Source organism: Lygodium microphyllum, chromosome 5 (genome assembly GCF_053477565.2).
Source record: "Lygodium microphyllum isolate KBCC chromosome 5, Lygodium_microphyllum_v1.1.10, whole genome shotgun sequence".
Lineage (NCBI taxonomy): Eukaryota > Viridiplantae > Streptophyta > Polypodiopsida > Schizaeales > Lygodiaceae > Lygodium > Lygodium microphyllum.
In genome coordinates, this window is record NC_141139.1 from 170,346,848 (window position 1) to 170,635,205 (window position 288,358).

The 288,358-nt window shown below is 42.1% G+C and overlaps 1 protein-coding gene across 4 annotated transcripts; it reads right to left on the reverse strand.

Moving 5' to 3' along the window:
* Positions 1-101,704: 101,704 nt before the first annotated feature.
* Positions 101,705-227,950, reverse strand: LOC148036686 (Mitochondrial inner membrane translocase complex, subunit Tim44-related protein). Of its 4 annotated transcripts, none has more exons than XM_087678735.1 (11): positions 227,729-227,950; positions 210,132-210,202; positions 180,690-180,767; positions 180,412-180,494; positions 175,764-175,815; positions 134,175-134,267; positions 114,889-114,957; positions 108,746-108,844; positions 108,495-108,563; positions 108,285-108,341; positions 101,705-102,071 (listed from the first exon to the last, which is right to left on the reverse strand). In XM_087678735.1, the coding sequence occupies exons 1-11, from the start codon at positions 227,838-227,840 to the stop codon at positions 102,054-102,056; spliced, it is 801 nt and encodes a 266-aa protein (XP_087534861.1). In that variant the 5' UTR covers positions 227,841-227,950; the 3' UTR covers positions 101,705-102,053. The 4 variants fall into 4 exon arrangements, with proteins under 4 accessions (XP_087534861.1, XP_087534863.1, XP_087534862.1 ...); XM_087678734.1 differs by lacking the exon at positions 101,705-102,071 and adding an exon at positions 106,691-107,690; XM_087678736.1 differs by lacking the exons at positions 101,705-102,071; positions 114,889-114,957 and adding an exon at positions 106,690-107,690.
* Positions 227,951-288,358: the final 60,408 nt, after the last annotated feature.

The window sequence follows — 288,358 nt, forward strand, 5'->3', positions numbered from 1 at the left end:
TATAATGCATTTTTCAGCCGACATACATGTGCTGGAAATTCTGGATATACATAGCCTTCAGGCTGTTCCATGTAAACCTCTTCCTGTAATTCTCCATTGAGAAATGCATTCTTTACATCCATCTGCCATAGTTTCCAGCCTCTAGCTACTGCCAAAGCAATCACAGTTCTAACTGTAGCCATCTTTGCTACAGGACTGAAAGTCTCCTCATAATCAAGACCATACTGCTGCGCATACCCTTTTGCAACCAGCCTGGCCTTATATCTTTCCAATGATCCATCTGATTTACATTTTACCTTAATGACTGAAACAGGTTCTTCATGACATTATCATCTGTCATCTCTTCTTGCGAGTCTCCCATCTTGCTGAAAAAAATGACGCAGCACTTTCACGTCGGGTTCACCAGAAATGTCGTAGAGTTCGTGTAAGAGCTGCTGAACACGGAGTTCAAGTTGCAGCAAGGAAAGAAGTTAACAAGAAGAAATCGAATTTTTGATGCCAAAGTTCACTATATTGCTTGTCAAGTAAATTACATGAAGTCCATGTTTAGAAAAAAAAATCTGTAGTATTAGGAGGTACCCTTGAATGATCCATGAAGTCAAAATGCCTTATTCAAAACCTGACATATCTAGTGAAAAAGATTATGCCTTACCCACAACCTTTCACCGTGAAGTAAGCCACAGAGAGTAACCATAAGTAGAGCCTCTCCAGTAGGATACTTATAGCCCTCTACTACAGTTGCATAAGCCCCTCAAGAGATAGTCAAAAGAAAACATAAAGGCATAATCCTAAAGGCATACATATCAAGTATGATGTAAGTATGATGAACAAAAAGAGAATCAGATCTGACAGTTCCTCACCAAAAGAACTTATGAACTATGAGGCTCATGAGCATCATTGCGATCCGTAACAGATTGCTCCTGGACATGATGCTCCCGAAATCCAAAAGATGCAATATCATTGTTGAGATATCGAGCTCCACTCGTGATACGCCAGGGTGACCGTTGTGTATTTATGTCACCGACTTGTCAGTTGCAGACGCGGTTGGTACACCGCCCATGAATAATAGCTACATGATAGCTATCCTTATCTACTCTAGTTCATGGCTCAGTTAGTATGCCACCTTAGTTAGTTGAGTTTGGATTGAGACCCATATATAGGGTTCTCCTATTTTCTTTGTAAGAGAGTTCTTTTGGCTTACACAACTAAGAAGAGGAAAACTGTTTTCAGCCTCCACCTCTGTGTGTATTCCCCATTGTGCAAGCAAGAAAGCTACAAGTGAGACTCCTTCCTTCTCTCCCACAATCTTGACATGGTATCAGAGCCTTGTTCGTGGTAAGGAGCTCAAGAAAGCAAGCCAAGCTCGCGGTGGTCTGGTAAGAGGAGCAGTGTTGCTTTCATTTTCTGTTTTGGGAGCAGATCTCTGCAGGTAGCACAGCCGGAAAGTGCAGGAGTGCATTGTCTCAGGTTGAGACGCCCTTCGCGGTGAAGCAAGAGGGCAGTATATGCTGCGGGATGGGGCTTTAGCCCTCGGCGACCTTGTTTTTTTGATTTGAGGCCATTTCGGGGCCTGTTTTGGAGGCGGAAGTTTTCTGCGCGCACTCAGGAAAAGGCCCAGTTTTATGCTGTGCGACCACTGTTCTACAGGTCGGTGAAAAGTTATTGTAGAAATTGCATCGTATGCTTGTGCGCAGAGACATTGGGAGTTTCAGAATCATCCTTGGTTCCTGTTTATGGAAAATCGTCACTAGGAAGTGACTGTGTGGTCAAATACCACTTTCGCCAGTTTTGCAGATTTGCCCTTGTGAGGGTGAAGCTGAGTTTTTGCAGTGACAGAATTTCTCGCAGTGTTCTGTAATGGCGTCTGATTCTCTTTCACACATTGTAATTGAAAAGCTTGACAAGAACAACTTCCAGGCATGGAAGTTTAGAATGACGAATTTCCTTATGGGAAAATGATATTGGGAATTTGTTGCAGGAAATGAAGAAGAACCAGTTCTTCCTGATGTTCCCAATCAACAGCAAATGCAGGCATTCAAAGTATGGCATGAGAGAGCCAGGAAAGTTATGTACTGGCTGTCTATCAGCATTTCAGACTCTATGATTGTGCATATTCAGGATGCAAGTACGCCAAAGGAGGCATGGGATACTCTGTCAAAGATGTATAGCACAAATACGCAAGCCAGGAAAATGCAGCTCAAGCAAGAGTTGCACAATGTGCAAAGAGAAAATATGAGCATCAATGACTACCACATGAAGGTGAAGAAGATTGCAGATGCACTTGCTTCTTTAGTTTCTGTGACCTTGAATGGTCTAGGAAAGGATTATGCACAGTTTCGGACATCCATTTCAGTTCGTGAAAGATTTCCTGATTTTGAGGAGTTGATTGCTCTTCTAATTTCTGAGGAGCAGAGAAATGGTGGTGCATCTTCTTTAGGAGGAACTTCAAAAGAAACTGTCTTCTACTCAAATGTTGGAAGAGGTAGAGGCAGAGGTAGAGGAGGCCGATTTGGAGGCCGTGGTAGAAATCAGAATATGCAGCAAACTCAAGAAAACCAGTCCTATGGAGGAGGACGTGGTAACTCTAGAGGCAGGGGGAGCCAAAGAGGTCATGGTGGATGGCAAAGAGGCCAAAATGCAAAAAGTAATGTTGAATGCTACTATTGTGGTAAAATGGGTCATATGGCTAAAGACTGCTATAAAAAGCAGAATGACATCATGAATGGAAAACTGCAACAAGGAAATTATGCATCTTCTAGTAGACAGGGTGATGACAGAAATGAGCATTTGTTTATGGTGCAGCACATGAACAATTCTGTGACAAGTGCAGAAGAAAGCAACGATGTGTGGTATGTTGACTCAGGTGCATCAAACCACATGACAGGTCATGCAGAATGGATGGAGGATGCAAGGAAAATGGAAAAACCAGGATTTGTGGAGACTGGTGATGATACTGCACATCCGATTGTGCAGATTGGAAAATTTCCTTTGTCTATGCAGGATGGGAAAAAGAAATACGTGTCCGATGTATTTCATGTCCCGAATATCACCAATAATCTGGTTTCTGTTGGTCAAATGGTTGAACAGGGCTTGCAGATCAGATTTAATCCTCATGGATGCTTTGTTGAGGATATGAAAAATAAAGGTCGCTTGATAGCAAAAGGAAAGAAGAAGGGCAGAATGTTTACGTTGGATGCAGACATGTCTGAATTGAGTGCAGGAATGTTTGCACATGGGACCGATGTAGTTGCAGATATTGATATCTGGCATAAACGCATTGGTCATGTTAATGTACAGCGACTTAAATCAATGCAGGCCCAAAATATTGTTGCAGGATTGCCCAAATTCAAGGTTGCAGAAATGCATAAGGTATGTGAAGCCTGTCAGTTTGGAAAACAAGCAAGGAAACCATTTCCTAGACATGTTCAAGAGAGTGAGAAGCCATTGGAATTAATCCACTTTGATGTGTGGACTACTAAAGCTGCATCTCTTGGAGGCTGTCATTATTTTGTCACTTTTATTGATGACTATAGCAGAAAATTTTGGGTGTATTTTATGAAAAAGAAAAGTGAAGTTTTTGGGCATTTCAAAACTCTTAAAGCTATGGTTGAAAAAGAAACAGGCCTGCAGATAAAATGCCTAAGGTCAGATGGAGGGGGAGAGTACCTCTCAAATGAGTTTGCAAGGTTCCTGCAGGAGCATGGCATAAAGCAGCAATATTCATGCAGTCATACCCCACAACAAAATGGAATTGCAGAAAGGAAAAACAGGCATATTGGAGAGGTATCTCGTGCCATGCTCAATGAAAAAGACCTGCCAGATTTTTATTGGGCTGAAGCAGTTGCTACAGCAGTCTACATAATGAACAGGACTCCCACTGCAGCAATACATGGAATGACTCCAGAGGAGAGGTATACTGGTAGGAAACCAGATATTTCTCATTTGAAAATTTTTGGTTGCATTGCCTATGTACATGTGCCAGATGAGTTGAGATCCAAGTTGGATCCAAAAGCTGAGAAGTGCATCTTTATTGGTTACTCTCTGCAGCAAAAAGGGTATAGATGCTATAACCCTTCTACTCGTAAGTTTACAGTGAGCAGAAATGTTGTTTTTGATGAGATGAGTAGCTGGTATAAACCACTAAATGTGATTGATGATGTGGATGCACAAAATGGTAATGCTGCACAGAATTCACAGCAGCAGTCACAAAATATTAGTGGACCTGGAGCGTCCTCTAGCAGTGGTTCACATTCTTCGCCATGGACAGGCAGATTGAGATCAGGAGAATCTTCTCAAAGTAATGCAGATAGTGGTATGCAGGTATCACGAAAAGGAAAAGAGAAGGTTGATCAGCCCATGTTTGATGTGAATGCAGGTCACTCTTATGTGGATGGTGAATCCAGTGGCTCAGAACAGAGCATTGATGATGAGTTGGGTATTCCTTCTATTGTTACACCTGGAGTAAGGAAGACCAGGGATGTTTTGAGAGCACCTAGGAGTGAACCCACTTTGCGCAGGTCTACCAGCGTTAGGTATCCTGTGGATAGGCTGAAATATGATGGATTTACAGCCATTCACTATGCATATATGGTCAAGGTGATATAGGAACCAGAACCCACTTCTTTTGAGCAAGCCATGGGAAAAGAAAAATGGGAGAAAGCCATGGATGAAGAAATGGATGCCTTGGAAGCAAATGCTACATGGGAATTGGTACCTTTGCCTAAAGGTAAGAATGCAATTGGCTGTAAGTGGGTTTATAAGGTGAAGCACAATGCAGATGGTTCTGTGAACAGATACAAGGCAAGACTAGTAGTCAAGGGGTATGCACAAACATATGGCATTGACTATGAAGAAACATTCAGTCCGGTTGCAAGGATGGCAACCGTAAGAGCAGTCATTGCTATGGCTGCATCAAAGGGATGGTCTTTACATCAGATGGATGTAAAGAATGCCTTCTTGCATGGTGATTTGCAAGAAGAGGTCTATATGGAGCAGCCACTAGGTTATGTGCATGCTGTTCATCCTGAGTTTGTTTGCAGGTTGAAGAAAGCTTTGTATGGCTTGAAGCAAGCACCTAGAGCATGGTCTGACAAGATAGGACAGTATCTTGTCACTATTGGCTTTCAGATTTCCAAGGCAGATTTCTCACTTTATGTGAGAAAAACAGAGAAAGGTATTATGCTACTTGTCATTTATGTTGATGATTTGATTATGACAGGTGACAGTGATGAAGATATTCTTCATGTGAAAATGCTATTGAAGCAGAAGTTTGAGATGAAGGATTTGGGAGAGCTGCGTTATTTCTTGGGCATTGAGGTGATTAGATCACCAAGTGGGATACAGCTCTTGCAGAGGCAGTATGGATTGGACATGCTGTCCAAATATGGGATGACAGGCTGTAAGCCTATTTCAGTTCCTTTGGAGCAGAATGTGAAGCTGAGCGCAGATGCAGGTGAGCTTCTGGAAGACCCTACTATGTACAGATGCATAGTAGGAAGCTTGATTTATATGACTATTACCAGGCCAGATTTGAGCTATGCTGTTGGATTGGTAAGTCAGTTTATGCAGGCTCCAAGGAAATCGCATTTGGATGCGGCTAGACGCATACTCAGGTATGTGAAGTCCACATTGTAGTATGGACTATTTTATGAGACTGGGGTTCAGATACAGCTGCATGGATACACTGATGCTGATTGGGCTGGTAGTATCTCTGATAGACGATCTACCAGTGGATATGTGTTCTCTTTTGGGAGTGCTGCAGTCACTTGGAGCAGCAAGAAACAGCCTACAGTTGTCTTGTCGAGCACAGAGGCTGAGTACAAGGGTGCAGCAATGGCTGCATGTGAGGTAGCTTGGTTGCATAAGCTACTTTATGATATGCATCAGTCTACAGATGGGCCAGTTGTCATTTATTGTGACAACATGAGTAGTATACACTTGGCAAATAACCCAGTCTATCATGCTAGAACAAAGCACATTGAGGTGCATTATCACTATGTGCGGGAGAGGGTTTTACTAGGTCTTATTGATCTAGTTTATGTCAGCATAGAGGATCAGGTAGCTGACATATTTACGAAGGCATTGGGCGCAGAGAAGCTGCGCAAGTTCAGAGACCTGCTTGGTGTGCAGGAATTGGGATTGAGCTCGAGGGGGAGTGTTGAGATATCGAGCTCCACTCGTGATACGCCAGGGTGACCGTTGTGTATTTATGTCACCGACTTGTCAGTTGCAGACGCGGTTGGTACACCGCCCATGAATAATAGCTACATGATAGCTATCCTTATCTACTCTAGTTCGTGGCTCAGTTAGTATGCCACCTTAGTTAGTTGAATTTGGATTGAGACCCATATATAGGGTTCTCCTATTTTCTTTGTAAGAGAGTTCTTTTGGCTTACACAACTAAGAAGAGGAAAACTGTTTTCAGCCTCCACCTCTGTGTGTATTCCCCATTGTGCAAGCAAGAAAGCTACAAGTGAGACTCCTTCCTTCTCTCCCACAATCTTGACAATATCATGAACTGTATCAGCCATATGATCTTGAATCTTAATCTGCTGATTTATATCTTGCAAAACATTATTAATATCAGCTTTGACCATATCTACTACATCCACAAACAGATTTTCAGAACCCTGAATTTGCTTAACATTTTGCAACCCAGACACTACATCCATCATCCTATGATAGTCAGCCTGCACATCATCCAACTTTTCCTTTAACATATCTTTCTCATGAATCAATGTCTCTATGTTTTCAGACACAAATGTCTGCTGCAAAACTGCATATGGCCGAGAAATAACTTGAGACATTCTAGTAGCTATACCAACCCACTGATCATGCATAAAGGAAGTCAATGTATCTCTCATTGATGTTAAATCTTGCTGCATAAAAACAGAGCCATCAAGATCAACCTCCATATCCCTCAAGACTTGCTTTTCTACTTTAAGAAGAGGTTGTAAACGGGCATCCAATAATACTCTTTCAGCCTTCAATTTAGCATTTTCTTTAGCCAACAAATCCAATTCACCACCAAACTTATCCTGCATATTACTTGTCCATTCCTTAAATGCAAGAGAAGACAATTTACATTTAAGCAACATATCGGCATACTCATCAATTTGCCTTTTCAAAGCAGCAACCTCATTCTCATGTAATTCCTTCATTTTTCCATTTCAACTTGCATAGAATCTCTTTTAGTTTTCATGGACTCTAACTGCTCCTGCAAAGATTGCACCACATTTAACTTAACGGCACCATTAGCATGCATATCCTTCATGAACCGATGTAACCCCACAGCCAAAGAGCAAGCTTCACCAAGAATTTGAGGAACATATCCATCATGAACCACTTCCCTGTCATAAGACAAACCCATATGCTGCTGCATAGCATCACTATGCTTTGGTATAGGCATAGTCTCCATCTTCAACTTGGAGAATCTAACCATCTTCTTAACCCCTGTAATGAGCACATCTTCACGAGCATTGTCATTCTTGACATCATCATTTAACCATGTTGATATATCTAAAGTCACAGTGCATCCTAAAGTACTAGCATGTGAAGCTTCATGAGATGAAAAAGTCATAAACAAAGGATCCACAAACTCCTTTGACTTGACATTCTCAAGATCATCCAATGCATGATCATGAGACAAATCTTTATCATAGCAGTCAACCATTATCCCATCCACTAATTTCTTCCTTTTAAATGCAGTAACCTTGTCCATACTTGGAGATTCCCAAAGAGACGGATGCAATGTTGGACATACAACCTGCAAATGAGCATATAAACCAGCCAACATAGGTCCAAGTCTACTTTTCTGCTCTGCTGCTTGCGATATGTTGGCACATGAACTTCCTGCATCAATTTGCCATATAAAGCTCCTAACCAATTTGGAATCCCAGCATTTTCTGCATACCATAAAATACCAAAGGTGTCCTTTGTTATTACATCAGCCTTTATGAACAATAAAAACCGTTGCATGAACCATTTGATGAAAAACCTCCTCTTTGCATCTGCATGCCTTAACACATACTGATTTCTAACACTTGTAGGAAGCCCAAACTCTTGCTGCATAGCTTCATCTGTGCACCGCCAATGCTTTGGCCGATCATTAAGTGCAAGAGAGAAAACATGTGCTAGTAGAGCAGGAGTAAGCTCCAATCTTCCGCCAACTTTGCCACTTTCTCTAATCATAAGTAACTACTATACTGAGCATGTGTATTGTTTCCCCAAGCCTCCCAGCTCCGCGTAATCAAGCAACCCAATTTGCCTTAACCAACCCCTGGTATTGGGTTCTTTGGTATCCATGAGTATAGAGCAATCAAGCATAGGAGTAGGCAACTCACCGTCATCTTCACTTGACATAATAGAAGGCGTTTTTGGCATGGAGTTCTTGACTTTCGATGGCATTGTATCAAGTGGGCTATCACTAGAGTCTTCATCCTGCTCTTGGACTACTCTCGGTTGCTGCTGTTGTGCCCTCTTGACAGGGAGTTTCGAATTCTTCTTTTGTCTTGTCTTCACCATAGCTGCATCACGACGATTTGCTGCGGATTAGGAATGAAAAGAGATGAAGAAAATGATGAAGATTGATGGCGTGAAGTCGTAGAGAGACGCTGCTGAATTGGCGCAGGCGGCAGCACACGAGTCTTCTTAGCCATAGTTTGCCCTTTTTCTACTTGCCTTACCTGACCATGAGTTAAACTCCTTGAAAAAAGAGACATGGTAACATATTGATTGCCACTTGTACTCCCTGTAAGTTGAACATGAGAATCTTATTGCTTCAAACCCACCTCATGCAACTGAAACTTTATAAGTTCACATGATGAAAATACCAACAGAACTGGAGTTAAAGACAGTTGATCTTCTAAACCATCACATAAACATCCCAAGTTGAAAGGTAGATATCTTTTCAAAGCACAATTTTCCATGGCCATGATACCACTTTGCCCAATCATGATTGCACGACAAAGAAATTTTAAAAGATAATCCTCATAAAGTAAATTCCAAGAGCCAACTTTGAATGTCATATATTGCAACCACTTCATGTAGTACCATTGAACCTTTAAAATGAGATAGAACAATTGCCAAATAGCTTGCACTTCATAGAGCACTACTGAAGTTTGCCTCACTTCTTCATGTACACCACAAGTGATATACAAGATAAAATTATCTGCTAAAGGAGTAGTTCTTTTTGCCAAAAATCAAGCCAAGACACCCTAAAAACAATCATGAGAGTCATAGAATCATAAAGTGCTCCATGAGGTAAAATGCCACAGATTACTCCATGAGGCAACAGTGCTGGAATTTGAACCAAATTTAGTGCAACTGGTTCCTGTTCAACTTCATAGAGTACCTTATCATAATCTGGTTGAACTAACCTTCTTAATCTAAATCCATTCACTGCAGGCTTAATAATTTCACCCTGTAAAGTAGTCAACACAAAAGTGCATTGACCAACATCTTTCAAAACTTCATAGGGACCAGTGTACCTTAACTTTAACTTCCCTGGATGCTTCCCAAGTCGCGAATTATACACCATAACCAAATCCCCTTCTTTGATTATCGTCTTTTTAATATGCTTATCAACCCATGCCTGTCTTCTTGACTGCACCACCCCTTGAAGGTAGTGAGCTATAATCCGATCTTCCTCTAATTGGAACAACTTCTGGAGCCTATCATGAAGTGATTCTTCCAGACACAACCTATAGGCAACCGCTATCCTCAAACTAGGCACCAAGAACTCCATGAGGACAACTGCCTCAAGTCCATAAACCAATTTAAAAGGAGTCAAGCCTATTGACACCTTATATGCTGTACGAAAGGACCGTAATACCGAATCTAACTTTGCATCCAAATACTTACGGTTATCAGCAACAATTTTGTTAAGAATTCGGAGTAAAATCTTATTTGAACTTTCATCTTGTCCATTTGTCTGAGGGTGATAAGGTGTAGACTTCTTATGAAGGATCATATGCTTAGCAGTGAGCTCTTTGATTACTTCATTCAGAAAATGTTTACCCCGATCACTTACCAACTCTATGGGGCATCCAAAACGGGTCATGATATTAGAGTACAAAAACTGAGCTACACTTGCCACTTTATTATCCCGTAATGCTTTGGCTTCAACCCACTTAGTACAATAATCGGTACAAACCAGAATATACTGATTCTTACTCTGACGAGCAGCTGGCTTGATGGGGCCCACAAAATCAATACTCCACTTTTGAAATGGTTCCAAAGGTAAAACTGGATGATCTTGCATTCGATCTCGAGATTGAGGTTGACCCTCCTTCATACAAGTAATGCACTCTTTAGCATATTGATGAGCATCTTTGAGCACAGTTGGCCACCACAATCCCGCTTGAAGAACCTTTCTAGCTGTAATCTGACCAGAGAAATGCCCTCCAGTTATCCCTGCATGTGCTTCATGGAGAACTGCAGGTTGCTCTTGAATAGTTACACACCTTCTTAGCACATTATCAATGCCATTCCTGTAAAGAACTCCCAAAATAACTTGATAACTCTTGCTTTGTAATGCCAATCTTCTCCGATGATCTCTAGACAAATCTGCAGGCATCACTCCATGAAGCAAAAACTGTAACATTTGATCATAGAAGGAATTGAATTGACTTACTTGAACATTGAATAATTCTCCATCAGGCAACTGATCATTCACCCCCAATAAAGGGTCCACTGACTCAATTCTACTCAGAAAATCAACCACTGCATGCTCTTTACCTGGTGTATGTATTATTTTGTAATCAAACTCTTGCAATAATAGCATCCACCTTGCCAATCTTCCTGTAAGCTACGGCTTGTTAATAAGATACAACAAAGCCTAATGATACACATGAAAAATAACTTGGTTCCCCAACAAGTAATGTCTAAATTTTTGCAATGCAAAGATCATCCCCAAAGCTTCCCGTTCAGTAACAGTATAATTATTCTCAGCTGTTGTAAGCCGTCTGCTTGCATAATAGACAGGTCTGAACCAAGCAACAACCCTTTCCTGCATCAAGACTGCACCTATTGCAATATCAGATGCATCCACAAATACATGAAACGGAATATCCCATTGTGGTGGTTGCAAAATTGGTGCTACAACCAACATCTTTTCAATATAGCAAAAGCTTTATCCTGGTCATGCCTCCATACAAACCGAACCCCTTTCTTGGTTAACAATGTTAGTGGAGCACAAATATGAGCTATATACCTCAAGTACCTGCCGTGCCATTTGACCTGCCCCACAAAGCGCATCACTTCTTGAACTGTTGTAGGTACTACAACCTTCTAAACCTTCAATCTTCCTTAAATCAATAGCCATACCCTCTTCTGAAATGATATGCCCCAACAGAACTCCTCTTTTAGCAGCAAAAACAGATTTGAAAGGGTTAAGGGACATACCAAATTGACGGCATCTTTCAAAACAAAGTCTAAGATGCTGCAAATGATCCACTTTCTTACCAAATACACAAAAATAATCTATGAAGACCCTCATAAAAGATGTAAGATAAGGATCAAAGGTTTTATGAGCTGCACCCTGAAATTCTGGGGGTCCATTCTTCAAACGAAAATTCATGACAGTACTCACAAAGACACCCCATTCGGTTATGAAAGCTGTCTTATCCATATCTTCTGGATGCATACAAATCTGATTATAGCCAGAGAAACCATCCAAAAAACTATAAATCTCATGGCCCGCCACATCATCCAATAAAGAATCCGTGAATGGAAGAGGGAATGGGTCAGTAATAGTTGCTGCATTCAACTTTCTATAATCTACACAAACCCGTATTTTGCCATTCTTTTTAGGCACCACCACAATTGGTGACAACCAAGTCACTTCATTAACAGGGAGGATAAAACCCACTCGAAGAAGTTTGTCAATCTCTTCCTGCACCTATTTAGCATAATTAGGATTCATACGATACCGTTTCTGCATAATCGGCTTTACATCTGCCTTTAAATTAATTCTATGCTGACACACCTTTGGATCAAAGCCCTTCATATCCGTATATTCCCAAGCAAAAATATCCTGAAAGTCCTTACACAACTTAATTAATTGCTATTTGAAGTCTTCCTCAACGAAAATACTCACCTTTATCGGCTTAGAGCCTATTTCGGCTTCCAAATACACTTCTTGGACATCATCCTCAAAGACTCTAGCTGACTTATGCATGGTATGCTCATATTTCAGCTCTGCATCTATAATAGCTTGCTGACTCGCTTTGTCTAAATCCTCCTTTGCATCCAAAGAAGGCTTCTTTTGGTCTTTAAGTGTTCCCAAATTAGTGTTTTTATTTCCCTCAGAAGTAACATTACTTTCCACCACCAAATTACTATTTTGCTGCATGAAATCACTACTCTGCTCCATGAAGTCACTGTCCTGCTTCATGGGGCAAACAGTTTGCTGCATCAAATTACTCTGCTGATGCATGGGGTAACTCTTCTGCTCTGAAGATAAAACCACTTCTGATGATAATACCACTGGAAATACCCTATACTAAGCCAAAATTTTTGAACATCCACTTCAAAAACTGGCACAACTGTGGGGTTATCTTGCATAAAAAGTTCCTCCTCATCATCCTCAATCTCAGGTGCAACATTAATTGTCTGAGCAACTAACGGACGGTACTTAGGTTCCAAAATTACCCGATTACTTGTGGACAACTTGACCTCCTTACTTCCATGAGGAATAGTCGCTGTATCTGAGCCCCAATCCTGCTTCAACTTGGCTAGTCTAATCCACGATCTTCCCAATAGCATATTATATGAATCCCCTAAACCTTCCATATGAAGAACAACAAAACTAACCTTGAACTTCAGCCCCGCTATCCGAATAAGCTGATTCTTTAATATTCCCAATGGCTGAATTCTTCTTTGATCTGCCATTTTAACTTGAAATGGTGCTGCCATAAGTCCTTGCAACTTATGTGCCAAATACATCTCTTCAGGAAAAATATTAACTCCAGAACCTCCATCTAGAAGAACATCATCAAACTTGCTACCCAAATAGTCAACTTGAATAGTCGGAACTTTATAGTCTACCACCTCCATCTGTGTGGGAATCACCGCTTGACAATCTGAGGTCTGCTCTCGATCCATAGCATAATGCTTAAACACTTCATCCTGATTCAACATAATCTTAGCTAATAGATTTTCTTTAAACCCTGGAATTAAATCAAGGATTTGTTCCAAAGTCAACTGTAATGAAGATTTGGCTAGTGTAGCAAACAACTCATGAGAACCATGCAATGCCTCGTAAGGCTTCAAACTTTGTGATTGTTTACTGAACTACATTCCTGACACAAGCATATCCTTCTGATTTTCCTCATGAAGCAGCTGACTGTATTGAACTTCATAAGGCAATTCTGCAACTTTAAGCTATTTTGAAGACTGTTTTTTCTGCAACTTCATAACTTCATTGGAAGCCACTTCCCTAGCCTTTTCTTGATTCTCCCAATTAATCTTTTGCTTAGCTTTTGCTCTAATAATGGCCAACACTGCTATCTCATCCAAACAATCTTCCACAACTATGCAATTTGAACAATCACAGCTCACTTGCGGCTCTAAACCATGCTTAGTAACATTTAACACACCCTTACATAGCACTTCTTTCTGTATAGCTTCACAAACTTGCTGGTTCTTTTGATGACTTACTGCCTCACTCTCCATGACTTCTGCATGTAACTCTACTAGGACTACTACTGCGGGTGCCGATGGTTGCTGTCCTTGGGGTAGTCCTGCCGGTTGCATTTATTGCTACTCCCCGGTCTGCATTCCCCTTTCAGTCCTATGGCATACCCATAACTCACAGTTAGGTCCAGACATGTGTCCCTGCTTGCCACAATAATAGCAAGATCCTTGCTGCCTCTGTTGAACATTATTCCACTGCCTTGGCTGGTCATTACCCCATTGCTTAGGTGGCTGACCCTTCCTACCAAAGCCTCTAAATCCTCTTTGCTATGCCAATTCAGGTGCAATTTGGTTAACTGGTGCCGCCGAAGATGCTGTTTGCTGCCTTGTATTCCGTACAACTGGATTATAATAGCATTCTCTAGCCTCATGGCCCACTTTTTGACAAATGGTACATGACCTTACACTTCTGGAAGTTGTCAATACTCCCATCTCCAACAGTTGCTTCTTAATTTTCTTTTCCAACCTTTTTTCCAAGGCCATTTTTTCCTCTTTGTCTTTCCCCTTCTTGCTATCCTTAGAAGAGGATTTATCTTTCTTGGATTTCTTTTTGTATCTCCTCTGTCTATGCTTACTTCGATCATCATCTGAGTCACTTGATTCGGTTTCTGACTCAAAGCCTGATGAAGTATCTTCCTCCTCACTACTATCCTCTGAATCAGAACTATCAGAGTTAGAGTCCGAAGAGTCATGTTTACTCTTCTTCTTGGATCTACTCTTACCAAGTCTCTTTTCCACCCGCTGGGCTGCTTCAACCAGCTGATCTATACTATTATTATTTCCAATTTCTGCATTAGCAATTGCCGCTGCAATTGCTTTGTCCAAACCCTTAACAAAATAAGAGTATTGTAACTCCATAGAAGGTCTATCTTCCTGATTCAACCTGTTTAATAGATTTTTAAATTTCTGTGCATAATCCTGCACTAACATTGTCTTCTGCTTGATCTGCTTCAACCTTTTCAACACATCAGTAGCTGTCTTATGCTTTCTAAACCTACTTAAGAAAGCGGTTTTAAGGTCACCATGTGTGGTAAAGTATCCAACATCATAAGTACTATACCAATCCATAGCCTTACCCTTGAAAGTTGCTGCAAACTACTGTAATTTGACTTGATCCCCAAACATATTATTGAAGCCACTAGCCACCCACCTTGTCTCAAACTGAGCAACATGACAATCCGGGTCTTCTTTCTTTTGCCCTAACCTTAGGGTTAAGTGGTGGATTGGGATTCATAGTTTAGAACTTCTTCTTCTTTAATGGGGGTAAGGGATCAAAAGTTAAAGACTTCCTAGCAGTACCCACCGGTCTCCTCAATAGGACTGCACTTCCTAACACCAAATGCTGTAATCGTTGTGCTGCACGATCCAGAGGAGTGGAAAGATCTTGCAAGTTAGGTACTCCTTTTGCTTCATCAGGAGAGCTTGAGGGAGATTCGATAGATGACGCAGGGGAATGATACACAGTAGTGGTACCAACAGAGGTACCAACATCCTGGAACTCCTCTCCAAAAGATGAAAACTCCTCCTCATCCAGGGTGTCAATTCCTCCTGCTTCCCGATTGTCATTCTGCAATAACTCCCTCTGTTGTCCTGCCAATAACTCCTGTAATTCTTTGGAATTTCTTTGGGTTAGAATAATATTTGATCGGTATGGGTAATTCGCTGACATATATGCAGAAATGCAAAGTTAAACCTATAATTTGCATCATGCTGCTTGAAGCAATATACCACTGCCCCAAGAAGCAACTAGATTTTCAGATATATATCATCAAAGAAAAGTATTTCGACTATGGTTCAGCGTCCAGAAATAGAAAACCACATAAAAAGAGTTGAATTGTCTTGATTTTGGTCCTGGTTCTTCATGCAGAAAACTTCTGCTTCACACAGAAAACTGTTGCTTCATGCAGCAACTTCGAACATCTAGGCTTAACCTTCATCATTTTGAATAATGTTTTGACACAGAGGTTCCAAGAAGGCAATGGCAGGATCGCCAAAGTGTTGCTGCCCTTTCTATTATGCAGAATACATAAAAGAACAGAGAAATACTTCATGAAGCAAATACCTAATCTCACACCCAGAAATCATAGGAACTCAGAACTAACCATATGAAAGCATGGATACACTATATTCAGCACTACTAATCAGAAAACAGAGAATGAATCACACAAGACATGCTATAAACGAGATCAAGACTCCAGCCATGATAGCGCCAACTGCTAGATCCTCTTCATAATTAGGTGGAAACATCATACATCAGGCGTAATCATCATAAGTGATCAGATAGACAAGAAGAACACACAAAATGCCTCATCAGGTCACGTTTTCTCAACTGCTCCAAAACTGCACTTCATGAGGCAGTGAACTTCATAAGACATATAAAGACTGCTTCACATAGGAAATAGTAATAACTAAGGTAATACACCATTCTAAGGGTAAATGTAGTGTCAAGCCAACGGCTAACAGTATGCTCAATTAGTAGAGCAAACAATGTTGAACTTGAAACACTTGATACCACATCCTCATCCTCCACAACCCCTCTCAAGAGATTATGCAGGCTTCATCACACACAAGGGTCACTAAAAGTGATATACGGTCCCTCCGCATGTGGTAAAGGCCTTACTTAGTAGTCGATAATGATCCATGTGGGCCCTCCACAACTGGGAGGGGTCTCTCTCATTTGGTATTAACCCATGTGCATCACACATGAGGGCCATTACCAAGTGATATGGGGTCCCTTTGCACAAGTGATAGGGGCCTCCCTCACTTTGTGATCCATGTAAGCTTCACCATACATGAGGGTCATCATCAAGCAATACGAGGTCCCTTCATAATGTTGAGAATAGCAAATGATGCTTGATATGTGTGCCCAAAAGAGGCTTTCCCATAAGTGGCTCTGTATAAAAGAGATGAAAAATGATGTATGTTCTAAGAAGAGATGTTCAGAATCCCATATGCACAATGAGGTAGAGTGGTACTTTAAGCATGTACTTGACACTCATTTCAATGTAATGGAACTATTAGTTTGAGTCATTGTCAATGTCATTGTCCATCTTATGCAAGAATGTGTTTATGAGTCCAAGATTCCATCTTGGAACCTAATTCACTTGTGTAACAGTTAGTCTATCTAAGTCTATGCCATCATGATTTGTGTATTCATCTTCCATCCTCCATAGCTCATGCCATGCTCTAGATCCATGCTTTTCACACATACGTGGGAGGAGCCTCCCTCACTTGACAATGAACCATGTGGCCTTTACCACACACAAGGTCACCACCAAGCGATATGGGATCCCTTTGCAAGTGGCAAGGGCCTCTGTCACACTTGATAGTGAACCATGAAGGTTTCATGGCACCCCAAGGAGTCCACCTTATAGAGCATATAAGATACCACGTGAGTTCAAAAGAAAGGGTATTACATTTAGTAAAATTCATAGGATTGTACTTACAAAAGGGGTTTTTAAATTACAATTTAAAAAAATCTATAAGTTTAGCAAAGTAAAAGGGGTCATTTTAAGGCCTTATAGCATGTAAAGAAAGGGGATTTCTTAATATCCTTTGAATGTATGTTATATAGATGGTTTCTTATAGGTGGACCCCTTGACCATGTATGTTATATAGATGTATGTTATATAGATGGTTTCTTATACGATCATCACCAAGAATTATGAGGGCCCTCTGCAAGCATGAGAGGCCTCCCTTGCTTGGTATTAATCCATGCAAGCTTTACCATGAACTAAGTTTATTGCCAAGATATAAAGGGCTTGTCGCCCATAGGAGGGGCCTCTTTGGTTTTCTATGGCTAGTTCAGACTTCAACCTACACCAGGGTCACTAGAGAGTGATATGATGACTCTCCACTTTAATGGAGGTACCTCTCACTTTGTGGTGACTCATTGTAGATTTACACTTTATATAAGTTCCACTAGCAAGCCTATCGTAAAGTGCCATTGAGGGCATCACATCTAGCAAATTACATGTCCCTTTAATGAGCATGTAGATGTATGGAGGTGCTATTCAATTTGAATAGAAATAGCATGAAGTTAGAGATAGCCTAAGCCCCTTTAGAATCATGTTGGTTGATGCATCGATTCTACAATAAGTGAACATAAAAAGGAACACATGGGCCATTAATCTTAAGTCCTCATCTTAAATTGCACTAGATAGCACCCCATCATTATTAAGCCATGTTTGTTCATTTGGTTTAAAATTTGACAATGTTTTTTTCTTTGTCAACTCATATCTTTCTTCTTTCTTTTTCAAATCTAGGGCAAGCTCCACTAGCTTAGATGTAAGGCCATAGGCTAGAGTCATTTTCCAACTTCTTGTTCTACTAGCAACACCTATTTTATCCTATGGTGCAAAGGTTAGGATGAAGCTCAAGTACCTGACAATTGCACAGGTTCACACATATCTTGATATAAGTGGAAAATCTAAAATCTAATATGAGTTTCTTAGCCATGATATTTTGATAATTCTAACTAAATTAACTAGAAGGTGAGACTTTAGGTCCCTAACTCTCAACCACTATGAGTGACAACCAAAGTGATGTTGCTATATTCAAGGATGAGAACATTATTTTTTTTGTCATACTTGGTCTCCTTGATCTTGACTCCTTGTTGAGGTGCTTAAGGTACCATCTACATAGGCATATAAAATTAAGGTGAAGTTTTTTAAATAGGTGAAGTTCAAAACCTACATTTATAACACAAAAAGATATAGACACTACTAGGGGTACGACTACTTTTAAGAAAATTCAATAAATTTGATTTATTGATTGATTGATTCATGCAATTTCTGCATTCCTTTTCATCATCATTATGCATCTTTCCCTTTTGTTCCCATGGTCATGCAATTGATGCATTTGTACTTGTTATCTTATGCATTCTTTTTCTTCCATTCCCTTAGTCCTTGTATCTCTCACCCCACCCAATCATGTGCAACACTTCCTAGGTTATGGAGAGTGAATTGTGTACATTGTTTTTGAGGTGTGTGGGTTTTTGAATAGTGTGTGCATTTTTAGTTATTTATCTATAGGGTGATATGTTTACATAGCTAAGTTTGTAGCAACCAAGCATAAAACTAATCATTATATTCAAATTCTATATAATTATCTAGGTCATGTGGGTGTATGTCGACATTTGTTGTAGGTCAAGGTGGTATCTGTTAGGAAGCCATTTGAGTCTATCATATTGACACTAAGAATCCTATCCATATAGGGGTGGATCCTATGTTATCCTCTAATGGTATGTTAGGACTCAATGTGAGGACTCAAAATGATGTAGGAGGGATGTAAGTGGGATCTATTCAATTGTACTAATGACATGCCATCATTTAGCATTGGCCATGATCTTATATGCAATTTGTTCCCATTAGATGTGTAAGGTAAACCATTTTTTCAGGAACACAGATTTGGACATTGCAAGTCAATCCAATTCATTGAGATCCTTTGAGGTGGTCTCTACATAATTGTGCTTAAAAGAGTAACAAGGTGTTTATTAAGGGTTTACATTCATGATATTTAAGCAGTGATCAATTCATCAACGATTTATTTTATTGTGCTTTGAGAAACCTATTGAGTAGGGTGTTACCCCCTCCTCGGAGGTCTTGCTAGGTGAAGTTGTGGATGCCGATGGCATTGTTTTCTTTGAAGGAGCAAGTGTACTCTTGCTAAAAGTCATAATTATCTACATGTTGGGTAGCTCAAGGTGAATGTGCTACATTTCATAATTGACTATGCATTTGGTTTGTTATTTAAAAGGATGACCCAACAATGCCTCATTTCCAACTCCTTTTGCATTAGGTAAGACATAGATGGCAAGCAAACTTTTAGTCTTGATAGTTAGCATTACTTGCATATTTCCAATAATATGTAAGGAGTACCTCCATGCATATTCACTTTCACAATAGTTGGATAAGTTTTCCAAGACTAGTCTAATCATTGTATGTCATGGTGTCAGAGTCCGCTCCCTCATCAATCAAAACATTGATTATATGCACTTTCTATGTTGTAAGTTAGCATTAAGATAGGTGATGGGTATCAGTTCATCATCTTCAAGGTCAAGTTTGGTGATTTTTACAACACAATGACAATCAATGGTAACATCCTTGTGTCAAGATTGTGGGAGAGAAGGAAGGAGTCTCACTTGTAGCTTTCTTGCTTGCACAATGGGGGAATACACACAGAGGTGGAGGCTGAAAACAGTTTTCCTCTTCTTAGTTGTGTAAGCCAAAAAGAACTCTAGTACAAAGAAATAGAAGAACCCCAAACCAAACTCAACTAACTAAGGTGGCATACTAACTGAGCCACGAACTAGAGTAGATAAGGATAGCTATCATGTAGCTATTATTCATAGGCGGTGTACCAACCGCGTCTGCAACTGACAAGTCGGTGACATAAATACACAACGGTCACCCTGGCGTATCACAAGTGGAGCTCGATATCTCAACACTCCCCCTCGAGCTCAATCCCAATTCCTGCACACCAAGCAGGTCTCTGAACTTGCGCAGCTTCTCTGCGCCCAATGCCTTCGTGAATATGTCAGCTACCTGATCCTCTGTGCTGACATAAACTAGATAAATAAGACCTAGTAAAACCCTCTCCCGCACATAGTGATAATGCACCTCAATGTGCTTTGTTCTAGCATGATAGACTGGGTTATTTGCCAAGTGTATACTGCTCATGTTGTCACAATAAATGACAACTGGCCCATCTGTAGACTGATGCATATCATAAAGTAGCTTATGCAACCAAGCTACCTCACATGCAGCCATTGCTGCACCCCTATACTCGGCCTCTCTGCTCGACAAGGCAACTGTAGGCTGTTTCTTGCTGCTCCAAGTGACTGCAGCACTCCCAAAAGAGAACACATATCCACTGGTAGATCGTCTATCAGAAATACTACCAGCCCAATCAGCATCAGTGTATCCATGTAACTGTATCTGAAACCCAGTCTCATAAAATAGTCCATACTGCAATGTGGACTTCACATACCTGAGTATGCGTCTAGCCGCATCCAAATGCGGTTTCCTTGGAGCCTGCATAAACTGACTTACTAATCCAACAGCATAGCTCAAATCTGGCCTGGTAATAGTCATATAAATCAAACTTCCTACTATGCGTCTGTACATAGTAGGGTCTTCCAGAAGCTCACCTGCATCTACGCTCAGCCTCACATTCTGCTCCAAAGGAACTGAAATAGGCTTACAGCCTGTCATCCCATATTTGGACAACATGTCCAATCTATACTGCCTCTGCAAGAGCTGTATCCCACTTGGTGATCTAATCACCTCAATGCCCAAGAAATAACGCAGCTCTCCCAAATCCTTCATCTCAAACTTTTGCTTCAATAGCATTTTCACATGAAGGATATCTTCATCACGGTCACCTATCATAATCAAATCATCAACATAAATGACAAGCATCATAATATCTTTCTCTGTTTTTCTCACATAAAGTGAGAAATCTGCCTTGGAAATCTGAAAGCCAATAGTGACAAGATACTTTCCTATCTTGTCAGACCATGCTCTAGGTGCTTGCTTCAAGCCATACAAGGCTTTCTTCAACCTGCAAACAAACTCAGGATGAACAGCATGCACATAACCTGGTGGCTGCTCCATATAGACCTCTTCTTGCAAATCACCATGCAAGAAGGCATTCTTTACATCCATCTGATGTAAAGACCATCCCTTTGATGCAGCCATAGCAATGACTGCTCTTACGGTTGCCATCCTTGCAACCGGACTGAATGTTTCTTCATAGTCAATGCCATATGTTTGTGCATACCCCTTGACTACTAATCTTGCCTTGTATCTGTTCACAGAACCATCTGCATTGTGCTTCACCTTATAAACCCACTTACAGCCAATTGCATTCTTACCTTTAGGCAAAGGTACTAACTCCCATATAGCATTTGCTTCCAAGGCATCCATTTCTTCATCCATGGCTTTCTCCCATTTTTCTTTTCCCATGGCTTGCTCAAAAGAAGTGGGTTCTGGTTCCTGTATCACTTTGACCATATATGCATAGTGAATGGCCGTAAATCCATCATATTTCAGCCTATCCACAGGATACCTAGCTCTCGTAGACCTGCGCAAAATAGGTTCACTCCCAGGTGCTCTCAAAACATCCCTGGTCTTGCTTACTCCAGGTGTAACAATAGAAGGAATACCCAACTCATCATCAATGCTCTGTTCTGAGCCACTGGATTCACCATCCACAAAAGAGTGACCTGCATTCACATCAAACATGGGCTGATCAACCTTCTCTTTTCCTTTTCGTGATACCTGCATACCACTATCTGCATTGCTTTGAGAAGATTCTCCTGATCTTAATCTGCTTGTCCATGGCGAAGAATGTGAACCACTGTTAGAGGATGCTCCAGGTCCACTAATATTTTGTGACTGCTGCTGTGAATTTTGTGCAACATTACCATTTTGTGCATCTACATCATCAATCAGATTTACTGGTTTATACCAGCTACTCATCTCATCAAAAACAACATCTCTGCTCACTGTAAACTTACGAGTAGAAGGGTTATAGCATCTATACCCTTTTTGCTGCAGAGAGTAACCAATAAAGATGCACTTCTCAGCTTTTGGATCCAACTTGGATCTCAACTCATCTGGCACATGTACATAGGCAATGCAACCCAAAATTTTCAAATGAGAAATATCTGGTTTCCTACCAGTATATCTCTCCTCTGGAGTCATTCCATGTATTGCTGTAGTGGGAGTCTTGTTCATTATGTAGACTCCTGTAGCAACTGCTTCAGCCCAGTAAAAATCTGGCAAGTCTTTTTCATTGAGCATGGCACGAGATACCTCTCCAATATGCCTATTTTTCCTTTCTGCAATTCCATTTTGTTGTGGGGTATGACTGCATGAATATTGCTGCTTTATGCCATGCTCCTGCAGGAACCTTGCAAACTCATTTGAGAGGTACTCTCCCCCTCCATCAGACCTTAGGCATTTTATTTGCAAACCTGTTTCTTTTTCAACCATAGCTTTAAGAGTTTTGAAATGCCCAAAAACTTCACTTTTCTTTTTCATAAAATACACCCAAACTTTTCTGCTATAGTCATCAATAAAAGTGACAAAATAATGACAGCCTCCAAGAGATGCAGCTTTAGTAGTCCACACATCAGAGTGGATTAATTCCAATGGCTTCTCACTCTCTTGAACATGTCTAGGAAATGGTTTCCTTGCCTGTTTTCCAAATTGACAGGCTTCACATACCTTATGCATTTCTGCAACCTTGAATTTAGGCAATCCTGCAACAATATTTTGGACCTGCATTGATTTAAGTCGCTGTACATTAACATGACCAATGCGTTTATGCCAGATATCAATATCTGCAACTACATCAGTCCCATGTGCAAACATTGCTGCACTCAATTCAGGCATGTCTGCATCCAATGTAAACATTCTGCCCTTCTTCTTTCCTTTTGCTATCAAGCAACCTTTATTTTTCATATCCTCAACAAAGCATCCATGAGGATTAAATCTGACCTGCAAGCCCTGCTCAACCATTTGACCAACAGAAACCAGATTCTTGGTGATATTCGGGACATGAAATACATCGGACAGGTATTTCTTTTTCCCACCCTGCATAGACAAATGAATTTTTCCAATCTGCACAATAGGATGTGTAGTATCATCACCAGTCTCCACAAATCCTGGTTTTTCCATTTTCCTTGCATCCTCCATCCATTCTGCATGACCTGTCATGTGGTTTGATGCACCTGAGTCAACATACCATACATCATTGCTTTCTTCTGCACTTGTCACATAATTGTTCATGTGCTGCACCATGAACAAATGCTCATTTCTGTCATCACCCTGTCTACTAGAAGATGCATAATTCCCTTGTTGCAGTTTTCCATTCATAATGTCATTCTGCTTTTTATAGCAGTCTTTAGCCATATGACCCATTTTACCACAGTAGTAGCATTCAACATTACTGTTTGCATTTTGACCTCTTTGCCATCCACCACGACCTCTTTGGCTCCCCCTGCCTCTAGAGTTACCACGTCCTCCTCCATAGGACTGGTTTTCTTGAGTTTGCTGCATATTATGATTTCTACCACGGCCTCCAAATCGGCCTCCTCTACCTCTGCCTCTACCTCTTCCAGCATTTGAGTAGAAGACAGCTTCTTTTGAAGTTCCTCCTGAAGAAGATGCACCACCATTTCTCTGCTCCTCAGAAATTGGAAGAGCAATCAACTCCTGAAAATCAGGAAATCTTTCACAGACCGAAATGGATGTTCGAAACTGTGCATAATCCTTTCCTAGACCATTCAAGGTCACAGAAACTAAATCATCATCTTCCACTGGCGACCCAATGGAAGCAAGTGCATCTGCAATCTTCTTCACCTTCATGTGGTAGTCATTGATGCTCATATTTTCTCTCTGCACATTATGCAACTCTTGCTTGAGCTGCATTTTCCTGGCTTGCGTATTTGTGCTATAAATTTTTGACCAAGTATCCCATGCCTCCTTTGGCGTACTTGCATCTTGAATATGCACAATCATAGAGTCTGAAATACTGATAGACAGCCAGTACATAACTTTCATGGCTCTCTCATGCCATAATCAAGACAGAGAGATCAGATTAAATGCTAAAAGATGGATTGAACCAAACTTTACGGGCTTTCCCTTACTTTGTTTTTGGAATACAGTAGCTAAAGAGTGCAGTATTTGAAGGCATTTCCTTGGATCTGTCTTGGATCACCTTGCTTGATTGGTATAGGAGGTAATGTCCATGACTAGTAAAGTCCTCTCTAAGCAAGTGTGGAAATTGCAGCTAAACTAGGTTCCACCAAGCCCCTTGTCTGATCCAATCATTCATATGATTTTTGTTAGATATCAAGGCCACTTAATTAATGATGCCCTCTTCGATGTGAGGTGCCTCCTCCAACAGACGTGGAGGAATCCTCTAGTAGTCGACTGAAATTCATATCCATGTACATCACCATCCCGTCTCTCCATGGGAAACCTTGGACTTAGTTGAACATGGAAATCTCAATTCTACTTCCACAGGGAAATTGTGGACAAGTCACCCCTAACAGCAATCTAACGCCCACCTAAGAAAAACCACTTCGTAATCAATCAAAGCCAAGAGTGAGGTTAACACCGCACTTGGTTCAAAGAGAGTGAGAGATGGGAGAGAGTGTAACTCTATCCCCCTACCCATAAAGTAAAATCTCAGCTCCGGTCCCCTAAAATGGTATTAAACCTAGTAACTAATACTACAGGTATTGGAAGGGTCACAATCTAATTAGCTCTATCTAGTGTTGGAAAGTTACCCGACTTATCGGGTCCACCCAGCCACAAGCGTCCAATCATTAGGATCGAAGCCTCCCACTTTCCTCGATGGGTTTGCTTAGTTTTCTAATTAGCAAAGCATACTACCACATTGTTTAGACATATAAAATTAGCTTGCTTTTATTACTCCCTTAAACTGGGTTCGTTAAACTTGTCCTTTAGCACATAACAAACAAAGGCTTATGGAGGCCTTTAATGGAAGCTTCCAAGCATCTATTCCAGATGACGTGGAGAGAGAAGATGATAATTGGGAGGATGAAGATGACGATGCTGAAGAAGATGATGATGATGGTAATGATGATGAAGATGATGGTGATGATGACGGTAGGGGCGCGGGGCAGCAGTGTGGCGATGGCGGCACAGCTGGCGGCTCCTTATGGCAGCAGGGCGGGCAGTTTGATTCCCTCTCCTCTTCTCCCTCAAGCTTGGGGAGGGGGTGGTCTTATAGGTCTAAGGGGGGAGGGTAACCACACACGTGGCAATCTGCATGCTTCCCTCCCCCGTGCTTCCCTCACTCAACTCCTTCTCATACTCCCTCTCCCCACCATGCAACGGCTGAAGGGGAGGGGGTTTAAAAAAAATTTGCACTAAATTATCCATTATCCTTTTGCTTTTCCTGTGAAGGGTGTTCCCGCGTGGGCTTGCGGTTTCAAGCCATGGCTTTCTACACACGATGTGGGGTGGAGTTTGCTAGTGCACGTGGAGGAAGTACTTAGCCCAAAATTTTATTGTTGCAGAAGATTGCTTTAAGTTGCTCTTGCGCGGGATGTACGGGGTCTAGTATCATTAATATTTCGTACGGAAATATTACAGACTCTACGGAACTGAATGTGTAGTTTAGATCTAGCCTAGTGATCATCAAATAGATAAGGCTATCCACAATCTTCCAATACATAGTGACATTCTCAATCAAGTCACTCTCATGTTCACTAAGCTTAGCATAGGTATAAAAATAGGCTTGTAATCAGCCATACCATACTTCTTCAACATATTCAACGCAATTGTCTCTATGACAACCATATATCCTCTAGAGTCCCAATTATCTATATGCGAAGAAAATAGTACATCTCTCCCAAATCCTTCATCTCAAATGCGTCTTGAGGAGACCCTTCACATTGTTAGTCTCTCTGTTGTCTCATTATCACCCATAATGATCATATCATCCACATATATAGTTATAACCACAATACATTTATCACTCTCATAGATATAGACTGAGTGATTAGCCTATGCTTTGAAAAATTCAATGCTGACAATGTATTTTGCAATCCAATCATGCCATGCCCTAGGTACTTGCTTCAATCCATACAAGGCCTTATAAAGCATGTATACATAATCTGGATGATTCTCATCCTCATAGCCAAGTGGCTGCTCTCCACATAAACTTCCTCTTGCAACTCCTCTTGTAAGAAGGCATTCTTAACATGGAGAAAAAACCTCCTCATAATCAACACCATGAGTCTGCGCATACCCTTTGGAAAGTAGTCATGCCTTATAGTGCACAATAGATCCATCTGAGCTTTTAAACCCATTTGTAGTAGCCAATGGCTTTATTTCCTTCAAGTAAAGGTACCAACTCCCATGTGTCATTATACACGAGTGCAACCATTTCTTCATCCATAGCACGATCCCAATAATCATTACCCACTGTATCCTCAATGTCAAGATTGTGGGAGAGAAGGAAGGAGTCTCACTTGTAGCTTTCTTGCTTGCACAATGGGGGAATACACACAAAGATGGAGGCTGAAAACAGTTTTCCTCTTCTTAGTTGTGTAAGCCAAAAGAACTCTCTTACAAAGAAATAGAAGAACCCTATATATGGGTCTCAAACCAAACTCAACTAACTGAGGTGGCATGCTAACTGAGCCACGAACTAGAGTAGATAAGGATAGCTGTCATGTAGCTATTATTCATGGGCGGTGTACCAACCGCGTCTGCAACTGACAAGTCGGTGACATAAATGCACAACGGTCACCCTGGCATATCACGAGTGGAGCTCGATATCTCAACACTCCCCCTCGAGCTCAATCCCAATTCCTGCACACCAAGCAGGTCTCTGAACTTGCGCAGCTTCTCTGCGCCCAATGCCTTTGTGAATATGTCAGCTACCTGATCCTCTGTGCTGACATAAACTAGATCAATAAGACCTAGTAAAACCCTCTCCCGCACATAGTGATAATGTACCTCAATGTGCTTTGTTCTAGCATGATAGACTGGGTTATTTGCCAAGTGTATACTGCTCATGTTGTCACAATAAATGACAACTGGCCCATCTGTAGACTGATGCATATCATAAAGTAGCTTATGCAACCAAGCTACCTCACATGCAGCCATTGCTGCACCCCTATACTCGGCCTCTCTGCTCGACAAGGCAACTGTAGGCTGTTTCTTGCTGCTCCAAGTGACTGCAGCACTCCCAAAAGAGAACACATATCCACTGGTAGATCGTCTATCAGAAATACTACCAGCCCAATCAGCATCAGTGTATCCATGTAACTGTATCTGAAACCCAGTCTCATAAAATAGTCCATACTGCAATGTGGACTTCACATACCTGAGTATGCGTCTAGCCGCATCCAAATGCGGTTTCCTTGGAGCCTGCATAAACTGACTTACTAATCCAACAGCATAGCTCAAATCTGGCCTGGTAATAGTCATATAAATCAAACTTCCTACTATGCGTCTGTACATAGTAGGGTCTTCCAGAAGCTCACCTGCATCTACGCTCAGCCTCACATTCTGCTCCAAAGGAACTGAAATAGGCTTACAGCCTGTCATCCCATATTTGGACAACATGTCCAATCTATACTGCCTCTGCAAGAGCTGTATCCCACTTGGTGATCTAATCACCTCAATGCCCAAGAAATAACGCAGCTCTCCCAAATCCTTCATCTCAAACTTTTGCTTCAATAGCATTTTCACATGAAGGATATCTTCATCACGGTCACCTATCATAATCAAATCATCAACATAAATGACAAGCATCATAATATCTTTCTCTGTTTTTCTCACATAAAGTGAGAAATCTGCCTTGGAAATCTGAAAGCCAATAGTGACAAGATACTTTCCTATCTTGTCAGACCATGCTCTAGGTGCTTGCTTCAAGCCATACAAGGCTTTCTTCAACCTGCAAACAAACTCAGGATGAACAGCATGCACATAACCTGGTGGCTGCTCCATATAGACCTCTTCTTGCAAATCACCATGCAAGAAGGCATTCTTTACATCCATCTGATGTAAAGACCATCCCTTTGATGCAGCCATAGCAATGACTGCTCTTACGGTTGCCATCCTTGCAACCGGATTGAATGTTTCTTCATAGTCAATGCCATATGTTTGTGCATACCCCTTGACTACTAATCTTGCCTTGTATCTGTTCACAGAACCATCTGCATTGTGCTTCACCTTATAAACCCACTTACAGCCAATTGCATTCTTACCTTTAGGCAAAGGTACTAACTCCCATGTAGCATTTGCTTCCAAGGCATCCATTTCTTCATCCATGGCTTTCTCCCATTTTTCTTTTCCCATGGCTTGCTCAAAAGAAGTGGGTTCTGGTTTCTGTATCACTTTGACCATATATGCATAGTGAATGGCCGTAAATCCATCATATTTCAGCCTATCCACAGGATACCTAGCTCTCGTAGACCTGCGCAAAATAGGTTCACTCCCAGGTGCTCTCAAAACATCCCTGGTCTTGCTTACTCCAGGTGTAACAATAGAAGGAATACCCAACTCATCATCAATGCTCTGTTCTGAGCCACTGGATTCACCATCCACAAAAGAGTGACCTGCATTCACATCAAACATGGGCTGATCTACCTTCTCTTTTCCTTTTCATGATACCTGCATACCACTATCTGCATAGCTTTGAGAAGATTCTCCTGATCTCAATCTGCCTGTCCATGGTGAAGAATGTGAACCACTGCTAGAGGACGCTCCAGGTCCACTAATATTTTGTGACTGCTGCTGTGAATTCTGTGCAGCATTACCATTTTGTGCATCTACATCATCAATCACATTTACTGGTTTATACCAGCTACTCATCTCATCAAAAACAACATCTCTGCTCACTGTAAACTTACGAGTAGAAGGGTTATAACATCTATACCCTTTCTGCTGCAGAGAGTAACCAATAAAGATGCACTTCTCAGCTTTTAGATCCAACTTGGATCTCAACTCATCTGGCACATGTACATAGGCAATGCAACCAAAAATTTTCAAATGAGAAATATCTGGTTTCCTACCAGTATACCTCTCCTCTGGAGTCATCCCATGTATTGCTGCAGTGGGAGTCCTGTTCATTATATAGACTGCTGTAGCAACTGCTTCAGCCCAGTAAAAATCTGGTAAGTCTTTTTCGTTGAGCATAGCACGAGATACCTCTTCAATATGCCTGTTTTTCCTTTCTGCAATTCCATTTTGTTGTGGGGTATGACTGCATGAATATTGCTGCTTTATGCCATGCTCCTGCAGGAACCTTGCAAACTCATTTGAGAGGTACTCTCCCCCTCCATCTGACCTTAGGCATTTTATTTGCAGACCTGTTTCTTTTTCAACCATAGCTTTAAGAGTTTTGAAATGCCCAAACACTTCACTTTTCTTCTTCATAAAATACACCCAAACTTTTCTGCTATAGTCATCAATAAAAGTGACAAAATAATGACAGCCTCCAAGAGACGCAGCTTTAGTAGTCCACACATCAGAGTGGATTAATTCCAATGGCTTCTTACTCTCTTGAACATGTCTAGGAAATGGTTTCCTGCCTGTTTTCCAAACTGATAGGCTTCAAATACCTTATGCATTTCTGCAACCTTGAATTTAGGCAATCCTGCAACAATATTTTGGGCCTGCATTGATTTAAGTCGTTGTACATTGACATGACCAATGCGTTTATGCCAGATATCAATATCTGCAACTACACCAGTCCCATGTGCAAACATTGCTGCACTCAATTCAGACATGTCTGCATCCAACGTAAACATTCTGCCCTTCTTCTTTCCTTTTGCTATCAAGCGACCTTTATTTTTCATATCCTCAACAAAGCATCCATGAGGATTAAATCTGACCTGCAAGCCCTGCTCAACCATTTGACCAACAGAAACCAGATTCTTGGTGATATTCGGGACATGAAATACATCGGACAGGTATTTCTTTTTCCCATCTTGCATAGACAAATGAATTTTTCCAATCTGCACAATAGGATGTGCAGTATCATCACCAGTCTCCACAAATCCTGGTTTTTCCATTTTCCTTGCATCCTCCATCCATTCTGCATGACCTGTCATGTGGTTTGATGCACCTGAGTCAACATACCACATATCATTGCTTTCTTCTGCACTTGTCACAGAATTGTTCATGTGCTGCATCATAAACAAATGCTCATTTCTATCATCACCCTGTCTACTAGAAGATGCATAATTTCCTTGTTGCAGTTTTCCATTCATGATGTCATTCTACTTTTTATAGCAGTCTTTAGCCATATGACCCATTTTACCACAGTAGTAGCATTCAACATTACTGTTTGCATTTTGGCCTCTTTGCCATCCACCACGACCTCTTTGGCTCCCCCTGCCTCTAGCGTTACCACGTCCTCCTCCATAGGACCGGTTTTCTTGAGTTTACTGCATATTCTGATTTCTACCACGGCCTCCAAATCGGCCTCCTCTACCTCTGCCTCTACCTCTTCCAGCATTTGAGTAGAAGACAGCTTCTTTTGAAGTTCCTCGTGAAGAAGATGCACCACCATTTCTCTGCTCCTCAGAAATTAGAAGAGCAATCAACTCCTCAAAATCAGGAAATCTTTCACGGACGGAAATGGATGTTCGGAACTGTGCACAATCCTTTCCTAGACCATTCAAGGTCACAGAAACTAAATCATCATCTTCCATTGGCGACCCAATGGAAGCAAGTGCATTTGCAATCTTCTTCACCTTCATGTGGTAGTCATTGATACTCATACTTTCTCTTTGCACATTATGCAACTCTTGCTTGAGCTGCATTTTCCTGGCTTGCGTATTTGTGCTATACATTTTTGACAAAGTATCCCATGCCTCCTTTGGCGTACTTGCATCCTGAATATGCACAATCATAGAGTCTGAAATACTGATAGACAGCCAGTACATAACTTTCCTGGCTCTCTCATGCCATGCTTTGAATGCCTGCATTTGATGTTGATTGGGAACATCAGGAAGAACTGGTTCTTCTTCATTTCCTGCAACAAATTCCCAATATCCTTTTTCCATAAGGAAATTCGTCATTCTAAACTTCCATGCTTGGAAGTTGTTCTTGTCAAGATTTTCAGTTACAATCTGTGAAAGAGAATCAGATGCCATTACAGAATACTACAAAAAATTATGTCACTGCAAAAAACACAGCTTCACCCTCACAAGGGCAAATCTGCAAAACTGGCGAAAGTGATATTTGACCACACAGTCACTTCCTAGTGACGATTTTGCATAAACAAGAACCAAGGATGATTCTGTAACTCCCAATGTCTCTGCACACAAGCATACGATGCAATTTCTATGGTAACTTTTCATCGATCTGTAGAACAGTTGGTCGCACAGCATAAAACAGGGCCTTTTCCTGAGTGCATGCAGAAAACTTCCGCCTCCAAAACAGGCCCCGAAATGGCCTCAAATAAAAAAAACAGGGTCGCCAAGGGCTAAAGCCCTTACCCGCAGCATATACTACCCTCTTGCTTCACTGCGAAGGGCATCTCAACCTGAGACAATGCACTCTTGCAATTTCCGGCTGTGCTACCTGCAGAGATCTGCTCCCAAAACAGAAAATGAAAGCAACACTGCTCCTCTTACCAGAACACCGCGAGCTTGGCTTGCTTTCTTGAGCTCCTTACCACGAACAAGGCTCTGATACCATGTCAAGATTGTGGGAGAGAAGGAAGGAGTCTCACTTGTAGCTTTCTTGCTTGCACAATGGGGGAATACACACAAAGGTGGAGGCTGAAAACAGTTTTCCTCTTCTTAGTTGTGTAAGCCAAAAGAACTCTCTTACAAAGAAATAGAAGAACCCTATATATGGGTCTCAAACCAAACTCAACTAACTGAGGTGGCATGCTAACTGAACCACAAACTAGAGTAGATAAGGATAGCTGTCATGTAGCTATTATTCATGGGCGGTGTACCAACCGCGTCTGCAACTGACAAGTCGATGACATAAATGCACAACGGTCACCCTGGCATATCACGAGTGGAGCTCGATATCTCAACACTCAAAACAAGTGGGTTTCACATCCTACACAACCTTAGCCATGTATGCATAGTGATGAGCTATATAGCTATCATATATGAATCAATATATTGGTTTTCTTACTCTACTTGACTTGTGTGAACTTGGATGTATATAGGTCAATTTTTTTAGTGTAAGATAATAGCATGGGTTTTCTTGGTGCTACCTTCTACATTGTCGCAATACATATGGTGAAAAACATGAAAACATATGATTGTGCACATGGAACACTATATAGCTATCATATATGAATCGATATATTGGTTTTCTTATTCTACTTGACTTGTGTGAACTTGGATGTATATAGGTACCCATGGGTACTTACAAAGAAACTCCATGTGATACCATGCTTGACTTGTGTGAACTTGGAGTCAATATGCACACTACAAGATATGATTATGATCCAAGGATACATTCAACACTAGTGCCTGACATAGTTAGGTACCATAGTGAAATTACTAAGATCCATAAAGCATTGGATAATGTCTATGTGTGTGGAAAACCATTGTTAACAATGAAAGTTCTATTCATACCTATTCTTGGTTCTAGTAAAGTGGTAGTAGATGAGAATATACTTGCTAAAGTACAACTAGTAAGTGATGTGATAGATTCCCAGTTGCATAGTATTGGACTCCCTAAATTGCATTGTGAGTTGGCAAAAAGGGAAGTCCATGGAACAATTAACTTTCCCATACCAATAAAGGTGGAAAAAAAAGAGAGAGGAATTTCTAAGATATTAAAACTATTTCAAGATGAGTATGAAGGTCTGGATGACCTAGTCTTGATCCCAAAGAAGAGGACTAAATGCCCTCTTCCTTATCAAGATCTCCTAGTGTTTTATGGGCTGCTAAATGAGGATCCGATGTTGGATTTGAAAGAATATGGCCTAAGTTTCCTTGCAATTGGGTTTGATGATATACATCAAATGCTTGTATTTTCAAGTACCCTGAAGGGAGAAGCCAGGAAATGGTATTCGAGCCTCCCAAGAGGGTCAATTAGAACCTTTGAGGAACTATGTGAAAAATTACTAGATGGGTATGAGAATAAGGCTCCCATGACTCAAGTCTTGGGATAGCTTGAACAGATTCGACAAGAGTCATATATCTCCATCAAAGAGTACATAAGATCCTTTGATGACATTCTGAAGCTTTGGCTAATGAAAGTCAATCAATTTACAAAAGACATACTTTGTTGTGACCTCTTTGTCAGTGGATTGGAAATAAACACACAAATTTCAAATTAGGATGAGAACCCCAAGTCACTGAAGGAGGCAAAGTTGCAAGCTGATGATTATGAGAGCTATATTTAGAGGTGTTGGGAGAACTATTGGAGTTTTCCTCACACTCTTGAAATTCATAAGGATTGGCAAAATTTGCTGAATGTTGAGGTGCAAATGAGAGCCATACTAGGGAGAATCCCAACATTAGGTCAAGGAACCCTTGCATCCTAGTGCAACCAATCCTATGTTTCAAAACTATGAGCTAAATGGAAATTTGTTTAGACCTAATGGGCAAAGCAGAGTGGTTAAGCAACCCTTGAATGGTCCAAATTCAAAAAAAGATTATGTCAATGAGATGACTCCGTGAAACGTAACTAATGCATGCTATTGTGTGGAGGCTATCTCAATTATTGGAAGCCAAGGTGATAGGATACCTAGGGTTTATTGTGGTAAAGCTATATCTGGTAAAATGAGTCAACTTAGATATAGTAATAGGCAAGAAGTGAGTAGACATAGATCAACTCATGAAAGAATATAAAAATAAAAGAAGTGGCATCCAATCAAGATATGCAAAGCTTAATAGGAGATGGATTTGGAAGCCCAAACCTTGCAATGGTGATAATAGTTCACTAGACAAAGTGCTAATGCGAGATAATAAGGATATTAGGCCAAATAAGTTAGATAAAGGGAATGACCTTGGGGGGACCTATGTTAAGGGATGATAAGGGAATGGCCAAATAAGTGGTACTCCTAGGGTGTTAAGGGATGATAATAAAAAATAATGAGATATTGTTAGAAAATACATCCTTGATGATGCCAATCCAATTTTTTGTGACACTAACAAAGAATCAGTGTGGTAGGTTAGTGTTATGACAGCATAAAGGCTTGGTTTGGTTAATGTTCACAAGGTGGAAGAGACAATCTTTGGAAGTACAGTTAGTTAGGGGCCTAAATGGTGTGACTCCTTAATCTAGTGGTGCATAGCATGATAACCTTATGAATCAAGGGAGTAATTCTCAGTTGTTGGAGGCTGAGTTAGTATAAATGGTATATTTTGTTAGGCCAAGAAGGCAGTTTCTTTTGCCATGAAATTGTATAATTGGTTAGGCCAAGAAGGACACTTATTTTGTAGTGAAATGATATATTTTGTTAGGCCAAGAGAGCCATGTGTTTGGCTGGTGCTGCGGGTGTATTTGATGATTCTTTTTTTTAGTGCTACACTAGACAAGTTTGAAGAAGCACCTAGAGGGAGCCCATTACTACATAGAAGCTTCTTGAGGTGTGTCCTTCCTTTCCAAGTTATTTTCCCTTAAGTAGAATGTGTATGTGTATTTGGGGATGTTTCTTCCTTTGTTGGGAACTAGTAGTCAAGGCATGAAGTCCCAAGATTAGGCTAGGTATGTCTAGGGAGGTTTGACCAGTTGTTTGCCTCCTACCCGAAGACATTGTCGAGCATACAAAGATTGGTTTTAGAGGTAGCCCTAGTGGCCATGTCCTCCTAGCCTAGGAGGAAGGTGGTTTTAGGAATTCCTATTAGTTGGAGGTTGCTCTAAGGAAGCCAGACAAATAAAAGAAGAACATGATAAATGTGTCTGAAATATATACAATACAAAGATGTGTAAAAAGAGATTCTAACCCTTGAAACAAGAACATAAAGAAAAAAATCAGAAGAAAAAATGTTCATCACCTTGCAAAGGCTTGGTAGATTCTTAGGGGGGCTAATGCCTTGCCTTCCTAGGGGGGAGCATCTAGCCAAAAAAAAAGTAAGATTAAAGAAAAAATAAAAGTGAGTTAAAAAAAAGAATCAAGTGTCACCTCGGGAGCACTTGATAGGTTCTTGGGTACCAAGATTGGTGGACCTGAGGCCGATGCCCTATTCTCCTTGGGTTACAGTACGTTAGCTCTCTCCTTTTTACAAATGTGCAAAATTTTTAATCTTTTTTCATATGCGTATAGGTCAGTTTTTTTAAAGTATAAGGAAGATAGTAGCATGCGTTTTCTTGGTGCTATCTTCTACATCGCTGACAATATATATGGTGAAAAACATGAAAAGATATGATTGTGCACATGGAACACGATGTTGTTTTTCTTTTTTTTGTGTACTTTAGAGCATTTCATCGTACATGGAAAGAGAATAAAATCATGGTATCGAAATAAATCTCCTGGATGCATAGCAATTGCTTTAAAAACCCATTGACCCACGTGAAGTGGAAGAGGATCCCTAATGGTAGGTTAGAGTGTTTATTCTTGGAGGAAAGATTATGTGAGGTTATGAAAAGTCTCCAAGAATGATAAATATCAAGAGAGAAGTATATTACAATGTTTTATATGTTTTAGATTGTGGATCTTCTCAACCAAAGCCTTAAAGCTTTTAAAGTGATTTGGCATCTCACTTTTCTCACACATAAAGTAAATCCATATTTTGCAATGAGTATGACCATCAATGAAAAAAACATAATACTTGCAACCACTTAAAGTTGCAATCTTTGTGGGATCCCACACATCAAAATGTATTAATTCAAGTGGCTTCTTGCATGCTTTTCATGTAGAAATGCATGCCTTGGTTACTTTCCAAATTGACATGTTTCACATATTTTATGTATCCTATCAACCCTTAATTTAGGCAAGCCACCCACAATCTCTTTTGACTGCATATCTTTCAACTGTGGCCATTTACATGACCAATTCTCTTGTACTGAATTCCAATATCAACCACAACACCTGAACCTTATGCAAACATAGTAGCATTTATTTCAGACAAACTTACATCAAGAGTAAACAATCTGCTAGCATGTTTTCCTTTTGCAATCAACGTGCAATAATTTTTAGATCTTCTACATAACAAGCATCAAATGTGAACCAAACTTGTAATCCCTATACTACCATTTGACTAAAAGAAACCAGATTTTTTTGTTATATTTGGTACATACAACACATCAACCAAGTATCTAGTTTTACCATCCTACATGCTCAAAGAAATATTTTCAACATAAGTTATAGGATGAGTTGTATCATCCCCTATCTCTATATAGCCTAGAGAATTTGGACTACACATCTCTCTAAACCACTCTCTATGAGAAGTCGTGTAGTTAGAGGCACATGAGTTTATATACCATACATCATTTTCTAATGAACCATTAGCAAAAATCATAGTATTTATGAAGTACTATATAACAACCGACCGTTCACTTCTGTCATTATTGTTTCTGCTATATTGGATGTATAATTGCCGTGTTGCTTTTTTCCATTTCTAATTCTAGCCTTCTTTTTTAGGCAATTTTTAGAAATGTGGCCTTTCTTTCCATAATGCTAGCTCTCCCTGCTATCATTAGAATTTTATTGCCTATTAGAATTTGCAACTTTGTCTCTTTGGCTCCTCCTTTCTTGGGACTATCCTTTATTTATTGTGTATCTCATAACTTTGACCACGACCAACACCTTGGCCTGTGCCACGATCTCTATCTCTACTAATAGAGTAAAATCACATGTTGAAACTTGTTCTTGCTTTGAGAAAAAGAGGAATCTAAGCCAAGGTTCTTATCCTCAAGCATTAGTATATAAATCAAGTTTGCAAGATCTAGGATATCATCCATCGTATTCATAGATGACCTAAAGCTCTTGTATCATCCATCTCCAAGTCTATCTAAGTATGCAAGCATAACATCATTATCAGTAAGTACCATATATTGATAAATCCAAGAGCTTTCACAATACTTTTAATCTTCAAGGTATAATCAGTAATGGACACGTTTTCTCTTTTCACTTGGTTTATCTCTAACTTTTGACTTGAGCTGCATCTTTCTTGCCTTTATGTTTACTTCGAGTAGCCTTGCCAGATTCTTCCATGTAATAGAGGGGGTATCAAATTCCTACAAATAGCCCATCATGCTATCTGTGATACTAACAAGCAACCAATACATGAATTTACTTTGTGTCTGCTCCTAATCTTTCTTAACCTTTACTTGTTTTGTAGTAGCATTTTGCACATAAACTTCAGGTGCTACTGCCATGTCTCCTTCAATGTAATTCCAAACACCTTTTCCCTTCAAGAAATTTGTCATCCTGAACTTCCATGTAAGATAATTGTTCTTATCAAGATTCTTGCTAACAATCTTGTTAAAGTTGTCAAACATTTGATTAAAAAACAACTTACAAAAAATTGCAAGCTATAAGAAAGCTAATACCAAGTGCACCACAACTAAACATGTAGCCTATTTCATTAACTCCATAACAATAATCACAATATATAATTTTTATGTGGATGCCTTCTATTTTTGTAACCTTGCAAATATCTAAGACCTTACAAATTTGAAATCTATAACATGTACACCTGTAAATGACCTAAACAACCAAAACTATAGTATACCCAAAAATTAATGTGAAGACCGCTTGTAGGTCTAGAACGAAGGCTGGATAATGACCTTAGATGCCAAAAATCACAATAGAGTAACTACATTGTTCGTCTTGCTCATCAAGTTTCACTGTAATTGGATATTACAACCCTACTAGCATCAAGAGCCTCCTACAACTATAACCCAAGAAAATTTGAGAAAGGTGGAAGAGCTTCTTATCCATTGCTTGCTTGCTTACTTTTGTGCTCCACCGCCTTCACCTCAACCTTCAATCAAGCTCCATATAGCCGTTGGATAGCTTTGATACCATGAAAATAGACAAAAGGGAAGAGATGTGAAGAACCGAAGGGCACACACACAAAAGTAATGGAGTCTTGACAATACAGAGAGATAGGGTTGAAATCTTCTTCTTCTTCTTTCTTCTTCTTCCAACAAAAGAACTAAGTCTACAACATGATAAAAGACTAATATAAAAGTACCACAATGTATGTACATGCAATCACTAAGTGTGAAAGAGGTGGCACATGTGCCATAACCAAGGATGGACTAGCATGGGTTTAGTCCAACTGTAGAATCATTGGTGTATCCTCATATCAATCACCTAACATGCCAGTGAATAATATACTGCCACATCACCAAGGCGTGTAACAGCATATGCCAGTTCATGTAGAGCTCCACATCTCAACATTGTGTTTCCCCCCATCCCACAATCGCTTAGGTTCATCATTTACTAGTGAGTATTCTCTCATCTTAATAAGGATTATTGTCTGGCTCCAAGGTTCTAAACAAAGGTCTATTAGCCTTCTCAAGTCTCCCCTATATATTGATATCTTAGTATCTTCAACCTATATATTGATATCTTAGTAGCTCCGACCTAACTCCTAAACCCCATTACATTTGGGTGGCCTGTAATGGATACCCCGCTCCTTGCTTGCATAAAGCCTTACAACTTTGTAGATTGTGCAAAACTCTAGCCTTATCCCTATCAACTTGTAATAGAAGGAAGTGACTCCAAATATTGTATAGGGTTCGGGAAGATACTCACCAAACATTGTGTGAACTATAAGTTTAGATGGAATTACATGCCTAATTCCCTTACTTCAACTTAAGAGAGTCCCAAGTCAAACATGCCAAGGATGCCACTACTAGTGTAGTTGATGTGCATCCCCTCAACATGTCCATCCGGGATTTATATATATGCATCCTAGATTTTCCAATCTTGGATTCTCCTATATGCACCCCAAATTTTCCCATATGCATCCTAGATTTTTCCATATGTGAAAATTATAATTAATAATGTGACACGAAATGTAATGGCCTTCTATATACTAGTAGAAATATCTTTAATACTTGTTAGTATAAATGATTACTTGTATCATTAAACATACTTTAATTACAAAATCTCATGGAAGGAGCATTTTTAAAAATATTTTTATCGTTAAAAAATCTCATATTAATGCAAAAGTGCTTAGTAACTCAATCACTTAAACCTGTTAATGAAAAAGTACTAGATACTCAATCCCCACACCTTAAACATGGTTAATGCAAAAGTACACTATACTCAATCCCCACACCCTAAACAAGTTAATGAAAAAGTGCTTCCATTAAATAAGGCTCTGTATGCATTTTTTAATTTTCTTACTCTCACATTAGCCTAGTTCTCTATTCTTCATCTCATCTACCCAGTCATTTGTTGAGTGCTTGCACCCTCCATTGAGCTTGGGCCCCCAGAAAGAGCGTATATTTGACCGTGTTGACACTTTGAGTCTATCCCCCAAAAGAAGCAACTATGTGACCCACAGCCCTATTCTTGTTGTGACATTCACTGACTAAAGTCTTGTTTTGTTTCCAAAAAATCCCCCATCATTATATGCATCTTCTTTGTTTCCAAAAAATACATGACCACTACATGTTTAGTGTTCTTGTCTTTGAGGTTGGGCCATTGCCACAAGGAAATCTCTACTGCTTAGAGGTGGCTCTCATCGAGTGTTCTTGTCTTCAAGGGTCACCACCAAGCGGTCCATGGAAATCCATCGCCATGGGATAGCCTCCATTCCTTGGTGGTAACCCTTATTTAGCATTCTTATATTTGAGGATCATTACAAGAAATTCATAGGGTAACCTATTGCCTAAGGGTAGGCTCTTTTTCTTGATGTTGACCCTCGTCCAGCATTTTTGCCTTTGATGGTTACCACCAAGAGATAGAAGCTATCCATTGCTACAAGGCAGTCTCAATCACTTGATGGTAATCCTTATCTAGTTTTCTTATCTCGAGGTTCACCCCACCAAGAGATTCATGGCAACCCATTGCTATAGGGAAACCTCTATCACTTCGTAGTGGCCCTCGTTCAATGTTCTTATCTTCAAGGATTACCACCAAGAAACTGGTGCTAATCCATTACCCATAGGTAACTTATATCACTTGATGGTGACACTCTTTAATGTTCTTGTCTTCAAGGGTCACGCCCAAGTAGCTCGTGATAAGCCATTGCCTAGGAGCAACTTCTATCACTTGATGTTGACCCTCATCTATAGTTCTTATCTTTGAGGATCTATTTGTGACTCAATCATTGGTTTTGATATATACTAAGTCTATCTCTCCATCCATGACTTTCTCTCTAATGAAATGATAATGCTCTTCCATATACTTTGTTCACTAATGAAATGATAGTGCACTTCAATATGCTTGTTCTTACATGATAGATTTGGCTCTTTGCAAGCATGGTGCTTTTGATATTATTATACTGCATGATAATTCCATCATTTATCTCAATCCCTATGTCACAAAAGTATTCTCAGCCATGTCTACTTACATTCTTCCAATGCTATACCTCTATACTCTACTTCCATGCTTGACAAAGAAAATGTGGGTTGCTTCTTACTACTCCAACTCACCTTGGTTGAACCAAATGAAAAATCGTAACCTCCTCTCCATAATACTTCTTGCATAGTTTGTATTTGTGTATCGAAACAATGTAGCCTTAATCTCTTTCTCATAAAACAAGTCATAGCTAACTCTCTTCTTGACATACCTCAACACTCTCCTCACTACAAGTGTGGCTTGCATAGCTTTTGCATGAATTGGTTTATCACTCCCACTGAATAACTTAAGTCTGTTCTTGTTATGGTTAGGTAGGTCAAGCTACCAACCACCTTCCTAATCATGGCAAGATCCTCAACATAGTCTCCATCATCAGCCATGTTTATGTTTTTATCCAATGGTGTATCAACTCATTTACATGTTGTCATCCCATACTTCTCTAGCATTTTCAATGAATATTTCCTTTGCATGAACCAAATTCCATGTGGAGTGTCAATCACTTCAATACCCAAAGAGTACTCAACAATCTAAGATCTTTGACATCAAAGTCCTTATGCAAGTCATGCTTTACTTCACCAATTTTCCTTTCAATAGTACCTATTGTGATAAGTTCATCAACATAGATGACAATAACCACCATTTCATCCTCTATGTATCTAGAATAGAGTGAATAATCAGCCATGATCTTTTGAAAATCCATGCTAGATATAAACCTCTTGATCCTCAAACCAAGCTCTAGATGTTTGCTTTAACCCATACAATGCCTTAGCTTGCATACACAATGCACATACCCTTTAGGCTGTTCCATGTACACTTCCTCTTCCAATATACCATTCAAGAAAGAATTCTCGATATCCATTTGATATAAATTCCAACCATAAATCAAAGCCAAGACAATCATGGATCTCACTATAGTCATCTTTGCAACTAGATAAAATGTATTCTCATGGTCCAATCCATATGTCTGTACATAACCCTTTGCAACCAATCTTGCTTTGTATCTTTTCAAAGAACCATCCAACTTGCACTTGAATTTATAAACTCACTTGCAACCAATCACTTTCTTGCCATAATGTAACTCTACTAGATTCCATGCTTTGTTGTTAGTCAAATTATCCATTTCCTCATCCATTGCATTATTCCAATCTTTGCTTTCAACTGCCTCTTCAAAGAAAATGGGCTCTACATACTGCACAAATGATTGCATGTAGGCTTATGCATCTTCATAAATCCATTGTATATCAACTTATCAACTACCTTACTCTTTTTAATCTTCTTAATTGAGGTACACTAGATGGTGTCTCAACTATTATTGCATATGGTGGTATATACTTTTCTGAACTCTTTATGCCTAGAGTTATAACATGAGGTATCCCAAATAGATTTTCCATACACTCATCCACTAATCTCTCACCCATAGTTTCTTTCTCAACCTACCACTCCATGGGCTACATTAGGGCCAAAAAACGTTAAAAATGGCACTTTTGTTAATCCTTGGATTAAGGAAAGAGCCAAAGAGATTTTGCCATGTGGACAAAAATATGGTATTCTTGTCTCCTCTGCTTTTGAGATAGTAGAGTTCATTTTGTGGTTCTCCCCTCCTATTTAGCCAAAATCTTCAAACCCTGACAAGTTTTGGTAGTCCCAATAGTCCCTATTAACTAATAAAAGCTGACAAAACCTCTGACAAAGACATGAAAAAGTTAAGTTAATCAAGACCATTTTGAGAATCGGGAGAATTTTCAAAGTTCTTGGCGCTCATAGTATTTTTAATATGTCTCCTTGACCTCTCTTTTTAGGTTTCTTTCTCTGCATATTGTTTGCATACTCGTTGTCTTTTACATAGCATCCACAAGATGTCCTTCTTGGGAGAATTTTCAAAGTTCTTAGCACTTGTAGTATTTTTAATCTGTCTCCTTGACCTCTCTGTTTAGGTTTCTTTCTCTGCACATTGTCTACATACTCATTGTCTTTTACATGGCATCCACAAGACATCCTTCTCGGGAGAATTTTCAAAGTTCTTGGTGCTCGTAGTATTTTTAATCTGTCTCCTTGACCTCTCTCTTTAGGTTTCTTTCTCTGCACATTGTGTGCATACTCATTGTCTTTTATATGATGTCCACAAGACGTCCTTCTCATTCTATAAACTCTTGCACCATGTATAGCAAGAGCGCAAATGGAGAATGGGAGCCCAAAACATTTACTATAAATGATTGGGTTACAATGCTACCATCTTGCAGGGGTTCTCACAGAGTGAAAAAAACAAAACAAGGGGATATCAAATATCATTGGAAGGGATGTATCTTTGCTTTCAAAGCCCTGCCTCAAGGTTGGTTTGCTTTGGTGCAACATGTTTACATGGCTACTAGAGATATGCACTTGGCTCCACGGGAATGTTTTTCCCAACACGTACACTGTAAGTTTGAGTTGTAAAATATATGTGAGTATATGGTTTTGTTTGAAGGATACGCTAAATAATGGATTATTGGTTGTGCATATCTTTCCATCAACAAGTTTCGAGTGGCAACATGTGGAGAGCCTCAGCGGAACATTCCATGCCATTCATAAAGAGTTACAAAATTATAGTACAATTTAATAGGAAAGACTTGGTACAAGCTTTATAATTCTCGTTTTCATGGGTAAGATCAATATGACATATCATTACATTTTGGGTCAGAATATTGCACTAGAGATGTATATACAAGGGGAATGTTACTTCAGTACAAATAGACAAATTGATAATTATAAGGATATTCTTTAGCTTCTCCATCCTTAAGACTTTTCTCCTTCATCCGTCATCACTAGTTTCCTCTTAGGTGTTTTCTTTCGTTGCTCAAAGGACTTAATTACCTCAGGCACTCTTTTCTCCTTAGGCTTTAGAGGAGATGGACTGAATTTCAATGGGGAAAGCTTAGGTATGCCCTTCATTTTGTGCCCCTTTTGTTTGGACCTTGGAGACTTATTTTTCTTGGTGGTTGCCATTTACTTGCCTTTGCCCTTCGTTGTTGCATATCCTTTGGAATTTTTAGCTGCTACGAGAGGGGAATCTGGGTCCACCGGTGTAATTGCCCTATCTAAAACTAGTTCAATACACCTCTCCCGTATCCACCACGTGTATGCCTCAGGGTAGTCTCTACACAGTCTATGCACTGTAACAAAGCACACAAGTTATTTTCTAGTAGCAAAATCATCAAGAGATAGAATGTTGAAGAAAGTACCTTTCAATATATGGAAAAAAAATATGATGGTTTGTGACACTATTCAAGTCCTTAAAAAACCTTGCAATATTTGAATCAAATTTTGAAAACAAATCCACTGAGAGAAGTGGATCAATAACAAATATACTCTTAGCAATATTAATGCTAAGAGAAGCAACATATGCCCTGTGTATACAAATTAAAGACTGAATAAGAAAATGAGTACAATATAAGGACCCTTGGAAAAATTCATCATAAATAAAGAGATTGAAAGACCTTAGGAAAGACCTTACCTCAAACAACAATAAACTACTGAATCTATAAGTTGAGAATCCTTTTTCTCAAATAGGATCTTATCCTCTAGAGAAATGCTGAGGTAGTCTTCTTTCTCAGGACTAATAGAAACATTCACAACCATTTGGCCGTACACTTTCCCCATCCTCTCATAGTTCACTAGGCCAAGAGTCAAAACCTTTCTCTGGTAGATCAAATCCTCATTTTCTATTACCTCTTTCCTTTTCTCCTCCATAACAAATTCCTGCTCACTTGCAACCCTTGTACGATACAAATGGGTAACCTCTTCAATCTTGGGTGTTGGTGGCTCTTTCTCCTTTCTCCTAGGAGGAACATTGAGGATTTCAAATGCCTTTTGATCAATCGATGGAAGAGGCTTCAAAACTTTGTCAAACCTATATTTAAGTCTGCTAACCATACTAAAGTCTTTATTCATTAATGTAATTCGACGTGCATGGGCAACTGCAATATAAGCATCATTCATAAAATCTATCAAAAAATCCTCTGTTGCCTCTTGCAAGCATAGGAGGGCAGACAACTGCCATCTCTTGTTGAGGCCATCCACAGAAGCAACAAGTAACAACCTATCAGATATCTCCTTGACCAGTCTAAAAAACGCAGCCTTAGAAATGAGGTGCCTGGTTGACTTTTGAGCTTTCCTGATCTATGCAAAACACCTCTGCATGTAAAACCATCTTGACTTTCTCTTTTTCCTCATAGGGGCTTCCTTGGTAGGCTAAGAATGAGGAGAAGCTGAGGGCTCAAACTCACCAAACTTCTTGTTCTCTGAGGGAAATTCACTTGAACTACCAGCTAGTGTAATAGGGACAACAATTTCTTCAACTGTCTCCTCAACAGTTAGCTTAGCACCTTCTTCAGAAGATTTCTTCACCAATACCTTCCTTGTAGTTTGTTTTGTCCTTGCCATTGAAACCAACACAGCACGATCAGGAAAATGAATACAAAGGCAACTTGCTCCTCTTGTGCGATATGAAAGGCCAAATTATGCTTGGCCCAATACAACGCAATAGTGCTTATCTGAGGTCTATCCTTTGACCTTATCACTTCGTATTGAAGCCACAAGGATGATGTCCCTTGAACCCATTCTCCCTGCTTCTGATTTCCAATATAACATGATTAAGAAGATTTGACACCCTACATTGACGTTATCACTTCGTATAAGGCCTTGAACCTATCTTCCTTTCTTTGCAAAAAATTGCCCAATACAACGTGATTTGGCGAATTTGATTTCCTTCTTTCTTCTAATCGAAGCGTAGGCGTACGGCACCTCTGTCGATGGGATACGTCAGTACTATCGGTCATACGATAGTCGTGACATAAGGTTTTGTCGAACGAACGGTAGTGGTGACGTAAATTTTGAAATCGCGCTCCCGCCAAATGAGAAGTTCTTATATACTTGGGTTGCTAATGTCCACATGTCACATTCTCATTTTCCCTGAAAATAGGGTTTCTCTGGAAAGTTCCTTCTTCCCCCTCACACCTATTTAAGCCCACTCAAAAAAATTTGCCCCTTTTTCCTCCGAATTTCCTCCTACGCCAAATTTCTTCCTCTCTCCTCAGCTCCTTTCCCTTCCTAATCACAGATGCCCATCTCTATCTCCGTCCCCTTAAGGCTTAATCATAGACGCCCGTCCATCCATAATCCCATTCCCCCAACATCACCCACTTCGTCGCCCCCACATTATGTACTCCGTCCATAATCCACGTCCAATATCGTTTGCAACCTACACGTCATTTCGTACACAATCGACCATAGAATTTCCTTGTCCTCCGCCCCTGTCAAAGTAACCTTCCATGCACTCCTGATGAGCGGGTTCCCAAAGTCCATCCCCAAGGCAATGTACAGAAAAACAACGCAAGTTTAGGAAGGCAAAGTTCTTTCGCAATTTTCAAAATAGCGCGATAAGGTGAATAACAAGGTTTTTATATTTCTCTTCTCGCGTCGTTTTGATTTTCCCTTTATCACATCTTATTCGCGTCTCGTCCTCCACTCGCGTCATCCTCCACCAAAACAACGTGATAGGGTTAATAGCATTCTTTCATTTTGTCCTCCACTGGCATCATCCTCCACCAAAATAACGTGATAGGGTTAATAGCAAGGCTTTCATTTCGTCCTCCACTCGCATCGTCCTCCACCAACACAACGCGATAATTCTCTCCACTCGCGTCATATTGGCCAGACCTTGTGCAAGGTTTTTATTTCTCTTGCAAGGTTTTCTCACACATGTGTCATTGTTTTGCGTTGTGTGTGTAGAATCCCAACTGACCTTCTGAACCGGAACGGCATGATGGTGGAGTTTTGAGGCTCATAAATGCTTCTACTCGTGTCGTAAAAATTGATCTTCCAACATGGAGCGAGGGTTGCATGTCAAGAGTTCAATACATTTATATTCTCTTTATATAGGCAAGTAGTCTTCAAAGCTATTGATTCAAGATGTCAAGAACAAAAATGTCACACATATCTGCCTCCACATCTATAAAGGGGAAAAGAGTCCTTGAGCCCACAATGACAAAGGAGTTAGTTGCTTTAGATGTTTCAATAGCATCTCATATGTCAGTGTTGGCAGATGAAGGTTCAAGGAAGGCTTCAAAGAAGGGAAAGGCTTCAAATTCTCCTATGAGGGTCCCATGGCTTTCTCAAATTATAGATGTTACAGCCTTTGAGAAGCTCTTGGATTTTCTCATAGAAAACAATATTGACCTTATATTCTATCCAATAGCTAGGGAGATTTTCAATCCAGAGTGGGATCTTCATCAAGTTCTTAATTTCTCAAAGGACTTTTGCATTGAAGATTTTTCAGAGTTTGAAGAGTTGGCATATCCCTTGTTCAGTTGGATTCCAAGAGTATGTTCACACCCCTGTTGGAAGGCACTAAGAAGTCCTTGTTTACCAAGAAATGTGATTATCATTCTCTTGATAGATCTAGCTGTTGCCTTCTTAAAGATATAGTAGATGAAGTTGATGTTGAGGAGCAACTAGACACCCAGATGGAAGCACTAGTTGCAAAGGACCTGGTGTTGCTGAATTTAAAGTAGAGACTGTAATTGAAGAAACCACTATAGAGGTTGATGAGCCATCTGATAGTCCTTCAAGTCTTATTATTCCATCTTTGCCTATTTTCCCAATTAAAGACAAGGAATACATATTATTGTCTGATCTCCAAACTCTTTTCAATTTGAGAGAAGATTATTGCTTGGTAGTTATTGCAGAGGCATCTGTAGATGCAAAAGGCATAGTGGATGTTAAAAATGAGTCCAAGGAGGACTTACTTAAATTAGATACTCAAATGTCCAATGATATGTTTATAGATGCATCAAATGGTTTATCCTTATGTTTAAGCAAGGTTAAAGATGCTAAGAGAGAGTTACTATCTGCTGACAAACTCTGAAAAATCTTCATTGCAAAAGTCCTTTAAGCAAGGTTAAAGATGCTTGGATTTTTCAGAGTTTGAAGAGAGTTTGACCAATTTCAAGAGAAGCTTGGAATCTCCAATTTTGGAAGGGAGGAGTCAGAATATGTAAAGGAGCTCAAGGATATCAAGGAGACATCAATCAGCTTATGGAATCCAAGCAAACTTGAGAGTGATGAAAATCAAATGGTAATGCATTCTTTTGTTTTTGAGGAATCACATACATATTTTCATTTTTTTCATTCTGACTGTTGCTTTTACAGTTGGAGATTGCAGATGAGGATAATTTCTTGGGAAGAGCCAAAGGATCGAGAGTTGGTGGTAGTTCCCTAAAGGATGTTGCACTTGGGCATTACATATCGAGGATTGATCCCAATATTCTGTTGGTTTTGCATAGCACTTTCTCTGAGGAGGCCTCATGGCCAATTGCCTGTGTTAAAGCACTTACAAGGCTTCTTGGATACTCAGGTTTGCAATACAATGCGCACAAAGTTATGTTTTTGGAAAAGACAGTAGCCATACAAATATTTGGTTATGGTATCGACTTCTCTGCCTCCAGGGCAGAGAAGTTATGTTTTTGGAAAAGACAGTAGCCATCCAAATATTTGGTTATGGTCTCGACTTCTCTGCCTCCAAGGCTAGATACTTCCTTGCATACTCATCTTATGTTTTAGCAGCAAAAAAAATAGATATCAAATCCATAGCTAGATACAAGAGAAGAAAATTTTTATGTTATAGAGGACAAATGCCCGAGGAGGAAGAGGATGTAAAGGCTCTTAAAAGCTAGCCATGTATATAACATTTTGAAAATAGTATTGGTATTTTAGATTCCACCGTATTTATTGTGTTCTTTGAAGTTGTCTTCGAAAAAACCAATTGAATAACTCCTGAAGGGCATTGGTTTTTGTTTCTCCTCCTCCATGTCTCATGCTCCGAAAGAAAAACATGTGTGCTTTGTAGTGAGATTTCTCCACACCTTGGCTATTGTAAGTTGCTAGGGGACCTTGCTCTTCCACAAAAAAAGGCCCATGAATAAGAAGAATATGATGTGACAACCTAACAAGCAATAATCAGTTTAAATCATTAAACCTTGTTTTCAAAACAAAAAGGCTCAAAAATTTATGTCCATCTTACCAAGTAGAAATTAATATCCTTTTCTCCCCAAGCTTCCTTGATTGCTTGAACAAGATTCACAATTGAACATTTGTACTCTTCCAAATAGTTAAATGTTATCTTTTGTTCCCTGAGCATTTTTAAAAATATGTCAAGGTGTCTCCAAACCTCCATTTGTAGAAATGCAATTTGTGGTGTGCTAGCCACATTTGTTGTGATTGCACACAACTCTCTCCAATACTCCCACAATGCGTTCATTTGTTTACCAATATGATTTCTTAGAAATCGTCTAGCTTTTGCACCCCCCATAGAGACATCTACTAAGACCTCTCTTGTTTTCCCTGAGGCTTTTGGATCCTTTCTCAGGTGAACTTGACCTCCATGAAAACCCATTTTTGGCAGTAAAGCCTCACATTTATCAATACAGTCATCTGACAAAGATACTGGTTTTATTGAATATGCGTAGTCAAGATGCAATCTAAGAAGCTTATCAATTATTCTAATCTCTGCATGTAATGTACAAACATGAATGTTCCTTAGAGAGATTGAGAGAATAGGATCCCATAAGCCATCCACATTTTTGAACTTACTCAAATATATAGAGTTTCAAGTCGGGGCTCTTCTCGTTGGCCGCAAAGTACTCCATTCTTTGGATCCCAAACTCTCCATGCAATAAATACAAGGATATTTTGCATTGGCCCCATTACTTACTACAAGCATACATTTGATAGTTTTTAAGTTAGCACTCATATGCCATTCAATATTAAAACTACCAACACCATCGACTATCAACATTTCACCTTCACTTTGAGACTTTATAATATTAGGAATACATGTATGAGAGAATAACCATTTCAAGATTTCATGACTTTCAGTTTGGTACTTGGGCCGCACCAATCCACCAAAGATCCATCTCGGATTGTATCTTAAATTGTTGTTCTGGCTCCCTACCGGTACTGTAATCCAATGCCCTGTTCATGATACAGATGCTGACTCTTTCCATCTTTTTTCCCTTTTGAATCTGTGCTTCATCCAATTTTAGTGCAAACTTCAAAATACCACAACATTCTTGGACAGTAAATTTATACATATGGACCATTGCAATCTGGACTCTTTTAAGATCAATCCAATTATTATTAAATGTGTTGTATTCAAAAAATGTCTTTTTTTAATGTTTTTCATAGGGCATGGATCATTCTATATGAATATACTCCCCAAAAACATCTAGAATCCTACGATTCATAGTTGTCCTAGCAATTGAAACTGCAAGAGGCTGAGGCAAACCAAATGCACTTATTCTATGACATTTAAGATTTGTAAACCACAATTTAGAGAGAGCACGATAATCTCTATGACTGATACCCATACTGTCACATGCCTCCACTATTTCATCTGGTTTAACTGTTCCTTTTAAATCTTTCACTAACTCTTTTAGAGTTTGGCTTCTCAAGTCTACATTTTTAGGTGATTTAAGAATCCTTATAATGTCCTTCTTTGTCATGGTTTCTTTAATAAGCTTAATCCTCTCATCATTCTCTTGAATATTAATACCTAAAATATTAGAGACACATCGCTTTGCAAGATTTAGTCTCCTTTTCTTCACCCGACTACACAAGTCCATTTTTAAGTGGTCTTTTTCTCTGTCTAAACCCTATTGGAGTTTCTTTCAAGCGCAATAATTTTTCTTGCAATGATTGATTAGAGTTTTCTAGATTATTAACATTGTCCGTTAGCTTAGAAATAGTTTTTTGTGCCAATGTAAATGCTTCCTTTGACATTTCGTGCATTTGTTCTGTAAATGTAAAATATACAGAATATAACATCATGCAATAGCCAAGCATCCCATCACAACCATCTCCAACATACCTTATGAAGTTGTGAATATTGTAAAAAGGAGGATGCTTACCTGTAGAAGGGTCTGGAGGATAAATATTTCCATCCATCCATAAGTCTACATGCTTCTTTCCTTGTAATCGCAACCTGTTAGCTTCATCCTTGTCCAACAATGCTCGATGGTGTATACTCCTCCAAGATGAATAGATAGGATCTAACTGAATAGTAAGTGTATACTTGCGTGGTGGGGCTACGCTTGTTTTGCTAGAAGAGGTACTGGTAAACATTTTGGTAGGGAACCCTAAACGGGACAACAATATCACAGAGAAGGAAATAAAAACCACAGGAAAGAGAGGTGTAAAAAATAAACATCCAGGAACACAAATAAGCGATGTCTTTTGGTGTGAAAATTCAAAAATACAAGATTTTGCAATTTTCAAGAGAATAAGACTGAAAAGGTGACACTTAACGTCCTTTAAAGATTGAAGATATTTAATACCCGACGTCTTAAATGAATCATATATTCTTTCATTAATCACGTCCAGGCAGTCAAATTTGGAGGGTTTTTCTTTTCTAAACCTCTTCTAATTAGTAACTTAATCATTTTCTTACGAGTGCCGTTTTGAAACGTTTTTGGCCCTAATGATAATTTCCACTACTTTCTTAATGGACTTGAGGACTAGATATGTCCTCAATATGCTGATTTCTTTGACTTTTGTTTCCTATATCTTTCTTTCCATTACCATCATCATCACTACTCTCATAAGCATCCATTTGAACTGTAGCTTTAGGTCTATAGCATAACTCGTATTCATTGAACCTTACATCTCTACTTATATAGACCTCTCTAATGATAAGTTCATAGCATTTATAACCCTTCTTCTCATCTAGATATGGCAAGGAAAATACATTTGAAAGCCTGTGATTCAATTTTTCTCCTCAAATCATCAAGGACATGAACATAGCATACACAACCAAACATCCTAAAATATGTAAATGGATTTTTTTATACATACATCTTCTCATATAGACACATGTAATGAGTCAATATTGTAGAAGTTGTGTTCATAATATGAAGTGTAGTATGTACCACCTCAACCCAATAAGTCAAAGGCATATGCATTTGGCTCATCATACCTCTTGAAACTTCCACAATGATCCTATTCTTTCTTTTTGCAACACCATTCTATTGTGGTGTATATTTATATGTAACCTGCACCTTAATCTCATGATCTCTTAATAGTCAAATAGTTCATTTGACATCTATTTACTTTCATTATTTGATCTCAAGCACTTTACGTAACTTCAAATTTTCTTTTCTTCCATATCTTTGAAATTCAAAAATTTCTCAAAAGCTTTATTTTTATGATGTAAGAAATAAAACATGTCATCCTACTGAAATCATCAATAAAAGTAATGTCAAACCTACATCTCATACCCAAGAAAACAATCTAACATGGAGTCCAAATATTCGAATATACCATTTCCAAAGGATATGGTCTAACTCTCCCCCTCTTTGGAAATAGGGATTGCTTGCCAAACTAACATGCCTCACATATATGATCATATTTGACATAACCAAACTATAGGAGACCACAAACAACCTGTCTAGACTACATTTGTTTAAGCCTTTTGCAAGTTAAATAAGTCTCCATGACTAAAAGAGTTATGAACACGAGCAAAGTTGTCTCCATGACCAATATGAAGATCCTCTAACTCTTGATGAGCTACCATGACCTCTTTGATGATAGAATACACTGACTTGATTAGCATTTCTCCCACTACTAGATGCATTAAGGTCCATCTTTATTTCTTCAACAATAGCAACCAACTCCTCACATTTAGGTATAGAACTACCTCCCATAGAGATAGAAGTGTCAAGGGATCTATATGCAAGTTCAAGTCCATTCAAGGGACTTTTATGTAGGTCCAAGTCCATTCAAGGTGACCAAAAACAAGTAATCATCATCCATAAGTGCATTTATTGAAGCAAGGTCTTTCACAATCTACTATACCTTTGCAGTATAATCACTAATGCTTCAATTCGCATGCCATGCACCATGAAAATTTTACTTTAGGTGCATCTTTCTTGCCTCTATACAAGTACCATACATTTTCACAATGATCCTCTAAGCATATTTACATGTGCTAGCTTTCTTAATGTGTGGGATCAACGTCTTTGAAATGCCTATAGAAATCGAATGTGATACCTTCCTATTTTTACATGTCTGATATTTGTACACCTTATGTTGTTTCTCTCTAGGCTCTTCAGCAAGTTTGGGGCATGCATCTTCACCTATTCTAAGGTCCCATAGATATCTCCCCATCAAAAAATATTCCATGCGATAGGTTCGCACACTATAGTTGTCCTTAGTCAACTTGTCACCAATAATTTGAGTAATCTGTGCATTTTTGGCATTATGACTACTACAATCTTAGAAAAACTAGCAATACATAGTGTACAAAACCACTATTCAAGTGCACGATTGTAACATGCCCACCTATCGACTGTCCAAGCATGTTTTAGCGGTCCATCGCGAAACGATTCTAGGAGTCGTTGCCCGGCACTCCCATGGAATGCTTCGTGGTTTGTTGCCTAGGCTTTCCCGAGTTCACCTCACAATGGAACGTTCACGATCAACCCACTAGGATCGACCTGAAATCTGGGTTACTAGGGTCAAGGTCTCCTGACAGCATTCTAGCGTCGGGTTTTGGACATCCTACTTTACATAGAGATACTCAATCCGAAGCAGATCCATACCGCACTTGGTTCAAAGAGAATGGGAAACGAGAGGGATGCACCACTCAACCTCTCTGCCTGTAGGGCATAGTCCCATTCCGGTCCCCTAAAACGGCATGAATCGGGTTCTAACTTAACAATACCTAAATTCATCCGATGATAAATCCTTGTGAGAAGCCTCCCAATTCTTTGGGACCACCCAGCCGTAGGATGGGACCTGTTGGGGGATTCTGTCCACCCACTTCCCTTGATAGCTTTAGTTTTCTAATTAGGTCCTACCACATTTATGTGCGACATTTAAAATCAATTTTATTAATTAAGCCTTTTAGGGCACAGAGTTTTTTCACGTAATTTAGAACACATACACAAAAACAAAACAAGTCCTTTTATCAAACAAGTTCCTTAACTTATGTTTAAGTTAATCTTTGTCTCCTGCCCATACAAGAGAATTATGTATCCCTTCTGTCCAATAGAAGTACCCTGTCCAATTAAGAATAGGATCTTCCAAATGTCCCAGACATTGGCCTCACGGGGATCTCCAACTCCATTCTGGACAGGCAAGGGGTGTCCAGAGCTCCACCTGACCCACAAGGGGTCTAGGAGTGAGATGTTGTTTCCGTGGTTGGCCTTTTCACCACTCGACCATCGGCATGTGATTCGAGCAGTGCCCTCTCGGGATAATCCGCAATGTGATCTTGGAGATGATCCACGCATGCAAAATATCCTTCCTTAATTAATCCAATTAAAATTCAAGCACAATCAAAGCAATCAGCACTAATATCATCTTCTAGGAAAACATTCCTTTATTCCCATGGAAACTTGTCATTACAGACCCCTGCCATGCATTTGCCATCAACACAAGCCTTGGAATATTTATCCAAATCACAATGCAACAATCCCTTGATTGAAAGAAAAACATTTAGGGTGTTGTTCAATCAACCAACAAAACTAATTGTATTTTTCCAAAACAATACAATAATAGATGCGATAATAATTCCATCACATATTCGCTCTCCCCCTTGGGGCCAAAGAGTAGAATTTACTTAATATTCCCTCCTTTAGCCTAAGGCATATGCTAAAGGTTCCAATACTATACATGACGTAAGTCCTATCATTCCAATGTAAATTAATCAATCTAGCAAGAGCATTTATGCCTCTTCTCTAAGTGTCAATTATCTTTTAGCATTTCCCTACTATGCAACATTTTATCTTGGCTTTATCTTCCTTTCTCCTAAGGCAAGGAGTCGCATGTCATCGATGTAAAGTTCACATAATCTCTCCCATGTATGTACCGTCTATATGCATTTGCAAACCTTAAACAATATTATCATTGATAAAGATTAATCAAAGACTCATCAATGCTCAATACTTTAGTATCCCATATCTTGCTTATGCTATGCATGGATTCATCACATAGCAACTAGGTGCAATTTAACTCCCTTTGATACAAGCACTTCACAAACTTCATCTTTGAATATTTGAGATGCGATTTATCCTTTTCAATGACCTATTCTAGCACCACAAGGTACGGAGCCTAATGTATCTCTTGCGAGCATTAAAACAAGCATCTATCAATTTGAAAATACATTACTTACAACCGGTACCGCAATTGGATTGACAATGATGTCTTCGCCCGAAGCTTTGATGCTGGTTGTAGGATTGTCACATTTTTCGCTTGGAGGCCATCATCCGCAAGTAGACTCAAGAGATTAAGAAGGTGGAATAGATTCAAGATGGGAGAGCGTTAGAGAAGATGGTTAAATCGAGGATCGAGATAGAGGAAAATTGTGTAACCTCTCGGGGTAACTCTTCTCTCTCTCTCTCTCTCTCTCTCTCTCTCTCTCTCTCTCTCTCTCTCTCTCTCTCAAGCTCTCTCTCACAATCTCTTGGAGGGGTATCCTCTCTCTCTCCCTCTCTCTTGCAGCCTTTTGGGGTCTCCTTATGCTTTTTGTGTCTCCCCATGCCTCATATTTATAATGGATTAGAGAGGGGGGATAAGGCTGAGAACAAGAGTGGAGGGGCTCTTAGAAGACTCGGTGATCTGATGCTCAGATCATAAATCTGATGGTTGCATTGGCTCCAAAAGGGGGATAAAACTTTAAGTCGCTTGGTTGGAAAGCTTTCGGATTACTCCTTCTTCCTTTCCTTGTTCAAAGTGCTGTCTACTGCAAACTGCAATCGCGGCACGCGCGATTTCGCCAATCACTTTTCTTTATTTTTCTTTATATAAAATCTCCAAAACTAACTAAAACATCACTTGTATTTTTTTAAATGACTTTTGGTTCTATCTTTTTAGGATAATATCTAAAATATAATAGTTTTTTTTTGCCCAAAAATCTAATATTTCGGACCATCCAAACTATACACATTAATACTAGTGATTAATATGGCTCATAAGTACTTTTCGTGAAGGGTGGCTACGGTCCTTATCAATCCGAGAAAAATGTCAGATTTATGACTCTCGATTTTTTTAAATATATTTTTAATTGAATAAAAATTATTAGCTATTAATGTTAGTTAGTTTTTACCTTAGTTAATCTTTAGTTAGTAATCTTACTAACTTATTAATTGACTAACTTTCGAACTAACCAACTAACTTTTATTGCATGGAGATATTACAACGATCAAGGCTAGAGTATGAACTGCTCAAATTTGAGACCAAAAAGTATTAAAAATGTCCCAAAAAATATATGTGTAAAATGAGTTCCAATGATATGCCTATCATATATGTGTCGAGCCACTATAAAATATATCCAAACATCATACCCACATGTTATATACTGGTTGTCCATCAAGAAACACTAAAAGCTCAAATAGTGCTCACATAATACAAAATTTATCAAAATACGAGTCTAAAAATGAGAATTTTACCTTTTTTTCTGGAATTTTTTGTGCCAAGAATGAAATCTAGAACAAGATAAATCATAGTATATTTTCTAGATTTTTTTCAATAAAATTTCCCTTTCAAATTGGTACCTGAAAGTTATATGGAAACCGACCTTTTAGTCCTTAAAATAACTAGTTCTTTCCCACTACAATTTGAACACAGAAGGTGTAAACCAATTTAGTAAAATAACTGATTTCATATTCTCTAGTGAAAAAAAAATCAAAAATAACCAATTCAGTTTGCTCCAATGAGAACGAGATAAGTTTGAACTAGTTCAATGCCCCATAGTATGAAAAGGGATAAGGTGGAGTCGGTTTTTTTTTTGGGGGGGGGGGGGGGGGGGGGGGGGGTTGGGTTGTGTTAATTAGACTTTGGCTATGTCTTAGAAGCCTTTAAAGGAAAGAAGCAAATCGTATACTACATGAGGCTATTTTTTTACGGTGATAATCATATTGGATCTCATATGTATTTTCATGGTGACAATTTCAACAAAAATGTCCTCTCATCCTTTTTAATTGAATGCTTGAGCTTCAAGCTCTCTCTTTAGGAAAAATCACTACTCAATCTTCTTTCCTTCCCTATGTTAGAATGTCAAGCTCCCATTACTCTTCTGTCAGTATGTATGACCAACATTAGCTGTGTCCAGCAGTATCAGCAAGTGTGGGATATTAAATAAGTCGGTGGTCTTAGACCCAATGTGAATGGTCCTATAGACCTTAGTACTATTGTATACACTTATGTTATGTTAGTAGTCTATGAAATAATTGAAGATGATGAACGACCAATAGGTCAGGTTGATGCTCCATTACATTGTCTCTCTCCCTCTCTCTTTTAACATGGTATCAGAGCACCCGTGACTGGGCTCTGTGGAGTGCGTGCAGGAAGAAGATCTGAAGACTAACTTGCCAAGGTTGAAAAGAGAAGAAGGGCTGTCTGCCATTGTCTTTCTGAAGGTATGCATTGGTTTATCAGGTCTCCATTTGGCTCAAGTATTGGTTGAGGATTGTCTGGCTCTTGTCTGGAGCATTTAGAGGTGCCATTGATCACATTAGAGAGGGCATTAATCAGTATGAAGATCAAATGTTGTTGCTGTATACTCTTGGGCAATCTGCATGATTGCGCCAGCTGACATAATGAATCCCCATGGCTTCTTGTGAAGGCAATGATCAGTACTTAAGTCATCTACAACTTGGTTGCACTCTTTGGAAGGCACTTTATCACCCTGGCATGCTGGTACATGAGCATGAGCTCATCTAGGAGTTATGAAAACTAATTACAAACCTAGAACAGAAGCCTGAACTGCTATATATAGAGTATACATAGCATATGCAACACATTGGCAAGAGCTTTGAGCTCCTTGGCATGCTCAAAAGGACCTATTGGAGCACATACATGCCATGTAAACATATGTATTGGATATTATGCTTGAAAACTGAAGGTTGTTTACAAAAATACTCAGATTTGGGAGTATTTACTTGGCTGAAAACTGTCATTCACTGTCTACAACATATACTCATTGACTGGAAGAAATACATGCCTTTTGTTACCTACAGGGAGTTGTATGGTACGGAATATGATTGTTGAATGCTATGAGCATTGAGATGAGCATTGAAGGCTCTTAAAAACTGAAATCTGAATCAGAGAACAAATGCTTTGATAGTGTATTGGCTGGTCATAAACAGTCCATGTACTTTTTTGACATTACTTCTTGAAGACAGAGAGACTGTGAATGCATGTATGGTTATGTATTCATCCCTACACACAGTGGCATATGTATGAAGTGGCTTGAGGATCTCTTGGGCTGAAATACATCTTGGTTTGACAGTTTATTGGTTGTATACAATCTATGAGCAGATTTATGTCACTTGCTCGATATGCACTGTTTTGTGCTCGTATGACTATGTCTAGTTTCCTACATATACTAGCAAATGTCTGGGAAAGTTTGGAGCATGTATGACATGATTTAAAGTGGTTTTTTGACAATAAAATCACTGCTGGTTACTGAAAAATTGCAGGTTTCAGACTGCGTATTCTCTTCACTGTAGTAAGCTTGCATGACAGAGAGTTACAGTACCTGCAAAGTCTATGTACTGACTGATGTACCTACGGGTTATACCACATGTTTGTGGATGTTTTTGAGGTTGTAAAGGGCTGAAATTCCCTGGTTTTTGCAGAGAATAGCTACAAAAAACTATCATAAACAGTCAACGACTGAAGTTGGTCAGAGTGACTTGTTGGCTTGCAGGAAGTTAGGCAGTGTTGACATCATGGCAAATGCACAAAGAACCAACAACATAACCCAAATTGTGGGGAAAAAGCTTGACAATAACAATTATGCCATATGGAAGTTCCGCATGGAGAACTTCTTAATAGGAAAAGGCTACTAGGAGTTGGTGACTGGAGCAGAAGCTGAACCTGAGCTCCCAGATTGACCTACGGCTTATCAGAGACGATTACACCGAGCTTGGACAAAAAGAGCTCGTAGGGTGTTGCACTGGCTGTCTCTATGTATATCAGATGCCATGGTAATGCAGATAATGAACTGCAGCTCTCCTAAGAATGCATGGGACATTTTGGCCAAGTACTATGGCACAACTACAAGTGCCACAAAGATACAGTTGAAGCAGAAATTCAACAACATGGAGAGAAAGAGTAGATCTATACAAGATTATGTCACGGAGATCAAGACTATTGCAGATTAGCTGGCATCTGTTGGTTCACAGGTTGAAGATGAAGACATGGTTGCTGTGACTTTGAATGGCTTGGGGCCTGAGTATAAGTCTTTTGATACTTCTATGTCTGTGCAGGCTGAAATGCCCAATTTCAATGAGCTGGTTGCATTGCTTATCCATGAAGAGGTTAATCTTGGCTTGGCTATAGGATCTAGCAGTTCTAAACACAAGGATGCAATTTTCTATTCCAATCAGTGCGGCCGTGGTAGCCGTGGTAGAGACTATGGATCTGGAAGAGGAGGCTAGCAAAATGCATCCTATGGCAATAACAACCAACATGTATCAAACATAAGAGGTCGTGGAAACTTTAGAAGCAAGGGGAGATCTAGCCCTAGAGACAGAGGCCCCTGGCAGCAACAGCGCCCATCTGACAATCCCAATGGGGATAAGGATTGTCACTACTACGGGAAGTATGGGCATATTGCCAAGGACTGCTGGAAGAAGCAGGGCAATCAGAAGGGTAAACAACAAGCACATTTTGCTACGTCTAGTCAGGGAGATGATTTCTCAGGTGATAGACTGTTTGCCATGTAATATGTAAAAGACAGGGCTGCTGAAAAATGCACTGATGATGCAGTTTGGTACATTGATTCAAGGGCATCAAACCACATGACCCCTCACGGTGATTGGTTCACTAATATGGTGGCTGAAAAACATGGCTATGTCTGTACAGGTGATGACACGCAGCACAGCATTGAGCAAAGTGCCTCTTGTGGTTCATGATGGCAGAAAGAAAAATTTGCATGATGTATTGCATGTTCCTTCGATTACGAAGAACTTACTGTCTGTCGGTAGATGACGGAGCAGAACTTGCAGGTTATATTTAATAAGCATGGCTGCTTTATTGAAGAGTCTGGAAATGAATACAAGTTGATAGCTCGTGGTCACAGGAATGGCAAAATGTTTACTCTTGATGCTACTTTGCCAGAGCTGAATTCAACTATGTTTGCCCATGGTTCTGGCACTATAAGAGATTTGAAAATTTGGCACAAGAGAGTGGGGCATATGAATTTGCAAAGGCTGCAAATTATGTAGAAAAAATAGCTTGTTATAGGTCTATCCAAGTTCCAATATTTAGATATTGGTCATGTATGCGATGCTTGCCATTTTGGTAAGCACTCAATGTTGCCATTTGTCAAGCATGTAAGGCAAAGTACACGTCCATTGCAGTTAGTGCACTCTGATGTTTGGGGGCCAGCCCATAATGCATCTATGGGAGGCTCGAAGTATTATGTGACATTCATTGATGATTACAGTCACTATACTTGGATTTACAGTATTATGTGACATTCATTGATGATTACAGTCACTATACTTGGATTTACATTCTGAAGACAAAGGATGAGGTGTTTGCTGTTTTTCAACAGTTTAAAAAGCAGGTTGAAAAGGAATTTGACTGGTATATCTCTTGCTTGAGATCAGATAGTGTCAAGAATCGAGATACAACATAAAGGAAAGTGGCCTACTAAGTCAAACAATGCATAACCGACTACACTAGTCGACTAGCGCTATAACTATGCCAGCTATAAATAGGTGTAACAACCTGAATATAATAAGTAATGAGTCAGTGGCCATGTGAGAGTCATAATGACCACCGACGTGCTAAGTGTAGACGTGTGGACCCATCTAACCAGGCGGCCCATCATCAATGTCCGCATGTGTTGAGCTTGTCATCTCAACACTCCCCCTCAAGCTCAACTGCATCTCTGCAACTCCAAGTAAGCTTCGAAACTTTTGAAGCTTCTCTGTACCCAATGCCTTCGTGAAGATGTCAGCTATCTGATCCTGTGTGCTGACATACACCAAGTCAATCTTACCTGCTAGTACCTTCTCTCTCATAAAGTGGTAGTGTACCTCAATATGTTTTGTCCTGGCATGGAACATAGGGTTCCTGGCCAACTGTATACTGCTCATGTTGTCACAATAAATGACAACTGGACCTTCCATCTGCACATCAAATCAGCCATTAACTGTTGTAGCCATACTACCTCACATGCTGCAACAGCAGCACCTCTATACTCAGCCTCTGTACTCAACAAAGCAACTGTAGATTGCTTTTTGCTGCTCCAAGCAACTACTGCACTACCAAGAGAGAACATGTATCCACTGCTAGATCTTCTATCAGACATACTACCAGCCCAATCTGCATCTATGTATCCAAACACCTGTACATCTGTACATGTCTCATAGAAAAGTCCATAATGTAATGTGGACTTCACATATCTCAATATGCGTCTGACTACATCCAAATGTAGCTTTCTAGGTACTTGCATAAACTGACTCACAAGACCAACAGTGTAGCTCAAGTCTGGCCTTGTAATGGTCATGTAGATCAAACTCCCCACTATCCTCCTAAACATAGTAGGGTCTTCTATCTCATCCCCAACATTAGCACTCAACTTTACATTCTGCTCCAACGGGACTGAAAGTGGTTTGCATGCTGTCATACCATACTTGGACAACATATCCAAGCCATACTGTCTTTGGGACAGCCATATACCATCATCACATCTGATCACCTCAATGCCAAGGAAGTACCTTAGCTCACCTAAATCCTTCATCTCAAACTTCTTCTTCAAAAAATCCTTGATTTCAGCAATTCCACTATCACTATCACCTGTAATAATCAAGTCATCCACATAGATGACTATGATGACCAAACCTGCATCTTCCTTTCTCACATAAAGTGAGTGATCAGCATCAGAAACATAAAAGCCAATATTGATAAGATACTCTCTGATCTTGTCAGACCATGCTCTAGGTGCATGCAAGAAGGAATTCTTCACATCCATTTGCTGCAACCTCCAACCTTTGGTTGCTGCCAAAGCAATCACACATCTGACAATTGCCATCCTAGCAACTGGACTGAAGGTTTCTTCATAATCTATGCCATATGTCTGAGCATAGCCTTTTGCAACCAACCTAGCTTTGTACCTACTAATAGAACCATTTGCATTGTGCTTAATCTTATAAACCCACTTACATCCAATAGCTTTCTTGCCCTTCGGCAATGATACTAGATCCCAAGTCTTATTGGGCTCTAATGCAGCCATCTCCTCATCCATTGCTGCATCCCAATGAGCATCACCAACAGCCTCCTCAAAACATGTGGGCTCAGCATCCTCAACTACCTTCAAAACCAAATCTTTTAACAGGGTATCTGACCCTGCTAGATCTGCATACCATCGAATCACTCAATGGAGCCTTTACATTACTATGAGCTCTCTGTACACCTGGTGTTCTGACAGAAGGAATACCAAGCTCATCATCCAAGCTCTCTGAGCAACTGGAGTCTCCATCAAGTACTACATCAATGCCATCTGACACTTTATTCTTTCCTTTGTCTTTATCTATAGTGCTACTAGGTGCACCTGAAGATGTAGAGGTACTCCTTAGTCTCCCAGACCAAGGACTACCAGATGATGTTATGGTCCACTAAGAGTCCATGATTCTTGCTTTTGAGCCTGCACATGATGTCATGATCATCATCATCATCCAATGCATCACCACTAGATGCATATCAACTACTCATTTCATCAAAGATGACATCCCTGCTCACTCTGAACTTACATGTGACAGGGTTATAACAGCGATACCCTTTCTGCTCTAAAGAGTATCCAATAAAAACACATTTTTCTGCCTTTGGATAAAGCTTTTTCCATAGCTCATCTGGCACGTGAACGTATGCAACACAGCCAAATACCTTCAAGTGCGATACATCAAGCTTCTTGCCAGTAAAGCATTCTTCAGGAGTCATCCCATGAACTACAGCTGTCGGAGTTCTGTTCATAATATAAACAGCAGTATGATTAGCCTCAGACCAAAAAATGCTTAGGCATATCCTTTTTAGCCATCAAGGCACGTGCAACTTCTGCAATATGCCTGTTTTTCCTTTCTGCAACCCCATTTTGCTGTGGGGTATATCTGCATGTGAACTGTCTCTTTATCCCATGAGACCTCAGAAAATCACTGAACTCATTCGAGAGGTACTCTCCCCCTCCATCTGACCTCAAGCACTTTACTTTCAAGCCTGTTTCTCTTTCAACTGCAACCTTGAAAGTTCTAAAGTGCTCAAATGCTTCACTCTTTTCCTTCATAAAATATACCCACAGCTTTCTAGAACAATCATCAATGAATGTGACAAAGTATGAACTGCCTCCAAGAGATACATTTTGTGTAGGCCCCCAAATGTTTGTATGCACAACATCAAGGATATTTCTGCTTACATCTCTGTCATGTGAAAAGGGTTGTCTTGCCTGCTTACCAAACTGACATGCTTTGCATACCTTATGAAATTATGCAACTCTAAATGTAGGCAAACCTGTAACCAACCCTTTGGACTGCATTAATTTTAGCCTTTGTACATTTGCATGTCCAATGCATTTGTACCAAATTTCAATATCTGCAACAACACCTTTTCCTTTAGCATACATAGCAGCATTCATAGTAAGAATTCTAGCATCCAGAGTAAACATACGTCCAACTCTACTTCCCTTTGCTACCAACCTGCACTTGTCATTGAAGTTTTCTACAAAGCAGCCCTTTGCATTAAATCTGACTTGTAGCCCTTGTCAAGAATCGCGTGGTGGAGGGGGTTGCTCAAGATGCTGCGCCGAACACACACAGAATGCACAAGGAGAAGCTCACTCAAGAGACAAGAAGAGAGATGGAGGCCAAAACGTTTTCTTGCTGATTTCTTCTTTTTCTTCCACACTCTTTACAATGTACTCAAAGTATAGATAAGATACAACATAAAAGGAAAGTGGCCTACTAAGTCAAACAATGCATAACCGACTACACTAGTCGACTGGCGCTATAACTATGCCAGCTGTAAATAGGTGTAACAACCTGAATATAATAAGTAATGAGTCAGTGGCCATGTGAGAGTCATAATGACTACCGACGTGCTAAGTGTAGACGTGTGAACCCATCTAACCAGGCGGTCCATCATCAATGTCCGCATGTGTTGAGCTTGTCATCTCAACACTCCCCCTCAAGCTCAACTGCATCTCTACAACTCCAAGTAAGCTTCGAAACTTTTGAAGCTTCTCTGTACCCAATGCCTTCGTGAAGATGTCAGCTATCTGATCCTGTGTGCTGACATACACCAAGTCAATCTCACCTGCTAGTACCTTCTCTCTCACAAAGTGGTAGTGTACCTCAATATGTTTTGTCCTGGCATGGAACACAGGGTTCCTAGCCAACTGTATACTGCTCATGTTGTCACAATAAATGACAACTGGACCTTCCACCTACACATCCAAATCAGCCAATAGCTTTTGCAGCCATACTACCTCACATGCTGCAACAGCAGCACCTCTATACTCAGCCTCTGTACTCGACAAAGCAACTGTAGATTGCTTTTTGCTGCTCCATGCAACTGCTGCACTACCAAGAGAGAACATGTATCCGCTGGTAGATCTTCTATCAGACATACTACCAGCCCAATCTGCATCTGTGTATCCAAACACATGTACATCTGTACCTGCCTCATAGAAAAGTCCATAATCTAATGTGGACTTCACATATCTCAATATGCGTCTGACTACATCCAAATGTGGCTTTCTAGGTATACCTGCTCAAAGCTGAAACTGCAAACTGTATGTCTGGTCTAGTATTGCAGAGATAGATAAGACATCCAACTACAGGAGCATATGTATGTATATCAAACAAATCACTGTCATCATGTAATGACAGTTTCAGTCCAGATTCCATGGGAGTACAAACTGGCTTGCAATCCTGTAAGCCAAACTTCTCAAGTCTTGCATAAACTGACTCACAAGATCAACAGCGTAGCTCAAGTCTGGCCTTGTAATGGTCATGTAGATCAAACTCCCCACTATCCTCCTGAACATAGTAGGGTCTTCTATCTCATCCCCAACATCAGCACTCAGCTTTACATTCTGCTCCAACGGGACTGAAAGTGGTTTGCATGCAGTCATACCATACTTGGACAACATATCCAAGCCATACTGTCTTTGGGACAGCCATATACCATCATCACATCTGATCACCTCAATGCCAAGGAAGTACCTTAGCTCACCTAAATCCTTCATCTCAAACTTCATCTTCAAACAACCCTTGACTTCAGCAATTCCACTATCACTATCACCTGTAATAATCAAATCATCCACATAGATGACTATGATGACCAAACCTGCATCTCCCTTTCTCACATATAGTGAGTGATTAGCATCAGAAACATAAAAGCCAATATTGACAAGATACTCTCTAATCTTGTCAGACCATGCTCTAGGTGCTTGCTTGAGCCCATAGAGTGCCTTCTTCAACCTGCACACATACGTGGGATGCTCTAAATCTTCATAACCTGCTGGCTGATCCATATACACTTCTTCCTGCAAATCACCATGCAAGAAGGCATTCTTTACATCCATTTGCTGCAACCTCCAACCTTTGGCTGCTGCCAAAGCAATCGCACATCTGACAGTTGCCATCCTAGCAACTGGACTGAAGGTTTCATCATAATCTATGCCATATGTCTGGGCATAGCCTTTTGCAACCAGCCTAGCTTTGTACCTGCTAATAGAACCATCTGCATTGTGCTGAATCTTATAAACCCACTTACATCCAATAGCTTTCTTTCCCTTCGGCAATGATACTAGATCCCAAGTCTTATTGGCCTCTAATGCAGCCATCTCCTCATCCATTGCTGCATCCCAATGAGCATGACCAATAGCCTCCTCAAAACATGTGGGCTCAACATCCTCAACTAGTTTCACCATATAAGCATAATAGTGAGCTGCATAACCCTCAAAACCAAATCTTTTAACAGGGTATCTCACCCTGCTAGACCTGCGTACTACTGGATCACTCAATGGAGTCTTTGCATTAACACGTGCTCTCTGCACACCTGGAGTCCTCACTGAAGGAATGCCAAGCTCATCATCCAAGCTCTCTGAGCCACTGGAGTCTCCATCAAGAACTGTATCAATGCCTTCTGACACTTTATTCTTTCCTTTGTCTTTACCTGTAGTGCTACTAGATGCACTCGAACATGTAGAGGTACTCCTTAGTCTCCCAGACCAAGGACTACCAGATGATGTCTCTGGTCCACTAAGAGTCCGTGATTCTTGCCTTTCAGCCTGCACATGAGTGTCATGATCATCTTCAACATCCAATGCATCACCACTAGATGCATACCAACTGCTCGTTTCATCAAAGATGACATCCCTACTCACTCTGAACTTACATGTGACAGGGTTGTAACAGCGATACCCTTTCTGCTCTAAAGAGTATCCAATAAAGACACACTTTTCAGCCTTTGGATCCAGTTTCTTCCGCAACTCATCTGGCACATGAACATACGCAATGCAGCCAAATACTTTCAAGTGTGAAACATCAGGCTTCTTACCTGTAAAACATTCTTCGGGGGTCATACCATGAACTGCAGCTGTGGGAGTTCTGTTCATAATATAAACAGAAGTATGAACAGCCTCAGACCAAAAATGCTTAGGCATATTCTTTTCAGCCATCAAGGCGCGTGCAACTTCTGCAATATGCCTGTTTTTCCTTTCTACAACCCCATTTTGCTGTGGGGTATACCTGCATGTGAACTGTCTCTTTATCCCATGAGACCTCAGAAAATCACTGAACTCATTTGAGAGGTACTCTCCCCCTCCATCTGACCTCAGGCACTTTACTTTCAAGCCTGTTTCTCTTTCAACTGCAGCCTTGAAAGTTCTAAAGTGCTCAAACGCTTCACTCTTTTCCTTCATAAAATATACCCACAGCTTTCTAGAACAATCATCAATGAATGTGACGAAGTATGAACTACCTCCAAGAGATACATTTTGTGTAGGCCCCCAAATGTCTGTATGCACAACATCAAGGATATTTCTGCTTACATCTCTGTCATGTGAAAAGGGTTGTCTTGCATGCTTACCAAACTGACATGCTTCACATACCTTCTGAAATTCTGCAACTTTAAATGTAGGCAAACCTGTAACCAACCCTTTGGACTGCATTAATTTCAGCCTTTGTACATTTGCATGTCCAATGCGTTTGTGCCAAATTTCAATGTCTGCAACAACACCTTTTCCTTTGGCATACATAGCCGCATTCATAGTAGGAATTCCAGCATCTAGAGTGAACATACGTCCAACTCTACTTCCCTTTGCTACCAACCTGCACTTGTCATTGAAGTCTTCTACAAAGCAGCCCTTTGCATTAAATCTGACTTGCAGCCCTTGCTCTACCATTTGACCGACTGACACCAAGTTCTTTGTAATAGATGGCACATGTAATACATCTGAAAGACTCTTTGTCTTACCATCATGCAAGGACAAGGGAACTTTTCCAATGTGTGAAATTGGGTGGCATGAGTCATCACCCGTCTGCACATAACCTGCATTCTACAAATCCTGCATCTCTCCAAACCATTCTGCATGGCTGGTCATATGATTGGATGCACCTGAATCAACATACCAAACATCTTCATGTGTTCCCTTTCCTGTAACAGCATTCAGCATATGCTGCATAACGAACAAACGTTCATTTTTGTCTTCATTCTGTCGTGAAGACAATGCATAGTTTCCTTGCTGCAACTTACCACTGCGGATATCATCTCTCTTAGCATAACATTGGGCTGCAATATGACCTGTTTTGCCACAGTAGTGGCACACAATACCAGAGTTGTTAGAACCTCTGTTCTGCCATCCACCTCTTCCTCTAAAGCTCCCCCTGCCTCTAAAGTTACCACGACCTCCTGAAACCTGCATATCGCCAAATTGCTGATTCAATCTGTTTTGCTGGTTGTCACTACCACGTCCTGTACCACGGCCTCTTGAAGAGAACCTGCCACGTCCCCTTCCTAAACTGGAGTAGAAAGCTTGGACCTGTTCACCACTTCTTTCAGATGTCTCACTCTGCATGTTGATCTCTTCAGTGATCATAAGGGAGACCAACTCATTGAAATCTGGAAATGGCTTTCTGACATATACAGAAGTTATAAAAGACTTCCAAGCCTTTTCATTGTTAAGTCCACCCAAGGTAGACGACACCAAATCATCATCATCGGGCATTGCATCAATCGCTGCCAATGCATCTGCAATGCTTCTTACCTTCAGTGCATACTCATTGATAGACATCTTCCCTTTCTTTAATGTATTCAACTCTTGCTTGAGTTGAATCTTTCGTGCCTTTGTATTTACAGAAAACATACTTTCAAGTATGGTCCAAGCTGCATATGAATTCTCTGCATTTCTAATGTGTCCCAGCATATTATTGTCAATTACTACAGACAACCAATACATGACCTTTTTATCCTTTGCATTCCATTCCTTCCGTGCCTTTGTCTCTTCTACAGTTGGAGGATCACTCATCTCCGGTTCCTTTTCTTCACCTGAAACAAACTCGTAGAGGCCTTTTCCAATAAGGAAGTTCGTGACACGGAACTTCCATGAAGGGTAGTTGTTCTTGTCGAGCTTCTCAATGATAGGGCTTCCACTGTTCTCTGCCATTATCACAAAATTAATACCAATCAGCAAGTAAATCTTCTGCAACCCTGGACCTGTAGTGCACAGCAATATACCAGATAGCCTTTTTAACTGTCTGCTCAACAATACATGCAATCTGCAACCTGTTTGCAGATAAACCTTGTGTTTACTCACTGGTAAACACCTTTGAACTTACATATCTGAAATCTGTAACCTGCGCACCCACTTTCGATCAATACAGTCGAAGTCACAGCATACCCTGAAACTGTTGTCTGCAACCTTGCGGCTCTAAAACGGGCCCTGAAACGGCCTCAGATGCCCAAAATAACTGCAGGTGAGCCCTAAAGGGCAAATCTGCAGAATACACAGTGCTCTTCGCATACACCAAATCTCACTGCAATCTGAGATTTTTGCTCTGCCCTGCTTCCAGTGCCTCCACAGGCACTATCGAAGAGAAAGAGTTGAAGGATGGGAGAGCTTTTTACCCGTGGCTTGCTTGCTCGAACCTTGCTTCTTCTCCTTTGCTTCAACCTTCGAAATCAGCCTCTCTCAATGGCGTGGCTCTGATACCATGTCAAGAATCGCGTGGTAGAGGGGGTTGCTCAAGATGCTGCGCCGAACACACACATAATGCACAAGGAGAAGCTCACTCAAGAGACAAGAAGAGAGATGGAGGCCAAAACGTTTTCTTGCTGATTTCTTCTTCTTCTTCCACACTCTTTACAATGTATACAAAGTATAGATAAGATACAACATAAAAGGAAAGTGGCCTACTAAGTCAAACAATGCATAACCGACTACACTAGTCGACTGGCACTATAACTATGCCAGCTGTAAATAGGTGTAACAACCTGAATATAATAAGTAATGAGTCAGTGGCCATGTGAGAGTCATAATGACCACCGACGTGCTAAGTGTAGACATGTGAACCCATATAACCAGGCGGTCCATCATCAATGTCCGCATGTGTTGAGCTTGTCATCTCAACAGCCCTTGCTCTACCATTTGACTGACTGACACCAAGTTCTTTGTAATAGATGGCACATGTAATACATCTGAAAGACTCTTTGTTTTACCATCATGCAAGGACAAGGAAACTTTTCCAATGTGTGAAATCGGGTGGCATGAATCATCACCCGTCTGCACATAACCTGCATTTTGCAAATCCTGCATCTCTCCAAACCATTCTGCATGGCTGGTCATATGATTGGATGCACCTGAATCAACATACCAAACATCATCATGTGTTCCCTTTCCTGTAACAGCATTAAGAATATGCTACATAACAAACAGACGTTCATTTTTATCTTCATTCTGTCGTGAAGACGATGCATAGTTTCCTTGCTGCAACTTACCACTGCGAATATCATCTTTCTTAGCATAACATTAGACTCCAATATGACATGTTTTGCCACAATAGTGACACATAATACCAGAGTTGTTGGAACCTCTGTTCTGCCATCCACCTCTTCCTCTAAACCTCCCCCTGCCTCTAAATTTGCCATGACCTCCTGAAACCTGCATATCGCCAAATTACTGATTCAATCTGTTTTGCTGGTTGTCACTACCACGTCCTGTACCACGGCCTCTTGAAGAGAACCTACCACGTCCCCTTCTTAAACTGGAGTAGAAAGCTTGGACCTGTTCACCACTTCTTTCAGATGTCTCACTCTACATGTTGATCTCTTCAGTGATCATAAGGGAGACCAACTCATCGAAATCTGGAAATGGCTTTTTGACATATACGAAAGTTACAAAAGACTTCCAAGCCTTTTCATTGTTGAGTCCACCCAAGGTAGACGACACCAAATCATCATCATCAGGCATTGCATCAATCGCTGCCAATGCATATGCAATGCTCCTTACCTTCAGTGCATACTCATTGATAGACATCTTCCCTTTCTTCAATGTATTCAACTCTTGCTTGAGTTGAATCTTTCGTGCCTTTGTATTTACGGAAAACATACTTTCAAGTATGGTCCAAGTTGCATATGAATTCTCTGCATTTCTAATATGTCCCAGCATATTATTGTCAATTGCTGCAAATAGCCAATACATGACCTTCTTGTCTTTTGCATTCCATTCCTTTCGTGCCTTTGTCTCTTCTACAGTTGGAGGATCACTCACCTCCGGCTCCTTTTCTTCACCTGAAACAAACTCGTATAGGCCTTTTCCAATAAGGAAGTTCGTGACACGGAACTTCCATGAAGGGTAGTTGTTCTTGTCGAGCTTCTCAATGATGAGGCTTCCACTGTTCTCTGCCATTATCACAAAACTAATACCAAACAGCAAGCAAATCTTCTGCAACCCTCGACCTGTAGTGTGCAACAATACACTAGACAGCCTTTTTCACTGTCTGCTCAACAATACATGCAATCTGCAACCTGTTTGCAGATAAACCTTATGTTTGCTTCCTGCACACACCTCAATAATTATAGATTCGCAATCTGTAACCTGCGCACCCACTTTCGATCAAACCAGTCGAAATCACTGTGTACCCTGAAACTGCTATCCGCAACCTTGCGGCTCTAAAACGGGGCCTGAAACGGCCTCAGATACCCAAAATAACTGCGGGATGGCCCTAAAGGGCTTATCTGTAGAATACATAGCGCTCTTCGCGCTCAGCAAATCTCACTTCAATCTGATATTTCTGCTCTAACCTGCTTCCGGTGCCTCCATAGGTACTATCCAAGAGAAAGAGTGGAAGGATGGGAGAGCTTCTTACCCGTGGCTTGCTTGCTCGAACCTTGCTTCTTCTCTTTCACTTCAACCTTTGAAATCAGCCTCTCTCAGTGGCACGGCTCTGATACCATGTCAAGAATCGCGTGGTGGGAGAACTTGCTCAAGATGCTGCGCCGAACACATACAGAATGCACAAGGAGAAGCTCACTCAAGAGACAAGAAGAGAGATGGAGCCCAAAACGTTTTCTTTCTGATTTCTTCTTCTTCTTCCATACTCTTTACAATGTACACAAATTATAGATAAGATACAACATAAAGGAAAGTGGCCTACTAAGTCAAACAATGTATAACTGACTACACTAGTCGACTGGCGCTATAACTATGCTAGTTGTAAATAGGTATAACAACCTGAATATAATAAGTAATGAGTCAATGGCCATGTGAGAGTCATAATGACCACCGACCTGCTAAGTGTAGATGTGTGGACCCATCTAACCAGGCCGTCCATCATCAATGTCCACATGTGTTGAGCTTGTCATCTCAACAGATAGCGGTGGGGAGTATATGTCAAATGAGTTTGATAACTTTCTGGCTGAAAATGGCATACGTAGGCAGCTTATCTATAGCTACACTCCTCAGCAGAATGGGGTAGCTGAAAGAAAGAACAAGGTCTTGATGGAAGCTATTGGTGCCATGATGAATGAGAAGAAGATGCCGCTCTATTATTGGGTTGAGGCTATCACGACAACCATGTATATCTTGAATCAGACTCCCACTGCACATATTCATGAGATGACACCATTTGAGAGGCTGTATGGCTATAAGCCGGATGTAAGTCATATGAAAGTCTTTGGCTGTCTTGCTTATGTGCACATTCTAGATGAGAAAAGGAAGAAGCTGGATCCAAAAGCACATAAGTGTATTTTCATTGGATATTCGCAGGAGAAGAAGACATACAAATGCTATGATCCCTCTACCAGGGAGACTTTGGTGAAGCATGGATGTTATTTTTTATGAGATGGGTTCTTGGTATGTATCATCGGCTATAGTGCCATTGGATATGCCTTCCACTCATGTATCTACAGTTGATTTGCAGCAGAGCACTGCTATGATAGGACCTAGTAGTCAGATAGTATCTCCATGGACAGGGAGATTGAGGAGCTCACCATCCACTGACACCAGTATGTTAGTGAGGGGGAGATATGATGTCTTGGACAACAAAGAAAAAGAGAAAGCTACTGAGGATGCATCTGGTATGATGACACCTAGTAGAATGACTTCTAGATATGAGTCTGTTGACACTTTAGACAATGAACTTGGTATTCTGACTGTCTATACGCCTGGCATTGACAGGTTGATGTACAATGGCTACTTTGCAAAGCATTATACTTACATGACAAAAGTGATGGAGATCAAAGAACCAGGTACATATGCTGAAGCAGTGAAAGATGAGAACTGGTGTGCAGCTATGGATGAAGAAATGAATGCCTTGGCTAAAAATAAGACATGGGATCTTGTGCCACTGCCTGAAGGGAAAAAGATCATTGGCTGCAAATGGGTCTACAAAATCAAATGCAAGTCAGATGGCAGTGTGGAGAGATATAAAGACAGGCTGGTCGCAAAGGGGTATGCCCAACAGTATGGACTTGATTATGAGGAAACATTCAGCCATGTTGCCAAGATGGCAACCATACGCACCATGATTGCTTTGGCTACTGCTAGAGCCTAGAAATTGCAGCAGATGGATGTGAAGAAACCATGATTGCTTTGGCTACTGCTAGAGCCTAGAAATTGCAGCAGATGGATGTGAAGAATGCCTTTCTTAATGGTGACTTAGCAGAGGATGTCTATATGGTTCATTCTGAAGGGTATGTTCACCCTGATTTTCAGCATTATGTATGTAAGCTGAAAAAAGCATTGTATGGGCTGAAGCAGGCTCCAAGAGCCTGGCATGCAAGGATCAGTAATTACTTACAGAGCTTGGGATTTGCTGTTGGTAGGGCTGATCACAGTCTGTTTACGAAAAAGACAGAAAAAGGCTTGGTAGTGCTGGTTATCTATGTTGATGACCTGATAATCACAGGTGATGATGATTTGGGTATACAGCATGTTATGCAGATGCTGAAATCTGAATTTGACATGAAAGATCTAGGTGAATTGAAGTATTTTTTGGGTATTGAGGTGATCAAGGCTGAAAATGGTTTATGGCTAATGCAAAAACATTATGCCATGGAAATGCTGAAGAAATATGGCATGGCTAATTGTAAACCATTTGATACACCTCTTGATCAGAATGTCAAGCTGGGCATTAGCACTGGAGCTGAAATTCAGGATGTGACTGTATAGGGGCAGATGGTTGGAAGTCTGATCTACTTGACCATCACTAGGCCAGACTTGAGTTATGTGGTTGGGCTCATAAATCAGTTTATACAGAAGCCCAGGAAGCCACATTTGGAATCTGTTAGGCGGATTATGAGATATGTTAAGTCCATTGTAGATTATGGGTTATTCTATGTGAGAGATAAGCCCTTGAAACTAGTTGGATACACAGATGCGGATTGGGCAGGATGCTCATATGATCGCAGATCTACGAGTGGTTATGCTTGTCAAGATTGTGGGAGAGAAGGAAGGAGTCTCACTTGAAGCTTTCTTGCTTGCACAATGGGGGAATACACACAAGGGTGGAGGCTGAAAACAGTTTTCCTCTTCTTAGTTGTGTAAGCCAAAAAAACTCAAGTACAAAGAAATAGAAGAACCCTATATATGGGTCTCAAACCAAACTCAACTAACTAAGGTGGCATACTAACTGAGCCACGAACTAGAGTAGATAAGGATAGCTATCATGTAGCTATTATTCATGGGCGGTGTACCAACCGCGTCTGACAAGTCGGTGACATAAATACACAACGGTCACCCTGGCGTATCACGAGTGGAGCTCGATATCTCAACACTCCCCCTCGGGCTCAATCCCAATTCCTGCACACCAAGCAGGTCTCTAAACTTGCGCAGCTTCTCTGCGCCCAATGCATTCGTGAATATGTCAGCTACCTGATCCTCTGTGCTGACATAAACTAGATCAATAAGACCTAGTAAAACCCTCTCTCGCACATAGTGATAATGCACCTCAATGTGTTTTGTTCTAGCATGATAGACTGGGTTATTTGCCAAGTGTATACTACTCATGTTGTCACAATAAATGACAACTAACCCATCTGTAGACTGATGCATATCATAAAGTAGCTTATGCAACCAAGCTACCTCACATGCAGCCATTGCTGCACCCCTGTACTCAGCCTCTGTGCTCGACAAGGCAACTGTAGGTTGTTTATTGCTGCTCCAAGTGACTGCAGCACTCCCAAAAGAGAACACATATCCACTGGTAGATCGTCTATCAGAAATACTACCAGCCCAATCAGCATCAGTATATCCATGCAGCTGTATCTGAACCCCAGTCTCATAAAATAGTCCATACTGCAATGTGGACTTCACATACCTGAGTATGCATCTAGCCGCATCCAAATGCGATTTCCTTGGAGCCTGCATAAACTGACTTACCAATCCAACAACATAGCTCAAATCTGGCCTGGTAATAGTCATATAAATCAAACTTCCTACTATGCGTCTGTACATAGTAGGGTCTTCCAGAAGCTCACCTGCATCTGCGCTCAGCTTCACATTTTGCTCCAAAGGAACTGAAATAGGCTTACAGCCTGTAATCCCATATTTGGACAGCATGTCCAATCCATACTGCCTCTGCAAGAGCTGTATCCCACTTGGTGATCTAATCACCTCAATGCCCAAGAAATAACGCAGCTCTCCCAAATCCTTCATCTCAAACTTCTGCTTCAATAGCATTTTCACATGAAGGATATCTTCATCACTATCACCTATCATAATCAAATCATCAACATAAATGACAAGTAGCATAATATCTTTCTCTGTTTTTCTCACATAAAGTGAGAAATCAGCCTTGGAAATCTGAAAGCCAATAGTGACAAGATACTGTCCTATCTTGTCAGACCATGCTCTAGGTGCTTGCTTCAAGCCATACAAGGCTTTCTTCAACCTACAAACAAACTCAGGATGAACAGCATGCACATAACCTGGTGGCTGCTCCATATAGACCTCTTCTTGCAAATCACCATGCAAGAAGGCATTCTTTACATCCATCTGATGTAAAGACCATCCCTTTGATGCAGCCATAGCAATGACTGCTCTTACGGTTGCCATCCTTGCAACCGGACTGAATGTTTCTTCATAGTCAATGCCATATGTTTGTGCATACCCCTTGACTACTAATCTTGTCTTGTATCTGTTCACAGAACCATCTGCATTGTGTTTCACCTTATAAACCCACTTACAGCCAATTGCATTCTTACCTTTAGGCAAAGGTACCAACTCCCATGTAGCATTTGCTTCCAAGGCATCCATTTATTCATCCATGGCTTTCTCCCATTTTTCTTTTCCCATGGCTTGCTCAAAAGAAGTGGGTTCTGGTTCCTGTATCACTTTGACCATATATGCATAGTGGATGGTTGTAAATCCATCATATTTCAGCCTATCCACAGGATACCTAGCTCTCGTAGACCTGCGCAAAATAGGTTCACTCCTAGGTGCTCTCAAAACATCCCTGGTCTTCCTTACTCCAGGTGTAACAATAGAAGGAATACCCAACTCATCATCAATGCTCTGTTCTGAGCCACTGGATTCACCATCCACATAAGAGTGACCTGCATTCACATCAAACATGGGCTGATCAACCTTCTCTTTTCCTTTTCGTGATACCTGCATACCACTATCTGCATTGCTTTGAGAAGATTCTCCTTATCTCAATCTGCCTGTCCATGGCGAAGAATGTGAACCACTGCTAGAGGACGCTCCAGGTCCACTAATATTTTGTGACTGCTGCTGTGAATTCTGTGCAGCATTACCATTTTGTGCATCTACATCATCAATCACATTTACTGGTTTATACCAGCTACTCATCTCATCAAAAACAACATCTCTGCTCACTGTAAACTTACGAGTAGAAGGGTTATAGCATCTATACCCTTTTTGCTGCAGAGAGTAACCAATAAAGATGCACTTCTCAGCTTTTGGATCCAACTTGGATCTCAACTCATCTGGCACATGTACATAGGCAATGCAACCAAAAATTTTCAAATGAGAAATATCTGGTTTCCTACCAGTATACCTCTCCTCTGGAGTCACCCCATGTATTGCTGCAGTGGGCGTCCTGTTCATTATGTAGACTGCTGTAGCAACTGCTTCAGCCCAATAAAAATCTGGCAGGTCTTTTTCATTGAGCATGGCACGAGATACCTCTCCAATATACCTGTTTTTCCTTTCTGCAATTCCATTTTGTTGTGGGGTATGACTGCATGAATATTGCTGCTTTATGCCATGCTCCTGCAGAAACCTTGCAAACTCATTTGAGAGGTACTCTCCCCCTCCATCTGACCTTAGGCATTTTATTTGCAGACCTGTTTCTTTTTCAACCATAGCTTTAAGAGTTTTGAAATGCCCAAACACTTCACTTTTCTTCTTCATAAAATACACCCAAACTTTTCTACTATAATCATCAATAAAAGTGATAAAATAATGACAGCCTCCAAGAGATGCAGCTTTAGTAGTCCACACATCAGAGTGGATTAATTCCAATGGCTTCTCACTCTCTTGAACATGTCTAGGAAATGGTTTCCTTGCCTGTTTTCCAAACTGACAGGCTTCACATACCTTATGCATTTCTGCAACCTTGAATTTGGAAAATCCTGCAACAATATTTTGGGACTGCATTGATTTAAGTCGCTGTACATTAACATGACCAATGCGTTTATGCCAGATATCAATATCTGCAACTACACCGGTCCCATGTGCAAACATTGCTGCACTCAATTCAGACATGTCTGCATCCAATGTAAACATTCGGCCTTCTTCTTTCCTTTTGCTATCAAGTGACCTTTATTTTTCATATCCTCAACAAAGCATCCATGAGGATTAAATCTGACCTGTAAGCCCTGCTCAACCATTTGACCAACAGAAACCAGATTCTTGGTGATATTCGGGACATGAAATACATCAGACAGGTATTTCTTTTTCCCATCCTGCATAGACAAAGGAATTTTTTCAATCTGCACAATCGGATGTGCAGTATCATCACCAGACTCCACGAATCCTGGTTTTTCCATTTTCCTTGCATCCTCCATCCATTCTGCATGACCTGTCATGTGGTTTGATGCACCTGAGTCAACATACCATACATCGTTGCTTTCTTCTGCACTTGTCACAGAATTGTTCATGTGCTGCACCATGAACAAATGCTCATTTCTGTCATCATCCTGTCTACTAGAAGATGCATAATTCCCTTATTGCAGTTTTCCATTCATGATGTCATTCTGCTTTTTATAGCAGTCTTTAGCCATATGACCCATTTTACCACAGTAGTAGCATTCAACATTACTGTTTGCATTTTGACCTCTTTGCCATCCACCACGACCTCTTTGGCTCCCCCTGCCTCTAGAGTTACCACGTCCTCCTCCATAGGACTGGTTTTCTTGAGTTTGCTGCATATTCTGATTTCTACCACGGCCTCCAAATCGGCCTCCTCTACCTTTGCCTCTACCTCTTCCAGCATTTGAGTAGAAGACAGCTTCTTTTGAAGTTCCTCGTGAAGAAGATGCACCACCATTTCTCTGCTCCTCAGAAATTAGAAGAGCAATCAACTCCTCAAAATCAGGAAATCTTTCACGGACGGAAATGGATGTCCGAAACTGCGCATAATCCTTTCCTAGACCATTCAAGGTCACAGAAACTAAATCATCATCTTCCACTGGCGACCCAATGGAAGCAAGTGCATCTGCAATCTTCTTCACCTTCATGTGGTAGTCATTGATGCTCATATTTTCTCTTTGCACATTATGCAACTCTTGCTTGAGCTGCATTTTTCTGGCTTGAGTATTTGTGCTATACATTTTTGGCAAAGTATCCCATGCCTCCTTTGGCGTACTTGCATCCTGAATATGCACAATCATAGAGTCTGAAATACTGATAGACAGCCAATACATAACTTTCCTGGCTCTCTCATGCCATGCTTTAAATGCCTGCATTTGCTGCTGATTGGGAACATCAGGAAGAACTGGTTCTTCTTCATTTCCTGCAACAAATTCCCAATATCCTTTTCCCATAAGGAAATTCGTCATTCTAAACTTCCATGCTTGGAAGTTGTTCTTGTCGAGCTTTTCAGTGACAATCTGTGAGAGAGAATCAGACGCCATTACAGAACACTGCAAAAAGTTCTGTCACTGCAAAGAACACAGCTTCAGCCTCACAAGGGCTAATCTGCAAAACTGGCGAAAGTGGTATTTGACCACACAGTCACTTCCTAGTGACGATTTTGCATAAACAGGAACCAAGGATGATTCTGAAACTCCCAATGTCTCTGCGCACAAGCATACGATGCAATTTCTACAGTAACTTTTCACCGACCTGTAGAACAGTGGCTGCACAGCATAAAACTGAGCCTTTTCCTGAGTGCGTGCAGAAAACTTCCGCCTCCAAAATAGGCCCCGAAATGGCCTCAAATCAAAAAAACAAGGTCGCCAAGGGCTAAAGCCCTTCCCGCAGCATATACTGCCCTCTTGCTTCACCGCGAAGGGCGTCTCAACCTGAGACAATGCACTCTTGCAATTTCCGGCTGTGCTACCTGCAGAGATCTGCTCCCAAAACAGAAAATGAAAGCAACACTGCTCCTCTTACCAGACCACCGCGAGCTTGGCTTGCTTTCTTGAGCTCCTTACCACGAACAAGGCTCTGATACCATGTCAAGATTGTGGGAGAGAAGGAAGGAGTCTCACTTGAAGCTTTCTTGCTTGCACAATGGGGGAATACACACAAGGGTGGAGGCTGAAAATAGTTTTCCTCTTCTTAGTTGTGTAAGCCAAAAGAACTCAAGTACAAAGAAATAGAAGAACCCTATATATGGGTCTCAAACCAAACTCAACTAACTAAGGTGGCATACTAACTGAGCCACGAACTAGAGTAGATAAGGATAGCTATCATGTAGCTATTATTCATGGGCGGTGTACCAACCGCGTCTGACAAGTCGGTGACATAAATACACAACGGTCACCCTGGCGTATCACGAGTGGAGCTCGATATCTCAACAATGCTTTGTCTTTGGAAGTGGCATGATCAGCTGGAGTAGCAATAAGCAACCAACGGTTGCATTGTCTAGTACTGAGGCAGAGTACAGGGGTGTTGCATTGGCAGCATGCGAGATTTCATGGCTGCTCAAGCTTACGGCTGATTTGGATATTCAGGTGGATACTCCAGTGACCTTATTATGCAACAATCTAAGTAGTATACTCCTGGCAACGAATCCAGTATACCATGCCAGGACAAAACACATAGAGGTACACTACCCTTTTATCAGAGAGATGGTTCTTGCAGGGAGAGTAGATCTTATGCATGTGAAGACTGATGAACAGGTTGCAGATATCTTTACCAAGTCTTTGGGTAAAGATAAGTTTAGTAGTTTCAGACAACTACTTGGAGTTCATCAGATGATTTGAGCTTGAGGGGGAGTGTTAGAATATCAAGCTCCCATTACTCTTCTGTCAGTATGTATGACCAACATTAGCTGTGTCCAGATGTATCAGTAAGTATGGGACATTAAATAAGTCGATGGTCTTAGACCTAGTGTGAATGGTCCTACGGACCTTAGTACTATTGTATACACTTATGTTATGTTAGTAGTCTATGAAATAATTGAAGATGATGAACGACCAATAGGTCAGGTTGCTGCTCCATTACATTGTCTCTCTCCCTCTCTCTTTTAACACCCTATTGCAAAAATAAACCCCCTAAATAAGTAAGCCATGTGCTCATTTGTAAGCTACCCCTATGCTTCAGAGGCACAAGTAGGCCCCTTGCTCAAGCAAGTCATGAGCTTTCAGCATCCAATACATGAATCAATTTGAAACCAAAAGCAACCAAACCATTGCTATTTCATTTTTGGGAGCCTTCATCAATGGCTTCCCAAATGCATTCAAAGTGAGCCTTAATGCCCCAAATAGGAGTTTAAATGACTCTTTGAATCCATATACTTGTTTTAGATTGATTAATGAGGATCTATACCTAATATAATGGTCGACAACAACCTTCTAATTTGATCATGCTCCTCAATCTGATTCTTGACTCTTGCACCCTCATTCTAATACCAATTGAAAGGAATCGATTCAAATGCACAACGAAAGGGAGATGGCACGATATCGAGGCTCAATCCATCTCCTGGGGAGATCACTACATATAAAAATATATGTCACGTGAGTTCAAAAAAGTGAAATATTAAACAAAAAAATCTTATACATTTATATTTTTAAAATAATATATTTTTAAAAAACAAATATATATTCAAATATGGAATTTTTATATTTCGTATGTAAGTTTTTAAAATAGAAGTCTTAGATCATAAAATCAAACTAGATTCTTGTGATAAAAGGGTATGATGAATCTCAACAAAGGTGGGATATGATAAATCATGAGGTAAATAATATCCATTTGTGCATAATTTTTACTTTGTTAACAAGAATATGTATAGAGAAAGTTAAATCTCAAAGAGACCATGAAAGAATCGAATCCACATGATTATAAAATATCTCAAACAAGGTTTGCAAATAAAATGATAAAACATGTGTTTAATATCTATTACATAAGGATTTGATAAATTATTCATGAAAAAATAAAGTTACAATAAGGAATTTATGCATTATGGTAAAAAGTCACAAAAAGGTCAAGACAATATCAAAAAATAGGATACATAGGGATATATAAAGCATGCCATGAATGCACATGATATATATGATTTATACATAGTGGTCTCCCTAGGGTCAATCTTCTTCTTCTTCATTCTTCTCTTCTCACAATATACAAAATGATTATCTCCCAAAGTGGAAAAATACTTTTGACTTTAGGACACTTTACATACAATCTCTTTTCCTTTTTAATACCAACCATATGATCTGACTTAAAATATGTTCTATTTCTTAGCATGACCTTTGCACCCTTGCAAGATCTAAGTTCCACTTTGACCTCAAGAAAGCATCAAGATTGGCAAAGGATATTCTTATGCCCTTGTCACCCAACTTCATGCAATCCCTTGCCTTCCATTCTAGCATATACATGAACTCTTTGTATAGAGCATCCCTCACCTCCCTATTCAACCAGTAGTGCTAGTTGAAGCACCAGATTTGGAGAATGTAGATGAAGAGCCAAGAGTATGTATACATCTAACTCCTTTCTCTAGATTGGTAGAGTGGATCATAAATTTTGAGCACAATCCATGGTCTTTTTCTCTTTTCTAATTTTCCTAGTCATTGATGTTCTTCCATACATGTGGCTGCGCATCAAGCATATTAGCATTCCAACTCAAAGCTAGCCTCACCGTGCCAAATATGAGCATCGTGCCCCAATTGATAATACCCACTCTTGGGGTATTATCCCTAATAAATTCATACAATAATATTCCCATGAAGGTCCAAATGGATGATTCCCATGTTGTGCACAACCTTCATCCCATCCACAAGTGTAAAAATGATATTGGGCATGTTTTCAGTCATAATTAAGATACCAACCTACATCTTAGGACTAGATAGCACATCAAGATTTGTCTTGAATCCAATCAAAGGCTTGTGAAGGTGCTCAATTTTCTTTTTTTTATGTACACTTATCAAACAGAGCCCACTTGAATATGTCATTCAACGTGCCTCCGTTAACCAAGGAAAAAACAATAAGCTAAGGATGCTCGTAGGTTAAGGCAATGAATCCCACAATCAATGCACTAACCTTTTGTATTCCTCAATCCACTTATAAAGGCTACAACTTTGTATTATCCAAGCCCTTGTACATCTTGGAGCAATACACTTTATCCAAAGGAAAGTAGATGATACTCTCCATGGTGACCTTGGCACACTCTCTGAAGGTACCTTGGCCTATGCGCTTGTCAAGCTTGAGAGCATCATATAAGATACCGATGGTTGGGCCACATTGATGGTTTCAAAGAGCACGCATGATTGTATTCTCCTTGACGCATCGATTGCTTGCCCTATGGAACCTCAAGATGAACTATTACCTATGGTAACCTTCACTTACTTGAGGAAAGAGGTTGCATTCAATAGGCCTTTTATGGCTTGGAGTGTGCCTCTTCTACTTTCCACATTACATCCCAAATAGCCAACTTCTCCCTCAAAAGGTTAATGTTAGTGCCAACTCCTTGAGATCCTTCAATACCTTGGGTGTGTTTCCCAACAATGTGCAGCATAAATGCAAATTCTTATCGATGTTCCAAACACCCTCAACACAACCAAGTGACCAAGACTCCACTATTGCAATAGTGAGCACATGCTCACACATGCCCCATTACAGAATTTTACAAGTGTGACCTCGTTGCTATTAATGAACGCTATCGGTTCATCTATGTTGAAGGTCATAATCTGTACTAAGCAAATGCGAAGGGCTTTTACTAGATTCAGTGTCATCTTCATGACTTATCAATTCTCAAGTTTCTAGAATAAATAAGAACAAACATGACAATAATATCTTATAATTTTTATCATATTTTACAATACAAAAACAATTTATTGTAATGTTCCTCCATAACAAAGAAAAACAAGTCTATGAAACAATAAAGGATAAAGGTATGAAATGAATTTCTATAAGTTTCACTTATAATTTGAAATTGCATAGTATAATAGATTTTGAAAGTGCCATGTAGAATATATCAACTTATCCCACATTGTGTTAAAAAACATGATTGTGAGAGAGAGATAGAGAGAAAGAGAGAGAGAGAGGAGCCATATTTCTATTTTTTATCAAAACAATTGAATGATATGGTCATTTACTAAAACATTTTAATTTGTGTAATAACAAACATTAACTACATGTAATGTTCGTGTTCAAGTCTAAAACCATTGCTATTCACATTTAAAATGAGAGAAACACACACACACACATATTATATGTTTGTTCTCAATTAAATCTACAAAAAGTTTATAGCATTGTTGGAATTGTTATAACATTAGGTGCTGGTGTGATTAGTGTTGGTTGCATGTTGTTGTTGCTATTCATATTCAAAGAGGGGTGTGTGTGTGTGCGTGTGTGCATGCGTGCGTGTGTGTGTGTGTGTGTGGGTGGGTGCGTGCGTGCGTGCGTGTGTGGGTGCGTGCGTGCGTGCGTGTGTGTGTGTGTGTGCACGCGCGCGTGCAATATTTCCTTCTTAATAGTTGAGAAGTATGATTGTATGATACGATCTTAAGAACAATTATATATCATATTCAATTAAAACTATAATTGTGATATTTTAATTTAAGTTTGGTCAAGGTATATAGATTCTTTAATTTAAAAATTGTACTTTATGAGTTCACAATTGAGTTCAAGAATGCAAAAACATTACAAGATTTGAAATAAAACAACACAAAGGTGAGGGCATATTCAAGCCAGATACATGACCTACAATGCCCATCCTGTCAAGCAACACCAAAACAAATTTACGTGTCATGATACTATTTAGCCAAATACACATTCAAATGCCCATAAATTTATTTATAACTAGACTTTGAGGACACTATCTACCTAAATTTACAACCAAGTGCACATCCATGCATAAGAAAAATGGAAGGGTGTATCAATCAAAACGGCATTTCTATGTTGAATTCATGATGCAACGCTAAGTGACTAAGACATACATGTCAAAAGACACTCATTTGCCAAAGTTACAAGTGAGAGCTTGTTTAACAAGCATCTTTCAACCCTACTCATACATATCATAGGACAAAGGTATCATGATATGTGTATATTGAATATATGACACATACCAAACCAGGTATCCAACAAGTGACATCACAACACAACACATATAAAACACATGAAAGTAATGCATGACAAGGGAAAACTCATTCATGTCATGCATAACACAATCTCCCGACCCATACAAGTGTATATGAAGCATACACATATACAAACTAGGAGTGAAAGTAGGGGATTGTCTCATCAGTCCTCATGACATGTGTACACCCCCATACACATAAATATACATATATACTAAGTGGTATGACAAGATTCCCTCATGGCATTCATAGGACAAATTCACAACACATGCCAATTGATAGGCCTAGCCTGCCATGCATACGTGTGTGTGTGTGTGTGTGTGTGTGTGTGTGTGTGTGTGTGTGTGTGTGTGTGTGTGTGTGTGTGTGTGTGTGTGTGTGTGTGTGTGTGTGTGTGTGTGTGTGTGTGTGTGTGTGTGTGTGTGTGTGTGTGTGTGTGTGTGTGTGTGTGTGTGTGTGTGTGTGTGTGTGTGTGTGTGTGTGTGTGTGTGTGTGTGTGTGTGTGTGTGTGTGTGTGTGTGTGTGTGTGTGTGTGTGTGTGTGTGTGTGTGTGTGTGTGTGTGTGTGTGTGTGTGTGTGTGTGTGTGTGTGTGTGTGTGTGTGTGTGTGTGTGTGTGTGTGTGTGTGTGTGTGTGTGTGCACGCTTGCTTGGAGAGAGAATAGAATGAAGCCCTACAAGTCCCTTGGGCTTTGTTTTTATAGATTTTGAAGCCCATTGGACTTTTTGTTGGGCTCAAAAAGCTTGCCAAGGTATTTCATACTCCCAATGCGGGCCCCTCAAGAAAATGAAAAAGCCCATCAAGGTTTTGGCCGGTTTTTAGGTTACCATTTACCTGCTCAAGAGTGATGAAAAATCTTTGTAAACATGTTAATATAGTAACTACACACCCTAATCACAAACAATTTTACGTATTTACATAAATATTCAATTCTTAACTCATACCCATCTCAAAGAAACAAATAATTATTCCACTTTACTACTAAAAAGTGACAATTACTTGAGTCATTTCAATAAAACTAACCATTTTTAAAATACCAAAATTATTTTCAAAAAAAAATCTATAATGAAAGCATTCTCCTCATTGACGGAGCCCATCTCTCTACATGCTAAAAGGCCAAAAAATGACATCAAACTCTTGCTAATGTTTATTTTGCATGGTGCTTGTTGACAAGATTTCCTGGATGAGGTTGTATACATGGAGGCTCTTGAGTACCAAATAAAATGGGATGATCTAGTAATGGTTTCTAGACATTCCTCAATCCTCATTAGATATATACACACATGTGGAACACCTTTGAATGAGCACATAGTTTTTTGCACATCACATTAAAAAGCTTTGCCACAATTTAGAAATCATGGGGAGATAGATCTAGGTGGTTGGGTGAAAAGAGGGACATGGAGATCATAATCAAATCCAAGAAGGATTTCCATAGATCATCATTAGAAGAGATGTAAAGCTAGGGATGGAGTGAAAATCTATATTGTTGATTGAGCGATGAGGCAGTGGGATGTAAAGATTATGATCTGAACACAAAAATTTATTTGCATTTGCATGTGTAGAAGTACAAGAAAAGCTTACCTAGCCACAACTCAATTAATGCATCCATCTTGTAGGCTATGTGAACATAAAATGATTGGCAAGCATGCTATCTCTTCTAATTGCATTTTATGAAGTCATTGTGTATTTGATCACCACTTAGTTCATAGGATGTATGAGGATAATTTTCAAAAAAGAAAGCACAAACAGTTGTGTAGGCCTTCATCGATTGTGAGATAGGGAATGAGTGTGTGGCCATCCATAAAAGGCCCATCAATATGGAGAAATTGAAGTGTGAGGGATTTTTGGGTGGAGAGGAGAACACATTTTAATCCTTGAGAGGGTGAGGCTGAGTGACAAACTTTTTAAAGCAAAGAGAAAGTGTGTTTGCATTGTATGCATTGATCACAGGCACCAAAAAAATGGAATAGACACACTCTTTGAAAACACACATACTTAATAAGCATATGTCCATTGGTCGATTGAATGCATTTCATGGACCCTAACTTGCATATGTCTTTTCAGTGCATGAGTGCATAGGCAAGATGGTGTACTTCTAAAACATTGTCATGTGGACTATCATCCACCATATGAAACCTCCAAAAGTTATAGGAGTTGGGCTATCAAAAAGATGATGGAGTGTAAGAAAAGAGTGACATCCATTGATGCATTGGAGGGGAAGGACAAGAAGACTTGTGGCCAAGGAAAAGGTATGTATGTGGAAAACACATCTTGTGTTGCTTTGTGGAATATAAACAAACCCTTTTTACACATTCAGCTAGTCATCATTTTTTACTTATATTTTTTCTCATTTTTTCTACTTTTTGGGACCTTTTCAACCTTAATTGTTTCTTCTATTTCTATTTTACTTTTTTCTTTTATTTAACTTCTAAGGAGAATGATGAATGCAATTTGTGCAAATGATGAATACAATTTGATTTTTATTCTAATGCGGACTATATTTTACCTTTTCCTCTAGTGTGGATGTTGAATGCAGAACACCGAAAGACAAAAACAAGAATATAAAACACCAAAAAAGTAAAATAATAATATAAAATTCTCCCGAATGTGTTGCATCCATCTTGTGTGCATGCTCATGGTATGTTTACATCTCATGCATGTGGTACGTCATGTCATTGATCTTTGTTGTTCGTATTGTTATTCTGCAAGTTGTTGTTAGTGCGGATTGTGGATCATGAGTTAATTTGTCTCAATCATGTTAGTCAAAGTAAGTGCCGAAGTTCGTCAATTAGTTTATCTCAATCATGATACACAATTACATTATTTCATATGCAACAGTTAGTTCATAAGCTATAGTTCGTAAGTGATGATGGAATTGCCACCCTAAGGAATTGCAAGCGATTAACTGATCATAAGGAATCACAATTAGTGACTGCAAAGGATGATGACATGGGCATGTTGAGTCCTACTAAAGCATACCATTAGTGCTGCCTTTGATAGCTGGCATGCCACGATAGAGCCGCCATAGCTAGACTTGATCATCACTACATCAAAGCCACGACTAGGTTTAGCACCACCACCAAGAAAATTTGGATGGATTGAAGACTTGGGCAGGCATAGGCAGAGCAGTGGGCTAATGACTTGGGCAAGCTAAGGTGGAGTGTAGGGCTTGTAAAAGATGAGCTGAGGCAAAGGAAGGCGAAGCTAGTGCAGGGCTTGGGAGCTAGTGAGGGGCCCATGTGCTACTAGAGGAAAAGAAAATAAAAAGTTCAGTTAATAGGACAAGATCTAAGAGAGAGAGAGAGAGAGAGAGAGAGAGAGAGAGAGAGAGAGAGAGAGAAAGAAAGAAAGAAAGAAAGAAAGTTATATTAACGTCTTCTAAAGACCAAAACTGGCCTATGAGACAAACTGTGATACAACTGATGAGGTCCAGCTATCCAAAATAAAAGTGCTGAATGAAAAGCTAAAAACTAGAAACTGAAAATACGGTGCTGTGAGTGTGATAAGTGTCGTGTATGTGTATGTGTGTATGTAGCTCTGGTACTCCAGATAATGGCTACAAAAGGGGAACAAATGTCGGCTGTGATAGGGGAACAATTGTCAGCTGTGATAAGTGTAACAGATGCAGGGAGATATACTATCCTGGGATGTAGTAGCAGTCGTCGAAGTCGCTAATAGCAGGTGATCCCTCCTGGATGCAGGATGTGGTACATAGGCGGTGGAGAAAGAGCAAACTGGAGATCTGAGATCCAATGTGTCGAGTGTCGTCGGATCTCAGTATGCTGTCGATGTAGATCAAGAATCCTCCGGATCTCCTGTCGATGTGGCTGTGGGGTCCGAAACCCACGGATCCTCGTGCGGCGTCGGGTACGCTGGTCCTCAGCCTGCTGTAGTGTGAGCCCGGAGGTCTGGCTAGAGGCTAGTATAGTAGCTCTCACTCTGTCTGTCTGAAAGAACTGTGTAATAGTCGTCTGGGTGGGCCCCTCTCTGACTGGGACCCACTGTGTGCTCTGCTCTCTGATGTGTGTGAGAGAGAGAGAGAGAGAGAGAGAGAGAGAGAGAGAGAGAGAGAGAGAGAGAGAGAGAGAGAGAGAGAGAGAGAGAGAGAGAGAGAGAGAGAGAGAGAGAGAGAGAGAGAGAGAGAATATTGTTTAAGCATAGTGTAAGCAAACAATAGCAAGAGAGAGCGAAAAAGGGGCCATTTTCGTGGCCACATTCTTCACATCCTAGCTCATGAGATGAAGAGGAAGATGTTGGTAACCATGCATCCTAGCACGCACACACAAGATCAAGGCTTCATCTCTCTTGCCTCTTGCCTCTCTTATGAGAGCCTAAAAGCAAGTGGTGGAAAAGAGAAATTTTTAGCTTTTAGCTTTTAGCTTTGTTACTTATCGTTTTTCTCATTTCTTCTAATTTTTGAGACCTTTTCAATCTTAACTGTGGCATTTAATGCTTCATTGCTATTTTTTTACCTTTCAACTTTTAGCTTTTTTACGAAATGCTAAAAAGATAATAAAGTAAATAATTGAGAGAGAGAGAGAGAGAGAGAGAGAGAGAGAGAGAGAGAGAGAGAGAGAGAGAGAGAGAGAGAGAGAGAGACACCCAAAGATCGACACATCGACTTGCAAGCAAGAGATGCAAGAGAGAGACTTGGTGATCAAGACATTGATATGCAAGCAAGAGACATAAGTACGTTGTGACTTTCCCTTCTTATGCTCAAGCTCAATACGTTGTCCTTCTCATGCTTTCTCTTAATAAACCCTGATTAATAATTAATTAATCATGGCATAGGTTAGTTACATTGTCATGGTACATCAATCATGTTGTCGTGGTAGAATGATTAGTTATGATTGTTGCATCGACTAGTTTACATTTATTAATTTATTATGTTTTAGATAATCAATTAGTTAAAAGGTAAAATATTTATTACATTTATTAATTTATTCATTTATGTTTATGTAGTATTAGTTAATTAGTTAGACTTATGTAGTATTAGTAGTAGTTAATGAGTTAAACTTATTAGTGGTATCAATAGTTATAGTATTATTAGTTAATTAGTTAGACTTATGTAGTGTTAGTAGTATTTATAGTAGTTAATAGTTAATTATTAGTTGCAATATTAGTAGTTTGACGTATGTTATTTAGACTTATTAGTAGTATTAGTAGTAGTTAATTAGTTAAACTTATTAGTAGTATTAGTAATTGTAGTATTATTAATTAATGAGTTAGACTTATGTAATATTAGTAGTATTCATAGTAGTTAATAGTTAATTATTAGTTGTAGTATTAGTAGTTAGATTTTTAAGTAGTATTATTAGTTAATTAGTTAGACTTATGTAGTATCAATAGTATTTATAGCAGTTAATAGTTAATTAGTAGTGAAACAAAAGGAAAAGAAAACTATCTTTTGAACGTATGGAAAAAACAAAAGTGTAAAGAAATTTCAAATGTATTGAAAAAATAAAATCGTATTTCTTTTGAGCAAACTGCATAGTTTGAATGGACAGGAGAATGGCATCTTCCCCCATAATTATTTTAATACGAAGAGATCTATGTCAACTCTTCGACGTGCTATATAGCATTTTTTTGGAAGTATTATTTATATTTATTAATTTTAATATTTATTTATTTATTTATTTTATTTGAATTGCTATTAGGAAAAATAAAAAACATCATTCTTGCACATAAAAGAGATAAATTAGATTTTTTATTTTTTTAAATATGTATTTACGAAATATAGCATGTTGTTTTCATGAACAAGTGTAGTATAGTTGAATTATAAAAATAAATTGTTCTCATCAACATCAATGGACGTTATGCAAAAACAAAGTCATAGGGCATCCTTCTCAAGACTTCCAGAAAAAGGAAAACTATGGCTTGTAGAAAAACATCATTAAAACCATTTGCTGCAACTTGGTACGACATAGAAAAATTTGAATCATCTTGGGCAGCAACAGAATGTGAAAGCATCATTGGAACCCTAACAATGTGTGCATCCTATGGTATAGTTACAATGCAACATCGTGTTGTCATCTCGCAAAAGAACGATGCATCAAACAAAAGAAATACAAGTAACAACGGCTTTGTCAAGCACTATTCTCATCCTTGTATGCCAATAACATGGAGTCAACATGATGATAATGAAATGACAACCATATCTTGTGAACAAAGACAGAAACAAATATGTGGTCTCACTATTGCCAGACTATACAAAACGAATTCTCAATGAAAAGCCATTACAGCTTCAACTCTTGAGCATCATTAATACATCCATCTTGGTCTCCAAAACGACAACAATGATTGCAAATGGAATCTTAGACCGTCGATCAATTCTTGACCATCCCCTAGTCTCTTGGAATGATGCATCATTTTCACAGCTATCTACTAGAATTGACTTGACTACACCTAATATTGCATATGTGTTCACTTTCAACATGCCACATAATCCACTAATCCAGAAGTATATGGCTAAAATAAAACATCCACATCCAAGGACAGGGCTTTGCATCCTCAGTAGCAAGCAATCCATCGAAAGAATTTTGGACCTCCATCATGAAAGCTCTCCATTCGACCCAATGCTCCAAGCAAAATATGAGAATGAAAGAGGTTACAGTTTGCTTAACAATATGGTCGAGCCAAGCTAACAATAGGCATTCTAAAGAGCTGATCAACACGAGTTCGCATGCATCATATTATGGAATAGTAAGTGTCTCGTAGAAAGAATAGCAACATTTAGGACAAACGGCTTGCATGCAAGAAGCTCGCCTTACCTAGATATCACCTTGAAAAATGTAGTGTTTATGTTCATATTCCCACTTGGCTATGGCATCCACAATGGTAACATCTATCTTAGTAAATACATCAAGGTGCAAGCATCAACCCTGTTCTCTATGCACGCCTTACATAAGCCTTACATCCTGATTCTATACTAACTAAAACAGGTTGTCTTGATTGTGAATAGCACGAGCACAACTTGCCTATAGAGGGACATCGACAACTACAGGTGCACAAACAAGAGTAGTTCCAATGAGGAGGTCATCAGTAACATCCTTCGTTGTAGTGTTTTTGCTTCAATATCGGGATCCCCATCTTTGCACACCAGCATACTATGAAGGACCTTATCATAATGGTCAACATATGGGACATGCCTCATTTCTTTCTGATGTTCACTATAGACGAGATGAGCAGTATAAGGTTGGTCGAGATCAACAAGTTGGAATGCATTGCAAAGGAGTTCAATCCTAAATTCTCACAAAAAGATTGCCCTATCGAGTGCCCTATCATCTTCCACACTAGGTTCCACCTCTTCTTCAACTGATACATTTTTTGCAAAGTTGCTTGCATTGGGTGCATCTAGCACCATGTCATTAGTTATGAGATCTAACATAGAGGCTCCGTACATGCACATGTGATCCTATGGTTACATGAGGTAAATGTTGCAAATACAACAAACGAGATATGCACGTACATTCCACCCAATGATGATTGGTATAGTTCGACAAGAAAAATAAGAGCCCTCATCATGGCAAAGCAAATTCGTAGGTGTTTTTGTGTTTGCTACATAAACAAAAGTAATGGCCACGGTAAATGCAAGTATGGATTTTCATATACCTCAAGTGATGATCTAGAACTAACAGTAGACCCTGAAACTCAATCATATACCTACTACCGTCCTAGAGATGAGCACCAAATTGTTGTGTCATATCACCCAATGCTACTGGTCCTCTGGGGAACGCACATGAATATTCAACAAGTAACAAACTCTTCCATCTCTCACTACCTACTCAAGTACACAATGAAGGTAGATCCGATCATAAAGTTAAACATCCATACAGAAGATGCCAAGAGACAGGGACTACAAGACTTGGATTCAAATAAAGACCATGTAAAATTTTATCACTACCACAAAAACTTCACATTACTAAAGCCACCAGTACATCTAATCTCAAACCCACTCTCTATGTGATGCTTATGGCAATACCATGGAGCAGCATACTAAACTAGTATAATTCACTGGTTTTCACCGAGGCCACCAAACTGAAGGTTTCTTCTTTAACAATTATTGCAACGAACAATCTTTAGGTCAGAGAGCAAACTAATAATCACCAAGAACTTGCACAATCATAATACATTGAGTGCCAACTCCGTGGTCTCGTGGCCAATGAGAAAGACCTCAAAATGTTCATCACAGACTACATTTGAAAGAAACTTACTCGAACCCACCAACAACTGATGAATATGATCATTCAAAAGATCCCTGTCATCAAAGACAACCCAACGATATTCACAATACCTCCAATAGCATTTGACTTTAAAAGTAGTATTGTCTCAATACATATAAAGATGTTACAGTTCACAAAAGAGTTCTGAATAATTCTTGACACTACTCTAATAACAGAACAATAAGCTGTCTATAACCACCTCATCAATGTGGCATATGGCCTACACATCATTAGTCGCACACCAGGTAGTGGAAAGATCTTCCTCATACGTTACTGCAGTTACAACCTCATTGCTAGGAATAAGAGCGTAGTGCTAACAGCAATCACAGGAGATGCTACAACTAGAATATGTAGTCTATCCACCATGGTCCACTGCCAATTCAAGTTACCAATATATGCACAACAATATCCAGTACTCTTGTAAGAGACAAACAGACTCTATATTTAATAAGAGAAGCTAACGCAATCATCATCGATGAGATTTCCATGCTAACAAGGACAATGTTCAATATAATGATAGTGTGCATCTACCACGGCTCGCTTCTCAATCCTCCATTCAGCAAGAAGCTCCTACTACTATTTGACAATCTTGCACAGTTGCCGCCTATCTGCAACTATCAAACCGAGTTTTACAAACAATGTCACATCACCTCCTCATCGTACTGGGCACATGGAAAGCAATACACTCTCCAAACCTCAGTTTGACATGCACATGACTTGCCATTTCTACAATTTCTACAAGTGATTAGGTATCGTTGTCTAACAAAGCAAGAGATACATGAATGCTTACATCGATGCATGATCGACAAGAAGGACGTCCAATATCTCGTTAACCAAAAAACAACAATCATATGCACATAGAAGGAAGATGTTCACAACTACAAGAAGCAAATTCTACACAAATACTACATAGTCAAACAAATCCACACTGTGAAAGTTCAAGTGAATGCAAATGATGAGCCAGCATTGGAAACCTAGTTACATGACAAGAACTTCCAAGAGATAGAAGAGATAGCAGTTGGGGCAACTACAATGATAACTGAGAACATTGACCTCACCCTAGGTGCATCAACCAGTGTGACGTGTAAGATCAGCCGTATCGGCACATCAAACGACAAAATGATATAAAAAATATAGGTCATGATCGAGTCAAGGAACCAACAGCTCACCCTACAGTGGTGCAGCAAGCACCAACGCAAGGCACTGAATAGCAAGTGGTACCATAAATCCACATTCTCATCATTGATACTCATATGTGATCACCAGTCACAAATCGCAAGAAGCCATGGTCAACCAAAAAGCACTACAACACATAAAAAGTGTGTTCACGCCCAGACTAGTCTACGTAATACTCTCTCGCGTAACCAAAATAAGAAATTTGTATATCGTCTATCTTCCAGATCCATCTGTCTTCTCTCCCTGACACCTTTCCTAACACTATGGCTCAAGTTGAAAAACAACATAGCTCAATAAAAAACAAACAAAAATTAAACACAACACATTTCATCACACAACAATCTCATACGCTACTTATAGCAAGTAATAAAGTAATCTTTTAAACCTTCTTTCAAACATTGTTTGTTAATATACTAATGTGTTTTCCTAATTTTTTTCTCCTAGTAATAGATTTATTAACATGCTAACGTGCTTTCTCATTTTCTCCTTTATAGGTACACATCATCTGTCAAGGCAAAGATGACTTCAATGAGGTACGCACAATCCAAATGATGCCTAGTATGTATTAAAATACAAATATATTACTTCACCTAACCACATTGACTTATGCATAAATATGTTCCAACTATACATTCAAAACCATAGGAACACCGAGCACCAAATCGAGAATTGTTCTACAAATACACAGAATCGCGGGTACATAACGACAAACCAGATGAGAATGGCAAACATCACTGGGAAAAAGCCACCAAGATACGTCAACAGCTTCGCAACATACAACAGCATCCAAACATTGATGGTCACATCCACTCAAATTCTCGACAACAAAGGGCGTCTTGCATTAGATGACAAGGTCGCAACTGATACTACACAACCTCCTACAAACTTCGCAACCTTCATTTTTACTTGAAACAACAATGCCAACTCCTATGCACTTAACATGTAAGGCTCTTCAAAGACATACTCGACAAACTTGAACTTGAGTACGAAGACTCGGTTGACAATTCACTACAAACAAGCACAGTCGAAGCGCTTCTGGATACAAGAACAAATAGCATTGGAACATAACCAATTGATCTGTTGTATTACGGATTTAACATCTCACTCATCCAATTGGTAGAAGTCACAAAAAAGGAAGGCAAGGGCATATTAGAAGATGACATGAAAAAGAACCACTGCAATCATGATCACGACAATCGTGCGATTACGACCGAGAAGGTCACATATCTATTGAGCAGAGAGGTCTACATACAAAAACACGGTTCCAAATCCAATCCATTCAACAACATAATCTATATAACATGCAAATTCTCAAACACGACTTCTTCTCAAATATTTCTTTAAAACTAGTAATATCAACTTTTCTCACAGAAATGCAGACAGAAGCAAACCAAGAAGAAACCAAACTTCTGCCAATGACAAACTTGTAGCCTCAACCACTGCAAGTCCTGCCACCAACTCAAGTACTTCCATATCATCCGGCACCGTCTATAACCAAAACACACGAGCCAATCCAGAAACGCCAACGCATAGACACAAAAGCAAGTACTTTATCTGCATCATAAAATGTAAGAAAAATAGCAAGGAGTACATAGGACAAATGACCAACATCGAGAAAAGAATCCAACAACAACGAAGAAATCCCGTCAAGAAAATGAAGAAAGACATAGAAGCAATAGAAGTAATAGTTGATAGCATAGACAAGGCTAGGAATGTTAAGCAAGCCACCATCCATAAGAAAAATGCAACCGTGACAAGATACAACAACCTACATTGACACCCAACAAGATATAAAAAGTATTATATTTTGAAGAGAAGAAACCTCATTTAACATAGCAAAAAAAAAATGTGAATGTTCAAACTCACGATGATTAACTTGAACTATATAAGTATACATATTCTCCTTTCAAGATTCAACTCCATGTATTTAAACAATGCTAAATCTTATCTACAAACGTACTTGACTTTAAAACATGTCACATATTTAAACACTATCAGTAAAACTACTATATAGCAAATATCCAAAAGTTGCATATGGAACTTCATACTCATTTACTTAGCTGAACATGTCAACGTTGTTGCTACAAGATCATGAGCTAAAGCTTTAGTGGAGGATGGATGCTTCATAAAGCAATAAGTTTGGTGCTTAGCAGGATGAAAGCAAGCTAAAAAAAGCCATGCATAAAGGAGGATTTTTTACGTTAAGGCGAGCTTTATTGTTACGATCAGCATGAGAGGGGAGGATGCTTTTCGTGTGCGCCTCAAGAAAAAGAGAGGAAGGCTTCATGTTTAGAGATGGGGGATGGAAGGATTATTCATGTGCTGAAATAATTCGTATGCTTGGAGGCGATGGCTTCTTACCCGTGAATATCCCGGAGGAAACTGGCTATGGCAGTTGAGAGATTGCGAGCGTATAGTTTTTACGTGTGCTTCTACCTTTCACAGAGAGCAATCTAGAGAAGACATGAAGAGGACCAGCTTATAAGCTCGCAACTAGTATGTGCGCTAACCAAACGCCTCAAGAGCTGATTAACAACCAAGGTGGCGAACTGTCGGACAAGAATTTTCCCTAATATGCAAGATAATATAAGTGTTTCTTCACAGGTTGATCAGCTTCGGACTGGAGATCAGGGTTGTTCAGACAAGCCATGTTTCTTCGACTCAGGTTGATCAGCTTCGGCCTGGAGATCAGGGTTGTTGGGACAAGCCATGTTTCTTCGACTCAGGTTGATCAGCTTCAGCCTGGAGATCAGGGTTGTTCAGACAAGCCATGTTTCTTCACAGGTTGACGGGGTGGAGCTTCGGCCTGAGATCAGGGTTGCTCAGACAAGCCATGTTTCCGGAGGATGAATACAGAAATTAATGCAATCGATTGTGGCCTGTAGTACTCGATTCTGGTGGAAGCCATATAAGAAGTTTGATTGCAATTGCCTATGTTGCAGACAGGCCAGTGCAACTGTCAAACTACCATGGCGACAGCACTTTCGCCGTCAAGAGGAAGAACAGACTGCAGAAACTGCTGCTGAACGACTGGACAGCAATGAGAAGGCAGATCAACAAATGTAGGCCGACCTGACGAACACTGAAGCAGATCACTATCCCTCCTATCTAAGACGATAGTGTACCCGATGATCAACCTTGAACACCAGCTGGTCATGAGCTGATAAAGGACCTGCGAGATCTCCGTGCCACCAACCTGGCGCAAGCCTAAGGATAGTGACTTCTAAGTTTGGCGAAATATTAAAGGATTAAAGCATGCATACTACTGCACTATTGGTTTTCGTACGATCAAGGAGGCGTGACAGGGCTCGCATGGCTTTCACAATGGATTCCAGATGTCCTTGTTGATCTCCTGAAGCTGATGACCTACTTTTCTTAGTATATGTTGTATCATCTTTCCATAAACATCCTTGTAACTTACTTTATAAAGGCATCCCAATAGCATTGAGGGGAGGTGTTAGAAATATAGCATGGGAACCCTATGTAAGTAAAGATACATGAGGGAAGGTGAGGTGTGAAGAATGGAATAAAGGGCAAGGGAAACCCAAACCCTAGCCCACATTGAGGCTATACAAATAGCCTAAAGGTCAATCTCAAGTAGATGAGGGAGTGTACCTAATTAGTTGTACTTGAGGAGCTTAATAGGCCATATCTTTTTCTTGTCCTTGCGTTCTCTTAGACTCCCTATTGTGCACACATTTTCATGCTCCCACTCTGATATTTTAACACCTTTGAGCTCTAATTTTTAAAGATCACAAGGGCAAGGAGAAAACTACAAGCATAGAAGTAAAAGCCAGCTTTCAATATGTTCTCAACATTTTTTAAATATTATATCTTATTTAGAAGAATGTCATTTACCGAAAATGCTCTTTTAGACAAATTCATTTCAAGAAGGGCTGTTCTTTTCTTAACACACCATTCATTTTGGGGGGAGATTGGCACAAAGTGCAAAGAGAATCTAGGAGAGAAGTGAAACTTAGATATCTTTTAAAAACACAAAATAACTCATCCTTTTGGAATAACTCAAGATAGAATGTAAGAAATATCTACATCCAAAAAAAGAAAGCCCTTGCATGAGCAAAAGATGGTACATGTATATTAGAAGGGATATTGATCATCATGAGGGGGGAGTGAATGGCTAGTTTGGAAGTTTTGAGTCTAGGGAAGAATGATGACCTCAGAAGGGAAAAGGAGGAAAACAAGCTTGATGGTGTGAGATGGCTCAAGCTAGAGAAAGAGAGCGAGGGTTTTGCTTGATCATGACATCATCTATTGAAAAGGATGTCACATAATACAAGGAGCTAAAGGCCTGCTACAAGAGCACCATAGTATGAAAAAATGATCCTAGGGAGAGTGAGCTACAAGAACGGTATGCTAAAAGAAGACGATATCTTCTACTTGGGAAGAAGGTGGGGACCTAAACATGCAAGGATGTTGTCATATAGATGGAGGTCTATTTAAATGTGTGAAGGTGGTCATGGTGTGATTGATATGTCTACAAAGAAAAGTAGGTTGTGTTGAAGAAGATGGCAACTATTAAAAAGCGTGAGAGCTTGAGAGAAGTCACCTACTTAGGCCATGACCTTACAGAGGGTTTAAAAGCCATAGTACAAAGCCAAGTAGACTACTAAAGAAGAAGGAAGACACCTTGATCTTAGAGAGGAGGAGGAGTGCAAGAATGATCATCTAGTGGATGCTTCATTTGAAATAGAATAGTTGTTTTGAGAGGATTAGCTAGAGGATGATAGCCATAGATCCAAGTGCCTAAATAGAACAGTTGTTTTGAGAGGATTAGCTAGAGGATGATAGCCATAGATCAAAGTGCCTAAGGCTTACAAGTAAAATATAACAACAATGAGGTGGCAATCAGGACTTTATCATAAGGCTGCGAGACAAACCAACTCAATGGTAGACTAATAAAAAATTATAAGATGCAATCATTGACCAAAGGGCAGTGCAATGCCAAGATCACTAGTGGGGATTTTTAAGTACACAAGAAGGTGTTATCATCCATAGGCGAATCATTGTTATTCTAACATTGGAATTTGCATCTAATTAAGGGAGGTAGCTCTATGGCTAAGGGGAGAGTCCTTGACTCACAAAGGGGATGTCACTTTACTAATCTCAAGGCAAACTATTTATCATCAAGAGGCCATTATTTGATCTTGCGCATGCAGTCATTCATGTACATGTAGTTGACTTTTCAGCATACCTCCACCACAAGAAAAGAATGAGATAGATTCTAAAATACACCTAGCACAAAGGTTTGATCAAAGTTTTGAAATATACTTTTATCATGGTTTTTACTTAAGAGACATGTCCATGAATAGATTTCATTTAGTTAATTGCGGATTATCTCTCAACACCAGAGTGAATTCATTAAAATCTTACTTGGTCCTCCAAATAAATTTTGATTAGGAAAATTTGCATCATGTAACTATGATATTGTAAGTGTTTTTGGATGATATTGATCTATGGTCTATGTTTGTGCTCGTCTTTAGAATTTTCTTGGATGGACGGATGCTTGAGGTTGAGTTTGTAAACACTATTGACACATACTAGTTCTTTTTAAGAATTAGTACATTCAAAGGACATAAACATAAATATAAAGGTGCTTGTGAAGATGCAAGTCCTTGATTAATAGTTTCTCTTGAAGGCCTGAGGATTAGAGTTACAAGTCTACTAGCTTAGGCATATGCTACCAAGCCCTTGAAAATCTTTTTGGTGCATCTGATAATTTTCAACTTCTTGTAACCCTCGGGGAAGTTACTAAATGTATATCCTCTACATCACGTGTGTTCAAGGACTATTTATAAATATCCTTATCTGTGAATTTTTCCTAAATAAAACATAACCATTTTCTATTCAATTTGTAAATAACCCCTTTATATGGCACCCTTCTATATGTAAAAAATGTATAAAAATGGTATTTTAAAAATACCTTATTTTCAACCCACATGATGCACACACATATTCATGAGTAACTTACCCAAGTTGTAACCTTAGAAAGAATTGAGACTAAGGAATATTCATGGCTTTCTATGTTTGAATACAATAGATATAACTTTGCTTATCAATTCTTTTGAGAGATATGGTTTAAACTTGGTTCAATTGTTCATTAAAGCCTGAATAAAGAGCTTTGTTGTTGGTGAGTCATTGATGGAACCATCTTTGTGGGAAAAGAAGAATGATGGAATTTTTTTGAGTTGAAGAGCTTAACTCTCAAGCTTTTTTCTGTCTTGAATCTTTTGTGATCTAACCTTCAATTGGTCCATTTGTTGATGATATATGAGTTGCTTGGGCAGTTATTTTGTGAAAGAAGTTCTTTTTAAGAGAATTTGAGCTTGGGCCTTTGGTTTGAGTCGAGACAAGGGTTTCAATCATTAAAATGTCATTGTCTAGACTCCCTCTTGCTTGGGTTCTAATAAGTGGCAGAAGTTTAGAAATATGGAGTTCATGGAGATCTTTTATGTGTGACTCATATTTGAGAGCTTGGGTAGTTTGAAGTCTAGGAAAAGAAACTAAGTGTGATTTTGAATATGAGAAACTTTTTTTCTCGATAGCATTTGGACAAGGGTTGTTACACAATTTCATGATCTAGGCATATTTTGATGTGAGAGTAAAGAAATGTTGAGAGTTGAGTTACAAGAGGGTTGTTAAACAATATTATTATCTAGGCATATTTCTATGTGAGAGTGAAGAAATGTTGAGAGTTGAGTTACAAGAGGCAAAGAATCAAATCATATTTTGACAATCCACTTAAACCAACCCTAACTCAAGACCTAAATCACTTCTAGCTTTCCTTTTGCCTTCTTGTTGGATTATTGGTGTGGTTTACCTATCCCACTATTAGTTCAACAATGTTGTATGCCGTGGTTCTACCATGACAACTATTGATCCCCAAGTGCTTCATCTAAGACCACAACTATTTATTCTATGACTACTAATTGGTAAGTTACAATTTCCTACAATATGTGGTTGAGAACTTATAGGCCATGACTAGTAAATCATCTACCTAGACCATGACTCTATACATCTACTTGACCTGGCTTGCTAGTCTACCTTCCTATTATCCACTCACTTATCTGAAGTCAACTTGCAAGAGTGACTCACTTTCCAAGAAGTCATTTCTACTTAAATTTGACCTACTAGCCTACTCGTTTACTTACAAACAACATACCTTGAGCTAGCCTTAGAAGCTAGACCAAGAGCTTAGTTTCTACAAGGAATGATTTACCCAAGGTTGAGATAGAGTCGTCTTTACTTGCTTGAGACCTCAACTATATACCTTACCTGAATCAATCTCCAAAGTGGATATACCATGACTGCATTAGGACTACTACAAGAAACCTAGTACTAACAAATCTTTGGCTACACAGTACGTATGCACAAAAAGGATTGTTTGGATACTCCATTGACACTTGAAAGGTCGAAATTCAATTGAGCGTGAAAAGGAAACTTTCACCACCACACATTGATATTGCATTGAGCTTGAACATTTCGTAGCATCGGCTTGAACTGACGGATTTAATATGATCCCCCAAAACTCAAGTGGGCCAATTCTATACTTAATTCAAAGAGAGTGAGAAACAAGGGGGAGTGATACACGCTGATTCCTCTATCCATAAGGTATAGTCTCGACTCTAGAACCCTAAAATGGCTTTGGTCGAGATCTAGGATAACACACTAGGACAATCAACATTCGGTTCTTCCTAACTTTTCCCAATCTAACATTTCAAATATTCTATGGAAGCCTCCCGACTAACCAAGACCACTCTACCCTAGGAAAGATCCATTAGGGATCTAACCACCTATGTTGCTTGGAAAGTAGTTTTAGTTTTGTAATTAACCTTACATGTTTTTGTTGGATATATAAAATCAGCTTCATTAATTAACCCATTAAACAATATTTCTTCACATAGTTTAAGCAAGTATATGAATATAAGAAACATACTCCTTTTGAAAAATAAGATATTTATTCAAGTTCATTATCTTTTTTCTCATCACAATAATTTTTTAGTCCATATCAAGACTTCGCCCAAAGGCCAGAAGAAACTCATACTTGTGGATAAGTTTTTATTAAAAGACCCAAGCCTACAAGCATAGGTTCTACATTATTTAAGTCATGATTTTGATCTTGGATCATAGGCCTTACTGATGAGCCAACTTTTGTTGGTCTATTTCATTCCCAATCTAAGTAATGAGGGTGAGATGACTTTGTCATTGCTTTCACAAGCCATGCAAGCTCTCTCTCTCTCTCTCTCTCTCTCTCTCTCTCTCTCTCTCTCTCTCTCTCTGTGTGAATCTCTCCCTCTCTCACACAAGCAAGAAGCAAGAAGAGAGTTCTCAAGATTGCACATCACAAGAATAAGCTTATCCATTCACTTTCTCATTTTAATACATGGCCTCAGTGCATTAGCTTAGGTCAACCTTCTCTCATCTTGCATACACTATTTTACATTTTACGACTCACTAGGCTAAAGTCATTCGAGCTTACATCTTACTTGGATTTTACAATTTGCATGGAAGCAAGCCCATCTCTCTTTTACAAAACTAATTTCAAATAACTTAAAAATAATTCCAAATAATTTTCTTGTCCAAAAAAGTGCATGTATTGGACAATCACTCTATATCTGCTTCTCTTGACCTCCTAATTTTTAAAAGCTTTCTCATTATAGTTTATCCACAAACGGGTCATCAATGACTCCACCATACTTGCAATGTGCCTTAAGTGAGCTCCACCTCCTTTACCTCAATCACCATACAAGCTCTACAAAGAAAAAAAGAAGTAGAATTAGAATTAGAAGTAGAAGTAGAAGAGAGAGTAAAAATTTCTCACACATCTCTCTCTCTCTCTCTCTCTCAAGAAGCATACAAGCAAGAAGAGAGCTCTCAAGATTGCATACCATAAGAATGAGCTTATCCATTCACTTTCTAGTTTTAATACATGGCCTCAATTTTCTTGGGTGCTTTCCCATTGCATTAGCTTAGACCAGCCGCCTCTCATCATTTATACCTTATTTTACATTTTACAAATGTTTTTTGACTTGTTAGACCAAAGTCCTTTCAGCTTACCTCTCACTTGGATTTTACAATTTACACAGAAGCAAGTCCAACCCTCTTTTATAAATATAATTTCAAATAATCAAACATTAATTTCAAAAAAATTATAACTAAAAAATAGCATATGTTGGACAATTGCTTTATCTCTGCTTCTTTTAACCTTCTACATTTTTAAAATGTTGCCCTTAATTACGTGACCTTTTTTAAATTGCACCTTCTTAGAAGGGGTTAGCATTATCCCCCTTCTAGAGTTGTGCAAATCCCATGGCACTCTATAGTCTAGTGGGGTCTATGTGTAGTCAATGCTACTTGGAGGTGTAGAGGGTAACCACTTGGTAACATTGTGATTGTAGGCAACTGCTAATGGACATGGGATTAGCTCTTGTTCAACAGTCTTCTCAGGAGTTGACTTGATGTTAAGGTAAAGAAGAGAGAGAACAAGATTATGTGGGCCACTAATATTGTGGGTTAAGTCGAGCTTGTCTTCAAGTTGAGTTATCACCATATAAGAATATGTGCACTTCTTAAGAGTATCTATAATATAAGCATAGTGTAACTATTGTGCACTGTGCGAGTGCAACTAGGAGATGGATCGAAACCCCAATCAAGCTTGGACTGTGTTATCCTACACTTGAGAACGTAGTTGGTGCCCTGAGTCTGTGAGGTGAAGAAGGGCTAAGAGTGAGGCCCTCCTTAGGTGCTATGATTGATTGTTTGTGAGACTCTTTCTTTTTCTTTTTCTTTGTCCTTTTCCTTTTTTTTGTTTTTGATTCTTTTTCTTTAATGAAACAAAATAATGTACAATCAAATGATGAGTACTTCATTGTGGCCCCCTTTGATTTCTCGATGTTAGTTAGGTGAGTGACCATAATGATATTTCCAAGCATGCTTTGGTCATCATGTAGGTTTCTAGCATGGACCTTGCTACCATAGGTGTTGATGGGAGAAAGGGATAGTTGCAATTGGTGAACTAGTTGACATTCATATCCTCTAACCATTCAAAATAGTATCCTAGTAGCAATGTAGCATGGAGTAATCTTACCATTGTATATCTCTCTATCCCTACATTCACATCAAAGAGGAGTGGTATAGACCCTCTTCTTCTACCGCCTTATTTTGGTTGAGCAATTGGAAAAGTAACCTTAAATAATTACATGTGGTAATGAAACCAAGTTTTGGGCAGGTTAAGAATTCCTATATGAACCCTTTGAAAGAAGAAATCAAGTCCTGCTCTCAAAACCTGAGTCCATCTTCTAACTTGTCTACATTGATGTTAAATATTAAAGAAAATGATAACCTATCATATTTTGTAAAGTCATAGTAAACTTTGTGCCTTCTAGGATAAGGCATATAGGTGGGATTTCCTCCTTCAAAGGGTACTGAGCTACAAAAGACTACCCATGTTTCCATGTTGTCATCCAAGATGTTCATTCTTCAAGTTGGTTGAGATTCGTAGCCCTTTGCAGTCTTTAGTACCTCGAATACTTTGTCCATCCAACAATCTATTGATTCTCACTGCCACAGTCTAAGATTTTGAGTCTTTTGCTTCATCCATTTCTTCCCTACTCTTAATGACATCTGAATTCCTTTTTGCATCACTATTAGTGGTAGCACCTTTTTGAGTTCCTAAGGAAAGTTCAATGCAAATTGCATGGACATTCCTCAACTTCCCACTGCTCGTAAGTGTTGAGCTCCCTATCCCAAGTAAGTGAGATGTAATTCCCTCTCTATTAGAAGGGTATATTTGACACTAGTTTATATGTGGCAATGAGTTTTCTTCTAGTTTTCTCTACCCTCTCCCATCTTCTTTGCATGGTTTCTATGAATCCTTCTAGATTTTGTGTCCTTTTCATCTCTCTCATGGTTTCTTGTTGTGGGAACTACTCATTCTTTGAGTTCCTCATCTATCTCAAGTGTAAGGGGTGATTATGGTAGTTCTTTTCTGGTTTGGGTGGGTTCTTCAATTATGACAATCGCAATTATCTTTAGCTCATCTATTGAGAGTCCAACTTCCCAAGATCATAGCTCTTTCTCTTCCCTTGTCATGTTGTACTCCCGCATGGAAACTGCTACCTCCAAATTGTGTTTGAGTGCTTTCCTAGTGAATTGCAACGTCTATAGAATATCCATTGTATTGTCCTCACATGGCTCCCACACTTCAAGCAATGTGTTGTAAAGCTTTATTGTTAAGCCTGCATTACTGCCTCAATTGCTTCAACTCTTTCAACTGCCAAGTTCTTTTCACACTTGGCTTGAGCTAAGCAAGTGGCCATGTTTTCCTCTCTCATGCTAGCCCTTGGTTCTACCACTTCATAAGGACCTCTAGTGTGGTCTATTGTTCTTGCTAGATTTGGATTAGGATATTTCTTTGTTGCACTTCATAATTTAGTTGTGTTTGGAGTTGGACATAGTTATGGATCGATTTTCAATTTCCAACTCCAAGAGCTGTCTAGTTTTTTGTTGGGCCTCTTTTCTTCGCTTTGCTTCTTCTATCTTCTTTACTCCTTGCTCTTGGAGTTGCTTCATCTTCTCCGGTTCTTCTATCCTGGCTTTATCTTTCATGGCTTGAGCAAGTGGCTTTTGAGTTGCATACGATTTTTTCTTTTCTCCTTGCACTATTCATGCAACTCTCCATACCCTTTTCCTTTTTCATTACTTTCCTTTAGCACAACCAATTCTCTCTTGAAACAAAAGATTTTCCTTGTTTTCTATTGTCGGTGTGCCGTGTGAGATTTTCTCTCCTTTTCTAATGCTACTAAGGCTAGCTTTCTCTTCTCATCTAGCTAGTTCCTTTGTAGTTATAGGTAGACAAGTTTTTCAAAGACTTGTAGTAGACTTGGTGTAATCATAGATAGAGAAGTCGATGATCCTTCCACCCCTCCATATCTTACATGCCATCTCACCAAACTTTGAACCTACAAATTTGTAGTTTTGCTTTCAGTTTCTCACTTCAAGAACGTCATGAATTTGCTTCTACTTTGTGCCTAATCAAAGACAAAATGCAATAAAGATATCAATATATATACAATTATTCATAATTTCATTACTTGAAAGCTTCCTCACATCTCCTTAAAACTTTTCAAAGCTTCTTTGTTAGCAACCATGCTCAACATATTGTTCAAACTATGGGCTCTTGAAAACAACCCATAGCTTCCTTGCCATCATCCATATTGGCATATCTTGCAAAGACTCTACTCCAAGAGGTGCTCTCTTGGACAAGAAGCTCATGAACTTTTTGTCGTTCACCTCAAAGTGCAAGCATAGGTAATTTCTTTTGGAGAAAGGCATACATATCGACCGAGCACCTATGAGGACTACATGTTTGTCCAAAAGCCCCCCACCTAGAATAGGTCATTGGATAAGAGAGGTCTTCACGCCGCACCTCTTTATACCCCCCCGAAGCTTCTTTCCCCCAATCAAGCCAAGGGTTCTACAATAGTTGATGGCATCCGAAAAGAGACCTTCACTTCGTATATATTGGCAACAACCCAAAGCTTAGAACTGGACTTGGCATACGCTAAAGACAGTCGATCGCTTCTTTGCCACAGTCATGTACTTGGGTATGTTGCAATCAACGCACTTGAAGAAAAGACATTCCACATGTAATTCCATCAGAGGCCTTCACTTTGCATATGCTAGCAACCCAGAGCTCATATGCTGAAGAGAGCCCAGCGCTTCTTTGGCGTAGCCCTGTTGGGCATGTTGAAACCAGTGCACTCAAAAGAGAAGACATTCCAAACATATGCTGGTCGTTTTGTATATGTTGAAAACAGCCCAGAGCTTCTTTGGCGTACTCATCTTGGGCATGTTGCACTCAACATGCACTAAGAGAAGTCATTGCAGACATGTGATTGAATATAGAAAGAGAGCTCCACTTCACATATGTTGGCAACAACCCACAGCCTCTTTGGGATAGCCGCGCTGGGCATATTGTGATCAACGTACAAGGCATAACAGCCCATGGCGCAAGAGGGGGGAATCCCAAGGCACATGGGGCAAAAACCCTAGGCGGCAAAATTTCCTTCAACTCTCTCTCTCTAATTATAGGATTTTCACTTCTTCAATCTCTAAAACTATTTCTCATGCATGTGAATCGATATCAACTTGGACATCACCTGCAAAAACAATTGTTGATTCTCAAGAGAATTCAATGGGTGCCAAGCCCCTCAAAGAGCACAGAGAGAGAGAGAGAGAGAGAGAGAGAGAGGGGGGGGGGGGGCGGTGAAGGAACAATGTGCGCTACTTTCTTGTGCCAGGATCGTGTTGCCATTACATATTTTGAAAATCATGCTGTCACTTTAAAAACCGTACATTGCAAATCATAATCACATCATCAAGATTGAAAATGGCAAATCAAAATCACACGATCACATCGAACGTATGGCATTCGGAGAGTTTAACAATCCACTTTCGAAATGGATTTGGAGTATCAAACTGATAGAGTGAAAGAAGTCACATACTAACTAACGCTTACTTTGAATGAGCTTTGAATGCTAACCTGGGATGGACCGCTCAACAATTCAGATACTTCTGTGCCAGGGCAGTAATTCAGACTGAGCATGGCCTAGTGGTGCCTTAAAGTATGATACCACTCTATTCACACAGCTTGCCAGCTTATAGCAAGCCTCTGCTCGTAGTGAATCCTCAAAAAACTCTATTGACACAGCTTGCAAGCTCATAGCAAGTATCAATGCTTGGCAGGTCTACAGGCCAAACGTTCTGACACTGACACATTTGGATGCTGATGCATCTATGAAACTCTTGTCCATCAGCAACATATTGAATTATATTCCCTTATCACCACCTTGGAGCTGGATAGAAGATAGCTATGAAGCAGGGACCATAATGTATTCTGATTACATCTACCCATCATGGGCCTCTTTTCTTGGAGAAATATCAATCCCCAAGTAGTCACAAACAAGAGTGTTGTGCCCTTAAGCTGAGAACTATTTACTCAATGTAGGCAACTCTCCTGCAAAATTTACCAACCTTTCAAAATACCTGTGTGATAACTTGAATGGTAATAGTACTCTCCACTTGCAATTGACACACTTTTCGAGAAGATTTCCAATGCCAGTTGTCAGTCTATTTAACGGTTTCACACTTTAGTTTTGGAGACCCTTCCAGTAACTTTGCCTAGCAGCAACGTGACAGCATAAACCACCAAAGTTCAGATGGTCATAACCTTGTGCTTGCATTACCCTTCTGGAATTCGGGGAAAAGCCTGGCTTCTGAGATACTAAAGGGAAATTCTGGCACAAAGACGCCATTTCTTTTCTGGTTGTCCAAAAAATGTCTCCAACACCCAAACATCTTCGACCAGAAGCTGACAATCAAAGAAACATCTGAAGTCATAAGCCCTTCATAAGCTGCTTATCCCAATTTGTACAAAATCCTACATGTAGATATTATGTGACATTCAGTGCCTTTAGAAATCACCAAGCAACAGAAAATTTGGAATCATGCCACAAAAATATCATAATCATGAAACTTGTCATTCGACGAGGAAGTGAGAGCAAGAAAGCATCTACTTGTCCCAAGAAATATCCCAGTTATCTCATGGCCTTATTTTGACACAAGCCAACTTCCAGTTTCCTGAATGTGTGGTTCAGGAGATATAAAGTGTTAGCTAGAATCAACCGTGGAAACCTCAAGGTACGAGATGGCAATCTTAGCCTTCCAATTGCATTCACATATAGTTTGGCATTACAAAATGCCCGATTGGCTGTTCACTCAGCGCTTGTATTAGACTCTCTTGTGAACTTTATGTACCATTGAAGTACTATACAGGGCTTGTCTTGTATTTTTACCGTTAGAGGGGTTCATCTTTGCCTTCATTGGCGAAAAGAAACACTTGTTCAAATTGTACTTGCTCTTTTTGTCCCTATTGTAAAGAAAGACATGAGAGATACAACAATACCTCTTTAGTTGGATCGCCCTCGACTAAACGTCCTTCTTGGTCATATGCTCCAAATTTCTGTTCTCACTCGGAGTAGGAAAAAGGGGGGGAGTGAGTGCTTGCATTAAAAAAGGGATAACATCATTGACAACTAAGCATGTGAATAAACAATGATGTCTCATGGATAGACTTCACTCAAGCCTGTAGCAAACAGAAGTACAAAAGCATTACTTGTTTGCTTCGTATCATCAAAGTGACTTGCACAAAAGCATTGTCAAGCTTTTTTCCTTCCGCAGAGGCCTGCACCCTCAACAAATCAACAGACACGATTGTGAATGTTCACCAAACTGAAGGATTGACTGCATTTCATTGATGAGCTTATGCGATCAGTTTTTGTTGACCTATGAACCAAATATTCTACTATTAAGCTGCCACTTTGTATATCATCGAGCTAGGTGTAACAAAGCTGAAGTAAATCATACCAATCGAGCTTGCAAAGTTTGTAGGTTTGGGGACCCGACAATCTCCCAATGAATGCGAGACCATGAATCCTCTCTTAACTTTAACTCTTTTTTCAAAATCTGCAGATATATCAAAGGAGTCACAATAATCCACTCTCTCCTTGATATTCACACAAATCATGAAAGAGGCATTTCATACCAGGCACTTATGAGTTCAACTTAAACACTTGGTGTAACTTCTTTGAGGAACCCCGCGTGTGTGAGAAAAAGTTTGAACTAATGAATTGGAATATTCACAACAGACCCTCTAGACAACCTAACATAACCAAAGAAATGCAACACACTCATGGATCCAAAAGGCTATGAAAATACAAAGCTACAAGAACTAAGAAGGGGATTGTGAAGCAGGCACAACAGGGGCAGTGCAAATGATATCCATGTAGTATAAGAGTATAGAAGACAACCTCCATTAGAGATCTTACAACCATGCAGCGTATCTCTTGTGGGAAGGACCCCAATAAGAAGCCTCCATATAAAAACTTCCCTCTAGTAGGGCAGCTTAGACTCCACAATTGAAGCAACTGATCATGCCACTTAGCTTTACTATGTCAAACAGATCAGACTTTGTTTGTTTTCTCAATCACCCATCTCTTGTCCTCAACCATTTTATGGTAAACTTGATTGGCTGAATGTTTAAGAAAATCCTCCACCTTCACAAAAGCCCAATCGCACCATGAGGATAAGGCTGAAATGCAAGCAAAGGGGAATGTCTCCAAAGTCGTTCCTCTAAGTTTGATCAAACCAGCCTGCCAAGGCACCCGACAGTACTAATGGATATGGCAGAAACAATAAACCCGAGACTGACCAACAATGATAGCATCCTATATAGTCCTCAAACCCAACCTTGCCATCCTATTAAAATTATCATCCTCAATGTGCTTCTCAAACCTGTCTAACAACCAGGATGTTGTCAAAACCTCAGCTTGCAAGAAATTAGTTTCCTTTCTGGAGTCAACAGGATGGCAACTAGTGAAGCAAAGGATCTCCTGCCAAGAGGCTATCAAGTGCAAAAGAAGAAATAATTGTGAAGTTTTGACTGTTTGTACAATGTCTATCCAAGGATGCTGCTGTGCACATAAAGACTACAACAATGCCAAGCACAAGGCTGTCATATCAATCTTGATATCCTATTAAGGGAGCATTGTTCAACCGTTTTGGCATAGAAATATGTTGCCAAGAGACCCATACTTGACCCAAATGATTTCCTTTCTTTTTCCACAGCATGAACCAAAGGGGCTATACCAACTCTTACAATGACTTCTGCATCCAAGGAAGCAAGGGTAGGAATTAGGGGATCGTACATATCATGACCGTTTGTGCAACTTTCGATCACAGATATAGAGGCCAGCCCTAAGATTTCCAATACATTAACTTATCATGAATGTGTGAAGACATCCAATCAAGTAAAACGCGAGGGCCCACATCCACGCCGATGGGATAATCTAAATGTCTAATAATCTCATCATGAGAAACAATCACTCCTTGCCAACCCAAAGCTTGCAAATCTCTCTCTGTCACAGAAACGGCAAGTTCCCTGCCATTCCCTCTTTGGAATGGCCCTTCCATGCCTGCTAGCCGAAATTGATGTTTTTTCCCTTTTTTCCTTCTTGCTTGTCTCACGCTCCTTCTACCACCTAATCATCCATCTCCATTGCAAAGAACAACCAGCACATGCATCTACAACCACCATAATCAATGACACATTGGAGGAGGAACAGAAAAGGAAAATGAGAGCACTCCATGTTCAGATGACAGGGCTGAAGATGCATGAAAAAGTCGAAGAGGACACCAAGGAGCTATACACATTAATGAATATCAAGACGCACGTCTCCACTTGGAGATCCGGCACGAAAAGCATAAAAGGGGGGAGCTCAAAAGAGAGTGTACTCATCCTCCCCATCCCCACCATGGAGGCTAGGAGAGACTTCCTAGCTCGACATTATACATCGAAGGGGACCGAGGTATTTTCTTGGGTGATGATCTCACACCGACCCAACTAGCCCACATGAGGGACTGCATGCCAAAAGTAAAGGCAACTAAGGAGGAGGGCAAACTCACCTTCTACAGAGGAGGCAGAGTAGTAGTTATGTAGAGGCACACCAAATGACAGTGTGAGACCTACAAGACCAGCCTTGCACTTTACAAAGAGTAGGGTCCGAGAGGCCATTGACACACTCAGCAGAGGAGAGGCATAGAATCATGTTGGATTAGTAGCTGAGCATCTGATTCATGCTAGAGATTTAGTGGCACGATTCGTAGCTTTCATGTTTAACAAAGCCATGTGCAAAGACCTCCCAGAGAGCTACAACAAGAACACCATTGTGCCTATCCTCAAGTCCAAGGACCCTACTTTACCTTGTAACTATCGAACGATCATGGTTGGGCATACACTGGCTAAGTTATACGCTTTCATCCTTGGGCATGAGTTGAGCAAGTCAGTAGAGATGTGAGGTCTTAGAGCACAAGGACAACTGGCTTTAGGAGAGGCTTCTCCATATTGGATCACATCATCACACTCGAGCAATCATTGAGGCAAGGGCCCAATGGCCAATGACTTACTATTGCTTTGTAGACTTCCACAAAGCCTTTGACAGAGTGCCAAGAGACAAGTTGATACACAGATTTCATACCATGCCAGTATCGAAAGAGCTTAGTTGGGGTATTTTGGCACTATGAGAGGCATGTGGGCAAAATATGGACACATGAGGGCCTTTCACCACCTATTCACTCCACCATTGGGGTGAAGCAAGGATGCCCAACATTATTTGGCCTATACATTGATGGGATTGCTGATTATATCTCACAAGGAGAAGACAAAGAAGCTCCACTAGCTGGCACCTGGATACCTCTACTATTGTATGCAAATGACATTGTATTGATAGTAGCTGACTCTCTAGAGGGGCTACACACACTTGCATGCATTACACTCCTATGCAGTGGATAGTGGGCATTCAATGAACCTTGGTAAAACCAAGGTGATGGTATTTAATACTATACCACAGTGGGATAGGAGATCAACACCTAAACTCACGTATGGACAAGAGGAGTTGGAGTATCTAGATTCTTATACATACCTAGGGGTCCTATTCACAAGGCCCACCTTTTCTATGCGTGAGGTGGCAGACACTAGATTGACTCGCAAATACACAGCACTAGGTGGTTTGGAGAGCATGTGCTCATAGGTATAGTTTCAAGAACCCCGCACCAAGCTATGGCTCTTCAATACATTGGTCACATCCACACTACTCCATGGAGTATAGATATGGGGGCTGAGTCTTGACCACCATAGTAGATCAAGGTGCACTTATGATAGATGGAGGTGAATGGAGAGACCCCTAGTGTCCATGATATCTAGGATGATCAAATGTGGGGCCTCAATTCCACATGAGATTATCAGAGCCTCGCTAGTGGCTACATCAATTGTGGTAGAGGGCCTGACCCGATCAGTCACATATATACATGGCCTAAGGGACTTACCCGGACATGCACGATTGGCTCTTGAGTCTTCCAAGCAACTTGCCAAAAAGGGTGATACTTCATGTTGGTATGCACAAATGTTGGCCTAGTTTGAGCTATATGACTTTAGCATAGACAGGATACCCCCTTTCCAGTACTCCCTTGATGCACCATCTCTTAATTTGAGCAAGTCAAAGATTTGCAAGATCATCAAGATGGATCTTGCCCATCTGGATATCAAGCGGATATGGTTGATGCCCAATGAAAGAGCTGAGGACAAAGATGGCTTTTTTTTGTGAGTATTTCTTCATACTACAAACGATGGACTTATTGTTCACCCAAGATACATGGACACCCACCTTTCAAATGGGATCAGATGTACTATTGGCTAGTTGTGCATCTCCTCACATCAATTGGAGATTGAGACTAGAAGATACAAATCCATCCCACTTGAGGAACGCATATGCCAAATATGTTGATTAGAGCCAAAGACACAAGAGCATTATATCTGTTGTTGCCCAGTTTATTATGAGGTCCGAGGCTATTTCCACTATTTGTTTATAGATGGATTTGGACAACTATCCAAAGTCGCACATTTTACTAATTAGCAATGGCTTGGCCTCTTTCTTCTTGAGATACAATGGCTTCATGACATGCTCCTCATCAGGAGTACAACTCCTCTAGGACGGGGAGGCCCTTCCCAAAGGCAACTCACAAACTTCTTTGCGAGGGAGACTCAAAAGACCTCAGTATAGTTACAGCCCCAATCTACACAAGAGACGCTCTCACCGCCATAGTTCACACATCAGATAGGGAATACTGATTGATTGAGCCGTTTAACTCAGCCAATCTAGATGTCCTAGGCCTCGACATAAACAACAACGACATCTCATAGGTAGATACAGGAGATTATCGCTCAAAAGGCTCTCCATGTCCACACAAGATTGTACCATCTAGAGCTCATTGTTACTAGATAGAGTTCTACTTTACCAACCACTCCAGTTGCATACACTCGAGAAGATTATGATTGAGGTTTAGAGTAGAATCCTTTATCCCTGTGTTGAAAAGTTAGGGTGTGATATTATCATAGGCCGAATGCACACGAATCGAACGAGCTTCTTGTTGAGCATGGCATTTAACCATAGAAACCCAAGGAGCATCCTTAGATGCCTGACCCTGGCACACAGAACGTGACTCAACAGCAAGCCTGGCTTGAAGTGAACCTATATTAGCATTACAATGCAAACCTGGAGGTGCAAGGGGAGGAACATATTGTTGCGGCACAGCTTAGGGTTCACCCTCCTGCATATCCACCTCAACATCCAAACCACGCTGCATAACCTCTGGAGCATGATCACACTCAGAGACAAAATGACCCAACTGGTCACATTTGAAACAATGTTCCACAAAAATCCTCTCTCTCTCTCTCTCTCTCTCTCTCTCTCTCTCTCTCTCTCTCTCTCTCTCTCTCTCGTAATGGATGTTTATATTATATCAAAGCACATAAGAAATAAAAAGTCATGTCAAAGGAACAGAAGAACTTGTCATGTGCCAAGAAACCAAGTCCTCCCTAGGGAGGATGACAGCATGCTGAACGAGATCTAACTGCCAATGCAGAAAACCCTTGAGCCTAGATACGTGCCTCTAAACACCGAAGGCTGAATCAAAAAAGAATGCATTCCGGATGACCCAGTTATGCCAACAGCCCCAAAAACTGAGAAAGTGGAACAATATCTTCACAATGGCTGCACGGGAATGGGGAATTTTGCCTTAGCAAAGACCTAGTCAGAGGGGTACAAAGACGGTCCACCAACTACAACTCTCCAAATATCAGACAAAAAGGGCTAGATTTTTTTTGCCACCAAGAAGAAAATAGATCTGTGACAAGAGGATTCCATATTGGTACTGCAAATGAAAGAATTGCCATTGGAGATTCGACGCTTGGAAAGCACCAAGGCAAAGGGACATCCACCAATCATCACCCTCCAAAGAATTTATGTTTGAACAGAGTCTTGTTGAGCCAGCCTTCCATCACCATCATTCTCTACCAAGCCTCAGTTTTGTGCACGCCCCAAACAACATTGGCTTTGGTGACCAGCCAATTTGATCGCACCTCTCTTCAACTCAATGGGGGATGTTGAATGGTCATTCACCTTACCTTAAAGATAAGCTTTGATAGCCTCAAGTACGTCATTGAGTAGAAACTAAAAGTACTCACCTACCACATTGTAATGACTCACACCTACCACTCACTGATTGTGGATCTCCCCTATCACTCTCTTGTACTTCTATATATCAGCAGTAGCTCCTCAAGGCAGTAGACCAGTAGCAGTTGTTCTCTTGCATATGCTTTGTCTTCTCATTCTCATTCTCTTGCATTATATTTTCTCATATGCTATCCCCACCAGCAAGTACAGGCCATCCAAACGTCATGAACAGATTCAATGATTTCTTAATTGGCTGTACATTACTTCATCACTGCCATAGATAGGCACTTGGAGATTCAAAATCAATGTTGACAATGTATGTAGTTAGCTAGTATACTTATTTCTCAAATAGATGTCTATGGCATAGTACACGCTGAATGCGCACACACACACACACACACACACACACACAGAGAGAGAGAGAGAGAGAGAGAGACTAACCGAAAACATATTTTCAGTAACCAGATGTCTAAGAGTATTTCGATCACCCGTTGCGATGGCAGAATTAATCTGTTCAAACTGAAGGGTCTAAGCACATCATTTGATAACAAACAAGCCCTAAGCATTTATTGAGACAGAAGATTAGTACTCGTGTAATCCTCCAAACCATCATATATGCATGTGTGTGTGTGTGTGTGTGTGTGTGTGTGTGTGTGTAAACCATATTATGCATCCAAGAAGAGAAGCACACAGGAATTCTTCCAAAAATTCACTCTTGTAGTTGCTAAATGTACCTAGATATCCTGAGTCCATGCTCAGAGCTACCTGCAAGTCAACTCTTTTGTACACCAAAATAAAATTTTGTTCATGCAGTCCTACCAGTCAGTTGATATTTCGTGACAAGTGCTGAGCTGCACTTTGCCTTCCCTGCCACCTGATTTGAACCATCCCACCCTTCTAGCCATGGATGCTGGCTGCCCCTTCATCAGCTCCTGCCACCTCAGCTTTTGCATATCCCTTGGCCTGCATGCTGCCTTCAACCACTCCCTTCTAGCCTGCATACCTCTCCCTGGCCTGTGTATAGTACAGTCTTGCACACATCCTGCTTAAATCCTGCATGCAGCTACTCTTGGCCCTCCAACCTCTCCCACCTGCTGTCAGCAACCTCCCCCATTTCCTGCTCATTTCTCTTTGTCTTCCCCCCTTTCCCTTTATGGCAGCTTCTCCATCCCATTTCACATCCCTTCTTCAACTCATCTCTTCATCTTCATTCCAATCTTTCTCAGTCCTTCCCTCACACTTACCAACCAATTCCTCCTCACAAATTCAGGATTGACACAACCTAACAGACAGCACCTAAGCAAGAGACTTCTCCTTAATCAGAGAGCTCTCTTCCAGTGTCAAGATTCCACACCAGCTCTACTACGATGATAATCTCCACTGCACATGTTTGTTGGGGTCCTGGGGGCTAGATCAGTCTTAGATGGTCAGGCAGCTACTCCCCTAGGCAAGTGCCTCCACCCAGGAGATCAGATCTTTCTTTACAAAGGGGACTTCAAAGATTGGGGGGGGGGGGGGGGGGGGGGGCGCCGCGGCGGTAGAGGGTGTGGGTTTGGGGTTTGGTTGTGCTGGGTTGTGATTAAGGTACTCTAGTCTAGACTAGATCTAGATCTGAAAAATAGATATGTTTCAATCTGAATGAGAAGTCTAGATCTCTAATAGTTTTAAGAGGATACTAGGTTTCTTGGTGTCAATGACATTACCCCCTCCTTTAGTGGCAAGTTCCATGAGGAGTCATAGGGTTTATTGGTACGAGTCTTGGCTTCAATTGATGTTGTTGATGGAAGTTCTTTACTTCAGTAGGTGCTTGACAAAGGTGGAAGGCTGGTTTTCATATTCACCCATTCGCATCATATCCCTTCCAATGGACAACATCTTCAAGCCTTTTGTGAGAGATTCTTGTATGAAGGATAGTCTCGACTTTGTACTCTGGGTGACCTAAGCAAAAGAAAGGGAAGAGGAAGAAGTTGGAATCATCTTCCAACTCTGATACAAACTTTGTGGAAAAGCGTAGAGGATATCCCACATGTCCTCATTGTGGAAAGACCTCGCACCCCGAGGCAAAGTGCTAGAGGAAATGCCCTCACCTTCATCCAAGAGCGTAGGGTGGATCTACATTGGAGCCTTCGCCTACCTCTACTTCATCACCCGCTATTACCACCGAGTTCGTGTTTTTACACATTTACCAAGTGGAGGAGCCTTATTCGACTATCTCATCTTTTGAGAAGCTTTGGCTCATCGAGGAACCTTACTATCTCATCTTCTGAGAAGCTTTGGCTCATTGACAGCGGTACATCGAGTTCTATGACTCCCTGAGGTGGTTTGTTGCAAGATCTCCATCCTTTAGAGGGTATCGTCACTGCTAGTGACATCTCTTCACTGCCTATTAGTGGTGTTGGCACCTTGCCTCTATTTTCTAACCGTCCATCAAGCTCCATTTCAAAGGCTCTCCATGTTCCGAACTTGGGCTTCCATCTTCTCTCAATTTATGGCCTTCCTAAACTCGGGACCTGTGTTGTCTTCACCAAGCTGGCCGCCTTTGTTGAGGATTCTTCTACAAGAGCCACTTTTGTCATAGGTTGGCAAGAGAGGGGGCTATCTATGCTCCATTCCCCTTCCCTTGGGCGAGGCCCTCCGAGGCCACTTTTCTATTGCCGCACCCACTCCCGATTATGCCCTATTTATCCCACAAGTTCCATCCCATCTCCTTTGGTGGTTTCCTCATACCTCCCATCCCTTTCAAAGGGGGACAATATTGGTGATGTAGCTATGGATTTCCCAGCCCTTTGTGTTTCAAAGGAGGCGTTCAAGGATTATGAGAAATTTATTCATGATTTCCACTCTACTTTGGGCCTTTCCTTTATGCGGCAACCTTACCATCCCTTGCCATTTGGCCCTTGGTCCCTATTGTTTCTATGCAACTTATGGCGCCTTCGATAGTTCCTCACTACGGTCTCATAGTTGGATTAGAGGCTTGGCTCACCCATCCGCAATTGGAGTTTTTAACAATGATCTATTTGAGGCCTCTCCCTTTCCCTTGCCCTTTGGTGGCCTTTTGTTAGATCAAATTTTTATATGGAGAGGGGTCTTGCTCCCTGGCTAGCTTTCTTCATTGACAGACTTCATCAGCATTGGCACTCTTCCTACTACACTCAGATCCGCATCTCCTTTGGCCTTCCGCCACTCTCCCTTCAGCCCTATTTAGCCTTCCCCCACTTGCATGGGAAAGTTTCGTCAAGTGGCAGCTTTCTTAATCCATTTTCAGCAATTTCCAGCCATTTGCAACCCAAAGTGGTCCCATGCATTAATTGACCCTTGGACAAGCATTAATCCATTAATTAATGCCTAGTCCCTAGTGTCACCACTGACACTTAATGGCCAATTAATGATCCTAGGGGCAAACTGACACCAAAATTCACCTAGAATCTAACAAGTCTAACTTGTTACAACTTTTGCCTTTGACACCCATCTTTTTCACAGGGTCCTTCGGTCTTCAACTGTGAGAAAGTAGCTTGCATCTCACGTGTGCAACACATGTGCATCTTTTAATTGCACATTTGATTAATCATTTAATCAAATGTCAATTAAATATAAGCAAAGCATCAAATTTTCATGTCCTCGTGACACCGTCCGCTACCTAGGGTTCCAGGTGGGACTCGACATCGCCCCCGCCCAGTAGTTTCTCCCAGTCCTTGACTCTATTCGGAGGAAGCTGACCTATTGGAATACTGTTCACCTCTCCCTAGCAGGCCAAGTCCTGGTGGTCAACCAAGTCCTCCTAGTGATGCCTTGGTACATTGCCTCATGTTGGTGCTTCTCCCGTCCTGTGTTGCTCAGCTTCGCCGCCTAGTGCGGAATTTCCTATGGGCTGGGTCGGACGGTTCCAAGGACTCTCAGGTCAAGATGACGTGGGCGACCATCATCTGGCATCGGTCAAAGGGAGGGCTTGGGAACATTGACCCAGAGTATCAGAGTATGGCCCTTTTGGGAAAGCTTCTAGTCCGCGGTCTCACACTAGGAGAGCAGACCTGGAAGGTCCTACTGCAAAAGGGTCTCCAAGAGTGCAGACCAAGGCTTGGCGGGGATTGGAGACCGTCCTTGAGATGAATCTTCACGACAGCCCAAATCATGCCCCCCAGATCCCCATTCCTACGTAGCTTACTTCGTGTGTGCCAGGGCCTCCGTAAAGCCCTAATTCAGAGCCCCCCAGGTTGCCAGGAGAAGATAGACCATCAGCCAGTGATCTGGAACCCCCAAGTCAGAGATCAGGAAGGGGTACAGATCGGTGAGCACCCCCACATCCAATGGGCTGGTTGGGAGGCCGGCCCAACTCGCACCATTAGGACCTGGCGGGAGGTGTACTGGTTGGTGGACAAGGAGGTGTTACAGCAGGCATCAGGTTGCCAAAGAGGAGTCAAGTTGAGGAGAAGGGAGATTAACGCAGCAATACCTTAGGAGTGGCTTGGCCCCCCGATATGAGAGTTAGTAGAGCTTGGGGAGGTATGGGCCACTAAGTTTTCACTGATAGGTACCCCCCTATACATGGTAGGTAGAGTGGGCGGCGCCCCGCATGGGACCTTCTTCACCGTTCAGGAGGGGGGCGTCTAGCCCTTAACAGAGGGCAGTAGGATGAGGGGATAGTTGTTCTTTCGTGGAGGAGGATTCGAGTGGTGGGCCTTCAAGGGAAGACATGGCGACTAGACCACTATGTTTTCTGGGAGGAGCTCCGAGAGTGGCGCCTCTGGATTTGGGAGGGGGGCGGACCACTTGATGAGTTGGAGAGGGACCCAAGAGAGTAGCTATGGCCAGCCACTGCAATCGCCAAGAAGCCACCAAGGTTCCTAGAGTACACAGCCAGGATTGGCAAACAAGCGTTGATGTAGGAGGACATGGATTTAGTGCCGTCACATAGCAGGTATTGGGCAGAGCACAGTATTACGAATGCTTTCGGATGGACTTTCTGGTACCCCCTATGGGACAGCTAGAGGCCGGGGAGGGTATCGTATTTCGTATGGCTGATGGCACATGGAGGCCTGGCGGTAGGGAGTTGGTTAGCCCAAATGTAGAAGGATGGAGGATGTAAACGCTACACACAGTAACTTCTGGAAACTCCGAAGAAGCACTGCCTCTGGTCGTGTGAGGCGGCGCAGCTAGTGTGGAGAGGAGCATGCCGCATCCTCCGCCGCATAGCACCCAGCCTTGGATGTATCTCATGGGGAGCTTTGTGCTGGCAAGCAGTCACCCAAGGTCGTCACCTTCTATATGAGCCTGGGATGCAGGACACGATCTTCCTTATTGAGGTTGGGTCACGTGCAATAGCCGGCTTGGAGGCTCTACCCATTCGCCAGGTATTGGAACCCACAGCAGACCACTCTGAGATATGGGATATCATAGGGAGTCTCACTGGATGGCATATCTGGAAGGCGCGGTGTCAGGAGGTTTTTGGAGGAGAGAGACTTTCTATACAAGCAACTTTGACAGAGCTCTGGACCTCCAACATCCACTCCCTTCGCAGCCGATGGGACCAGGTGCAGGGTGAGTCTCGAGCTCGTCAGAAGCTACGTCTTCATGCGCACTTGGGGCTGTCAAGACTTGCTTTTCGAGATGCAGGCAAGCAACCCCAAATGGCAATACACACCCCCCCCCCCCCCCCAATGGCTTCTTGCCCCCATCACCCCTAGACTGCCCTAAGAGGCCTATATATTTGATATTTCCGTGACTCTGTATCAGCTCCAGCTAGTCTGTTGAGCAAGAGCACTTCTTTGTATTCAAGGTTTTTCTCAAGTAATATAATTAGCCACACTTTATTTGCAAAAAAAGCCTCAGTCTTAGTCAAACAAGGACATTAGAAGCTCTGGCATTGTATTCGTATGTCGTTTTATGTGTTTTAGACACTAGATGAAGGACACATTAATGCATTTCTTTTTGGGCACTTTTAGCTATTTTTAGGAGTTTGACCATATTTAGGATTTTGTCACTTTTTGCCTATATATAGGCAGTGTGCCCTCCCACTCTTATTATCCATCATTGAACCGTCGTGGATCAGGCATCCCTCCTCGTTCTCTCATTTCCTTGCTACCATTTGGCACCCACACTGATGCCTAGAGCTACATGCTGGGACTAATTGTTACAACCTTGTACATTTAACCATTACAATCACATTGTTTCTTCTCTCAGTTGCGTTCTCTCTCTGTCTCCTCTCCGTATTCACTTTCCTCTTTCCATTGTGCACTCTCACAATACATCCACCATAGCCTACCTAGCAGAGCATTCGAGGCCTCCCAGCAACTGGCCCAAGTAGGACATGAGACCTCATAGCATGCATAGGTTAAGCAATGGCTCACAAGATATGGTATCAACATGGAACACCTTCTCTCGTCCAATATGACCCTGACTACCTCTCCATATACCTCTCCCACTGAGAGAGAAACTTGGTGTGGATTAAGGATTCGTCCAAGTGCAACATTATTATGGCTTGGGCTTTTTCATCATCTTCGACATCTATAGGATTGGATGGATCAATGGCTGAAGGGAAAATAAACCCTCCCCATCATTTTATATTTCAGTAATACCTACCATGAGTGAAAGTATCTTCCATCAAACTTGCAAATTTGAGGCTTTACATCAACATATGCCATGATAGGAAAATCTTACCAATTGCACAAGGCAATGGGAGTATCTAATCCTTTACAAAGCAAGCAATATTAGCAGAAGTAAATTGATGTCTTAAACCATGTAAATAGTAGGCTGAAAGTAACTGATGTATAGTCAAACAAATAAGATTAGATGAAGAGATGAAAATGGTCAATGTGTTTATATCTGACACACAATCTTACAACGATCAAGACAGAGATGATGAGAGTTAAGCACTTAGTGAATATGCTTAAGGTAAAAAAACCTAATCTCCTCAAGACTGAGTCGGCTTAATGTGTCTTGCTTACGAGCTTCAATTAAATAATGGCAAACTATTTGTTCCAAGGTTCTATCTGCTGCTTGGAGTTCATTGACTCAATAATGATTAACATTCAGCATAAAACATCTTCCACATACTAATTGGAGACGAGATCATGACTGAGAGACGTAGCATCAGTGTTTACAAGCACTCATCTCACAATATATGCCTACAAGTTAGATTTTGATGAACTTAATGATGTCCACCAAGTGTGTTCAGACCTGAGGTGGAGCTTCTAGATCTCCAATGAGTGCCAAAGACAGTTAGTCAATGATTAAAATCACTATTAGAGTTGAAATAGTGATTGGGTTTAAGAAAACCCTAAAGCTTGCAATGAACCTTTCATGACTGCCAAGACCCACAATTATGGTTTTGCTCTGTGTGAGCAGTAGAGAGGGAATTAGTCCAAACCCTTTTAGGGTCAGAAGACCCCTCAAATGATTGCGTCCCCCTGCAGCCTGGTGGCAACACGCTTAACTCCATGTTGTCCAAAATTGCACTTTTTCTGGTCTCACTGCAATGCCAAGCTGTACGACACACAACGTTGAGGTTTTAGGTGCTAGGTCTATGTGCCCGGAGCTAGGGAAGAGGTATCCAAAAGAAAGCGAGCCAAGATATGCCCTTCTTTGGCTACACTAGCTTCTCCAAGGTCAATAGGTCCAGATTGGCTATGGAGGTTAAGAGATATGGTTGAGAAATGAACTTCTCATGTACACTTAGGCTGGGATATGGATAGGGGAAGCTCAATGGATCAAAGGTGGCTCTGATACCATGTTGAAATATTAAAGTAGCAACATGGAAATATTTGCACAAGAGGGAGGGGAGAAGAGAGCTCAAGTACAAGAAAAAGATATTGCTTAGTACGTTCCTCGAGTATAACTAAAGTACACTCTCTCATATACATTGAGAGTGATCTTTAGGTTGTTTATATAGCCACACTGGAAGCTAGGGTTAGGGTTTCCCCTGTCCTCTAATCCATTCACACCTTGTTGGAAGAGAGGGAGAGAGACAGAGTGGAGCAGAAGATGAGCCTCAGCTCATTGTTGAGCTTCTTTCATTATTCTTCCATCATACTAACTGAAAGAGACTTAAACACATAGGTATGACTAACCAAGACTAACTGTGGTTAAGTCACTAACTACACCGACTTATTGAATGTCACACACGTGTACAGTTGCATCTAGCTAATGTCGGTCATACACATAAAGATAGACTGACTGAAGAGTAACGAAAGCTTGATATTCTAACACTCCCCCTCAAGCTCAAACCATCTGATAAACTCCAAGTAGCTGTCTGAAATATATGAACTTTTCTTTACCAAGAGACTTGGTAAATATATTTGCTAGTCTTCGCATGAATCACGTCAATCTGCCTTGTAAGAACCATTTCTCTGATGAAATGGTAGTAAACCTTAATATGTTTGGACCTAGCATGGTAGACAAGATTGCTAGCCAACATAACACTGTTGAGGTTATCACAATGCAATCTCACTCTACTTTCCAGCTATATTCCCAAGTCTTTCAGCAATCTCATTAACCAAACTGCTTCGCAAGCCACTAGGGCAGCCCCTCTGTACTCAGCTTCTGTACTAGACAATGCAATAGTAGGCTGTTTCTTACTCTGCCAACTGATCATACTGCTGCCCAATCCAAATGCATAACCATTGGTTGACCTCCTGTCATAGGCACAACCAGCCCAATCAGCATTAGTAAACCCTGTCAAGTCAAGGGATTTTCCATATGCATAAAACAGCCCATAATCTGTAGTACCCATTACATATCTCATAATCCTCCTGACTGCATCTAAATGTGGTTTGCGAGGCTTCTGCATGAACTGACTAATCAGCCCCATAGCATAGCATAAGTCAGGACGGCGGGTAATAGTCAAGTATATCAAGCTGCCCACCATCTGTCGATACATGGTCACATTCTCTATGTCATTCCCAACATCAATCTGCAGCTTGACATTCTGATCAAGAGGTGTCTCGATAGACTTGCATTCAGTCATACTATACTTCTGTAACATGTCATGAGCATACTGCTTTTGTAGCAGCCACATACCTTGAAGCGTAGAGACTATCTCAATCCCAAGAAAATATTTTAGTTCACCAAGGTCTTTGACTCTGAATTTAGCCTGTAAACATGATTTAATTTCAGCAATGCCCTCTTCATCATCACCAGTGATGATAAGATCATCTACATAAACCACTAGAAACACATATCCATGATCTGTCTTCTTCGTGAACAGACTGTGATCTGCGTCACCCAATCTAAATCCATGTTGCTGTAAATAACTCCTGATCCGAGCATTCCATGCTCTAGGTGCTTGTTTCAATCCATATAAAGTCTTTTTCAGCTTACATACATGTGTAGGAAAGTTCGGGTAAACATAGCCTTCAAGTTGCTCCATATAAACTTCCTCAACCAAATCACCATTCAAGAAAGCATTCTTGGCATCCATTTGCCATAATTTCTAGCCTCTGCATGCTGCCAAAGCAATGACAGTTTTCACTGTTGCCATTTTAGCCACCGGACTGGAAGTCTCCTCATAGTCAACGCCATATTGATGTGCATACCCTTTTGCAACCAGCCTGGCCTTATAGCATTCTAACAAACCATCTGACTTGCACTTAACCTTGTACACCTATTTGCAGCCAATGGAAACTTTGCCTTCAAGCAACTCAACCAATTTCCATGTCTCATTTTCAGCAAGGGCTGCATACTCCTCATCCATGCCAGCACACCAGTTATCATCTGTAAATGTATCACCAAACTTTGTAGGTTCTTTGTAACCTATCATACTAGCCATATATGCATAATGGCAGGCTAAATAACCAGTGTATGTAAACCTGTCGACTGGTTTTCTGACTCTCTCAGATCTCCGTAACTGTGGCTCACTCTGAGCTTGCCTCTCATGAGACAGTACATAACGACCCTGCCTTGCTCCAGGCGACATAACTAACGGAATACCCAACTCACTATCCAAACTATCACTGCTGAATGACTCATAACCTGCTGTAAGTGGACTTGTCACATCCTCAAGCATCTTTTATTTTCCCTTATCCAATCTCCCCCTCACTGACATATCCGTGTCAGTGGACGTAGGAGTACGACTCTGCTGACCAAGGACTTACTGTAGGTGACCCATCACCTATAGGACCACTCATAGATGTACTCACTGTAGGTGTATTTTCAGTATTACTAGTGCTGGTTGATCCATCAGTAGCCACTACAACAGGATTACCATACCACAATGCCAGCTCATCAAAAACATCTCTGCTAATCAATGTCTCATGTGTAGACGGTACATAACACTTGTATGCTTTCTAGTCTTATGCATAATCAAGGAACACATTCTTGACAGCTTCAGGATCCAATTTCTTCCTCTTTTCATCAGGAATATGTACATATGCAATGTTGCCAAATACCTTCAAGTGTGAAATGTCAAGCTTATGACCATACAACCTCTCATATGGAGTTACATCATGAATCCCTGTTGTAGGGGTTCTATTCAATACATAGACAGAAGTCACTACTGCTTCAGCTCAATAACCATTTCACAAACTCTTCTCATTCAGCATAGCTCTTGCCGATTCCATCAGTACCCTATTTTTCCTTTTTGCTACACCATTTTGCTGCGGTGTATAGCTGCAAGTTAACTATCTTTTGATCCCATGTTTAGCAAGGTACCTGTCAAAGTAATTAGAGACATATTCTCCACCTCCATCTGATCTAAGACATGACATTTTACAACTCAACTCATTTTCAGCATACTTCTTGAAATCCTTGAGTGCATCAAACACATTATTCTTATGTTTCAATATGTAAAGCCAAGTATACCTGCAGAAATCATCAATGAAGGATACATAGTAACAAGCACCACCAAACGAAGCATTATGAGACAGACCCCATACATCTGAATGTACCAACTGCAAGGGTCATGAGCTATTCCGTACATGTCTCATAAATGGAAACCGTGCTTGCTCTCCAAACTGACATGCATCACATACATGTCCAAAGTCATGATACTTGAACTTAGGTAGTCCAAGCATTATGCCATCTCTTTGGCCTCTAGTAATCAATTTGTAGCCATTACCATATTCTTCAATAAAGCATCTATCTCAATTAAATCTCACCTCCAGATTCTGTTTTGCCATCTATCCAACTAACAAAAGATTCTTGGTTATTGTAGGTACATGTAGTATATCATGCAAGCTCCTTTTCTTGCCATTAGGCATCAACAATGGAACAATTCCTATGTGTTGAGTATCATCCCCAGTACACACATAACCACGTAAACCTGCAACCATCTCATCAAACCATTCTTCATGGGGTATCATATGATTTGAAGCCCCTAAATCAATGTACCATCTCTCATCTCTGTTCTGTCTAGATGCATTCTTAGACACATGCTGCATGGCAAACAACCTGTCAACCTGCTCATCATGAGCACCACTAGAAGATGCATAGTGCCCATGCTGTTTGCCCTTTGCCTTCATATCTCCCTGCTTCTTGTAACAATCCTTTACAATGTGTCCATATCTGCCGCACTTATTAACAGTCCTTATCTCTGTTTAACTGATCATTTGACTGCCATGAACCAGATCCACCACCTCTAACATGGGGTGATCTCCCCCTGCCTCTAAAGCCATCACATCCATGATGGCCCTGTGTATTTGTGCCATGCCAAGCATTCTACTGATGTTGTCCATAAGAATTTCGAGTGCCTCCTCGATCTCGAAAAGAACCACGGCCTCTGCCGCCTCTACCACACTGGCTAGAGTAAAGAACAGTGTCTCTGCTTTGAGACGCACTAGAAAATGTATTCAACCCAAGCTTAACTTCCTCATGCAGCAACAAAGCAATCAACTCATCCCAATAAGGGGATTCAGCTCTCACAAAAATAGACGTATCAAATGCTTTATACTATTTACCAAGTCCATTCAATGTCACTGCAATCATATCATCCTCAGACACTGAAGATCCAATGGTAGCAAGCTGATCCGCTATGTTCTTGACCTCTATAGTGTAGGCCTGAATGCTTCTGTCATTCCTAGACATGTTATTGAATTATTGCTTTAGCTCAATCTTTCTTACATGTGTTATATTTCCATAATTCTTCATGAGTATGTCCCATCCATCCTTTGGGGAATGGCATCCAGTAATGTGTATAACCATAGCATTTGAGATACATAAGGAAAACTAATGTAACACTTTGCATGCTCTCTCAGTCCATAGCTTATGAGCCCTTTTTTGATCATTTATCGGATTCCTTTCATGTATTTCAGGTTCAATCTCATCACCTGTACATAAGTCCCAATAACCTCTGCCAACCAAAAAATTTCTCATACGGAACTTCCATAAAGCAAAATTTTTGTTGTCAAGATTTTCTCCCATAATTTGAGTAATGTTGTCAGTGCCTTGAGCATTTGCCATAGTTGCAGCTTAGGTATTCAGTGATGTATACAACCTGTAAGTATTTGACTCCTTTTCCTATAGTTCAGGACCAGTTTTCTGCTATTCACGACAGTTTCCTGCAATTCATGACAGTTTTCCTGACAACCTGCTTGCTGTAAATTGTATTCCAACAATGAAAAAACACAGTCAACTGAGCATAAACCAAGCTCAAATTAGTTCAAAACATTCTATGGTAGTGGCAAAATATCGCAACAACAAACTATGTCCATACAAGTATCAATGTTTGTACTATATGCAAGTAGCAATACCAAATACAGCCAACCCACTACTAAAATCAGCAGTATTTTCTCTATTAAAACAAGAGTATTCAGACCTCAAAACAGTCCCAAAACATCTCATTCAATTGCCATTCTATGCAAGAGTTGATACATGTCCAACCGGTCAAAATATATTGCATGTATGTCAAGTGAAGATGATAGGTATTCTTCCTGCAAACAATAACCAGTCAATACCCTGGTATAACCAGCAACAAATCAGTCCAAACTTTAGACTTTCACCAACACAATATCCCAAAAAGCATTTACCACTCAAGTGGTATGATCCAAGCATTTGTCACTAGCAAATAAGCATCACATATACTTCAACCCTGTAGGTATATTGTTTCTAAATTCAGAACAGCAACCAGTTCACTGTTTCCAGCCTATAAATAAGCTCCAAAACTGACCATTTAACACTCCAATATCATGCTCAAATGCATGATAATAAGGACATATACATTGTTAGGATAAAAGCCACCAATGCCTTGGAATCACCTGCTGTTTACTGCAGTAAACAACCAATCTGCACAAGTATGTGCTGAATATCTCAAAATCTGTGAGAAATTTGAAAAAACTTTTTTCTGCAAAGTTATAGACCACGTCAAAACGGTCAGAAACAACAGACCGTTTCTCCAAAAACCATTCCTGTAGCCAGATATAGCTTTTGCAAAAAACGGGCTGCAGGCACAGTCTCCTTTGATGACGTTTTCTTCATATTTGATGTCTTGATGTCAAATGGCCAGTGTCAAGCCTTCAAGCTTCAAGCGTTCAAGCTCTGATACCATGTTGGAAGAGAAGGAGAGAGACTGAGTGAAGCGGAAGATGAGCCTCAGCTCATTGTTGTTCTTTTTTCATTATTCTTCCATCATACTAACTGAAAGAGACTTATGCACATAGGTATGACTAATCAAGACTAACTGTGGTTAAGTCACTAACTACACCGACTTATTGAATGTCACACATGTGTACAGTTGTATCCAACTAATGTCGATCACACATAAAGATATACTGACTGAAGAGAGTAACGGGAGCTTGATATTCTAACACACCTCACCTTTCCTCATGCAGCCTTGCTTACACCGGATTCCCATGGTATACTTCTAACATTAACTTGGTATCAGAGCCCAGGTTGTTGAGATTGGATAGTAAGACCTTAACCAAGGTGTGGCTTGAGGGGAGGTGTTGGAAATGCAATCCACACTTGTTAGAGAAAACTAGCTCACTATTAGTGCAACGGCAATGTGTTGAGACTAGGTTTGATTCCTATGCCAAATGGAGAAAGATTTCGATAATGGGATAGACCGGAGGTCATTCATCACCTTAAGGTTTTGGGGGCTAGATGGCTAGTCGAATCATGGGAAACTTCCGGTTAGATGCACACTAGCATGAACAATACTAGGATGGGTGACTTCCTGAGAAGGGGAAACACAAGGGTCCCCACCTAGTTTCTGATTGTACCTAGCAGAGCTAGGAGATCAAACCAGATATTACCCCTATACTATCTCCTCTTGGAAGGTATGACATACTCTTCACCACCGATTTCTACTGGGTGGAGCTAGAGACTAGTGTATCTTCATACCCAACTACAGAGCTAGATGTATACAGCTCCATATATCCCTCCCCATTGTCCCTCTATTGCATCCCTACTATCCTGTCTTGTATAGTATATCACCATCATTCATCACAATTTACTACATTGCACTTTGATATTTACTGACAATCATCATTGTACGTGGTATTGTGTCATAGGCTAACTTTGGCCTCAATAGACATTAACACTTCTTTCTTTCTTTCTTTCTTTCTTTCTTTCTTTCTTTCTTTCTCTTCAAACGCCTTGTACGGAAGAAGAAACGAGACTACCTAACGAAAGCAGAAGCAGAGATATATCAGCTATTTTTGGGGCGGGACAGCAAGAGCGCATGGAAGATGTTTCATGAAAGACATGCCTCCATATAGATTACATCACCAAATGCTTGGCTTGACTATGGGAGACAGCTGTATGACCTGTCAGGACAGCCACCTATGCAGCCCCCACACGCTTGTAGGCCAACATAGTGGTCTTTCTTCACATGTAAAATGGTTAGGGATACAATCTATAGATTACAAAATGGAAGGGCACAGGATGAGGATGGACTAGTAGCAGAACATTTCTCACATGCTGGTGACATATTAGCACCCATATTAGCACATATGTTCAATAGAGCAGTATGTGAAGGTTTCCCTATGAGTTGGTCAGACAATACTATAATTCTGCTATTTAAAAGTGGTGATCCCCTGATTCCTAGCAACTATAGGACTATCATGATCAGTCATTCTTTGGCCAAGATATATGGATCTATATTGGAGCATGAACTCAGTGAGTGGGCTGAAATGCAAGGCAAGAGAGCACAAGGACAAGCAGGTTTCAGACTGGAGCATATTCTCACACTTAAGCCATTATTGAGGAGGATCGAGCCCGAGACAAGAGGATCTATTGTTGCTTTGTAGACTTTCGCAAAGCTTTCGATATAGTGCCTCGTACACACATCATGCAGAGATTGTAGGACATTGGAGTACCAGAGGGTATACGATGGGGTGTCTATGCATTATATGAGGCAGTGACAGGTCATGTACAAGCACCTAAGGGGCTATCAGAGAGGATTGACAGTACTATAGGAGTGAAACAAGGATGTCCACTTTCACCCACATTGTTTGGTCTATACATAGATGAAGTGTCTGATTACATAGACAGAGAAGGAGGAGTTGGAGCCAACCTGGCAGGGGTGCTAATACCGATATTACTGTATGCTGATGATATTGTTCTCATTTCAGATTCACCGGAGGGTTCGCAATGCCATCTAAATGCTTTGCACATCTTTTGTAGAGATAAAGACCTCACAGTGAACCTTGGGAAGACCAAAACCATGGTTTTCAATACTTCAGCAGCATGGGTGACTAGATCTATGTACCAATTCACATTTGGGGGAGACATACTAGAGCATGTAAGGGAATATGTCTATTTGGGAGTCACTTTCTCTGGCCCACGTTTTTCGTTGAGAGGGGTGTCAAAGGCACCTCTGGCACATGGATACGCAGCACTAGGGGCACTTGAGAGTCAATGTGCTCACATACAGTTCCAAGAGCCCCGCACCAAACTTTGGTTGTTTGACACCCTCGTCACACCTACATTACTGTATGGAGCAGAGGTATGGGGTTGCAGCTTGTACCATAGGCGCCTTAGCCCACTCACTAATCAGATTGGAGTAGAGAGGGATTATTATGATGGCTGGGATAGCATGGAAAGGCCATTGATCATGATGATAGCATGCATGATTAGGAGTAAGCCCTACACCCCACACCCCATTGTCAGAGCAAAGCTAGGGGCAACACCCATAGTCATGGAGGCACTCTTCAAGGCAATTACCTTTTGGCACAGACTATGGGAACTTCCACGCCATAGATACTCTAGATTGGCACTAACCTCATCTAGACAACTAGCAATAGGAGACGAGAAGAACTATTGGTTTACACAGATGGCTATTTGGATGAGCCTACATGGTTTGGATATTGACCGTCTTCCATCTTTGGATTATAGCCTTGATTGCCCTACACTTTCTCTCAACTGATCAAAGTTGAACCAGGTGATTAGAGCTGATATCTTGAGGATTGAGACGGCAAGGACATGGATCCACCCACCACTCCCTCTAGGATCAAGGATGAAGTTTTACAGGAGTCATTTCTTGTGCCTCTCTGATGATGGTTTCACTATTCGGCCAGCATATATGGACAACCATCTCTCCCATAGCGTACGGGTTGCTATCGAACAGATTCGCACCTTCTCACATAGGCTCCAGATGGAGTTAGGCAGATGGACAAATACCCTAGCAAAGGATAGGACTTGCTAGCTTTGTGGTCGAGAGCCTGAGACGGAGGAGCACTACATATGCAGATGCACAGTATACTATGACATAAGAAGACGGTACCACTGCCTCTTCCGGGATGGATTTGGACCCCTTCGTCGCGTCATGGAGTACGAGGACCAGAGATGCCTAGGTCTCTTCCTCCTGGAGCTCGAGAGGCACCGAACTGCACTACTACAAAACAGGAGGCCAGCTCACCCAGAGGGACACACACAGAGAGCAGTGACAGACTTCTTCTACAGAGCCGACCCTACTGACACTACCAGCCTAGCAGAGACAGAGCCACCCCGCCACACACCTTACAGACCACACCGTGGAATCACATTGGATAGAGCCATTTCCCTTTCTCGAGCACGACGACCCCGTCTACCAGGACCACGTCCGAGGAGGCCACACCACAGTTGGATTAGAGCCATTATCACGAGACACCGCAAACTCACCACCAGGCATATTAGTGAAGCAGCTAGGGACCGCATCATAGCTGAGATCATGTGAAGATCTTCAGACCAGCTACAGCCCATAGTCTCCACTACACTTTCGTACATGGCTAAATCAAATCTGGTTCTCCTTTCCTTTCTTTTTCTTTTCTATCGATGGAACAACACTACACATGGTTCAACCCTAGTATAGCCCCATCGTATAGTTATTTTCAGTATTGTTTCATAGGCCACCCACTTACTTGTAATGTTATCTTTACCTTACTGATGAGATAACATTAGACATGGATGTAATCTGGATTTTGTCTCATAGGCCACATTGGCCTTATGTAGACGTTAATATATCTTTCTTTCTTACTTTCTTTCTCAAACTAGTTGTTTGAAATCTTTTGCAATTTCAACTACTATTCTAAGTCTAGTCCCATAAGTCTCACGCTACCATTGGTGCATTTCTCCAAGATTACACTCTCCCACCTTTAAAAAGCTCTTTCTCTCTTCCTTACCAAACATGATTCTTGGTATGCATTCCTTTATGTGAGCCAACCAAGTCCATATTAGGGCATTCCCTGCAAATACCCGCCTCGGGTTGTGCTAAGAAATTTTTCTTAGCATCCATGATGGAAAATCATATGATGAGGCCATGCTCTTATAAGCTCTCCCCCATGTCAATTTGGTTATCTACTTTCTTATCCAACCTCCAAGCTGATACATATAGAGTCTACGTGATATCCTTCTTCATGTACAAATGTTTGGTGTACTCCACATTTTCGTGTACTTTAGACCCTACTACCCTCCACATAGTACTCATATATTTCTTTTATACTCTTCTAGGGTCATTAATGATGGTGGTGGTGAGAATAGGGTTTGAAAGTTCTTTTTGCCCTTCTTTACCCATTGTATCCATTCCTCTACTTCCTCCACTTACTTTTGGATTTTTTTGATAATGGCATGGTTTATAGCTTCTTAATGGTGCTCCTTTTTCAATCTTGTGTTCCTAATTATGAGGCTTAGTCCAAAACCTCCTATGGTTTGATTCGAAGAAGTCCAAGGATTATTAAGCTAAGGTGGCTTGGAAGACCATCTAGCATCATCAAATAATTCTTAAAGGGAGGCTTAGGGATTATTGATCCAGAATACCAAAACCAAACCCTAGTTGTTAGTCCAAGGTCACCTACCACGTGCCAAACTTGGAAACTTCTCTTGTGGGAAGGCTGACAAGAGTGTTCTCCCCATTTCAAAGGAGATTAAAGACCATCTCTCAGGTAGATCTTTACCACATTACTGACTACCCTCCCCATATCATCTTTTCTTCTTAGTTTTCTGCAAGTTTAGCAAACCCTACAAAAGATGTTAGAGCAAAGGCCTCCATGTTGTCAAGAGGAGATTGGTAGACAGCCAATCATGTAGAACCCACATTATGGCCGTGTGAGGTTGCCCAACTAGTTCGGAGAGGGCCTCCAAGATAAAGTTTAACTAAAGCATAACGTTGGTGTGTGTCAGCTAGGTCGGGATATCACCTACTCTACAAGGGCCAGATACATGCCACGATCTTCATCATCAAGGTTGGCTGATGGTGCAAATATGGTCACTGAAAGGGCTCATGTGCATTTGTGGGGATGGAAGCTGGGTAGAGCCTCCAAGTACTAGATCCTACTACGTCACCATCATAGCTGTGTGAGATTATTGGAGGATTATTGGTAACCTCACAAGGTGGCACATTTGGAAGGTATCAACAATGAGAGCCTTCCGATATATGCCCCCTTGGCAGAGCTCTAGTCATGCATCATTCACTCCCTTGAAGGCTGTTGGAAGGAACTTTAAAGGGACTCCTACTTATAAATGGCAGCTTCGGTAGGAATAACTACATAGTTGGGGTTGCCATAGCTTGTCTTTCGCCCTATGAGATGGCAAAACCTAGCACTCTTATCCTCCAACATGTCTTCTTTCTTCCATCCCTCAGAGCACCCTGAGAGGCCTTGCATATATATGTGATTTGTTTGCATTCAGCTCCAACTAGACAGTTCAGCACTTGTACTTTGTTAAATTTTTTTCTAAATAATATAATCAGCCACATGGATTTTTGGGAAAAAATACTTGGACAAATACTTTTCATACACTCTGTGACATATGGGAGAGGCTGTAAGACGATTTTGAATGGATGAGGAGAGATGCTTTTATATACACATCGGATCTTGGCATCTTCTTTTGCCTAGACCCTCGTATAAGTTCTAGAATAATAGCCCACTAGATTGGTTGTTCACTGAATGATTGCATTTATGATGTCCTTAGCTGCTCTTTTTAGGGCCTTCTTTGTTTTGTATTTTTAAGATTTTCTTTCTTTTTGCCCACAGGCCCACCGGGGTGGTTTTGGGTCTACTTTGAGGTGTCCTTCCTAGAATTTCTTTTCTCAGAAGAAAAAAATTCATGAGAGAGAATCACTTTAAGAGTTTGGCCTTGACACTCGGTGCCACTCAGCACAAATCTAGCAGCTAAGGATGCCGTATCTATGCACTCGTAGCAGCATTCATAAGTAGTATGAATGCACATGGAGTGCTGGTTTTGCTTGTCAAACTTCACACTTATCATTTACAAGTTCAATTACTAGCCAATGCACAGTATTGGCAGATCAATATAACTTAAAATCGTTCAAACAATGTTTCACACTTTTACAGCTGCAATATGGAAAGCATACCAGATCAAGGTACCTGTTTGTACAAGTCAGCGGCTTCTTTATAGAACTTTTTCTTGTTATATCCCGTCTTTTGACGTAGCTGTGCAATTGCAAAAGCAGTCTTCAACTGCAAGAAGAAAAACCAACCGAACCACTATAAACTTACAGTATAAACAAACAGCACAAGTAACAGATAAATACCATGTTGGATCTTTGAAGAACCCAAATCTCAAGAGCACTATATTTCCAAGCATCCACACAACTACTGCCCATATATCACAGAACTATGATTGATAAACTTGTCAAACTCACAAATTTTGGAACGTATAAACATGAAAAAGTAGACTTATCCTACAAAACATACAAGATTGCCTTTTTGTGGGGGGGGAAGAGATATCAAAAATGATCATCCATATCTTTAATTAAGGGCGAAGAGGCTTATTTTGCAGCCTGTAATCTTCTTCTTTAGGCACTGTTTTGAGTCCCACCACACCTACCACTGGTTGTTCCTTCAAGAGCTCTGCAGCCAACGGCTGTAGACTCCTTGAAAAAGTGATCCTCTTCTTTGAATACATTTTGGGGTCCATCACATATATCACTAGCTTTCCCTTGTAGCGCCATGCAGCAAACGGGCAAGCCCACAGCTGTGGCATCCTCCATGAAAAATAAAGAGCAACAAACACCGTGAAAGACCCACCAAGTTAAACTCATTAGGCTGCACTGCGGCTTGCAATTCTTGTTCTTTCAACTGTAAAAGGAAGCATGCTGCCATTAAGCACCATGCCACTTGTTTGCTTTATTTTGTCCTTATCTTCTCAGGACACTATTGTCCTAAATTTATGATTATCAAACAATGCTTCCGCAAAGGCACCACCTCTTTCTTTCATGCAAACACCCCTTCCATCCCCAATCCTGTGACAATGCACATAATGTGAAAGCAAAACAAAGCCTGGCAAAACAAAGACCCGGCACGAACATGAGATAAGAATTAATCAAGGACAAGAAGAAATACCAGAATTGGATATATCATAAGTATAGAAACATGAATATATACTTATAATCACAATGGTTCTGTGAACAACCAATCTGGTGGGCTATAATGTCAGACCACTCAGTATATCATAAATACAATGGTTGTGTGAACAACCAATCAAACAATGCTTCTACAAAGGCATCTTCCTTTGAGTGAACACCCCTTCCATCCCAAATCCTATGACCAACAAGGACAATTTAAAAATACCAGAATTGGATCTCTCATAAGGATAGAAGCATGAGTGCATACCAATCAGGCTCAGCAGTCACAAGCCAACACTAGAATAGGCTCACTTAGCCTCTTCCTACTTATTTTTGGGCATGATTTCCACTAATAATATCTCAAAGAAAATCCCCTTGAGGTATTACAAAGTACAAAGATCCCTGTAAAGAGCAGCTCAGTAAATCATAAATACAATGGTTGTGTGAACAACCAATCTGGTAGGCTATAATGTCAGACCACTCAGTATATCATGAATACAATGGTGGTGTGAACAACCAATCTGGTGGGCACAAGATTAGGCTCACCTGGTCTCTTCCTAATGTTCAAAGTACAAAGATCAATGTAAGTAGCAGCTCAATAAATCATAAATACAATGGTCGTGTGAACCAATTTGGTCGGCTATATTGTAAGACCATATGAGGTGTAGGTGAAAGGATGCGTTATTACTAGGAATTTTCTTAGAGAAAATTTTCTATTAACAGCGCATCTCAAAACTTCAAGGGGATTTTCTAAGGTCAAAGAAGATTTATTAATAACACCTTAGAAAATTTTCAATTGGTAACAACTCAAAGAAAATCCTCTCAAAGCCGGAGGTTTATAGCATGGCTACACCTTGCAGTCCAAATACACCAATGTAATAATACTAGCAATCCACTCCTATCTATGATTGTGTCCTTAAGTCCATTGTGTCTGCAAGTAGTTTGAAGTGGAGATCCTACTCAGCTGCAGGCCAATGATTAAATAGTGGCTGTTTTGAAAATCCTCAGATCCACATGTTGCACCTCTATATGTGCCAAACTATGGCCCCAAAGTTGTAACCATACTCTCTGATATGCCATAAAAAACCATCCTAAGGGCTCTCCTCTGCACACATTGAGCACTAGGACAAACTCATAGACAAAACCTCCGCATCTCCTTTGGCTCACCACACCTCGCACATGCCAATCTGGCCTTGCCATAACAAAGCCATGTACCAACTACTAAGTTCACTAGCCATAGGGAGAGAAAACTTTCAGACAACAAAAGATGAACTCAATGATATAGAGCTTGGAGAATGGAATCCATATACCAAGTAACCAAAGCATGAGAGAGTGTACAAACCACACATATCGAGAGCAATAAGAGCAATGGTCCCGATTTCCCTCTTTCCAATCAAGAATGCGCTTGTGCTAAGTGTCAAGAGGACGAGATGGAGCACAAATTACATAGGCCAAAGATAGAAATAAGGTGGACCAATCAGCCAATAGAAAATAGGCCAAAAAATACAAGTTGGCCAGCATCATAGATGATCCTCCAGGTCAATGTCCATAACCCAGCATGCTAAGCTGCCCAAAAGAAATGTCCATACAACCCATGAGATGAAGAATGCTAACACCTTATGTCGGATCATTGTTGACAAGTACAATGAAATATACAATGACAAAGGAGACAAAAACCCACCAAAGTAGCCAAAACTTGGTCACAATAACCACCAAAATGAGATCTCAATGCAAATTCATGATCCAGTAACATAGAGGCCATGTTGAAAATTCCATGGAGTGATAGATGTCTAAGCTCATAAGTCTTTGGCCACACCATCATACTTCGGAGGCAATTTACACAAAAAACCCTCACCAAATGAGCTTTCGATAGATCTGGCTGCATGTCTACATCTCTGTCACTTGCAGGACAAATGTTTGAACCATATCAATAAACCCTAAACCCCATAGTTAGCAATTAGCCATAGAGTGTAGAAACCTGCATTATCAACGGAGCTCATACGTGAGCTGGTAAAACCAACCTTTCTTCTAGGAAAGGGTGGTAAATAACCTGACTAACCAACACTTACAGCAAGCAAGAAATTCATAAATCTAAGCTACAATTTATTGCTTTAATAAGAGAGAGCCCACACCCAATTGGCCCCAAAACTGGTGACTCTTCCAGTATTTCTGTCGCTTGTATTCCTCAAACCTTGTGGTACATGGAGAAGGATCTCCAACCAATTGACCCATCTCTCTACAAATTCAATAATGACAGGCTGTCAAAAGTGATCAGCGGCATAAAGCCCAAAATCGCCCCTTGAACTGATGCACATTCAAGCACAAATTGGATCAACAAGCAATCTTTGTCAGATCCACTGCAAATTCTCTAATTTACAGAAATCTCTACAATCACAAGGCTGTAATTTATGGGCATGCTTCTCGAGGTGGCTGAGAAACCCTAATTACAACAACAATCAGATTTAATTACAACAAACAATGCTGGATGCTTTCAGATTTTTTGAGAGGAAAGAGAAAACTAAAGAGAGAGAATGTTTGAAATGGTAACTCTGATGGAAATTGTGATAGTGCCAACAACTTCAAAAGGAGGGTAAAACTTTGATGCAAGCACAACAACAGAGCTGTCAAGCCCTCCTCTTTGCCACCACCTCTTACTTAGGCAGAGAAGAAAATTGTTGCCCTTGTCTTGTCATGCATGCAATCTGCTTTTTATGCTCAACAACTGATCTGTTGTGAGAGTCCACAATGGAAGAGAAACTCGAACACAAAGAGAGAGAGAGAGGAAGCAGAGGACGAAGGAAGAATACTGCGCTAATTGAAGAAGAATGCTGACACAATGATGATGGACTGATCGATCCCTCCATGCAGCCCAAAGTGCCAGTGAGGGCACCACATCAGGCTAATGACAATGGCAACACCAAGCACGGAGAGTCGAAGAGTCAGAGTGTCGAAGTGTGCACCTACAAAGGAAAGACTGAAGACTGAAGAGTGTGTGTTTGCCAAGTAGGGGGGCTAGCTATAAATAGCCAAAAATACCCAAATATGGCCAACTTATTGTTGGATTTCACTCACGCCTATGCTCACAGAGGAGTGTCGGTGATCACTAGGAAACTGGGGCACTTTTTACTCTCGATACGAGAGGTTTTTTCCCCCATACTTATTGTCTTCTTTCGTATGTGCTTATGTCACACACTTACAGGCACTTATCGTGTTTGGGTGTGAACACCCCCTACAACCCTAAGATTTAAGGGTTGTACTTTGTACTTTCAAGTTACACTCTTTAAGTCTATTGCATTGGGTGTTATGCTTCACTCTCCACATTGTCTACTGCACTCTCAGCTAAGCTTTGATCCTCTCTCTTTCTCTCTCACGTTTGGTATCAAAGTTGAGACTCTGCTCAGGTTCAACTCTACTCAGCAACCGCGAGCTAGGAAGCAACCACCACTGCCAAGCAAGTTCGTCACCTATGGCGCCAAGAAGCACAATTGCGCCACCATCCTGCAGCTCGCCAGTCCACCTGGGAGCTCGCCCGCCAAGTTGCCTCTGTCCTCGCTTCCCTGCCTTCGTTACCCCTGTCCTAGCTGCGCCGCCTATGCCATGTCCGCCGACTCGCCTGAAGTGCCGTCTGCACCTATCCGCCTCTAGCCATACCCGCCCCTGAAAAGCGCAACCTGCATGTACCCTGCAATAACCAGCCCACCTGTGCGACGCCCGCAAACTCGCCTAGAAGCACCACCACTGCCCCTACAGCCCGTCAGTACTCCATTTGCCTGTCTGGACCTCACGCATCCGCCACAAATTTTGGGTCTTTTGTATTTTGGGAACACATTGGCACAAGTACAACAATCTCAGTGAGAAATAGACTGGTTTGGACAATTTTGGGGCAAGAAATTTTGGGACTTTTGCTCATACGGCGTTGCTAAATATTTAATGCACCTTGGACTGCATGCATTCCAAACAGTTTAGAGAGAGAGTACATCAATGTACTAATTGCAACAAGCTATTTGCTATAATTTCTGGAAATTTTGGAGATTTCCAGGTTATTCCAGTTTGGACATTGCTCTTTTGCCTTCTCTTGATATTGATTATCGTGGCAAATCAAGGAGGAGATGTATTTACCTATGTATCCAACGAGGACAGATTGGATGGTAACAATTACTCACTTTGGTCCTTCATGATGAAGAATGTACTTGTTGCAAAAAATCTTTGAGACTATGTCAGAGATAGTCAATTTGCTTCTAGAGGAGCAAACAAGAAGAAATAGTGGTGTGGATGTCATAGCCTCTAAGCAAGCTTTTATGGCTAGACAGAAGGGCAAAGGCAGCCGAGTAAAGAATGCTTTGTAGAGCACTGGGACTTCAAGCACTTCACGGGGAAGTAAAAAACAAGGGGGCACGCAAACCAAGAAGAGAAATGCAATTATTGCAAGATGTGAGGCCACTACATCATTGAGTGTAGAAAGCACATCACCAAGGAGAAAAAAGAGTCAGGAATATCAGTTTCTAATACTCCTTCCACTGCTACTGAGTTAGCGTCCTTTGTTGTAGATAGGACTATTGCTTTTACACATGCAATTATGACACTTCTTGGGCTGATCGAGCATTTAGCTCTACTGAGGATGCAGGCACTTGGTTTTTTGATAGTGGTGCTTCTAGGCACATCACATCTCGCAAAGATTTATTTGCTTCTGTTGATGCAGCTCCAGTTGGCAAGTCTGTACAGTGTGGCAACAATGCATCATACCCTATTAGAGGTATTGGGGAGATTGTGCTCACAGCCATTGATGGCTCTATTCTCTGCCTACAGGATGCTTTGTTTGTTCCAGGTATAAAGAAAAATCTACTCTCTATTTCTTCTTTGGCACGTTGTGAATTGCAGGTCACCTTTGATGATGACACATACATGGTGAGAGACAAGAAACACATGGCTTTGGTCTTGACTATCACTTATGTCATGGGTTATATGAGTTGAATGCTCTTTCAGTTGATTAGTCCGCATACTTGGCATCCACGCTTACTCCTGCTATGATACAGACAGAGTTATGGCATACTCGAATGGGACATGTGGACTATGGTAGCTTGATGCTCTTACAACAAACACAGATGCTAGATAGACTACCTCTTCAAGAGAGACCTCTTGAACACTTGTGCAAAGGATGTATTTTGGAAAAAATGCATCGGTTTTCGTTTCCCCGTGATGTTGCTTTTAGAGCCACAGCCAGGTTACAGATAGTGCATTCAGATCTATGTGGGCCTATGCAGACAAAGTCATTGGGTGGATGTTACTATTTTGTGACTTCTATTAATGACTTTACTCACTTTTACTGATCTATTCTTTGGTGAAAAAGTCAAAAGTGTGTGATGCATTCTTGGCTTTTGTAGCACTTGTTGAAAACCAATCTAACTGTAAAATAAAGACTCTCCGTTCGGACCAAGGGGAGGAATATATGTCCTCTATACTGAATTCTTTTTTAAAGCAAAAGGGCATTGTTCATCAATTCACTATTGCTTAAACTCCACAGCAAAATGGGGTTGCAGAGAGGAAGAATCGGTCACTCATGGAGATGGCCAGATGTATGCTGAAAGAAAAGAGCCTGCCACATAGTTTTTGGATGAAAGCCGTAATGTGTGCTTGCCATATTTTAAACAGATGCCCCACCAAAGCATTAAAGAATATTACGCCTTTTGAGTCATGGAAGAGCCGAAAACCTTCTATTAGGCACTTTCGTACCTTTGGGTCTCTTGCATATGCACACATTCCCCAGGTACTTAGAAAAAAGTTGGATAACAAGGCTATCAAATGCATTTTTGTGGGATATAGCAGTGAGAGCAAAGGCTATAGACTCTATGATCCTATCTCTAAAAAGGTATTTGTAAGTACATATGTACTATTTGATGAAAAACCAGAATTGTCTCTTGCTAGTTTTGACACATATCAGGCTGCCCGTGATGTATTTGAAGGGTTGCTGCCCATTTCATTTGGTGATTCAGCTGGAGTTTCAGCAAGTGAACTTAATGTTCAGCCAGCTGCTCCATTGGAAAATGCAAGAAATCAGCCATTGGCTGATCTGAGTATTCAGCAAAGTGCTGAAACTGAAATTCAGTAAGAGCTTATGCATAGTCAAGAGGCAAGACAAATGCCTAGATGGTATTTACAGACTATGAAAGATAGTCATCTGGATGCACCCATGGCTGGTCATACTAGAAGGCAAGCTCGTATGCATGATACTGCACATACCATGGAGTTTGTTATAGCAACAAGCACAGTTGATGATGAGGAGCCTGAATGTTTTGAGGATGCACAACAAAGTGTGTATTGGATGTCAGCAATGTAAGCTGAATTGGATTCTATCACTAAGAATCAAACATGGGATTTAGTGTCTTTGCCCTTTGGGAAGAAAGCCATTGGAACAAAATGGGTCTACAAGCTGAAATGGAATGCAGATGGATCCATTGACAAATATAAGGCAAGGCTTGTAGCTAAAGGCTATGCACAAAAGAAAGGCATTGACTATGAGGAGACATTTGCTCCTACCTCCCAAATGACTACCATCAGGTCTATGGTTGCTTTGGCTGCCCATTATGGATGGACTGTGCATCAATTAGATATTAAAACTACATTTTTACATGGGAAACTTCGTGAGGAAGTTTATGTATAGCAACCCATTGATTTTGCAATTGAGGGATCCAAACACTTGGTTTGCAAGCTGAAAAAGGCATTATATGGTTTGAAACAAGCTCCTAGAGCTTGGTATTCAAAGATTGATGCCTTTTTACTCAGCCAGGAGTTTATAAACAACTCATCTGAGTCTACCCTTTACATATGTAAAGAGGGGGGAACCATGCTGATCATTTGTCTACATGTTGATGAACTTTTGCTTATAGGGACACATGCTGATCAGATTTCAGCATTCAAACAAAATTTGCAGCAAACTTTTGAAATGTCAGACTTGGGGTCTTTGCATTATTACTTGGGCATTCAGTTCATACATGATGCTAGAGGTATTGGTTTATCATAGTCAAGATACATTGGTAAACTTCTTGAGAAGTTTGGCTTACAGGATTACAAGCCAGTCTCTACACCAATGGAACCTGGACTAAAGCTGTCATTATATGATGACAGTGATTTGTTTGATATACATACATATACTCTAGCAGTTGGATGTCTTATTTACCTATGCAACACTAGGCCGGACATACAATTTGCAGTTTCAGCCTTGAGCAGATATATGCATCAGCCACGCATGTCACATTGGCAAGTTGTTAAGCATGTCTTTTGTTACTTGCAGGGTACTAGATCTCTTGGATTGCTTTATGCCAAGGGGGGACCACTGCAGTTACATGCTTATAGTGATTCTGATTGGGCTGGTGATTATAATTCACGTCACTCCACTAGTGGCAATTGTTTCTTTCTTGGCTCATCTTGCATATCTTGGCTTAGCAAGAAACAATCCACTGTTGCCACATCATCATGTGAAGCTGAATACAAGGCAGCTTTCACTACCACAGTTGAATGCGTATGGATTAGATGCTTGCTAGCTGATATGCCTACTCCTTTGTTCACTGACAATCAGAGTGCCATTGCAATGGCACGGAACCCAGTGTTTCATGCACACACGAAACACATTGAGATACATTATCACTTTGTCAGAGAGAGGCTACATGCAGGTGATATCAGCCTTGTCTATTGTCCTACTACCAGTAATGTGGCAGACATCTTCATCAAAGCTCTTCCTCATGACAAATTTGAAGCATTTCGCAATTCTTTAAATTTGATCTCCTTTGGTGGCACATGATCCTTCTACTTTTGATCACTCTTCACTCCAGGGGGGTTTGTTGGGTTTCACTCATGCCTACGCTGACAGAGGAGTGTCGGTGATTAGTAGGAAATAGGAGCACTTTTTACTCTCGATACGAGAGGTTTTTTCCCCCAGACTTATTGTCTTCTTTCGTATGTGCTTATATCACACACTTACGGGAGACCCACCTGAGTTTTGCAGTGTGGAACTGCAACGGAGCTATGAAGACAGATGCAGGATTATTCCAGGAGACCTTCACCGGCAAGGACATCGTCCTCTACACAGAAACCCACCAAAGCCCAGGCACCTACTTACCAAAAGTGAGGGGATATAGATGGGAGACGGCATGCCGCCCTAGAGCCCGAACAAAAGGAGGGACCCGAGGGTCCGGAGGGGTGGCTGTGTTGTACAAGGAGGAGCTATAGCCCATGGTGCAAGTCATACGGAAAGATGAGGAAGCCCGGTTCATGTGGATCCGGATACACACAGATCGCCCCCGAGACATATACATGGCGGTGTGCTATTTCCCACCAGCACACTCCCCATACACACCACAGAAGGGCGAGTCACCATACCTACCACTGTACGAAGATATCATGCACTACTCCAGCTTGGGGGATGTCATGTTGGCTGGAGACTTCAACGCACGCACAGCACAAAGGTAGACCCCCTTCTTCGAGAGCGAAGACCACATTACAAAGAGATTGCACCGGAGGAGATAGGACTCAACTGGGCGTCACAGGACACAGCTGAGTGCACCGAATATGGCGAACACCTACTGGCGTTAGGAGGGGCACACGGACTGGCCATCCTCAACGGCCTCGACAGATGGCCCGGGTCGGATGCCCTCACATGCTTCCCACACAAGCACGCAGCCAACTGCATCGGACGGGGGACACATGGAGCACCCACACAGAAACTGGGAGCAAGCACAGTGGACTATATCCTCGGCCCTCTATCACTTATCCCCAACATCCAGTCCTTTAAAATATCACCTCGCCCACTCGCAGTGGCTGCCGACCATGCATACCTACAATTTGACATAACCTGCAGGTATGACCTAACCCCCCCAGCAAGCAACCCCCCAAGATTCCCCAGGTACCACTTTACCAGGCTAACTGCGAGCGCATACTCCGACCATCTCTATTGGAGCCTGCAAGAAATGAACCCCCACGCATCCCTGGAGGAGGTCACAACACAGTTGGCAGGCACACTACACACCTCAGCTGCCGAATACTTCCCCCACACATCCCCCTCCCCCCACCCCCACCCCTCCGAACAAGAATGTCTCACAGAATAGCTGGTACGACGCAGAGTGTAGAGAAACCCGGCTCCGTCTTCAACAAGACGAAGCACGGGGAGTACACACGCATAAACAGGTACGCTTGATCTTCCGTCGCCTAGTGCGACGGAAGAAACGAGTCACACACTTGGCACGCATATGCAACCTCACTATACCAAGTACCCAAGCAGCCCCAGCTACCCCGGCCCCCGGGAGCAGACCCGGATCATCCACATTCTTCAGCACGGGGCGGGTTCGGGACGCCATTGACAGACTCCAAAATGGCCATGCCCAAGACCACGAAGGCTTGGTAGCAGAGCATTTGACCCATGCTAGAGACATACTGGCACCTCTCCTAGCACACATGTTCAACAGAGCCCTATGCAAAGGCTTCCCAGCCAGTTGATCAGCCAACACCATAATACCTATCCTGAAGGCCAAAGACCCCATGGTTCCCACGAACTACCGAATAGTCATGGTTGGCCATGTATTAGCCAAGCTCTATGGATCCATACTGGACCACGAGCTGAGCAAGTGGGCAGAGCAACACCAACACCGAGCAACAAGACAAGCAGGGTTTAGGAGGGGGTTCTGCACCCTTGACCATATCCTCACACTGAGAGCCATCATAGAGGAGGGCAGAGCACATGGAAGACGGGTGTACTACTGCTTCGTGGACTTCCGCAAGGCCTTTGACACAGTCCCACGAGCGAGGCTCACGCAGAGACTACAGGAACTAGAGGTATCAACCGAAATACGATGGGGGATACTGGCACTATACGAATCGGTAACGGGCCGAGTTCGGGCACCGGGAGGGCTGTCAAAGGAGATCACCAGCACCATCCGAGTCAAGCAGGGATGCCCACTCTCACCCACCCTATTTGGCCTCTACATCGATGAGATCTCAGAGTACATAGATAGATTGGGCGAGGTGGGATCGAGCCTGGGAGGGACACTGATACCTATCTTACTATATGCGGACGACATAGTCCTCATCTCCAGCACACCCAAAGGGCTACAGCGCCAACTGGACGCACTACAGGCCTTCTACCAAGACAAAGACCTAACTGTGAACCTGGGGAAAACCAAGGTCATGGTGTTCAACATGTCAACCCAATGGCTCCGTCGGTCGGTACCCCCCTTCACATACGGTGGAGAAACCGTGGACGTGGTCCAAAGATACGTCTATCTGGGGATTACATTCTCTGGACCGAGATTTACCCTGAGAAAAGCCGCGGAAGATAGACTAACCCGAGGCTATGCAGCCCTCGGGTCAATGGAGAACCAATGTGCCCGCATACAGTTCCAGAAACCCCGGACAAAACTCTGGCTTTTTGACACCTTGGTCATACCAACCCTCCTGTACGGGACTCCCATATGGGGGTCCAATCTCTACCACACGCAGAGGGCCCCACAGGATCAGCCAATGCCTGAGGAGGAGGCCACCTATGTTGGATGGGACCAGATGGAGAGACCCCTAGTACTTATGATCTCACGGATGATCCGAAGCAAGCCCTCCGTACCACACGAGATCATCCGCGCAGAGCTGGGGGCACCGCCCCTCGTGGCTGAGGCCCTCTTCTAGACCGTGACCTTCTTGCGCCGAATATGGGACCTGCCCCGGCACCGGTACCCCAGACTCGCCCTGAAGTCATCCAAACAGCTAGCAACACAAGGGGACACGGAGTGCTGGTATGCCCGAACAGAGACCTGGCTACGGCTCCATGGCCTGCACATGGACCACCTCCCCCCACTACAATACAGCCTAGACTGCCCACACCTGGAGCTCAGCCGAGAGGAGATAAATCGCATCACCAGAATGGATATCATCCAGACAGACACCGACCCCCACATCGGAACTAGAAACCAAGAAGGCTTTCTACCGAGAACACTTCCTGCATATCTCCCCGAACGGCTTCATCACCCGCCCAAGCTACATGGACACACACCTGTCTCACGGGGTCAAAAGTGCCATCGGACAGATCCGCACGTCCTCACACCAACTACGGGACGAAACGGGCAGATACGGGGCCAACCCCCTCCCCCCAGAAGACCGAATCTGTCAGCTCTGCCATCTCGAGCTAGAGACAGAGGAACACTATATCTGTAGATGCCCAGTGTACTATGAAATCCGAGGACACTTCCACTGCCTATTCAGCGAAGGATTCGGACCACTTTCCAAGGTGATGAAATTCAAAGACCAGAGATGCCTGAAGCTCTTTCTACTGGAAATACGACGCCACAGAGACCACCTCTTACGAACCACGGAGCAAAGACAAGGAGCCACCAACCAACACACACTCAACGACTTCTACCAAATACCAGCTACCCTCCCCACCACCGAGGCCCCACCAGCCCAACCGGCCTCCCGGCCCCCGGGGACCACCTTAGAAATAGCCACAGCGAGAGGTAAAGCCCGGCGACCACGCCCCGCCGGCCCCCGTCCCCGCAGAAGACACTGGTCGAAGATACAAGGGATACTACGCCGCCATCGGAGGGCCCTGCCCCGCCGCTTTAGCCTCTCCATGCTAGACCGACCCATGCGGGACATCTTAGGATGAACACCCCAGGAGCAGTTCCACACCGCACTGGGAGTACCTCTAGATTGTATCTAGTCCAGATATCATTTTGTACCTACTCAATTTAGTTCAACATAGCATAAATGTTAGCTTCACTGGGACTTTTGAAATCTCCCAGACATTTATATGCAACATTTTGGTCTCATAGGCCAACTTGGCCTGTTGTAGACGTTAATATAACTCTCTCTCTCTCTCTCTCTCTCTCTCTCTCTCTCTCTCTCTCTCTCTCTCTCTCTCTCTCTCTCTCTCTCTCTCTCTCTCTCTCATCAAGGGAGGCCATAAATGCCGGCCGGCCGGCAATAAATGCTGATCAATGAAGGGAAAAATACCAAAAAAAATAGAGGTGATCCCGGAAAAATCCCAAATCACAATGACAATGTCTGGCAAGTGTAGACAGACTATGGAAAGCAATAACTAGCCTAGGAATGCACACAGGAAGCCGACAAATAAAGAAAATGCACCTAAATTGCCAAAGCTCCTATGTCTCTGTCAAACTCTAACAAGAGCTTACAACCAAGAGATAACGGATTGACATAACTAACATAGGCAAGTTAACACCCCCTCTCAGATCTTGGGAATGTTTGAAGACCCAACAACATCATGTGATGGAGCATAGAAACCTTGGGCAAAGGCTTCGTGAAGAGATCCGCCACATTGTCCTCCGTAGAACAATAAGCCACCGCTAACTCGGAATCCAGGATCCACTCTCGAACATAGTGGTAGTAAACCTCCATGTGCTTCATGCGAGCATGAAACATAGGGTTCTTTGCCAGAGCTAGAGCACTCTATTTGTCCACAAGCAACTTCCTAGATCCAAGCTGAGAAAAACCAATCTGTGCCAACATGCAGCAAAGCCAAACTGCCTCCATAGCTGTAGAACATAAGGCATGACACTCTACCTCTGTAGAAGAAAGGGCAACACTAGGCTACTTCGTATTGCTCCACGAGATTGTCAGAGTGCAGCGGTGCGGAAGCGTAGGACTGAGAGAGAGAGAACGCAGAGAGAGAAGGGAGAGAAAGAGACAGTGGACGATGAAGATTTGCTGTATAAAGAATGCTGAATACAAAGATATACACGGGCGCAGTGCGCTGGACTGCGTGTCTCCACCTCGACGATGCGACCTGCTGTCCACCTCGAAGTCTGCTGCAGTCTGCACTGTCTGCTGTCTGAAATCTGTGAACAGAGACAGAAATCTGCACGGCACCGGTCTGTAATCTGCAACAGAGAAGAGTGGCCAACCTGCTGGAAACGTCGGGTATTTATAGCCGAAAACTGCCACGAACTGGGGCGCCAGAAATAGGGCGCAGCCTGGAATAAGTCGGCTGCATTAAATGCAGCCGACTGGGCTGCAGGCAGTCGGACTGCCACGTGGCAGTCCGACTGCACAGTCCGACTGACTGTGCAGCTGCCCTCCAAGACAGGCTATGATCTGTCACGTGGCAGTCCGACTGCACAGTCCGACTGACTGTGCAGCTGCCCTCCAAGACAGGCTATGATCTCTGACACCCCCTCTCAGAGCCTGGACAGGGCAGAAGCCTGAGGGATCTGGAATGTTGCCGAAGTAGAGCCTGAGGAAGCGCCTTCGTAAACAAATCCGCAAGATTATCCTCCGTCTTGCAATACTCCACAGTGATGGTCTCATCCAAAAGCTTCTCTCGGATGAAGTGGTACTGGATCTCAATGTGCTTCGTCCGGGCATGAAAAACAGGGTTCCTCGCCAAGGCAATGCAACTTTCATTGTCACATCGCAGCAATGTAGGACGAGTCTGGGGGCACCCAAGCTCCTCCAACAATCTCCGAAGCCACACAACCTCGCATGTGGTGGAAGACGCGGCCCGATACTCCGCCTCAGTAGACGAAAGGGCTACCGTGGGCTGCTTCTTGCTACTCCATGAAATAACACCTGCACCCAAAGTAAAGCAGTAACCTGTTTTAGACCGCCTGTGGTCCACGTCACCGGCCCAATCCGAGTCGCTCCAACCTGCAAGTACAAGATCTGACCCATCTGTCCCTGCGGGGTAATGAATCCCCAAATCAGACGTCCCTCTCAGATACCGAAGTATCCTCTGAGCAGCCTGCCAATGCACCATCTTAGGTTCACTCATGAACCCTGCCAAGAGCCCAACAGCAAAACATAGATCAACCCTGGTGTTGAGAAGCCAAATCAAGGACCCTATCAACTGTCGATAGCGGGATGCATCCGCCAAAGGAGAAGCTGAATGGGAAGTGGCCTTCCAGTTCGGATCCATAGGAGTAAAGAGGGCCCGACAATCTTCCATCTCAAAAGACACCAAGAGCTCCTGTACATATCTCTGTTGGGAGAGAAAGATCCCCCTCTGAGACTGATAAATCTCATGGCCTAAAAAGAAATGAAGTAGCCCCAAATCCGTCATCTCGAACGTCCGATGTAAAGCTGACTTTGTCTCCTGGACCTGCTGTGCATCATCACCTGTGACAATCAAATCATCAACATATAATACAAACAGCACACAACCATCCTCGGAAGTGTGAACATACAGCTGCGGATCGGCCTTGGACAGCCGATATCCCAACTGAGACTGGAGGAACGAATCAATCTTCTCGTTCCAAGCTCGCGGGGCCTGCTTGAGGCCATACAGGGCCTTCTTCAACCTGTAGACTTTCCCATCTGAAGAACCAAAGCCAGGAGGCTGCTCAACGTAGATCTCCTCCTTCAAATCACCATTTAGGAAGGCCGACTTCACATCCAACTGATAAACAGGCCATCTCCTATGGCCAGCCAAAGCAAGAACAGCTCTAATGGTTGCCATACGAGCTGTGGGGGCAAAGGTGTCATGACAGTCAATCCCTGGGCGCTGGGCAAAACCCTTAGCAACAAGGCGAGCCTTGTGCTTATCCAAAGTACCATCACTGAGATATTTGGTCTTGAAGACCCACTTGACTCCAATCACCTTCTTCTTCGGGGGGCGTGGCACAAGTGACCAAGTGCCATTCCTCACAATAGCCTCCAACTCAGCTTCCATAGCTTTCTTCCATGGGGCGGACTGTAAAGCCTCCTTCACGGAGGTGGGCTCTCGATCCTGCATAACACGGGACATCAAACAATAATTGGAGCAAACAAGCTCCGAAGAATGCGCCTGGTGCCTCCGTGACCGCCGCGGACCATCCTGCGGTCCCCACTCCTCAGGAACCCCCTCGATCCCTGAATCACGGAGTGTGTCACGGGCCCAGCGAGGAGGAGGCCGAACCTCCCCTCGTCGTTCTCCATCAGTAGAAGACTTTGGAATGTCCACCGGTGGTAACTCCTCAGAATGGTCCGGTGGAACAGTAGACTCTGTGTCAGAAACAGAATCATAATCAAAAGGCACGGGCTCCAATGGAACTGAAGAAGGAGCCCAACTCTCCCCTGGATCTCCAAGAACGGGATGCTCCTCACCCGTTGAAGTAGTCGGAACCTCCACAAACCGCACATCACGGCTAGAATATACATCCCGCTTGACGGGATCATACAGTCGGTAGCCTTGGGACTGGGAGCTGTAGCCAACAAATACCTGTTTTCGGGAAGCCGCTTCAAATTTGTCACGGTGAGCCTTGGGAATGTGAACATAGGCATCACACCCAAAGACTCGAAAGTAAGAAACATCTGGCTTCGTCCCAAAATAAGCCTCAAATGGAGTCATCCCTTCCACGGCCGAAGTAGGGGATCGATTAAGAATGTGGACTGCAGTAGCCACAGCCTCGGCCCACAGAACCTGAGGGGTCTGTCGGTGCTCCATCATGGTGCGCGCCATCTCGATCACACTACGGTTCTTCCGTTCTAGAATACCATTTTCTTGAGGAGTATTGGTATTGGCAAACTCCTGGTGAATTCCTCTATCTGCACAAAACCGAGCAAATTCATTAGACACAAATTCACCTCCCTTGTCGGATCGCAAGGTCTTCAACTTCCGGCCTGATCGGTTCTCCTCAAAGAGAAGCCAATCCTTGAAGTGCGAGAAAGCTTCTGACTTTAGTGCCAAAAAGTAGGCCCATGTCATCCTGCTGTAGTCATCCACGATCAGCATGAAGTACGAGCTCCCATGCAGGGACTCATTCCTCATAGGGCCACATAGATCCGTAGATACTAACTCCATCGGTGAAGTAGACCGCCGCGAAGCGGTGTGGGGAATGGCATCCCTATGCTGCTTCCCCCGTATGCAGGAGACACATGGCTGCTGGCTCACCACTATATCCGGCAACCCTCGAACAAGCTGTCCACGTGACGCCCTCCGAAGATAGTCATAGTTCAGGTGACCAAACCGAGCATGCCATAATGCAGACTGTGACTGTGAGGTAAGAAGAAGAGTAGAGAGGGCAGTGGAAGACTTCAGTTTGTAAATGCCGTTCTCCTCATATCCAGATAATAGAACCGTCCTCGATCCACGATCAAGGACTCGCACAGTAGAACTGTCAAACTCCACCAAAAGACCAAGGGAGCAAATCTTATGAACTGAAAGGAGATGGTACCCTAATCCTGGTACATGCAAAACCTCTGAGGTATGGGTGCCACCTCGTCCATCCGGAATAAGCTGCATCTTACCCCGACCTGCAATAGAAACTGAAGAGCTGTCTCCAATGAGAACCTGCCCACGCGAAGGTCGCAGCTGGGCAACACCATCTGATGAAGGAGTCATGTGCCGTGAGGCACCACTATCAACAATCCACTCTCGAGCTTGGGGAGCCGTCATCGCAGCATCAGAAGCATTCGGTGAAGCGTCCTCAATGACACTAAATGTAGAAATGCAGCTGATGAGGGTGCAGCCACCGCTCCAGAATCCTTGGTATCCTTCTTCTTGGTGTCCTTCGTGTCTTTGTCAGGGCAATCCTTCTTCCAATGGCCAGTCTTTCCACAAATATGACATGTGGAGTCTTTGTCCTTGTCCTTCTCCTTGTCCTTCTTGGACTTGTTATCCCCCTTCTTCTTCTTTTGGTCCTTCCCCTTCTTCTGAGAGGCTTGACCTGTCAACCCCTCCGTCTTGGAAGCATTTTGTCCCTTTAATTGTTCCTCTTGGTCCAAGACCATAGGAACCAACTCTTCCCAGCGAAGAGTAGACTCTCGCCCCGAAGCAATAAGGGCAGAGTAAAATGTACCGAATCGTGGCGGCAACTGGGACAATAGTGTGATCGCCATGTCTTCGGAGGAAATCGGCTTCCCCGCATTCTGAACCTGCATCTGTAGCTGCCTTAGCTTGTTAATGTGTTCCCTTAGCGAAGAAGACTTATTGACGGACAAAGTCCGCATCTGTACCTCCAAAGAAACCCTCTTCATCAGGGTCATCCGATTGTACATTTGATCAAGCTCCAGCCATATCTCACGAGCCACCGTCAAGTACTCGATGTGAGCGATCACGGCTGTAGTGCATGATAGAAAGAGAAAGGATCGAATCCTGGCATTCAGTTTGTCCCAATGAGACTGGGCCCTGGCCAACTCCGCACGAGCATCGGAAGAGAATTTGGACTCATCTCTTACCGAAGGCCGGTCAATATCCTCCTGTACCAACTCCGCCAAATCATAGGACTCAAGGATGGCCAACATCATAACGCGCCAAATGCGGTAGTTGTCGCCGTCGAGCTTCTGATCTGTAGGAAGAGCCGGTAAGACAGGCACCTTCCGGTCCATAATCGCCTGGAACTCCAAGTCCATCTCTGTAGACATCTTCACCTGCAATGCCTTCTCAAACGCAAAAGCAGCCCCCTCTGACTGGGTAAACTCAGCCTGCTAAGGCTCTTCCGCGTTCCGAAGCTTCTTCACCCGCCTGAGGCGATGAAAAAAAGTAAAACCTGCACTTTTAGGTTGAAAACTCAAACTTCCTCCGCGTCAAACAGCAGTAAACAGCAGCAAATCCTCCACCTGTACTCCTTTCCTGTGCGCCCACACTCGTTTCAGCCTTGTTCCAAGGCGCAGCCCTCCTGTCTGCCCTTAAACGCAAAAAACGCAAATTTGTGTCGCGATGGAAACTCCACTTCAGGTTGATTCTGCGCTCAGTCAGCCCTCAAACACTGCTCTGATACCATGTCAGAGTGCAGCGGTGCGGAAGCGTAGGACTGAGAGAGAGAGAACGCAGAGAGAGAAGGGAGAGAAAGAGACAGTGGACGATGAAGATCTGCTGTATAAAGAATGCTGAATACAAAGATATACACGGGCGCAATGCGCTGGACTGCGTGTCTCCACCTCGACGATGCGACCTGCTGTCCACCTCGAAGTCTGCTGCAGTCTGCACTGTCTGCTGTCTGAAATCTGTGAACAGAGACAGAAATCTGCACGGCACCGGTCTGTAATCTGCGACAGAGAAGAGTGGCCAGACTGCTGGAAACGTCGGGTATTTATAGCCGAAAACTGCCACGAACTGGGGCGCCAGAAATAGGGCGCAGCCTGGAATAAGTCGGCTGCATTAAATGCAGCCGACTGGGCTGCAGGCAGTCGAACTGCCACGTGGCAGTCCGACTGCACAGTCCGACTGACTGTGCAGCTGCCCTCCAAGACAGGCTATGATCTCTGACAGAGATAACTCCTGATCCAAGGGAGAAGGCATAACCTATAGTGGACCATCTCAAATCCCATACATAGAGAGAGTAAACCCCTCACCATACATGATCCCATAGGATCGAGTCTCCTATAAATAATGAAGAACGCACAAGGCCGCTCTCCAACACTATTAAGTGGGAGTCTTCATGAAAGAAGACAACAATGCCACAACAAAAGAAACATCCGGCGAAGTGTGAATAAGCTAGATGAGGAAGCCAACAAGACACCTATAATGGGTGGCATTTGTAAGGAGAATTCCGGTTGCAAAAAGCTTGGACTCTGGGTCCATGGGGCAAGAAATAGGCCAACAATCGACCAAACCAAACTTTGAGAGAAGCTCAAAAATGGACCTATGCTACGAGATAAAAATGCCCTATGCCATCTAATAGATCTCCCAATCCAAGGAAGAAGTGGAGGATCCCAAGATCCATCGCGTCAAACTCCTATCACAAAATCTCCCGAGTACGATCAACCTCCGGAGTAGAGCTTCTTGTGATAATAAGATCATCCATGTACAAGATAAGCAAAGCACACCTGTCACCCTCAACCTTGAAGTATAGGTTGGGATCATGAGCGGATCGATGAAAGCCACTATGTAGAAAGAATCGATCAATCCTTTGGTACGAAGCACGAGGAGCTTGCTTTAGGCCATAGAGGACCTTTAGCAATCCATAGACATGGTCCTCCTTCCCCTGCACAAGAAACTTGGAGGCTAAGAAACATAAATCTTCTCCTCAAGGACACCATTCAAGAAGGCATACTTTACGTCCATCTGATAAATAGACTAGCGGCGGTGGACTAAAAGAGCCAAAATAAGCTGAATAGTAGACATCCAAGCTATAGATGCAAAAGTTTCAAAATAGTGCAAACCTGCCCTTTGAGAAAAACCCTTGGCACAATGAGCCTAGCTTCATGCTTGTCCACGGAGCCATCTCCAAGGTATTTGGTCTTATAGACCCACTACACACCTTCTGCTTCAAGGGACGCAAAACCAATTTCCAAGTCTGATTATGCTCGATAGAATCCAGCTCCTCTTGCATGTCCAGATGACAAATATCCTATGCAAGCGCCTCCTTAACTGTAGTAGGCTCACTGACATGAAGAATCTGTGAAATAAGAGCATAGTTCACACAAGTGAACTATTCTGATGGGCTTGTAAGCGAGCTGATCTGCATGGTCCTAGAGAAGTAGTAGGAAAGCGAGAAATACATGAATCCTACATAAGCAATCAGTACCAACAAGGGACCCGAATAGACTCATCTTGCAATGAGGGAGACTGAGTAGTCTCCGTTACTTGTAATGCACGTGTCTAGAGTAGGGACTCCCCGTTACCAAGGGAAGGTAAATCCTCATCTGAAGAAGGTTCCCCCTCTGACAGTTGATTAGCCCTAGAAGACTCCAAAGGAGGGGAGGCAAAAGGGGTGGAAATATGTAATAAAGAAGTCGTAGTCGCATCCATCAAAGGTGCTAGGGAAGCCAAAGTAGAGGGAGGAGGAGGAAGTGGAGGAGCCAAAGACGTGGAAGGGGGGATAAAGAGGTAACCTGGAAAGAAGAGGAACTGAGGGTGGGGCAGGGTCAATCGATAACAAAAAATCACCTGGAATAGAACCATCAACAAGATCCTCGAATATCAAAGCCTCATCAAAGATCACATCCTTACTCACCTCAAGCTTCCGTGTTGTCAATTCGTAGAGTCGATAGCCCTTTGTGGTAGTGTTGTAGGCCACAAAGGGCAATAAGTTCAATAACAGACCTGGCTATTGTGGGATCTTGAATGGCGAAAAAAACCTGTTAACTTCTTTTTTTTTTGCTAGGAAAGGATTTGATTCGATTGACGAGGGGTAGGGATCTATTCGTAGCATATTCAACTAAACGAGTAATTTTTTCACCTACTACGGAACCCATGCTTCCTCCCATAAATTAAAAGTCCATAACACTGAGTCTTCGGAACTTCGAGTCAAGCTTCGTCTTTCTCTTCTTCTTGTCCACATGGACAAATGCATCACATCCAAAGATGTGGAAGTGAGATATGGAAGGCTTTTGACCAAAGAAAGCCTCATAGAGAGTCATGTCCTGTAATGCAGAAGTCAAGGAACGGTTGCGGATGTAAACCGCAATAGCCACTGCCTCACCCCAAAGGGTATAAGAAGGACCCGTCCGATTTGTATGCTCCACCACACCATTCTTCAAAGGTGTGCTTGGATGGATATATTCCACCCGAATGCCATGGTCCTTGCAAAACTGAGAAAAGAGGTTAGAAGTAAACTCTCCACCACGATCGGCTCATACGCCACAAACTTTAGAAGTAGTCTACGTCTCCACACAAACACCTTCCACTCACAAAAATGGGAGTACACCTTACTCTTGTACACCAGAAAATAAGGCCACACATAACGACTGAAATCGACTACAATCGGCATAAATACTTGGCCTTCCCAAGGGAGGCCGTGCCCATAAGTCGACAAAGGTCCATGTGAACCAACTCAAGCAGGGTAGAAGCCCTCCTACTAGTATTCTTGGGATGCGACTTCCTATCCTACTTGCCCCTTAAACAACTAGGGCACAAAGTGTGAATAGGAGGGAAGTCATGAAGTCCCTCCACCATCTTCTTTCGAGAAGCTCGTTCTATAGTGTTAAAATTGAGATGACCATAACGAGCATGCCAAAGCAGCTCAAGCTCGTGGGAAGACCCCACAGCTAAGTTTGTAAGCGTATAAAGCCCACCCTCCTGGGATCCTATCCAAAGAATAGCACCTATAGAAGCATCCGCTACTATCACCGCATCCTATGTTAATACCACCCGAGTACCAAGCCATGTAAGACCATGAACAGACAAGAGGTTAAAAACTAAATCCAGTACATGGAGAACTTTGGCAAAAGAAGACTGCATGTCTGGCAACAAAGGAATAGTCCACACTCCTTGAAAGGGAATTATAGAATTGTCACCAATGGTGACTATGCCCCTCTAGCACTCAAATCCTAAAGCCAATCTTGTCTATCAATCATGTGAGAAGAGGCCCTACTATCAACGAGCCAAGGCTTCTCCTGAGTGGAAGAAGCAAGAGTTGTATCCTCCTTGGCAAATACATGCACAAAGACAGACTGTTGCGCCAAGGCAGCCTTCAAATCCTTCTCCTTTGGCTTCAAATGCGGGTACTTTTGCCAACACTTCTCCTCGGGATGAGTGCCCTTCCCACAATGCGGACACTTGGGCTTCTTCTCCATCTTCTCATCCTTCTTGTTCTCCTGCTTCTTGTCCTTGGTCTTTGCCTTCTTCTTCTTTCCTTCACTTGTACCTACAGTAAATGCTTTGGTGGAGCCAAAACCATTGGCCCCAATCCCTCTGTGTCGCTTGTCATGCTCCAAGACAAGCGGTGAAAGCTCCTCCCATAAGAGTGTCTCATGAGTCCTCGATGTGATAAGGCTAGTATAGAAGATATCAAACTAAGGAGATGGGAGCTGAGTTAAAAGTATCATAGCCATGTCTTCAAAGGATATCATCTAACCAATAGAGGGAAGCTCACCTCTCATGTCCTCCATCTTCGTGATGTGCTCCTTCATAGAGGAGAAATCATCAAGATTGAGCATCCGCAACTTCTTCTCAAGGAAAATCTTGTGGGCAAACCATTTGTTGGGAATAAAGGGCCATCGTGCCTTTTATATATGCACAGGTGTGAACACACACCCTTAGCACATTTGTACTTTCATATATATCTATCCAAAACCTAAAGAGGTACATACAACAAATTGTACCAAAGAACATCGTGCATCTCTATCTTTGATCCTTACTCACTACTCTTGCTCACGTTTTGCTCTCTACCTGACATTTTTATCGCCGGACATTGCATCGCCACTGCGCATCGCTCACTTCAAACTGGTATCAAAGCTACAGCTAAGGTGTTCGTCTTCTCGGAGCCCGTGCAAGTCAACTCGTCATTGTTCTTTCACAAGACAGACAGGCAACAGCTTGTGCAGTCAGGCGCACATCAACAGGCCACGTTTTCAATCAAGTGACACTTCCAAGTTGCATGCACAAGTCAAAACGTCATTTCCTGGTCAAGACGCAGTCACGCACAGGTCACGCACTTCAAGCGCAAGTCAAAACATCTTTTTTCAAGTCATGAGCAGGTCACGCGAGCAGATGACCGGCTGGCAGCTGTAAATGGAGGAGATTCGTCACTTTTCTTTTGCAAATTTTTTTAAGTTTTCAAAGGTTCCCTGCAAGCAAGCTCTTTGCTCACTGACGGGCGTTCGTGCATGTAGGCACAATTCAGAATTTTGGGCAGATTTGTGCCAAAATTTTGGGGATTTGTCCAGATTTTGTGCGAGCAAGACACAACAGTGATATTTGTCTCAGAAATTGCAAGAATTTGTGACATTTTGCCTCTGGCATTTGGGGCTTTTCATGTACATGCAAGAATTGAGCTGAAATTTATCCAATTTCTCGACATTGATGCACATTGGACCCCGTGCAATTTGGGGCTTTTGTTGTTTCGGTGAAATTTGTGTGCCATTTGGTCATTTTATGTACATGCGGGTTTAATTCCATGCAATTTAGACACCTAGCACTTGAAAAAATTTGGGGGTTTTGCTGAAATTGCTCTATTTTGGCAAAATTTTTCCTATTCTATACATGTCAGAGACAGTGCAGATGTATGGTTGATGCTTTGAGCACAAAACTTTTGGGGCATCTGACCGTGCGTGTCAAATTTTGTGCCCGTGGATGCATGTACAACAAAAATTGCAAGACTTCTTATGTAATGTGATGTATTTGTCCTTGGAACAGGTGTAATCAGTCATGGAGTGCTGTAGCACAAGGTTTAGTGCTTCTGAAAATTTATTTGCAGATCTGAAATTTCTGCTTTTACGTGGTCATTTATTGCTGGTTGGTACTTGTTTGTACCTTGATCACTTGTGTGACAGTTTGGGCCTGCATTTGTGTAACGTGCCTGCCTATCGACTGTCCAAGCACGTTTTAGCGGTCCATCAAGAAACGATTCTAGGCATCGCCACCCGGAACTCCCATGGAATGTTTCGGGGTTTGTCGCCTAAGGTTTCCCGAGTCCGCCTCACAACGGAACGTTCACGGCCAACCAACTAGGATCAACCTGAAATCTAGGGTCAAGGTCTCCTAACAGCATTCTAGCGTCGGGTTTTGGACATCCTACTTTACGCAGAGATACTCAATCCGAAGCAAATCCATACCCCACTTGGTTCAAAGAGAATGGGAAACGAGAGGGATGCACTGCTCAACCTCTCTACCCGTAGGGCATAGTCCCATTCCAGTCCCCTAAAACGGCATGAATCATGTTCTAACTTAACAATACCTAAAGTCATCTGACGATAAATCCTTGTGAGAAGCCTCCCAGTTTTCTGGGACCACCCAGCCGTAGGACGGACCCGTCGGGGAATTCCATCCACCCGCTTCCCTTGATAGCTTTAGTTTTCTAATTAGGTCCTACCACATTTATATGCGACATTTAAAATCAACTTCATTAATTAAGCCTTTTAGGGCACAGAGTTCGTTCACGTAATTTACAACACATACACAAAAACAAAACAAGCAGTCATTTTATCAAACAAGTTCCTTAACTTATCCTTAAGTTAATCTTTGTCTCCTGCCCATACAAGAGAATTATGTATCCCTTCTGTCCAACAGAAGTACCCGGTCCAAATCACATGGCACCAAAATTTCAATCCTTTATCTAGAATAGGATCTTCTAATGTCCCAGACGTTGGACTCACGGGGATCTCCAACTCCATTCTGGGCAGGCAAGGGGTATCCAGAGCTCCACTTGACCCACAAGCGGTCTAGGAGTAAGATGCGAGTTCCGTGGTTGGCCTTTTCACCACTCGACCATCGGCCTGTGAATCGAGCAGTGCCCTCTCGAGATAATCCGCGCTGCGATCTTGGAGATGATCCATGCGTGTAAAATATCCTTCCTTAATTAATCCAATTAAAATTCAAGCACAATCAAAGCAATCAGCCCTAATATCATCTTCTAGGGAAACATTCATTTATCCCCATGGCAACTTGTCATTACAGACCCTTGCCATGTATTTGCCATCAACACAAGCCTTGGAATATTCATCCAAATCACAATGCAACAATCCTTTGATTGAAAGAAAAACATTTAGGGTGTTGTTCAATCAACCAACAAAACTAATTGTATTTTTTCCAAACAATACAATAATAGACGCGATAATAATTCCATCGCATATTTCCATCGCATATTTGCTCTCCCCCTTGGGGCCAAAGAGTAGAATTTACTTAATATTCCCTCCTTTAGCCTAAGTCATATGCTAAAGGTTCCAATACTATACATGACGTAAGTCCTATCATTCCAATGTAAATTAAACAATCTAGTAGGAGCATTTATGCCTCTTCTCTAAGTGACAATTATCTTTTAGCATTTCCCTACTATGCAACATTTTATCTTGGCTTTATCTTCCTTTCTCCTAAGGCAAGGAGTCGCATGTCATCGATGTAAAGTTCACATAATCTCTCCCATGTATGTACCGTCTATATGCATTTGCGAACCTTAAACAATATTATCATCGGTAAAGATTAATCAAAAACTCATCGATGCTCAATACTTTAGTGTCCCATATGTTGCTTATGCTATGCATGGATTCATCACATAGCAACTAGGTGCAATTTAACTCCCTTTGATACAAGCACTTCACAAACTTCATCTTTGAATATTTGAGATGCGATTTATCATTTTCAATAACCTATTCTAGCACCACAAGATACGGAGCCTAATGTATCTCTTGCGAGCATTAAAACAAGCATCTATCAATTTGAAAATACATTACTTACGACCGCTACCGCAATTGGATTAACAGTGATGCCTTCGCCCGAAGCTTCGTTGCTAGTTGTAGGATTGCCATCCGCATGCGACATTCTTTGCTTGGAGGCCATCGTCCGCAAGTAGACTCAAGAGATTAAGAAGGTGGAATAGATTCGAGATGGGAGAGCGTAAGAGAAGATGGTTAAATCAAGGATCGAGATAGAGGAAAATTGTGCAACCTCTCGGGGTAACTCCTCTCTCTCTCTCTCTCTCTCACACAAGCTCTCACAATCTCTTAGAGGGGTATCCTCTCTCTCTCCCTCTCTCTTGCAGCCTTTCGGGGTCTCCTTATGCTCTCTTGTGCCTCCCCATACCTCATATTTATAATAAATTAGAGAGGAGGGGATAAGGCTGAGAACAAGAGTGGAGGGGCTCTTAGAAGGCTCAGTGATCTGATGCTCAGATCATAAATCTGATGGTTGCATTGGCTCCAAAAGGGGAGTAAAACCCCAAGTCACTTGATTGAAAAGCTTTCGGATCACTCCTTCTTCCTCTCCCTGTTCAAAGTATTGTCTACTGCCTGTAGACTACGATCGCGACGCGCGCGATTTTGCCAGTCACTTTCCTTTATTTTTCTTTTTATAAAATCTCCAAAACTAACTAAAATATCACTTGTCTTTTCTTTTATATGACTTTCAGTTCTATCTTTTTAGGATAATATCTAAAATATAATAGTTTTTTTTCCCAAAAATCTAATATTTTTGGACCATCCAAACTATACACATTAATACTAGTGATTAATATGGCTCATAAGTCCCGTTCACATTGTACTTTTCGTGAAGGGTGGCTACAATCCTTATCAATCCGAGAAAAGTGTCTGATTTACAACTCTCAATTTTTTAAATATATTTTTAATTGAATAAAAATTATTAGCTATTAATGTTAGTTAGTTTTTACCTTAGTTAGTCTTTAGTTAGTAATCTCACTAACTTATTAATTAACTAACTAACTTTCGAACTAACCAACTAACTTTTATTGCGTGGAAATATTACAATTTGCTAAATTCTTTAGTTATATTTGGGCTGAAAATCATGGCTGGCAGCAGTGACAATAGTCATCTTATGCACATTAAGAAGCTTGAAGGAGCACATAACTTTGCAGTTTGGCAAAAATAGTGCCATAATATCCTGTTGCAAAAGAAGCAGACAAAGCCCACAGATATGGAACAAGAAGACTGGGATGAGTTAAATGAGCTTGCACGCTCAACCATTGAGCTATCGATTTCTGATGCCTCGCTATTTAACATTGAAGGTTTAGATTCTGTCTATGCTATTTGGACTCAACTGGAAGAACTGTATGCTCAAAAGAGTGCCGCAAGCAAAGTTTAAAGACTGAAAAGCTTATGGATTTGCGTATGAAAGAGGGTACAACAATGTCTACCCACTTGAGTGAGTCTAACTCCATTTTCAGCCAGCTCGTTGCCATGAAGTTCATGATTGATGAAGAATTTAAGGCTGCGTTCTTACCTTGCACTCTGCAAGGGAGTTGGGATACATTCAGGACTACTATGATCAATTCTAATGCGATCCTTCTGTATGCTGATGTAGAGAGTGCTCTACTCATGGAAGAAATGAATTGGCAGAACAATGCATCCAGTAAGTCTTCCAGTGCTTTGCATACTAGGGGCAGATCACAGCACAAAAGGCAAATCTGATAGCAAGGGATGCAGTCAATCACGTGGTAAGGATGTTGAATGCCATCATTGTGGCAAGAAGGATCACTTTAAACGTGACTGCTACAAATGGAAGAAAGAGAAAGGAAAGGGCAAGAAGACAGATGATAGCAAGGAAAAGAAGAGCAGTGTCAAAATTGAACAGGTGAATGTAGTCACTCATGACAGTGACAGTGGGAATGACGTACTCTTTGTCTCTTCACACTTTAATACACATGCTTTATTTGCAGATACGGATGATGACATGCACACTTGGATTCTAGATTCAGGTGCTTCCTTTCATGTTACCCCTCACCGTGAGTGGTTTTCTGACTATACAGGGGGTCGACATGGTGTTGTCCATCTTGGGGTCAACTATGCATGAATTGAGTATCTAAAAGAATCCTATTAGCCTTAAGTTTGACATTCTCTTGAGATACTAAATAAAGCTCACTTTGAAAATTTTCCTACATATTTGTTGTCCATTCCTTAAAAGTGACTAAGGATATCTTACATTTAGACAACATATCACCATATTCATCAATTTGTCTCCGCAAAGCATCCACTCCACTAGCATGCAATTCTTTTATTTTTTTCATCTCAATGAGCATAGCATCCCTCTTAGATTTTATACATGTCAACTATTCCCGCATGTGCAGTTGTAGTTTCAGCATGGCTCTGTCTTCACACTTCAGCATGTACGGCATGTACCTCAGCTCAAGAAAAGCTTGATTAGCACAAGGCAGCTAGATGACGATGGATTTTATACCACCTTTGGTGATGGGAAATGGAAAATCTGTAACTTTTTTTTTTCAAATAAAATGTGGCTGATTATATTACTCAAAAGAAACTGATTACAACGGAGTGCTCATGCTCAACAGACTAGCTGGAGCTGATGCAGAAACACAAATACATCATGTATACAAGCCGCTCAAGGCAGTCTAGGGGGGATGGGGGCAAGAAGCCATGGAGAGGGGGTGTATCGCCATCTAGGGCTGCCTGCCTGCATCACGAAAAACAGGTCCTGACCACCCCAGGTATGCATGAAATGACAACGGAGCTCCTGACGAGCCTTGGACTCGCCCTACACCTGATCCCAACGGCCACGGAGGGAGTGAATGATGGAGGTCCAGGGCTCTGCTAAGGTCGTCTGTGCTGAAAGTCTCTCTCCGCCGAAAGTCTTCTGACACCGCACCTTCCAGATATGCCATCCAATAAGACTCCCTATGATCTCCCATACCTCAGAGAGGTCTGCTGTGGGCTCCAGTACCTGGAGGATGGATAGAGCCTCCAAACCGACCATTGCACACGACCCTGCCTCAATGATGAATATCGTATCCTGCATCCCAGCCTCATACAAAAGGTGATGGCCCTGGCTAACTGCTGCCAGTAAAAAGCTCCCCGTGAGATACATCCAAGGCTAGGTGTTGTACAGCGAAGGATACGGCATGCTCCTCTCCACACGAGCTGCGCCTCCTCACATGACCAAAGGCAGTGCTTTGGGGTTTCCAGAGGCTGCTATGGGCAACACTTACAACCTCCCTCCTGCATCTAGGCAAGCCAACTTCCCACCGTCAAGCCTCCATGTGCCACCAGCCATAAGAAATACCATACCCTCCTCAGTCTCCAACTATCCCATAGGCAGCGGCAGAAGGTCCGTCGGAACGGCTCCGTGATGTTGGGCTCCGCCCAATGCCTGCTACATGACGGCACCCAATCCATATCCTCCTGCATCAGTACGTGTTTGCCAATCTTGGCAGTGTACTCCAGGAACCTCAGTGGCTTCTTGGCGACTGCAGTGGTCGGCCATAGCCACTCTCCTGGATACCACTCCAGCTCATCAAGTGGTCTGCCCTCCAAGATCCAAAGGCGCCACTCCCTAAGCTTCTTCTAGAAAACATAAGGGTCCAGTCGCCATGTCTTCCCCTAAAGGCCCACCACCCGAATCCTCCTCCACGAAAGGGCAGCTATCCCCTCATCCTGCTGCCCTCTGTCAAGGGCTGGACGCCCCCCCTCCTGAACAGTGAAGAAAGTCCCTTGCAAGGCGCTGCCCACTCTACCTGCTACCTATAGGGGGATTCCTGCTGGTAAAAACCTGGAGGCCCATACCTCCCCAGGCTCTATCGGCACTCGTATCGAGGGAGCAAGCCACTCCGAAGGTATTGTTGTGTCTATCTCCCTTCGCCTCAACTCCACTCCTCTCTGGCAGCCTAATACTTGCTGCAGCACCTCCTCGTCCGCCATCCTGTACACCTCCTGCCATGTCCTGATGATACGAGTCGGGCCGGCCTCCCAATCAGCCCATTGGATGTGGGGACGCTCGCCAATCTGTGCCCCTTCCCGATCTTTGACTTGGGGATTCCAGATCACCGACTGACGATCTATCTCCTCCTAGCAACCTGGGGGCTCTAGATTAGGGCCTTACGAAGGCCCTGCCACACGCAGAGTAAGCTACGTAGGAAAGATGATCTGGGGGGGGGTGATCTAAGCTGACACGAAGATCCATCTCAGGGACAGCCTCCACTCACCACCAAGTCTCGCTCTACAATCTTGAAGACCCTTCTGCAATAGAACCTTCCAGGTCTGCCCTCCCGGTGTGAGGCCACGAACAACTAGCTTGCCCAAGATTACCATACTCTGAAACTCTTAGTCTATGATACCAAGCTCTCCCTCTGACCGATGCCATATGATGGTCGCCCACGCCACCTTGGCCCGGGAATCCTTGGAGCCGTCTGATCCGGACCAAAGGAAGTTCCGCACTAGGCGGCGAAGCTACACTATGCAAGATGAGGAGAAGCACCAACACGAGGCAATGTACCATGCCGTCACTAGGAGAACCTAGTTAACCACCACGGCTCGGCGGGCCAGTGAGAGGCGAGCCGTACTGCAATAGCTCAGCTTCCTCCGAATAGAATCGAGGACTGGAAGAAACTGCTAGGCGGGAATGATGTCGAGTCCCACCTGGAACCCTAGGTACCGGACAGTCTACCCTCTACTCACCCATCTAAATCCTAGGTGGACGCTCCTTGGCATTTGTCCTAAAGTGAAAATCTCCTGGAAGGCCATCAGTAGGGGGTCCTTCACCACTTCCCAGTAGGTAGTAAAGAATGCCTTAGAGAGGCCATCCTCTACCCGTCCTGTGTATGAAAAGCCTCCTCTAGTTCCTTCTCTGTGAAGGGGGCTAGGAGGGAGCGTCCCATCTCCTCTATGACAAGGGACGGGATGTGATCCCAGACCTGCTGCCTACATCGTTGTCCTCTAGCTGAGGCTGTCTCCTGCTGGAAAAGGCCTCTGTAGTAACCAGTGGCAATCTCCATCACCTCGTCTGGGCTAGAACGAGTCCTCCCATACTGATCTCGAAGGCTGCGTATCTGTTCTCCTGAGGCAAGGCTGGTGCACCTAGAAAAACTCCCTGCACATCGTGTCCCCCTTCCGCGCCCAAAAAGCTGCTGAGGTGCGGAAAGAGAACTCAGAGCACCTGTCCTCCAAGCCAGCAATGGTTACTCGCACTCGCACCTCCTATGCGTGGAGGGTGGGATTCCGTGGTACCTCCTGTAGTAATCTCTACGTGGCTGCAAGGTCCCCTGAAGCGCTCTCTCCTCCTTCTAGCACTGCATGGCCTGTATGGCTGCCTCTTGGCAGATTCTGCTTGACTCGGCTAAACCTCTACAACCTCCTCTGCGATCCGATTCCTCCTGCCCCACTCCCTAGTCCAGAGCTGCTCTATCTGTCTCGTCACCTCCTCCCTCCTATAGATCGAGTTAGGGATCCTATAGGATCGAGTGTCTAGGGCAGATGCTGGGGGATCTAGTGTCAAGAGAACTCCGGACAACATGATGCCCGCCAACTACCCAATCTAGCCTCCACGAGAGCCTCCCCACTCTCCCACATAAAACCTATCCAACCGCTCTAGTAGGACTCCACCTAGCCGCCTGTATCCCTAAGAGAAGTCCAGGGACCTCTCCCTCTTGTGGAAGGCAAGGTCTCTCCATGCATCACGTGCACCTACTGCCAATAGAAATACCTCCCATGCCTCCTGCTCCTCCTTGGCCATGCCCTGATAGTTTCTGCCTCTGCCTTGCTGGTTCTCCAAAGCCTCTAGGTTGTTGAAGTCTCCTCCAACGATCCAAGAGTCCACCTCTAGGAGTCCATTCGCAATCTCCACCCAAAACCTGTTGCGTGCCCTAACCTCCATAGGGGCATAGACATTGAGGACTCCAAGGCACGAGTCCCCAATATCCAATCTGATCCATAGAACCCTCCCTACCACTATTGTCCCATGGTCTCATACATAGGCAGTGAGAGTCAGGTCAATAGAGGTGCATACGCCTCCATTCCTGCCGTGGGCACCTATGGCGTGCTCCCAGTAAGTGTGCGAGCTGCTCGGGAGTACCTTTCCTACCTGCTGGGCCTGGGAGAGGGAGTGAGCTTATACTCCTATAGAAGTAAAATGTCGATCCGTCTGGCAAGGGCAAGCTACAGCTCCTGCTGAACAATCAACTTCCTGGAACCATGTGCCCCACTGTAGTGAACACTATTCACATTCCAGGATGCAAGGTGTAAGCTCACGGGGAAACCTCAGTGTGGAAGCTGCTGATGAGGATGACAAACTATGGGGCATGCAAGTACGCTTTGCCGCAGGTCTGGACGGCGAACTCCAGTCCCCCATGGTGGCCCTCGGCCGACCATAGAGGTGATAGATGCTCCAAGTGGTACTATCAATGCATCTATCAGCCATATTGAGAGTCGTGACTCCGTACACTAGTAGAAACGGGCCGCCTGTGCCAGGGGCCACTCGATCACATCCCTCGGAGCCCTCCACTATGGAGGGGCTCGAAAGATAATGCTCAAGTGTGGGACCTCGGCCCCAGCCCACCAGTTAATGTCCATCATGCAACCAGGTCACTGATGTGCAAACAATGCTAGTCCTTCTTCTCCTATCCACTGGGAGATGTGGTCCGCCACCTGACTCTTCAACTCCTCTGTCTGTGTCGTCGTCCAATCCCTTGAGTGAGAGGACTGAAAGAAAAAGTAGTTTGGTCCATCCGGTGGTGCTAGTAGATGGGCCTTGCCTCTCAATCCCTTGCGAACCTCTAGAGGTAGTGGGAACACTCCACGCTACGCAACTCTCAAGTAGGACCATGGGCCACTGCAGAAGAACTCCTGTGGCAACAGCTGTGCCTATCTTGGAAAGGTGTGACGGGCTGCAAGGACAGATGAGCTGGTGGCTGTGTGGGAGGGGGAAGACTGCTGGTGTGAGTAGGATATAGGCGTGTGTGGCTCATCACCTCCTATGGGAGGAGCGGGAGTGGAAGTAGAGGGGATCACCTAACACGGGTGCAAATCAAGGGGGATACTCGACAGGGAAGATGGTGGGGGGGAAGAGGGTCGAGGGATGGAGGGATGGTCAGAGGTATGTGGCAGGTATGTGGGGGGGGGGGGGGGGGGGGGGGGGTCGGGGACTGTGGAATCTCAGGTGGGGTAGTCTGTGGCACGGGTGGTGGCTGTGGGGGACTGCGGTCCTACCGGGTGGGAAGGGTAGGGGGGGCTATGGAGTGCTCTGCCGAGGGGGCGTCGCTCACCCTCCTGCACCATGTTGTCGAGGCTGCGACTACAGCGTTGGTTGCGGCCCTCCCTGTCGTCTCCCTCTCTATCGTCTTCTGACCCGTGTGAAGCTGTTAGCGTCCACCTGCAAGCCTGTCGGCGGAGCTGCCTTGGCTCCGAAACGTATCAATCTGCTGCCTGGTGTCCAAAGTCGTGGCAGCGCAAACACTACCCTGGTTGCCCAATCACAATGACCTGCTGCCTAAAGGAGTGACCTCCTGCCTCAATCTCCAGGAACTTGGGTATACTCTTTGTGTCTTTTGCGGCCACTCGTACCTTCGGGACTCCTGCAGCTGTCACTGCATCTACGAAGAAGGCAAGAAGAACTGTGCTGAAGAGCTGTCTAAAGTCCTCCACTAACTCGCGGTACTCTATCCCCAGTCCGAGGAAAAGTAGAGTGACTGGGTGTCTAAGAAATCTGTTGTGGAGCACAAATGTCTCCACCGTAAAGCCGCTATACCAGGGAACCATGTAAATGACCCCCTTCGTGGAAGCATAGGGCGAGCTCTCCACTAACTCACAAGCTACATCTACAAAGGTGAGTTGAACCATGAAAATCTCTTGGCCCATGAGAACTGCCTCCACGATCTGCACTGTGCCAATGCGCAGCGTGGAGTGGAGTCAATCCTGCAGCTGAGCCCCTCAATGCGGAGTGTACAAGGACCTAATCGAAGAATGTTGTTTCTTTCAACTCCAACTCTATGGCACAAACGGCTGAGAGTTGTTCCTCAGAGAGGATGATACGCAAGGTGTTTGACTGGGGGGCACTCGTAGAATGCACCGGCGTCTAACTAGAGGTTTCCATCACGCATCCTTCCGAGAACCTACCAAACACAATGCTATACTACCGAGGGGGGAGAGGGAAAATTTAGTGTTTTCAGAGCGGTGGTGTGACCGCCTAGCCGAGCCTCCAGGAACAAGCGGCCACAGCATAGGCGTCTAACCAGAGGTTTCCATCGCGCATCCTTCCGAGAACCTACCAAACACGATGGATGCTACACTATCGGGGGGGAGAGGAGAAAGTTGGTGTTTTCAGAGCGGTGGTATGACCGCCTAGCCGGGCCTCCAAGCGAGAGAGTGCGCAAGGCCGGGAGGGGAAAGGGGGGGGAGAGGCAGCGCAGGGCGAACAAGCGGCCACAGGGTAGGCAGTCGCAGGGCGAGGGCGAGCTGGAGGCAGGACGGACGGCCGCAAGGGGGGGGGGGGGGGGGAGGGGGGGGAGGGAGGAGGGGTCGCTGCAATGGCGGGAACTGTCGGTGGCTCAAACAATGCAATGGCGACCGGCAGGCGAGAGAGACGGGGGACGCATCGCGTCAACAGGGGGATTCGACAGGTTGCAATGGCGGGGACGGAAGCAACGGCGTGTCGGTCGGGAGTCGTTTGTATTGATCACAGATCTGTAACTTGTAAGGAATCTAGAGTGATTGCCAGAGGTTGTAAAAGTAATACCTTGTATCCTCTCCATGTATCTAGTGTGTATAACCATGTTGTTGCCGTGACCGAGTAGCCAAGTGTTTCTTTGTGGCATGGCCGGTTGGGACACGAGTCAAACTGGAATGAAAGTGCTTACTTGCCTTGTCTTCGTTATGCTGATTTTGAGCATTGAGATCATTGTGTTTATGGTAAACATGCACAGACGTCTTATAAGAAGTCTCTTTCATTGAAATCTTCTTCTCTAGAGTTAGTACATTTGAATGTATGTCAAATGCCAGGGTTATCTTTAGGGGAAAAGAAATACTTTGTCACCTTTGTCGATGATGCTACATGAAGGAATGGGTTTATCCTATTCGTAGCAAGGACGAAGTGCTTGACAAGTTTCAAAAATTCTTGGCATTGGTTGAGAATCAGACTGATAAGACACTTAAGTGTCTTCGCTCTGACAATGGTGAGGAATATGTGTCCAGGGCCTTTCGGGCATTTTGTGATAGCAAAGGGATAAAGAGGAAACGCACTGTCCCTCATAATCGGCCCCAAAATAGTGTTGCAGAGCGTATGAATCGGACCATTCAAGACAAAGTCCGTACAATGCTGTCACATGCTGCTTTACCTCATGGTTTTTTGGCAAAGGCTGTTATGACAACCGTACACTTGATTAATCGGTCACCAAACAGGTCTTTTTTGCGCGCGGGGGGGGGGGAGGGGGGTTCCCCAAGAAGCGTAGTCGGGCAAGCCACCTTCACATGCACACTTGAAAGTGTTTGGCTGCGAAGCATTTGTATACATACATAAGGAAGAACACAACAAACTTGAGTCAAAGTCCTGTACATGTATTTTCCTAAGATATGGTGATGAATGTGAAATGGGTTATAGATTACGAGATCTTAAGAAAAGAAAAGTAGTATGCAACAATGATGTTATCTTCCGGGAAGATTGCATACACAAACAGCCCGAAAGAACAAAGGAAGTCCGTAGGGTTATATTCCGCGAAGAAATACTTTTGGACAGCAAAATATGCCCGTTGTACAGCAGCAAATACCTGCTGTAAATGAACCTGCAAAATGCAGAAAATAATCCTAGAAATGATCAGCCAGCCATTGCCCATAATGATGAGCCACTAGATGTGCAAGAATAGCCAAGACAGCAAGCTGTTATTGCTGATTTGCAGGCTGAAATGCCAGGACAGCAAGCTGAAAATGGAAATTTGCAAGCTCAACAACCAGCAAACAATGATCATTGGGTTAAGAGATCATCTAGGGCTACTAGACAACCTGATAGGTTCGTTCCTGGTGCAAACAATATAGCTGATTATGTCATGTTGACAGACTCTGGTGAACCGTCTTGCTTCAAGGAAGCAATGGACAAACACGACAGCAAGAAATGGTATAAAGCCATGTTGTCAGAGATGGAATCTCTTGAGAAAAATGGCACTTGGGACTTGGTGCACTTGCCTGAAGGGCAGAAAACCCTTCCATGCAAATGGGTTTACAAGATGGTCACTTTTGGTTTCTCGCCAAAGTACAAAGCAAGATTGGTTGCGAAGGGGTATAAGCAGGAACATGGAGTTGACTTTGATGAGATCTTCTCTCCTATAGTCAAGATGACTACATTGAGAACCATTTTGGGCTTGGTTGCAGCTGAAGGTATGGAGCTTATACAGATGGATATAATGACTGCATTCTTACATGGTGATCTGCATGAAGACATATATATGCAGCAGCCTGAAGGGTTTAAGGCAAAAGGGAAAAAAAAGATGGTATGTAAACTCAAAAGAAGTTTGTATGGGCTGAAACAAGCACCAAGAGAATGATATCATAATTTATGCAGTCTCAAGGTTTTCATAGAAGTCAAGTGGATCATTGCTTGTACACCAAGAAGGTAGCAAATGGCAGCCTGATTATCTTGGTTCTGTATGTTGATAACATGCTGATTTTTGGCAGGGATACTCATATCTTGAACTCACTGAAGCAAAGTCTTCATGGCAGCTTTGACATGAAGGATCTTGGTGATGCAAATCATATTCTTGGTATGCGAATACTCAGAGATAGGTCAAAAGGATTACTCTATCTATCTCAACAGGAGTATACCTCCAAGGTTTTGCAGCGTTTCAATATGGAGAGGGGGGGAGGGGGGAACAATTGGGGTTACATTGCCTCCATATGTAAAAGTTGGTGTAGAGGACAGCTCTACATCTGATGATGAGAAGGCTGAAATGGCCAAGATACCATATGCTTCAGCTGTTGGCAGTTTGATGTATGCTATGGTTGCTACATGTCCTAACATTGCCTCTGCAGTAGTAGTGGTTAGCAAATACATGGCAAACCCTAGTAAAAAGCATTGAAAAGCAATGAAAGGTATTATGAGATACCTCAAAGGCACAAAGGATTTGTGCATCTACTTTGGAAAGCAGAAGGCATTTGTCGTTGGCTTTACGGATGCAGACTATGCTGGTCATGCGGACTACAAAAAGTTCATTTTTGGATATATGTTTACCTTCACAGGAGGAGCAGTCTCTTGAATCTCCATGCTACAAAAGTGTGTTGCATTGTCTACTACAGAGACACAGTATGTGGCTACCACTGAGGCATGCAAGGAGGCTTTATGGCTTTCACGTCTGGTGGGAAAGCTTGGCATTACAGAGTTACCTATTCTCCATTATTGTGATAGTCAGAGTGCTATCATGCTGGCACGGAATCCCGTCTTTCATGCAAAGACGAAGCACATACAAGTGAAGTATCACTTCATTAGAGATGTACTTGACAACAAGAGCATTGAGCTTGTCAAAGTGCATACAGATGATAATCCTGCAGATCTTGAATCTTCTCACGATAATGGGAGTTGGATAGGTATATGTATTCCAGCTTTGTACATACCTAGACTTAGCTAATTCTTTTCTCCTCTTAAGGCACATTGCCTTTAGGTGAAAGGTTGTTGGGAATAAAGGGCCATCATGCCTTTTATATGTGCATGTGTGTGAACACACCCTTAGCACATTTGTACTTTCATATATATCTATCTAAAACCTAAAGAGGTACATACAACAAATTGTACCAAAGAACATTGTGCATCTCTATCTCTAACTCTCATTCGCTACTCTTGCTCACATTTTGCTCTCTACCTAGCATTTTCATTGCCGGACATTGCATCATCACTGCACATCGCTCACTCCATCATCTTGTGCTGATATAAAAACACAAGCTTCTTCCACACTTTTGCTGCAGTCTTCAAACAAAAACAATCACAAGGACAAAATCTTGCAAACTCATAAAGAGATAAGATCGGACTCGAGAGTTGAGCTAATCCCACGAGGCTCTCAGTCCATAGAAGTCCCATCTATTGAATCCTCCTTAGGACGAGGGATGGAATCTAAAACAAGAGCCCAAAGATCAAAGGTGTCGAGTATGCACTCCACCTTACACGACCACAACGAATAGTTCGAACCATCGAGTTTGTCCTCTTTGGGTATTGAAGGTAAGATATGCGCATGCACCAAGGAAATCAAGGGCAGCATCTTCACTAAGGACCGAGCCTTCTGTGAAAGATGAATAGAGGGGGGATGCATCCAAGTGGAGGACTCATCTTGCTAACTATAATTGCGATAATCGCATCTCCACTCAAGAGTATCTAGAAAGAAGCTCCTCCTCTTAGTTATCAAAGCTTGTGAACTGATAAGACAAGTTCGATCCTACAATCACCCAAAAATCTGCATTTATCAAAGAAACAACTGACTGATCAACAAGAAGCTGTCGCCGGCACAAAAAGTTGTCGTCTACAGCAAAGCTGTTGCCTATGCCCACAAAGTTGTCACCTCCTGCAATAGCAACAAGGATGTTGTCGCTTGCACCAAGGAGAGGTCACCTACAAAATGCAAGTTTGTGTTTTCTGCAAGACACAAAAATTTGAAGCCGCTTGATGATTAGACAAGCTTGCTTGGTCCTACAGCACCTATGCAAGATGTAAGCACAAGCTGGAAATCGAAGTTTTGAAGATTTGGGCTGCTCCCTTGTGATGAAAACCTGCTCTTTTGCAAGAAATCTCCAGATTGTATCGAGAAACACGAACACAAAGAGAAGCACAGAGAGAGAGAGAGAGAGAAGAAGAGAGAAAGTAGAGAATGAAGGAACAATAATGCACTGACTAAAGAAGAATATTGATACAATGATGACGGACATATCAGTCCCAGGATGCAGCCCAAAGTGTCAATAAGGACACCAAATCAGGCTGATGATGATGGCAACACTAAGCACAGAGAGTCAAAGTGTCAAAGTGTGCACCTGCAAAGGGATGACTGAAGACTGAAGAGAGTTTGTGTCTAGCAAGTGGAGAGGCTCACTATAAATAGCCAAAAATACCCAAATATGGTCAACCTACATCAAGGGAGGCCAGGCCCAACTAGTAATAAATGTTGGTCAATGAAGGGAAAAATGCCAAAAAAATACAAGTGACCCCAAAAAAATCCCAAATGACAATGATAATGTGTAGCAAGTATGGATAGACTGTGGAAAGTAGTAACTGACCTAGGAATGCACATAGGAAACGGACAAATAAAGAAAATGCACCTAAACTGCCAAAGCTCTTATGTCTCCATCAAACTCTGACAGGAACTCAAAACCAAGAGATGACTGACTGACATAACTAACATAGGTAGGCTAACATCCGCATCCTTGAGAATGCACACAAGAGCAATCGCCAGTCTAGGACATGCCCCCATTGATCCTCCATCAATCTTGAATGACTCCTACCAACCTTGCATGGCATAATCTCTCTCCACCTACCATGTGGCCCACTTGTTAATGCATTTCTCAGCCTCTAAAAGTCAATTTCCACCAATTTTCAGTTGTGGAAATTCAAAAATTGCTTGGCTGCGCCCACAAATTGGCCACTTCATATCCACAATGTAAAATGCTAATCCCATTGAACTTGAAAGTCCTTTAACTTTCATTGATCTTAGTGTTAAGCACTAAAGTTTTAATTTTCTCTAGCCCAATGACACCAAAGTCATTCCCAAGGGCACATGTAATGCCTAGAGCCAAGATTGTCACGAGGCACCCACTAGCATCTATCTAACATAACTTATCACAACTTCTACGAATGTTCCGCATTGCCCCACTAGGGCTTTGGACTGTCACCATGCCCAATTTAACTTGCATTTCACATGTGCACAACTTAAGTACACCAAAGCAACAAAGTAAAAAATCATGTCCTGTGACAACAAGAGCTTCAACCATACTTTGGAGACATCCCACAAGAGATAGCAGCTGGTAGGACTTCTTTTGAAATACACCGAAGGAGCATTGAATACACTTTGGCATTATTTGTATCCCAATCCAGGACTACTTCCTCAAAAGTTGTATTGGGCCTCACCAAAGGGAGAGAGGAGAGGGTTCTGGGGTACGAGAGCTAGAACCTAAATCAATGTATCAAAGTCGCTTCTGCACAAACCAAGCTTTCATCGCTGCACTCCAAGTTAGATAGTCCAAGGCTTTTAAGTTTGTTATCAATGTTACAGCATGGAAGAGCCATTGATAGATAAAATGAAGAGAAGATATGTAAGATATTCATACAAAATGCTTGGGCCAAGCCCAAAATCACAAGTTCAATGGCTCAGTACATCAGGTTGAAAATACCATCAGAAGTGAAAACGCAAGCTAGATGAAAGTCAAACAGGTGGATGCCTGCTCGCAGGATGAAAAGAACTGCAGCTAGAGCCCAAGTAGAAACAAAGGGATTGTAGGGTACAGCAGGGAAGAAATCTATCGAACAGCAGCTGAACATTGTCGCCCAGCCAGGAAAGGTTTCACCAGCGGCACAAGAAGTCAGCCCAGCAGGAAAACGTAAGGATTTGCAGCCTTTGCAGCACTTCACAGGTCAAAACAGACCCGTTACAGCAGTCACAATCAACAAAGTGCATAATTTGATTTGTTTGATCTCCATTGGACCACCAACTCCTTTTTGAGGCTTCCTCAAATGGTGGACCATATATATCTACATCTGGGCACCACATCATTTTGGTTAGTGTCACTTAGTCCATGCAATGTCATTTCACCTCACTTCCATCTTCCATACAGTTCAGCTTATGTTTGCTTCCATCATTGTCATGTTGTCAATCCGTCTTGTTTAAAAGAGGATATGGATGTGATAGGGGAAGGGGAAGAGCTACCAATACCCAGAACTACCATTTGCCACTTTTGTGCAAAAACATGCCATCTAGCAATATATATTTCTATAAGCAAAAAACTTAGTGAGTGCCAAAACCTGCTCAATCTTTCAAGTAATAGGTAGCTCTATGTATTGCATGTACCTTAATTTTCTTGCATAAGCTCCAAAAGGATATATAAAAAGAATTAATTGACTTGAGTGAAATGTCTGTGCATTTACACTTCCAAGCTCTTTATATTGAATGGGACAGAAAATAGAGGAGGGATAGAAAAAAAATGAAATCTCTAAGGTGCTGTAGCATAAACAGCTATCTAAAAATTATTTGGCTCCACTACAAGTTCCTAAAGGGGCCTTATTTTAATGGAGGTACGCTAAATTGCACACATAATCCTCAACAAGGTAAAGGTAGTAATCAGGTAACACATCTGTATATTTATTGATCCCAACACCTTATCTTGGATGCTAGGAGAAATAGGACACACTGTACAAAAATGAACAATTGAAGTAGCATGTGTATGCCCATTTGCTTTGTTTATAAACTAATGACAGCAGTGTAAAGTCATAGGCCCAAAACTTTTGTACCCTTTAAAGAGTTCCTCTTATGCTCTGCATTTTGCCTCAGGGAATTTTCACCGAAGTGTTATTATGAAATTTCCTTTTCTCCAAAATAAAAAAGATAGAAAAATGGGGAAGGGGTCTTACCACACGTATGTATAGCTCTTTCCGTTGCTTCCATCCTTCCCTTGTAAACCATCTGATGTATGTCACAACTCAAAAGAATAAAACATCACATTTAAAACAAATATTATCTTTACTTAACTCACCAACATAACCACTTAAGAATTTCACACACTCAAGAATTTGCTGAAAAAGCCTATTGAAGCAAATAACAACAGCACAAGATGCAACCTTTGATTTCAAAATTTCACATATGATACGAGTGTAAGGTATAGATATTGGCCTACTATCAGTTCTTAATCCCTACATTGTTGTAGAAGTTTGAAGCTGTATAGTAAATGAGCAAATAAAGATTCTCATGAGATGGATAAGATCTTTGAACATGAGTATGCACCTCTACAAAAATACAAAAGATAATCGTGTGTAGAAAGTTACAATCTTAGGAAGGGGTCATGAAGACTCAAAGGAGCTATAAGTCACGCTTGTCAGGCAATGGACTTTGGTGGTTTCAAATTATTTCTCTATTTCTCGCATAATAGTGACTCCTTGCACATCCATGCATGCAACACACGTCGCATTGTGCCAAATGGATAGGCAGGGAATTAATGTGTTTTGTGTTTCTCTAAACCGAGTCTTGGCATTAACATTGATGTTGTGTCCCAAGCGTGCAAAAACCCCCAAAACGACTCTTAAAGCTCTAAATTTCGATATTGGATAAGTGAGACACAACAAATTTATATTTTTCCCTGTTCTACAATTTTGTGACCGATCCTGTTGCTTTTGTGCTCTAAATAGTGACATACATCCTTTTTGAGCTTTTGCTTTTCTTGGTTTGAATGCCTTGCTTTTTCTAATTGTTTCTAAAACCTAAACCATGCTTCTAATCTTAACAAAAATAATTGAGTTGTAATAAGGCTATAGTATAAAGGTTACACTAATGATCAATAATTTTGTGTATAAAAATAATAAGCGCACTAGCGAATAATAAATCACCCACCAATGCCACCTAAAATAATCATCAGTGTACCAAAGATGCTCCATTGGTAAATATGAAAATAGTGCATCTACATTACTCCGGCTACTAATAGTGTGGTAACCAAAAACACAAAACACATTAATTTCTTACCTATCCGCTTACCACAATGCGACTAGTGCTACACAGATACACGTGCAACAAGTCACTATTACGCGATATGAGATTTTATTATTTCTATGAAAATACGATGTTGCTTGCTTATTTAATGGATTTTGATTATAATTTTCTACTTGTCGAATAATAGTTACTCGTTACACATATATGTGTGTAGCACTAGTTGCATTGTGTCAAGCGGATAGGCAAGAACTTTAACGTATTTTGTGTTTTTAGCCAATAAATTATTAGTAGCCCGAGTAGTGCAAATGCAATGATTTTTATAGTTACCAGTGGAGCATCTTTGGTATGCAAACTATTATTATAGACACCATTGGTGCATGATTTATTATTGGTTGGTATGCTTATTATTTCTATGCGCAAGATTATTGATCAATATTGTAACCTTATATTATAGCATTATGGAAAGCCAATTATTTTAGGAATGTTAGAAGTATGGTATAGGCCTTACCAACAACTAGAGAAAATAAGATGTTCAAGAATAGTAACATGGGATGGCCATTTTTTGGTCAACAATCATTCGTGTCATGCACTATCATCTCCTACCTATGAGCCTCACTCAATCTGAGTCAGACGAGGACATTAAGAGCTCTGACATTTTGTCTGTCTATCATTTCATGTATTTTGATGAAGGAGGCAGCTCTTTCTAGAGCATGCACTTCACTGTGTTTCGTTTTTTATCAATTTTAGGATGTTCACATTGGCTGAGGTTATATTTCCAGCTCAAGGTACTTCTTTTTCAATGGACGAAGGCTGCTTTCACACTGCTAGATGAGGGCAGCTTGCTGGGTATTTGCGATCAGCATTTCTCCGTTATTTTTTTGCTGATGGTCAGATTGGCCAGCATTTTTTGCCCTAGATTCATGCAATCATCCAATTTTGAGCATGTCAACTATTTATAGCTGAGTTGAGTGCCTGATCATTCATTCTTTTGCAAATTCAGCACATTGGTTCTCCTCCAACATCCAATGCTTCCTTCCATAGTCAATCCGATCCAATGCCCTCACTAACGTTTTGGGCTGCATGCAGATCAGAACTGATTGGTCTTGATTGTATTCAGCATTCTCCTAGAGTTGAGTGCAGATTTTTCTCTTTCATTGTAGTCTTTCTCTTCCCCTACCCATGTACTTCTTGTTAGCAATCATGTTTGGCATGTCTTGTCATCTCCTGCTTGTAAGCCTTAGACTCAATCAAACAAGGACTTTAGGAGCTCTGACTCGGTTATCACTTGTTTGGACAGAGGAGGTATCCCATTCTAGACCAGTCAGTTTATTGCCTTTTAGTGCATTTTCTCCTCTAGTCGAGATTTTGTGTACATTTCCTAAGCAATTTCTACATACATCAGTCTACCTCACTTGTTGGACATTGTCCACCCTTTCTAGGATTTTTTTGAGTATTTCTAGCATTTTTATCAGCATTAAATTCTGGTCGGCCATATTTTTTGCCCCAAATTGCAATCGGCAAGTTTTTATGGTTTGTGCCTATTTATTTAGTTCTCCCACTTGGCAAACACATATCTTCCTCCTTCCTTGGCAGGTGCACACTCTGACTCCGTCATCTTCCTCCATCTCCGATGTTGCTGTCATCATTAGCTTGATCTGGTGTCCTCACTGACGGTTTGGACTGCAAGCAAGGACTGATCAGTCTTCCTTCTGTATTCGGCATTCTTTCCTTGTTCAGTGCAGATTTCTTTCTTCTTTTCTTGCAGTCTCTCTCTGTTCCTTTATCTCTATGTTTATGTTCATTCTTCCGCTACGCACTATCACACTTCTTCCGTTGCACTCACATTTTAGTATACCATCCCAATCCCATCTCATCCCTACACCATCCAAGTCCTGTCCCTATGTTAGAGCCCCTTTTCATGGTGATAGAGGATGGCAATTCCTATCCCCATTCGCACCCCCATCCCATGTTACTATGCATCAAGCCAAGAATAGAAAAAGCCAAAAAATGATAAATATTACTATTTTGAACACAAAAGCAACTAGATCATCCAAAATCAAAATTCAAAATTTTAAGGGTCGTTTTGAGAGTCTCAACATATAACGGCGATGTCAAAACACTGAGATTCAACACAGAGAAAGCTCCACACCTGATGCAATTGTTGGGTATTTGACTCACGCCTCACTTACGCCTACGCTCATATGGGAGTGTCGGTGATCAATAGGACACTGGGGCACTTTTTACTCTCGGTAGGAGAGGTTTTTTCCCCCAGACTTATGGTCTTATTGTCGTATGTACTTATGTGCTTATGTTACACACATTTCGGCACTTAGTGTGTGTCGGGTGTGAACACCCCCTACAACCCTAAGGTTTAAGGGTTGTACTTTGTACTTTCTGGTTACACTCATTCAGTCTATTCTCTTGGGTGTCGTGCTTCAACTTTGTCTCTCACTCTCTCACACTGTCTACTGAATCCCACCTGCACCTCGATCCTTCCATCTCACAGCAATGACCTTCAGGAGACCTCATAAACTAAACACTTTTTTTATTTTATCAATATTTGTATCATCTTTGTATGTAGGCATGAGGTATGGATATTTATGTACCTATGTAACTCAGTTTCCCATAATGGAGGGTGGCAAACCATGTTTTTCATCATGACAAAGGTTGGACCCTACTAGGTATTCTCTCTATTCTTTTTTAATCTATTAACTTACATAATTTCTCTTATATTTGTTAAGGTTGTATGTATTCAAGTTTTGAGGAGTTGCATTCACCACATGATCTGCTCACAACAATTGCATATGCTACTCTTGGGGCCTCAAACTACTAGTTGCAACCAAAAGTTGAGGGAAAGGTTGCTACAGCGCAGCATGAGTAAGGCTGGGAGGATGGTGGCGAGGGGAGAGGAAGAGAGAAACTGCACCCACAGGTGCTTCTAGGCAGCTGTCAGGTGGGGCTGAGGGCAAAGATAGGATGGGCAGATGGAGATGGCAGACAGGCACAGGAGAGCAGTGGTGGAGCAGGCAGGCAGAACAGCAAGAGCTACATGTGGCGTAATTCACGCAGTTACAGGCGGCGATAGAGATGGCAGGGAGGACATAGTGACCGGGTGGTAGAAGGGCACAAAGACAAGCTGTGGTAGAAGTGGACAGAAGGGGCATGATGAGGACTGGCAGCAGTGGATGCAGAAGGGGAGGTGCATGCCAGGGGCTGTGGCAGGGGGAGGCTGAGTGGTGTTGCTGGAGTCCGTGTGTTCAATTGTAGGGCACCAGCAGGTGTGGAGGAGCTCGTCACTTATTTCCTAAACAATACGGTCTTCAAAGTGGTACAGGTGCAAATATGGATATTTTATATTGACTTTTATCATTTTAAAGCAAGGATGGAGAAAACTTTCAGTTACTCAGAATTGTAGTTGAAAATACAGGCAGGAAACAACGTGCTATCATTCCCAGAAAAATGTTTAGAATTGATATTGAAGCTAAGTTTCTTAATATCCACTCTTTTGAAATAATCATTTAAAGACTGAAAAAAAATTAGAGATAACTCAAAGTTCTTTTTACTGAGATTAATGCTGACCGATCAAAGAAAGGAAGCCGTGTGTGCACTTTATAAGGTTCCAGAACTACACCAAGACTTTCACGAGAAAGTTTCATGCCAACCTGACAACCCCAGTTCAAAACAAACTATCAACAAATAGCATCTGCACTGTAGAGAAGAGAAGAGCAATGCAACAAAGACAGTCAATTTAATGGTCAATATTCTTAAAAGGATAAGCAGCATCACATTTGTAAAATCAAACAAGGAACCAAGAATCAGCCATATCAAGCACTCAATGAAAATTTACAAAGTGTTACTTGGCGTTGCAATTGTGCTGGTCCAGCCACTTTAGCAAAACCCCTCTTTGATAGTGGGAAGGGCTTTGAGTAGGAAACCTGAAATAGAATAACATCAAGAAAGGAATCGAATGTTGGAAAACTAAGTTTCAATGCCACGAACCATATCATGCAAAACTAAGTTTCCATGCCAAACAGTCATGTTAAGGAAAAAGAAACTTGATCTTGCAGACACTATCCATTAGAAACGTAATCATAAATCACTCAAACACATGTTGGTTAAGTCGCAGTAAAGAGAACCTTGTCTCATCATGTGAGAACACACAATGTAACAGACAGCCAAGATTTGACAGATGGATATAAATAAAATGACTTAAATGACTCTATATGATCAACATCAATAATAGCTGGAGTATTGACAAGTTAAAACGAAAAAGTAGGGAACACCTGTTAGTTAATACTTCAGAATTCCATCCAGTTAAAACTCCTATATGTTCACATAAACTAAATATGCACGTTCGCTCAATAGAACAAGAGGGTTCTCATAGTTGTTTTGCACCCTTTGCATACAGCTTTCACAACTTGATCATCCAAAATTGATAGAGAACACACAGCTCTAGCATGAGTTCAATTTTACTGGACCAAAACAAAATGCATGCTGGAAATCACAGAGCATAAAGGGCTGCCCTCCGATCTTCTAAAACCTTCAAACTACCTTTTGAAGACATCAATTCTAGAGCAGTGTTAATAATTAATCATCACTATGAAATGGTCTTGATACTATGTGAAAGAAAACAAAATGTGGGAACACTTACTCTCAATTTGCAGAGATGGAGAGAGAAATGAATGTGTATGAAATGCCAACTGATCTCTACTAACTGAAGTGTACAACTGCTGTATTTCATACAACTGACACACTGATAATGTCAAATGTGCACAAGTCTCAAATACATGAAATACTGTGGTTCTATGTGTGGGCAGATGAGGGAAACCGGCCGACCTGCTGCCCAAGTTGGACTGAACAGCAGGCAACCTGCCCAAATGGGCCAACAGGTCATTGCACGAGCCAATAATGGCCAACCTGATGGTTGAACTGCCACATGACTGAATATGCCTGAAATGCCAAGGGAAATGGCTAGACATGCTGACTGAACAGCAGTAACGACATCAAGCAACAAATGCAAGAATATGAAACAATGTTAGAGCTCCAATGTCTCTATCACACTTTGTTTCACACTAACAGCCCCAAAAAGGGCTGGTGTCCACATTTTGGACACTTTTTCAGTGAGTGCCACATAGTGGTGTGCCACCCTAGACAACTTATGCCTATAAATAGGAAGTCACTTCATTCATTCTTCACCACCCCACCCATAGTCACAAGTAATAAGGGACACGGACTGTGACGAGGACAGGGACGTGACGAGGACGGCCGAAAATAGGGGACGGGGGACAAGGGACCGGGACGGCATTAAAAACATTCAAAATGAAACCAGCCTTCCTTCCATGGATGGGTGGTAAATCCTTGATTACAACTTAATTACAGCAGCAAACAATAAATGCAAATCTGAAAATACAAATTTGCCTATTGATCTTGAACAATGCACACCCGATTGGCCCCAAAATTGGCACCCCTTTCGGTATTTCTTTAACTTTAGTGAAGAAGAACTTGATTTACAATGGGATTCTTCCAATCCTCTTCACAGTCCAAACTCCCCTTGCTCTCCAAAGTGACCAACAAGCCTTTAATCTGATTTGCCCCTTGATTCGGGTAATTAATTGGCCTTCACCCACTTCATAGACAATGGAAATGCCCCAAATTCAATGGCTAGCTAGTCCTCCACCTAAATTTAGCTGAAATTCACCTTCAGCCCTGAAAAATCCAAGTCTTGGAGCTTCCGATTTCTGGCATGCTTCCCAAGGCTACTGCTAAACCCTAATTTTTGTTGTAAATTAGAATTTACAGCAGAGAAATTTGCAATTTCTTATCCTTCAAGAGTCCAAATGCTAAGATCTTCGGAGCAAGGCTGTGAAATGGCTAGAAGATGAGAGAGAAAGCTATAGAGAGAGAAAATTCAGAGTTTTGTCGCGAAGAATGACTGAAAATCAGTCAAATGCAATTGATGGCCTACAACAACAGCATTAAATGCTATCACCTACAACAGAGACATCCAAATTAGTTGTCACCTTATACCTGGATGCAATCGCTCAACTGTGGAGGGTCCAAATCTGCAATTGCCTCCTCAAAACTCACTTGTGACTGGCTGCAATGGCTGAGAATAGGCTGGCCATGGCTACTCACAGCTCTCCCACATTTGCAACAACAAGAATGATCTCGTTTTTCCTCTTCTTCAGCCTTTTATCAGCTTGTATGGGCAAGTTTGCCAAGTTACAGCCTTCCCAAATTGTTTTTTCAACATTATCCATCATTAAATATTAATTTTCAGTCTTTAATTACTGAAAATTAGTCTAATAATTATTTCAACACCCTGAAAAATAATCTGACTGGCCAATAATTAAATTGGCTAGGCATCTTCCACTCCCCAGTCTCTCTGTGCCATCTTTGACCATTAGATCGGCGTTAGGTACCATTAAACGCCACATCTCTCGTGTCACCAAAACTAACACTTATGGCCAAATGAATGACCTAGGCTAACAATTGATACCAGATACCACCAAGTACTTGTACAACATAACTTATAGCAACTTTTACCTTTGACATCCCTCTGATTAAAATTTGGCAGATCTGACATCGCCATCGCGTCCGGAGCATGCCAAAACCCCAAGTTAGACTCTTACCTTGCCTAAATCAAATTCCGGATGCCCAAGATATGAGAAAAAATAGGATTTTTGAGCCAGATTTTGAAACATGCGCAAAAAAAACATGAGTTGACTGTGGGGCCTACTGGTTATACTGAGGATAAGGGAGCAAATGGGGGCATACAAGGTGTCCAATAAAACCAAGGAACACCTGCAAAAAGCCTATGAGGGTCGAGAAGAGGCGGGAGATGAAATCTTACCTCGGGGGGAAGAAGCCATGGCTGGCATTGAAGCTCCAGGCTCTAGGTCTTCAATCCGGGCTGAAGTAATGCCGGGCCAAGCTTCATGATCAAGCTCTAATCCAAAGCTCTGATACCAGTTAAGAGGTGAAAAGGATCGAAGCTTGCTTGGAAGTGAGCTATGGCGGAGAGCAAGAGCAAGAAGAGAGAGAGACACAAATGGGAACTCCAACGGTCACAATGTGTGACTGGGCCTTCCTTTATTCAAACTGTTACTAAAAGAATAAAGAATAAAGTGACGGTGACGGGCGCCCGCCACCTGCAATGTGTAGTTGGGGGTACTATCAATGTAGTAATACACGGGCGGCTAGGCAGAGGCGCCTTTACCCCCAACACCTATTTCAAATGCATCTCGAACAACTGATGTGTGACTAGCATTAGTACTAGATGGTACATGAGATACCTAAGAGGTCAATGTCGTCACAAATGCAACAGGGTCAATAGCCAATGCACGTGGTGCTCTTCTCGCTAAAGAAAAGGCCCATAGCCCTACATCCTTCTCTGTGAGCTCTCTTCTCTTCTCAAGAGTCATGTTGAGGCAATAGTGCACTTCATATCCTTCAATGCGCAAGAAGTGAGCTTAAACTTTGCTTGTCCCACTTGTGCGACGATACAAGCACAATTTGCACGTCCATGCACAAGATCCTCCACCACTTCCAGGACACTAAGCATGCACCTCATCCCACCAAGACCATGCATCAGACCTCCTACCTCTTCCGCCATGATGACCACCTCAACAAGAGTGATTAGCCCATGCTTGGGATGTGGATGCAATGAGATAGTGAGGAAGATTGGATGGAGAGAGAGAGAGAGTACTAAAACTTGAGATCAAAGATAGTTGCAGAAAATAGAGTATGCACTGTGGCACTGCGCACACACAGAAACGAGAGCGAGAGAGAGAGAGAGGCTTTGTCTAAAAGTTGACATGTTGGGAATTGCTATGGAGTCTTTGCCAAATGACGAGAAGACTCGAAGTGCAAGCGAGCTGATAACGACGAATGCAGAATAAATAAGTCGGCTTGTTTTTTTATTAGCGATGCATCACCATTCACAACCCATAATTAATCAGTCGGTGACATTTTAAATAAAATAAAGTAGCCACGTTTTTAATAAATGATAATTCACAAATCAAGCGGCTCGTTTTTTTATTCGTTCACACAGCCGTCACTTTTCCCCGTCACAAACAGCACCATCCGTCACATTTCGCATCCCGTCACACGGACATGTCCCGAGGACGGCGTCCTGACGTCCCACAAGTCCGTCCTGCCCGTTACTTGTGACTATGACCCCACCACTCTTCAATCATTCTTCACTCCTCTTCCTTCGTCATCAAACACCCTTCACTTCTCTCACCAATCCCTTCCACTACCCTCACACCCCTTCAGAAGGACATTGCAGTTCATGGCTCGTGGCTACCTTCACCCTTTCTCTTCTACTTTAGATGCCCTATTCTAGCATCACGCCTTGCGTTTGGAGCATCTTCCACCTGGCATCCCCGTCGTTTGCTTGGCATCAACACCTTTCCCCATCAAGCTCCACCTTCACCTACGTCTTTCACGTTGGAGGCCTTCTCCTTGCTTGGTGTTAGCATCCTAGCCTCTCTCGACCGTCTTTATCATCGAGCATCCATGATTTCATCACTCGTCCATCATAGGGGCTGCAAGACCTGCGTTTTTGTAGCATGGCTCCTCCTCCATCACCTAGTGTCACTCGTTTATCACATGGGCTGCTAGGACCTGCGTTTTTGCAACCTAGCTCCTCCTCCATCACCTAGTGTCACTCATGTATCACAGGGGCTGCTAGGACATGCGTTTTTGCAGCCTAGCTTCTCCTCCATCACCTGGCGTCACTCACCTCTCACAAAGGTTGTTAGGACCTACGCTTTTGCAGCCCGGCTCATCTTCCATCATCTAGCGTCATCATTATCCACCTGGCATCAACATCTAAGCTACTCTCCTTGCGTTTGACAGCTCCAACACTCTGGGATTTGCATTTTGCTGCCCATGCCACTCCCCGGCATCAAAGGACTGTGGTTCATCGCTCCCTCAACAGCTGGTGATCATTTTCCACATCTTCGACGGCATCAAAGGATTGTGATTCACTCCCTTGATAGCTATCCTTCACCTTCAAGTGATTAGTTCGATAGCCCACTGCCCGAAGAACTGCGTTTCGCTCCCTTCACTCTACGGATTCCCACAGGTGTTGTGCTTGATTTAGACAGGACAATGCAAGTATCTTCTGAGCTTCAGCTCCGCTGTACCAGCTTTTCTTCACATAGCATGATTCAGTGCATCATCACCATGTTCTTCTTGTGTTTTTGAGTTTCTCTTCTCTCTCAATGTTTGCCGTGCACACTGCATTACTTCCCACAAACCCTATTGTCTCTCGATACAGTCGCTTATTTTGACATGATATGAGAGCATACCTGTTATTTTTGACACGAAAGAAATATATAGAGATGGCTGAGTCATCATTGACAGCAAGGCAGTTGAATAGGAACATGCGACCTATGAGACAGACACCTCAAAGATATAGATGACACTATGGAATTATAATGGATCATTATGGATACACCCAAGAAGGATTGAGGAGGTGATGGAGAATCATGAGCTGATTTTGATCACAGACACACTCCAAAGTCCTGAGAGGGGACTACCCAGAGTATAGGGATATATATGGAAGTTGACATACAGGTGCTGTACAAGACATCAAGGCAGCACCCAAGGATCAAGAGGAGTGGTGATGTTAATCAGATATGAGCTAAAGGATAGAATCCACATCATGGCACGAGAACTAGATGCACGATACATGTGGATCAAAGTGGAGATCTTTCACAGCCAGATGCTATATATTGCCCTCTCCTACTTTCCCCCACAAGGGCAAGGTATGCTACTAGGGAGCCGCAATAGCAGGAGGAGGAGGGAGATGGAGGAAGAGAGTCCCCTTTTACAAACCTATCTAGTGAGATTACACACTACTCTACTCTAGTGGAGATTCTTCTAATCTGAGATTTTAAAGCAAGGACACAAAGCAGATAGTGTGACCTACATGATTTTGAGGATTCAAGGAGGCTATAAGTGATGGATGTAGAGGAGGCAAGCACATACAAGATATCCACTAATACTGGAGGAGGAGACAATACTCGCTACAACCAGTACCTACTAGAGCTAGGTTCTCGACACCATCTTGTTATTTACAACGAGATGAATAAGTAGCCTCAATCCGGAGCAGACTTGCTTCCAGCCCACGGGCTGCAACACGGTAGACTATGTACTAGGTTCCATCAAGAATGGAACTAGTCAGATCCTTCACCATTCTTCCCTACCCAACCAAAGCATATCATACCTACTTGTCCCTCACCATATCCTCCTCCCCACACCCACAAATGCTAACCACTGCCCACACCCAATCCACCACTTTCTATTTTAGGCATAAGCCAGCTGACATATACAGCCATCACATATACAATGGACTCACATAGTTTGAGCATAGTGCCCCCCTAGGGACACTCACCTCCATCCCCCACTCGGGTGTTCTCCAAAGCTTCCCACACTCCACACAAACTAGCAAACCCACCCGACCTAGGACCATGCCTCAAAATAAGTGGTATGATGACGAGTGCAAAGAGCTATACAGACATCTCCGGATCTAGAGAGGACTAGGGTCTATTACAAAGAGAGGCCCGCAAACAAATGCGGATCTTAACTCATCATAAGCAACGGGCATACAAGGAGGCATTACTAGTGGGATTTGTACCATTTGTTCATGAGCAAAGGTGTACCACACCAGTCACCGATTCTACACCCACCAATGCCTCACCCCACCACATCCACCTTCTTAACACATGATACGGTGACGAGCATGATAAGCACCTACAACATGGATGATCGACGGGTTTGCACATGTATACAGGGTGAGCACTTCATTTATGCAATTGACATTTTGGTTCCTCTCCTTACTTTTATGTTCAATGGGTCCCTAGCAAAAGGCTTCCCACATGAGTGGACCATGCATACCACCATGCCCATCCACAAGTCTAGAGACCCCCTAGATCCAAGTAACTACAACCATCATGGTGGGCCACACATTGGCAAAGATATACGAAGCAATAATGGGGGCAAAGCTCAGTGCATATGCACAAAGAGGAAGATTGAGAGCAGTGAGACAGCCTGGCTTCAAACAAGGATTTTCTACACTTGACCACATCTTCACCTTGAGGAGTATGATTGAGCAAGTGAGAATGAGGAAGAAGAGACTCTATTGCTACTTTGTGGATTTCGTAAAGCCTTTGATACGATTCCACAAGATAGAGTACTATAGAGGCTACAGACATTGGAGATTCCATCGGACGTGATTTGGGGTATCTATGCACTATATGAGAGAGTGGTGGGTCGAGTGAGATGCCCACGAGGACTTTTCAAACATGATCTCTAGCACCATTGGAGTGAAGCAGGGATATCCTTTGTCACCTACAGTCTTCAATCTCTACATCAACGAGATTGAAGATCATATCACATGAGGAGGAGGTGACCGAGTAGAGTTAGCAAGTATATTGGTCTCTATTATGCTTTATGCTAACAATATTGTTCTAGTCTCCAAATCACAAGAGGGTCTACAACAACAACTCCATGCCCTTCATGGCTTTTGTACACGGTGTGGATTGATGGTTAATCTTGAGAAAACCAAGATCATGATCTTCCACACATCAGCCCCATTGAGGAGGAGATGAATTTTCTGCATAGGCAGCCAAAGACCGACTCATACGAGGATATGTAGCATTGGCCATGATGGAGAAACAGTGCCGCCAAGCACACTTCCAAGAGCCTCGCATACAGAGGTTGGCATTTTGACATGCTGGTCACACCAGCCATGATGTATGGTACACCTATTTGGACCCTTGGCTTGGCTACATACCTATGGACACAAATCGAGAGACCACAAATCATCATGCTTTCACAGATGATCTGCAGTAAACCATCAATACACATGAGATTATCAGAGTTGAGTTTGCTACACCCCCCATAATGATGGAGGCCCTTTTTCGGACTATGAGCTTCATACACATACACCCAAATATGCTACCTAGGAGAGCCCTTGAGGCTTCTAGGCAGCTAGCTCAGTTTGAACAAGAGATTTCATGGTATGCACAAGTCAAGCAGAGGCTTACAAGATATGGGATCGGCATGGACCTATAAAAATTACATAGCGCAACAAATAGAATTAGAGCAAGAGATAGAGAAAGTGAGTACACATCATATAAGAGGAGAACAAAAAATTTCTTTAACTCCAAACAAGCTCGTACAAAGATGGCTCTGTCCACCCGTGCACTTCCAATGTGAAGCTTAGAATGCGATCTAAACAAAAGATAGGTGAAGAGCTTAAGGCTAGCAAAAATAACTCTGAATGGGTGAAAGGATGGATCATGAAAACTGTATAGGGATCTGCCTTTTATAGCCTATGAAGGGGGTCGTGATAGATGACCTTCCATATGCACCTATGTCTGTTGACCTTCCATGTGCACATGTACCTTTTATACCTATGAAGAGGGTCATGATGGATGACCTTTCATATGCACCTGTGTCGGTTGACCTTTCATGTGCACATGTGTCTATCAACCTTCCATATGTACATGTGTCTATTGACCTTCCATGTGCACCTCCACTAGTTGGCCAAGGAATATTCCCTATCCCTAGCCAAGGGCTACTCCTCGGCCCTCGGACCCAAATTAGGCGCCACCTTTTGGACATCCGGCCACATAGACCTCATCTAACATACAAGTTAGGACCACCAATGTCCACACTCACACATGTCTTCTCCTCATAACCCCATGGAGGCCTTGAAACTTTGAGCACCATGAATCATTGGTGGCACCTTACGAGGGTAAGGCATTGAGCATATCTAACACCCCTCCCCTCAATGTCCACCCGCGGGTGAACTAACTCCTTGGCCCAATGCCGAGTCTCTGAATATGAACTTGAAGCAGATCCTTCGAGAGTACTTTGGTGAAGATATCTGCTCAATTCTCCTCTTTTGGACAGTAGACCAACAGCTCCATTATCCCATTCTCGATCAAATCACGCACATAGTGATATTGGATCTCTATATATTTTGTGTGTGCATGAAACACTAGATTCTTAGCAATGGCCATGCAACTCTGATTGTCACACCTTAAATCAGTCGGGTCTTCATCTTGCACTCCCATATGCCATAAGATCCTCCTTAACCATACCGCTTCACATGCAGCAAAACAGGCTGCCTTGTACTTTGCTTCGGTAGAAGACAATGCCATTGTTGGTTGCTTCTTACTCATCCAAGAGAAAATTCCTAAATCTAAAGAAAAACAATAACCAAAAACTAACTTTCTAGAATCACTGTCTCCTGCCCAATCTAAGTTGCAATACCCCACAAGAAAAGTACCGCAACTATATGTAATACCATAGTCAAGAGTTTCGTTCAAGTATTTGAGCACTTGCATCCCATCCTTCCAATGACTTTCACAGGGTTTGTTTGAGAACCTGCTCAAAATTCTAACAGCAAAACTAATATTTGGCCTGGTGTTACACAAGTAGATCAAGCTACTGACCAACCTCCTGTACCTCCCAATGTCTACTAGTACTGATGTATCCTCAACGGATAACTTTGCATTGACCTCCATGGGTGTAGCTATCTCCTTGCACTCAATCATACCAAATGCTTTCAAGATCTCCCATTCATACTTCTTCTAAGAGATGAAGAAGATCTTTCCTGGCTCTTGCAAGGCTTTAATCCCCAAACAATAGTGCAACAAGCCCAAGTCTATCATTTCAAACTCGAAGCTCAAAGCCTTTCGAGTTTGGTTAATCATATCTTCATAGTCACCTGTAATAAGAAGGTCGTCCACATATAAGACAATAACTACAGACTTTTCACCATCCCTGTAGGCATACAAGTTAGCATTTAAGGCACATCTTTTGAAGTTTAAGCTTAAAAAGAACTTATCTATCTGTTGGTACCATGCTCTAGGGGCTTGTTTCAGCCCATACAATGCCTTCTTCAACTTACACGCTTTGTTCTCAGAATGGGAGACCTCAAACCTTGGTGGCTAAACCATGTACACCTCCTCCTTGAGGTCACCATTCAAGAACGTTGATTTAACATCCATCTAGTAAACTAGCCACTTATTGTGGGCCGCCACTGCAAGTACTGTGCAAATAGTAGTCATTTTGGTAGTTGGAGCAAATGAATCTTGAAAATCAAACCTTTCAACCTATGAAAATCCCTGTGCAACCAATCTCACTTTGTACTTTTTTAAGGTTTCATCAGCCTTGTACTTGACCTTCCAAACCCACTTGGTGCCAATAATCTTTCTCTTTTTGGTGACCGATCCACTAGCTCCCAAGTGTCATATTTCATTATGATGTCATACTCACTTTGCATAGCTGCCTTCCATGTTGGATCTGCAAGTGCTTCTTTCAAGTCAGCTGGCTCCTTTACTTCTTTCATAATCTCAACCATCAAGGCTATATTGACTATGTGAACAAAAGCCCTTCTATCTGCCTTCTCTGCAACAGACATGGGCATAGGATTATTTTGGTCATAAAGCTGCTTCACCCATCGCAACAGTAGCTTTTTCGGTGGTATGATGTCAAGTTAGTAAACTTTCTCTTCATCATCTGAAGATGATTCTTCCTCCGCCTTAGCTCTTGGGATAGGTTCATAGTGAACTACTTCCTCGCTTAATGATAAAGTAAAAGTTCTTCTCCTCCATTGTATGCAACTACTCCTCGAACACCGCATCACAGCTTGCTATGATCTTCTTTGCCTCTTGGTCATACAATTTGTAAGCCTTTTACTCATTACTATAACCCAAGAAGATATATTTTCTGCTTTTTGGTTTTAACTTTTTCTTTTCTCATCAGGAACATGTACATAACGTTCACATCCAAAAATTCTAAAACATAAGACAGATGGTTTCTTACCAGTGTAAGCCTCATGAGGTGTTTTTCCCTTGAAAGCCTTTGTGTAGCTCAGATTGAGAATCTAGACTACAATATTTACAGCTTCGGCCCAAAAATGGTTTAGTAATCCTTTGCCTTTTAGCATGCACCTTGCCATCTCCACAATGGTGCGATTATTGCGTTCCACAACACCGATCTATTGAGGTATATGAGGCGTCGTCAATTAATGTTTGATCCCTTTGCTCTTGCAAAAGTCTTCAAACTCCTTTAAGTTAAACTCACCACCACCATTTATTCTAAATTTCACACTTTTCCCTGTTTCATTCTCAACGAGTTTTAGCTATTTTTAAAACTTACCAAAAGCTTGAGTGTTATCACTAAGCAAGTACACCCACACCTTCCTACTTAGTCATCGACGATCAACATGAAATAAGAAGATCCTCCCAAGGCTTGTGTAGGCATCTGACCGCACAAGTCGGCATGTACCAACTCTAGAGGAGCATTTGCTCTACTCTTGCTTTCTTGTGCAAATGCCTTTCTCTATTGCTTGCCCATCATACAAGCTTCACATGAATCCTTCAATTCAGTAACTACAGGTAGGTGAGCAACCATACCTTGCTTATGCATCTCCTTTAAAACTGCAAACCTTTTGTGCCAAAGCTTACTCGTATCCACTCCAATAGTGGCTATAAGAACGCTTAGCTCATACAAGTTGTTCCTCCTTTCTCCTTTGCCAACAAATTTGCCAACATTGTCAAGAATTTCTCGACCTATCTTGTTGAATCTCACTTCATGACCAAGAATAATTATGATAGCAATTGATAACAGATTTCTCCTAATTTATGGAACATGCAACACATTTGAAAGCTTTTGACTTCACCGTTTGCAGTAGCAAAGGAAATAATACATATGCCCATAGCAGGGCATTTTGCATTGTTTCCAACCGTCACAATGATAGATTATTGTAGAGGCTACATAGAACTATATAGACCTTTCTTGTTGGTCATGTGACGGGATGCACCACTATCCAACACTCATGAATCAATGGTAGATTCTTCTTGTGCCGAGGAACACACTTCCTCGATAGTTGCTATGAATAACTCCAGCTCTACTTCAACCGTGTTGGCTGTCTCCTTCCCCTTACTTTTAAGAATACCATTCTTTTCATTTACCTTCTTGACATGACAATCTGCAAATGCATCTCCTTTCTTCTTGCAGTAGAAACACTCTCCTTGAAATTTCTTCTTACCACCCTTCTTCTTTTTGTGACCATCATTTTTTGTGAATGAGCCACCTTTGCCTTTTGCATTGGCGGAGAATGCAGCATCTCCATTGTTGCTTCCTTCTCGAGCTTTCAGCCTCAACTCCTCCTTCATTAATAATACACAAAACTTCTCAAAAGTTAAAGCTTGAGGTCTCACTTGAGTTTAAGGGCAATTACCAATCCATCAAGCTTTGATGGACATATCCGAAGATACCTCTGAGCTAGCTCCTTGCTAGTCTTTTGTATCCCAATGCCAGCCATCTACTCACGCAAATTCTTAATCATCCGAGTGATGAATGCTTCAACCATCTCTCCTTCAAAAAACTTCTCCGCAGCTAGTTGATTCTCCAAGTTTTGAATCCTTGTTTGAGTTTGTATTTCGTACTGACTTCTCAGTATAGACCATGCTTTTGATGCCTTGGTTGTATGCTAAATCAAAGTCAAAACACTATCACAACAGCTTGTAACTAAGGCACATAGTGCATCTGTGTTCCTTCATTTCCAAGCTCGTAGAAGATTTGCATTTGGAGAAATCCTCAGTGTTTGATAGTCGGTACAATAGCACCGCCTCCAGAACTGCTTTCTGATGTGCCAGAACTGCTTGCAAAAGTCGACATCGCTCCTTGCTATTGAAGCCTTTGCCTCTCGCATACTCTTTGATTCCTAGAGCCCCTTGGGCTCTGATACAATGTAAAAGTTACACGGCGCAGCAAATAGAATTTGAGCAAGAGATAGAGAAAGAGAGTACACGGCAAATAAAAGGAGAATAAATTTATTTATTTTCCAAACAAGCCAATATTGTGAGAGTGGAGGTCGGGATCGAAGCTCAGCACAGAAAACAGTATACAGTAGAGAGTGAAGCACAACACCCAATGCAATAGACTGAAAGAGTGTAAACTGAAAGTACAAGGTACAACCCTTAAACCTTAGGGTTGTAGAGGGGTGTTCACACCCGAATACGGTAAGTGCCCGTAAGTGTGTGTCATAAGCACATATGAAATAATACCACAAGTCTGGGGGAAAAAACCTCTCCTACCGAGAGTAAAAAGTGCCCCAGTGTCCTACTGATCACCGACACTCCGATATGAAAAGGCATAAGTGAGGCGTGCATGAAATACCCAACAAACCCCCTTGGAGTGAAGAGTGATCAAGTGTACAAGGATCACCCGCCACCAAAGGAGATCAAATTTAAAGCATGGCGAAATGCTTCAAATTTCTCACGAGGAAGAGCTTTGGTGAAGATGTCTGCCACATTACTGGTGATAGGACAATAGACAAGGCTAATATCACCTGCATGTAGCCTCTCTCTGACAAAGTGATAATGTATCTCAATGTGTTTCATGCGTGCATGAAACACTGGGTTCCGTGCCACTCCAATGGCACTCTGACTGTCAGTGAACAAAGGAGTAGGCTCCGTAACAAATACATCCAGATCAACAAGCAACCGTCTAATCCATACGCATTCAACTGTGGTAGTGAAAGCTGCCTTGTATTCAGCTTCACATGACGACGTGGCAACAATGGACTGTTTCTTGCTAAGCCAAGATATGCAAGATGAGCCAAGAAAGAAACAATTGCCACTAGAGCAGTGACGTGAATCATAATCACCAACCCAATCAGAATCATTGTAAGCATGTAACTGTAGTGGTCCCCCCTTGGCATAAAGCAATCCAAGAGATCTAGTACCCTGCAAGTAACGGAAGACACGCTTAACAACTTGCCAATGTGACATGCGTGGCTGATGCATGTATCTGCTCAGGGCTGAAACTGCAAACTGTATGTCTGGCCTAGTGTTGCATAAGTAAATAAGACATCCAACTGTTGGAGCATATGTGTGTATATCAAACAAATCACTGTCATCATGTAATGACAGTTTAAGTCCCGGTTCCATTGGTGTACAAATTGGCTTGCAATTCTGTAAGCCAAACTTCTCAAGAAGTTTACCAATGTATCTTGACTGTGATAACCCAATACCTCTAGCATCATGTATGAACTGAATGCCCAAGTAATAATGCAAAGACCCCAAGTCTGACATGTCAAAAGTTTGTTGCAAATTATGTTTAAATGCTGAAATCTGATCAGCATGTGTCCCTGTAAGCAAGAGATCATCAACATAAAGACAAATGATCAGCATGGATCCCCCCTCTTTATATACATAAAGGGTAGACTCATATGAGTTGTTTATGAACCCTTGGCTAAGCAAGAAAGCGTCTATCTTTGCATACCAAGCTCTAGGAGCTTGTTTTAAACCATGCAAAGCTTTTTTCAGCTTGCATACCAAGTGTTCCAAGTCCTCAACTGCAAAACCAATGGGCTGTCGTACATATACTTCCTCATGAAGTTCCCCATGTAAAAATGCAGTTTTAATATCCAACTGATGCACAGTCCATCCATAATGAGAAGCCAAAGCAACCATAGACCTGATGGTCATCATACGGGAGGTAGGAGCAAATATCTCCTCATAGTCAATGCCTTTTTTTTGTGTATAGCCTTTAGCTATAAGCCTTGCCTTGTATTTGTCAATGGATCCATCTACATTCTGTTTCAGCTTGTAGACCCATTTTGTTCCAATGGCTTTCTTCCCAAATGGCAAAGACACTAAATCCCATGTTTGATTCTTAGTGACAGAATCCAATTCAGATTTCATTGCTGTCATCCAATGCATACTTTGTTGTGCATCTTCAAAACATTCAAGCTCCTCATCATCGAGGTGCTTGCTGCCATAACGAACTCCATGGTATGTGCAGTATCAAGCATATGAGCTTGCCTTCTAGTACGATCAGCCATGGGTGCATCCAAATGACTATCTTTCATAGTCGGTAAATACCATCTAGGCATTTGTCTTGCCTCCTGACTGTGCATAAGCTCTTGCTGAATTTCAGTTTCAGCACTTTGCTGAATATTCAGATCAACCAATGGCTAATTTTCTGCATTTTCAAAAGGAGTAGCTGGCTGAACATTGAGTTCACTTGCTAAAACTCCAGCTGAATCACCAAATGTAATGGGCAGCAGCCCTTCATATACATCACGGGCAGCCTGATATGTATCTAAACCAGCTAGGGACAATTCTGATTTTTCCCCAAATAGTACATCCCTATTGACAAACACCTTTTTAGAAATAGGATCATAGAGTCTGTAGCCTTTGCTCTCACTGCTATATCCCATAAAAATGCATTTAACAGCCTTGTTATCCAACTTTTTCCTGAGTACCTTTGGAATATGTGCATATGCAAGGCACCTGTTGTTCTTTGGGAAAGTGGCTGAAGTGGAGCTGGCTGAGGTGCCCATGGTGCACGTCCTCCTGGAGGAGAAGTAGCTGGAGCCACAACTCCAAGCCGAGCTTCTTCTCCACTGACATAATCCCAAAGATTTTTTGCCACAAGTACATTCGTCATCATGAAGGACCAAAGTGAATAGTTATTTCCATCCAATCTGTCCTCCTTGGATACATAGGTGAAAACATCTCCTCCCTGATTTGCCATGATTTTTCAATTACCAAAAATGCAAGAGAGCAATGTCGAAGCAGAATTCACTGGAAATCTGAAAATTTCCAGAAATTGCAGGAAATAACTTTCTGCAATTAGTGTACAGAGGTGCACTCTGTCAAAACTGTTTGTTATGCACGCAGTCCAACGTGCAATCAGTGTGCAGTAACACTGTACCAGCAAAATCCCCAAAATTGCTTGCCCCAAATTTGTTCAAAACAGTCTATCAATGACTATGATTGCAGTACATATGCCAATGTCCTCAGAAAACATAAAAGCCCCAAAAAATTTTGATGACTGTGTCTAGAAATTGCATTTAATGTGTCCCAGACACGTTTCTAAATGCTGTACGTGGGCTGTGGGAACCCTCTCTTCCAGAAATTAATTCTTGTAGGAAAAAAAAAGGTAAAAATTTTTTAACAATTTACCTTGGAAATGATGAATTGTATTGACGACAGGCGGGAGTGGTCAACGTTGCTGACGTGAGGGCAAACAGCTGGTCGTCGCAGGCGAGTTGACACGTGTGTCAGGCGGCAGATGTCAAACGGGAGTGGTCAAGCGGCGCTCGAATAACCTCGCGGGTGACGGGCACAAGGAGCGGCTGTGGGACGAAACGGCGCAAACGGCACTCGACAAACCTGGCGGGTGACATGATACCAACGGGCACAGGGGGCGGCTGTGGGACGAAACGGTGCAAACGGCACAAGGAGAGGCAAGCGCCTGAGGTCCAAGCGGGTGGGCGTTCGTTGGCGGCACTCCCAACAAAGTGACGGGCTCAAACCAGGGCAGGGGCAGCAGAGAATAAGCAGCGCAGGCGTGGCAACACTGCTGGCACAGGGAAAGGCTGCAAAGGACGGGCAGCTCTGGCACTTGCGTGCAGGGTAAAGATAGGAGCTGCCGCTGAGTCTGGGCACTGTTGTGATGGACCTGTCGGGTGCACGACGACCTAGCTGACGATCTCCTCTGCTGACTGGTGCTGGCTGGGAGATGAGCCGAACAGAGCTTAGCTGAGCTGAACGAAACGGAACCTCTGCTGAACAGAGCCAATGCTGCTCTGATACCAAATGTGAGAGTGGAGGTCAAGATCGAAGCTCAGCACAGAAAACAGTAGACAGTAGAGAGTGAAGCACGACACCCAATGCAATAGGCTGAAAGAGTGTAAACTGAAAGTACAAGGTACAACCCTTAAACCTTAGGGTTGTAGGGGGGTGTTCACACCTGAACACGGTAAGTGCCCGTAAGTGTGTGTCATAAGCACATACGAAATAATATCATAAGTCTGGGGGAAAAAACCTCTCCTACCGAGAGTAAAAAATGCCCCAGTGTCCTACTGATCACCGACACTCCGATATGAGCGTAGGCGTAAGTGAGGCGTGAGTGAAATACCCAACAGATATAAAGATGGCTCTGTCCACCCATGCACTTCCAATGTGAAGCTTAGATAGCGATCTAGACAAAAGATAGGTGAAGAGCTTAAGGCTAGTTGGAATAACTCTGATTGGGTGAAAGGATGGATCATGAAAGCTGTGAAGGGGTCTACCTTTTATAGCCTGGAAGGGGGTCATGATGAATGACCTTCCATATGCAATTGTGTCTGTTGACCTTCCATATGCACGTGTGTCTGTTGACCTTCCATCTACATCTCCACTAGTTAGCCAGGAAATATTACAAGGAATATTCCCTACCCCTAGCCAAGGGCTACTTTCGCAACCCTCGGACCCAAAATAGGGGTCCCTGACAACTCCCTTACCCCGCAACTCGAAGCTGTGTGCCTTGAGTTGCTACCAGCTTAACTACTTTGCCTAACCCAAAGGCTAGACCCACAATAATCACCTTTTGGACATCCGACCACATAGACCTCATCTGACATACAAGTCAGGACCCACCAATGTCCAGGCTCACACATGGCTTCTCCTCATAATGGGGGCCTTACAACTTTGAGCACCATGGATCATTGGCGGCACCTTACAAGGGCAAGGCATTGAGCATATCTAACAGGACCATCTCCCCTCCTTTCAATACAACCATGACTCCACCTTCATACATCTCTCCCACACTTAGAGGAACTTGGTCATGTGACAGGGCGTTTACCAGTTGTACATAAAACATATATGGATTTCACCCAAGCAACCCCTTCAAAGATGTACTATAGAGACCACTTCATGAAGACTACAGCAAATGGCTTCATTGAGAGACCTTGATACCTAGATGATGCATGCCGCATGAGAGGTGAGTAACCATTGGCCAAATCAAGGTATCCTTTCACTAGCTTGAGATTGAGATTGAGAGGGCAACCCACATTCCCCGAGCTAAGAGGATTTACAAGCTCTGCCAAGAGGAGGTGGAGAGCGAGGAGCACTACCTCTGCAAATGCAAAGCCTGCAGCACAATCCGAGCTAGGTAACCCTCCTATTTGGAGGAGACACCTCCCTTAGACTAGTCAAGGAATCCCCACACCACTGCCACCTAGGCCAATTCCTACTCAAGATTCAAAGACTCCACACATCACTACTACAAGCTTGCACTACACAAAGAGGAACGTCAATCATCATAGCTCACTGATTTCTTCCAAATAGTGACTATACACACAACACCCACATAGAGAGAAGTGACAGTCCAAATAGCTGAGGAGATCAAAGCAACATGCCACCCACAAATACAAGGATACCAAACAGCACCACCTGAGTCAGTTCCTAATCGAGATTCAAAGGCTCCATACATCACTACTACACACTGGCACTACACAGAGAGGGGAACGTCAATCATCACAGCTCATCAATTTCTTCCAAATAGTGACCACACACACAACATCCACACAAAAGGGTTGACAGTCCAAAGAGCCAAGGAGATCAAAGCAAGATGCCACCCGCGAATACAAGGGTACCAAGATCCACCAGTGACATAAGCAACAATTAGCAGAGTTAAGGATCCATTCCACATGCTTCCCTCATACTATTTCATCTGGGATGCATGACATACTCTATCAACGGATCCTGACTAAGTGGAATTAGACATAGGGATATCATTCAGCGACATAGCTAGATGTGTACTACCTCATTCTCTCGTTGTATCCCTATATGAGCACTATTTTGTTTTGTACATTACCTTAGCTTATTTTCACAACATGTCACTGACCATCTTTTAGCATGTTACACTTTGATATCCAGTGACGACCAACATTACACATGGTTTTGTCTCCTAGGCCGATTTTGGCCTCAAACTATGTTAATATATCTTTTTTTCTTTCTTTCTGCGTATGCATACAGTTTCAAGAACCTCGGATAAAGCTTTGGCTCTTCGACACTTTGGTCACACTACACTTCTATATGGAGTCCCCATATGGGGATCGAGCCTCTACCACACAAGGAGAGCCACAAAGGATCATCCACTATCTAAGGGAGAAGAGATATATAAAGGATGGGAGCAAATGGAGAGACCACTAGTATTGATGATTTCATGGATGATTTGGAGTAAGTATAACACATGAGATTATCAAAGCAAAGATGGGAGCACCACCCACAGTGGCAAAGGCTCTTTTCCAAACAGTGACCTTGCATAGGCTCTAAAACATACTAAGACAGAGATACTCCCAACTCACACTAGAGTTGTCTAGACCCCTAGCATTACAAGGGGATACTGAGTGCTAGTATGCTCGAACAAAGGCATGGTTACGACTACATGAATTATGCATGGATCACCTCCCACCACTACAGTACAGCTTGGATTGCCCTCACTTGGAGCTCCACCAAGAGGAGCTGAACCGCATCATTAAGATGGATATTATTCAAATATACACAGCCACAACATGGGTGACACCTACTAAGGATCTGGGGACAAAGATGGCTTTCTGCCGAAAGCATCTTCTTCACATATCCATTGATGGCTTTGTTATCCGCCCAAGATACATGGATACACACCTGTCTCATGGTGTCAATGCACCATTGGACAGCTCTGTACATCTTCACACCAACTACGGATTGAGAGATAGATACAGTGCAAAACCTCCCCTGGAGGACAGGATTTGCCAACTCTGTCAACTCAAGCAAGAGATAGAGGAGTATTACTTATGCAGATGTCCACTCTATTATGAGATCACAAGGCGCTTCCATTGCTTATTTAGAGAGAGATTTGGACCACTATCCAAGGTGATGTATTTCTCGGATCAGAGATCAACTACACTGTCACAGAGAGTACCTCTTATGAACCCAAGAGCAGAGACGGAGAGCTGCACACCAGCATACACTCACAGAGTTCTACAAAGCATTGACTACTCCCTCCACTACAAAGCCCTCATCAGACAAACTGGCTGCCCCACCACAGGGAACCACCATAGACACAACCACAGAGATGCAAAGCACGTCGCCGATGCCCAGCCAATCCACACCCCCACAGGAGGCATCATCTGCAAATACAGAGGATACTACTGTGTCATCGAGGGACTGTACCTCATTGCTTCAGCTTCTTTATGCTAGATAGACCCATGTTAGATATCTTGAGATGAGAGTGTCTCTTGAGCAATGCCAAATTATATCTAGCTTAGACATCATTTTGTACTCATCAGCTATTTAATGTTTGTTTTTTAATTTCCATTTAGTTAGTCATAACATAGATGACAGCTATTTTGGGACTTCGGAAAATTCCCCAACTTTTCACATGTAACATTTTTGGTCTCATAGGCCAATTTGGCCTTTTGTAGACGTTAATATCCCCCAACATCCAACCACAAGGACAGCTACAAGATCTTCTGTAACGATTAATTGGTTTAAGACCAGTTCACTTAGTAGTTTGAAATTAAGAAACTTATGCTCGCTGTGCAAACAAATAACTTTATGTTATTTTTGCTATAGGTAATGTTTTCAAAAACAGATGTCCCTGAATGTATATAATATAACCCTCTCTTTTTTTTTTTCGTAAAAGGTAATTGTATTAATTACGAAAAAAATACAAGATTACTTGATTACAAGATACATGACGACAATACAAGTCATCATGCGAAGAGGTGCTAAGTACTACAAGTTACAATTTCATGGCAAGGATGCGGAGGAAATTGCCATATGCCAAGGACGGAAGTCCTCCGTAGAGAGCAAATCAGAACGATGGAGAAGAGCTAACTGCCAATACAAGAGGCCCTTAAGCCTCACAATATGTCGCTGAACATTATGGGCGGAGTCAAACAGAAAAGCATTCCGAATGGTCCAGTTATGCCAACAGCCCCAGTATCGAAGAAAGTGATACATGAGCTTCATATGTGGCTGTGCGGGAGAAGGGTATTTGGGCTGGCCCAAAACCCAATCAAAGGGGCGCAGTGTGATACCAACCACCCCTCGCCAAACGGCCGACAAAAATAACCAGACCTTCTTAGCGACGGGGCAGGAAATAAATCGGTGGCGGGCGGATTCCATTGTAGTGGTACAAAAGAAACAGGTGCCATTGGAGATTCGTCGCTTGGAAAGAGCCGAAGCAAGCGGAAGACCCCCAATTATCACTCTCCAAAGAAAGACTTTGTATTTAAAGGGTGTCTTGTTGACCCAGCCCTCCATCACAGTGACCCTCCACCACGAGCGGGATTTACGCAATCCCCATAAAGCATTCGCTTTAGTAACTAGCCATTGATTATCTTTAATCAGGAGATGATACACTTGATTAGCAGAAGCTTTGCTGAAAGGCAGCCGGCCTTGTAGGTCCCAATCCTGCCAGGGATGATCCAAAGCAAGAGCAGGAAAGGGTTGTCTGTTCTGGAGCACCGTCACGAGCTGTTCCCATAAAGGCCTATATCCACGGGGGATCCGGAAAATCCTCCTAGCAGTACGAAACGAGATAAGCACATTGCGACTGGCAAGGGTGGCATCCGCAACTGAAGACAAGCCCAACCGTGCCATCCGGTTGAATTGTGGTCTAAGCTCATGTTTACCTTCCCACGAAAGTAGACGCGAGACTGCCAGTAATTCCAATTGAAAAGAGTTAGCAGCCAGGCGATCCTCCGTTGGGTGCCACTGAGCCTTTCGAAGGACGTGTTTCCAGGAACACACCAAATGAGTAAGCAACGATGAAGAAGAACTGGAAAACCGCGAATCCGCATTAAGAACGTGCCACCAAGAACTCTGGAGTCGGGTATTGCCATGCCGAAGCCGGAAAGAACGGGCGATAGCGACCCACGGATGATGATCATCCGAGCACATGGCACGGAAAAGGGACCAACGGAGTGCCTGCATGTGAGTTTGGGCATCTAATATAGCTCCGCCACCCATGCTTTTGGGGGTGCACGCATGCCACCACGAGATCCAGGAAATACCTGCATTCAATGAGTCCTTCCAGAGCATGAAGCGAATAGACTGAGTGAGAGCAGTCAGAGTCGTAGGAGTCCAGGGCAACAATGGCAAGAAATATGTGATCATGGGCAACATAATTATCTGGGCTACTTTGAGGCGAACATGAAAAGGCCAGGCCTGAGACTTCCAGTACATAAACTTGGCCATCATCTTCTGAGAAATCCACTGCAGGAACTGCTTTGGGGGAACATCAACCCCCAATGGGTATCCAAGATGCCTGACAATGGAACCTCGAGGAACAACCAGACCTTGCCAGTCCAAGGACTGCAAATCCGACTCCGTGCAGCTTAGAATGGCTGATTTGAGCGAATTGATACGAAGGCCTGACGCCTGGCCAAAGAGACCCCAAACATCCAATGCTTTTCGAAGGTTATCCTTATCCGCACGCAAAATCATAAAAGTATCATCCGCCAGGGATTGGCTAATGAAATGTTGCCCTGTAGGAAGCGACAGTCCGGCCAACTGGGAAGAGGCGGCCATATGTGATAACATGGAAAGAACTGGATGTGTCGCAAGGGCAAAGAATAAAGGGCTCAAAGGGCACCCCTGTCTGACAGAACGGGCAAGGACAAAAGGCTCAGTAACACCTCCGTTCAGTATGACTCGCGAAGACGCCGCAGCACTAATGGTGTAGATCAGACGAGACATCCGAGCACCAAAGCCCATAGCGGACATAAGGTCAGCAACAAAAGACCAGTCCAGATAGTCAAAAGCCTTTTCCAGGTCCAGTTGAACCAACACCACCTCCTGATTAGAATGCCGGGCATAATCAATGGCCAATTGGGCATTCAAGACATTGTGTAGAATATTTCGGCCCTTAATGAAACCGTACTGGAGAGGGTGCACAAGGGCAGGGAGATGCTTATGGAGCCGATTCGCCATTACTTTGGAAAAGATTTTGTACATGGAACCCATCAAAGAAATGGGGCGCCAGTGTGTCAACTTAGATGGCGAAGGAACTTTTGGAAGCAGTTTAATAAGACCTTGTTTCCAAGAGGGAGGCATGATCCCCGTTTCCCACACCTGCTGAAACAGAGCCTGCAATGGTTTCACCAGTTGGGTAGCGAAAGCTTCAAAGAACTCATTGGTGAGACCATCCCAACCCGGACTTTTATCTTTGGGCAAGTGTAACAAGACATCCATAACCTCTGCTTCACCAATATCTGACTCCAGAGTAGCTTGCATGTCCTGCGGTAACTGATTGCGGACCAGGTCATAAAAGACCGAACGGGCCTGAGTAATTTGGGCTGAGGGAGGAGAAGCAGAACCGAGAAGGTCACGGAAATAATTCCTGCACATATGCACAATAGTCTGTGGATCCAGGATAAGGTGGCCTTGTGTATCCTCGAGTCTGGTCAAATTCTCTCGAGCAGGAGAGGCATGGAGAGCTCGAAAGAACTTATGGGTCTCACATGCACTATCTTGCAAGGTCTCTGTTAGATGTTGCAATTTGGCCTGCTGATACGATTTTAACTGGAATTCTTTAATAAGATCGGCCACCCGCAGGGCCAATGCAAGCAGAAATGCATCATCCGGAGTGTCCATCAGCAGGGAGCGAACCAAAAGCAGCAAGTCCTCCGCTGCCTGTCGACGGCGCCGACAAAGAGAGGCATGATAGATCCCATATTGCCGAGCAACCCGCTGCACATTAGAGAGCAATCGGTCAAATGACGCAGTGCCCTGAGAGGAAAAGTCCAAGGAGAATCTGTCAAGCATTTGCTGCATATAGCCCTGAAAAATTGTATGCTTTAAGTAGGAGGAGTTGAAACGCAAAGGGAGTCTCTCCAGAAATTGCTTGAAGGGGGCAATGGGTTGTGCAAGCAACTCGAACTGCAGAGGGAAATGGTCCGACAAGACATATTGCTGCAACACTTTTATTTCGAGCATCTCAGGCAGAAAATCATCATTCTGCATGATATATATGCGGTCCAACCGCGACCATGTTGTGGCATACTGAGCCGAATGGAAAGTAAAGCCTGGAGAAGACGGGTGTAGCCAGGACCAAAGATCTTGCTTAAGAACAGCAAGAGCCAAGTCGTGCCACATACGACTTTCCGGCGCATCCATGACCGAGTGCTCCGATGTAGACTGAGAAGAATCAACACACATATTGAAATCCCCCATGAAGAAGCCGCGTCTGCCAAGTGACAAGGAGGTCTGTAAAGTCCGCCAAAGCTCCCGGCGAGATAACGAATCATTCGGAGCATAGAGGCCAAGTAACCATAGGATTTCCCCTTCGAATAAGATTTCAACCACCAAAAAGCGGCCATGAACATCATTTTTAATAAGAACCGGCTGATATTTGGCATGGACAATCATGAGCACACCCGAATAACGCATGGCTTGTGTTCCTGCATAGAACAAACGAAAGCCATGGCAATCCACAACTTTACCGGCGTCACTGTGACTCTTGTGCTCAAGAGCACACAGGACATCCCACTGATTCTCATACAATGCCGTCCACATGGCATGTTGCTTGTGACGAGAACAAATTCCTCGCACATTCCACGTGGCAATTTTCATGTGTATACAAAACACAATCAGGTACGAGGCACAGCTTGCCTCGATTTGACTTTGTCGGCGAGAATGTCCAGGACTCCCTCATCCAAGAAATCTGCCAACACCGCAAAAGAGTTCTGAGGACCAGATTTGGAAGTTGACGGCATATCGGCTTGCTTGAGGTTGGAACGTGGCTAACGACGGTCCCACGCCACGGAGTAATGACGTTGCCTCTGGTATCAAAAGCCAGCTGTGCAGGTGGACCCTTGAGACGATCCGAATACATTTTCCTGGCGGGCTGATGGCGGGGAGCTGAAGAAACCATAGCAGGAGCAGAGCGCTCTGACGACATCATTTCCTTCCTGCGCATATATGTTCGCATGGAATCGTGTGAGGTAGAAGGCCCAGTACTCTCCATGCCAACACCAATCCTGGTGCCTTTTTTGGCGCGTACTTCAACCCAATCAGTAGCACGGGAATCCACACCCGAAACCTGTTGTTTACCTTTAGCCAGAACTTGGGGCGGGTGGGTAGGATCCAGCGACGGAGCATCACACACCATATCTTCCATGGGCGGAGCAACATGGGCTGTATCTGAAACGTGTTGCTGCTCGGGGCATTCAGCCATAAAGTGCCCCAACTGTCCACAGGAAAAACAATGGCCAGCAAAATTGCCCCATTTCAAACGAAAGTGTAACGGATGCATGCCGGCGCAATTGAGGCGTAACCATGCAGGCCGTTTCCGTGCAGTATCCCATAGCATGCACAAGCGGTTGCGATTCACAGCCCTGAGACTGGGAGGGACCAGAACCGTGCCCACAGCGGCCATAGCATCCTTTAATAGCGGCCAATAAACAGCCGGACAATTTTCCACTTCTACCCACACAGGGCATTCACGTTGCAGGAGGCGCTGGAAATCTGCCATCGGGCGCCATGGAACCACATGAACCAACCGACGATCAAAAAACAAAGGCAGTTTAGCCAGAATAGCAGCACGGTGCGTCTCTGTTTTCAAAAGAACCTCAAAAAAACCCCGGGAGCCAACAAAAATCTCTTCAACACATTCCCCTTGTAGCAGACTCTGCAGCCATTGGCGAATACGGGAAAGCAGCGGGATGCGACCAGTGAAGAAGAGTATGACCGCGCGATCATAAAATACCGAAAAGGAGCGTAGGACAGTTTTTGGCTCAACGGTAGCTTCCAGAACATCGTCTGGAGCACAGGCAGAGAAGGCTTCCTGGTTGTGTTGAACATATTCACCAAGCAGAGTGTTGGCAAATTCCAACAGATGCTCCCAGTCCACCTCCTGAGAGTCCACCGGATCCGAAGCAACCTGCGCATAGGAACGATCCGGAGTAACGCCTGTCTCTTCCTGGGTGTGCTTGGTACGTTTGCCCGCAGGCTGGATGTCAGGACCCGGGGGCAATTCTTCCGTGCACAGAACCATATCCTCGGGTTCCTCAGCATCAGAGTCCGGGCCAAGTGCTGCCACCGTTTGGTCTAGGAAATCCAGATCCAAACCAGCCATCGTGTGTGACGAACTGATCTCACAGAAGGACTGACCGACACTCTCTCTCTCTCTCTCTCTCTCTCTTTCTGTGTACAGAGCAGAGGGCACGCGATCCCGGACGCTGCCTCTCTGACGAAGGTCAGGTTTAGGGTTTCACAGGAGCTGGGCGCCTCTGCACGAAAGGAGGGGCACACGCAGGCGGCGCCTCGAACCGCGGCAGAGGTGAAGTTGACAGGGCGGCGTGGGTAGGGCGGCAGAAACAGGGCGTCAGGACAACTCCGGGAGCAGGCGCGACAGTCAACAACAGGCATCGATGCAGCCCTCGACGATGGCGGACCGACGCGACTTGTGAAGGGGCTGGAATCTGGCAAGGCGCACCTCTGCAGGATGTGCGGGCGGGACTGGGGCAGGGAGGGTACTCGGGCGAGGAGTTTTCGGTGGGGCCTGCAGGCGACGGCGGCGGGGCCTGCAGGCGAGGGCGGCGGGGCGCAGGCGATGGCGATGGCGGACAGGTAACAGGGTCACGCTCTCCCTCGACTATGGTGACGGCACGCAAACGCCCGACGAACGAGGCTGAGGCGAACAGGGGGTGCCGCCAGGTAGGGCTTCAGGCGGCGACGGCGCTGATGAAAGCAACCGCAGGGCGGGCCTGACCTAGCGATGGCAGGGCGGCACGGAGCAGGAGCAGCATCGCGATTCTCTCTCTCTCTCTCTCCCACACACCCAGTGCAGGACTCTCTCTCTCTTCTCTCTCTCTCTCTCTCTCTCTCTCTCTCTCTCTCAATATAACCCTCTCTCTCTCTCTCTCTCTCTCTCTCTCTCTCTCTCTCTCTCTCTCTCTCTCTCTCTCTCTCTCGGATGTAGAAAATTTCATTTTTCTTTCTCTATCTCTCTCTCTCCCTGCCTCCCTCCCTCCATCCATCCCCCGGTAATGAGGTGTTATACTATATCTAATCACATGAGGCATACAAAAGTCACAAAAAATAAACAAAAGAATTTGTCATATGCCAAGGAACCAAGTCCTCCATAGCAAGAAGGCTAGCATGCTAAATGAGATCCAACTGCCAATGTAGAAGACCCTTGAGCCTAGCAATATGTCCTTGGACACCAAAGGCTGATTCAAAACCAAATGCATTTTGATGATCCAATTGTGCCAACAGCCCCAAAATCTAAGAAAGTGGAAATCATCATACTCTCACAGATGACCTGCAACAAACCATCAGTACCACATGAGATCATTAGAGCAAAGTATGCCCCATCCTCATGATGTGAGGCCCTCTTTCAAACCATCAGTTTCATACACAAAGTACACAACATGCACCTAGAGACACTACCTATGAGAGCTCTTGATGCGTCCAAACAACTAGCATAGGCAGGACACGAGAACTCATGGTATGCACAAGCTAAGCAGGGACTCCATCAACATGGACCACCTCCCTCCCTTTCAACGTGACTCAACTCCCCCTCCATACACATCTCTTGCACTAAGACAAACTTGGTCGTGTGGCAAAATCTCTACCAGCTGCAAATACAACATACATGGATCTCACACAACAGCCCCTCCCCCCGAAGACATCATATTACAAGAACCACTTTACGAGGACTATGGCAAATGGTTTCATTGAAAGGCATGGATACGTAGACATATACATGCCACATGAGATGCGAGTGGTCATTGGCTAGCTTAGGGTCTCCTCTCCTCAACTCAAGATTGAGACAGGGAGAGGTAACATTCTTGAGGACTGAGGAGATCAGACTGGCATGTGCATTGTGGACCAAGGGATGCATGGGTATCAGAAATTAAGGCTATATAGAAAAGAGGTGAGGGAGATCCGCCTGTGACGACAGGAGCAATACCTGATAGATGCAGGGGATCAGTCCAAATTCTATTCCCACACTATCTCACCAGGGATGTATCACATGCTAAACCTGCCGATCCTAACCGGGTGGAAATGTATCATTATTCACTCACACAACTAGCCATGTATTGCCCCATACATCCACCCCCCTCCACTTTTTGCTGTATCCCTATATGAGCATTGTATGTGCATCCCTTTATCTTTCTTTGCACAGTATGTCACTGATTGTCCTTTAGCACATCACACTTTAATGTCTAGTGACGATTATCACTGTACATGTCTTGGTCTCATAGGCCATTTTCAGCCTCAACAGTTGCTAATATGTCTTTTGTTCTTTCTCTCTCTCCCCCCAAGAGATTCTACTCAGTCTCCTGCCATCTCAGGTCTTCAGAGTTCCCTGCTATTTTGCAGCTGATCAGTTCTATGCATGTACCATGCCTTGGATGCATAGGTGCACTGAAGCTATTGATAATAATAAGTACATGCTTCCACGAAGAGGACATTCTTCCATGAGTAAAGATGTCCTAAGTGATACCATCGGGTAAATTAGGGGTTTGATACTTTGACCACCACCAGCTGTTCTAACACATTCGAAAGGATCAGCAAAGACAGGTGCTGTTGCTGATATGTATAGGTAAAAGTTGTTTTTCTGTGAAGGTCAAAGACATCTTAAGGTAGGAGGCCTTCAAAGCTAGCACCACAAAGAAAGAGTCACTTTCAGAAGTCCAAACTTTAAAAAGGTCAGCTAAAGATTGAAGTTGATAGCACTGTCTGTGAAGTTATACATATCAGTACACACTTAAAACTCAAGTTGTGAATGCAACTAGTAGCAATACCATAATCATCTCTAGACTATGCTTACCTCTAGGGGTTTGATACTTTGACCACCACCAGCTGTTCTAACACATTCAAAAGGATCAGGAAAGACAGGTGCTGGGCTGATAAGCATAGGTAAAAGTTGTTTTTCTGTGAAGGTCAAAGACATTTTAAGGATGGAGCACTTTTAGGAGGTCTTCAAAGCTAGCACCACAAAGAAAGAGTCACTTTCAGAAGTCCAAACTTTAAAAAGGTCAGCTATAGATTGAAGTTGATAGCGCTGTCTGTGAAGGTATACATATTCAGTACACACTTAAAACTCAAGTTGTGAATGCAACTAGTAGCGATACCATAATCATCTCTAGACTGTGCTTACCTCTCAAGCGCACAAACTCATCACATAACTCTAAACACTTTGTCCTTAAAAACTGATAAACTTTCATCCCAACCATGTTCCAACATGTGTCATCTTTGGAGCAAACAGTTTCCCATATTCACACCTTATTTATAAACCACATTGGTATGTTTTGTTAACTATACTGAGCAGTTGATCTTAGTGAATGCATCGCCATATATACAAAATATTGTGGCCTACACATAGGTATAGTTTAGGCCAATTCACAGAATGAAAATCAAAAATCCAGACTATCACCATTATTAAGGGAGAAACAACTCAGAAAATTTTTTATCAAAGCAATAAGAACTCACAAAGCTGTCCTTGAAAGGAACTAGCATTGATGATCTGTTTAAATCTGCCCATGCTGTGGATTCATGACAACCTGTATGCCAAATTATGAGTACTTGATGCAAACACAAAAATTAGCATCTGTAAAGAAAAGAAATGTACAGAAAGATACATGCAACTAATAACTTGAGACCCTTAAGAAACTGGCTGTGAAGTTCATTTAAACCAAGTCCTACCACTTGTCTTCAACACAAATAGATTCTGCAAAGCTTTCAAAAGGAAATAGCCTAGAGTGTAAGCACAACCATGAAGCACAAACCTGTTTAACGAGCTATCTAGGATTGAAAAGATATCCCAAGTAATTAACCTTATATTCCTTTCCATGCAAAAATCAAAATATGAACACTGATTGGAGATCCTAAAATGAGTAATAGGATAGAGAGGACTGTCATGTGTCCCTATGGACTTCGATTGGCTTGGAATAGTTCAATGTGCTCTTGTGAGAGTGTGCAATGGAAAAGAACCACGAACACGGAGAGAGAGAGAGAGAGATGAAGAAAGAAATCTGCACTGACTGAAAAGAATGCTGAATATAGAGAGAGGACTGATCAGTCCCTACATGCAACCTAAGGCATCAATGAGAGCACCGGATCAGGCTGAAATGATGACAATAGCACCGATGGTGACAGAGACTTGAACAACCCCATAGGATCCAACCTACACACAAGACACGACACGAGCCAAACTCACCCAAAAAGGAAGTGGACATCAAACTCACCTCCCAGCCATAGAGCCAAATGGGCTCATGTAACCAGCCTTCCTTCCGTCGATGGGTGGTAGATCCCTGATTACAACTTAATTACAGCAGCAAACAATTAATGCAAATCTGAAAATACAAATTTACCTACTGATCTTGGACAATGCACACCCAATTGGCCCCAAAATTGACGCCCCTTTCGGTATTTTTTTAGCTTTATTAAAGAAGAAGATTTACAATGGGATTCTCCCAATCCCTTTCGGTATTCCAACTCCCCTTGCTACTCTTTAATCTGATTTGCCCCTTGATTCAGGCAATCAATTGGCCTTCACCCACTTTGATGGAGATGGAAAATGCCCCATGCCCCAAATTCAATTATTTGCTGGTCCCTCCACTTGAATAGGCTAAAAACAGCTTCAGCCTTGTTGAATCCAAGTCTTGGAGCTTCCAATTTCTGACACGCTTCCCGAGGCTGCTGCTAAACCCTGATTTCTAGTGCAAATGAGGGTTTACAACAGAGAAATCTGAAATTTCTCAGCCTCCAAGGGTCCAAATGCTAAGATCTTCGGACCAAGGCTGTGAAATGGCTAGGAGATGAGAGGAAAAGCTATAGAGAGAAAATTCAGAGTTTTGTCGCGAAGAATGATTGAAAATCAGTCAAATGCAATTATTGCCCTACCACAACAGCATGTAGATGCAAAGAACTGAAGAAAATCAATCATTTATTGCTGCTGCCCTGTCTCAACAGCCTGTAGATGCTGTCACCTGCTGTTGATTGGTCTTCTTTTGCCCCTGGCTGCCTCAGACGGTCCTCCAATGGCTGCAAATCAGACCAGCAACCTCTTCTCCCTCTCTCTTACAGGCTAAATACACTGAAAATGCCTCTTTCCAACCTCTAAAGACGTTTTTCACTCTTGCATGGGCATTTTTGACAAGCGGCAACCTTCGAAAATGGTTTTTTCAACATTTTCCATAATTAAATATTAAATTTTCAGTCTTTAAATACTCAAAATTAATCTAATAATTATTTCGATGCCTTGAAAAATAATCTGAGTGGCCAATAATTAAATTGGCTAGGCAACTTCCGTTTCCGAGTGTCTCTGTGCCATCTTTGACCATCAAATTGACGTTAGGTACCATTAAATACCACTTCTCTAATGGCCAAATGGATGACCTAGGCCAACAACTGACACCAGATATCACTAAGTACCTGTGCAGCATAACTTATAGCAACTTTTGCCTTTGATATCCCGTGATTCCTTCGGGTACCAAGCTCGTAAATTTACTTCAACCCCAGTTGCACCTCACATGTGCAACATTTACTTAATCATGTGATTAAAAATTAATCCACATGTTAAGTGAGGTTTTGAAAATACATGTCCTCATGACAACTCACCCCCAAGCCTGGGAGCTAGCAACACTCTTAGCCACGACCACATCCCAAGGGTTGGCGTCCCATACCGCCAGCCCACTCCATCCCATTGCAACAATGTGTCAGCCAACGAACCAAGAGTCCAAGAGTGATGATCACATAATAAATGTGCACGATAGGGCCTTGAGTCCTATTTATAGAACTTGGTTGCCCTAACCTCGAAGTGTCCTTAGTGCATTTGCACTAAGTCACTTCGCAACCACTGTGACCAATGTTACTAGTGCATATCCAAATGTCCAAGGACATAACACTTCCCCCCTTATGAATGATTGTTGTCCTCCACAATATTCTCAACAACAAAGTGAGGAAAATGACTCTTCAATGAACATACTGACTCCCAAGTAGCCTCCGTCTCTAGGAGGTTTTTCCACTTGACCAAATACATGGAATAAACAGTCTGACGAGATCGTTTAGACTTGAGATAAAGGACCAATTCGAGTTCAAGTGGAATATAACGAGCAGTATCCTCAAGCTGCAGGACTTCCTCAATCAAAACAATCTGCTCACCTTGTCCTAGTTGTTCTTTCAAACGACTTACATGGAACACTGGATGAACTCGAATTTCCGATGGTAAATCTAACTTATAGGATACGCTACTTATCTTGTTGGTAATTTGAAAAGGACCCCAATACCTCAAAGATAACTTACAGCACTTGCCGGTAGTCATCAAATTGGAGTCCTTTGGGACTTAGGTAAACCCACATGCCCTCTTGGAGCTCTCTAGGAGTACGATATTGGTTAGCATAAAACTCCTAGACTGTTTTAATGCTTTCCCTTGCAATCATCAACATCTCCTACATATCATGCAAAAAGTCAACAACGGATTGCATTTTCACCCCCTTGAGCTCTATGGCAATCGATGGTTTCAGCTCATACCCATACACAAGCATAAACGGGCTATAACCAGTAGCCAAATGCTTAGCTATAACTTCGTAATGTTTGCTATAATGTTTGCAATAATGGCAAAACAAAAATGTGTTTTGGAGTCACAAAAAAGAGTTTCAGCCCCATTTTGAAACAACGAAACAAGGAAACAAGAATCCAAAACTATAGGTATAAAAATAAAATTATATATAGTCATAAATACAACTAAATATTCGATGGAGTAACACCACTTCTTAGTTGAACCTCTACATCAAAACACACAAATTCCTCAACAAGAGAATCGAGATTTGACAAGTTTAAAGTATACCCGAATCATGATTCAATTTGAGACAGTAAATTGTAACTTGTCATAGACAGTAAACTCAAGATTGAGCATTTTCATCCCCCTGAGCTCTGTGGCAATTGGTGGTTTCGGCTCATACCCATACAAAAGCATAAACAAACTATAACCAGTAGCCAAATGCTTAGCTATAACTTCGTAATGTTTGCTATAATGTTTGCAATAATGGCATAACAAAAATGTGTTTTGGAGTCACGAAAAAGAGTTTCAGCCCCATTCTAAAACAACAAAACAAGGAAATGAGAATCCAAAACTATAGGTATAAAAATAAAAATATATATAGTCATAAATATAGCTATAAATATACGATGGAGTAACAGCACTTGTTAGTTGAACCTCTACATCAAAACGCATAAATTCCTCAACAATATAACATTAGAACTAACAAGAGAATCAAGATTTGGAAAGTTTAAAGTATACATGAATCATGATTCAATTTGAGTCAATAAATTGTAACTTGTCATAGACAGTAAACTCAAGATTGAAGACTCAAAAGTGAACATTCATAGACTCATATTATGTCATATAGACTCAAAAAAGAGAGTACTCATGAGTCGTAACTCAATAAACACAGTGTGAAAAAGAAATACAACTATGATGTATCACAATATCTCATGAGTCATCCAAATGCCACTAAACCATAAACATGAATCTATACTATCACTAACAGCAAGTCTGCAAAGTACAAGTCTATGAATCATCATATCATGATTTGTCATGTAATGACTCGTGAGAGTCACTCAGCATTATCCAAAGCCATCTCTGTCTCGGTCTCCTCAAGGCTACTAGCAATCTAGCAGGAGCACTAGTACTGTTACTAGAGGACGAGGAGGTTGTACCTTGCTGGAAATAGGGGAAACCAGCAGCAAAAATGGGAAAAACTTGCTCAAATCAGTGTGGACAGCGAAGGATGAAGAGAGGGGAGGGATTGCTCGCTGGAAACAGTGAAAATCAGCATGAAATCTAAGGGAAAACAGCTAGAAATAGTATGGACAAGAAAGGAAAGGGATTGGGCAGTTGAAGGATGATGAATGTGGAGTTTCAAGACTAGGATGTGGAGTTTCAGGGCTGTAGAAAGCAGTAGATGTAAAAGGGGGAAAGCAAGCAGTAGGTGGGGAGAGTGATCAGCTGAGAAAGAGGGTGGACAGTAAGGGAAAGAAGACAGAATGCTCACACAGGAAGACGTTGTAATGTCCCCCGTGCCCCCGTACCTTTCCCCATGCGAACCCCCCTCCCTTAAGAATTTTTTTTAAAATTAATTCAAATTTTTTTACTCTCCCCCTGCCGATTGCATGGCGGGGAGAGAGAGAGTGTGTGTGTAAGTAATGATTAGAGGGGAGCATGCAGTCCCCCCAGGTGGGAGGGATGGCGTCCGTTAACGGCCGTCTCCCCCCCCCCATACCTCCCTCCCTCCCCCATTATAAAGGGGACAGCGCCCCCCCTCCGCGACGGCAGGCAGCAAAGCCAACCCCCCTCCGTCTCGACACAACGCCTCCCCCCCCCTCATGATTACAGCGCCCTCCCCCCCCCCCTGGCCGTAAAGGAGGAGAGAGAGAGAGAGAGAGAGAGAAGAAGAAGAAGAAGAAGAAGGAGGAGAAGAAGAGAAGAAGGAGAAGGAGAAGAAGAGGGAGAGAAGAGAAGAAGAAGAAGAAAAAGAAGAGGGAGAAGGAGAAGAAGGAGAAGAAGAGGGAGAGAGAGAGAGGAGAAGGAGAGAAGAGGAAGAAGAAGAGGGAGAGAGAGAAGGAGAAGAAGAGAAGAAGAGAAGGAGAGAGAGGGAGAGGGAGAGTGGGAAGGTGGATGAGAGAGAGAGGAGGGATAATCATAGGGAGAAAGGTAGAGGGAGGGAGAGAGAGAGAGAAGGGAGAAGGAGGTTGAGAAAAGTGGAGCTGAAGAAGAAGATCTTGGCAGAGTTCTCCACGATGGCACCAAAGCCGAGTATTGCGACGAATCTCGATCATAAGTGGAGCCAAAGACACGAGAGATGCAAACGGAGAGGCAAGCATCAACTATGCCCCTACTCCTGCGAATCAAGTCCAAGTTCCTCGAACTCTTGTTCTCTCTAGATGTTTATATCATCACACTTAAAATCTGTAGACTCATTAATGTTGTGCATAGCTTGCCATAGGAGTTGAAACAATAGGGCAATGTTAGCCTTGATCAAATCAAGATCAAGGAGAAGACCACTTAGATCATTTAAAGAATCTAGAAGGTATTTGTTAAATTGATCTTGCGAAGCCCTAACCCAAGGGGGAGAGCGAACTTTATGGTAGTTGATTTATGCTAAGCATGTTGCTTGGAACTGTTGAAATGGTTTTAACGAAGGTTGATCTTGTTAAAGATGGAAAAGAGGTTAGTAAGCAGAGAGGTTACTTGCTGGATTAGAAAAGGATGATTTCCTAGTTAAAGGATGTTAGGCTGGTTGTTTCAGCTTGATTGTTCCCGAAGGGATACTTAAGGATTGGTTGTGGTTTTGGATGAATATCCAAGTGATTATATTTTCATGGCGGGAACTGTAAGGATAAATTGCCATGTGAACAAAAGGGATGTTTTTCCTAGTAAATGTTATTAGGATGGTTGCTTCAGCCGTGGATGATTTCCTAAAGGGATAATTAAGGAAGGATGGCGCTAGCTACCCCCCGCGAACTGCCAAACCCTAACCAAAGGGACTATGAATCCGCGCCAAAAATGTGGATCGAACCCGCCGCGAGAGGTCTCTCCGTGGAAATTACTTGGCATAGGAGGACGCTTGGGTGCCAGGGCGAGCTCTGGCCGTAAATCCCAATGCCTCCGGACCCTACACAAGTGATCTACGTGACTCGAGATGGGATCTTGAGGCCTTGATACTAGTTACAAGGTAGAATCTTGGTAGGATAAGCCTTCGGGTTTTTATTTCCGGGATACGGAAGGATTGTTTCTGCAGAGGCAGAAAGAGAGACTTAATTCTCCTATATGGGCGGGAAACAAACATTAATCTGAAGATAAGTTAAAGACGTGTTTGATCTTGTTTTATCTTGTCTTCGTATCTGTGCCCTAAATTACGTAAAGGAACCTGTGATTAACGGGTTAATTAAGGAAGCTGCTTTTATGTGTCAAACATAATGTGGTAGGTAATTAGATAACTAAAACAACCCCCAAGGGAAGCGTGGTGGATGTGACCGTCAAGTCCATCCTACGGCAGGGTGGTCTCGGTTAGCCGAGAGCTTTCCTCAATGGAATTTATTTGATGCGAACGTTAGATAGACAAGGACCTTAGAACTTGTAAGTTAAAAACCTGATTCATATCGTTTTAGGGGGCCGGAATGGGACTATGCCCTACGGGCAGAGAGGTCAAGCGATGCATCCCTCTCATTTCCCATTCTCTTTGAACCAAGTGCGGTATGAGTCTGCTTTGGCCCAGTTGTGTCTACGCAAAGTGGAGCAATTGTAGACCGACGCTAGAAGGCTGTTAGGAAGACCCGACTACAAGGAACTCGGACTTCAGGTCGATCCTAGTGGGAACGGCCGGATAAGTTCCGTTGCAAACTCGAGAGACCCTAGTTAGCAAACCTCGTGTCATTCCTTGGGAGTGTCGGGTGGCATCTTCTAGATATATCTCTCGATGGACTGCTAAGACGTGTCCCGCGATTTGAGGAGCAGACACGTTACAGATGTAGAAAGGCAAAATGATGTGCTCAACCCGAAACTAGCCGAAAATCCCTATCTATCAAAATGCTGTCCCAAAATGCGTTCTGGAACATTTTGGGCCCCAAACAAAAACTATGGTTCCCAATCATATTGTCTATAGGAGTCATATGCATGAAGCATATTCTCCATGGTTTGATTTATCCTTTCGGTCTACCCATGGATCTCTGGATATTCTAAGGACAACAAGGACAATTGAATTTCCAACTTTTGAAAGACCGTTTGCCAAAAATGGCCACTGAACTAAGGATCCCGATCATTGACTATTTCATCGAGCAGATCACAAAGTCTATAAAGTTGTTCAACAAAGAGATCGAACAACTCATGGCTTTTCACGGTCATCTTTGTAGGAATCAATTGAGCAATTTTCGTCAATCAATCAACCACAAGCCAAATTGCATCATGACATCAATTTATATGGGGCAATCCTACTACAAAATCCATAAAAATGCTATTCCATATCCTTTCAAGGATTTGTAATGGATGCAACATCCTCCATTGTCTATGCCGTTCAGTTTGTTAACCTAACATTACACGCACTCACACACATAAGACTCACCTATAATCTTAATATGTGGCCAATAAAAATAACAAGTAACTAAGGCCAAAGTCCGGTATATGCCAATAGGGTGTCCAACACTCAGTGCGTCGTGACACTCCTACAAAATTTTCTGCACATATCCTGATCATCAAGCACACATACTTTGCCTTGTTTAAAAAGTATCCATTTTCAATGGAATACTTTTCTGCAATTCCCTAGACATCAGAATGGGCACTAGTAGCACTCCAAGCCATGACCACATCCCAAGGGTTAATATACCATACCACCAACCCACACCATCCCGGTGTATGGATACATCGGCCAAAAGAACAAGAGTTCAAGAGTAGTGATCACACAATGAATGTGCACAATGGGGCGGTCTTGAGTCCTATTTATAGGACTCCGCTATCCTAACCCCAAAGTGTCCTTAGTGCATTCGCACTAAATCACTTTGTAACCACCGTGACCAATACTGCTAGCGCCCATCTGGATGTCCACGGACATAACAAAGATGGAGAATATCCAGCCTGCTGTCCATGCCAGAGATAGAGAGGACTACAGCAACGAGCAAAGCACCTGCCAAGGAACAAAAGAAGATGATCTACCAACTAGTGGGGGTGACTATATCTAGCAAAATACCCCCAAAACTGACCGACCAGCAAAATGGCCTCTAAATCTAGCCAATCTACTAAAAAATAACCTAGGATGGCAAGAAATGCAATCCAATTGCATAGAAAAATCCGAAAAATAATGACGTGGTATCCTGGGATCCTCACCAATCCAGAGGCTGCCATGCACTAGCAAGGGCTGAAAGCTGATTGGAAATGCAAGAAATGCACACAAAACTCAACTAGAAGAAGAAATGTGTACACTACAATGAGCTACCTCCTCTAAGTACTTTGTAACTATTAGCAGAGTGTGTCAGCTCATGTGTGAGTCTGAGCATGTATTATGGGCTCAGCACATTATGTAGATATTTTAGGCATTTTTATTGTGTAGCATTTTATGCTTAGTGGCATTTATTGTTGCCAATCGGCCAGCATTAATGCTGGCCGACCTAACATATTTTATGGAATTATTCATTGCCTATATATTATGGGCTCCTCATCCTCAGTTAGTCAGTTCACCACCTAGAGGTCCCATGGAGAGAGGAGCCAGTGCCAGTGATTCGCTATTATATGCGACAATCTCGTGTCTGATATATGGATTCCATTTCCCGAGTATACATCTGAGTTCTCATTTGTATTGTGTTCTTTCTTTCCCTTTCTCTTTTGTCTTGTGTTTCAACAGTTTATTATAGCATATGTTTATGTTTCCATTGCTGCTCCACTTCTGACATGGTATCAGATTTCAAGATCGGTGCTCCTGCTGTGTTTTCTTGCTGATTTCAAGACTGTTTTCACCCTTGCTGATCAGGCAACCTATTATATCTATGCTTTTTGCTAACGTCAGCATCCGTACGGCTTGCCTGTCCATTTCAGCCTACGTTTTGGTGTCTCTGCATCTCCTCTTGGCTGGGCACTTGCATTGTCAAGCCCTTTTTGCTGTTTCAAGCAGTTTCTAGCTGTTTTTTTAACTTTTCGCAGCAGTTTTCTTCTTGTTTTGGTCAGACTTTGGGTATATACTATATGTGAACTCTTGCTTTTTGCAGTCTGTGCTCGTGTTTTGGCTCTCTTCCTCTCCAAATACCTTCTTTTCTCAACTTCTCTTCTAAATCCTCTACTGATGGCTCCTCCATGTACATCCATTGATGATAAGTTACATGGATCTAATTTATCTTACATGGAGTGATGTGATGAAGGCTTGGTTTATACAGAAGTGGTTAGAGAGGAGGCTTTCATCAGGTTCTAGTGAGGCTCTTGCAACTTCACAAAGAGGTTCGAAGAAGAAGTCAAAGACCCAATGTTACCACTGTAGGAAGAAAGGTCATTTACGAAAGGACTGCAAAGAGTTAGCGGCTTCCACGAAGAAGAAAGAGCAAACGACAAAGCGGGATGCGGGCTTCTCCAACGAGTCATCATCTACCTCCAACTCAAACTCTAATTCTCTGGCTAAGGAGAAGTCCAAGGTACGGAAAGGATCAGCTTCTACAGATCACGTGAAGGGATTGATGGCCCCTTCTTCAACTACTTTCTAGTGGTGGTGATGAGGTCATCCCCTGTGACTCTCCAATGCTAGAGAGGGACTGTGAGAGGGTGGTGAGATGGGGCAATCGCACCTCATCTATACATCTATACAGATGCACAGGATCCAAAGAGGGACTTCCCTGACGCATTGACCGAAGTCTAGCAAATTCACAGAATCCAAAGAGGGACTTCCCTGACGCATTGACCGAAGTCTAGAAGATTCAAATCCTGGAGCTAGGATTGACATCCAAGTTCATGATGGGCTAGTTATATGACAAATAGTGGGTGGCTTTCGTCTGGAGTTCACATAAGGGGACACTTTGGCGGTCTAACCAAAGTTGGGGGATCCATGGTCATTTATGCACTGCAGCATTGGTGACAGGATGATCACATGTGCTACATCAAAGGCATTGTTGACAGACATTGAGAGCTGCTATGATCTTCTCTATTTTCAAGAGCTAGTACAACATCGACCTCAGGTATGTGCTGGCTTCATCACCCATTGCCTGGGTATCCATGGTTCTACTTAGTGGTTCTCTGTTGTATGGACTATAATGAGTCATTTATCATTGTATCAAATCACCCATGATCTGACAAAGGGTATCAGTAGAGCATGTCAGCTCATGTGTGAGTCTGAGCATGTATTATGGGTTGGGCACATTATGTACATATTTTAGGCATTTTTATTGTGTAGCATTTTGTGCTTTATGGCATTTATTGATGTCAGTCGGCCAACGTTAATGCTGGCCGACTTGACATATTTTATGGCATTATTAATGCCTATATATTCTGGGCTCCTCCTCAATTAGTCAGTTCACCACTTGGAGAACCCTTGGAGAGAGGAGTTGGTGCCAGTGCCCACACAACCAGTGACTCGCTATTGTATGCGACAATCTCGTGTCTGATATATGGATTCCATTTCCCGAGAATACATCTGAGCTCTCATCTATATTGTGTTCTTTCTTTCCCTTTTCTCTTTTGTCTTGTATTTCAACAATTTATTATAGCATATATTTACGCTTCCATTACTACACTTCTGACGGTAACCACATGACCAATACTACTAGCACCCATCTGGATATCCAAGGACATAACAGTTTGCCCCTTATGAATGATTCCTATCTTCAACAATATCCTCAGGGACGAAGTGAGGAAAACGACCCTTGGCGAGCCACCTTCGTATGCTCACTTGAGAGTGTTTGGCTACAAGGCAATTATGCACATTTGCAAGGAAGAACGCAGCAAACTTAAGCCACAGTCCTACAAATGTATTATCCTAGGATATGGTGATGAGGATGAAATGGAGTACGGATTAGGGATCCCGAAAAAAGGAAAATTGTACGCAACAATGATGTTATCTTCCAGGAAAATAGCATGCACAAAAAGCTTGAAAAGACTAAGGAAGTCAGAAGGGTTGTATTCCAAGAAGATGTACCAATAGGACAGCAAAGAATGCCCGCTGGAAAGCAGCAAATAAATGTTGTAAATGGCCCTAAAAATGCAAGGAATGATGCTGAAAATGATCGGCAAGATATTGCCCATGATGTACCACAATTTCAGCAAGAACAGATGCCTCTTTGGAACAACCAAAACCAGCTATACAGCATGCTAAACCTGCAGAACAACAAGTTGTTAATGCAGATTTGCAGGCTGAACAGCCAACAAATCTTGATCCTTGGGTCCATAGGTTGACCAGAATGCAAAGACAGCCAGATAGGTTCGTTCCTAGTGTCAATTATGTGGTTGATTATGTCATGTTGACAGATTGTGGTGAGCCGCCATGCTTCAAGGGAGCAATGGACAAAAAAGATAGCAAGAAATGGCATAAGGCTATGCTGTCAAAGATGGAATCTCTCATGAAAAATGGCACTTTGGATTTGGTGCATTTGCCTAAAGGGCAGAAATTGCTACCATGGAAATGGGTTTACAAAATGAAAGTCACTTCTAGATCTTTGTAAAGGTACAAAGCACGACTAGTTGCTAAAGGGTACAAGTAGAAACTTGGAATTAATTTTGATGAAATTTTTTATCCTATCGTCAAAATGACTACTTTGTGAACCATTTTGGGCTTGGTTGCATCTGAAGATATGAAACTCATACTACAGATGGATGTAAAAACTGCTTTCTTGCATGGTGATCTATACGAGGAGATCTATATTCAGTAGCCTGAGGGTTTTGTTGCAAAGGAGAAAGAGCACATGGTATGTAAACTCAACAAGAGTTCGTATGGGCTGAAACAGGCACCACGAGAATGGTATCATAAATTTGATACATTTATGCAATCTCAAGGATTCCATAGATCTCAAGTTGATCACTGCTTGTACACCAAGAAGGCAGCAAATGGCAGCCTTATTCTCTTAGTTTTGCGTGTGGATGACATGCTTATTGCAAGCAGGATGTTCATGCTTTGGACTCCTTGAAACAAAGCCTACACAGTAGCTTTGATATGAAGGATCTTGGTGAGGCCAATCATATTCTTGGCATGCGTATACTCAGTGATAGATCGCAAGGTCTTCTCTATCTATCACAACAAGAGTATGTTACTAAGGTTTTGCAACGTTTCAATATGGAGGGGGGGATCCATTGGTGTGCCCTTGCCTCCATATGTGAAACTTAGTGCAAATGACAACCCTACATCTAATGATGGAAAGGTTGAGATGGCCAAGGTTCCTTATGCTTCAGTTGTTGATAGCTTGATGTATGCTATGGTTGCTACACATCCTGACATTGCATTTGCGGTGGGAGTGGTTAGCAAGTACATGGCATATCCTAGCAAAAAGCATTGGAAAGCAGTGAAGGATATCATGAGATACCTTAAGGGCACAAAGGACTTGTGCATCTGCTTTGGAAAGCAAAAGTCATTTGTTGTTGGCTTCACAGATGCAAACTATGTTGGTCATCCTAATTGCAAGAAGTCTACTTCAAGATATGTGTTCATGTTCACAGGGGAAGCAATCTCTTGGATATCCAGGCTGCAGAAATGTGTTGCAATGTCTACTACAGAGGCTAAGTATGTGGCTGCCCCCACTGAGGCATGCAAGGAGGCTTTATGGCTTTCACGTCTGGTGAGAGAGCTTGGCATTACAGAGGTTTCTATCCTACACTGTGATAGTCAAAATGCTAGTAGGGAATCCTGTCTTTCATGCAAAGACAAAGCACATTCAGGTGAAGTATCATTTTATCATGGATGTACTTGACAGCAAGAGCATTGAGCTTATCAAAGTACATATCGATGATAATCTTGCAGACCTTCTCACGAAGGGTCTTCTAGTACAGCGGTTTGCTCATTGCCGCCAGATGATGGGGGTCGGATAGTATATATGTATTTTAGCTTTATACATACATAGACTTAGCTCATTCTTTCCTCTACCTTCATGCACATTACCTTTAGGTGGGAGGTTGTTGGGAATAAAGGGTCGCCATGCCTTTTACAGTGTTCGGGTGTGCATGCACCCTTATATATATACTATATATATATTATCAAAAACCTAAAGGTGGTACTTGAAAATTGTATCCACATCAAGTCTTGTGCTCTCTCTCTCTCTCTTTTTTTTTTCGTAAAAGGTAATTATATTAATTACGAAAAAAAGGTACAAGATTACATGATTACATGATTACAAGAGACACGAGGGCCCTAGGCCAACATGTGGGAAATCCCCGTACTAATGCACGAAAAAGGCTACACCAATCATGGCAACTACGCAGAGGCAATTGCCATATGCCAGGGAAGTAAATCCTCTCTCTCTCTCTCTCTCTCTCTCTCTCTCTCTCTCTCTCTCTCTCTCTCTCTCTCTCTCTCTCTCTCTCTCTCTCTCTCTCTCTCTACTTTGTACTCACTCTCGCACTGTGCGAACCACAGCATCGCATGTCTCGATCCTTGTGCACCCCGCTGACAACTACAGACACCCATGCACATAAGTCTCAACCATAGTCTTAATATGCAGTCAATAAAAATAATGAGTAACCAAGGTCAAAGTCCGATGTATGCCAAGATATCCAATACTCACTGCATCATGAGCCTCGTAGAAAATTTTCTTGCAGATATCCTGATCATCGAGCACACACACTTTGTCTTGTTTAAAATGTAATCCATTCCAAATGAATACTTTTCCGCCATCTTTCTCTCGATATTCAACCTTCAATATCTAGATTGCCTAAGATTCCTAGGCTACTAGGTCCCTCTTGAACTAGTTGTTGCCAAATCTTACCAAAGTAAAGATCATTTTGACAACGCCCTTCGAGAGAAAGATAGAAATTAATCAAATTTTCAAAAAAATGACAAGGCATTAAATTCAAGAATTTAACTAAGAGCATCAGCAACCACATTAGTTGTGCCCTTCCTATACCAAATTTCGAAGTCAAACTCTTGTAAAAGCTCCACCTATCTTGCCTTGTGGCCACAGAGATCAAGCTAATCACATACGTATTTCAATGAGCAGTGGTCCGTCCAAATAATAAACCAAGCGCTATACAAGTAATAATGCCATACTTTAAGCACATGGATGACCACCAATAATTACTCTCTTAAGTAGTGTAACGTGATCAAGCATCGGTGAGCTTACAGCTTTTAAATGCGATAGATCTACCATCCTGATAAATGACAACATCTAAAACATAATCGCTCGCACCCATATGAATCTCAAAAGGCTTATTTAAATCGATAATAACACACCATTTCAATGTTTGAAAACATTGATCAAGCTCACTAGTCCAAACAATGGGTAGATTAACGAGCTTTTTCTTGCTTCAAATACCCTTAAGTAAACGCGTCGGTTCAACAATATGAGTATAGTTCTTAATAAATTTTTGAAAAAAACTCATAAAACCTAAAAAAGATTTTACTTGCCTTATAGTCCCCGGAATAGGCCAATCAAGTACTACTCGTGCTTTTTCGAAATCAATCCAAATGCCATCAATCAAGATGACATAACCAAGGTATAACAACTTCGTGCGAAAAAATTCTCAGAAACGTGAACATTTTAAAAGCTGAACTAGTTCATTCGAAGGAACTGGTTTCAATCTGAATGCATCAAAGTAGCTAAACTCAATGATTAAATAATTTTTTAGTGGAAGATAACATAAGCTTCTAATGAATCTCTTGATTGAGAAAAACAATGATTCTATAGGTGTCGAAATTATGAAGACTAGGCATGTAAATTTTGGCCATGAAGATGATTCAATAAATGAGATAAAGCAACTATGCTCCATTTTGACAAAAGGTGGAGAGCTTAAGCTTTGAAATTTAAAGCTTTAGCTTAAAGCTTAAACATTATGCTTTTGAGGGCTTGATAGTTTAGTAAACCATTGCTCTCATCTTGAAAGACGTAAGATGATAAGCAAGTGTTTGGCATGCTTCTCAATGACTTACTATAAATAAGGATGTCGTCAAGGCAAACAACTATCTACTTTCTAAAATACAAGTGAGATAAATCATTCATCATTTATTGGAAAGTTGCAAGAGCATTGGTTAATATAAAAGATAAAACCAAAAATTAATAATGTCCATACCACGTCTAAAACATAATTTTTGGGACATTCTTCAAAGCTATTTATATTTGATGGTGCCTGGATCTTAGATCGATTTTGATAAAATAGAGCATACTAAAAAGTCAATCTATAAGGTTAACCATCATAAGCAACCAATATTTATTCTTAACGGTCACCTTATTGAGACCTTTGTAATCGACACAAGTGCATGGTGCCATATTTCTTTTTGGAGAGAATGACAAGTGTACTAAAACCAGCCTTCCTCCTTGGATAGGATGGTAAATTACCTGATTAAGTACTATTTAAAGCAATTAACAAATTCACAAAACTGAAATGCACACTTTACCATATAATCTTGGACATTGGACACCCTTTTGGCTCCAAAACTGGCATCCCTTTCCGTTTTTATTTAACTTAATTGAAGAAGAAGTTGATGTACAATGGGATTCTCCCAATCCCTTTCAGTATTCCAACTCCCCTTGCTGTCCAAAATGACCAGTAAGTCTTCAATCTGATTTGCCCCCTGATTTAGGCAATCAATTGGCCTTCATCTGCTTTAATGGAGATGAAAAATGCCCCAAATTCATTGATTTGTTGGACCCTCCACTTGAATTTGATTAAAAACAGCTTCAGCCTTGTTGAATCCAAGTCTTGGAGCTTCTAATTTTTGGCACGCTTCCCGAGGTTGTTGCTAAACCCTGATTTTTACTACAGAGTAGGGTTCACAACAAAGAAATCTGAAATTTCTCAGCCTCTAGTGATGAGAACATGACAACTTGGACCCTCTCTAAGGTTGAGCAATGTACAAATGGGATTGCAGAAAGAAAAAATAGACATATTACAGAAGTTCCATGGGCATTAATGGCTGAAAAGAATATGTCAAAAAATTTTGATCTGAAGCTGTTCATATTACTGTCTATATTATGAACAAAACCCCCACAGCTGCAGTTCATGGGATGACTCCTGAAGAATGCTTTACTGGCAAGAAGCCTGACGTATCACACTTGAAGGTATTTTATGAAACTTAAGAGACCTTGTTACATTCTTGAAATCCTAGATGGGCGTCCACAACATCAACCATTGAGCACTAACTAATGTATAGTACCTGATGAGGTACCATTTATTCTTGAGGAATGCCAAGACTAAGCATGTAGGGCACATTTTGCTAAATGGCTACTGCCCAAAAAGCTCTCTGTGATGTTGGATATTTGTGGCCATCAATTTTCTAGGATACTTTCAATTATGTTAAGCACTGTGATATTTGCCAAAGGCACGATGCCAAGGAGGATTTTAAACGGCCACTAACTTCATCTAGGCAATCGGTAGCAAAGGACGAGAAGAACTCTTGGTTTTCACAAATGACTACTTGGATGAAACTACACAATTTGAATGTTGACTGCCTTCCACCTTTTGACTACAACTTTGATTGCCCTACACTCTCTCTTAGTCGATCAGAATTAAACTAATTGATCAAAGCTAATAACTTAAGGACTAAGATAATGAGGACATGGATCCACCCACCACTTCCTCTAGGATCAAGGATAGAGTTCTACCAAAGTTACTTCTTGCGTCTCTTTGATTATGGACTCACTATGCAGCCAACATAAATGGACACTCATTTGTCCCATGGCATACGGGCTACTATTGATTATATTCGCACCTCCTCCTGTAGGCAGATATACAATATGCTATGACATACAAGGGCAGTATGATTACCTCTTCCATGATGGTTTTGGACCTCTTCATCGTGTTATAGAGTACCAAGACCAGATATGCTTAGGTGTTTTCCTCCTAGAGCTCCAAAGGCGTTGCACAACACTACTACGAGACAAGAGGCCATCTCACCCAGATAGAGAGCAATGACACACTTTTTTCAAAGATCAAACCCTACTGGCACTATACCTGTGGATAGGACTAGTATAGATCACCCATTACTCATAATGATTAGACAATGATAGCATACTAGATAGGAACTAAACATGGAATGCCTTTGACCAAACTTAGCCTCTTTCAAATTTTACATGATATTCTAGACATGGACCAGTTGCATATTGATTTGTCTCATAGGACAACTTGGCCTCTAGTAAATGTCAATACATCTCTCTCTCTTCTTTTTTCCCAATAAATGTCAATACATCTCTCTCTCTATCTCTTAGTCACAATAGGATTAACCACAAACCATCCATACAGCTTCTCTCACTATGTCACGAAATTTGGACTGCTAAGAAGTCTAGAGACACTTGCAACAGGACCACAAGCATTCGAAACTGATCTAAGAGGGAAACACAAGCGATGGAACTACACTGATTTTTTGGCGTCGATATTCTTGCATCGAATGTAATTAATGCTGTGTGAGATTATGTGAGCTTACTAGATGCCGCTAAGCTTTTGAAGCCCGCCGAGGAGTGCAAACGAGCTCCACGGAAGGCAGCTGCCGTCGCCCATGCGGACGATGATCGACTGGCCCTCAGCAGCATGGCCATCTCTCTTCTCTGACAGCAAAATCTCAGACAGCCGACGCTACTCAGCTCCACAAGCTTACCTCTCGCAAGCTCTCGTTTTCATTCGTCGATAAGTTTTAAACCCTTCATAAACCCCCTATGACTACGTACAGCGCCCAAGCTTCTCTTTGGCAGCACTTTAGCCCAAATTTGTGGTCAACGGAATTTGGAAGTATAGAAATTCGAATGAAACTATATGTTTGTAAGCTGATCAAGCCTTCCTTACAGAATGGGTAGGAAAATCTTCTCCTTCAAGATTGTAAGTAGAAAGCTCAAAGCCTTTGCTTAGGCAGCTTACAAGTTCGTTTTGGGGTGCAAGTTCATATTGGCACTACTTTATACCTTCAATATTGTATAGAGTCTCCAGACAGAAGTACAAAACCTAATTTCATAGAAGGTTAGCACCGTATTACTCTATGGGCCAAGGTAAAAACCCTTTTGAAGAGTGAGGCTTTGCTTTAGTTCACTTTGTTAGAGTCTTAAGTTGGTTGCTTTCTTCCCATTTGGTAGAGTGGCAAGGAGAGGCTCACTTTTTTGTACTATATTATATGAGAATACCCCTAGTCAATATAAAAGGGTGAAATCATCTAAAGACTAGGGGTTATTAGATTGTGACTGCATGTGGCAACTTCCACTACATCAAGTATCATGATGGAAGGAGAGTTTGGCCCCTTCACTAATTGCAGCATTGTTAACCCATTTGCATGCTTTGATCCATGTCCCAATCTTGGCATATTCTAGCTATGCACAACCACAAATGGCCAATTAGCAATGGATAGGACCCTTCCATGGCAAAAAGTCTACTATGACAAAGGACATTTGGAGTTGCAAGTCTTCTATGTGCATTAGAATCCTTCAACCAATCCCATTGGTTGCACTTTTCGAAGATCCACCAGCTAATTGGCAAAGGAAACATGTCTAGTGATTGTAAGCTCTAATGTTAAGAGTATGATCTTAAACATTATGTTAACTTCTAATCCACCGTCCATGCTATAGCACCCTTCACGGTATGCCCTTTAATCTCTATCAAGAGTCATGGACTACAAGTCAATAATGATAGGAATGTCCAATATAAAGTGACAATTGACACTAGTAGGTATTGGGGCCTTTGACTTGATCTAGGATATCTTTCATATACTCTTGAACTAGAAGACTTAGAACACAATCTTGAGGAAGAGAAAGGTGAAGCCACTTATTGTTGCAAATTTCTTGAAGTAAAGCTTCACTTGGTAGCCAATTGTCAAGATCCTTGGATGTCATTGTTGTTGAGGATGGATGACATAACTACTCATGGTTGTGTCAAATAGCCTATTCTATAACATTGTAACCTTCTTGCAGCCTTGGCACCAAATGGGCACACTCTTTAATAATGCCATCAAGAAGCTTTTGTGCAAAAAAGGAGCACTTTTCTTTTGTTAAAAAGTCATTCACTAGTGTTGGGAGTTTAGGGTTTCTTAAAGGGACTTTATAGTTTCTAGTGGAATTTCTAAGTGGAACTTGCAAGTTTTCTAAAATGGAAGGATCCATGGGAGATTTTTATGGGGGTGGAAGAATTTTTAAAGGCCATTGATTATGCTTGTGCTCATGCGAGAACAACCACCAAGGGTGTAGGTGCACTAGTGGTAGGTGAAGTGATGTTAATCAAGTTAGTGGTTTGAGGTAATTATGAATTCTTATTCTTGGGGTAGTCTCAAGTATAATGGTCCTAAAAACTTTGACAAATTTGGCATGGAGGGGCTCCTTCTAGAAGGGTACACCTAATTTGATAATGTACATATTCTACATACTTATAGCATAGTATCTTGGTTAGGGGGATTGCAAGGGACCCTAGGTCTCATGGAAGGAGGTACATTGGAGGTATTAAATGTGGATGAAAGGGGAGTGGACAACAATAGAGGGTTGGTAGAGGGTGAAAAGGTGGGGTGGGATGTTAGGTAATAAGAATCATTGCCTTGTTACAATTGAGGAACTTGAGTGGTAACTCAATGAGAAAGATGTGGGGATAGACTAGTGGACTTATTTGGGGAAGTGGCTTAAGTCCTTGAGGTAGTAGTGTTTGTAGTCTTTATGGCCCATCTCATGGTAAACATTGCCAAGTAAGTCAAGGGCATTCACTTGGCAAATGCCCTTGTTGTCTGACAATGGATTCAATAAGAGGCAATAATCATTGAGCCATGAGCACCTATGCACTTGAGTTCCCCAATCTTCTTCCTAGAGGGATTTATTGTGTATTGCTCCTTCATTCATGCCTTCTCCATTTTCAAATCTTGCAATTCATGTCCTAGTTGCTACATAACAACATTTGCATAAGTATTAGACAATGAGGGTAAGAACATACTTGTTTGTAAGAAGAGCTTGCACGCATTCCTGATCTTCACTAGCAAACTACTAAAATGTGTCAAGGTCGACAGAGGCATCTAAAGTCTCATGAATCTTCTATTGAGTACTTACCACAAGTGCTTGAGTAACCCATTGTTGTAATATAAAGTCTTTAAAGTAAGCTGGAAGCCGTGCCACTAATACTTTGGCATGCACGAGGAGATCAGTGACCACGTCTTCATCATTGTACTTGAGTGACTTGAGCTATTGGATGATGCAATCTTCCTGATTCCCTAAATGGTAAGCCTTGAAAAACTTGTCCTTGAGGGACACCCAAGTTGCAAAGTGGTTCTCTAGAAATTAGTTGTATCACTTGTTGTAGAATTGAAGAACATGCTCTTCATGATCTTTGGTGGATAGCCCAATGAAGGTGGGAAACTTAATGTATATCCTTTCTAGTGCTTTGTGAAGAGGCTCAAGGGCACCAACACCTATGCTCACGCTACTACTAGCTCCCATGCCAGTGCTAGTCATTTTTTCATTTGCTTATGTTTTAGTGCAGGGGAGAGCTTTCTAGAGCTTGATGCTTATTAGAGACTCAAAGAGGAGTTTCAAGAGTGGAAATGGGAGATATCTCATAGGATTTGTCGAAGTGAGTTATAGGCATGCACCTAGGAACTTCGAAATATTAGCACCTTGCAAAGCCTTGTTCCATTGTGATAGCCAAATTGTAGGGGTCAATGTATGTGCACGTGATACAAGGGGATTTTTCAAAGTAGTATGCTCACTTTGCAATCCACCAAACACCTTTGAATTACTTAATGTTGCCTCAAGGGAGGTCATGATGTGTCCAAATGGAGGTTCTGGACACTTAAAATGGGCTTGAAAAATTCTACTACAAAGAAAAATGGAAGGAAGAAGTATGGGAGAAAAGAGGACAAAGAATGTTAGGGAGACACAAAGAGAAGTAAGTCTCAAGAGAAGATAAAAGAGAAGTCTCAAGGAAATAGAGCAAAGAGTGCTATAAATGCATACAAGTTCAAAGAAAAGAGGAGAGATGATACTACAATGTTGAAATGAGCTGGATCTAGAGCATGGCTATGGCGGCTTGTAGGCATAGAGTGAACTCATGATGATAGAGACAAAGACAGTGTTTGTTACACAAGTGAATTAGGTTCCAAGATGGAAGCTTGGACTCATAAACACAATCTTGTGTATGACTGACAATGACAAGACACTTAACTGAAAGTACAAAGCATCATGACATTGTATTCATTCCATATAAAAAGTGGTAGTCAAGTACAATGCTTTATATTTGTTGGATGGGTAGCAATCTTCCCTCTTTGTGCATATGGGATTACTGTAGCTTGCATGTCCTAAGCCTAGACTGCCTCATACAAAGAGGCTACATTAGGTGTGATTGCAAATATCTCAACACCCCTCCTCAATCACAACCAGAAAGTACAAAGTGTGTAGAGGCTTTAGTGAAAGTAACACCTGCAAAGTGTGGGCACACCATAAACATGGCAAAACACCAGAGGTTGTCGCAGAAAAGGCTAAGTGTGGGTACCACAAACATGATGGTCATCCAGAGGCTGTAATAGGGGCCTTACAGAGGCTGTAGTACAAGGCTACATGAGGAGTTTAAAAGCTTATGGTAAAGACATTTGGGCTAGACATTACAAGGCTAAATAAGTTAGTAAAAATTTGGATCAAGGATCGGTAGGCCCTTGTAGTTTTCAGCATTACTCTTGACATAGATCTTCAATTCATTGTAGGTCTTCTTGTTGGAGTAGTCCAGCTTGCCCTTTTTGATCATCTACTTGCTATTCACTTTGGTTGCCGCTTCAGAGTCTTCATGATTTTTTTGCTTCTTCTTCTTATTCTTCTTCTCTTTGATCTTTCCTTCATGATCATCATTTTCATGGACTTTGCTTGCATTAGTCATCTGGTTCTTGTCTTTATGGTCCCCCTCAAGCAAAGGTACAATCTTTGAGGTTTGTATGATGACTAAGGTAGCTGGAGTGTCTTCAAAATCTATAGATGGAATCATTGATTGCACTTGGATGTAGGTTACTACATTTCTTCCTGTAGAAAAAGCATCCTCTATGTAGTACAATTTGGCAAGGAGAATTGTATCACTCTTCATAACAAGCATCTTCATAAAGGAATTCATTTTGGTCATTCCCATAACTAAGAATGAGCTTCAAATTCTGAGTTTGCACCGTAGAAGAATTACACTTTAATGTGTCAATAAACACAAGAAGATTAGTGTTTATCAACACTGAATGAGTATCAAAAAGATACTATCTTGAAGCTTGGTGTTGAAACTGAGTTTGATTTCTTGCTTCCCTTGCTAATTTGAATTGGAAACTGAGTAGATCAGAGTGAATTAGAATTGCAGAGGGTTTGTTGAGCCCAAAGGAGTGAGAGATTGAATAATTTTATGAGCTTGAGCCCAAAAGCTATGGCTGCCCTTTAGGGTTTGCAGTGGCGACTGGTTTTTTTGCTGATTATAGTAGCTATAGTGAAGTATTTGCCACGAGATTTAGTGAGGGAGAAGCTTACATACAAGCTTCAAATGCCCTATGGCAGCAGACTGAATCGTGGCGCGGGTGATTAGCGGAAGCTGTACGACCGGGATAGGGCGCATATTTGGTAGCAAGCTCGAATTCACGCAATGCTAGGCTCAACGATGGGTAATGTTGGACTGTGATATACTAGGGAGCTTTGCCACGAATAAAGGAATGTTTCTCCAGAAGGAATCGTGGGCTGAGATGACCTGTAGTGTGAGATCCGGGGGCCCAGAGCTATGTGTTGTTTGGCTATGGCTGCCACAAGCTTGGCTGAAGATGAAGTTGAGAAAAGAAGTCATACACTAATCCTGAGCTAGATGTGAGCTGGGCAGAGATTGAGAGGAATCAAGAGAGGCTGGAGAAGCAATGCCATGCATGACTGGGCTTTGATACCATGTTGAAATGCGTTGGATCTAGAGCATGGCTATGGCGGCTTGTAGGCATAGAGTGAACTCATGATGATAGAGACAAAGACACTGTTTGTTACACAAGTGAATTAGGCTCCAAGATGGAAGCTTGGACTCATAAACACAATCTTGTGTATGACTGATAATGACAAGATACTTAAGTGAAAGTACAAAGCATCATGACATTGTATTCATTCCATATAAAAAGTGGTAGTCAAGTACAATGCTTTATAGTTGTTGGATGGGTAGCAATCTTCCCTCTTTGTGCATATGGGATTATTGCAGCCTACATGTCCTAAGCCCAGACTGCCTCATACAAAGAGGCTACATTAGGTGCGATTGCAAATATTTCAACATACAAAGAGTGGGAAGTTTGGAGGAAAGAGGAGAGAGAATGTGGCAGAGATAGAGGTGTGGAGAAAAGAGAAGAGAGGGTGTTGTAGGGACAAAGAACTCCAAAGGAAAGAGGATTAAGAATGCTACAAAGATAGAGAAGTCTAAAGGAAAGAGAAGAGAGGATGATGTAGAGATAGAGAAGTCTAGAGGAAAGAGGAGTGAGAATGTTGCAAATATAAAGAAATTTGGAGGAAAGAGGAGAAAGAATGTTGTGGAGAGGCATAGGAAAGAGAAGACTTGAGAGAAGATGTAAGAGAACACACAAGAAAATAGAGGAGCAAAGGGTGTTGTAGAGATAGAGATAGAGATAAAGAGGAGAAATGTCTCAAGAGAAGAAAAGATGAATATTGAGAAAAGATGAGGAGAGAGAATGCTCGAGAAAAGAGGAAGAGAGGGGAGAATGAAGAAAGGAAAAGGTGGAGAAGACTTGGAAGACATCTAGAGAGAGGGGGGAAGAGAGGAGACTAGAGTTGTCACAACTCTATAGAAACAGAATTTGTATCCTTTTTCATTAATTTGTCTATATAATGATTTATTAAATTTATTTCCTTTGCACTAATTAGATATAAAGAAAAGTGCATTGGAGCTGGCCACTGATGAGTGGTCACAGGTTATGGTGGACCCACGTGGTGGGTTAGAGAAAAGATAGTTCACACTTCCACCTATATGACTCGATTGGGCGCCTGTGACTAGAACTCACGCATATCAGGGTTAGACTCGCACACAGAAAGGATTGATGCCATGAAGTGTGGGCTAGATCCACCAAAACAAACAGTTACAATCAACAAGATGGCATGATCATGAATTGCTTGTATAACGTGTATGTGTGGGCTGAAAGATTGAAATGCACATTTCTTTGCATAGGAAAGTCACATGAAGATTCGGATACCATTTTTGCGATGTACACGGAAAAAGCTTTCATATGACACCCATATTGGGGGGGCCCTAAATTTTAGGAGATCCCTAAATTTTAGGAGGTCCCTAAAATTTAGGAGCCTTGAATTAGCCTAAAAATGCTAGTCCTAAAAAATAGGGATATCATTCTAAAAATAGTAAGTTCTGTACTCTGACTGTACTTACTAAATTTGGTTGTTTCTATTCTTGACAGTATTCAACCCAAAAAGGAAGGCCATAGAGAAGAGACAAGTGTCAAGACACTTGTCACACAAGTTTCCAAGTGTCCCACCACTTGTCACATCTCATGACATGTGGCTGGACACTTGTCTTGTGCTACTCCACTTTCCCCTTTTGTACTAGCTCTCCCCTCTCCTATAAATACGAGCTCGTTTTTCTTCATTCAACATCATTTTTCTTTGCTGTAAACTCATGTACAGCATCCACAGATAGCCAGAAACTGGCCCCATCCATCCCCATCATCATCCCCCACTTCTCCATGATCAAATTCCTCCATATTCCCTCTTCTATCACTGCTGTTTTACAAGACAACAAGCCTGTAAATTCATTACAGCACCTCCTTCTTGAGCTCTTTCTTTCATTTTAGCTACAAGAAGAAAACCCTATCCATGTACTGCTGATCAACGATGGAGAAAGGCTGAATTTCCCTTTTTCTTCTCTCATACTGTAAAGAAATCAGTTCTTATCATTGCATAATAGATAATGCATGTGTGTTTGTACATCTTTGCATGATCTTGTGAGAGTGAGAATTACTTCTTCTCACTCTCAGGTTGATTGTAACTGAGCTCTTCCCTAAGGGACTTGGGTTGAGCAGAAATACATTCCTTCGGGGGAGGGTTGCCCATCTTCAACCCTCAATCTTGTCTCCATTACTTTTACATTTTCATGGCTGTAATTTTGTGAGTAATTTTCATTTTCAGCTTTAAGTGTTCATTCTCTTTTATATTAAATCTCGAAAACGAGCAAATATCATAATTGTTAAGCATACTACGTTGTTCGGGGCGTTTACAAGAGTAAGGTGGTGAGATAGAGTAGAGTGGTGTGGAGTGTAGGCTGTGTTACAAAATGTGGAGCATTATCATGTAGAGTGGAGAGAAGTACACATAAAATTGCACACTTTTGATTAGCTCAAATGGTTCAATCTAAGCTACTTGATTGTTGTTTATCTTCATAATCTTGCTAGTCAATCATTTGGCTTGGGTTGCATACTTGTTGACTTGTGGTAATTTTGTTGTCATGAGACTAGTAATAGCTAAGGTTTGCTACTAGTTTGGATCCATAGTTGGGAACTTCATCTCATTATTTTCACATGCAAGAGTGGTAGTGGTTGGGGGCCACTAGTTGTTGGGGTAAAGGTCAATGTGGTTGGTTGCTCGTCTTACTAACCCTAACTATAGGTACACACTCATTCGTTATTCTTTGAGTGATGAGACAATAAGATGTTGCTCACATACACAAAATCGGTGGACCAAGGAAAAAATATTTGTGCATTAGCAATTTGAGAAGAAAGTGGCACAAAATAGCATAAAAGCAATAATTAGGACCGTGGGTAGTTATGGAGAAAATCGAGGTCGAAGAAAGATATTGAATGCTTCCATTGTGGTAAAACATGTCATATCAAGAAGTAGTGTTATAAATGGAAGCAAGAGGAGAAGAACAAGAAGAAGGACAAAAAGGGATACTAACAAGAAAGAGGGCAAAGGCAAAGTGAAGGTTGAGGAAGTGAATGTAGTAGATGTGCATGAAGATGATGGTGAAGTGTTGTTTACTTCTAGTCTTCCTACAAATGTGTTGGTTACATGGGATCTACACTGGAACCAATATTGGATACTTGATTTTGGTGCTTCTCTTCCATGTAACTTCTAATATGGAATGGTTCTCTTCATATTATGGTAGTAAGTATGGATCTATCCACCTTTGAAATGACTCCATGTGTGACATAGTTGGTGCATGAGATGTGCGATTTTCATTTCATGATGGCTCTACTTTCACTCTAAAATATGTACGACGTGCAAAATCTTACAAAGAGCTTGATTCCTACTAGTCAGCTTGATGACTTGGGGTATTCCACTATCTTTGGCAGTCAATCATGGAAAGTCCACAAGGGCTCACTTGTTGTAGCTAGAGGAGCCAAGATTTGAACCTTGTATCATCTTCACATGTCTCCATCGTAAAAGAACGTGTAATTGTAGTAATTGAGTAGCCAAGTGTAACCTTGTGGCATTGCCAATTAGGTCACATGCCTAAGAAAGGAATGGAAATACTTTCTCATTTGGTTCACTTGTCGGTTTTTGATTTTGCTGATTTTGTTTTATGTGAGCATTTCATATATGGTAACCATGCTCATTCAGCCTATAAAAAGCACCTAAGCAGGAAAAAGAGCGAATCACTTCACTCATACACAATGATATATGTGGGCCTATGTCTTTAAGGTCTTTAGGGGGTGTCCTATTTTATTATGTTTATTGAAATGTGACCATAAAAATGTGGGCTTTTTCTATGGCTAAAAAAGATGAGGTATTGTCTTGCTTCTAGAAAATTTTGACACTTTTTCAAAAAATTAGTCTGGAAAGAGACTAACGTGACTTATGACTGATAATGTTGGATAGTATATCTCTTGTGAGTTTAGAAACCTTTGTGAAGTGCATGGCACTAAGAGGGAGCTCATTGCACCTAGTAATCCATCACAAAATGATGTGGCAAAATGCATGAATAGGATGATTAATGAAAGGGTGTTAAGTATGCTTTCAAATGCTAGTCTTACTCAAGGTTCTTGGGCTACATCTATGGTAACGAGACTGTACATTTGGTCAACATTTCACCAAATACTACACTAGATGGTGGCATTCTTGAGAAGGCTTGGACATGCAAGAGACATTCATATGATCATTTAAAGTGTTTGGCCATGAAGTTATGTGCATGTGGTAAAAGATAAGTGTAGTAAGTTGGAGGATACAAGAAAATACATATTTATAGGCTATGGAAAAAGTGGCAAAATGGGTTATCGCCTTTGGGATCTAGAAGTTAGGAAGATCATGCATAGTAATGATATGATCTTCAATGAGAAAATGATGCATAAACAACCCCTTGAGGAAGTGGAAAACAAGAAGAGCTACTCCAAGATATATTGCCGCTTGGTATACTTCCAACAATGGCAATGCTAGTGCATGAAGTGCGCAAAAAGATGCTCTTTTATAGCCATCTTGTTATAAAGAGCCATCACTCATGATGACGAGCTTAAGTGGGAGCTAGTTATGTAGTCAAAAATGGATTCTATCATGAAGAATCAAACATGGGAGTTTAGTTCCTTTGCCAAAGGGCAATAATACTTTGCCATGTAAGTGGGTTTACAAATTGCATAGCACTTGGTTGCCTAAATGTTGACATACGTTGAGAGTGTGAGGAGTCCCAAAGCTATAGGGATAGTACGTTCGTTTATTTGGGGGACTAATAAAGTGAGATACAAATTCTCTCCTGGAACGAACATTAAAAGTGGGGACTATGTGTTGTATATGTTATACGTTTGAACGATGCATCTTGGACTTATTCTCGAGGTGTAAGAGATGTTGAGAATTAGGCAATCACATCCAATGTAGTCTCTTTGTATGGAGCAGTTTTTGGGCCAGGGAAATGCAAGCAATTTAGGAGAAGGGATTGAATCCCATAAACACAATGATAAAAAGTGTTACCTACCCAAAAGACTATAAAGCATTGTACTTGCCTATCATTTTAATGAAATATTGTTGTACTTTTTGTGCTTTCAGTCACAGTGTCATTGTCTACACACACAAAATTGTGTTTAGGAGTCCAAGATTTCATCTTGGAATCTAATTCACTCATGTGACAGTCATTGTCTCTAAGTTCATGGTATCATGAGTCCTCTCTTTCTCTTTCATCCACCATAGCCATGCTCTAGATCCATGCTTCTCAACATGGTATTAGAGCCATGATGAGCATGGCTTAGCTATGAAATCTCTTCTCTTATCTCCTCTTTATCTCTATCCAACTCATTTCAAGTGTTGACTTCATTTCCAACTTCATCTACACTCTCTACCTTCATAGTAGCCATAGCCAGCTTGCACCCTGCTTCCTTTGAGCCCTTGGATCTCTCAAACTAGGGCATATCTCACTAAACTTCCTTCTATGGGCCTCTTGTTCTACTTAGGGGGCAACTTCCTATCACCTTAAACCTCAACATTGATCACTCTGGAGGTCAACATTATAGAAATTTGAGATGGCTTCCTATTTTGTGCTGCCTATGTCCGTCCATATGGCATGTTCTCCTTGCACACAATGCGACTCACCCTACAACCATAGGGAAATTGAAGACTTGTTCATAAGCTTCTCCCCCATAAAATCTTTTTGCAAATGATTGCGTCTACACGTTGTGGCAACATAAAAACTAGTCACCTATAAACCCTAAACAGAGGGTAGCCATAGCTTTTGAGCTCAAGCTAATAAACCTCTTCAATTTCTCAACCCTTTAGGCTCAACCAACTGTCTACAATTTTGATTCACTATAATCTACTCAGTTCCCTATTCAAAGCAGCAAGGGAAGCAAGAAATTAAACTCAAGATCAACATCAAGTGCTCCAACTACATAGTATCTCTTAATACTACCTAGTGTCAGTTAACACTAATCTTTTTATACACATTCAAAGACCAACTCTATTATTGATTAGATCTCACATTTGAAGCTAATTATTGGTCATGCCAATGACAAACAAGAAGATCTTAATGTGGAAGCTCTTCAACTTGAAGAAGATGAATAATATAACTCTTAAGGCTCATTTACACTACATAGACTTGTGTGCCCTAGCTGTAGGGAAGGATGGAGTTACTTGTCTTCAAGTGCCATCAATGTTTCCATCCAAAGACCTTCAAGATGTTTCAGTCACTCTTCTCAATATGCCAACTCCTAAGTATGTGACCTCTTTGCTTGAGGGGACCACGAAGAAGAGGACCAAAAGATCAAAGCAAGCAAAGTGGTGGAAAAGAAGAAAATGCAAAAAAGATAAACCAGAAGTCCAAAGCAGTCAAAGGAGAAGAAGAGCATGTAGAATAAGACCATGAAGACCAAAAGAGAAAAGTCAAAAAGCAAAGTGGACTACATCAAAGAAGAGGACAAAGAAAAGAAGATCTATTATGCCTACCATGACATATCTGATGAAGAAAAGCACAAGTGCCTATCGGTCCTTGATCCAAATTTTTACTAGGTTTTTATTTTGTATGTATTTGCCCCTAATCTTCCTCTCATAAGCTTGTAAACTCCTCATGTAACCTAACACTACATCCTCTGTACACTTTGTGAAGCCCCTATTACAGCCTCTAGATGTTCACCATGTTTTTGGTACCCACACTTAGCCTTGTTTGTTATGACAGTCTTTGGATGATTACCATGCTTGTGGTGTGCCCACACTTTGCAGGTCGTGGTTTCTCACTAAAGCTTATGTACACTTTGTGGCTTTCTGGCTGTGAAATTGAGGAGGGGTATTGAGAATCGGGAAATCACACCCAGTGTAGCCTCTTTGTATGGAGCAGTTGGGCAAAGGAAAATGCAAGCAATCTAGGAGAAGGGATTGAATCCCATAAGCACAATAGTGAAAAATACTACCTACCCAAAAGACTATAAATCATTGCACTTGCCGATCATTTGAATGAAATGGTATTGTACTTTTTGTCCTTTCATTCACGTGTCATTGTCTTCACACACAAGATTGTGTTTATAAGTCCAAGCTTCCATCTTGGAACCTAATTCACTTGTGTGACAGTTGTTAACCCCAGTGCAAAGAAAGCAAAAAGTATTTTTTTTTTAAAAGTAGGGCAAAGTGAAAAAAGGTAGATCGGTTGAAGAAATAAGGCAAAAAAGGCCAAAAGTGCAAGGACAACCTTAAAAGTTTAGGGCAAGTGAAAAAGAGGAAAGGCACATTTTAAACTGGAAAGTGAGGGCATAGGTTTCTTCAATGGCACTAGCATCAAGAAGTACTACACTTAAGACAGACAATGCCACCATATTACCCAAGAGGAAGTAGGTCACAGCTACAGAAGCAAAGACATGTGCTCCTAAGATAGCAAGAAAGGGAAGTGCCAAGATGGGAGAATATCCCAATTCGAGGCACCAATTAGAAGTGGTGGATAAGGTCAAGGAGTGGGTGAGAGAAGCCGAAGCACACCTAAAGGATGCAGAACCCATTATTGAAGATGAGATTGATGAGCTCTCTAGCATGATCACACTAGTCTCACCTACTTGGTTAAGATCAAGAAATGCATGCGCACCCCACATAGCATTGCATAGATAGAGCCTAGACACCACAGGTAGGCAGACTGCCCAAGATCATTGGCAAAAGAGTGTAGAGCCTAACAAAAAGCATGAAATTGGAAACTTGCTCATGACGTTGATATCAGCCCCTGTGACCCTAGAATCCTGATGCTATGGCAAGGTTGAAGCAGTGGGTAGAATGACATGATGAGCTTGGAGTGATGGACTTGCCTAACCATGCGCAGTAACACACATACCAAGCTTAACCTTGAACTTAATGCCTAAGTCTTTGCATGTAAATACCTTTTAGGAAGGCACAGAGACGCACACAGTCTTGCATGTCAATGTATTAGGAGATACTACAAGGAAGGGAATAATAGATACGGGAGATGGAGTCAGTGTGCTCAGCCATGCAATCCTGCAGGCTTGGGGTAACCCACTTGTGGAGACCACAAGGTTTAATGTCACAATGGTTAATGGAATGAAGGTCAAACCCTTTGGAGTTCTAAAATACTGGCCCTTGAAGATAGCGGGAGTCCAGTTCTCAGTGAACTTCATAGTCATGAAGGGAGTGGACTATGACGTCTTGCTAGGCCAACCTTGGATATGAAATACATGAGTGATAGACGATTAGGGAAACGGTCTTATATTATTAGGAAATAGATCAAAGGTTGTAAGAGTCGAGATGGATACATGGAAGACCATGCTAGTCGACTTAGATGACAAATCCTCTATCTTGAAAGGAGACTCACAAGTTAGGAATTATTAACTGCCACTAATAAGAAAGTATGACCCTTGCCCTGAGGATGAGCATGATCGGATGCATGTGCTAGCCACTATCAATTTGCAGTTCTCAGATGACAAGGAAGATTATAAGCAGGCTGCCAGGATAGTCGGTGAGTCCCAAAAAGTCACATCATCTCAGCTGCCACTGAAGAGTAGCATCCCACCATCAATGCTACTCTACATGATGGCCGAGAGCTCTAGCAATCGACCAACACTAGCGCACCTACCATACGAGCCTCCAATGCTAAACCTACCTATAAATGTAAGAGTATCCACCATCATTGAGATTAAGGAAGAGGATGAGGAAGTAGTGGCACCTGCCTACCTATGCATATCAGTGATTACCTAGAAGACACACACCCTTGATGCACTTATTGACGAGGAAGCCAAATAGCTAGGAAAGTGCAAAATAGCGATCTCAATCTGTTTGGGGGACGGTCTTACTCACTGCTAGGAAAGTGCAAAATAGCGATCTCTATCTAGACTAAAAGCATACCTATGATCTTCTATGTGATGCCTAACACCAAAGGCGGCGGTAAGGAATCGATGCTAGGATGAGCATTAAAAAAATAAGCACACTACAATGTCGAATATGACTCGTAGTGCATTCACCTCTCCATTAGTAATGTTCAAATAGTGATGGCTTTCAGCAAGGGCAACGCGGCTCCATCAAAGCCTGAAGTGCCACTAGTAGAAGAACCTAGTGCAAGGTCTAAGGAGGGGGGTTGTGACTTATCCCACCCTGCCAAGAAACCCAAAGGAGACACATCTAAGATTGGTGCACAGTAGCTCAAACGGGTGCCCAAACAACAACTGATGTCGCTTCGGAGCCAAATTGCATGAATATGTAACCATGGAACCTCTCACCCTAGGCCTAGGAGGCAAAGCTAGGGCTACCAAAGTAGAGGGACGGTCAAGCCGCAATGGGTGCCCAAGGCTACTATGAAGGCAACGAGTGGATTTGCTTGCCAAAAACTACGAGCAGCACACACATGTCCCTCAATCCAAGCTCTCTAGCCCATATCCACAAAATGATAGGATAGCTACTAGGAATGAGAAACCAATTGACTCAAAAATCACCAAATCGATAGAACCTCAACAAATCTATTGACCAAAACCAAAACTAGCTACCCCTAGACCAACTCAACCACCTGACACACCCAGTGTCCCAATGACTCCACAAGTGGACATCAACACATCTCCTAAGCCCCAAGACCAACCCATCACACAAGTGGCCGCTAAACACCCTACTAATGACCAATTCACAATGCAGGCATCCATTCCTAAGTTATCTAGTCTAGCCAGACCCCAATCTCTTATATAGGCCTCAAACCCTCCTACGAGCGTAGATCTATCCTTACATTGGCCTCGAACATAGTCACTTGCATTAGACGATTGGATGCTACCTTCACCATGCTAGCTAGGAGCTATGAAAGACTAGACTTAGGGCTCCTAAGTGAGCCATTAGCAATAGATGTATGCTCCTTTCCATGCACCTAGGAGGAAGAGTTTGAATTCATGTTTGTTAAGATTCCCATGGTAGTTGTGAGGAATTGATCACCATTGAAAGCTCTCGAGAGCAAGCTTGCACACAATGACTGATAACATCCTATAGTAGGAGAAAAGTCTTTGCAACAAGTGAGGAGCTACAAGAGCTGAAAAAACTAGCCAGCTCTGACTCTTCTTTTTTTCTGTGCAAATGGCACATCCTTCGTCTCCAATGGAAAAAGAGGGCTGCCAAATTATGACCAATGTCGAGCAGAGACGGGCAATAAAAACCTCCGAGTACGACCCAACCTATGTGGCTCCTACCTCTTTCAGAGTATTGGCTATCGATCACAATTGGCTATTAAAAGACCATGTTATAACAATCCACCCCTATCTCAATCGAATCCTGACCGAGTAAGAACTGCATATTGCTTAGAGTAGGATGAACTTCGGTGACTTCCTCATTGATGTCTTGACCTACATTACACATGTAGGCATTAAACCTCATAACATGGACCCTCACACCCACTTGGAGTATAATTCAAACTTCTATGATTGACTCATGAGACGAAGTAAAACATAGTATGCATGCGCTTCATGCCCTTAACCCTTCATCCTTCAATCCCAAGAAGGATTTTTATCACTCCCAAGGGGGAGGGGACAAGGCAAAAAAGAAGATACGAATTGAACCTTAAGCCAAACTTTAAAGAAGACTAATAAAAGTCAATTCGTACTTAAGGAAAAATTTCACGAAAATATAGGCTGAACTATGTGGATTGATTGAAGCAAAAAATTTCATTCTATACTTGAGCAAGCTCCCATTCACAGAATCCGAGATGGCTGGGCACAACAAAGGTAGCAAGTCACAAAAGAAGAGCATGATAAATACGGCCTAACAATGGAAACAAGGGCCTTTAATTAGCTTAAATTTAGAAGCATTCCAAACTTAGAAAATGTGGTGATGAAAGAGCAAGTGGTAAAACAGATGGTCAAATAGGGTAATCTTGGTAAATATATGGAGAAGGTTGGCCAAGCTATTGACTACAACAAGTGTGTGGAATTCTTGTGAGCTTTTGATGTGAATAGGAACTGTGACACCATGACAATGAGAGAAAGAGGAGAGACTTGCAGAGTAGAAGTGAAGTTGAGTCCTAAAATAGTGAAAAGAGTGCTAGGGCTAGTCAAAAAGCTCAAGAGGTAGCCTAAAAGAGATGTTTAGAGTATGCTAGGGATGGACAAGGCCTAAGTGTACACAAATGATGGAGTTAGCCTAACCAACATCCCCAACCCCGACATCAAGCTCTATAAGCAAAGATAGTCCATGCTCTATTTTGCAACCAGAGATATAATGCTCTTATGAATAGAATAGGCATACCATTGCTGGAGATCCTTACATCCAATACCTTGGACAAGGTAAATTGGGATGCCTACATCTGAAAGACAATGCAGGCATCGGCAAAGGTACTAGCCACATCACCAAGGGTAGTAGAAGGGGAGTCTCCAACTACCACAGTAGAGTCCAAGAAAAAAAAAACCTACATTAAAGGTTTTGACTGTAGGCTTTCGAGGAGTGTTAATTGCCATCATTTAGGAAGCTCTAGGGGATGCAAAAAGACAAATAGTAGAGGAGGCCCTAAAATTGCCACCAATCCAAGAGAAGTATCGCTCTCCTAGCCCATCAAGCCCAACCATGTCACTTTTAGTGAGAGAATAGGGTGAAGACGAAGTCTACAAAGGAACATCATGACAATACGCAGGGAGTTACTAATGAAAAGGAGAATGAATAACCATCTCAATAGTAAGAGGCCTCGAGCGAGATAATAGTCCAGTGAGTAGCAAGGTTGAGAGTTGTCAAGCCAAGGGGAGAGGAAAAATATCACTCTCAAAATCCCCATAAGGAGAACTTGATCCACCTTCGAGGAAAACAGGGAGTTGTAAAGGGTGGAGAGGAGGAATCGAAGAGATTAGAAGAAGAGCACCACAAGAGGTAAGAAGAGGAGGAGGAATGACTAAGGCAACATGAGGAGGAGGAGAGTGCATTGGCCATTTAGAGATTTGTGGAGTAGCCCTTCCAATCTCAAGAATTGGCAATGATGAGCCCAACAAGAGAGGATGTGCCAGGCAGTACAAGCACAGTAGCTGAAGAAGTAGGACCAAGACAAGTGTCGGTAGGCAAGGGTAAAGCCCTACTGCATCTAATCCCACTTGTCATAGCCACAGCAACAATCACCCCAACACAAGGAACTATGGAAGGGTCAGTCAATAAAAGCAACTAAGTGCAGTACTTAGTTAGCAAAGTCCAAGAATTTTCACCTACACCTAGTGAAGAGGCCCCCTCTGTAGACACAAGTATAGTCAAAAAAGCAAAGGGCTACATACAAAGCCATGCACTTCTTAGCAAGTCTCTTAGGACAGAGTATCAAGATGATGTCTAGCATACTTCCTCCCAATGTATCTCACAAAAAAAAGTGGAAAGACAAAGAAAAAGAAAAAGGGAAAAAAAAAGAGAAAACAAAGAAAATACCCACATGAAGAAAAAAGAAAGGAACAAAGAGCTTCTCATGTAACATTGGAGTACCACAAATACTGCACCTAGTGGTTCTCAAGTTAGATGCATCCGGCGGCATAGATTGATGAGGATTTTGCCTAAACCCCTAGCCCTCCCTATCTCCCCACTTCACACTTAGGGCACATCAAGGGCAAGGCACACCTAAGGAGTTTTGCACTCACCTATAGTTAAACCTCTCTCCCAAAGTCGCAGAGGAGCGGGAAATGGAAAAAAGAAAAGAAGAAAAAGGCACCTTAATTGGTAACTAGACCCTGGAAAAAATTAAATGCACGGGCACGATCCTCAAGAAGTCTTAGAGTCGCCCAAGGAAAGTAAAAGAGTAAAAAGCGCACCATTAAGTGCGAAAACGCTTCCAAAACCTTGTAACAGAGCGCCAAGCTCACTCCTGTGCAAATTGTATGCATTATTTGGGGATAGGATAGACTAGAACGGTGGGAAATGAGAAATGGGCCTAGGCTAATGGCCGGCCATGTAAAAAAGGGGGATGGCCACCCATGAAAAGTAGGGCATGTATATAAAGTTGAAAAGTGAATGAGAAGCTCATTATTGTGTGTGGCCAAAGCTTCTTCTTCTTCTTCTCTTGTTTCTTGCCTTCTTGCTTGTGCTTGAGAAAGGGATTGAGAGAGTGTGAGGGAGTGAGGGAGTGATTGTGTGGGAGTGAGGGATCTTGGAGAAGAAGCTCTCCATCTCCTCTCTTCATCTTCCCTTCCTTTCTTCTCTTCTCTTGTCTCACGCAAGGCTATGGAGGATGAAGCTCTTGGGAGAGGGATTGAGGTTGCTTGAGCTTGCCTCAAGGATTGTGGAGCTACCGGTGTGCAAGAAAGAGGAGGGTACTCGATCGAGCAACAAGGTAAGCTCACTACACCCATAAGGTAGGCATTGTGCGTCGGCTATGTGAGAGGTAGCCATGGCCACTCGGTTCGAAACACTTGAGCAATAAGTGGTCCATAGGTCTCGGGGTAGAGCTTGAAGCTCCCCTCCAAGCCACCACAAGGGAGAGACAGCTGGTTATTTTAAGAAAACATTTTGAGCATTGCAAACAATTTTGCATTGCTCTTATTCCAAGAAAGTGTGTCTTTTGAGTGCCCTATGGATTACTATTAGGCCATGTGGTTAGCTTGATGGGTATTGCGGATCAATCTTGAAAAGATAAAGATTATTGTCATTATGAGTCCGTGCCACATATATACTCCTAAAGAAGTACATAGCTTTCTATCAATCAATGGGATACTATTGAAGATTTATCAATGCAGTGGCAAAGAGGACATTTTCATTGATGAATCTACTATCCTTTAATAACTATCAATTTGTTTGGAGTGACCCATGTCGAGTATCCTTTGAGGATGTAAAGCAGTAATTAGTGAAAGCGCCAGTCTTGAAAGCACCTAAAAAAGATGAGGTCTTCCATGTATTTTTAGCAACTACAATGCATAGCATCAGCTATTATTTAGCCCAAATTTGGGAGGAGAAGTGGCATCATCCAACTGCATTTTCTAGCCATAAATTGGGGATATCCGAGATTAATTATATCTACATGGAGAAGCTATGCCTTGGGATGGTATTTGCGACAAAGAAATTTAGACATTGCATTCTTTATGAGAAGGTGGTATTTTATACAAAGGCGGAGAGGTTGAGGCTATTGATGAGTAAGTTGCAGTTGCATAACTACCTAACAAAGTGGTTAATCACTTTGCAGGAGTTTGATTATGAAATCAAGAGTAAGCCACTAAAGTTGTAGGGCATTGTTGAATATCTTGTGGATTTTGGGGAGCCAAACGAGATTTTGGCTAAAGGGCCTATTCAAAATTGATACGGCTTCCATTCCATCTTGGTATGCTACCATAACACACTATCTATCTACAGGAGAGACTGGAGCCACTTTGTCCAAGGTTGAGAAGAGGAAAATTAAGCAATAGGCTTTGAAATTCGTCTTGATTGTGGGAACACTATACCGGCAAGGGGTGGATGATGTTTATCATCGATGTGTTATGCTTGATGATGAGGTTCCGTTTATCTTGGAAGAGTGTCATGACTCCGCTTATGGAGGACACTTTGCTGGATGGTTGACTACACAAAAAGCTTTAAGAGCTAGATGTTGGTGGCCGTTCATTTTCCAGGATGCATTTGCATATGTCAAGAGATGTTATACATGTCAAAGACATGATAGTAGGGAGAATAGGAAGCACCCATTGAATCCTATTATGAATATACTGCCATTCAAGAAGTGGGGCATCAATTTCGTGGGTCCTATTACCCCATCTTCCTCTACACAGAAGAGGTATATCATAGTGTCAATTAATTATTTTACAAAGTGGTTCAAAAGCACTTGAGGAAGGATGATGCAAAAGAGACTGCTAGCTTCTTGCTTGAGTAAATTATTTGCCAATTCGGTTTGCCAAGGGAGTTAATATCGGACTGTGGAACCCATTTTTTTAAATAAGGTGATTAAGAGCTTGATTGAAGCATGTAGATTAAAGACAATAAAATGACACCTTATAATCCACGTGAAAATGGGTAGGTTGAAAGTGCCAATAAATAGCTTGTGGGTATTCTATCGAAGATAGTATCACAGAAGAAATGTGCTTGGGATAAGAAGCTATATGTAGTTGTGTGGGAATATAATGCGATCTTTAAGCGAGCTACCAGCCATACCCCATTCAAGTTAGTTTATGGTGAGAAGTGTGTATTACCCCTAAAGATCGAGTTACTGACTATAAGATTTGCAATCAACCATTATTTAGGGAATGAAGATGCACTCTTTGAGCGATTTGCAACTTTAGCGCACCTTGATAAGCTCAAATTGCAAAGTTTATTACATCAATAGGTAACTAAGCATCGAATGAAGCAGCTTCATCATTCAAAAGCAATGAAGTATATCTTCAAGAAAGGGTAGTTAGTTTTATACTATGATGCACGTAGGGAGCTGTTTCTTGGAAAACTAGAGTCTAAGTTGGATGGTCCCTACACAATAGTTAGAATGAGAAAAAATAAGTCCATAGTATTACTAGAAGATTTGCAGTAGGAAGTGGAGTTCAAAAACAAGGTTAATCTAAATAAGATTAAACCTTATTATCTTTAGGCATACTGATGAGATAATTGTCTTGCAGGTCAAGGCTGGATTGATTTGAAACTTACAAGAGAGGCTAAAAGTTGGTTGATTGGGTGGCTAATTCCCTATTTAGAACACCCATACTTGGAACAAAGATACCATTAGGGAAGACTTGATTGGTGGAGCAAAGATTATAACATGATTGAGCAAGAGGACATGGCATTTGTTTAAGAAATCAAAGTCTTTTTCCTTCACTGCTTCTTCATTGAATCCAACATGATTTTGACGACCATTCTTGTTGGATTCAATGAAGAAGGTGGGATAGAGCCTTTGGTTCATCCTCTGAATACAATGAATTTTGACTATCATAGTTACAAATAAAGGAGCCGATGACCATGTGTGAACCCTTTATGGTCATATACATTATATTTTGATGGACCATCCAAGGGTCCCAATAAGAAAGGGAGTATTGGGGTAGTTATTAGAGATCCTCGACGTAGAATCACGATGCAATTAGCTATCTACATTGGGGTAGGATTTACTAATAATATGGTAGAATATAAGCCCTAATTATGGGACTGAATATTGCTAAGAAGGGTGGTATTCACCAATTACTAGTAAAAGGGGATTCTTAGTTGGTTTTGAATCAATTTAATGGGCTATTACACAGTATAGAATCCCATTCGTATGGATTATGAGGCTGCTATGAACCTGATCAATGAGTTTGAGAGAGTGTCTCTTCAAATGGTTCCATGATATTGGAATCATTTTGTCAATTCCTTAGCAAGTTTTTCTTATGAAAAAGACCTCTTTTTCAACTATATTCCTAATTTAGATATCTCCATTGATGATGAGACGGGACCTGGTCGATTATGCGGACTCTTATTAGAATATACTTTATATAGCAAGTGATGGTTAGTATGGATAATGCAAAGAGTATCCAAGACCCATTTACTATTTTTATCTTGGACACATAGGGTGGTCAGATGACATTTTATGCGTACACCTCTTGTTGTATATGCAGGAGGTATTGGTCATAATCTAATGCATCTAATTTAGGGCTAGAAGCCCTCTTTTCTCCTTGGAATGGAGTGTATTGTTGTATGTCAACAACACTCCAAGGAGGGATGTGCATAAGTTGTATTGATTTTTTCTTTAGGCTAAGAGGGCTGATTGGTTTTGGATGCACAATATATGATATTTCGTTAGGCCAAGAGGGCCATGTATCTGTCTAGTGCAGGTACCTTTAATGGTTTTCTGCTTTAGTGTTGCACCAAATAGGTCTGATGGAGCGCCTGGAGTGAGTCTCTTGCTGCACCGACACTTCTTGTGGCCATGTCCAGGTGATCTCCTTCCTTGTTATGTGTATTAGGAGATTCTTGTTCTATTGGGACCGGTGATCAAGGCCTGAAGTCCCAAAGTTTAGGTTATGTGTGTCTCGGGAGGTCTAAGCAGTTGTCTCCCTCCTATGAAGACATTGTCAAGCACTCTAAGAGCTGTTTTAGAAGGTTTTCCTAGTGACCTTGTTCTACTAGCTTGCTAGGCAGCTATTGCTAGAGTTTTTATTAGTTGTGAGGCAGATAGAGAAGCCTACCAAATAAAAGCAAGAAACAAAACAATGTATATATCTAAAGACCATAGTAAAAGGTGTGTAAAAAGGGGTTTTAACCCTTGAACAAAAGAAAAAAAACATAAACGAAAGAAAAATCAAAGAACATATAATCATCGCCTTGCGAAGGCCTGGTAGGTTCTTGGGGATGAGTTAGCCACCAGGCCCGAGGTGATGTCTCATTGGATAAATTATACCTTGTCTTCCTAGGGGTGATGTCTCGTCAGATAAAGTAAATAAGGATGGTTGGAGCAATAATAAAAGTGAGCACAAGAAAAGGATTTAGTGTCCCTTTGCAAGAGCTTAGGTTCTTGGGTACCAAGTCAAGACTTGAGGCCAATGCCCTATTCTCCTTGGGTCACTACACTTAGCTCCCTCCTTTTTACATGCCCCAAATATCAAGTCTTGAAGTCTATAAAAAGTGATGAATCAATAGTATTTGAAAATATACGATCAGGTTACAGGAGTTCTCGCCTAGTAGGAGTTCCTAGTTCAGTCGTCCTAGGGTAGGTAGGTAGTTCAGACCAATACTTAGTATGACTTCTTTGATAGTTCTCTTTAGCTTGTTTGTGTTGGAGAAGTTGGTTAGTGACTAGCTTTGGATCTCTATCAAGTTATACTTGGCCTATCCCTTGTGGATTTTCATGCCTTGATTTTGTCAAGGAGTAGGGTGAGACTTGTATTTGTGTTTTGTTGTGTTTTCTTCTTTGAAGCAGCTTGATGATGTTTATAGTTTCTTTATGTGCAAAATCAGTTCATGGATTCTAGGGGCTGAGTCATCCTTTCATGTGGTCACCAGTGAGAGTGGGACTTACACAAAAAGAAAATGCTAGATGAGTGTCAAATGATACAAATTTAAAGCAGAAATGGAAGCTTGACAAAAGCAGATACAAATTCAGTCTTTCTCTCTCCTCTCTCTCTCTCTCCTTCAAGAGATCATTCATGCGAGAAAAAGAAAGAGAAGAATGGGATGAAGAATGCTTATGTTTGGCATGTACCGGATTGATGCAAGATTAAGAGAATGCTAAGAATTGATATTTAGTTCTATGTAGAGATTGATGGTAAGTCTGATGGCTATCCACGCATTTAATTTTCGTGACTTGAAACGCACGTAATTTAGCGGTATGTTCGTTTTATGAAGAAAAGTTGCTTGTTTTTTATAGTTTATGGTCCAAATAAAGTGCATATGATATGAAAATTTGTATGAACCTCATTTGACATGTCTTTAAGGGTTGTAAGTGATAATATGAAAAATATATAATTAAATATAGTTGTTATTAATAATTTAAAGCTTGAAATACGATACTTAAGTGGAAAAATAAGAATTTTTGTCATTTTTTTGGGTGGAAAAATCATGTTCTTATGGAATGAAATGAAAGATAATGGCGAGTCTCAGTAGTCCTAATCAGGTTAAATGGGAAAATAAAAAATAACAGTAATTATAAATCAATGAATAGAAAAGATAAAGAAAAATGGATTTTAAATGGAAAAAAATAGAATTTATGCACCAAAAATTTACAGAAAACTATAAGTGTGGTTGTGGATGTATGGTGGGACTAAGGGATGAGGTCAAGCCTCAGATTAGCCCCATTTCCATGTTATAGTGTGTGATTTATTGCTTTTTAGACAAGAAAATGACATGAAAATAATATCTACATCTACCACCGCAAGCATAACATTAACCAGTAGTAAGGAGGGGAGGGGTCATGAGTGCTGAATATAGGCTAAAATTTTGTTTTTTATAATGCACTTTACATATAGGATGTGTTTATCTTAAAACTTAAAGGGTTCAGTAGCACGAGTATACTCGGTGCTATCCCTATGCAACCCCGCAAGTACGCTAGTAGTATGAAATCATAAAAAGAATTGGTTGTGCATACCCATGTTACTGATTTGATGAAATAATTTTTTGGTGCACTTGTGGGCATTCAAATTTTCATTGCATTTCATATACGTGGTATCAAGCGAGTATCATCTCTTGGATTGCATAGCACTTTGTTGCCTAAATGTTGACCTACCTTGAGAGTGTGAGGAGTCCCAAGTTGTAGGGTTAGTACATTCATTTCTTTGGGGGACTAATAAAGTGAGGATACAAATTCTCTCCTAGAACAAACATTAAAAGAGGGGACCATGTGTTGTATATGTTATATGTTTTAATGGTGCATCTTGGGGCTAATCTCTCTTAGGTGTAGAAGTGTCGTAGTGGGTGGCGGCAGCTTGATATTCTAACACTCCCCCTCAAGCTCAAATCATCTGATGAACTCCAAGTAGCTGTCTAAAACTACTAAACTTATCTTTACCCAAAGACTTGGTAAAGATATCTGCAACCTGTTCATTAGTCTTCACATGCATAAGATCTAATCTCCCTGCAAGAACCATCTCTTTGATAAAATGGTAGTGTACCTCTATGTGTTTTGTCTGGGCATGGTATACTGGATTCGTTGCCAGGAGTACACTACTAAGATTATCACATAATAAGGTCACTGGCGCATCCATCTGAATATCCAAATCAGCCATAAGCTTGAGCAGCCATGAAATCTCACATGCTGCCAATGCAGCACCCCTATACTCTGCCTCAGTGCTAGACAATGCAACCATTGGTTGCTTCTTGCTGCTTCAGCTGATCATGCCACTTCCAAGACCAAAAGCATAACCACTCGTAGATCTGCGATCATATGAGCATCCTGCCCAATCCGCATCTATGTATCCAACTAGTTTCAAGGGTTTATCTCTCATATAGAACAGCCCATAATCTACAGTGGACATAGCATATCTCATAATCCGCCTAATAGCATCCAAATGTGGCTTCCTGGGCTTTTGCATAAAATGACTTATGAGCCCAACTGCATAACTCAAATCTGGCCTAGTAATGGTCAAGTAGATCAGATTTCCAACCATCTGCCTGTACATAGTCACATCCTGAATTTCAGCTCCATTGCTAATGTCCAGCTTGACATTCTGATCAAGGGGTGTATCCAATGGTTTGCATTTAGCCATGCCATACTTCTTCAACATTTCCATGGCATAATGTTTCTAGATCAGCCATAAACCATTTTCAACCTTGATTACCTCAATACCCAAAAAGTACTTCAATTCACCTAGATCTTTCATGTCAAATTCAGATTTCAGCATCTTCATTACATGCTGTATGCCCAAGTCATCATCACCAGTGATTATCAAATCATCAACATATATGACCAGCACTACCAAGCCACTATCAGTCTTCTTTGTAAATAGGCTGTGATCAGCCCTACCAATAGTAAATCCCAACTTCTGCAAGTAGTTACTGATCCTAGCATGCCAAGCTCTCGGAGCCTACTTCAGCCCATACAGTGCCTTTTTCAGCTTGCATACATAATGCTGAAAAACAGGGTGAACATACCCTTCTGGCTGAACCATATAGACATCCTCTGCTAATTCACCGTTTAGAAATGCATTCTTAACGTCCATCTGCTGTAATTTCCAGCCTCTAGCAGCAGCCAAAGCAATCATAGTGCGTATAGTTGCCATCTTGGCAACATGGCTGAATGTTTCCTCATAATCAAGTCCATACTATTGGTTATACCCCTTAGCAACCAGCTTGGCTTTGTACCTTTTCACACTGCCATCCGACTTGCATTTAATTTTGTAGACCCATTTGTAGCCAATGGTCTTCTTTCCTTCAAGTAGTGGCACAAGATCCCATGTCTTATTTTCAGCCAAGGCATTCATTTCTTCATCCATAGCTGCACACCAGTTCTCATTTTCCACTGCTTCAGCATATGTACATGGTTCTTTGATCTCCATCACTTTTGTCATGTAAGCATAATGCTTTGCAGTGTAGCCACTATATGTCAACCTATCAACATGGTATCTGACCCTCTGTGAGCGTCTAAGCTGAGGTGCACTGCTCGATTCCCCTCTCTCATGAGGCGGAATGTACCTGTTGAGATATCGAGCTCCACTCGTGATACGCCAGGGTGACCATTGTGTATTTATGTCACCGACTTGTCAGTTGCAGATGCGGTTGGTACACCGCCCATGAATAATAGCTACATGATAGCTATCCTTATCTACTCTAGTTCATGGCTCAGTTAGTATGCCACCTTAGTTAGTTGAGTTTGGTTTGAGACCCATATATAGGGTTCTTCTATTTCTTTGTACTTGAGTTCTTTTTGGCTTACACAACTAAGAAGAGGAAAACTGTTTTCAACCTCCACCTCTGTGTGTATTCTCCCATTGTGCAAGCAAGAAAGCTACAAGTGAGACTCCTTCCTTCTCTCCCACAATCTTGACATGGTATCAGAGCCTTGTTCGTGGTAAGGAGCTCAAGAAAGCAAGCCAAGCTCGCGGTGTTCTGGTAAGAGGAGCAGTGTTGCTTTCATTTTCTGTTTTGGGAGCAGATCTCTGCAGGTAGCACAGCCGGAAATTGAAAGAGTGCATTGTCTCAGGTTGAGACGCCCTTCGCGGTGAAGCAAGAGGGCAGTATATGCTGCGGGAGAGGGCTTTAGGCCTTGGCGACCCTGTTTTTTTTATTTGAGGCCATTTCGGGGCCTGTTTTGGAGGTGGAAGTTTTCTGCACGCACTCAGGAAAAAGCCCTATTTTATGCTGTGTGACCACTGTTCTACAGGTCGGTGAAAAGTTACCACAGAAATTGCATCGTATGCTCGTGTGCAGAGACATTGGGAGTTACAGAATCATCCTTGGTTCCTGTATATGCAAAATCATCACTAGGAAGTGACTGTGTGGTCAAATACCACTTTCGCCAGTTTTGCAGATTTGCCCTTGTGAGGCTGAAGCTGTGTTCTTTGCAGTGACAGAATTTTTTGCAGTGTTCTGTAATGGCGTCTGACTCTCTTTCACAGATTGTCACTGAAAAGCTTGACAAGAACAACTTCCAAGCATGGAAGTTTAGAATGACGAATTTCCTTATGGGAAAAGGATATTGGGAATTTGTTGCAGGAAATGAAGAAGAACCAGTTCTTCCTGATGTTCCCAATCAACAGCAAATGCAGGCATTCAAAGCATGGCATGAGAGAGCCAGGAAAGTTATGTACTGGCTGTCTATCAGTATTTCAGACTCTATGATTGTGCATATTCAGGATGCAAGTACGCCAAAGGAGGCATGGGATACTTTGTCAAAAATGTATAGCACAAATACGCAAGCCAGGAAAATGCAGCTCAAGCAAGAGTTGCATAATGTGCAAAGAGAAAGTATGAGCATCAATGACTACCACATGAAGGTGAAGAAGATTGCAGATGCACTTGCTTCCATTGGGTCACCAGTGGAAGATGATGATTTAGTTTCTGTGACCTTGAATGGTCTAGGAAAGGATTATGCGTAGTTTCGGACATCCATTTCAGTTCGTGAAAGATTTCCTGATTTTGAGGAGTTGATTGCTCTTCTAATTTCTGAGGAGCAGAGAAATGGTGGTGCATCTTCTTCAGGAGGAACTTCAAAAGAAGCTGTCTTCTACTCAAATGCTGGAAGAGGTAGAGGCAGAGGTAGAGGAGGTCGATTTGGAGGCCGTGGTAGAAATCAGAATATGCAGCAAACTCAAGAAAACCAGTCCTATGGAGGAGGACGTGGTAACTCTAGAGGCAGGGGGAGCCAAAGAGATCGTGGTGGATGGCAAAGAGGTCAAAATGCAAACAGTAATGTTGAATGCTACTATTGTGGTAAAATGGGTCATATGGCTAAAGACTGCTATAAAAAGCAGAATGACATCATGAATGGAAAACTGCAACAAGGGAATTATGCATCTTCTAGTAGACAGGGTGATGACAGAAATGAGCATTTGTTCATGGTGCAGCACATGAACAATTCTGTGACAAGTGCAGAAGAAAGCAATGATGTATGGTATGTTGACTCAGGTGCATCAAACCACATGACAGGTCATGCAGAATGGATGGAGGATGCAAGGAAAATGGAAAAACCAGGATTTGTGGAGACTGGTGATGATACTGCACATCCTATTGTGCAGATTGGAAAAATTCCTTTGTCTATGCAGGATGGGAAAAAGAAATACCTGTCCGATGTATTTCATGTCCCGAATATCACCAAGAATCTGGTTTCTGTTGGTCAAATGGTTGAGCAGGGCTTGCAGGTCAGATTTAATCCTCATGGATGCTTTGTTGAGGATATGAAAAATAAAGGTCGCTTGATAGCAAAAGGAAAGAAGAAGGGCAGAATGTTTACATTGGATGCAGACATGCCTGAATTGAGTGCAGCAATGTTTGCACATGGGACCGGTGTAGTTGCAGATATTGATATCTGGCATAAATGCATTGGTTATGTTAATGTACAACGACTTAAATCAATGCAGGCCCAAAACATTGTTGCAGGATTGCCTAAATTCAAGGTTGCAGAAATGCATAAGGTATGTGAAGCCTGTCAGTTTGGAAAACAGGCAAGGAAACCATTTCCTAGACATGTTCAAGAAAGTAAGAAGCCATTGGAATTAATCCACTCTGATGTGTGGACTACTAAAGCTGCATCTCTTGGAGGCTGTCATTATTTTGTCAGTTTTATTGATGACTATAGCAGAAAAGTTTGGGTGTATTTTATGAAAAAGAAAAGTGAAGTTTTTGGGCATTTCAAAACTCTTAAAGCTATGGTTGAAAAAGAAACAGACCTGCAAATAAAATGTCTACGGTCAGATGGAGGGGGAGAGTACCTCTCAAATGAGTTTGCAAGGTTCTTGCAGGAGCATGGCATAAAGCAGCAATATTCATGCAGTCATACCCCATAGCAAAATGGAATTGCAGAAAGAAAAAACAGGCATATTGGAGAGGTATCTCGTGCCATGCTTAATGAAAAAGACCTGCCAGATTTTTATTGGGCTGAAGCAGTTGCTACAGCAGTCTACATAATGAACAGGACTCCCACTGCAGCAATACATGGAATGACTCTAGAGGAGAGGTATACTGGTAGGAAACCAGATATTTCTCATTTGAAAATTTTTGGCTGCATTGCCTATGTACATGTGCCAGATGAGTTGAGATCCAAGTTGGATCCAAAACCTGAGAAGTGCATCTTTATTGGTTACTCTCTGCAGCAAAAAGGGTATAGATGCTATAACCCTTCTACTCGTAAGTTTACAGTGAGCAGAGATGTTGTTTTTGATGAGATGAGTAGCTGGTATAAACCAGTAAATGTGATTGATGATGTAGATGCACAAAATGGTAATGCTGCACAGAATTCACAGCAACAGTCACAAAATATTAGTGGATCTGGAGCGTCCTCTAGCAGTGGCTCACATTCTTCGCCATGGACAGGCAGATTGAGATCAAGAGAATCTTCTGAAGGCAGTGCAAATAGTGGTATGCAGGTATCACGAAAAGGAAAAGAGAAGGTAGATCAGCCCATGTTTGATGTGAATGCAAGTCACTCTTATGTGGATGGTGAATCCAGTGGCTCAGAACAGAGCATTGATGATAGTTGGGTATTCCTTCTATTGTTACACCTGGAGTAAGGAAGACCAGGGATGTTTTGAGAGCACCTGGGAGTGAACCTACTTTGCGCAGGTCTACGAGAGCTAGGTATCCTGTGGATAGGTTGAAATATGATGGATTTACAGCCATTCACTATGCATATATGGTCAAAGTGATACAGGAACCAGAACCCACTTCTTTTGAGCAAGCCATGGGAAAAGAAAAATGGGAGAAAGCCATGGATGAAGAAATGGATGCCTTGGAAGCAAATGCTACATGGGAATTGGTACCTTTGCCTAAAGGTAAAAATGCAATTGGCTGTAAGTGGGTTTATAAGGTGAAGCACAATGCAGATGGTTCTGTGAACAGATACAAGGCAAGATTAGTAGTCAAGGGGTATGCACAAACATATGGCATTGATTATGAAGAAACATTTAGTCCGGTTGCAAGGATGGCAACCGTAAGAGCAGTCATTGCTATGGCTGCATCAAAGGAATGGTCTTTACATCAGATGGATGTAAAGAATGCCTTCTTGCATGGTGACTTGCAAGAAGAGGTCTATATGGAGCAGCCACCAGGTTATGTGCATGTTGTTCATCCTGAGTTTGTTTGCAGGTTGAAGAAAGCCTTGTATGGCTTGAAGCAAGCACCTAGAGCATGGTCTGACAAGATAGGACAGTATCTTGTCACTATTGGCTTTCAAATTTCCAAGGCAGATTTCTCACTTTATGTGAGAAAAACAGAGAAAGGTATTATGCTACTTGTCATTTATGTTGATGATTTGATTATGACAGGTGACAGTGATGAAGATATCCTTCATGTGAAAATGCTATTGAAGCAGAAGGTTGAGATGAAGGATTTGGGAGAGCTGCGTTATTTCTTGGGCATTGAGGTGATTAGATCACCAAGTGGGATACAGCTCTTGCAGAGGCAGTATGGATTGGACATGCTGTCCAAATATGGGATGACAGGCTGTAAGCCTATTTCAGTTCCTTTGGAGCAGAATGTGAAGCTGAGCACAGATGCAGGTGAGCTTCTAGAAGACCCTACTATGTACAGACGCATAGTAGGAAGTTTGATTTATATGACTATTACCAGGCCAGATTTGAGCTATGCTGTTGGATTGGTAAGTCAGTTTATGCAGGCTCCAAGGAAACCACATTTGGATGCGGCTAGACGCATACTCAGGTATGTGAAGTCCACATTGCAGTATGGACTATTTTATGAGACTGGGATTCAGATACAGTTGCATGGATACACTGATGCTGATTGGGCTGGTAGTATTTCTGATAGACGATCTACCAGTGGATATGTGTTCTCTTTTGTGTTGAGATGGCAAGCTCAACACATGTGGATATGGATGATGGACCACCTGGTTAGATGGGTTCACACGTCTACACTTAGCACGTCGGTGGACATTATGACTCTCACATGGCCACTGACTCATTACTTATTATATTCAGGTTATTACACCTATTTACAGCTGGCATAGTTATAGCGCCAGTCGACTAGTGTAGTCAGTTATGCATTGTTTGACTTAGTAGGCCACTTTCCTTTTATGTTGTATCTTATCTATACTTTGAGTACATTGTAAAGAGTGTGGAAGAAGAAGAAGAAGAAATCAGCAAGAAAACGTTTTGGCCTCCATCTCTCTTCTTGTCTCTTGAGTGAGCTTCTCCTTGTGCATTCTGTGTGTGTTCGGCGCAGCATCTTGAGCAACCCTCTCCACCACGTGATTCTTGACATGGTATCAGAGCCGCACCATTGAGAGAGGCTGATTTCGAAGGCGAAGTGAAGGAGAAAAGCAAGGTTCGAGCAAGCAAGCTACGGGTAAGAATCTTTCCCATTCTTCCACTTCTTCTCTTGGATAGTGCCTGTGGAGGCTCCCGAAGCAGGGCAAAGCAAAAATCTCAGATTGCAGTGAGATTTGGTGTGCACGAAGAGCGCTGTATATTCTGCAGATAGGCCCTTTAGGGCTTGCCCGCAGTTATTTTGGGCATTTGAGGCCGTTTCAGGGCCCGTTTTAGAGCCGCAAGGTTGCGGACAACAGTTTCAGGGTACACTGTGACTTCGACTGTATTGACCGAACGTGGGTGCGCAGGTTACAGATTTCAGATCTGTAAGTTCAAAGGTGTTTACCAGTGAGTAAACACAAGGTTTATCTGCAAACTGGTTGCAGATTGCATGTATTGTTGAGCAGACAGTGAAAAAGGCTGTCTGGTGTATTGTTGTGCACTATAGGTCAAGGGTTGCAGAAGATTTGCTTGCTGTTTGGTATTAATTTTGTGATAATGGCAGAGAACAGTGGAAGCCCCATCATTGAGAAGCTCGACAAGAACAACTACCCATCATGGAAGTTTCGTGTCACGAACTTTCTTATTGGAAAAGGCCTCTATGAGTTCGTTTCAGGTGAAGAAAAGGAGCCGGAGATGAGTGATCCTCCAACTGCAGAAGAGACAAAGGCACGGAAAGAATGGAATGCAAAGGATAAAAAGGTCATATATTGGTTGTCTGCAGTAATTGACAATAATATGCTGGGACACATTAGAAATGTAGAGAATTCATATGCAGCTTGGACCATACTTGAAAGTATGTTTTCTGTAAATACAAAGGCACGAAAGATTCAACTCAAGCAAGAGTTGAATACATTAAAGAACGGGAAGATGTTTATCAATGAGTATGCACTGAAGGTAAGAAGCATTGCAGATGCATTGGCAGCGATTGATGCAATGCCCGATGATGATGATTTGGTATCGTCTACCTTGGGTGGACTTAACAATGAAAAGGCTTGGAAGTCTTTTGTAATTTCCGTATATGCCAAAAAGCCATTTCCAGATTTCGATGAGTTGGTCTCCCTTATGATCACTGAAGAGATCAAGATGTTGAGTGAGACATCTGAAAAAAGTGGTGAACAGGTCCAAGCTTTCTACTCCAGTTCAGAAAGGGGACATGGCAGGTCCTCTTCAAGAGGCCGTGGTACAGGACGTGGTAGTGAAGGGGGAGCTTTAGAGGAAGAGGTGGATGGCAGAACAGAGGTTCTAACAACTCTGGTATTGTGTGCCACTACTGTGGCAAAACAGGTCATATTGCAGCCCAATGTTATGCTAAGAAAGATGATATCCGCAGTGGTAAGTTGCAGCAAGGAAACTATGCATTGTCTTCACGACAGAATGAAGACAAAAATGAACGTTTGTTCGTTATGCAGCATATGCTGAATGCTGTTACAGGAAAGGGAACACATGAAGATGTTTGGTATGTTGATTCAGGTGCATCCAATCATATGACCAGCCATGTAGAATGGTTTGGAGAGATGTAGGATTTGCAGAATGCAGGTTATGTGCAGACGGGTGATGACTCATGCCACCCAATTTCACACATTGGAAAAGTTCCCTTGTCCTTGCATGATGGTAAGACAAAGAGTCTTTCAGATGTATTACATATGCCATCTATTACAAAGAACTTGGTGTCAGTCGGTCAAATGGTAGATCAAGGGCTGCAAGTCAGATTTAATGCAAAGGGCTGCTTTGTAGAAGACTTCAATGACAAGTGCAGGTTGGTAGCAAAGGGAAGTAGAGTTGGACGTATGTTCACTTTAGATGCTGGAATTCCTACTATGAATGCTGCCATGTATGCCAAAGGAAAAGGTGTTGTTGCAGACATTGAAATTTGGCACAAACGCATTGGACATGCAAATGTACAAAGGCTGAAATTAATGCAGTCCAAAGGGTTGGTTACAGGTTTGCCTACATTTAAAGTTGCAGAATTTCAGAAGGTATGTGAAGCATGTCAGTTTGGTAAGCAGACAAGACAACCCTTTTCACATGACAGAGATGTAAGCAGAAATGTCCTTGATGTTGTGCATACAGACATTTGGGGGCCTACACAAAATGTATCTCTTGGAGATAGTTCATACTTCGTCACATTCATTGATGATTGTTCTAGAAAGCTGTGGGTATATTTTATGAAGGAAAAGAGTGAAGCTTTTGAGCACTTTAGAACTTTCAAGGCTGCAGTTGAAAGAGAAACAGGCTTGAAAGTAAAGTGCTTGAGGTCAGATGGAGGGGGAGAGTACCTCTCCAATGAGTTCAGTGATTTTCTGAGGTCTCATGGGATAAAGAGACAATTCACATGCAGGTATACCCCACAGCAAAATGGGGTTGCAGAAAGAAAAAACAGGCATATTGCAGAAGTTGCACGTGCCTTGATGGCTGAAAAGAATATGCCTAAGCATTTTTGGTCTGAGGCTGTTCATACTGCTGTTTATATTATGAACAGAACTCCCACAGCTGCAGTTCATGGTATGACCCCCAAAGAATGTTTTACAGGTAAGAAGCCTGATGTTTCACACTTGAAAGTATTTGGCTGCATTGCGTATGTTCATGTGCCAGATGAGTTGCGGAAGAAACTGGATCCAAAGGCTGAAAAGTGTGTCTTTATTGGATACTCTTTAGAGCAGAAACGGTATCGCTGTTACAACCCTGTCACATGTAAGTTCAGAGTGAGTAGGGATGCCATCTTTGATGAAATGAGCAGTTGGTATGCATCTAGTGGTGATGCATTGGATGATGATGATGATCATGACACTCATGTGCAGGCTGAAAAGCAAGAATCACGAACTCTTAGCAGACCAGAGACATCATCTGGTAGTCCTTGGTCTGGGAGACTAAGGAGGAGCTCTACATCTTTAGATGCATCTAGTAGCACTACAGGTAAAGACAAAGGAAAGAGTAAAGTGTCAGAAGGCATTGATGCAGTTCTTGATGGAGACTCCAGTGGCTCAGAGAGCTTGGATGATGAGCTTGGCATTCCTTCAGTGAGGACTCCAGGTGTGCAGAGAGCAGGCATTAATGCAAAGACTCCATTGAGTGATCCAGTGGTACGCAGGTCTAGCAGGGTGAGATACCCTGTTAAAAGATTTGGTTTTGAAGGTTATGCAGCTCACCATTATGCTTATATGGTGAAACTAGTTGAGGATGTTGAGGCTACATGTTTTGAGGAGGCTGTTGGTCATGCTCATTGGGATGCAGCAATGGATGAGGAGATGGCTGCATTAGAGGCCAATAAGACTTGGGATCTAGTATCATTGCCGAAGGGAAAGAAAGCTATTGGATGTAAGTGGGTTTATAAGATTAAGCATAATGCAGATGGTTCTATTAGCAGGTACAAAGCTAGGCTGGTTGCAAATGCTCAGACATATGGCATAGATTATGATGAAACCTTCAGTCCAGTTGCTAGGATGACAACTGTCAGATGTGTGATTGCTTTGGCAGCAGCCAAAGGTTGGAGGTTGCAGCAAATGGATGTAAAGAATGCCTTCTTGCATGGTGATTTGCAGGAAGAAGTGTATATGAATCAGCCAGCAGGTTATGAAGATTTAGAGCATCCCACGTATGTGTGCAGGTTGAAAAAGGCACTCTATGGGCTCAAGCAAGCACCTAGAGCATGGTCTGACAAGATCAGAGAGTATCTTGTTAATATTGGCTTTTATGTTTCTGATGCTGATCACTCACTTTATGTGAGAAAGGGAGATGCAGGTTTGGTCATCATAGTCATCTATGTGGATGACTTGATTATTACAGGTGATAGTGATAGTGGGATTGCTGAAGTCAAGGGTTGTTTAAAGATGAAGTTTGAGATGAAGGATTTAGGTGAACTAAGGTACTTCCTTGGCATTGAGGTGATCAGATGTGATGATGGTATATGGCTGTCCCAAAGACAGTATGGCTTGGATATGTTGTCCAAGTATGGTATGACTGCATGCAAACCACTTTCAGTCCCATTGGAGTAGAATGTAAAGCTGAATGCTGATGCTGGGGATGAGATAGAAGACCCTACTATGTTCAGGAGGATAGTGGGGAGTTTGATCTACATGACCATTACAAGGCCAGACTTGAGCTACGCTGTTGGTCTTGTGAGTCAATTTATGCAAGTACCTAGAAAGCCACATTTGGATGTTGTCAGACGCATATTGAGATATGTGAAGTCCACATTACATTACGGACTTTTCTATGAGGCAGGTACATATGTACAGGTGTTTGGATACACAGATGCAGATTGGGCTGGTAGTATGTCTGATAGAAGATCTACCAGCGGATACATGTTCTCTCTTGGTAGTGCAGCAGTTGCTTGGAGCAGCAAAAAGCAATCTACAGTTGCTTTATCAAGTACAGAGGCTGAGTATAGAGGTGTTGTTGTTGCAGCATGTGAGGTAGTATGGCTGCAAAAGTTATTGGCTGATTTGGATGTGCAGGTGGAAGGTCCAGTTGTCATTTATTGTGACAACATGAGCAGTATATAGTTGGCTAGGAACCCTGTGTTCCATGCCAGGACAAAACATATTGAGGTACACTACCACTTTGTGAGAGAGAAGGTACTAGCAGGTGAGATTGACTTGGTGTATGTCAGCACACAGGATCAGATAGCTAATATCTTCACGAAGGCATTGGATACAGAGAAGCTTCAAAAGTTTCGAAGCTTACTTGGAGTTGCAGAGATGCAGTTGAGCTTGAGGGGGAGTGTTGAGATGGCAAGCTCAACACATGTGGATATGGATGATGGACCACCTGGTTAGATGGGTTCACACGTCTACACTTAGCACGTCGGTGGACATTATGACTCTCACATGGCCACTGACTCATTACTTATTATATTCATGTTGTTACACCTATTTACAGCTGGCATAGTTATAGCGCCAGTCGACTAGTGTAGTCGGTTATGCATTGTTTGACTTAGTAGGCCACTTTTCTTTTATGTTGTATCTTATCTATACTTTGAGTACATTATAAAGAGTGTGGAAGAAGAAGAAGAAGAAATCAGCAAGAAAACGTTTTGGCCTCCATCTCTCTTCTTGTCTCTTGAGTGAGCTTCTCCTTGTGCATTCTGTGTGTGTTCGGCGCAGCATCTTGAGCAACCCTCTCCACCACGTGATTCTTGACATTTTGGGAGTGCTGCAGTCACTTGGAGCAGCAAGAAACAGCCTACAGTTTCCTTGTCGAGCACAGAGGCTGAGTACAGGGGTGCAGCAATGGCTGCATGTGAGGTAGCTTGGTTGCATAAGCTACTTTATGATATGCATCAGTCTACAGATGGGCTAGTTGTCATTTATTGTGACAACATGAGTAGTATACACTTGGCAAATAACCCAGTCTATCATGGTAGAACAAAGCACATTGAGGTGCATTATCACTATGTGCGAGAGAAGGTTTTACTAGGTCTTATTGATCTAGTTTATGTCAGCACAGAGGATCAGGTAGCTGACATATTCACGAAGGCATTGGGCGCAGAGAAGCTGCGCAAGTTCAGAGACCTGCTTGGTGTGCAGGAATTGGGATTGAGCTCGAGGGGGAGTGTTGAGATATCGAGCTCCACTCGTGATACGCCAGGGTGACCGTTGTGTATTTATGTCACCGACTTGTCAGTTGCAGACGCGGTTGGTACACCGCCCATGAATAATAGCTACATGATAGCTATCCTTATCTACTCTAGTTCGTGGCTCAGTTAGTATGCCACCTTAGTTAGTTGAGTTTGGTTTGAGACCCATATATAGGGTTCTTCTATTTCTTTGTACTTGAGTTCTTTTTGGCTTACACAACTAAGAAGAGGAAAACTGTTTTCAGCCTCCACCTCTGTGTGTATTCTCCCATTGTGCAAGCAAGAAAGCTACAAGTGAGACTCCTTCCTTCTCTCCCACAATCTTGACAGTACCTGCTCTGCCTTATGCCACGCGTATAGATAGTCGGAATACCAAGTTCACTGTTTAAAGTGTCAGTAGACTCATATCCAGAAGTCATTCTACCAGGTGTCATCATCCCAGATACATCCTCAGTAACTTTCTCTTTTCCTTTGTCCGTGACATCATATCTCCCCCTCACTGACATACTGGTGCCAGTGGACGGTGAGCTCCTCAATCTCCCTATCCATGGGGATACTGTCTGACTACTAGGTCCTTTCATAGCAGTGCTCTGATGCATATCAACTATGGATACATGAGTAGAAGGCATATCTGATGGCACTGTAGCCGATGATACATACCAAGAACCCATCTCATAAAAAATAACATCCCTGCTCACCAAGGTCTCCCTAGTAGAGGGATCATAGCATTTGTATGCCTTCTTCTCCTGCAAATATCCAATGAAAACACACTTATGCGCTTTTGGATCTAGCTTCTTCCTTTTTTCATCTGGAATATGCACATAAGCAAGACAGCCAAAGACTTTCATGTGATTTACATCCAAGTTATAGCCATATAGCTTCTCAAACAGTTTCATCTCATGAATACCTGCAGTGGAAGTTCGATTCAAGATATACATGGCTGTCATAACAGCCTCAGCCCAATAATAGAGTGGCATCTTCTTCTCATTCATCATGGCACGAGTAGCTTCCATCAAGACCCTGTTCTTTTTTCCAGCTACCCCATTTTGCTGAGGAATGTAGCTGCAGGTAAGCTGCCTACGTATGCCATTTTCAGCCAGAAAGTTGTCAAACTCATTTGACACATACTCCCCACCGCTATCTGATCTCAAGCAAGAGATATAACAGTCAAATTTCTTTTCAACCTGCTTTTGAAACTGTGAAAAACAAAAAACACCTCATCCTTTGTCTTCAGAATGTAAACCCAAGTATAGCGACTGTAATCATCAATGAATGTAACATAATACTTTGAGCCTCCCATGGATGCATTATGGGCTGGCCCCCAAACATCAGAGTGCACTAACTGCAATAGACGTGTACTCTGCCTTACATGCCTGACAAGTGGCAACCTTGACTGCTTACCAAACTAGCAAGCATCATATATATGACCAATATCTGAATATTGGAACTTGGGTAAACCTGTAATAAGCTTTTTTTTTTGCATAATTTGCAGCCTTTGCAAATTTACATGCCCCACTCTCTTGTGCCAAATTTCCAAGTCTCTGATAGTGCCAGAACCATGGGCAAACATAGTTGAATTCAGCTCTAGCAAGGTAGCATCAAGAGTAAACGTTCTGCCATTCCTGTGACCGTGAGCTATCAACTTGCATCCATTACCAAACTCTTCAATAAAGCAACCATGCTTGTTGAATCTAACCTGCAAGTTCTGCTCCCGTCATCTGACCAACAGACAGTAGGTTCTTTGTAATCGAAGGAACATGCAATACATCATGTAAATTTTTCTTTTTACCATCATGAACCACAAGAGGCACCTTGCCTTTATGCTCAATGCTATGCTGCGTGTCATCACCTGTACAGACATAGCCACTTTTTTCAGCCACCATGTCAGTGAACCAATCACCATGAGGAGTCATATGGTTTGATGCCCCTGAATCAATGTACCAAACTGCATCATCAGTGCATTTTTTAGCAACTCTGTCTTTTACATATTGCATGGCAAACAATCTATCTCCTGAAGTATCATCTGCATGACTAGATGTAGCAAAATGCCCATGTTGTTTGCCTTTCTGATTTCCCTGCTTCTTCCAGCAGTCCTTGGCAATATGCCCATACTTCCCGCAGTAATGACAATCCTTATCCCTGTTCGGATTATCGGATGGATGCTGCTGTTGCCAGGAGCTTCTACCTCTAGGGCTAGATCTCCCCCTGCCTCTAAAGTTTCCACCATCTCTTGCATTCGATACCTGCTAGTTGTTATTGCCATAGGATGCATTTTGCTGGCCTCCTCTGCCAAATCCATAGCCTCTACCACGGTTTCCACGACCATGTTGATTGGAATAAAAAATTGCATCCTTATTTTTAGAACTGCTAGATCCTGTAGCCAAACCAAGCTTAACCTCTTCATGGATAACCAATGCAACCAGCTCATTGAAATCAGGCATTTTAGCCTGCACAGATACAGAAGTGTCAAAAGACTTATACTCAGGCCCCAAGCCATTCAAGGTCATAGCAACCATGTCTTCATCTTCAACCTCTGAACCAACAGATGCCAACTGATCCGCAATGGTCTTAACCTTTGTGACATAATCCTGTATAGATCTGCTCTTCCTCTCCATGTTGTTGAACTTCTGCTTCAATTGTATCTTCCTGGCACTTGTGGTTGAACTTCTACTTCAACTGTATCTTCCTGGCACTTGTGGTTGTGCCATAATACTTGACCAAAATGTCCCATGCATCCTTAGGAGAGCTGCAGTTCATTATCTGCATTACCATGGTATCTGAGATACATAAAGAGAGCCAGTGCAAGACTCTACAAGCTCTTTCTGTCCAAGCTTGATGTAATCATCTCTGATCAGCCATAGGTCGATCTGGGAGCTCAGGTTCAACTTCCGCTCCAGTCACCAACTGGAGCTGTAACAGAAAGTAATGAACTCTCTTGTTCTCTTCTTCTCATTCTTCCATAATGCTTACTAAAGTCTGATCACACATAACTAATAGGTCACTAACTGACCGTACCACTAACTGTAGTTGAGTCTGATCAACTCAATTATTACAACACACATATAGAGTGACAGCTAAGACGATAGCTTTTTAGATAAAGGTGATAGCTAAGACGACAGTTGTCTAGATAAGGTCAGTGATATTGATCACGAGCTTGATTCTCAACACTCCCCCTCAAGCTCAAGCAAACTATTGTACTCCAAGTAGCTCTCTGAAATGCACAAACTTCTCTTTACCAAGTGATTTGGTAAAGATATCTGCTATGGAGGAAATTGCCTTATCTCCGTCTCTTCGGCAAGGCTATCCTCTCAGCCCCTTGCTATTTGCTTTGGTAACTCACCCAATGCTCTCATTATTGGATAAGTTGGCAGCTCAAGGTGAGATACTTGGCTTATCTCTTCTTTGCGGTAACCAGCTTGTGGGTCAAATCTTTGGCAAATGATGCTGCTATGTTCCTCAAGGCTGATCACACTAATGTCAATCGGGCAATGGTGGCATGGAATCTTTTTGCTTTGGCATCAAGTCTTCATATTGATACTCAAAAATCTACCCTTCTCTCATGTACGGAGAATGATCTATAGGCCTTGGGCTGGAATGGAATTGTGATCCCAAGGGGCAATATAACCAGACACTTGAAATATCCTGTTAGTGTGGAGGTAGCTCCCAGTGCCTTGCTGGATTGAATGGCCTCCTAGATTCATGACTAGAAATCTTAGAGCTGGCCTCTACACGTTAGACTAAAAGTAACTCAATGCATTATGATCAGTATGATTTCATTCTTTCTGCCCATTGCTTCCTTGGACTAAAAAGTCCCTTTTGGATTTGGTTACCATCTCCCTTATAAAATGGTAATGAACTTCTATGTGTTTGGATCTAGCATGATAGATAGGGTTGCTAGCTAGCATCACACTACTGAGATTGTCACAATGCAATGTGACTTTGTTATCCAACTGTATATCCAAGTCATGTAGCTGTTTCACAAGACAAACTACTTTGCATGCCGCTAAGGCTGCACCCCTGTATTCTGCCTCTATACTAGATAAAGCAATGGTCGGTTTCTTCTTACTACTCCAAGTGATCATACTGCTGCCCAAACTAAAAGCATAACCACTGGTTGACCTCCTGTCATAGAGACAACCAGCCTAATCAGCATCCGTATAACCTGTCAAGTCAAATGATTTTCCATGCTCATAAAACAGCCCATAATAAATAGTACCCTTCACATACCACATAATCCTCCTGACTGCATCTAAGTGTGGCTTACGAGGTTTCTGCATAAACTGGCTAATCAGCCCCACTATATAACTCAAGTCAAGATGGGTAATAGTAAGGTAAATCAAGCTATCCACCATTTTTCTGTACATAGTGACATTCTCAATCTCAGTCCCAACATCAACTACAAGTTTGACATTCTGATCCAATGGTGTTTCCATGGCTTTACACTCCATCATGCCATATTTCAGCAACATATCATGGGCATACTATTTTTATAATATGTTGAGATAACAAGCTCAACACATGCGGACATTAATGATGGACTGCCTGGTTAGATGGGTCCACACGTCTACACTTAGCACGTTGGTGGTCATTATGACTCTCACATGGCCACTGACTCATTACTTATTATATTCAGGTTGTTACACCTATTTACAACCGGTATAGTTATAGTGCCAATCGACTAGTGTAGTCAGTTATGCATTGTTTGACTTAGTAGGCCACTTTCCTTTATGTTGTATCTTATCTATACTTTGTGTACATTGTAAAGTGTGTGGAAGAAGAAGAAACCAGCAAGAAAACGTTTTGGCCTCCATCTCTCTTCTTGTCTCTTGAGTGAGCTTCTCCTTGTGCATTCTGTGTGTGTTCAGCGCAGCATCTTGAGCAAGTCCCCCCAGCACGCGATTCATGACATGGTATCAGAGCTACACCACTGATTGAGGCTGGTTTTGAAGGCTAAAGCGAAGGAGAGGAGCCAAGGATTCGAGCAAGCAAGCAACGGGTAAGAAGCTCTTCCATTATCTACTTCTTGTCTTGGACTATGGAGGCACCGGAAGCAGGGTCGAGCAAAAATCTCAGATTGCAATGAGATTTGGTTGCTATTTTGGCCATCCGAGGTCATTTCAGGCCCCGTTTTAGACTCGCAAGCTTGCGGACAGCAATTCGAGGTATCCTGCAATTTCAGCTATGTCTACTGTATACAGGTGCACAGGTTACAGATTTCAGATCTATAAGTTCAAAGGTATTTACCAACGAATAAACAAAAGGTTTATTTACAAATTGGTTGCAGATTGCATGTATTGTTGAGCAGACAGTGAAAAAGGCTGTCTGGTGTATTGCTGTGCACTACAGGTCGAGGGTTGCAGAAGATTTGTTTGCAGTTTGGTATTAGTTTTGTGATAATGACAGAGAACAGTGGAAACCCCATCATTGAGAAGATCGACAAGAACAACTATCCTTCATGGAAGTTCCGTGTCACGAACTTCCTTATTAGAAAAGGCCTCTACGAGTTTGTTTCAGGTGAAGAAAAGGAACCGGAGGTGAGTGATCCTCCAACTGCAGAAGAGACAAAGGCACGAAAGGAATGGAATGCAAAAGACAAAAAGGTCATGTATTGGCTGTCTGCAATAATTGATAATAATATGCTGGGACATATTAGAAATGCAGAGAATTCATATGTAGCTTGGACCATACTTGAAAGTATGTTTTCCGTAAATACAAAGGCATGAAAGATTCAACTCAAGCAAGAGTTGAATACAATGAAGAAAGGGAAGATGTCTATCAATGAGTATGCACTGAAGGTAAGGAGCATTGCAGATGCCTTGGCAGAGATTGATGCAATGCTCAATGATGATGATTTGGTATCGTCTACCTTGGGTGGACTTAACAATGAAAAGGCTTGGAAGTCTTTTGTAATTTCCGTATATGCCAAAAAGCCATTTCCAGATTTCGATGAGTTGGTCTCCCTTATGATCACTGAAGAGATCAAGATGTTGAGTGAGACATCTGAAAAAAGTGGTGAACAGGTCCAAGCTTTCTACTCCAGTTCAGAAAGGGGACATGGCAGGTCCTCTTCAAGAGGCCGTGGTATAGGACGTGGTAGTGACAACCAGCAAAACAGATTAAATTAGCAATTTGGCGATATGCAGGTTTCAGGAGGTCGTGGTAACTTTAGATGCAGGGGGAGCTTTAGAGGAAGAGGTGGATGGCAAAACTGAGGTTCTAACAACTTTGGTATTGTGTGTCACTACTGTGGCAAAATAGGTCATATTGCAGCCCAATGTTATGCTAAGAAAGATGATATTCACAATGGTAAGTTGCAGCAAGGAAATTATGCATCGTCTTCATGACAGAATGAAGATAAAAATGAACATCTGTTTGTTATGTAGCATATGTTGAATGCTGTTACAGGAAAGGGAACATACAATGATGTTTGGTATGTTGATTCAGGTGCATCCAATCATATGACCAGCCATACAGAATGGTTTGGAGAGATGCAGGATTTGCAAAATGCAGGTTATGTGCAGACGGGTGATGATTCATGCTACCCAATTTCACACATTGGAAAAGTTTCCTTGTCCTTGCATGATGGTAAGGCAAAGAGTATTTCAGATGTAGTACATGTGCCATCTATTACAAAGAACTTGGTGTCAGTTAGTCAGATGATAGAGCAAGGGCTGCAAGTCAGATTTAATGCAAAGGGCTGCTTTGTAGAAGACTTCAATGACAAGTGCAGGTTGGTTGCAAAGGGAAGTAGAGTTGGACGTATGTTTACTCTGGATGTTGGAATTCCTACTATAAATGCTGCTATGTATGCTAAAGGAAAAGGTGTTGTTGCAGATATTGAAATTTGGCACAAACGCATTGGATATGCAAATGTACAAAGGTTGAAATTAATGCAGTCCAAAGGGTTGGTTACAGGTTTGCCTACATTTAGAATTGCAAAATTTCATAAGGTATGCGAAGTATGTCAATTTGGTAAGCAGGCAAGACAACCCTTTTCACATGATAGAGATGTAAGTAGAAATATCCGTGATGTTGTGCATACAGATATTTGGGGGCCTACACAAAATGTATCTCTTGGAGACAGTTCATACTTTGTCACATTCATTGATGATTGTTCTAGAAAGCTGTGGGTATATTTTATGAAGGAAAAGAGTGAAGCGTTTGAGCACTTTAGAACTTTCAAGGCTTCAGTTGAAAGAGAAACAGCTTGAAAGTAAAGTGCTTGAGGTCAGATGGAGGGGGAGAGTACCTCTCGAATGAGTTCAGTGATTTTCTGAGGTCTCATGGGATAAAGAGACAATTCACATGCAGGTATACCCCACAACAAAATGGGGTTGTAGAAAGGAAAAATAGGCATATTGTAGAAGTTGCACGTGCCTCGATGGCAGGCCATATCTCAACCAAAAACCATCACGAGCTTCTTAAACCTACTCAACCCATCCCAACACACTCCAAAATACTTCCAAAACATCCAAAATCAAGCAATCAACTCTCAAAGTGAACCATTCAGCTCACAAAAACAACAAAAATCAATCCAAAAAACAAGTCAATTCAGCCCTCAATAGTACCAGAGCAAGGTGATCGGTAGATGCATCAACATCCTTGAAGAGACATACAACCATCTTTATAAGAAACATCATCATCCATATCAATATGTGTGTTATTGTCTGTTGGTCAAAGAAATTACATATTGGTTTTGCTCCTAGATTGTTTTTCTCACACTAACTAAAGTGTATACTTTCTCTTAAGGTAAGAATCTCTCTCCTAGTTCTCCATCAATCTTTTATGTAAGATACAAGCTTTTAATACACATTTTCTTTTCTATCTTCAGTACAAATTCTATTAAATTAAGGGGGGGGAGTGTTTCTCTTCATGTTGTTTATTGTTGAGCAAGATATTGAGGGGAAGAGTCTTCATACTCTTGCTACAACCACTAACAAGCTCACTCCATTGTTTTCAAGGCTGCTTCAATGAAACAAGGGAAAGCAATAATTCAATGAAGCTTAAATATCTAAGAGTCGAGTTGCACCCAACTCTAGTGGGGGAAAGATAAACCCCCTCCCTCGACTAAAATAGTGTCATGCCTCCAGTGGGCTGGGGGAGCCGGGTTTTGTTAGTCCTTCACTACCCCCACAAACCCTTATGAAAGGGGAGTTTTAGCAAAGGGTTAATGGTGTTTGCAGTGCACAACTTCTCTCGTTCATCACTTGCTACAACCACTAACAAGATCACTCCATTGTTTTCAAGTCTACTTCAATGAAACAAGGGAAAGTAGTAATTCAACAAAGCTTAAATATCTAAGAGCCAGGTCACACCCAGCTCTAGTGGTGATGGGAAGATAACCCCCCACTAAAACAATGTCATGCCTCCAATGGGCAGGGGGAGTGCCCTTCATCAATGTTGGGGATGGACATGGCAATTTTGAAATCATGGCGAAGTAAAACATCTAAAGTTGTGGTGTTTAACACTTTTTCCTACTACCATATAGAAGTACGAACGGGTTTGGCACCATTGCAACCTGTTAGGATCCGCCCTCCAATAGCCACTCTCGGCTCAATGCTTGGAAGACAATATGGCATTTGGGAGTGTGGAAGACCAGGCTTTAGAAGGCTTATAGCTAAGCCTTAGACAGCTTAGGGCTAGGCCATGGTAGCTCTTATGGTGCAAACCCAAGTTTACTAGGGGCTTCACTTCCATGGGATCATGGGAGGAAGCATGAAAAAAATTTCAGAGCAATATTTTAGACATTAATGGCAAAGAGAGAGAAGTTAGTTCTTTCCTATTGGCATTTGATTGAATTGACATTTGAAGTGATGAATGAGAAAAATCATGCACTGTAAACCCCACTAACCCTTTTCTAAAACTCCCTTAAACTTCTTCTTCAAAAAGTCCTTGACTTCAGCAATCCCACTATCACTATCACTTGTAATAATCAAGTCATCCACATAGATGACTATGATGACCAAACCTGTATCTCCCTTTCTCACATAAAGTGAGTGATCAGCATCAGAAACATAAAAGCCAATATTGACAAGATACTCTCTGATCTTGTCATACCATGCTCTAGGTGCTTGCTTGAGCCCATAGAGCGCCTTCTTCAACCTGCACACATACATGGGATGCTCTAAATCTTCATAACCTGCTAGCTGATCCATATACACTTCTTCTTGCAAATCACCATGCAAGAAGTCAGATCCATTTGTTGCAACCTCCAACCTTTGGCTGCTGCAAAGCAATCACACATTTGACAGTTGCCATCCTAGCAACTGGACTGAAAGTTTCTTCATAATCTATGCCATATGTCTGGGCATAGCCTTTTGCAACCAGCCTAGCTTTGTACCTACTAATAGAACCATCTGCATTGTGCTTAATCTTATAAACCCACTTACATCCAATAGCTTTCTTGCCCTTCGATAATGATACTAGATCCCAAGTCTTATTGGCCTTTAATGTGAGTTTTTCCACACTTCACAGAGTATAAGGAAGCATTGGAATGGGGACCCCAATGTCCCAAACCACCACAATCCACAATTTGTCTGGCTGTGCAAGCCCAGAATCATAAGAGCCATAATTCATCATTCACAAATCCAAAAGCAGTCATAACCATAAGACATTTTAACACAGTTGTCAATGCGATGCATAGAATCTATCCTCTTCATCAATTTTCGTGTTCCGTCCTAAAAAGTACTTGATAATACTAACATGGTTTTACAAGTCTAAGTAAGTTCTAACTAATCGTGCTCCCTATCTTAGGTACTAACCTGATTATCTCTGTTTGGCCATCCATCGTGACTACGGTTTATAGCCACAACCTTTTTGTTGTGGGATGGCTGGTTCTTTGGTTTGAATGGGTTCGGGGTTAACTTTTGCTTGTGCTTTAGCATCGTGTTGAGTTTTGTTAGCAACAGCGACGACCACTTACTCGTGTTGGGGAGGTCTCTGAGCGTGACCTTGCTCAGCATCTCGACGTCTCTTGGGAGCCATGGAAGAAGCTTGATGGGTTGGGGCAGTGCTTTCCCGTGGGGGTGGAGAGAGAGAGAGAGAGAGAGAGAGAGAGAGAGAGAGAGAGAGAGAGAGAGAGAGAGAGAGAGAGAGAGAGAGAGAGAGAGAGAGAGAGAGAGAGAGAGAGAGAGAGAGAGAGAGAGAGAGAGAGAGAGAGAGAGAGAGAGAGAGAGAGAGAGAGAGAGAGAGAGAGAGAGGCTCAGCTGATTTGCAACAGAGCTTCATCCTGTCAATAGCAGCAGAGGGACTTTTGCATGGGTTGTTGTGTGTGTGTGTGTATGTGTGTTTGATGTGACGCTCTACCCCTGTTTATATAGTAGTGAGAGGGGGGGATAAAGAGAGGATGCTTGCTTTTTGTTGTTTTTGATGACATCATCGATGATAAAGATTTTCGTTTATTTCTGCCCTACAACTTGTTTGGATCATAACTTCATTGTATGAACTCCAAATTTAGACGTTCGGGTACTTAAAACGATTGGAACACATTTGGTCGACAAGCCAAATGTGGGCAGAAATGCGAATATCCATAAAAAATAGATAAAAATAATGATTTTCATAAATCACGTTATTTTTATAAATCTTTTATCTTGGACGACTTATCCCCTTCAAAATAAGTCACAATATATATTTGGATCCATCTAAAGTGGAAATTAATTCATCTAAACATGATACTAGAGATTTCAAACTATTCTAGTAAACCAATCCTGGTTCCTGTAAATCCTGTAGAGATTCTGCAGTTTTTTTCCATGTGTGGATGTGAAACATAAATCAATTTTATTTGGAATGTGTACGCACATTGTTTATTAAAATAAACTAAGTTATAGGGACATTACATTCGATAGCAAATCGAGTGAATATTATCATCCTAGCAACATGTAAGGATTTTGTCCTAAAGTACTTGAAGAGAGCCCCATTTTTTATCATAATGGCAAATCAACAAAGACTGTAGCCACTCATAATTCTTCACCCAGTTTTCATCAAATGGTTGGGATTTCCCTCTGTCTCTCCTAAACATGGAATAAGCATGGAGAAAATCACCACCTCCATACCAAGATGATCTTGGTTGAGCGAGCATAAGTCATCAAAATTGGGATCCAAATCAATTGACTATCCATGGTGCCATGATAAAGGCTAATTCTCTTTGAACAAGATTCCTCCTCCATTGACAGCATTTAGGCCAATGGTGGTAGAAACTGCTAACATGAGGGAAGTATTAGATGATGATGAGCAAGTAGCATTTTTTGGTAGCAAATGCTAATTTGGAACCTTTTTGTGGATGTCTTCCAAATATCTCAATCCCTAGTCTTTAGTATCTCTCCCTCCAGATAAAATTTCAAAGGCTAAAGAGTTGGCATTCGTATAGGTACCAACAATGTGCAAAGTATACCTATATGGTTAGTACCCGTCCATGGAGTTAATGAGTGATTATCTATTTTAATTACATTGCTAGTCCCAAGGTCCCATTTTGCACTATTTAGGATTCTCTCTTTTTTTTTTGTGGGGGTTGGGAAGGAGGGGATATTCTCTCCTAATGATTATTAACCTATAGTATGTTTTATTGCATTTTGTTCCCTAGCCATGTTGTTGAGATATTGGCAATCACACTTAGCTTAGCCTCTTTGTATGGAGCAATGTGGGCTCAGGATATAGAATCCCATATGCACAGTGGTGGAAAGTGCAGCCTAGTCTATTCCTATAAAGCATTTTACTTTCTCTCATTTTGAATGTGATGTCATAATACTTTTGTACTTCTAGCGAAGTGTATGTGGCATTTTCAACACACAAGATTGTGTTTACGAGTCCAAGCTTCCATCTTGGAACCTAATTCATTTTTGTGACATTTGGTCTTGATGTCCGTTACCTCATGAGCTCACTCTTCCTCTTTCAATCTCCATAGCCATGCTCTAGATCTGACATTCTTTACATGTTATTAGAGCCCAGTCGGGCATGGCCTAATCTTAACTCAAATCCTCTCTTTACTCTCTTAGTCTCTCTCAACCTCAGTTCAACTCAATGGTAGCTCAAAACTTCATCTTCAACTTCCACCTTGTAGTGGCAGCCATAGCCAGCATATACCTACCCTGCTTGGAGCTTTTGTATCTCACTCTACATGCCATATCTCACTGAGATTCCTTCTAGAAAATTATTTCTCTACTTCCAAATATTCTCTGTGGCACTTCAATTTTGTTGACATTGGTGGAGTATATGCCCAGCATTGCTGAAAAGCGTGATCGATGTCCAGATTGTGCCCTTCATGTTCGTAGATATGATTCCACCTGGTGCGCCACGATGCTGACCAAAATCATAGGGAAATGAAAGCCCATCACCTAAGGCACCCTCAGCTCAAATCTTGTCCCAAATGGTTCACTGTGTGAGCTACACAGAGAGAAAAACTAGGCCCCTGTCCTGCAAACACTAAAACCCCATACCAACTTACTTGAAACTTCATCTTTCCTTCATTTTCTCTCCCCTACCACTCAAACCAAACCTCTACCACTCTGATCCACTGATAATTAAAGTTTCCAGCAATTAGAATATCCAAAAAGCAATCCTTGGAATGCTTTTGAAGATTTGAAGCTTTCACTGAAGTAAAAGCATCAAGCATAGTGAAATTTTATGCTACCATTGCTTGTGTTTTTCAACACACTACAAGTCAACTTGGTTACTGATCAACCTCAATCAAGTAAAGCCATTTTGAAGATATTTCCAACAAGCATCTCCCATCAAATTAGCAAGGAGGGGAGAAATCCAAGCATCAAAGCATCAAACTCAAGTGCCTGAAAGCATAGTATCTATTAATACTTATCAAGTGTTTTTTGACACTACATTCCTTGTGTCTCTAGACACAATTAAATATTTTCTACTCTAGCATGGAAAAAGACTCTCTAACTGTTCGGTTCAAAGGGATCAGGCTACACACCTGGCAAACCCGCGTCAAGCTCATTCTCATGAAGAAGGGTCTTCGGCCAAGGAGAAGAAGCCTTCGGATGCAGTTCTTGTAGTTACTTGGGAAAAGAATGATGACAAAGCACATTCATCATTAAGTTGGAATTGGATGGCAGCTACATCCACCATATGGATACCTATGAAACCTTTAATGATACATGGAAGAGATTAGATACTTTGTTTGGTGCACAATCAAAGTCATCTAAGTATGGATTATTGATTGAATTTTTCAGGTTAGATATGAAATCAAACACATCTCTTGCAAGTCACTTAAATTACATGGAAAGTGTCTTAATTCAACCTGCAAGAATTGATCTCAAGATGGATGAAGATATTTGTATTGGTGTGTTGTTAAAAAGCCTACCTCTCCTGACTATAATAATGTGTCAAATACATTGATCAACATGCCTAGTCCTAAACTAGTTGACATTAAGGCCTCCCTACTGCTAGAAGAAGAAAAGAAGGTAAAATCTAAAGAAGAACCAAGCACCTCTAAAGATGAACAAATATTAAATGTTGGTACCAGGTACAAGGGCAAGAAAGATCAACTGGTATGTAACTTCTGCAAAAGGATTGGGCACAAGGAGAAATTCTATCATGCCAGGAAGAGGTCCCAAAAGGCCTATCTATTTTATGTTAAAGAAGAAGAAGACCATGGAGCAAAAGAAGAAGAAGAAGTAGAAGACCACCAAGAGAAGGACAAGCCTCATCAGTCCTTCTATTTTGATAGAATTTTTTAGCCTTGTATTTCCTAGCCCTAATGCTTCTGACATAAGGTTGTAAACTCCTCATGTAAACCTTGTATTATAGCCTCTGTACACTTTGTGAGGCCCCTGTTACAACCTCTGGATATCCACTATGTCTTTGGTACTCACACTTAGCCTTTTCTATGACAGCCTCTAGTGTTTACCATGTTTGTGGTGTGCCCACACTCTTCAGGTGGTTGCTCAAAAGCCTCTATACACTTTGTACTTCTCTGGTTGTGATTAAGGAGGGGTGTTTAGATATTGGCAATCACACTTAGCTTATCCTCCTTGTATGAAGCAATGTGGGCCTAGGATGATACAGAATCCCATATGCATAGTGGTGGAAAGTGCAGCCTAGTCTATTCTTATAAAGCATTGTACTTGCTCTCATTTTGAATGCAATGTCATAGTACTTTTGTACTTCTAGCAAAGTGTCTGTGTCATTGTCAACACACAAGATTGTATTTATGAGTCCAAGCTTCCATCTTGAAACCTAATTCACTTGTGTGACATTTGGTCTTGATGTATGTCATCTCATGAGCTCACTCTTCCTCTTTCAACCTCCATAGCCATGCTCTAGATCCAACATTCTTTACACGTGGCCAATCCGCATGCTCTCTTCTCTCATCACATCAACATATTGATAGAAACTACTGCTCTTGATTGCATGTGTGCAGGGTCTTGGCTCTATCGTATGAAGGCAAGCTAGAAAAAAATTAATTTGTCAATGACATGTCTTTTTGGAGATGATGCCTCTTATTTTTCACTGGTATTACAGCAATACTTTAGGAGGATGGTATTGGAGGGATTTATTCTAGAGAAGCCCCCCTCGAACTCTATCATGACAAAGATATGGTTTGTCTTCGTATTGAAAATCTGTGTCGTTGATTTGAAGGTCTCTGTCTTTGAGTTGAAGGTCTTCATCTTTGAGTTGAAATTCTTCAGGCTTGTGGAATCAATAAGCGATCCGTAGATCTTGAGGCGTTGGGCTTGCATCTTTGGAAGATGAGGTCCCAAGATCTATGCCAATGGCAGATCTATCTTGACTTGGTTTAATCATGGTAGCCATCAGCACAGGCAGATGTCTGGATGCCGGCACATGGAAAGAAGTTTTGGTCATTAAAGGATGCCATGGGTGATCCTCCTGAGCGGAGTAGCCAGTTCTTGAAACTCGAACATAACCTGCAAGAAAAGTTGTGCACTCCCTAAGGGGTGTATCTGCCTCTCTGTGTAGTGTGTGGTGCCCGTGGCAGTGGAACTAGGGGATGGGTCTAACCTTGGCCAAGCCCTTGGTAACGTCCCACACTTGAGGACCCAGTTCGTGCGTCGTTGGAGGTGCGGTGCAAGTCTTAGGGTGACAGGTCTGAAAGTCCTGCCCTTGATGTGCCCTAAGTGTGAAGTGGGGAGGGGGCTAGGGAAAACCCTAGGTGCAGTGACTGTGGTGCATTTCTCTTCTTCTTTTTTTTTTTTTGAAATGATAAATAGGCCTAATTGTCTTCATCGGAATGAGGAGGAGAAGGGGGTCAGATAGATTTGCTCAAAAATTGGCGACTTTGCATGTAATCTTTCAGATTCATGCGGACATGAAGAGAAGTGGTGCAGAGGAAAGGGTGATTGCACCTAGTGAATTGGCTATCGTTCGTATCTTCTAGGAGGGCTAGGCAAAAAGAGGGAAGGAGACTAGCCCTCATCATGAGACGAGCCATGGCGCAGTTGTCTATAGCGTTAGGATCAAAGAATAGGGGAGGTAGGGCGCGCTCTTGTGGATTCGGGTCCTGCTTAAGAAGTAGCCTAAGTAACCTAAGATAATTACAAGTTGTTACAAAAGCGGGGTCAGGACATGAGGAGAAATCCGCAAGAAAGCGCATCATAGACTCATCTAGACTTTCGGCTTAAAAAGAAGGGCATGCTCGAAGGATACTACAGTGGAGTTATAAATAATAGGGAAGTCGTACCATCCGTGGAGGGTGGCATCACAATCTACCCTACCCTTCGAGGGTATGCCATGTAGGTAGGGTTGTTCCGCTCAAATGGCAGGGTGTTACAAAACACCATCCAGGCGAGCATGCTGATGTTGCATACTCGCCTCCTCCACAGGGGTTGGCTTTTGTAGCCTTGTACATTGTGTGGGACTTCCAAAACTTTATTTTGCCAGTAGTCGGCCGCTTCTGTGCCCCAAGAGGTCGGGATCTTTTCCTGCTCTTCTAGCCATCTTTGCCCCAACCGGCCACTGACCATGATTACCTCGTCCATCACCTTGAGTGGCAAGACCCTCCACAGACTGTTGGGTAGGAGGAAACTAAAGGGGAATGGATCCTTTCCTAGTTCCTGTATCTCCCACAACACCAGTTCTGCGTGGAATCCTGCAGGAAGATCATCAGGGCACGGTGGGAAAGGTGCGGATGGTAGCACGGCTGGCTTGGCTCTCAGCTTTTTCCTGGCTTGCTCCACCAACTTTTTGCGTCTTTCCCTAGAGGCGGATTTTCTTTCCGCAGATGGGTCCTCTTGTGGTGGCTCTTGAGACTGCGGCGAGGGGGATTGTGGGACTACATCCTCCTTGAATCGATTCATATTGATTTCCAGTTCTGCTTCCTCCCCCTGCCGTTCTCCGTGTGCTGCTTCTTCCTCGAATCCGAGGGCGTTGATCTCCTGGGGGGTTAGGCCTGCCAGTAATAGGTATTTTCGTTGGTCATCCGCCTTGAATAGGGTGCTACCCATTCAGTTGGTGGAGGATGTCATCGGCGTGGGGGCCTGGCTCAAGACTAAATGGTTAGAAGAGCGTGAGACCCACCCAACTGCTTGGGGGGCCGAGGACCGCGGGTTTTGGCAAGACAAAGTCCTCCAAGTACCTCGCACAGTGGAAGGCTATAATTGCCAACCAACCTGGAGGCGGCGCATTTTTTACGTCAACTTGGAGGCGTGGATGGCGTTTTGCAACACCCTCCCTTCGGAAAGGAATGACCCCACCTTTATGCCGTATCCTCGAAGGGTAGGAGTGGATTTTAACCCGTCCATCCACGGCAGGTTTGACTTCCCCGTCATTTATAATGCCAATACCACTTCCCATAGGAACGCTCTTCTCTTCACCCTTCTCGACTTGTATAGCTCTATAGATAAATTCCTTAACGAATTCACCTCTTGCTCCGACCCATCATTCATCACCACCTGTAACTACCTTAGGTTAATTAGAATCCTAGTACACCAGGAACCTGCACCCCAAGAGCGCCACCTTCCACCCCTCTATTTTGACCCCAATGCCATAGACAGCACCACCATGACCCGTCTCATGATGCGTGTTGCTCTTTTGCCATCCTTCTGTGGTGCACTGCTGGAAGACATGAATGATAGTAAATTCACACAGTGCAACCACCCCTTTCTCTCCACCACCACCCTCAAAACCCGCCTCCATACTAAGGGCTACTTGCTAAGCCGAAAATTCCTTAACAAGGCCCCCCGCCCTCCGCCCACCCTTTCCCACCATTCGGATGATGAGGAGTAGAACTCCCGTTATCCCTTGTACCGCTGCCTCCATGTACCCACGGCAAAAAAAAAAAGAGAAAGCAAGCTTCGACGCCAATGGCACACCCCTAACGATGCCTCCAAGCCGGAGTCAAAGGTGTACTTCATCTCCTCATTACCACAATTCTGCTCCACACGGCCCCACGCCGCCCAGTCTTCTAGCTAAGTACTATCTAAGTATGCACACGCACGGCACTCACATAATACCTACACAGAACTAATTCACAGTTTGGGTCCTCAAGTGCAGGACAACACTCTCAGCTTGCTTAGAGTTTGACATGTCTCCCAAACTAAGTCTTGTGCACAATACAAAGACTAGCACTACCCCTAGGGAGAGACCACCTGACAGGTTTTCAATTGCAGGTGTTGACGACCACAGCACAAGTGGCATTCGTTCCTTATCAACGTCCACTACTAATTGCCCACCCAGCATCCGACAAGCCGGAAAAATCGTCCTACGCAGCATCCCCAACCAACCCCACGAAACCAGTCACTAGTGCAGGCCCCAAGCCCCTGTCCCCCGAAGTCTTCAGTGCATGCTACCACTTGCTCCCTACGCCAATGAGTGCCATGGGACTGGCACTCATCTAGGAGGGGGGTAATGTTAACCCCAACACGAAGAAAGCGAAAGAAAGTGGAAAAGACGCAGGGCAAAGGCGGAGAAAAGGCCAAAAGCGCAAGGACAACTGTTAAAGGCCAAGGCAACCACGAAAAGGGAAAGGCGCATAAAAAGCGCACCCTAAAATCTTGTAAAAGAGTACCGGGCTCCCACCCGTGCGATTTGTAAATATAGAAGGATAGTGAAAAGGAAACAAGGAAGATAAAAGGACAATGGAAAACAGGGCCTGACCGACCATGTAAAAAAGGGAAAAAGGGGATGACCGCCCAAAAGGGAAGTAGAGTTTTGTATATAAAGTTGAAAAGTGAATGAAGAGCTCATTCTTTGGTGTGGCAAAACTAGTCTTCTTCTTCCTCTCTTCTTCTCTCCTTCTTGCTTGTGTATGATCTTGAGAGAGGGAGTGTGAGAGTGTGAGGGAGTGAGTGTGTGTGAGAGTGAGGTATCAAGAGGGTGAAGCTCTTCACCATCTCCTCTCCTCTTCTCCTCTTCTCTTCTCTTCTCTTCTCTTGCGCGTGCGGCTATGGAGGATGGAACTTGGAAATGGAGGAGGCTTGAGGATACTTGAGCTAGCATCGAGAATCGTGGAGCTACCGGAGTGTGAGAGAGAGGAGGGTACTCGATTGAGCATCAAGGTAAGTTCACTGCATTTGTAGGATTGACGGTGCATAGGCTAGGTGAGAGATAGCCATGAGAGCTCGCTTGGAACGCTTGAAACAATAAGCGGTCCGTGGGTCTTGGCGGTTGAGAGAAAGCTCCCACAAAGACCGCTGGATGGTGTTCGTTGCCGAGAGAGTGGTTTGGGTGACTTGTAGCGGTTACTCTCTTTCTCTCTCCTCTTCTTCTTTTTCTCCTCTCCTCCTTCTACTTCTCTCCCCTTCTTCTCTTCTCTTCCTCACTCCTTCTTTTCTCTCCTTCTCCTTCTCTCCCTCTTCTTCACTCTCTCACTCCTTCTCTCCCTCTTCTTTTCTCTCCTCACTCCTTCTTCTTCTATCTTCTCACTCCTTCTCTCCCACTACTTCCCTTTTCTCTACCACTCCTTCTCTCCTTCTCCTTCTCTCTCCCTCTTCCTCCTCTTCTCTCTCTTCCTCCTTTCTCTTCTCTCCTTCTCCTTCACCCTCCCTCTTCCTCCTCTTCTCTCTCTTCCTTCTTTCTCTTCTCTCCTTCTTCTTCTCTCCCTCTTCTTCCCCACTCCTTCTCTCCTTCTCCTTCTCTCTCCCTCTTCCTCCTCTTCTCTCTCTTCCTTCTTTCTCTTCTCTCCTTCTTCTTCTCTCCTTCTCCTTCTCTCTCCCTCTTCCTCCTCTTCTCTCTCTTCCTTCTTTCTCTTCTCTCCTTCTCCTTCTCTCCCTCTTCTTCCCCACTCCTTCTTCTTCCCTCTCCTTACTCCTTCTCTCCCACTACTTCCCTTCTTTTTACTCCTCCTCATGGGGCCCCCGCAGCTGGTGATCAGGGGGAGGGTGGTTATGGACATAGCCCAGTGCTGTTTCAACAGCACGACGGGTAACGAGAGGGGGTAGTGCCTAGAGTCGAACGCCCAAGACCATTCAGCAACATGGAGGGGGAGGGAAAACGCCCAGTCGGAGGGCCCAGCAGCGCCACCAGCGAGGAGAGGGGGGGAACCCTTAACTGATGGGGGGGAAAGGACTTCGCTCAGACGGCCAGGGGGTGGTACAGCAGTAGTCCAGGGGGGTGATGTGATGATGTAGCCTCCTCTCTTTCTCTGCCAGGGGTGGGGAGAAGCTTCCCCTTATATAGGGGGTGGTACAGCAGTAGTCCGAGGGGGGTGGTACAACAACAGTCCAGGGGGGTGACATGATGACGTAGCCTCCTCTCTTTCTCTGCCAAGGGAGGGGAGAAGCCTCCCCTTATATAGGGGAGGGGAGGAGGTAGGTGGCATGGCCACCCCTCCACCTAGAGATTCCATGCCTCCCCCCCCCATCATCCACCACTCCCACTCTCTCTCCCCCTCCCTTGACTGCTATCGGCGGGGAGAGAGGGGGGAGTAAAAAAATTTGAACTTCAAAAATTTTTTTCCCTTTTCTTTTAAAATTTTAGGGGAGGGTTCCTATGGCCCATTACATTCTCTCCCCCTTAGAGGAATCGAGATGTCCTCATCTCAAGAGGACCTGCGGGTATTGTTGGTTAAGAGTATCTTCGTCCATCCAGGTGGCATCCTCTTCAGGATAATCCTTCCACTGGTGGACGAGGTATTCTCTCAAGGTCCTTGACCTCAAATGCCTCTCCCTGACATCTAGGACTCTATCAGGCCGTACCTCAAGGACTCCTTGGCTAGGCATTACAACTTGCTGATCATCAAGTACATGATTTGGATTAGGTAAATATTTTTTCAATAGGCTAACGTGGAATACATTATGAACCTTTAGGGTTGCGGGCAGCTGTAGTCTGTAAGTATTAGGTCCTAGGCACTTAGTGATCTTATAAGGTCCAAAATACCTTGGACTTGTTAGAATATCAAGCTCGTTCATGTGTGTTTGACCGACATGAGCTGGACACAGCTAGTCTGGCTAGATCAGTTAGGTACATTAAATAAGTTGATTCTACTTCTAGTGTGAATGGTCTTTATGACCTTAGGTTGTATATGCACTAAGAGTGTGCTGAATGAATAATGAGAAGAATAGAGAGAGGAAGCATGTTGCTTCACTCCGTGTTGCTCTCTTTCTTGCATCCATGAAATCTAACATGGTATCAGAGCCATGAATGGGCTCACTGGTGGAATGCACTCAAGAAGAAGACTTGAAGATTGACCTGAAGAGCTGGGAAAGGAAGAGGACTGACAGTCATTTTTCATCAATGGTCTCACAGAGGTATGTATTGTGGAGCATTGGAGTCTCATTGCTTGAAGCAGGAGCTGTGGCTTGCTGAGGAGTCTTCTAAGGATTGATTGAGCATCAGTGAGTGCATTATCATTATAATAATAACCAAAATGTGCAGCAGTAGAGATCCGGCCAGTCTGCGTGTTTGCGCCTGTGCTGTGGGGCTGAAGGCATATTCACCTACAACACAAGGCATTTGCAGCTCCTCAGGTAATCTACAGCTTGCCTATACACCTTGGAAGGTGGTTGAAGGTCTTGGCATGCTATCACTTGGATGTATGCTCAGTTATGAGCTACAGATCTGATCTACAAATCTGAAATAATAGCAGTTCAGCTGTAAACAGTGATAGGGCAGCTTGTATCTGAACTTGATTGGAGCTTGAAGCTCTCTGATATGATTTATGGACCTCATTGGAGCCAAGGAGCACTCTGGAAGACATATGTATCAGTTCTCATGCCTTTGAGCTAAAATTTCTTGAAGGAAGTACTCAAATCTGGAAGTGTAAACAGGCTGGAAACCTGTCTCAAAACAGTGGGCAGCAAGCATTAGCTTCCATTGAAGCATTACATAACACTTGGCTGGGATTTATCATATGTATGACATGGGATATGTATGCTGGAGGTTTATGGATTGGGTTGAGCATCAAGGGATCATGGAAGTTGAAGTCTAAGGCTGGTGATTGCTGCAGTGACATTGTCTCAGTGGTTGCAAGCAGTAAATGCAATCTATGAATTGGATTCATGAAGACAGGATGCCTATAGTTACCCGAATGCTCATGTATTGAACCTAACACTTCAAAGTGAATGTCTGACATGATTTGAGGCTATTTTGGAGCTGGATTGACTTTGGTTTACTGAGAAGTTGCTAATTACAATTTGTAAGCAGAAGGCTTGATACTTATACATGCTATCTATGCACTGACTTGTGTCCCAATGGTTATGCTCGGATTGCTACATGTACTAGCAGATGTCTATGAAGGTTTGGGACATGTATGACATGTATGTCACTCAGTTTTGGGCTTGAAATCACTGCTGGTCACTCACAGAATTACAGTTTTCAGACTGCATATATGTACCCTGGCAGTGAGGTTGCAGGAGTTCAAACCGAAGTGAATACATAGTATTTGCACTGACTGCTTTACTCACAAGTTAAGCCACTTGGTTGTGAGCTGTTTTGGACTGTCAGTGGGCTGAAATACCCTGGTTTTTTACTGCAATTAATTGCAGAAAACTGTCATAAACAGTTCCGGGCTGAAGTTTAACTGTTAAGAAGATCTTGGTTTGCAGGTAGTCAGGCAAGGTCTACAACATGGCAAATGCTGATAAAACTGATAATGTAACCCAAATTGTGGGAGAAAAGCTTGATAGCAACAATTATGCAATATGGAAGTTCCACATGGAGAACTTTCTGATAGGCAAAGGATATTAGGACTTAGTGACAGGTGTTGAGGCTGAACCTGAAGTTCCAGAAAGGAATCCTACAGCTGATCAAAGACGAGTGCATCAAGCATGGATGGAAAGAGCTAATAGGGTTTTACATTGGTTGTCATTATGTATCTCGGATGCTATGGTGATGCAGATTATGAACTGTAAATCCCTAGTAGATGCATGGAATATATTGGTCAAATACTATGGCACAACCACAAGTGCAAGGAAGATACAATTAAAGCAGAAATTCAACAACATGGAGAGGAAGAACAGATCCATACAAGATTATGTCATAGAGGTTAAGACCATAGCAGATCAGCTGGCATCTGTTGATTCACAGGTTAAAGATGAGGATATGGTTGCAGTGACCTTAAATGGCTTGGGTCCTGAGTACAAGTCTTTTGACACTTCAGTGTCTGTGCGGGCTCCTGTGTGTACAAGTCTTTTGACACTGAAGTGGGTCCTGAGTACAAGTCCCCACTTCAGTGTCTGTGCCGGCTCCTGTGTACAAGTCTTTTGACACTGAAGTGGGTCCTGAGTACAAGTCTTTTGACACTGAAGTGGGTCCTGTGTGGGGACAGCAAAGGAAAAGAGAAAGTTATTGAGGATGCATCTGGTATGATGACACCTGGCAGAATGACTTTTGGCTATGAGTCTGGTGATACTTTAGACAACGAACTTGGTATTCCGACTGTCTATACGCCTGGCACAAGGCAGAGTAGGTATATTCTGCCTCATGAGAGAGGGGAATCGAGTAGTGCACCACAGCTTAGACACTCGCAGAGGGTCAAATACCCTGTTGACAGGTTGACATACAGTGGCTACTCTGCAAAGCATTATGCATACATGACAAGTGATGGAGGTCAGAGAACCAAGTACATATGCTGAAGCAGTGAAAGATGAGAATTGGTGTGTAGCCATGGATGAAGAAATGAATGCCTTGGCTGAAAATAAAACATGGGATTTAGTACCACTACCTGAAGGGAAAAAGACCATTGACTACAAATGGATCTACAAAATCAAATGCAAGTCAGATGGCAGTGTGGAGAGATACAAAGCCAGGCTGGTCGCAAAGGGGTATGCCCAACAGTATGGACTTGATTATGAGGAAACATTCAGCCCTGTTGCCAAGATGGCAACCATATGCACTGTGATTGCCTTGGCTGCTGCTAAAGGACGAAAATTGCAGCAGATGGACGTTAAGAATGCATTTCTTAATGGTGACCTAGCAGAGGATGTCTATATGGTTCA

What these genes read in the sequence shown, in the direction of transcription:
- LOC148036686 (XM_087678734.1), bottom strand. Translation starts at nt 227,840, where the DNA reads ATGGCCATGCTGCTGAGGGCCAGTCGATCATCGTCCGCATGGGCGACG. An exon ending in TTACTGAAAATATGTTTTCG is followed by an intron (nt 108,845 to 114,888) that starts GTTAGTCTCTCT and finishes ATATATCTGCAG; the next exon opens with ATTTTGAAAAAAGAGTTAAA. An exon ending in TGATGATACGAAGCAAACAA is followed by an intron (nt 108,342 to 108,494) that starts GTAATGCTTTTG and finishes GAGTGAGAACAG; the next exon opens with AAATTTGGAGCATATGACCA.